This window comes from Macrosteles quadrilineatus, unplaced genomic scaffold (assembly GCF_028750875.1).
Source record: "Macrosteles quadrilineatus isolate MER2022 unplaced genomic scaffold, UCM_ALF_1.0 Scaffold_7__1_contigs__length_78375512, whole genome shotgun sequence".
Classification (NCBI taxonomy): Eukaryota; Metazoa; Arthropoda; class Insecta; order Hemiptera; family Cicadellidae; genus Macrosteles; species Macrosteles quadrilineatus.
The window spans coordinates 76,416,561-76,704,918 of NW_026542600.1; the positions used below are offsets into that span (position 1 = coordinate 76,416,561).

At 36.1% G+C, this 288,358-nt stretch overlaps 9 protein-coding genes across 12 annotated transcripts; 5 read left to right on the forward strand and 4 right to left on the reverse strand.

Moving 5' to 3' along the window:
• The first annotated feature begins 1,971 nt into the window (after positions 1-1,971).
• Positions 1,972-98,442, forward strand: LOC128997876 (glucose dehydrogenase [FAD, quinone]-like). Its single transcript, XM_054423653.1, has 4 exons — positions 1,972-2,041; positions 50,632-50,675; positions 82,710-83,120; positions 95,763-98,442. The coding sequence occupies exons 3-4, from the start codon at positions 82,710-82,712 to the stop codon at positions 97,203-97,205; spliced, it is 1,854 nt and encodes a 617-aa protein (XP_054279628.1). The 5' UTR covers positions 1,972-2,041; positions 50,632-50,675; the 3' UTR covers positions 97,206-98,442.
• A 6,655-nt stretch (positions 98,443-105,097) lies between these two features.
• Positions 105,098-126,646, forward strand: LOC128997877 (E3 ubiquitin-protein ligase RNF126-like). 2 transcript variants are annotated; one of them, XM_054423654.1, is made up of 5 exons: positions 105,098-105,181; positions 108,732-108,843; positions 109,696-110,056; positions 114,911-115,004; positions 125,807-126,646. In XM_054423654.1, the coding sequence occupies exons 3-5, from the start codon at positions 109,702-109,704 to the stop codon at positions 125,994-125,996; spliced, it is 639 nt and encodes a 212-aa protein (XP_054279629.1). In that variant the 5' UTR covers positions 105,098-105,181; positions 108,732-108,843; positions 109,696-109,701; the 3' UTR covers positions 125,997-126,646. The 2 variants fall into 2 exon arrangements, with proteins under 2 accessions (XP_054279629.1, XP_054279630.1); XM_054423655.1 differs by lacking the exon at positions 105,098-105,181 and adding an exon at positions 106,106-106,214.
• Positions 126,647-141,722: 15,076 nt separating this feature from the next.
• LOC128998528 (glucose dehydrogenase [FAD, quinone]-like) lies at positions 141,723-154,349 on the forward strand. 2 transcript variants are annotated; one of them, XM_054424700.1, is made up of 5 exons: positions 141,723-141,797; positions 147,215-147,258; positions 148,508-148,750; positions 149,850-150,014; positions 152,870-154,349. In XM_054424700.1, the coding sequence occupies exons 2-5, from the start codon at positions 147,253-147,255 to the stop codon at positions 154,286-154,288; spliced, it is 1,833 nt and encodes a 610-aa protein (XP_054280675.1). In that variant the 5' UTR covers positions 141,723-141,797; positions 147,215-147,252; the 3' UTR covers positions 154,289-154,349. The 2 variants fall into 2 exon arrangements, with proteins under 2 accessions (XP_054280675.1, XP_054280676.1); XM_054424701.1 differs by lacking the exon at positions 141,723-141,797 and adding an exon at positions 146,886-147,027.
• Positions 154,350-159,062: 4,713 nt separating this feature from the next.
• LOC128998150 (endoglucanase E-4-like) lies at positions 159,063-195,498 on the reverse strand. The gene is made up of 9 exons (XM_054424156.1): positions 195,207-195,498; positions 174,757-174,994; positions 170,616-170,711; positions 169,663-169,845; positions 168,987-169,164; positions 163,454-163,616; positions 162,219-162,383; positions 161,711-161,850; positions 159,063-160,794 (listed from the first exon to the last, which is right to left on the reverse strand). The coding sequence occupies exons 2-9, from the start codon at positions 174,992-174,994 to the stop codon at positions 160,536-160,538; spliced, it is 1,422 nt and encodes a 473-aa protein (XP_054280131.1). The 5' UTR covers positions 195,207-195,498; the 3' UTR covers positions 159,063-160,535.
• Positions 195,499-202,159: 6,661 nt separating this feature from the next.
• Positions 202,160-213,772, reverse strand: LOC128998521 (microprocessor complex subunit DGCR8-like). The gene is made up of 3 exons (XM_054424694.1): positions 213,634-213,772; positions 207,289-207,353; positions 202,160-205,984 (listed from the first exon to the last, which is right to left on the reverse strand). Exon 3 carries the CDS (start codon positions 205,832-205,834, stop codon positions 203,624-203,626), a length of 2,211 nt encoding a protein of 736 aa, XP_054280669.1. The 5' UTR covers positions 205,835-205,984; positions 207,289-207,353; positions 213,634-213,772; the 3' UTR covers positions 202,160-203,623.
• A 648-nt stretch (positions 213,773-214,420) lies between these two features.
• Positions 214,421-216,721, forward strand: LOC128999089 (uncharacterized). Its single transcript, XM_054425445.1, has 2 exons — positions 214,421-215,712; positions 216,463-216,721. The coding sequence occupies exon 1, from the start codon at positions 214,421-214,423 to the stop codon at positions 215,288-215,290; it is 870 nt and encodes a 289-aa protein (XP_054281420.1). The 3' UTR covers positions 215,291-215,712; positions 216,463-216,721.
• A 2,517-nt stretch (positions 216,722-219,238) lies between these two features.
• LOC128998071 (protein ST7 homolog) lies at positions 219,239-253,391 on the forward strand. 2 transcript variants are annotated; one of them, XM_054424048.1, is made up of 12 exons: positions 219,239-219,553; positions 223,676-223,758; positions 225,307-225,472; positions 227,087-227,257; positions 228,597-228,751; positions 230,563-230,739; positions 236,237-236,427; positions 238,986-239,088; positions 245,235-245,478; positions 247,038-247,177; positions 251,923-252,025; positions 253,104-253,391. In XM_054424048.1, the coding sequence occupies exons 1-11, from the start codon at positions 219,415-219,417 to the stop codon at positions 252,016-252,018; spliced, it is 1,665 nt and encodes a 554-aa protein (XP_054280023.1). In that variant the 5' UTR covers positions 219,239-219,414; the 3' UTR covers positions 252,019-252,025; positions 253,104-253,391. The 2 variants fall into 2 exon arrangements, with proteins under 2 accessions (XP_054280023.1, XP_054280024.1); XM_054424049.1 differs by lacking the exon at positions 219,239-219,553 and adding an exon at positions 223,426-223,476.
• Positions 253,392-264,026: 10,635 nt separating this feature from the next.
• LOC128997799 (G2/M phase-specific E3 ubiquitin-protein ligase-like) lies at positions 264,027-277,255 on the reverse strand. Its single transcript, XM_054423512.1, has 4 exons — positions 277,153-277,255; positions 272,875-272,991; positions 265,172-265,284; positions 264,027-264,098 (listed from the first exon to the last, which is right to left on the reverse strand). The coding sequence occupies exons 1-4, from the start codon at positions 277,182-277,184 to the stop codon at positions 264,094-264,096; spliced, it is 267 nt and encodes an 88-aa protein (XP_054279487.1). The 5' UTR covers positions 277,185-277,255; the 3' UTR covers positions 264,027-264,093.
• A 2,756-nt stretch (positions 277,256-280,011) lies between these two features.
• Positions 280,012-286,318, reverse strand: LOC128999090 (PHD finger protein 7-like). The gene is made up of 5 exons (XM_054425446.1): positions 286,220-286,318; positions 284,056-284,157; positions 282,915-283,039; positions 281,590-281,761; positions 280,012-280,131 (listed from the first exon to the last, which is right to left on the reverse strand). Exons 1-5 carry the CDS (start codon positions 286,316-286,318, stop codon positions 280,012-280,014), a joined length of 618 nt encoding a protein of 205 aa, XP_054281421.1.
• Positions 286,319-288,358: the final 2,040 nt, after the last annotated feature.

A 288,358-nucleotide genomic window follows, 5' to 3' on the forward strand; every position in this document is an offset into this window, starting at 1 on the left:
CGCTATATACATATGTCCAGAGAGTTACGGGACACCCTGTATATGCATTATAAAAATGAGGCGTCTGACTCTCTTTCCACTTCGCAAAGAACTGATGAACCAAATCAACTGACAATTGCACAAAGATAATCTACGTTCCTAAGACTATTGTAGACCTATTCCCGATTGAGTATCGTACTTGAACTTTAAAAGCTGAATTTGAGATGAAGATGGAGAGGTAAATATTGTTTGGCTTGACAACAAGAAGAACGAAACTACAATGTTTACAAACTTGTTTACATTTTCCAAATGCTACCCATTTATACTTGTATGGATGGAACAGCTGATTCAGATTAGAATGATACTTGAGATATGATATTTTGTACGTTTACTTATTCACTAGAGATACTATCGTCACAGAAACTACGTCATGTTTTACAACCACAGGTAATTAATTAACGACTTTTCCCCGAAGTATTTTTAAGACCAACTTTTTCTAGTTGTGGTTTGATCATGTTGTAAAGCACGAATGAAGCTAAAAGTTTGGTTATTCAAATTGTCTTGTTATATGACGTATGTTTACCAATAGCATCAACCCTCTCTGGCAGTTATTAAGTCGTTGACTCCATATAACTAAGAGATTTCCAAAACACATTGTTGAGGATTGAGCTAAGTTGTCATTAGCCGGCGAAGGAAGGAACTACGGTGACAGTAGCCATGACACGTACTTTCAACATTGAACACTTCGCCTTTGTTGTAGAAAACGTCTACTTATGATAATATACTTATAATAAACAAATTTTACTTAGTATAATATCTGTCGCTCGAATATGATCAAGTGTATTCGAATTCAGATCTAGATTGACAATTCGGCCCAGGGGGGGTTTTCAGATCGAACAAATTAATTTGAATTGTAAGAGTTGTAAAAGTAGTTTACTTCTAAAGGTTATTTTTTGCTATAAAGTAGATACATATTTTATTAGTGCTCATTGACAATTGGTGGCTACCGGAAAAACGTTTGTAATTTTAAGTTTTGTGGTTTATGATGTAAACATGGTGTGTAGATATTCCGGCACTCCCTTTAATGTTAATTGTAAATGCAAATGACAAACTGATTAGTGTTTTTTTTTTTTTTATAGCTTAAAGTATTTGGCGTTCAGGGAAGATTGGTCAACCAACTGTTGATAGGAGATAAGAAGCCCGGAGGACAACAAAGAACGCTCCAAATTCAACTTATATTATGTCGGAAACTACACTGTTTTATTAAATTATAAGGAAAATGGGTAGGTGCCTTGCTTAGACATGAGTTGCTGGTATATTTATTTCAATGGGAAACTTATGATTAGAAATAATTATTATACACACCTGGATATAACAGCATTTTACTACAGTACTACTAATTTAGAGGATTACATTTTTCCAGGTTCGAGTTTTTTTCCTTGCGATTTATATCATCCATCTAAACCTAAATAGTAGGTTAAACAGTTGGTTTAACATGAGCGAAACAATTCTTGTACAAATGATATGTACTATATATTCTACACGTTAGAATTAACGCACTTTGATTTAAAGTAACTTTCAGAAATGAGCCAGTTAATGGGGTCTTGACAGGGTTAATTCGTTTAAGTACTTTTAACAACTTTTAATTAACGTTTAACTACTTTAAAGGGTCACTGTCCGACCTTTCTTATGATTGAATTTGTATAGGAAAGCAAATAAAATTTCACAAGTTAAAGTATTTGGTTATGGAATATCTAAAACTCGAATTGCACTTGAAAGAAAATTTTGAGTTTTTTGGGACAATCTTTTTTGTGGTTTTGCTAACTACGAAATAACCTGTATCATCTATACTCGATCTGTTGAATGAAATTAGGGTCATTTGATGGACTAATTTTGAAAAGTCAAAAGCCGTGTTGAGGTCTACAGCTTGTTTGGGGGAGGGGAGGGCAGCGTCTAGTGCAGACCACTATCAGACCAACAGTCAGTGTGCGGCGCTTGTAGTGATAGTGTCCTGCTCTACCTTCAACTCCCAACACTAGACCGCGTGTGTGTCCTGCAGACGGTGAGTTACACCAATACTTTGTTATTGCATTATAATAAACTAAAAATCCGGCTCGAAGGACCAAAATTTTATTATTTGATAAATAGCTTTTATAATCGTGTATTGATACAAATAAATATTCACAACTATATTTAATTAACCAAATATTTGCCAAAGTTAAAAAAAAAACTGTCACACGAGAATGCATTACAATAACACACAACATATTACCAAGTCATTTTAATAGACACATACTCAAACGGGTAATAAGCTAGTAGTAAATGATAGGGCACTAGTCTTATGCTCGTTTGATACAAGTTAATGTAATGATAGTCAATTATTTTCGAAATTGTATACCTACACGTAACGAATACATAAAAACCTGAGAATTAATTCTGATAACATGCAGTACCTTACAATATTATCATAGTAGGTTTATAGTGTTTCAATTTAAAATTATGAATTTCAATTGTTATAAATGAACAATGCACCATAGTATATAAAAGAATAGATGTATTAGGTAGTCGATTATAGAATTATTTTACAAATTACGTTAGATTTGGCGTGAAAACTAATGTATTATTTCGACATTATGTATTATTCTACTCATATTTCGACATAAGATTAACCTTTTATCGTCATCACGGTCGCTTGAACTGATTGGCTTCTTAACAAGTGCAAAACACAACACGACGCTCGTTTTTTACATTCGGAAAGACAAAAAAATCTGTATTCACATAAAAAGTGAAAATATTCTGAATAAAAATAGGCCTATATTGATAACACAAGACAGTCCATCCTCACGTTAAAGTTGTCGCCAGTTTTAAAATAAAAATTTACGCAGTTGAAGTTAGCCACCAACTTACTTACTTACTACTTACTGCTTACTGCTGTTCTTCTCCTCCGCAGTCATCAAGATTGGGGGAGGCGTCATCTTTTTCTTTATCTTCTTGGTTATTGCTTGGTTTTTATTGTCTTCTGTTAAAAGTATGGTCATCCAGGAATTCATTCAAACTGTAGTAGGGTCGTTCGAGGAGATAGTTTTTCAGTTGGTTGGCAAATTTTTTCGGATCTGTAATAGCTTTTAGCCGATGTGGTAGTAAGTTGTAAAGTTTCATCCCAACTGATAATGTAAATCGCAGATTTTTGTCGAGCATGCGGACTTTAAGCTCATATGTAGACTTATTGTAAGTTATAGAATCTTTTATGCCATGTCAACTATCTCAGTAACAAAAATAAGTTGGAAAACATAATTTTAGTCATTTGCACAATCTGTGCCAACCACACAAATCCACAATCCACAATCTGTGTTCGTTGGCTTACAGAACTAGGTTGTTTTTAAATAAAATATTGGTGATAGCTGGTCCATAGAGTCTGTTTCGGTATCCAAAAGTCTCAATGCCTAACTCTTTTACCTGCAATTAAAAATGTATGAAACGTAATGAATTAGTTAAAATACTATGTGTCAAATACTAACTGACAGACTATATTTATTTCAACTACTTGCAACTACATTTCGTAGGTGTCTAATTTCATTAGAGACTATTCGTTCCTATTTTTCTCCTAGAATAATAGGAGAAAAACTTTAGGATTATAGGAGAAAATCGTTCCTATTTTTCTCCTATTTTCTGTTGTTAACGCTGCGCCGGGTCCCTCATTAAAGGACACATGGCATAGTTCAAGGGAGTACCTCATTCCTCAAAAGCATTTCTATATTTGAAATGTGCTCTCTATTAAACGTAAATAGTCGTAGATTTAGAAACATTATATTAGCTCTACTAATCCATTAAATGTACTCAAAGTTTAAAATAGGCAAATTATTTGACCAGGAAATTTCCTAAACGAGCACCATTTTTGTTTACTTATTTTGTTACAATCTTTTTTACAATTTTTTTAATGTTCATTTATGAGTGTATAATCTGGGTCCTAAAAGTAGGAGACGGACAATATGTCCGGTTGACCCTAATTATTGACATCTAGAGTTCCTTACTTGATCCACTTGTAGTTGTAATGGTATGTTAGTGACGGAGAAAATATGATTTGAGTGGGGTAGTGAGATTAGGTTGAATTCCCTAAACAGCTTCCTCTTGGAAACACCCTCACCACCAGGCTACGATCCTCAACAGAAAATCTGTCACTCGACAGTAACTTTTAATCGAATACTGTAGTTTTTATTTTCCAAATAGTATGTTTTATCCTCAACACGATCGTCCTACACTTTACTATAGTGTAAACTTTCCTTGTCATCAAAAATACTTTTCTTCATAACTCTAAGCTAAATAAAAAATAACTTCCTAACCAGCTTAGTACGTTATTAGTTGTAAACTCTCACATACAAGTGTTATTAGAAGTATTTTTGTATGTTTTCCATAAATAAAAATAAACAATACTACGTGGCCCACGTTCTAAAATTGTCAAGAAACTACCACAAGTGGAGCCAGGAGCCATCGACGTACGAAGGAAGGGACCTTGTTCGTCTAAGCGGGTAAGGAAGGATGTAATAGAGAGGCACGGAGTTCCAAAGGCAGCATGCGGTAACTTTAAAAGATCGGTCAATCGTTACCTTGCAAAGGAAGAATGCGTTGAGTTGACAATCCTAAATGATTAAGTCAGTCTTGCATACAACCCGATAAGTTTATAGCTCAGTAAAATTAACAGCAGTTTGAACTCTGCAGCTGACGACAATCCTTTCATCAACAACTATGCATTGTCAGATTTACTGTTTCTTGTTTAAACGTTGAAATTTTCAGTTTTTGTACATTTTTTTCTCTTTACTCTTCCTGGTCAATTAATTATCAATTATTATGTTCCTATATTTGGTTTTTGATTGGTAGCTTCGTTAATGTGTTAGTTATAGCTGAAGGATCGGATTAAAACAATAAAAAGTGTGTTTCCTTTATATCTTGGCATAGTAGTTAAAGCATTATAAATAATATACAAATAGTGTATTATTATAATTATTATTCCGAGCAAACTATATGTTTATATTTGTTGGACAACTAAATCACTGCACTTTTATTATCACTGACATTATGATATTACATTTAGTTTGAATGATTCAGATTTTACCAGATCGATTCAGAGTTTGGAAACAAAGATTATTTTACAAATTGAATAGGTTATGATAAAAAAATCCCATTTCTCTTCCCAAAAAGACAAATGTTAGTACTTGAGTCAATTACTTATTTAACGACGCTCAACCAAAGACTTTAACGATACTTAAGACAGAAGGCGTCCTTACTAGACCATATAGGGCCAATTATTTTGTGACTTTATGAGCTGTGAAAATTGTCATGAACCAGTTTTACGATTTATATCTTAGTTCCACTCATATGTAGTTAGTGCAACAATTTAAATTCACCATAAAACAGTATTGCACATATAAACCTTGTATGCAAATTCTTTCAGTAAGGTAACTTTGTTTGTCAAATCAGAATTTAACATTACCTTTTGGAAATTTACGAAATTTATTCGTAACTACGTTGTTTTAATATGTTAGTGACAATTTAATAGGGTCGAGTACGGTACAACGAAAACTAAAAGTAAAATTCTGGGATGGTTTGTTTTGCTCAAAAATATTTTCAAGGCTAGTGCTTGATGCATATTCTCTCATGTTTGGTGTAAAACATTACTTCAAAAACTGTATTTGCATCATTGTATTTACAACAAGACATTATTATTTATTTGAATATTTAATCCCATTTTAGCGTACTATGATAACTAACAGTCTCTATATTTAAAAAGTGCTATTTAACCTTAATTTACGTTTCTCCCCAAAATAGCTCGGAAGTTTAAACAGAACCCTAGTCCCCAAAAAACAAATACACCCCCGCCTCTTTTAGTTACATAGAATATTTATTTATTGTACCACTGCGAAAGAGTCGGTCTAGTGGTAAAGCGCGGGACTTCGTTCTCAAATCACGCGGTTCAAATCATGCCAAACTACCAATAACTTTTAGCTATGTAATAATGCTGTGACGTAGTCTTAAGTACCGAGGTCCCGGGTTCAATCCCCGACAAGTCACCAATGGATTTTATCTAAGTGATAATGCCGCAACCCCTAGGTCTAGCCTGAAGTAATGTGAAAAACAATTCCAGGCTCGTGCCTAGCGTCCTAGGACAAAAAAATGTTAAAACGAGCCTGGAAACCTAGTGTCCTAGGACGTGAAGGTCGGACACGAAAAAATTTATTACTTCTTCACACACGAGTTTTAATAATTAACTGAATAGGAATTTGTTAAATCGTTAAACTAGATAGAACTACTTTATCTATCTAAAATAACATTTACCAAGTGAAGTGTTAGTGTAGTTTCTCTCATCACCTCCCCCCTCTCACATGCCCCGTGCCGTTTGGGCGAGCAAGGGCCCGGAAGCCACTCTCGCATGCTAATCCTTTGCTTCTGCCCGAAGTGTACCTGAAAGTCGCTAGATGCAATCGTTGTCTCGATGGATGTATGATTTCTTGTTGGTTAGTTGCTCACAAACCATACTTGCAATTATGCTTACGTCTCGAATTATATACTACAAGTATTATCTGCATGCTTGCGTTCTGAATACAATAAATTGTCCACAAAGTTTTCTTTTAAATGTACTACTATTTTTTTTAAGAATAATCTTAAGGAGTAATAAAAAGCAAGGGAAGATTGTGGGAGAGGTTTAATCCTTCTTCACGATTAGAGGAATATGATTTATTTCTACGACATGCGCACACAAGAAATAATTATGTCTAACGAATTTAAACTTATTGTAGAAATATGCTATTTTTGACTGCTCAAATTTCAAAAACAAATACAACAACAATATAATACAATATCAGCATAACAAATACAAGAAAACTATTTTTTTGCGTCCCCAGGCAAAAACTATACGTTACTAATACCCCCAGAAATGTGTTTGCCTATTTTACTTCTAAAAATTTAACATCTTACCTCCTATTATATTAAAATCAATCCACAATGCGACATAGATGTTGACATTGGTTCCGATTCATAATTATTTATTCAATAAACATCTCTTAAAACATGTTGCATTGTGACTCTTCTAGTTTTCTTCTCTTTGCTCGATTTAGGCCAGCGAATGCTAAACTTGTACTCGTGCATGCAGTCCACACTGACATAACGTCCAGGACATAGGACGTTGACTCGGCCGTGTTTACATAAACGGAGGTTTCAATCACACCTCCGTACAAACAACCTTCTAGAATACATTACTTACAACAACTTAGAACAATCTTCTATAAGACACCTTTGGTACACACAATCTTACAGAAACACCTCTGGTACAAACAACCTTCTAGAATACATTACTTACAACAACTTAGAACAATCTTCTATAAGACACCTTTGGTACACACAATCTTACAGAAACACCTCTGGTACAAACAACCTTCTAGAATACATTACTTACAACAACTTAGAACAATCTTCTATAAGACACCTTTGGTACACACAATCTTACAGAAACACCTCTGGTACAAACAACCTTCTAGAATACATTACTTACAACAACTTAGAACAATCCTCTATAAGACATCTTTGGTACATACAATCTTACAGAAACACCTCTGGTACAAACAATATTCTAGAATACATTACTTACAACAACTTATAGCAAACTTCTATAACACATCTTTGATACACACAATCCTACAGAAACACCTCTGGTACAAACAATATTCTAGAATACATTACTTAAAAAAACTTAGAACAATCTTCTATAAGACACCTTTGATACAAACAATCTTACAGAAACACCTTTGGTACAAACAACCTTCTAGAATCCATTACTTACAACAACTTAGAACAATCTTCTATAAGACATCTTTGGTACATACAATCTTACTGAAACACCTCTGGTACAAACAACCTTCTAGAATCCATTACTTACAACAACTTAGAACAATTTTCACTAAGACACCTTTGGTACACACAATCTTACAGAAACACCTCTGGTGCAAACAACCTTCTAGAATCCATTACTTACAACAACTTAGAACAATCTTCTATAAGACATCTTTGGTACATACAATCTTACTGAAACACCTTTGGTACAAACAACCTTCTAGAATACATTACTTACAAGAACTTAGAACAATCTTCTATAAGACATCTTTGGTACACACAATCTTACAGAAACACCTCTGGTACAAACAACCTTCTAGAATACATTACTTACAACAACTTAGAACAATCTTCTATAAGACATCTTTGGTACATACAATCTTACAGAAACACCTCTGGTACGAACAATATTCTAGAATACGTCATTGGTAAAAACAAACTTCCATAAGACACACGCGGTACAAACAACCTTCTAGAAGCAATCAGGCAACAACAATATTCTATAATCCACCTCGGGTACAAGACAAATTTTGTAAAAGAAATCATTTTATATAGGAAATTCGCTAACAAACAATAGGTTAGTGACAGCTACCTATAAAAATCGCACTAAAATTTGACCTCGGCCTCATGTTTTTTTGCAAATATATATATATATATTTGTATACATAGAACGGAGTCAGGAAATGCCGATTGAATGTTATATGCTGGGTGCTAGCTAGTAATGGAAGAGCGCAGGTATTCGGTGACCGAGGTCCTGGGATCGATTTCTGCCAATCACCAATGAATATTACCCCCTAGGCATGGTCTGGAGTAATGTTTAAAATACTTCCAGGTTAGAGTCTATGATCTTAGAATGTGAAGGTGGGAAATAAAAATGTTTGATGTAAATTCTGTTTGTGGACGAACTATGGTGATGCAACGCGTTCAATCCGGTCCATTGGATAGGAACCACCACTTGTGATTCGAAGGATTTACTCGCTAGTAACAGCAAATCATTATGCATACTATGTGAAGGAAGCGTTTACTTCCACCCTTTCCTTTTGAGCAAATACTCTTTTTTACGTATACGGCCCATTATGTAACAATAGCGAGCTTATAATAGCTGTTACTACTTCATAATTTATATTCATCGACGTTTAAAGTAAACATTTATGAATTGAACAGAAATTTGGCAGGGATCAGTACAAACCAAATTAAGGGGAATTTTGCGTACTTTCTGCGGTACTATATAAGTTTGGGCTCTTTGCCTTTTCGTCTTGAGACTAAGGATAAACTAACCATTCCCTCAACCTTGCGTTTGAACGTACATTGAGTCAGAATATTTTTCATTTTATATAATTTTACTCTGTTTAGGGTTCTAGGGTGTAAAAGGAAACAGATTTAAGATTTTCCGCTGGGATTATTACAAGTTTAAGGTAGGGGTTGAAAAGTGCCGCTTTCTGCTTTTCATGGAGAATTTGATTATGTAGGTATGTAAAACACATGAAATACCGTACTTCAGTGGTTTACTGACTTGGATTTAGCTTTGTGACCTAAACTGTTTTATAATACAAAATACATACAGGTTCTTTATGATTATATCTGTTTTCAAATAGGTTTTTGCAATCAACACTTAACCTTCAATGTCCATTTTTTATATTAACTAAGACCGTTGACTATGACGCCACCTGATGTAATTCAGTAATATAATTTGAACGAAATCTTTTTTCGCGACGTATCCTAGCATTATTTGGGAAAAAGTAAATCCCGATTATCAAAACTCATCCGTATGTGTTGAAAGCATAATGATCGCGGCATTTCATAGTTAGAAATGATAAGTGGACCTAGGCCTGTGTAGCAATGCCCACTGTAATGGCCAATGCCCCAAGTCCCAACTGACCTTTCGCATAATTTCGCTGTGTTTTTAGCAACAGCATTGTTTTTGTCCGTTTCCTGACCCGGTGACCGTTGGATTGAGGGCTATTGTAATCATTAAACATGTAATGACTAGTCTGTCATAATCGTGGCTGTCAACGTTGCAGCGTTTGTTTTCTGGTAGTTTCAGCTGTGTTGTTATTTTGAGCTGCGTAGTACGATTAGTGATTTCTGGTAGGGAACCGTGGGTGGATCGAATGAAGCGCGTTAAAGTCCGACTTTATATTCCTGTATCCATCCCTAGGCTCACGCATCAACAATGATATGATGAATCTTAACTAAGGTAATCTTCTGTGGACGGAAGGTTTTTTTTGTACGGTGCTGACACTCCAGGGCTCATGGGAGGGGGCGTATTGTAAGGGGGAGAAGAGTTAAGGAGTAATAATTTATGTAACAGATTTGCTACCGGTATCGATTAAGCCCAGTTCTTGATTTACCCTGAATAATTGATCGACAGCTGAGTCCAGTCTCAAAGATTCTAGCTTTTCTCAGGATTGAACCTGCAACCTGATCCTCAGAGGGGAGCACTATATCCACTTAGCTACCCAGTCATTGTAATGAAGTTGACGTGGAAGACGTGGTCCAGGAATTAGGAAACCTTTCCACACAGAGTGGGATGCAACTAATGCATTCTCTTTTACTATTAGATGGGCGAATAATCGTGTGGAGAGAACCTACGAGTCCTTGATGGACATGCATCTTACATCAATAGCTTGTTTTAGGTGAGGACTTGTCTAGTCACTCGTCGCAGATAAACTACAGTTGTTGGATGACTTGGAAGATACTTAGAAGATGATATTTATCGAGTTAATTTCAACATGGCCTCAGAAGGTGGTTGTTTTATCTGAGCAAAGTTTTAGATTGTGCATCGTACGAGCAATTCAAGACAAATTCCATGAATTATCCTTATACTTGGCATTCCAATGAGGTTAATGTAATGGATTTTGAAACAAATTTACTTGTTTTTTTAACGATATAGTATAATAAAAACTACTATGTTTAGAAACATTTGACATCCATTGTGTTGTTAAAAAACATTCAAAGAAACGTCTTCTAATTTACCTTCATGGCGACATTTATTTTAACCTAACCTTATTCTATATTGCTTCTGTCTGAAAAAAATTGTTTGTATAATTTGGTTTTTCTTTGATGAACTAATAACAAATATTTCATGGTACTGTACAATTGGGCAAAAATAAGGAATCATTATTCATGCAGTACCTTCTAAATTACATCTTTCAATTAACGCTTACACATTTTGCATAAACAAGCATATTAAAATTTATCCCTTGATCTCAGAACTAACGGAATAAATGCTTTGTAGTCGGCGAGTTCAATCAGTTAGTGTTTTGGGATTATATTTTTGTTGACATTTTCCATCACGATAAGTAGCTAAACATAACAAAGTTAAATTTTTTAAAGGACAATTTTAATTTTCCTCTCTGGATAGGGTTGTGACGTGGAATCTTGAGACGTTACTTTCTTACTTGAGAACCCAAAACGTCAACAAATCATTACAAACTGAGATGAGAAATGGCCACAAAAATCCCTTAAATAGCTTAAATAAGGTGCCAATTATTATTGTTAACTAGTTATAGATTATTTATCGCCAAGCATGTTATATATTTTATTTGTTATTGTTACCTATATTTTTAGTCTGTTATTCACTGAGCATGTTACTTAATTATTATGAATACCTAGATAATTCAACTTTCACTCTTCAATTGTTATCACAACTGCATGTCATTTTCATTGAACATGTTTTTCATCTTTTCATTTTAATCTTTGCATGTATCACTGATGTATCTGTACAACATGTATCAGCATGTAATAAGCATCTTGTCGCATGTATCACAATGTAAAACAATTGTAAAAAATGGTGTTTGCCGTAAATAAATAAATACGTCGCCACAAAAATAGATTAAAAAAATACTTGGTTTTATTTATATTCGGGGAGTATATTTCAACAAGCATATTTAGAGGAGAGCGGCTACATCGCAACAAGGTATCGCAACTTATTGGAACGTCCACCGTTATTAATACTAACCTTTCGCGTAACGACAGTGACCTTGGTGTTCCAATCCAGTGTTCCATTGTGCTGGGAACACCGTGTCAACGTGCATGTTCCACTCTTGTAGATACCACACAGATAGATTGTAAATAAAAGAAGTACCACTGCTTGACGAATCGCGCTGCAAATACGTTAAAATGTATCGTTTTGTACACGAAAACCGGTGCGACCGTGACACAAAGTAGGTAGTTGGACTTATCGAATTCGTGATTTTCCAAACCATCAACGCAGGAGTAAAGTAGTCGATTGATTTCGGTATACGCACTACCGAACTAGTACTAGATGAATGTTAAGTGTGGGTAAAATGGATTGTTAGTAGGTTTGAAAACATACCTACACTTAATAATTTTTCCCTCCATCACAATTGTTTTCGAGTAACCTAAATATTTCCTATAACAATAACCATTCTCTGTGATGCTCTATACCAATTATAGTATTAATCGGTAACGGATTTCCATGTAGCCTATACTTGATGACTGACATCGCCACCATCTTTGTATGTAGCTTATAGTAAACACGACCCATCTCAACCGAACTACAATATAAAAACTTTTAAGGTTTAGGAAGCAAGAAAGATAAAGAATTATCAACCAAATTTGTCTGTTCGTCAAGTCGAAAGTATCACATGACTTTAACACGCCGAGAATGTCGTCAGATATCAAAGGACACAGTCAGGCTTTTTATCGGTTGCGTCCAATATTTCGTCCATATCGAGGGACGAAGGACGGAGTTAAGGATGAGGAAACTCTGAAGACGAGGACGGCACTGGTTAAACAAATCACGATTGGTCACGTGAGTGACGAAACAGCGATTTGGACACGTTTTTGCCGCGTGGCGTGCAAATCACGCATTTCTGGACTCAACACGCCAGTTCGGTCAAGTCAGTACAGTATAGGCACAGACAATATAATACTTTAATGTTTAATGTTGTTTTAATGTTTAACGTTTATTCCATTGTCTGTGGTATATGCCTATTGCGTTAGTAGATGAAGTAAATATGTAATTTGTAAATATGTATGTATGTTCGATGGTGTTTTTGGCCTCTGGGCACCTCAAAACCAAAAAGGAAATCGGTCCCGGGTCTAAGTCTTACCATGAGACCGATGGTAATAGCTTATTCCCTATATGGGAAATTCGCTAAAAATAAATGAAAATGTTTAAACAAGAGAAAATGGTACGAATATAAAACTGAACATTACCACGATGTTGTTACTGACAAGAAAATTAAATGGTTAGTACTAATATGCGTACTACGAGGAGCTTGATATTAACATGTTAATAAATAATTGGATAGGCTAATTGGTTTAATTTTATAATTATGTTAACGAATTGATAATTAGTTCAAGATCACAATCTGAACTGGTAAATTGCACTATACTAAGCATACCAGTAACCAACAACAGTAAGTTGCAACAGTAAGTGCAACAGCACGCTGCATACAGTAGAAAATGGAACAATAGATAACATATTTTGTGTTCTTATGCACAAACTACTTCCAATTAACACCTTGTCGTAAAGTCGTAAGCACAAATCCTATGGTATCGTAAGCTTATCCGATGCCATTTAACTTTTAGGGAATACATAAACGATTGACAAAACTCTGAGTTTAAGTGTGCAAATCAATTCTAAATTTAGAGTGCTTTGCTAGACTAGTGGTTTCAGACTTCGGTGGGGGTGACGGGTTCAATTTCCCACATATCCACTACAGTTTTAGGGATTTATACCGTTTTACCATAAAAGCGATTAAGTTTGTTTTCATACATTGTTACTCTTAGATTTACAACTGGTGTAGACAATAAAAAAATCTTGGTATTTGTTTATGAAATACCTACTCATTAATGCGACATGTGTTCATGATTTATACAATATTTGTTCATGTCATAATACCGTCGGTAAAGAATTAACTTGGCTACTTACCTTTTCTCAATTAGTTCCTTGGCGTGATCGTTCACACGCTCTGCTGCTACTTTAGCATTATCAAGTGACACAATAAAAATATAAAAAAATAAAATTTTTCGACAAAACAGTTCCACGTAACTTGAAACCCAACCGAACCGTAAGCTCAGATGCCTGTACCAAGGAGGGTTCGTGCCGGGTTAAGATGGGTGTTGCAATCTTTACTATCTTTATCACTCTTTGAACCACTAGACCATAGAGTCCGTAACTACGGCATTGTTTCAGATGTCTCAATATTTACGTGAACATCTCCAGTTACCTAACCACTTCAGCGGCTTCGATTGTTCGGCTATACAATTCTATTCAACACTCTTGGCAACAATCTAACAAAAAACTAATTCACTCTTACTACCACGGAAACTGTTTCATTGGAGCAAAAACATAATGCGTTATGGTACTGTAAAACGCTGAAAGAATATAATGTTTAAAGTTTTTATAATTTTTTAAAAATATTTAATTTTTATCGTAAAAATAATTTTGAATATTTTTAGATATGGTATTTAGGGACAAGCATGTGAAATACATTTATTGATATTGGAGGGGGCAAACTTAGTGGAGGCTTTTGGAAAATATGTAAGATTGCAAGAATATAAATCAAAACACCTTCAAATCAATGAAAAACTATAAATTTGGTCTGTAACGAAATATGTTAACCACTAAACCACTGAATGACAGTGGTAGGTTAAACCTAATTTTATTTAGCGAAAAAAGTCTGTTACTCGATGAATTTTTGTTTTCTCATTTACTAGGGTGCTATCTCATTTGTTTCAAAATACGATTGTCAACTTGATCTTGAAGCACCTACAATATTATTGTACCTTATGGTTTTCAGGAATCCATAATGCCACAGCCAAGGTGATAAGTAGTTGTAGTATTAGAACTCATTCCAAGAACTCGACCTCTGTGACTATTATTACTGTAAAACAATGGTCATTTTACCGGCTCGTCATTCCCACCTAATAATAGAAGCAAATTGAAAATAAACATCGACAAAGTGAAATTGAAAGTAACTTACGGAAAATTGAAGTAACCACTAAAGTCCTTTACAGAGTAATAGAATATAACCTCCAGACCGAGGTGGTGACATTCTTGGAAGTGTTGTTTGGCGTTCATTGTAAGTTTATCTGTTTAGTTGTTATACGGCTCCAAGTAAAGTACTACGGTTATTCACTTAATACCCCTGCATTGCCTTATGTGGTCAAGTCTATGAGTATATAATATAATGGAAGGTAGTCAACTGTAAATAATAAATACCCCCACCACAGCAAACCTAAGATAATTTCAATTTAACTAATTGTACTTTTACAAAAATATTCCCTTAAAACATGTCAGATGTATTCCCTATTTAAATAGCATTATGTTTCATGAGTACTTAGGGTTGCTGCTACGCGGAACTCGGGAAAGGTAAAATGTGATTTTTGTAGGTTAAAAGTGTGGGATGAAATAAAAAATTCCAAGTTTGATCAAACCTTACTGCTTCTATGTATGTGGACTTTCCATAAAGGTTATAACATTATTCTTGCAAATTTTAACTTGCGAGTTGTGAATGTTGGACGAGCGTAGTAAAGTGAGAATATGCGGGTTATGAATGTCACCCGAGTGTAAGAAAGTGAGAATATGTGGGTTGTAAACGAGTGTAGGGAAGTGAGAATAAGCGGGCTGTGAATGTCACACAAGTGTAGGAAAGTGAGAATATGCGGGTTGTAAATGTCACACGAGTGCAAGAAAGTGAGAATATGCGGGATGTAAATGTCGGACGAATGTAGGAAAGTAAGGATATGCGGGTTGTGACTGTCGCACGAGTGTAAGAAAGTAAGGATATGTGGGTTGTAAAAGTCGGACGAGTGTAGGAAAGTGAGGCTATGCGAGTTGTAAATGTCTGACGAGTGTAGATAAGTAATAATATGCGGGTTGTGAATCTCACACAAGTGTAGGAAAGTGAGAATGTGCGGGATGTAAATGTCGGACGAATGTAGGAAAGTAAGGATATGCGGGTTGTGACTGTCGCACGAGTGTAAGAAAGTGAGAATATGTGGGTTGTAAAAGTCGCACGAGTGTAAGAAAGTGAAGATATGCGGGTTTTGAATGTCGCACGAGTGTAAGAAAGTGAAGATATGCGGGTTTTGAATGTCGGACGAGTGTAGGAAAGTGAGGATATGCGGGTTGTGAATGTCGGACGAGTGTAGGAAAGTGAGAATATGCGGGTTGTGAATGTCGGACGAGTGTAGGAAGGTGAGGATATGCGGGTTGTAAAAGTCGGACGAGTGTAGGAAAGTGAGGATATGCGGGTTGTGAATGTCGGACGAGTGTAGGAAAGTGAGGATATGCGGGTTGTGAATGTCGGACGAGTGTAGGAAAGTGAGAATATGCGGGTTGTGAATGTCGGACGAGTGTAGGAAAGTGAGGATATGCGGGTTGTGAATGTCGGACGAGTGTAGGAAAGTGAGAATATGCGAGTTGTAAAAGTCGGACGAGTGTAGGAAAGTGAGGATATGCGGGTTGTGAATGTCGGACGAGTGTAGGAAAGTGAGGATATGCGGGTTGTGAATGTCGGACGAGTGTAGGAAAGTGAGGATATGCGGGTTGTGAATGTCGGACGAGTGTAGGAAGGTGAGGCTATGCGAGTTGTAAAAGTCGGACGAGTGTAGGAAAGTGAGGATATGCGGGTTGTGAATGTCGGACGAGTGTAGGAAAGTGAGGATATGCGGGTTGTGAATGTCGGACGAGTGTAGGAAAGTGAGAATATGCGGGTTGTGAATGTCGGACGAGTGTAGGAAGGTGAGGCTATGCGAGTTGTAAATGTCACACGAGTGCAAGAAAGTGAGAATATGTGGGATGTAAATGTCGGACGAATGTAGGAAAGTAAGGATATGCGGGTTGTGAATGTCACACGAGTGTAAGAAAGTGAGAATATGCGGGTTGTAAAAGTCGGACAAGTGTAGGAAAGTGAGAATATGCGGGTTGTAAAAGTCGGACGAGTGTAGGAAAGTGAGAATATGCGGGTTGTGAATGTCGCACGAGTGTAAGAAAGTGAAGATATGCGGGTTGTAAAAGTCGGACGAATGTAGGAAAGTAAGGATATGCGGGTTGTGAATGTCACACGAGTGTAGGAAAGTGAGGATATGCGGGTTGTAAATGTCACACGAGTGTAGGAAAGTAAGGATTTGCGGGTTGTGAATGTCACACGAGTGTAAGAAAGTGAGAATATGCGGGTTGTAAAAGTCGGACAAGTGTAGGAAAGTGAGAATATGCGGGTTGTAAAAGTCGGACGAGTGTAGGAAAGTGAGAATATGCGGGTTGTGAATGTCGCACGAGTGTAAGAAAGTGAAGATATGCGGGTTGTAAAAGTCGGACAAGTGTAGGAAAGTGAGAATATGCGGGTTGTAAAAGTCGGACGAGTGTAGGAAAGTGAGAATATGCGGGTTGTGAATGTCGCACGAGTGTAAGAAAGTGAAGATATGCGGGTTGTAAAAGTCGGACGAATGTAGGAAAGTAAGGATATGCGGGTTGTGAATGTCACACGAGTGTAGGAAAGTGAGGATATGCGGGTTGTAAATGTCACACGAATGTAGGAAAGTAAGGATATGCGGGTTGTGAATGTCACACGAGTGTAGGAAAGTGAGGATATGCGGGTTGTGAATGTCACACGAATGTAGGAAAGTAAGGATATGCGGGTTGTGAATGTCACACGAGTGTAGGAAAGTAAGGATATGCGGGTTGTGAATGTCGGACGAGTGTAGGAAAGTGAGAATATGCGGGTTGTGAATGTCGGACGAGTGTAAGAAAGTGAAGATATGCGAGTTGTGAAGGTTGCACGAGTGTAAGAAAGTGAAGATATGCGGGTTGTGAATGTCGGACGAGTGTAGGAAAGTGAGAATATGCGGGTTGTGAATGTCGCACGAGTGTAAGAAAGTGAAGATATGCGGGTTGTGAATGTCGCACGAGTGTAAGAAAGTGAAGATATGCGGGTTGTGAATGTCGGACGAGTGTAGGAAAGTGAGAATAAGCGGGTTGTGAATGTCGCACGAGTGTAAGAAAGTGAAGATATGCGGGTTGTGAATGTCGGACGAGTGTAGGAAAGTGAGGATATGCGGGTTGTAAAAGTCGGACGAGTGTAGGAAAGTGAGGATATGCGGGTTGTAAATGTCGGACGAGTGTAGGAAAGTAAGGATATGCGGGTTTTGAATGTCGCACGAGTGTAAGAAAGTGAAGATATGCGGGTTGTAAATGTCGGACGAGTGTAGGAAAGTGAGAATATGCGGGTTGTAAAAGTCGGACGAGTGTAGGAAAGTGAGAATATGCGGGTTGTGAATGTCACACGAGTGTAGGAAAGTGAGAATATGCGGGTTGTAAAAGTCGGACGAGTGTAGGAAAGTGAGAATATGCGGGTTGTGAATGTCGGACGAGTGTAGGAAAGTGAGAATATGCGGGTTGTAAATGTTGGACGAGTGTAGGAAAGTGAGGATATGCGAGTTGTGAAGGTTGCACGAGTGTAGGAAAGTGAGGATATGCGGGTTGTGAATGTCGGACGAGTGTAGGAAAGTGAGAATATGCGGGTTGTGAATGTCGCACGAGTGTAAGAAAGTGAAGATATGCGGGTTGTGAATGTCGGACGAGTGTAGGAAAGTAAGGATATGCGGGTTGTAAAAGTCGGACGAGTGTAGGAAAGTGAGGATATGTGGGTTGTAAACGAGTGTAGGGAAGTGAGAATAAGCGGGTTGTGAATGTCGCACGAGTGTAAGAAAGTGAAGATATGCGGGTTGTGAATGTCGGACGAGTGTAGGAAAGTGAGGATATGCGGGTTGTAAAAGTCGGACGAGTGTAGGAAAGTGAGGATATGCGGGTTGTAAATGTCGGACGAGTGTAGGAAAGTAAGGATATGCGGGTTTTGAATGTCGCACGAGTGTAAGAAAGTGAAGATATGCGGGTTGTAAATGTCGGACGAGTGTAGGAAAGTGAGAATATGCGGGTTGTAAAAGTCGGACGAGTGTAGGAAAGTGAGAATATGCGGGTTGTGAATGTCACACGAGTGTAGGAAAGTGAGAATATGCGGGTTGTAAAAGTCGGACGAGTGTAGGAAAGTGAGAATATGCGGGTTGTGAATGTCGGACGAGTGTAGGAAAGTGAGAATATGCGGGTTGTAAATGTTGGACGAGTGTAGGAAAGTGAGGATATGCGAGTTGTGAAGGTTGCACGAGTGTAGGAAAGTGAGGATATGCGGGTTGTAAATGTCACACGAGTGTAGGAAAGTGATGATATGCGGGTTGTGAATGTTGCACACGAGTGTAAGAAAGTGAGGATATGCGCTTGTTGGAGGAAGTGATGGTAGTATCGGAGAGTTGCTCACTTCCGTGGTAAATGGTCGCAGGAATCATGGCCATTAACAATTATACTTGCCTGCAGTCGATGCCATTACTTCCATTTCTGCACCACAGTTAGACCAATGTTATTTTTATGTGCCTTATAAATTAGTTAAATGTCTAAGTTGGGTTTACTTTACAAGATAAGTTAAGAGACTATCCAAGATGAGATTAGCTAAGGTAAGATTATCAGTAAAACCATCACTTCACACTATACAATGAGACTATACCATACCCATTCCCAAGAATCATTAGTATAATAAAAACGATTTATTGAAGAATCTAGATTAGGCCAAACCCTAAACAATTTAGAAATGCTCTACTGTATTTAAAATGCGATTCCAAATTTACAAATTTTAACATAGGTTTTCTAATTCTTCTTTGGCATGATTATGCCATTTTCTGCCAATAATCTAGATTATAATAAACATAATAATTTGATTATTTGAATAAAATAAAGGTGTTTGTATTTGTTGATCCTAGTTCATGTTAAGGCACATACATGTTTAAAAGCACTATTTAATTACGACACTTGTTTCAACTGTGTGTATAGAGTTAGATGATTTATAAAACATTATTATGTGATACCATTGTTTATTAGGCACTCTCCAAATCATTATTAATATAAGATAGTAATAGTAAATATGTTTACCGTTTATTTCCCCTATCCTAAGAATGGGGTTTACTTAAGATAAATAATAAAGTTAGATTGATAAGTTAAATAAGTTAAATCTAAGGTAAGTTGTTTGCAGAAGGTTTTGTATTTTATTTTATTAGGCTTACCATGTAATTGAGTTTAAATTTTAATGACGCATTCAATGGCGTTTTAAGATAACGTTTTAAGATTGGCCAAATAACTGTACTGCCTGTTTAGGGAGCTCGAGTACTATTTATACTTAGTAAAATTATTCCTACCAATTACTTTTTATGAATCTAAAATAGAGTAAATCATATTTAATAGATGCATAATCATTACGAAAGCTATAACAAACATGCATCGTGTGAACGTATTTACCCAGAATAGGTTAGATAAGCATTGCATAAATCTCTTCGACCATAATGTATATTACGTTAGATATATAAATTGGTTACTTTCAGTTTACACATATTGAGCTTTTATTGTGAATTAGCTATTACCGTAATCTATAAATTTATATGGGGATGGTAAGTGTAAATGCCCTTATACTATTATACTGTGTGTATGTGCATTGAAACTGAAACAATTGCTACATACTCTTATCATATTAGTAGTTGTGCTGGGATACAACAGAAGGATGCGCATTGCTTAATCCACCACCAAATGTTGTATTTTTGTTTTGGAAATCGTTTGGAATCGCGCAACAGTTCCATGTCTTTTAAATAACAAAAACTTCACCGAATAAGTCACTTACGTACCTCAAATACTAAGAATATGAACCTATAATTACTGTTAATACGTCTTGGAAATAGTTTGTCTTCCAAAATGTCCCATGGTTGGAAATATCTATAGGTCTCTCTTTATTTTCTGAAAAGAAGTACAGTAAACTATTCCCAATAAACTAATTGGGTAAAGGTTGTTAATTGTATTTGATTAATGAAAGTCAACTTCAAATCAAATACAATTTATATGATGAAACAGAAAGGCAAAAGGAAATAGTATTTACAGGGAAAGGCTTAACTAGTGTATTCTGAATTTAAATCAATTACTTACTAAAGTACTAAAAACCGTGTAACAAAACTGCGTAATTAGTCTTAACAGGGCATTTCTAACCTAACTCTAGCCAACTTGTACAAACAGTTGTCTAATGGCTTTCCGGATTAAGCAAAGTCCGTATAAATGGGGTCTGGATTGGTGAGGGATTATTTTACCATATAATAAGCCACTTGGATGCATAAAATACTTTGCTTATTTTATGTTGAGTCCATATACGCAATTGACATTGTAAAACCCTGGTATTGTTGCCATCTAACGTTCACCGGGTTAGATAGAATCAGTAATTGATATTCCAGACAAATGGCATTTGGGATCATCATCGAACTAACTTCCTTCAAATTTGAAGAGGGTCAATATATCAACTTTTTTATTCAGTTACCCATACAAAATATTATATATACTAATATAATACATATTACGAATTTTGAAGAAGTGTGTAGTTACAGCTTGATCTATGCCATTTATGTGCTCTTCTTCTTGGACCATAGACACTTTCACAACACTGTAGGTTAGGAGAACAGTCTTAGGACTCTTAACGGTGTAGAATCTTTTGTCGTGGACCTTGAGGCATAATGGTCCATCTCCTAGAAGAGAAATTGCCTGTGATATGGAACATTCACGTGGTACAAACAAAGAATGGCACACTGAAAGGGAAGAAAGTGATACCTACATACTGCCTGGGAGTGCAGGGCGTGTAGCCTAATAGCGGAAAATAAAATGTGTGATAAACAGAATATACGGGTTTGAAATACAAAAACAATTTTCACAATTTATAACAAAATAACAGTATCGATACAATCTTAATCATTGGAGAAAATTAAGTAGAGAGTTGGAGCATTTGAACTAAGGAATGTACAAAAATGTGTGTAATCTAAACTCCACTTCCTGTAAAGCTTTAAAATCTTTTTAACTATTTTCAACAACCTTTCTGCTAAAAATAGCCTTTAGTTTAAACGTCATACTTTATAGTTTTATGGTATAATTAACATTAAAGAGTCATATGTTGTATTTTTTATTAAAATATGTTATCCTCAAAAGTATGGCTATAATCATAATCAGCTGAAAACCCTGAAAACAATTTTATTGTTAGTTCCGTCCCGTGCCGCTAGGTGCGTATTTTTTACAATATGTTTCTTGTTATTTCATTAATTTAAAACCTCGTTTAACCAAATAACATCATATCATCATGGTCGTCTCCTAGTTATACAACTAAAAAGCAAAGCTCTGATTATAAAATTAACCGTAAAATAAGTGTCGTCGACACTCGCAGTAAGTGTTACCAACATGAACTAGACATGAGAAGTCACCTTGAGCTGGTTGGTCTAAATAAAAGTTACACTTAAAATGAACAAACATTCAGGGTATAAAATTATCATATATATGTAAATTTGATTAGAGTTTTTTTTTCTTTTTTACAATTTGTATATTTTAATATAGTATAGTAATTTCTTGATAAGCTATATTTTGCTAATATTAATAGGAATGTAAAACATATTTTTTTATTTATTTAATTAGTTTATTAATGATTTAGTGATTTAATTATTTACTTAGATTTATGAGTATAAGACAGAAGTTTTAAAAAACTATCATACTCTAAGAAAAAATCGGTTATTTGTAAATAAGTTTTACACTAAAACATAAAAACATGACAGCATCATAGTATGTGTAGTACAGATTAAAAAATCATGAGCAAGGTTCAAAGTGATGAGTATTAACTAAAACATCAATAAAATGTATAAACAACTTAAATGTAGCTTTCACCAAGCTATGCAACGCTAATAGCTTAATTTTAATGAACCACTAGTCGTTACATTACATAAATAAACCTGATCTAGTTTTTCTTATATTTGCATTTCACCTTTCTATATATTGTTTATGTAAGTAACTGCAAATAGTAATTTTACAATAATGGGCCATCTTCCATGATCGTAATTTAACGGGCTGATATAATGTGACCGGAGATAGTATACGTGTAAGGTGCCAGGTGGCTGTTGATAAGACTACAGTTCTGGGTTAATTGTGCATGCAGTCAGGAGAGTAGGAAGAAAGTGGTAGGCCTCCGGCGTGCGACGGCAACGGGACAGGAAGAGTAACAAACTCTCCGAGACATTAGACTCTAGCCTTATATGTCACGGCGTTACTGTACAAGAGTAACAAACTCTCCGAGACATTAGACTATACTGATATGTCATGGCGTTACTGTACAAGAGTAACAAACTCTCCGAGACATTAGACTCTAGCCTTATATGTCACGGCGTTACTGTACAAGAGTAACAAACTCTCCGAGACATTAGACTCTAGCCTTATATGTCACGGCGTTACTGTACAAGAGTAACAAACTCTCCGAGACATTAGACTATACTGATATGTCATGGCGTTACTGTACAAGAGTAACAAACTCTCCGAGACATTAGACTCTAGCCTTATATGTCACGGCGTTACTGTACAAGAGTAACAAACTCTCCGAGACATTAGACTCTAGCCTTATATGTCATGGCGTTACTGTACAAGAGTAACAAACTCTCCGAGACATTAGACTCTAGCCTTATATGTCACGGCGTTACTGTACAAGAGTAACAAACTCTCTGAGACATTAGACTATACTGATATGTCATGGCGTTACTGTACAAGAGTAACATACTCTGCGAGACATTAGACTCTAGCCTTATATGTCACGGCGTTACTGTACAAGAGTAACAAACTCTCCGAGACATTAGACTATACTGATATGTCATGGCGTTACTGTACAAGAGTAACAAACTCTCCGAGGCATTAGACTCTAGCCTTATATGTCACGGCGTTACTGTACAAGAGTAACAAACTCTCCGAGACATTAGACTCTAGCCTTATATGTCACGGCGTTACTGTACAAGAGTAACAAACTCTCCGAGACATTAGACTATACTGATATGTCATGGCGTTACTGTACAAGAGTAACAAACTCTCCGAGACATTAGACTCTAGCCTTATATGTCACGGCGTTACTGTACAAGAGTAACAAACTCTCCGAGACATTAGACTCTAGCCTTATATGTCATGGCGTTACTGTACAAGAGGAACAAACTCTGCGAAACATTAGACTCTAGCCTTATATGTCATGGCGTTACTGTACAAGAGGAACAAACTCTCCGAGACATTAGACTCTAGCCTTATATGTCACGGCGTTACTGTACAAGAGGAACAAACTCTGCGAGACATTAGACTCTAGCCTTATATGTCATGGCGTTACTGTACAAGAGTAACAAACTCTCCGAGACATTAGACTCTAGCCTTATATGTCACGGCGTTACTGTACAAGAGTAACAAACTCTCCGAGACATTAGACTATACTGATATGTCATGGCGCTACTGTACAAGAGTAACAAACTCTCCGAGACATTAGACTCTAGCCTTATATGTCACGGCGTTACTGTACAAGAGTAACAAACTCTCCGAGACATTAGACTCTAGCCTTATATGTCATGGCGTTACTGTACAAGAGGAACAAACTCTGCGAGACATTAGACTCTAGCCTTATATGTCATGGCGTTACTGTACAAGAGGAACAAACTCTCCGAGACATTAGACTCTAGCCTTATATGTCACGGCGTTACTGTACAAGAGTAACAAACTCTCCGAGACATTAGACTATACTGATATGTCATGGCGTTACTGTACAAGAGTAACATACTCTGCGAGACATTAGACTCTATCCTGTTATGTCACGGCGTTACTGTACAAGAGTAACAAACTCTGCGAGACATTAGACTCTATCCTGATATGTCACGGTGTTACTTTACAAGAGTAACAAACTCAGCGAGACATTAGACTCTAGCCTTATATGTCATGGCGTAACTGTACAAGAGGAACAAACACTGCGAGACATTAGACTCTATCCTTATATGTCACGGCGTTACTGTACAAGAGTAACAAACTCTCCGAGACATTAGACTCTAGCCTTATATGTCACGGCGTTACTGTAAAGAGTAACAAACACTGCTAGACATTAGACACTATCCTGATATGTCACGGCGTTACTGTACAAGAGTAACAAACTCTCCGAGACATTAGACTCTAGCCTTATATGTCACGGCGTTACTGTAAAGAGTAACAAACACTGCTAGACATTAGACTATAGCCTGATATGTCACGGCGTTACTGTAAAGAGTAACAAACACTGGTAGACATTAGACTCTAGCCTGATATGTCACGGCGTTACTGTACAAGAGTAACAAACTCTGCGAGACATTAGACTCTATCCTGATATGTCACGGTGTTACTGTACAAGAGTAACATACTCTGCGAGACATTAGACTCTATCCTGATATGTCACGGTGTTACTGTACAAGAGTAACATACTCTGCGAGACATTAGACTCTATCCTGATATGTCACGGTGTTACTTTACAAGAGTAACAAACTCAGCGAGACATTAGACTCTAGCCTTATATGTCATGGCGTAACTGTACAAGAGGAACAAACTCTGCGAGACATTAGACTCTATCCTTATATGTCACGGCGTTACTGTACAAGAGGAACAAACTCTGCGAGACATTAGACTCTAGCCTTATATGTCACGGCGTTACTGTAAAGAGTAACAAACACTGCTAGACATTAGACTCTAGCCTAATATGTCACGGCGTTACTGTAAAGAGTAACAAACTCAGCGAGACATTAGACTCTAGCCTTATATGTCATGGCGTAACTGTACAAGAGGAACAAACTCTCCGAGACATTAGACTCTAGCCTTATATGTCACGGCGTTACTGTACAAGAGGAACAAACTCGGCCAGACTTTAGACTCTAGCCTTATATGTCACGGCGTTACTGTAAAGAGTAACAAACACTGCTAGACATTAGACTCTAGCCTTATATGTCACGGCGTTACTGTACAAGAGGAACAAACTCAGCGAGACATTAGACTCTAGCCTTATATGTCATGGCGTTACTGTACAAGAGGAACAAACTCTGCGAGACATTAGACTCTATCCTTATATGTCATGGCGTTACTGTACAAGAGGAACAAACTCTGCGAGACATTAGACTCTAGCCTTATATGTCATGGCGTTACTGTACAAGAGGAACAAACTCTGCGAGACATTAGACTCTATCCTTATATGTCATGGCGTTACTGTACAAGAGGAACAAACTCTGCGAGACATTAGACTATACTGATATGTCACGGCGTTACTGTACAAGAGTAACAAACTCTCCGAGACATTAGACTCTAGCCTTATATGTCATGGCGTTACTGTACAAGAGGAACAAACTCTGCGAGACATTAGACTCTAGCCTTATATGTCATGGCGTTACTGTTCAAGAGGAACAAACTCCGCGAGACATTAGACTCTAGCCTTATATGTCACGGCGTTACTGTAAAGAGGAACAAACTCTCCGAGGCATTAGACTCTAGCCTTATATGTCACGGCGTTACTGTAAAGAGTAACAAACTCTCCGAGACATTAGACTCTAGCCTTATATGTCACGGCGTTACTGTACAAGAGTAACAAACTCTGCGAGACATTAGACTCTATCCTGATATGTCACGGCGTTACTGTAAAGAGTAACAAACACTGCTAGACATTAGACTCTAGCCTTATATGTCACGGCGTTACTGTACAAGAGTAACAAACTCTGCGAGACATTAGACTCTTGCCTGATATTCCACGGCGTTACTGTGCAAGAGTAACAGACTATGCGAGACATTAGACTCTAGCCTGATATGTCATGGCGTTACTGTACAAGAGTAACAAACTATGCAAGACATTAGACTATACTGATATTCCACGGCGTTACTGTACAAGAGTAACAAACTATGCGAGACATTAGACTCTAACCTGATATGTCACTACTACATAGAGTAACAAACTATGAGAGGAATCAAGACTCTTAAAGTGTATCAAAGTTGATACTTATGCACTTTTCGGAGCAACAAACTCTGAGAAACATACTCTAGCTTATTGTCAAATTACTGTGCGAAACACTATAGAGATCAAAACGGGGTCGTTTTTACTTACATTTTTGAGACTCCGTCTTATTATTTTTACCACTCTAATTTTTTTTAGCCTCGGAGTAATTATTCGTTATTTATGTTCAATTCATTATTGTGAACTGTAGATTCTGAATAATAAAGTATAGATGAAATTAAACTATAGTATAGTTCTACTATAGTACTATAAGTAGAACTTATACAATGGTACCTAGTTATACTATAGTATAGTTCTCATCTATTTTAATATAATATTTCCATTACGCTTGATTAAACTTTGGCTATTCTAGAAGACGCTTTGGGATCTAACAACGTTCAACAAACGAAAAGGCGTAATCTAAAAACCAAGCTCCTTCAACACGTTATCCTTGAAGGTAAATAATTGCACGGCACGATGACATTGAGACTTGCAGTTTTTGGCCAAAGATACTTCTTGAGGGGTTTGCTATGTAAAGATCAGTCGGTCACAAAAAACAAGACCTTTAAGCGTCTCCATAAGCTCAAGGCTGTGAATCCTGAATCTTCCACACTTGAACAGGCAACGCCCTGTCGTAGTCGTCTTGACCTCGAAGACGTTTATTTGGACTATAAATAACGCCATACTTAATAAGTTAGGTGTATCTCAATGGGATAATGGGATAAAAAACATTAGTATACAATATAACTGTGAGACAAATGACATGTCTATTTACCTAGACCACTTGGTTGTATAGTATGGTAAGGAATTCAAAGGAGGAATTTTCCATGGTTCTCCTCGCTGAAGAATAGTATTTTTTCTATAGTTTGGTGTGGATTAACCAAAGAGTCACGAGATGATCTATATCTGCCACGACCCAGGCAATTTACAGTCAACTTGAGTTTTAGATTTACAAAATGCTCTATCCATACATATTCTACACAGTGTGCACTATGTGCACATGATAAATTTTCCCTCCTTAAAAATCACATCATATAAATTATTCATAAATATAGATGATGATGGTGTTGTGGTAAAATACTTGTAGAAGACAACTAAAATTTTTAAAGACGGGAGGAATTTGGTAAGACATTTTCTGTCATAATATCAGACAGTTACCAAGGCTTTTCTATTATCCACCAAAAGTCAATAATGTACATATTATAGTTCCCACAAAAGTACTAAACGGAGGATGATTTAAGTAGGCACTTGGGAATAGTGTGTATATATTTTAATGTTCACAATGCTGTAATAGTATATTACGTTCTCGGTAAGTGGTGTTTTACCGTGCGAGTACGTTAAAGCTTACTGGGCGAATACACAGATAATTAGTACATTTTAAACGCATAACACAATTTATTTAACACATGACATAAATTATAATATTTTTATATTACATAAAATAAAATAAGCCGTTGCAGTTAGCTGTTTATTATATCAGCTGACTAAGTGCACGGTAAAAGTACATAACGTTAATTTTCCGTGTTTAGGTCACGGTAAAGGGACACTTTCCAGCCTTATCAATACGGATGGAAAAGTACCTGTTTCTGTGTAGTATGATGTAAAATATATGTCTCTACATCTATTTGATGGATGGATTCGGAAAACAGTCTGGTGATAAGAGCTCGGGAGTTACATCTTGGAACCCCAGGTTCAAGTCGTGTCAATAACCAATGGGCTCGAAATTTTTGATAAAGCCGTGCCTCGATGGTTCGGAACCCATTTTGAACTGTAAGAACACAATATAGAAAACAAGATAGGTCTATAAAGAGACGACTTTTGCAGAACTACCAAGAGCCATGCGATGAAAATTGATCATCTGAGAAGTGTACATTCTTGGTTTAAGCCCATATAATTGTTCATGAAAATTATTTTTCGAATCCCCAAACATTGATTTTTGCAGATTGAGCACTGTTGAAGATATTCTCACTAGGTCCAATGTGTGATAAAACCTAAGGGATTCTGAAATCACCTTCAGAGAATCATTACTGCTTAAAGATTGCAACACAGTTGTCATACGAAGCAATTATAGTCGCATTACAGATAAGACTGTCGCTATGGTGACGACACATGGAGGAAATTGCTCTTCTTATATTTAGGGCCATCATTACATGCGTGAGAACACTTTTGATGGAGCTCTCGTAATGGTACAGTGAATCATGTATCTTGAAATATAAACAATTGATGGACACAATAAATCACACAGAACAAATTAAAGTTGGAGTGGATGAGTTTTACATCGATGTTTTTATATTGATAAGGACCATTTTTTATGGAATTTGATGCTGTGCATAAGTTTTTTACCATAATAGGCTATAGTGTACGTTTTCAGTTACAGTAGGAATATTAAATCAAAAGTATAAGGTACCGTTAAAAGTGATTGAAGTGGTGTGACTGAAGGAAGAATGTTTCATCTCAACCATAACCAAAACGTATCACATACAACTACAACACATATGTTATTGTAATATGTAAGTATTATTATTTTTGTATAACTTTCTTTATTATCTGACCAATGAGGATTTGCAATCTATGTTTATGTTAACACACATAAGTGATTCAGATAATCAGGTTTTCAGTCATAATTTAAATCTCATTGGGTTCTATATAGGTTTCACGTCTTGCAGTTAGAATTAATCTTACCTGCTTTCAAAAGAATTTAATGAGCACAAATATATACTATCGCCTATCGTGGGCACGAATAAATATCCTATTTCCCTATTTATTTACTCTTCGGCATATATGATGGTTATAACGCTCATCTAGCAATTAGGGGACTGTCAGTTTAACCCCGAGAAAATCCTTTGGTTCAAAACTGTTCCCAGGTGTATTTGATCATTTGGCTTTTCCATCAATGGTCCTAGCTTTAGAGGTCGCTGATCTCAGCCAACGACGAAGCTATAAAGGCATCTTACTTAATTTTACACCCATCCCTCGCTCATTCAAGCTAAAATACTCAGCCCTGTGTTCTTTACTCACTGTAATGCTAATGGTATCTTACTTTCATAAAACTAGGAACACATAATATTGCAATTTGATCATAATACTTACTGTTAAAGAATACACGAAAATGGACCAGTAAAAAAGTTGATGCAACTACATTCATTGCAAATATTTGCGAAATTCACTGCTTCATATTTGAATGAATTGGTAACCGAATTAAGACAGTTAGGCCGACTGGTCACTGGTTCAACAATCAGGCCGTCACGGTTATGGGCCGGTAAATGCTCTGATTATCTCAGAATTGTGGTGCAAGCTGCAAGCTGCAAGCCAGACACTATCTTCTACAGCAATATGCAATTTCCTAATGAGATCTGCGATTACGATACCACGTTGATGTCGGCGTGAGTGAAATATTCGCCTTCGTACTTCTTATAACTCATATGGAAGCAAGCTGGTTTATCTGTGGAGCACCGAGCTTCATTCCCAGAGGTAACGGGTTCAAATTCCACTAATCACCAAGAGCATAAAGGTCTTTGACAAATCGTTATCCTCGAGGCTTAGCATGAAGTATGTGTTGTGAGGGAATTTCCGTGTGTGTGTCGTTTTCGTTATCTTATCGCCAAAGATAGTTCAGCAGTGCTGGGTTTAAATTTCCAGGGGTCGATATGAATCAACAAAATATTGTTGATGTGGAATTCCACTCAATATTAAATTCGTTTCAAATAATCTAAATTATCAATCGTCTGTGTTTAATCAAATTCCTTTATTGAAATGATAGGGTAACTCAGTGAAATGTGCGAACCAGTTGTCGCTATTCACTCATCATCGTTACCCTACCAGACGCGAGAGAAAACGTTGTCGTGTATAATCTATGTGTCGTGTTGTCTGTTAATTCAATTCTCGCGTTAGAGTCTATTTCAAGAATTAGGTTCGATAGCTTGTACAGCTAGTTAGGATGCTGAATGTTCTTCGAGCAAACTAGGATCGGTATCAAAGGTTATAGGATCAAACTAAACCTTGCTACGCTCCGATCGTTACCCTAACCCCACGCAAATGCGCTCTATACAACCAAGAGGTTAAGGATAGATAGCCTGCACAGCTAACTAGGATGCTGAATATACTTCAGCAATCTAGGATAGGTTACGGTAGGTTAATCGTTACCTAAACGCCCGTATGAACCTCGGTCGCTACCCTAAACCCACGCAAATGCGCTCTAAACAACAAAAAGGTTAAGGATAGATAGCCTGTACAGCTAACTAGGATGCTGAATATTCTTCAAGCAATCTAGGATAGGTTACGGTAGGTTAATCGTTACCTAAACACCTGTATGAACCTCGTTCGCTACCCTAAACCCACGCAAATGCGCTCTAAACAACAAAAAGGTTAAGGGTGGATAGCCTGTACAGCTAACTAGGATGCTGAATATTCTTCAAGCAATCTAGGATAGGTTACGGTAGGTTAATCGTTACCTAAACACCCATATGAACCTCGTTCGCTACCCTAAACCCACGCAAATGCGCTCTAAACAACAACAAGGTTAAGGGTAGATAGCCTGTACAGCTAACTAGGATGCTGAATATTCTTCAAGCAATCTAGGATAGGTTACGGTAGGTTAATCGTTACCTAAACACCCGTATGAACCTCGTTCGCTACCCTAAACCCACGCAAATGCGCTCTAAACAACAAAAAGGTTAAGGGTAGATAGCCTGTACAGCTAACTAGGATGCTGAATATTCTTCAAGCAATCTAGGATAGGTTACGGTAGGTTAATCGTTACCTAAACACCCGTATGAACCTCGTTCACTACCCTAACCCCACGCAAATGCGCTCTAAACAACCAAAAAGGTTAAGGGCAGATAGCCTGTACAGCTAACTAGGACGCTGAATATGCTTCAGCAATCTAGGATAGGTTACGGTAGGTTAATCGTTACCTAAACGCCCGTATAAACCTCGGTCGCTACCCTAAACCCACGCAAATGCGCTCTAAACAACAATAAGGTCAAGGGTAGATAGCCTGTACAGCTAACTAGGATGCTGAATATGCTTCAGCAATCTAGGATAGGTTACGGTAGGTTAATTTGGATAACTAAGACCCCCACTATCCTTTAATGATCCCAAATAATCAACAGGCTAACGCTAGCTATGCGAGCACTAAAACAGCTATCCTAGGCTATTTATAAAACAGCTATCTATATTCACGCAATCGTTCAAGTCAATCAAGTTGGATAATAATAATAAGTATTATTATTATACGAAATAAAGATGTTATTAACCAATCAGTTGTTAGGCTATTATAGCTAGCGGCTATTCAGATCAAAATCAAATGCTATATCGCTAGTCAATGTCGAGGATCCAATCACTAACAACTTTAATCAACGGCTAAATATAAACTATTATTCCGGTAGTATATTCGGTGTTAACTTCGATAGCTATCGATTTCAATACGATCGATAGTTCGGACCAGACGCAAAATAATAACAAAACGTCGAGCAGAACACTGTTGTGTTGTGCGTGGCAAATAGGTTATGTCGTTATTAAATCGTAAACACCTTATAGCTAATTAATTGTGTCTCGTAACTCTCTCTACGTTGAATTAAGTACCAGAAATTCGTTAAGCATACAAGATAGGGTAGTTGGGTAGTAGGCTATAGAATGGCGTACACTGCCCAAAGGATGCTGCTTATACTTCAGCAAAAGGAGAGGTGTTTGGAAGGCAACATTGAGTTTATATGACGTTATATTACACAAGCTTAGGCTATTGTCACCCTCAAATTATATAGTTTTTCAATAACAACTAGGCTAAGGCTTAACCTATTAAATCACTCCTTAACTGCGATACAAGAGGGTTTAGGTAATTGAGTAGCGTGTTCTGCCCAAAGGATGCTGCTTATGCTTCAGCAAAAGGAGGGATATTGGAAGGTGACACAGAGGTTATGTAATATAAGATGTGTAGGTAAAAATCCTTCAGAATACTCAATTGGCCTTGCTCAACTTTTGCTTTCCTCAATAGCCTAGTGTATGCTAACTCATTTGGATTTGATATTGCTAGTCGGCAAAATTTCATTAACTTCAAACTAATTATTTCACAATTTAAAATCTAAATTAAATTGCAAAAAAACCAATTGATCACTGATCAAAATCGAAAACCTCGTTTATCGTGAACAAATTATCGCAAATCAATTAATCAATATCGTTCGTGAATATCAAAACGTAAAACCACTAATTTCCCTGAATCATAAAATGATATCAAGTAGGCACTATACCTTAGAGAGAGACGTGTTGATTGGGTCACAAAATGGCACAGACTGTGCGGCGGCGCCCGGTCCCAGTGGTTTTGTTGCACGTCTGGGCCGGTCATGCGCAGAAACCAGTTTTGGCAGTCTGACTCGGCTTCGGCGGCGGCTACATCGGTGCTCGCGCTAACTACTTGAGCCTCGCCTCACCATGCTTAACCTCAAAATCCTTAATCGTTCGTACTACTATGATGATCCTCAAGTAAAACCATTTTTGTCTTGCGATCTCAGCCATGATATGATAAAAAAAGGTGAGGTGTAAAAAATCAACCCTCACATCCTCCACTCACTTCGCGGAAACAAAAAAAAAGAAACAGAAAAGAAAAAAAAATATTCTCAACTTCTTCTAAACAAAAAAATTCAAATTCTTCCAAACTAAAACACAAATAACTTCAATGTCTTTCGATGAGATCCTACTCTCGAGATCTAAAAACATCTTCAATCTTCTAAGGAGTAAGGAAATGAAACTTCTTAACATCAAAACAAAACTGAGCCTTTTCAAATGGCTCACTTCCACGCTGGTGGGGGATTAGTCCCAACTTTCGAATATTGATCCTCTTGATCTCGTTCGTCCCGGGTATCTGGATCTTCATAGTTCGTCTTTTCCCTCGTCTTCTTGCTGGACGATTGTGTCGATTCTCATCGGACTCTGCTCTCGGAGTGTTCGTAGTGAGCACTTCAAATTTCGTTGGCAATTTCTTCTTCGGCGGGGATACAGATGTATTCGGGATGGCCAATTTCTTCACACCAAATCGAGTAGCACCAGTCTGGTTTGGTTGATCTTGACTAACCACTCGAACACTGTACGCACAAGAGGGTTCAGGCTCCAGCCCACAAACTGTAGTGTCTTTTATTTCGGCTCGTTTCCCTGACGGATGTGTAGAATCGTTGACACTTGGAACAGTCCGGCATGGGCCTAGGAAATCCTCTTCAATTTTCACGGCTAATATGTTCAATTTTCTGATCATGTCCATGCCCAAGATAATAGGTGGGCCTAACCCAGAAAGGTAGAATGCTTTTAGCTCGTGGTTCGCACCTCTTATTGTGGATGGCAGGGTAAAACACCGATTCAAAGTCATTTCCAAGTTGTTGGCCATGGCAACCCTGACCTCTTGATTTTCTGGTTGCACCATCCCTTCAATAAAATCAGCGACCTCATCACCTATCAGGTTTATCGTGGAACCAGTGTCAATCAGTGCCTTAAAATCTCTACCAAACATCGAAACCTTAATGTACGGCCTAAGGTCTTTCGTTACTTTCTCTGAGTCGTAGCAGTGAATGGTGCCTAACTGGAAGCTGGAGGTCGTTGTACTTGGTCGGATCTCGGACTCCGGCGACCTCCGTGGTCCATCGTCCGTCTGTCGTTTCCCGACCTCGAGCAGTCACAAGTTGTTGTTCTCACTCCTGGCTTCTTGCAATTAAAACATCTAAGTATTCTTGGTTCCTTGCAGAAACTGAAGGTATGTCCCGTCTTCTCGCAGTTCCAGCATGTCCTCGAATCGGCCGATCGCCTCTCACCATCGAAGTGTCGTCGATTCTGATACTCTCCTTCACCCATGGTCCTCGCTGTGTATCGATTTGCGTCTGCCGGTTCACCTCTAACTTGGTTGCTGGCTTTAGATTCAACTGTTGCCGTATGATGCGAGAATTTCGGTGCCAATCTACTACGTCCATGGTAGGCAGTTTCGGGTACCAACGCCTGGGCTGGGTTCGGTGGGGGCGTATATTCGGTTCGCTCTCGCAGGCAGGTCTCGTAATCTTCTGCGACTTTGATAAGACTTGGCAAATTTACAAAGTCTCGTCTACGAACATATTGTTACAAGTCAGGAGCCCCGCGCAACAATAGCCAGGCGCCGTCTCAAAAGGGTTGTTTGTTTACACGGGTTTTTCCTAGCGCACCACTGATAGACAATAGGCCCATGTCAACGGACTACCTCAATGGGGCCCTAGAACCTTCTACACTTCTACGGCGTAAACACCTTTGTCTAGGCTACCAGGGGTCTCCAGAATGTTCCACGGCAAACTTATATAAGGGACCGTCTTCCGGCACACGGCAGTTGAGTTGTGTTGAGCCTTCCGAGAATCGTCGCAGCAAGCGCGTGTCGGCGTGACCAGTGCTAGTGCTAGTGGCAGTGACAGTGTAGTGACGGTGTAGAGACAGTGTAGTGACACTAGTGACAGTGTAGTGACAGTGCTGTAACAGAAGTGGTGATAAATCCTGTAAAGGTTAGCTGTAAGTAGAATCATTGTAAATTAGAGTAGGCTTTAGCTAGGTTTAGATAGGTTTAGTTAGGTGTTAGGAAATTGTAATATCTGTAAATATAGAATAATTAGTGTAAATAAATAGTTATTATAAAATCGCCAAGTTTTATTTGTAAAGAACCTGCTAAGCCCGCAACAATTGGTGTCAGAAAGCGGCATTATTTTGGCGATTTTAATTGTAAAATTATTTTAATTGTTTTGCATAAAAATGGCTCTTAAAGGTGTCAAACTTGATGAGTTAAAAGTAGCTGATCTTAGGAGAGAATTAGAAGAACGAGATCTAGATACTAGTGGAACTAAATCAGCCCTTCAGGCACGCCTTAAGCAAGCTTTAATTGATGCAGGTGAAGACCCAGATAACGTTTTATTTGAAACATCTGATTTCAATAAAATGCTTAGAAACTTAGAGTCAAAAATGTCAGAAAATAGCAAAACATTAGAGTCAAAAATGTCAAACCTAGAAGCAAATATTGAGTCGAAAATGTTAGAAAACAGCAAATCATTAGAGTCAAAAATGTCAGAAAATAACAAAAACTTAGAAGCTAGCATTGAGTCAAAAATGTCAGAAACTAGTAAAGCGTTAGAAAACCTTGAAACTAATATTGAGACAAAAATGTCAAATGTAGAATCAAAAATGCTGAACAAGTTAGATGAGTATTCTAGCAAAGTTGATGATTTAGAAAGTAGGATGAATGAAATGGATGAGAAATTTAATTGTATAGAAAAAAATCTAGAAGATAAGTTAGTTAAGCTTAGGCAGGAATTGGCTGCATCGGGGAGTTTCACACCTGCGTCATCGGCTAGCACTGGCGAACTTCAGCAGGATAACGCCCTAGATACGATCTCCAAGCCAGCGCCCACCATTGCTGCCGTTGCCCCTCAGAACATCGTTCCTCACTTCGATGGCAAAACCCCCTGGGAGGACTACATGCTTCTCTTCGAGACAGCGGCTATGGTCCATGGGTGGACCGAGGAAACAAAGGCTTCGACGCTGTGTCTTGCACTGCGGGGCGATGCGTTAGCAGTTCTGCATGCTATGCCAATGGCGGAGCGGAAGAATTTCGCAGAATTAGTAAGAAAATTGGACATGCGCTTTGGACATCGACATATGGACCAGCTCTACCGATCACAGCTGCGGAACCGGATCCAGAAGCCCAGCGAGTCACTCCAGGAGTTCGAAGCCGACATTGCTCGCTTGGTGAGAAACGCCTATCCATCGGTCACGGATGATGTCTACGAGAGTTTGGCAGTGGATAAATTCCTAGACGGTCTACGTGAACCTGAGACTCAACAGGCAGTGAAACTCGCCAGACCAAAGACCCTGAGTGACGCACTGACACAGGCACTGGAGTTCGAGGCTGTGCGACAGTCGGTGAGGGGCCAGGCTCGAGTCCGCGTGGCAGACGCAGAACCTACAACTCCACTGGACATCGAGGAGCTAGTAAAAAGAGTGCTGGAGGCACTAAAAACTCGTCGCCGGCAGATACGCTGTTGGAGCTGTGGACAGATGGGACATCCCAGGAGTAAATGTCCTTCAACCACATCAGAACCGGAACAGGAAAACTAAGGAGGGTTGATGGAAAGGGGCAACCGTCAGCCCGCGATTTGAAAGCCCCGAGGAAAAGTGTTAAAGTTGCTTCACTTGGAAGTCAGTCAAGCAGTTTCTACATAGATGGAAAGGTGAACGGGCGTCTCCAAAGCTGTCTTCTGGACACCGGGGCGACTATGACCATCCTGAATCCCAACACTGTGTCGACTGAAGATATTTCACCAACATCATGGTCTCTACGTACAGCTACAGGTCAGCTGGCTCAGGTCTATGGGCAGACGGTTGCTACCTTCCACATCGGCGGCTGCGTATTTAAACATTGCGCACTAGTTGCCGACATAGACGAGGACGTGATTTTAGGAACTGACATAATGGTGAAGTACGGACTGAAGTTGGACATGTCCAGAGGACTAGTGACTCTCGGAGACGAAGATGTCATACTTCGGCGTGGGAAGGATATCGCTGCACGCGTACTTCTACTGGAAGACACAACACTACCAGCGCGCAGCCAGGTCATCGTTCATGCTGCTGTCGAAGGAGATTGGACTAGTGGGCAAAGCGTTCTGCTGGAGCCAGCAAGTGACAGTGAATCCCAGCTTGGTCGTGGTGTCTTTGTCGCCAGATCCTTATTTAACTTGGGACACGAAAATCCGGTGCGACTGATGAACTTGAATGGTTTCCCTGTGGCGATAAAAAGAGGAGTAAAGATCGGAACGTGCGTGGCTGTTAACTCAGTGGTACGTCAACTAAAATCATGTCCGCCATCCCCAAATGAATTGCCGAAGGAGCTGGAAAGTTTCGTGGAGAGCACCTGTCAGGATCTAACGCATCAACAAAGTGCGAAAATAAGGGACTTTATTACCAGATGGCAAGATGTCTTCGAGTACGGAAGCGGCCCTAGAGGAAGAACAAATATAGTACAGCACAAGATAGACACCGGAGATGCAAAACCTATACGTCAGGCCCCTAGACGACTCCCACTGGCAAAACGTGACGAAGCCGAGAGGATCATAAAGGAGATGGAAGCGGATGGTGTCATCGAGCCTTCTAGCAGCCCTTGGGTGTCACCTGTAGTACTGGTGAAAAAGAAGGATGGCTCAACGAGATTTTGCGTAGACTACCGCCTTCTCAACAATGTCACCAAGAAAGACAGCTACCCTCTCCCTAGGATTGATGACACACTCGACACTCTGGGAGGATGTAGAATATTCTCAACTTTAGACCTCAGAAGTGGCTACTGGCAGGTCGGGCTCGCTCCTGAGGATAAGGAGAAGACAGCGTTCTCTATTGGGACAGGACTTTGGCAATTCACTGTGCTGCCTTTTGGACTTTGTAATGCCCCTGCTACTTTTGAAAGGCTTATGGAGAACGTCCTCAGGGGATTGTCATGGGAGACATGCCTGGTTTACTTGGATGACATTATCGTCGTAGGCAAATCCTTCGAAGACCACCTGAAGAACCTAGAGAATGTCTTCATGCGACTGCGGATGGCTAATCTGAAGTTAAACCCAAAGAAGTGCAACTTGTTCCGCAAACAGGTCAATTACCTCGGCCATGTCGTATCAGACAAAGGAGTGTCTGTGGATCCGGAGAAGATCAGAGCTATCACCGAGTGGCCAATACCTCAGGATAAACACCAGGTTAGAAGCTTTCTTGGGCTGTGCGCTTACTACAGGAAATTTGTTAAGGGATTTGCTAATATTGCAAAACCACTAACCAAGTTGACCGAAGACAAGAGGACCTTTGTTTGGGATAACGACTGCGAGAAAGCTTTCGAAGAGCTGAAGACTAAACTATGCAGCGCACCCATTTTGAGCTACCCACGATCAGACGGAAAGTTCATACTAGACACGGACGCCAGCAATACAGCCATTGGAGGAGTCCTTTCTCAGCTTCAAGATGGAGAAGAACATGTGATCGGATACTTCAGTAAGGTCCTGTCAGCGCCTGAGCGTAATTACTGTGTCACCAGGAGGGAGCTTCTCGCAGTGGTTAAGTCTATAGAACACTTTCATAAGTACCTGTATGGAAGGAGGTTTCTCTTGAGAACGGACCATGCCGCACTCATGTGGTTGCTAAGATTTAAGTCTCCAGAAGGACAGGTTGCAAGATGGTTAGAAAGGTTACAAGAATATGACTTCGAATCAATCCATCGTGCGGGACCGAGCCACAGGAATGCAGATGCACTATCTAGAAGACCGTGCGGGGACAACTGCGTGCACTGCACACGCAAGGAAGACAAAAGTGCATCAGTTCATCGCGTGACCGCCGTTGACGACGAATGGGACAGTAAGAAACTGTCTGAGGACCAGAAGGAAGACCCAGACCTAAGACACGTCATGCAGTGGAAGATGGACAACAAAGGAAGACCGTCGTGGCAGGATATTGCTCCATTGTCTAAGAACGTCAAGACCTACTGGGCACAGTGGAACTCGATTTTAATGGAAGAAGGAGTTTTGAAGCGAGTCGTCGAATCGGAGGAAGGGGAGCACCGAAAACTCCAACTAATAATTCCAAGGAAGAGGGTTCCTGAAGTGCTAAGGGAAGTGCACGATGGAATTTCTGGAGGCCATCTAGGAGTACATCGTACACTGGTGAAAGTAAGGGAGCGCTTCTACTGGGCTAATCAGAAAGACGACGTCATAGACTGGTGCAGAAGGTGTGCGACCTGCGCAGCATCAAATGGCCCTGTCAACAAACGAAAAGCCCCAATGAGGAAATACAACGTAGGTGCCCCGTTTGAGCGCATCGCCATTGACGTAGCAGGACCGTTCCCCATGTCTGATTCTGGAAATAGATTTATTTTGGTTGCAATGGATTACTTCAGCAAATGGGTAGAGGCCTATGCATTGCCTAACCAGGAAGCGGTAACAGTTGCAGATATATTAATCAAGGAAATGGTGAGCAGATTTGGCGTCCCGCTCGAACTTCATTCTGACCAAGGAAGAAATTTTGAGTCAGCTGTATTCTCTAGAATGTGTGAAGTTCTTGGTATCCGGAAAACTCGAACAACACCTCTTCATCCACAGTCAGATGGCATGGTAGAACGCATGAACAGGACGATGGGAAGATACCTGTCAAAAGTAGTCTCCGATCATCAGCGGGACTGGGACCAATACCTGCACTTGTTCCTACTTGCGTATAGGAGTTCGGTCAACGAAACCACCGGCCAGACTCCAGCCAACGTAGTTTTCGGCCGAGAGCTCCGTCTTCCATGCGACCTGCAGTATGGTTTGAAGCCAGATGAATGTGTGGTTGGCGAGGACTACGTATCCAATCTGCGGAAGAGGATGGACGAGATACACGAGAAAGTCCGTCGCAACATATCTGGAGCAAGCGACAGGATGAAGGAGAGGTACGACGTGAAGGCCGAGAAAGGAGGGTTCACACCTGGAGACCTCGTGTGGCTACACAATCCCCAAAGGCGTCGTGGATATTCGCCAAAACTCCAGAACTCGTGGGAAGGACCTTATGAAGTTATTGCCCGTTTAAATGACGTCATCTACCGGATTAAGAGGCAACCAAACGGCAAACCAAAGATAGTCCATTTCAACAGGCTTGCACGCTACAAAGGAGATCATGGCCAAAGAGAGGAACAACAAGTTCGTAACCTGTCGACCGAGCCAAAAGACGCCGTGCCTGAGAAACGTGGAAATGAAGAACCGAGGTCGTTATACAAGGACCTCTTCACCTTGCCAGTGGAATATGCCTTGGCACACTGCGTAGCAGAAGACCTGAGAGCGTCACGAGGTATAGCCACAGTCTTCAGGAAAAAGTTTGGAGGGACCGAAGATCTTGAGCGGCAGAGCCCCACCATTGGCACGACTCTTCACCTGAAGCGCAACGGCCAGCATTTGTTCTACCTCGTTACGAAGGAAACGTCAAGTAAGAAGCCCTCCTACGAATCGTTGAAGAAAAGCCTACAAGACCTGCGAGACAAGCTTCTTCGGATTGGAATCAAAAAGCTTGCTATTCCCAGGCTGGGATGTGGTTATGACGGACTGGAATGGAGGATTGTGAGAAATATGGTGCAGGAACTTTTTAAGGACACTGGCATCGAAATTGTGGTCTGCGTATACAACCCATGGGGAACCTCCGGTGGACCAGAAGATCGCAAGCTTCAGGGGAAATCTGTTCTGGGACAGAACAGTCTTAAGGAGGGGGTAGTGTTACAAGTCAGGAGCCCCGCGCAACAATAGCCAGGCGCCGTCTCAAAAGGGTTGTTTGTTTACACGGGTTTTTCCTAGCGCACCACTGATAGACAATAGGCCCATGTCAACGGACTACCTCAATGGGGCCCTAGAACCTTCTACACTTCTACGGCGTAAACACCTTTGTCTAGGCTACCAGGGGTCTCCAGAATGTTCCACGGCAAACTTATATAAGGGACCGTCTTCCGGCACACGGCAGTTGAGTTGTGTTGAGCCTTCCGAGAATCGTCGCAGCAAGCGCGTGTCGGCGTGACCAGTGCTAGTGCTAGTGGCAGTGACAGTGTAGTGACGGTGTAGAGACAGTGTAGTGACACTAGTGACAGTGTAGTGACAGTGCTGTAACAGAAGTGGTGATAAATCCTGTAAAGGTTAGCTGTAAGTAGAATCATTGTAAATTAGAGTAGGCTTTAGCTAGGTTTAGATAGGTTTAGTTAGGTGTTAGGAAATTGTAATATCTGTAAATATAGAATAATTAGTGTAAATAAATAGTTATTATAAAATCGCCAAGTTTTATTTGTAAAGAACCTGCTAAGCCCGCAACAATATGTTTTGTAGCTCGGGTGCATGTTTCTATAAATTCGATCTAACTTTTCATGCTGCGAATATCCTCCTCTCCTTCGAATCAAGGTCGAGATGGCTACAACGTAGGGTTTGAACAACTCCCCTTCCCCTTGTGTTCTCTTTCTAATTTCGTCATCTAAGTGAAGTAAATAGCCGGGAGGTAAGTACTGAATTTGAAAATCCCTGACAAAGTCCATAAAGTCACCCCAAAATTCTCGATTATTCCTATACCATAGGATTGCACTGTCTTTCAATAGCTCGGGCACCGCTTTCAACATCAACTCAGGGGTCACACTATACGATTCCATCAATTCATTCAAGCGCTCTAAGAAGGAGATGGCATCCGATTCTTTCCTTCCATCGAATCTCAAATTCCATTTCCTAACGGTATTACAAAGGGAGGCAGTGTTCGACAGTCTTGGTGAATCTACGTCACCTGCCACCATTGGCTCTTCGCGTCCACTCGTGTGGTTAAAGCCAAAATCCAATTGTTCTGCCAAACCACCTTCATCATTTGATTGAGTGCGTGTGAAGACTGGGGCATAAGACTTCATCCTTATCGGAGTAAGCATCGAGGTTCGCCTGTCGGGAACCCCCACAATTGATCGAGCTGTCTGGTGTGTAGTTGACAAGGTCGCTTGGCGTGGCTTTGAAGCTTGTGTCATCAGCCGTCTGACCTCGTTAAAATCAGCATCAGGTGGAAGACCCAGAAGTTCTCGGATGCTCACGGCTTCTAACTCTAAGGATACACCCGCTGGTGCTTCTTGAGATGCGTGGTGGAACTCATCATCCTCTTCAATCGCCTCCTTTCCAGCCCGTTGTCGTAACCGTCGAACAAGTTCTGCTCTAAGCTGATTAGCGTTTCCTTCTGGTACAGTTCCCAGCTTGCCTAGCTCGTCTTCAAGCTGCGATCTTGATAACTTGTAGACCCAGCTGACCCTTACTTCTGTATCCGAGGGTGGTCGTTGAGCTGTTCCAGCTGCCGTAGAGCTAGTAGTCGTAGTAGTGGATGTCCGTAGGTCCGCTCCTCCAGACGAGGTTGTGACCGTAGCGATAGGTTGTTGCTCGCCTCCTTGTGACGAAGCGCTCCCGTTGTCGCCTTCTTCCATAATATTCAATGCCAGGAGAATCTTGAATGGTCTAAGGAATCTCTCTACGTGATAGAACATCGTTGTTCCTCAAATAAATCGTCTAAAATCCAAATTTCTACTTTTCTTTCAACAATTTCCAAATTTTCGACAATAACTACTTATTCAGTAGTCCCTGTTCGGGCGCCATAAATATGTGAGGGAATTTCCGTGTGTGTGTCGTTTTCGTTATCTTATCGCCAAAGATAGTTCAGCAGTGCTGGGTTTAAATTTCCAGGGGTCGATATGAATCAACAAAATATTGTTGATGTGAAATTCCACTCAATATTAAATTCGTTTCAAATAATCTAAATTATCAATCGTCTGTGTTTAATCAAATTCCTTTATTGAAATGATAGGGTAACTCAGTGAAATGTGCGAACCAGTTGTCGCTATTCACTCATCATCGTTACCCTACCAGACGCGAGAGAAAACGTTGTCGTGTATAATCTATGTGTCGTGTTGTCTGTTAATTCAATTCTCGCGTTAGAGTCTATTTCAAGAATTAGGTTCGATAGCTTGTACAGCTAGTTAGGATGCTGAATGTTCTTCGAGCAAACTAGGATCGGTATCAAAGGTTATAGGATCAAACTAAACCTTGCTACGCTCCGATCGTTACCCTAACCCCACGCAAATGCGCTCTATACAACCAAGAGGTTAAGGATAGATAGCCTGCACAGCTAACTAGGATGCTGAATATACTTCAGCAATCTAGGATAGGTTACGGTAGGTTAATCGTTACCTAAACGCCCGTATGAACCTCGGTCGCTACCCTAAACCCACGCAAATGCGCTCTAAACAACAAAAAGGTTAAGGATAGATAGCCTGTACAGCTAACTAGGATGCTGAATATTCTTCAAGCAATCTAGGATAGGTTACGGTAGGTTAATCGTTACCTAAACACCTGTATGAACCTCGTTCGCTACCCTAAACCCACGCAAATGCGCTCTAAACAACAAAAAGGTTAAGGGTGGATAGCCTGTACAGCTAACTAGGATGCTGAATATTCTTCAAGCAATCTAGGATAGGTTACGGTAGGTTAATCGTTACCTAAACACCCATATGAACCTCGTTCGCTACCCTAAACCCACGCAAATGCGCTCTAAACAACAACAAGGTTAAGGGTAGATAGCCTGTACAGCTAACTAGGATGCTGAATATTCTTCAAGCAATCTAGGATAGGTTACGGTAGGTTAATCGTTACCTAAACACCCGTATGAACCTCGTTCGCTACCCTAAACCCACGCAAATGCGCTCTAAACAACAAAAAGGTTAAGGGTAGATAGCCTGTACAGCTAACTAGGATGCTGAATATTCTTCAAGCAATCTAGGATAGGTTACGGTAGGTTAATCGTTACCTAAACACCCGTATGCACCTCGTTCACTACCCTAACCCCACGCAAATGCGCTCTAAACAACCAAAAAGGTTAAGGGCAGATAGCCTGTACAGCTAACTAGGACGCTGAATATGCTTCAGCAATCTAGGATAGGTTACGGTAGGTTAATCGTTACCTAAACGCCCGTATAAACCTCGGTCGCTACCCTAAACCCACGCAAATGCGCTCTAAACAACAATAAGGTCAAGGGTAGATAGCCTGTACAGCTAACTAGGATGCTGAATATGCTTCAGCAATCTAGGATAGGTTACGGTAGGTTAATTTGGATAACTAAGACCCCCCCCCACTATCCTTTAATGATCCCAAATAATCAACAGGCTAACGCTAGCTATGCGAGCACTAAAACAGCTATCCTAGGCTATTTATAAAACAGCTATCTATATTCACGCAATCGTTCAAGTCAATCAAGTTGGATAATAATAATAAGTATTATTATTATACGAAATAAAGATGTTATTAACCAATCAGTTGTTAGGCTATTATAGCTAGCGGCTATTCAGATCAAAATCAAATGCTATATCGCTAGTCAATGTCGAGGATCCAATCACTAACAACTTTAATCAACGGCTAAATATAAACTATTATTCCGGTAGTATATTCGGTGTTAACTTCGATAGCTATCGATTTCAATACGATCGATAGTTCGGACCAGACGCAAAATAATAACAAAACGTCGAGCAGAACACTGTTGTGTTGTGCGTGGCAAATAGGTTATGTCGTTATTAAATCGTAAACACCTTATAGCTAATTAATTGTGTCTCGTAACTCTCTCTACGTTGAATTAAGTACCAGAAATTCGTTAAGCATACAAGATAGGGTAGTTGGGTAGTAGGCTATAGAATGGCGTACACTGCCCAAAGGATGCTGCTTATACTTCAGCAAAAGGAGAGGTGTTTGGAAGGCAACATTGAGTTTATATGACGTTATATTACACAAGCTTAGGCTATTGTCACCCTCAAATTATATAGTTCTTCAATAACAACTAGGCTAAGGCTTAACCTATTAAATCACTCCTTAACTGCGATACAAGAGGGTTTAGGTAATTGAGTAGCGTGTTCTGCCCAAAGGATGCTGCTTATGCTTCAGCAAAAGGAGGGATATTGGAAGGTGACACAGAGGTTATGTAATATAAGATGTGTAGGTAAAAATCCTTCAGAATACTCAATTGGCCTTGCTCAACTTTTGCTTTCCTCAATAGCCTAGTGTATGCTAACTCATTTGGATTTGATATTGCTAGTCGGCAAAATTTCATTAACTTCAAACTAATTATTTCACAATTTAAAATCTAAATTAAATTGCAAAAAAACCAATTGATCACTGATCAAAATCGAAAACCTCGTTTATCGTGAACAAATTATCGCAAATCAATTAATCAATATCGTTCGTGAATATCAAAACGTAAAACCACTAATTTCCCTGAATCATAAAATGATATCAAGTAGGCACTATACCTTAGAGAGAGACGTGTTGATTGGGTCACAAAATGGCACAGACTGTGCGGCGGCGCCCGGTCCCAGTGGTTTTGTTGCACGTCTGGGCCGGTCATGCGCAGAAACCAGTTTTGGCAGTCTGACTCGGCTTCGGCGGCGGCTACATCGGTGCTCGCGCTAACTACTTGAGCCTCGCCTCACCATGCTTAACCTCAAAATCCTTAATCGTTCGTACTACTATGATGATCCTCAAGTAAAACCATTTTTGTCTTGCGATCTCAGCCATGATATGATAAAAAAAGGTGAGGTGTAAAAAATCAACCCTCACAGTGTAAATCTGTTTCTGGTCTTCAACGTACCGTCATAGAAAATGAAGATGAGTCGTAGACATGACCAATGTGTTAATGTTGAATGGATTATTCGTTTATCATCAAATTTTACGTTTTGTTATTATTTATGACATTATAACGAGTGTAATGAAAATGAGGTGAAGCATTAAAATTTATGATATTCTTTAACAAATTTTACGTTTTGTTATTATTTATGACATTATAACGAGTGTAATGAAAATGAGGTGAAGCATTAAAATTTATGATATTCTTTAAAGCTATTAGGCTAGGAAATGTAGGCGTTTAAGAACATCTCCATATCTTGTCATACCTATCAATTTAAGACATAGTCAATACAGAAACAGGGACAATAATCATGATACATTATGTGTAAAAATGTGGTCCATTGCTATTCAAGTAATGCATAACATTTTGATAATATTGTTAAAGTATTCATAATGCTGGATTAAATCAATGTATACTTTTAGTATAAAATATTATTTACAATAAGCTATGGTTGACATGCCTGGACTACAGTCCTTCCCTTCCCTTCAGTGTAATTTACGTCTTGAATGTCAAAAGAGCATTGTTTTATTTTACTTTTTGATGGAGGGTACTAATTGGACATATTAAACTATAATAACAGCGTTTTGATACACGAGGCCTGTCTTTGCCTCTGAATGAATCACATTTTTATCTTAAAGTGCGTCGATTCTAGATCAAGTCATGAGTGTTGCAACCCATACAGAACGCCATCTCCTTTCACACGAATCCTTACCTTCAGACCAGGCAGATCATGTCGTGCTGGATGGAAATTAACCCGGATTGGATCCCAAGTTGCTTTCATTTCAAGACACAATCACTTTGCTATCAAATGTGGCAGAATACATCATTCTACCATAACAATCAGTTCCATATTTAAGTGTGACTTTGTCATCCTGAAAAGCAAAAACTCTTTGTACCTTCTGAGTCTGGACTTTTATTTGATCCTCTTTCATTTAATGTCTTGAAATCCCACTCCTGATTTTTGACACGGATTGGAGGAAGAAACGAATATTCCTATTCATCGTGCTTGGAGAAATGTCCTTTGTTGTGGATCAAACTACTGGTTTGTCTAGAAACATTCTAACTAGGTGTACAATGCAGTTTTCTGCTTGCAATATTGAGCGGAGCTAGCATTTTAATCCAATACTTACCTAGAGTCGATGTTAAATCTGTTTCTCGTAAATGAGATATATACAGGGTGGCCGAAAAGTCCCTTTACACCAAAGGTAAATTCAATTAGTAGATCACATAGATATCTTTATGTGATTAACACCATAGAAATCTATTTTTATCAGAAATTTACTGTGGCCTTCACCAAGTGAACATCATTTTTACTCCAAAACATCGGCATGCATACCTCAATTTTCTTGGCAAAGCAAGCATTTTCTTTGACTCGACTCCAAGTTCGCTAGCTCATTCGTTTCAGCATGCAACGGTACAATGAGTTTTTATAACCACTATGGAATGGAAGTAAGTTACAAGTACTCAAAGTCAATGATACGTCGGGTTCACGTAAACAAATTGTTTACTTGCAGTATCCAAACTCATTGGTACATTTGGCTCACGTAAATTAATTATCTACTTGCAGTATCCTAAGTCGATGGTTCAATTTGATTCAACTAAATGGAGTGCCTATTTGGAGTATTTAAAGTCAATGGTGCATCAGCCTAATCCCGGCGACCCTAATTATTGGTTATACATTTTCGTTGTAAATTATGCTCAATGACATTAATACGATTGTTCTTCCCTTTTTCTCTGTACGGTATTTGTAATGTGCTACTTTAGATGATTCGTTGCCTGTTTACCTTTTTATTGTTATCTCGCAAATAATTTCATGGCGACCAATTAACCCATAAGGCCCATGTTAAATTTCTAAAAGTTTTAATTCTCGTAGGGAAAAGCCCTGAGGTCCGATTTGTACCATTTTAGATTTATACCTTCCCCTGGTTGGTTACTATGACTGTGCTAAATTTCGGGCACATCGCTTTAGCCGTTCAGGAGGAGTATTTGTAAAACAAAAGCAGGAGTGTAGCTTCGCTTTGCTCCGCTCGATGAAGTCTGGGGAACCCAAAGTAAGTCCTCCTTGTAAGAGAGGTCTGTCTTTTTGAAGAGATTCTAGCAAAGTGAGATTTAATCATGAGGCAAGTCAAACTCCCGAATACTTACTACTATAGGTTTTACCTAATCTAACCTACCTTAACTGTTTTAAATGGTTCTAAACTGAACCTAGCTGTCCCTGATCATTGGGTTTTTAATAAATCGTTGATAAAGAAACGATTGTTTGGTCTTATTCAGTAACAAAACTGCATATGCTTTTTACTGAATTCTACACTCATCCCTCACTCATTTCAGGTTAAAATACTCAGAACTGCTTCCCTGTCTTTATGTGACAGTGAACATGGCAATCATGATCTTCGAAATCCCCTCAAACCCTGTCATTCCCATAGGTTGTGCGATATGCTAAAGACCGTTTTAGTTCATGTGGCTCTGATAAGCCCTTATGTAAAGCAGGTCAATACACTTACGAAGAGTGGACTGCGAAGAATGGTTACCATCGCATCTCGACTATAGTTCTTCTAAATGACTCGATAACCTTGAACTGGTTATGACTAAAACTGCCGGCTAGGCTCATCAGTTGCAGCATCGGTGAACGTGAAAGGCCAAGGTTCTAACGGTCCGAACCTTCTCACAGTAAATAAACTGTTTACCAAGGGCCCTGCTTCGGCATGATTTCGCTCGATCAGGACCCACCAAACATTGATATCATGTGTCTGTCAACACAGAAACCCCCCATTGGTACGAACTGATATTGGGATCCAACCCGGCGGATTAATGAAAGCATGGTTGGTTTTTAAACTTAAAGTGCAGAGTACAGTGAGGGTTATTCCGGGGGCTGTGTTGGTATCCTTTGTATGTAATAAAGCACCTTCTACAGAAAAACTTGGGTTTGAAAGCTCGTGCATTTCTGACTCATGTAAAAATATTAACATTTTGTCAAATAGCTGTACGGAATGGGTGATTCCACAATAATGGATTCCGGATTAGGAAGAGGTAGCTTATTGATATAATAAGGGATAGGTCAGTACTGTAGGATTCACAAAAAGCCAGACACAGTATATGGCTTTAAAAAAAGACACAACCAACCAAACAGCATTCACACAAATTAGAATGAAAGAAAGGTTATCCTGACAACCTTCTATAAGCAATTTAAATTTTACATTAAATAAGTGTTGCGTTAGCTATATCTTGACGTCGTATGGAAGCACCTACGATATGATTTCCAAACGTAAAATCAAAGCCAACAATAATCTAATTCCAACGAATACAAAATAACAATTTAGTTAGTCGGCACATTCTGTAGGCATACGACGTAGGCCTACAGTGAAATTGAGGCTGGGGGTTCACGGTTCCCATCCCAGTACTACCACCTCAACAGTTAAATATCTGTGTTGCCCATTATGTTACTGAATCGGCTCAACAAGCCAAAGAAGGAAAAGGGAATTCAAGAGTTATCGCCCTTGTAAAAGACTTGTCTGTAGGTCTCACGGAATGTTTCCATACGTCCTAAGATTTTATTTTGAGTACATATCGACTGTAATAATGCCACAGCTTCACTGTTCAACCACAAGACTTTGCTATGTCAATAACCACTATGAGTAGTGTTTATAATTTGAGAACTATACGCCTGACTAGAAAATGACCTACTATCCTTGAAAAGTAAAGATACAAGATGTATTATGTAAGAACTCGTCCTCCAAAACATAATAACTGCTATCCAGTAACTCTTGTAATCAACTATCTCCTACATTAGAAACAATTGTACAAAGCCTGGTAATGATTGTACGGATATCCTCTTGGTAGCCAAGCTCATATTAAAGACAGAGGAAGCAAGGAGCGTGCAGCGACCTCCGAACTCTCATTACAATTTGTATGGTCCTAGAATACACCCTTGCGGTACGCCGCCGTCGCCAATCGTAAGGTCGACGCTACGCAACAACAGTCGCGTTTTGCGGTCAGATGTCAACCAAATGTGACAGTCTCACTATAGTTCCTTTCTTTTATTATTGATTTGGTAAGTGATAAGTTTACAAAGTCCTAATTAGTTGTGTAATATGCTAATGGAAATAGACCTTACTAATATAATGCAACAAAAATATAAGTGTTCTTATCATAAAGAATTATTTATTTAATTAACGGTATATTATTGGGTACATAATAAATAGTGAATATTACTATTGATTTATTAAATTAAGGTGATAACGATGGATTTTAACTTCACTGTAAATTAACCTACTAAATAATAATATAGTTTAAAATTAAATTAACAAATTTCAAAACCCTCGAAGTTAGCAACGTTTTATAAGATTTGTTCAACGCACCAGTTTTTGTAATGATACAATATGTCACGTTTTTTTTACTTTATGATGAACATTGTGTTAATTATAGTAATCTCTCTGTGAAGGAAACAATATAAAACATTGTTATAATAACAAATAATAAACCCTCATGTTGAATCTTCTACAACATATTTGCTGTAAAAAAATATTCGCACAACATTAATTTAATAGTCATACTGGAATGTTTTATTCTTAAGTAAGACATAATCATGAACATAAAATTTTTTACTCGTACAGTATAATCACATTTAATATGTAATCTTCCACCGAATTAAGTCTTTGTTAATGTTATAGTTGAATTCTGTTTCAGGGCGTACAACATATTTTACCACTGGCAGCATCTACGTTTGTAAGGTAAGAAACACATAATTATTATAAAATGTGTAGAATTTTATTTTATTTTATTTTATTTTAAACGTACTTGTAGACTAATTTAGGATAGAAATAGAAAACCGGTTTGGTTGATAAAGTTTTTAATCCATTGTACACTTTTAAATATTTTTCATAGTTAATTTATAGTTATTGATATTTAAATTTATTTATGTCAACTTAACCTTAGTCGGATATCAGTTAGGGCAATATTTGTTATTTTTGGGAATATTACGTTTGAAAGTAGATACTGTATGTATGAGGAACTAAATACAAGTTCACGTTGTTTTGTCTGTGTAGAAAGAAAAAATGTTTTCATGCAAGATTAATTTTGACCCTTTAAACTGCGTATTTGTAGATAAGCCGTCCAGATCTAGAATCTGGAAGTCCATCGAAGAGGTTCAGCAGAACCAGAAGTACAGTGCAGTGTTAAAAACTACCATGTTTAACTACCTATATTCCTCTTGTTTGTAGATTATAAATACATTACCATCCACATGCAACTGGCTCAAAAGTTATATTCTCGTACATTAGCCTATTATATATATAATAGACATACCCTGGTGATGGCTAGAAGATTGCATTGTCAAATGAAAACACGAATTTATTATTATTTTCTCGTTATTACTGAAACTAATTGTTATAATTTATTATGATAATCTACCTAAGCTATCCATGTCTCTACCTCGATAATAATTCTCTTCATTCGTAAACCGGTGATGCTTCTAGGGCCGTGTCAAGGAGGGGGAGGGGCTAACGGGGGTGTTTATTTGTTTCTCTCAACGATTACACTATTTAAAAAAAATACACATGGATATATAAGACATGTGTAAATATCTAATACATCACAGAAAGTGTTAATAAACAATAACGTAATATAACCATAACAAGAGTATTAAGAGATTTAAACGTAATAATAGTATAAATGCAACAATTTTCACTAAATACAAAAAATATAAGTCTTATCAATAATAACGATAACAAAATAACAGCAACAAAAACAAAAGGGTAAATATTTAAATGTAACTAATGACAGTGGCTCATGGCTAGACGGACATAAGAATATTTTTTTCAAACAAGAATCTGGCTGATCTTTAACCTGAAGACGTGAGTTGAAACGCCAAAAAAGTCGACATTACAGTAACTGTAACTTAGTTCCCTAGCCGGTGTAGACGAGGTATACCACTGTTGTATACATACTATGTTGGGAAGAACTGCCGTTTGAATAAGTTCTGGACAGTCTAGGAGGTCATTAACATCTTTGTAAAAGAAAGAGAAGATCCAGGAACTTGTGTGTAATCTGAAGAGGTTGAAGGTCAAATGTTATCTCCAGGTCACAAACTGGGGTTTGAGAGTATTGAAAGCCAAGTTTCAATCCCTGAACTGGTGCGTTCTTCACCAGGAGGAGTCCTGCGGAGGTGAATGTTGTATTTAAAACCGTTTGGTGACCTTTAATGCCATCTGTTACGTTTTGTGACGAAATTTATGTATAAACTTATATTTTCGGGGTCCAATGAGGTGGCTATAGCCCCTCCCCTTCTCTGATTAAAACCAAACAAGTACGTTAGTTAGTTTAGGAATTATTGCGAACACATTACGATTAGTTAAAAACAAGGTTTTACGACGTTTAGGGATCTGGAAGCTACTTCGGTCTCCTAGAGAGAAATTTTATTGAATTTAGTCTCATGCTTGCACTACGAGACAGTTCTTAGTGTGGTAATTATTTTGTCAGTAACTAGCTTTGGCTGTGTGTGTACTAACCTTTTTTAACTATTCCACGTGTGGAGGGGGGGTCAGATTTTTGATTCCGAAACGCCGTAAAACTTATTGTTACTAAGCGTGATATATAATTCAGGAAACAATACCTCGGATAACTTACCACCACAACAACTGGACATGAAACATATTAAAACAAACTTTTATAATTTTTTCTCATTTTATTATGATAAACATACTGTTATAACTTTCAAGTATTTATTGGTCAAGTTTTTTACCGATTACAATGACAGTTCTGAAAACGTGAGGGGTTTTTCGCCCAGATTGTGCTCTCTCTAGAGCAAAGCGCTTTTCTTCAACTTCGTTACTGACGAGATATGTGAGTCAGATGTAAATCAGATGTGTAGATAGACATAAGACCAAAAGAGCGCGTGAGAAGGTAAAAGTGTGAGAACAGAAGATTGCAAGCTCGCTAGGTGGGGGAGGGGAAGCCCTGACCCCCTGATACCCTGGCTAGTGATAACCATCACATCGGAGACTCAAGCCTAGTGGTTCAGCAATTAAAACTGAAACTGTTTCAAAACTACCGGGATGGGATTCCCCTATCAAAGTCCTAACAACCGTTCTTCGACGAATACAGTACCCTAAAGACGGATGATTCTTACATGTAGACAGATATTCTTACATGTAAGTGTTTCTGAACGCAGCTGCTGCAAGGTCCTGGTGGAATAGTAAATGGCAATATCCGTTTGGTAACCAGATCGCGTAGAAGTCGGCGTAAGAGAAACGTGGCAAACCCCTAAACCTTCCGCAAACGATTGTTTGTTAATTCCTAGATCCAGATAAGACCAAGACTACTTAATGGGGGGCTCCACCAACTAGGAAACAAGATCGGCTATGTTATCTGCACAAGTAATGAATGTCGAGGGCATTTACACATCCACATGGGCCATGTGATACCACTTTCTCCGAGTTTAGATTTGTCTCAATGAATTGTCGGAAACTGGATGCAAGCGAAGCGAGCCTGGGGCTACACCAACAACACCGACTCGCTTTCTCTGAACAAGGGTGAACGCCGTTGGACATTAGTTTAGGGCATCGTCCGTTACGATCTATCGCCGTCAGACGTTTGCAATCACTACAATCCCTATTTTCTAGATGATCTTTGAACCGCTGAGGGCTCCCGGCTTACTAACTAGTTCGACGGTTCGAGTGACTTATTTCAGTCGTTATGTGAACAATAGAATACACGTAACAAAAGCGCCGTCTAAAAAATTACGATCAGTTTGGAAATCGGAAGTCGGCCTGATTGGTTATTAGCTCTTGGTTTGCGCCCAGGGGCAAGGAACTCCAGAGCGGAAAATATGTAATATGTGATTTGAAACCTCTGTCACATTTCTCTAACATTTATTGATTCTCACCCCATTTCACAATACGCCTAATCTCCAGATATTTTATTAACATACAAATTGGTTTTCTCCCAATTCTCAAATTGGCTTATAGTTCACATGCATTAGGGTTACTTATCATGACAACATAAACTACGTGAATATACGATCCTCTATTATCTTACTGAGTATATAGATCTATGTTATTGACATGTACGCTCAATGTAATCTCAATGACACCCTTGCGACAATAATTATACAGTAGATACACATTCTGTATAAATCGTAGAACGGAAGTAGGTTCAGACCAACAAAATATTGATGCATTTATTCCTTACTTTTCAATCCAACGTATTAGAATCATTTGACAATTACATCAATATTGATTACTAGCTCAAAACAACCTCTTGATTGATTGATTCTGTAGGGGCGGACCTTGTCCTATTGCACGTCAGCCACTGATGGGCTTTTTGCGCTCCCCACATGGTACTTCAGAGTCCGTCAAACCTGAGTTGCTTAATGAACTCAAGCATCCTGTCAATGAGCTCCTCCTGAGGAAGGTGTCTGCCCCTTGTCATTACACCAAGAGTACTGTCCCTTACCTCATTCAGAGCTGTGCAGTCGTAGAGTAGGTGATCAGCAGTCTCCTCTGATTGCCCACATTTCCTACACGCAGTGTCACCATTGTGGATCCTCAAGCGATGCAGGTGTAATTTCAGAAAGCCATGTCCAGTGACCATTCCTGTGATCTGTCTGAGTCGCCTCCTGTCCAAGCGTAGGGCATTGGAGGCGACCGTCTGGGAAGGAGAGAAGAGGGTGAGCTTACTTACCCTATGGTGCTGAAGCCTAACCCATCTTTTCCTGTGTTCCTCCTGAGCCCATGCCATGACTGAGTGACATGCATGCCCACGAGAGATTCCACAGAAAGGCTGTGGTCCCACGAAGTCTGAGGCTGACGCGACATTTGCTAGCCTGTCAGCCACCTCATTCCCTTCTATCCCTGAGTGCCCAGGAACCCAACAGAGCGTTACCTTGTTGCGCCTGCCCAGGTCACATACCGCAGAAAGGCAGTCCCAGACCACCTTAGAATTAAATTCATAGGAATCAAGCGCTTTGAGCGCAGCCTGGCTGTCTGTGAAAATGGAAATGTTAATGTCCCTGAAGCCTAGCCTCAGGTTTTCCCTAGCACATACCATAATCGCAGTCATTTCGGCCTGGAACACAGTTGGGTGAGTGCCCATAGGAAGACAAATGTCCACCCCGTTCTGCACTCCATGAATTCCAGCCCCAGTCCCACTTCTTACCTTAGAACCATCAGTATACCATTCAAGGTCGCCTTGTGGAAGAGGATTCCCACCGGACATCCACTCATCCCGGGACGGAATGAGGACAGTGAATGGTCTGGCGAAGAAGAATCGAGTCGGCATGTGATCCGAGGGCATGTCCATTACCTCCCCTCTTACCTGCTGAGTGATCCGAGAGTGACCTCGGGATCCTCCAACATCCAACCAAAGGTTTTCACACTGGAGTCTGTAGGCAGTCCTCCTCGCAGTGACCTTGACATGCAGGTCAATCGGAGTGAGGTTGAGAAGGCAGTCCAGTGAGGCTCCCGGACAGCTGCTCATTGCGCCCGTGATGATGAGACAGGCGAGTCTTTGGACGGCAGCCAGATCTCTCACCGCCGACACTGAGTCCATCTTGGGCCACCACACGAGTGAGCCGTATGTCATGGCGGGCCTTACCACGGAGACAAATAGCCAGTGCATGAGCGCCGGCTTGAGCCCCCAGGTTCCTCCCACCATGCGTCTGCAGGCCATGAGTGACCACTTACCTCGATCAATGACCTTTTGGAGTTGTGGCCCCCATTGCAGCTTTCGGTCCAATACCACCCCCAGGTACTTTACCTGATTCTGCATTTCAAGCACTGTGTCTTGTAGTCTCAGAGGTCCAATGCCATTTAGATCGCGCCTCCTCGTGAAGGGGATAACCGCCACTTTGGAGGGGTTGATAGAAAGGCCTACCTCAGTGCACCATTGTCCAACTGACCTCAAGGCTGTGTTCATGAGGTCGGAGACCGTGTTGTTGAATTTACCCATAACTAGTATCACAATGTCGTCCGCGTATCCTTGAACGAATACACCACTATCACTGAGAGATCTAATTAAGTCGTCCACAACAAGGTTCCAGAGAAGAGGAGAGAGTACACCCCCCTGTGGACACCCTCGTGTGGTCCTGGCCTCCAGAACCTCATTGTGAAGAGAGAGTCTTACCTTCCTCCTCTTAAGTAGAGACTCTACCCACCTGCACACCACCTCATGGAATCCACGAGCTCTGGCAGCATTGATTACAGCCTGGGTTTCAGTGTTGTCAAAGGCGCCCTGGATGTCAAGGAACGCCCCAAGGGCAATCTCCTTGAACTCAAACGCCTTGTCGATTCTGCTTACCAGGTGATGTAGGGCAGAGTCACAGGATCTTCCTGGGGTATAGGCGTGCTGGTTTCTATGTAGGGGATTGACTCTGAGGACTGTGTCCCCCACATACCTCAGCACCAGTTTCTCTAAGGTCTTCAACAGGAATGAGGACAGAGAGATGGGACGGAAGGACTTGGGATCCGTGTAACTTGCCTTACCAGGTTTTGGGATGAAAACCACCCTTGAGATGCTCCAGGCCGGGGGAATGTGTCCCAGGGCCAAGCTGGCCCTGAACAACTTACTCATTGCCGGAAGTAATATATCGATACCTTGCTGGAGACAGACAGGTCTTACCTCGTCAGGTCCAGGTGATTTGTATGGGATGAGTGACCCTATGGCCCATCTCACACGACTGTGTGTCACAATGTGGCACGCAACCCTCCACCGAGTGTTGTTTGCCCTTGCGACAGCTTGTTCCTCATCCTCCGGCACCAATGGCTCGCTTGGGATGATGCAGCCAGGGAAGTGGGTGGCCGCCATGAGCTTTAGCACTTCCTTAGGTTCATACAGCATATCTCCCCCAGGCTCCTTGAGGGGGCCTAGCTTGGAGGAGCTGTCCTTTGTTAGGACAGTGTATATCCTAGATGTATCTCTAACACTTTCTAGCTTGCTACAGAAATGTTTCCAGGAGAGCCTTTTGGCCCTCCTTACAGCCATGTTATATTGGGTTAGCAATCTATGATAGCCATCCCAATTATTTGTCCTCTTCGCCCACCTGAACTGAGACCTGACTCTCTTTTTCAGGCTGGTAAGCTCTGTGGTCCACCAACTCACTTTACCCTGCTTCCTCACCGTTAGCGGGCAGCTCTCGTCAAAGGACGTGACAATGGCCTCGCCTAAGCTCCCAGAGGCAAGGTCTAGCGTGTTGGTGTCTCTGACCCAAGGGAACTGTGTGTCAAAGCATTCAATGCGCTCTTTAAGAGTTGATCTGTACATATCCCAATCTGCCTTTCTGGGATTCCTGAACTCAATCTTTTCCAAGGAAAAGTTACCAATGTTGAACATGATATGTCTGTGATCAGAGAGGGAAGGTTCCTGGGATACCCTCCAATCCAGAATTCTGTTACTGATCCCCACGTTGGTTATAGTAAGATCTATTACAGATTCCCCAACCCTGCTATGAAAAGTTGGTTCTGAACCGACATTAGCAATCATTAGACCATTAGAGGCTAAGTATTCAAGAAGTGCCTTACCTCTTGCGTTATTGTCCCTACAACCCCAAGCAGTGTTGTGGGAGTTGGAGTCGCAGCCCAGCACGAGGTCGACGCCGGTCCTGGCCGAGTGCTCGACCAGCTTCCTAACTTCCTCTTGCGGAGGCTGCGTGGGCTCATCTTGCGGCATGTATGCTGAAGCAAGTAGTAGACGCCGTCCGGACTCCCTGCATTTGGTCTCTACCGTTGTGATGTCTCTGGAACAAAATTCCAGAACCGGCACACAAATGGTGTCATTGCTAGTCCAAATGCAGGTTCTAGGATTCCGGACCTGAGCCGAGAATACCTGGCCCCTAGAGACCCCCATTCCCGTTATATTGCCGTCTCTAACCCAGGGTTCCTGGATAAGGGCAAAGTCAAAAGCCCCACCCGCAGTACTCGCACAGAGTACCGCAGTGGCAGCTTTACTGTGCTGTAGGTTCGCCTGCAGTATTCGGATCGTCATCAGGAGCACCTGAAAGAACCTTGAGTTGAACCCTTGTTATACCCAAGAAAATCCTCCAGCCCCTGTCCCTCAGGAACTTGGCACTCCCGCAGTCAATTGCCAGAACCAGAGTTTGGTGTTCCGCCTCTCGCTTGCAACTGACCACTCTCCAGTCTCTGGTTGACAGTCCAGGATTCAGCTTCTGGACAAACTCAAAGATTTCTTTAGGATCTTTCCTGGCCAGGATCCAGTCGGTATGGAGAAGGACCTTGGTTGTACGCAGGAGATCTTTATGATCCCCCACAATCACACTCGGCCCCCCCACGCCCACCGGACCCAGACCAACAGCCACCTCCTTGAGCCAATCTCTGGTCTCCTCGTTTCCGCACAAGACTGCGAGGGCACCTTTGTCCTTGTAGGTTTTCAGGATCTGCTGAGGAGTGGCGGCCATAATAACCATCTCAAACAGTTTCTCCTGTAACAGGCAAAATTGTTCATCAGTGAACCTATCGTCAGGATAATTCTCCGGAACAATCGCCATCTTCCAGCCCGAGAGTTGGTCCTTGAAGGTCAAGTCCTTGCTGGCATCGCCCTCTGCAGCGCTCCTTGGCGGCGGGGGTGGGACATCCCACCTTCTCGGCCGCTTTGGAGTCTGCTGAGTCTGATGCTGCTGCGGTGGACCTGAAACTCTGCGCATAGGAGAAATACCAGAGCCCTCTCCTCCAGCAGGACTGGGAGTTTCAGCCTGCCTTTTCCTCTTGGGCTTGTTGACAAACCCTTTGGATTTTTTGTACTCAGCTTTTGAAAGCCAAGTACCCTCAGCCTCCTTCCTTGCCCTGACCTGTGTCCTCCACACACTAGGGGGTAAAGATGGCCGTTGTCTTCTCTCCTGTTCTGGAACAGTTGCACATGCCTGGGTCTCTACGCACAGGTCCGGTGTTGCCACCTCAGAGGTAGAGCCCAGGGTTAGATTTGAATGGGCGCTTGAGTCAGCCACACTACCCGCCAAAGCCCTGTGTGCTTCCTCAAGCATTTGAACGTCGTCGATACTTTGGTTTTGTGGAGATCTAGCAGTGAGGGAGCTCCTGGCAAAAGCCTCTTTGCCCCCCTCCACCTTCGTCTCTGAAACAGTGCCTGATAATTTGCCCTCCCCAGAATCCATGGGCAAGCCCTCCAAGATGGAGGGGTGGGATTCACGCCTAGGCGCTGACCCACCTGGGGTATTTTCCGTAGTTTGATTAGCAGACATCTTAGCTTCTGAAACAATACCAGGTTAGCAGTTTGAAGACCGTACCGTGTTCCATACACTCCGCTCATCAATACTTACTCCAGCACCGCTGCACACATACCAGAACTGGAGGGCAGTGCAGCAGCCTTACCGTGATCCATTCACTCCGCCTGCTGCTCAATTGACACTGAGCCCGGACCGGTGTCCATCACCTCGGCCTCAGGTCATACTAGTGTCGCTGCTCCCCGACCCTAGGGCAGACATTCACTCTGCCACCATAGATCCGCTGCCTTTAGTGATAACAGTGGCACCCCATGTAGGCTGTGACTAAAGGACACAGTACAGATTAACTGACTCACAGCGGTCTTGAGGGAAGGGTGCCACAAGGGCCCACATCCCCCCTGAGGGGCTTACGCTTACCTCTCGCCACCTCTTATGGAAAACAACCTCTTATGGAATCAATCCTAATTCAGAGCTGTTAACTGGACTAGTTTACAAGCCCCCTCATATTTTTTAATTAATGTTTGATATGATATACTTATTTACGATAGAATAATCACGAATTTACGTAGAAACAAAAATCAGAACGAATATATTTGTCTACCTAATTTTGTTTCTGTTAAGATAATATATTAGATCTGTTAACATATGATTCATTGAATATGATTTCCTTTGTTGTCCAATTTATGTTTCTGTTTACAAGTGAGTTCTGTCAGTTTAATTTTCTGTAACACAAAAGTTTATGTCCTGTCAATAAAATAATTGTTCTTCCACGTGCTGACTTATTTTATTTAAGAATAAAATAATATAAAAGGTTATGGGCCCAGGCAGCCAAGAAGAGTCATGTTTTTTGGAGCTTACAGTCTTGGTAAAGTAGGCCTAGAAAGAGTAAGTTATTGAACATTGAAATGGCAAACGTCAATATAAACTTGCTATTATTCTCAGGTCAAAATTTTAATAATTGGAAATTTATGTTAAATTCTTTTTTAAAGAAAGAACAGTAACCACAGAAGAACCATCAACAGATGAAAATAAAACAAAAAAGTATTTTGTAAATGATGATAAAGCCAAGGCTATTATGATTCACACTTGATTAGTTTTCACTCTTTTATATTGTTTCCATTTCACTGCCGTTTATGGTAAAAACTATTCATATAATTATTATTAATATGCAGCTCCTGCTTGTTTCAGTAACGTGGGCGTAAGAACGGAAGTAAGCCTAATATTGAGAAATCTTTGTCAATGTTAAATGATGAAGGTCTGCATTGCATAACCCAACGCATTGCCACGGTTTGCTTGCTGTCCTGACAGGAGCAAAGCGTGACGTCATAGTTCAAAATCGTCACGACTCCTTCTGTCTTTACGTAACAATTGGTGATACAGAGCCTGGCGATACTGCCCCCTCTCTCTCAGTCAACAGAGAAACAGTTATCACACTAATGTAGTATGAGGTTCCAAAATAAATTTGTATTCGATCAAGGGATCTTTTCCAATATAAATTTGTATTCGATCAAGGGATCATTTCCAATTTAAGTGAACTTTTGTAGGACCAGGGGGGTCTTTCGCAGGTCCCTGAACCCTTTATAGGATCAGGGTGTATTTTACAGGTCAAGGAACTTTTTGTAGGATCAGGAGGTCTTTCGAAGGTCAAGGGACCTTTTGTAGTATCACGGGGTCTTTCGCAGGTCAAGGGATCTTTAGTAGGATAACGGGGTTTTTCGCAGCTCAAGGGATCTTTTGTAGGTTCAGGGGGGTCTTTCACAGGTCAAGGGATCTTTTGTAGGTTCAGGGGGGTCTTTCGCAGGACAAGGGATTTTTTGTAGGTTCAGGGGGTCTTTCACAGGTCAAGGGATCTTTTGTAGGTTCAGGGGGGTCTTTCGCAGGTCAAGGGATCTTTTGTAGGTTCAGGGGGGTCTTTCGCAGCTCAAGGGACCTTTTGTAGGTTCAAGTGGTCTTTCGCAGGTCAAGGGACCTTTTGTAGGATCAGGGGGTCATTCGAAGGTCAAGGGACCTTTTGTAGTATCAGGGGGTCTTTCGCAGGTCAAGGGACCTTTTGTAGTATCAGGGGGTCTTTCGCAGGTCAAGGGACCTTTTGTAGTATCAGGGGGTCTTTCGCAGGTCAAGGGACCTTTTGTAGTATCAGGGGGTCTTTCGCAGGTCAAGGGACCTTTTGTAGTATCAGGGGGTCTTTCGCAGGTCAAGGGACCTTTTGTAGTATCAGGGGGTCTTTCGAAGGTCAAGGGGTCTTTTGTAGGATCAGGAGGTCTTTCGCAGCTCAAGGGACCTTTTGTAGGTTCAAGTGGTCTTTCGCAGGTCAAGGGACCTTTTGTAGGATCAGGGGGTCATTCGAAGGTCAAGGGACCTTTTGTAGTATCAGGGGGTCTTTCGCAGGTCAAGGGACCTTTTGTAGTATCAGGGGGTCTTTTGAAGGTCAAGGGGTCTTTTGTAGGATCAGGAGGTCTTTCGCAGGTCAAGGGACCTTTTGTAGTATCAGGGGGTCTTTTGAAGGTCAAGGGATCTTTTGTAGGTTCAGGGGGGTCTTTCGCAGCTCAAGGGACCTTTTGTAGTATCAGGGGGTCTTTCGCAGGTCAAGGGACCTTTTGTAGTATCAGGGGGTCTTTTGAAGGTCAAGGGGTCTTTTGTAGGATCAGGAGGTCTTTCGCAGGTCAAGGGACCTTTTGTAGGATCAGGAGGTCTTTCGCAGGTCAAGGGACCTTTTGTAGGATCAGGAGGTCTTTCGCAGGTCAAGGGACCTTTTGTAGGATCAGGAGGTCTTTTGAAGATGAATGTATATTATGCAGAGGAAACTCTCCCCGCACTTCCTTGAAAGTAAAGTGAAAGTGAATATAATTTTGATGACTATTTATATCAAGATAAAGACGCAAGTTGATATATTAAAAACAAGCATAAGCGTAGAATGAGTTCAGAATGAAGTGAGCAGTAACTGACTAAATAAGACTACATCAGTTTATTTCACCAGGATCGTTTTCATAGCCCAATGTCCTAGGAGACCTGAGTCCAGTTTCGAACCATCTCTCTCAGGATAAAACCACTGACATTTTGATTACTACTCGAGCACAATAACTTCTCAGCTACCCTGCTTTGTGCTGTAAAATTTAACACATAGTGATTTTATATTTAAAATAGCAGTAAGCTCGTAAGAATATGAAATAAAGTTATTATACAAATCAAATATTCCACTTGTAATTATTTTGTATCCAGGGGAAGAACAATTGTAGTGAGTCGGAATTGTTGGGAAGTAAGTCGGTGGCTCAGTCGGTAACATCGCGGGACTTCGGGCCCAAGACAGCAGTGTCGTGGGTTCGGATCCTGGTCACTGCCACTAAAATTTATCAGTACAGTTCACCTTTGTACTGTACCGGCTCACTTCTTGCTTTGCTGTAAACGTTCCACGTACGGGCGGTTAGTCTATGTGGACGGGCAAATGCAAGGTTAAAAGAGGCCGCCAACCTCTTTAAAAAAAATAATTTAAAAAATTGTAATCATTCAATTAATTTTTTCTCTTCCTTTCTCGGTTTATTTGGAATTTCCGTAGTGTAAGGTTAGGGTATATTATAATAGGCTACGCATTGTTTAGTATAACTAAATCATCAATTAATTACATTGCTCAATGTTTATAATGTAGAATATTCCAAAGAATCTTCTGAAAAAGACCCTGAGGACCCTGAAAATCCACACAAATCTGTGGAACTCAAAGAATCGAATTTGTATTGGCTGATTTATATTATCGTAATCTTACCGTAACGGTTCCCTATCAAAATTTCCTTGGCCAAATTTCTATTCGAAACGGTTTGAGTATAAATTTAATTTAGTTTATAATAACAAACGGTTGATTTTATCAACTTCTCTTTAAATGAATTACTTATAGCGTTATATTAAATTAGAGCATATTCAGAAAATTTTCATTTCTGACATAGTGTAATCTGCAAAGTATCAAATGAAGAAAGATTGAGTCGTTTGAAGCATAAAAGTAATTGGTGTCTGCATAGGGAACTCAAGGCACAGTTTAAATACAAAACACGTGGCATTAGGCTAAGAACAGTTGTTAATTGCACTACATTCCCGTGTGCATCCACCGGGAACTGCAGAAAGCTTTCCTTCTTTGTGTCGACAATAATGACAGTGCTCTATTGAAACGGTACCCTGTAATAAGCCTGACTTTATTATATGTAAATGTGACCACTCGTATCTCTTTAGCATCGGCGTTAGAGAATAAGTGTCATGTTGTATGTAAATAATTTTAAGTATGATTATGATTAAATGATGAGTAAATGATGATGATTGTAAGTAAATGACAAATCATAAATCATTGAACTTTTTGCAAAAACTTCCTAGATCAAAACATAAGCATTTAGACATTGTAATATACGGTGGTTAGTTTTATGAATACCATGAAGCTTAAGACATTACTCAGTATATTGTTTCGTAGCTAAAATTTAAAAAATGAATAAAAACCAAAAGTTAAAAATATAATCAATAGTTATCTTATGCATTTTAGTGAAGGACGTTTTCCATTTGGTGTTAATGTAAGAAATTGAGTTTAGGTCAATAGTTATTTTTAGCCAAAGCTTAGGGTGAAAATCAACACCGGACTTTTTACATAGAGATATTCACGTTATTTCGTAATATGAACATATTTAAAATGGCAGTATTGGTTAAGCTTCCTCACTAGCGTGAACCTACTTTAATTACGTAATTACGTTTTACTCCCATTTGACTAAGAAAAAATCTACCAAAGCTAATAATTGTTTGCACGAGTTATTACTTGTACACCACTTTTTTGTTTAACAAACAAGTACCGTACTGAATTCGTCAAAGATACCCACAACGAAACAAAAGCTACAAATACTCGCATTTTGTAACAATGAAGACACCACATGGCATCACTTTAAGTATGATATTGTTCTGTACAAATGTCAGATGTGTTATTAGTAGTAATCTAAAGCGATTCATGACACAAAGTCTACATCTGTAATCATAATCATAAAACCTCGCAAGAAATCATTGAGTCATTCAGCAAAGGTCTTCTTGTAGGTCATCATAAAATTATTGAGCCTCAGTCTACAACAGTACAGTTTAAGTAATACCCCTGCTGCAACAAACCTGCAGACTAAGCACATTTCCATTGGTCTGATTTCATTTTCACTTTAATCTGTTTAAATTACATTTTTTTACGAGTGTTAAAAAGGTTTGCTGCTACAGGGAAGGTAATTAAATATTAATACAGAAGTTTAGTATAAAATATTTAAATTTGCCAAGTTTGATCAAAAATTCACAAAAACACTAAGAATAACATGGGGAATAACTAAGAATAACATTCTCTGTAACCAATAATTGTACAAAACAAATCAATGTACAAAATTACTTTTTTAAGCTCTTCAAAGTGGTTTAGGGAGAGATTCTAAATTTTGAGGGTTAAAAAACAGATACCCAATTTTTACCCCATAAAACCCCGTGTTCATGGTCCAATCATGCTGGTTCGCGAATACGTTCGAACACTGTATACGAATTTGAACGGATTGTGTTTTTGGCTTCTAGGGACATCAAAACAAAAAAGTAAATCGGTCCCGGGTCCAGGTTTTAACATGCTTCGGTAATAGCTTATTCCCTATATGGTAATTTCTCTAATAGGGCACTAAATGCACTGATACTGAAAATTCCAGCATTACAATATTAACATCAAATATCCTCTTTTTTCGAATTCGTAAAAACTGGATCAAGAGCACTTTTAGTTGGTTTACTTTTATATTCGGCGATTTTTATAGCAGTACTATAGTTAAGATTACATTGAAAAATAAATTTATACGTACAAATTGACTACATGTTGAAGTCTTCCGATGAAATTTCTGATATGGCACAATATCTTCAGCAGCTCTTCTACACAAGTTACTACTTAAGACTTTCCAATTTACTTTAAAGAGTTATCAACCGTATATCCTTTTCCGCTGCGGAAGAATTCTAGTTCCGGATTGATTGCAGAACTATCTTTTTGCAGAAATGATTCTCAAATGATCGCAGATGCCTAAGTCTAGACAATCGCCACAATTATCATGCTATCGTCGCAGCCTAGATGGCCAAGGCGGGTTTCATTAGTCTTAACTGTTATTTCTTCTTAGAGAGCTGATTAGAGCTACTTTCTCAAGAAAGTTGGTTTCAGGATTCTTGATTTAAGTTTAAAACAGCAATCCTAATTGTCAGATCCTTATTAAGATAGATTTCTGATTCGAAACCTCTCAACTGACAGGGTTTGTTGGTAATTGTATATTGTAAAGATTCTGTGATTGGCTGCGACTTGAATTATCATCTTAGATTGCTCTGTATCAATATGGAATTTTGAAAAGTGTTAAGAATATTTCCATTTAATGATACATGATCAGAACATGTAATCATTTTGACTTTTTGTATTTTGATGTCTTCGAAAAAGGAAAAGGCTAATTTTAAAGAATAAGCTTATTTTAGAGGCGTGTATATTTGTGTGTGTTCACGTCCTTTAACACGATAACCCGAGCAAAAATCATCCGATTTTGATTAAATTTGGTACAAACGTGTAAACCTACATTTATTTGAAGTTTGAAAGAGTTCACGAACCATCATGAACGGACTGTGGAAACGGCGTTATATTGGGGAATTTATGTGGTAAAAATGGGTTTTATCCATTTTGAGCCTCAAAACAAAAGACAAGCGATTTCTTTCATTTTGTAGAGCTTATAAATCCAAATCATTTAGTATATTGGCGCTTTTTTGTACGCTTAGCGACTATGGGTTAAGTGCCAAAAACCTGTACGTAAATTTTAAATCCCCGTCATTCTTGGATGGAGAATAAGTAAACAGTTGAAATTTGCTTTTTATGGATGTATTTTGATCAATGACAAATTTATTTATTTCATACTTAGCTATTAACATTACACTACAAAACACATCTTGTAAGCTTCGCTTGAGCAGAAAACCTAAGTACTCATTGAACCTAATATTATTTAAAAAATGAATAAATTAGACAAAATCTGTAAATAAAATAATTAGGCAAATGGATACTTATTGGGTCTGCAGGTTTGCTGCTGATGGGGGGGGGGTTATTTTAGTAGAAGCACGTTGATTCTTGTCAGTACTGATCCATCCATTGCTTGTTTTATTCATTTAACATGTTTGAAATCTATACGGTTGAATAGCTGATATGACAAATGCCTTCCAATCTACATATTCAATAGTAGAATAACTTAAATTATAAATTTAACAGTGAACTTGAATTAGAGACTTCTAGTTATGGCAGAGCGTGTGAGAAACCCCCTTAAAATGCATTTCCTTTACTGTACGAAATTAACAGTATTATTACTGCGGAAAAACGTACCGAATACAAAAATAGGTGTATGTTTTGTGTCTAACACATGTTGTTAAGGTTTGGGAAAATATTAAATTGATTTATTTGAAATATTTCTTTTTAAGAGCACCACCTCTTTACCTCCTTCCTTAAAACACATATTTTGTAAATTACCGGATCATCATTCAATACCTTCTCGGCACCGCATTGACGACATTCAGACGACTTGTTTTCTTCTCCAGTTTGGGCAAATCCCAGCTGCCAACACGTTAGATCCTCCAGAAAAAGGCAGAAGAATAAATAATCCTTTGTTAACCGTTTTAGGAATGTTATTTAGCCTGCACTTGCCGCACACTATTTATTCATGAATGCGACCCTAGCTTCTTTGACATCCTACGGACAGGATGCCGGCCGCCATATCCGTGGTGGAAACCGTGGCCATGTAACATTTACAGGATGAGTCGCGAATGAAAGGGAAAGTGAGTGGAGTGTGGAGGAGCCCTGATTAATCACGGGCTTGAGCCCCGAGTACAGCAGACCTGTGGCCTAGGGCAAGGCTCACTGTATTACGACTCCAACCAGTAATTTTTAGTCAAACCTTATTTTCGTAGTAGCCTTCATTCTTGAAGACTATCTTAAATCTAATCTCTGATATATGTTCTTTTAAAACTCAATGTACTATGTATGTTACCGGCAAAGTATAATCCAGGCATTCTATACATTGCCTAAAGCTTTTAGGAAAAGTATGAAATGGAGTGATAATAATTGGTGAATTAATAATTGTGAATTGAATGTATACCCTTTGACTTGTATATTGAATGGCCACAGTTGTGTCGGGGAAGGCTTTAAATCATAATATTTACTCACAAAACATTATTTACTTCACTGTATTGAAATATTTTGTGTATGGTTAAGTTAGTTTAGTTTATATTAGATTAATTAATGCCAAAAAGTTAACCAAAAGTCTTTAAAGGTCGTACAACTGCGTATTTTGTACTTTAGCTGGAGTATTCCACAGAATGATGTAAATGCAAAGTATACAGTATTTCATGCTTTGTCTTTGTGAAGAGGCTACAAAACCTGACTGTACTCTCTCTTCTGCCTGACTTGTCTACAATGAGTCAGGCAATATAGATTACCTAGGCATTCTATAGGAGAATGCCTGATTATATACGTTTCCGGTGACCACACTGAATGTAGCATTACGCACACTGAATTTGTGATACGACATTAAGTGTATAGTGTACAATGTACATATAGTTTAAAAAGGACATACCCACTCCGGGGCTACATATCGGTTACTATATTAAGATCTTCTGCAGACACTACAAAAATAAGGTAACTTAAAAATAAATATTTCAAGTACTTGCCATTGGGAAAAAATAAACACAAAGATCCCATGATTGACTCATGTTGGAGGAAAATCCCGTATCCTCTGTTATCTATTGGTTGGATATGACCATGACCTTTGGTATGACTTGATAACCTGTTTGGCCAATCGAAAAGAAAACTTATGATCATTAAGGGACTTCAAATAATGGAATAATATTGGTTCATATTGGTAATTCTTCAGGTTACAACTCCAAGGTTCATGAGAATTTAAGTAACCTAAAGCTGTAGTAAGCTAAAGTTGCTCAAGCTATAGGTGTTTGTGTTGTAACGTACTATAAAGAGCTTGGATAGTTTGCTTACAAAGACATGCAGTCTTGCTATCCATAAAATAAATTTGACTTAAGCTCAAACTTGAGTTTTACTTTTTATAAAATCATTGCCATGCATATCCCTCAAATAAGACCTGAATCATGTTTCAAAAAACTTATTATATAGTGACGATAATGTGTGTATTGGTATTGGTTTATGTTTACTACAGTGTCTGTTAAGTTAGGACACGTTAGATACCTTATCCGTAACTGATAATTATTTAAGATTTTATTTTAGATATTAGGACTACTCCGAGATTAGCCAACCACTTTATTATCCTACAGTCCTTCCCTGATATGCAGCTCCTGTTTGAATTTTGGATTATAATATTCGTAATGTGTTGAAATAAAATGAAACTTTTACTTCTCAAGTCTCCTAACGTGTTATTTCACCGCTATTATCTCCGATACAATAATGGCAGCAAATCGATTCGGACCTGAGAAGAATTAGACGGTTCGTTGACAAATAAGCAAGTCAGAGACCGGAAATCGACCCGCTGGTCACTCTCGATTTCGGCTTGACCAGAGTGTAACGGAATTGTCTAGACACAAGGCACTGGCTAATAGTTGGCAATTAAAACTACAGATGACTTCTTAGGAGACTCCCTAAAAGCAGCAGAGTAAAAAGTATAAGTATTTATTTTTGTAATTTTGTGTTTTGAGTAGTTTAATTTACAACTAAACTGTTATCAACTATATAATTACGTATTCTTGGGTAAACACTGTTATAAATACATACATAACGGACTAAAGTTGCTCTTTTTCTACCTAGGGGGAAAAAGAATCAGCTGGAATCGAGGACCTCACTTGTAAATTTTCATGGGTGTAAAATTGGTCAGCTGATTTTGCAGCAGAAAATAGTCCGGATTAACAAGTATACTATCGTGTCATTAAAAATACTTGTTCGTGTTATAATGTTCTATCCAACATTAGTTTGTTTCACCACAAACATGCCCATTTATCGACATTTAGTCTTCAAATCTAAATTAAAGGATTTAAGAAATGAAATACATAATATTGTATTGTGTTATACGAGTAATTATTATTTATAAGTAATATTACAGTTATTGTTTTGGTGCTAATTTAGAAAGGTAATGAGTTAAAAGAATATAGATTTTAAAACTATTTAGAATGGTGCAGCATGACAAAAAATATAGTTCATTACACAGGCAAATAAAATTATTTTAGACTCTTTTAGGTCTTTTATTTTAGTGAGGAAATACAGTATGATTTCAATGTGGAGTTTCTAGTTCACCCTTATAAATTTATTAATTTAGTTTAGCCTCTTATACGTGTAAAAATAAAACATGGTGATGAGGTAAAAAGATAGAGGTAAATTTAAAATAATTCCTAGAACACCATATCTATTGTTACGTTATAGTTAACCATTTCCAAGTTTTCAATAGTTTAAACTACGCAATAAAATAGTGTGTAAAATAGTGTGTGTTAGTTAGGTACGCAATAAAATTTAAAAAACTGTAACCATGCACAAGCCTGCTTGACTTTCGAGGAACTACAACTACAGTTCGTCGTTGTTGTACGTATAAAATATAGCTGATACTAGCCATATAAGACAATGGGTACAGATCATAACTTACAGGTGAACAATCGTCGTGTACACACTAGTGATGTAGCCTCATTTATTTAAATATTTTTTTTCTATGGTACATACTAAAATGCGTCCATATCTAAGCTTATACAGTGGTTGGGGGAGTACTTACAGATCGTAACTATGCAAAATGTTTCAGGAATACGATGTTTTTAAGTCAAATCGATGATAAAACAATCCCTAAATACTCGTATAGAAAAACAAATAATCAGGTAAATTTAAACACGTCGTTCACATTCATATGTCTGCATATGTGTTTTAGAACGACTAACTTGAGTAAAAAATAATAATTTCTAAAAATTCTTATTATTTTTACAATTTACATGTTTTTCTGTTAACAAGTTTCAAATGGATACCATTTTAAGCTTTGTAATTGGAAAACGTGAAGGACATTATCATGCTATTTGAAATTGTAAAATGATATGTCAATTATCTTTTCAATGTTTTTAATTCGATCAATTAAAGATTAATCTTTCATTAATTTAAGTTTCAATATCGGAACTCGTTGAATACTAAAAAAGAATTCCCCAATTAGAAAGATACATATGCTAAATATTTAAAATAAGTCTGGAGATTGCAACAAAAAGTTAGATGTAGAAGATAGTAAAAATATATCTACACACTTACAATAAGTGTTTTCCCTGTTACACTCCTTTTCCAGCCATCCTACTTGCCCAATTATTACGATTGAGGTTGTCACTTCAATGCGATCCAGTGCACCTGCGAATGGTAATTAAAAGCACAATTCACTTGAGGGCTTTGCCTCCCTCACGTTTAATTCATTTATAGAGTCCGGTCTTCAAAGATTCAGTTATGACTTTTCATTATAACTGTTCAAATGTGAATTGTAATTAACATATGTTCTTTCAGTTGAATATCTGATCACAGTCAGATTGTAAACAAGAGCTAAATAGTTTATTACAATCTATTTTAAATAGGCTACTTTTAGACAACTGCCTGATTGTGGTAGGTAAATCACTCGTTAAGGTGTAGAACTAAAATCAACAAATGTATTGTAAATTAGTAGTTATATTCACCTAATAACTGTTCTAAACCTTATCTTGGAAAGGCAAATGAGTATTGCTCTGGGTTCATTTTGCCTCGGAAACTAGTTTTTGGTCCTCATCTTTGAATTTGTATCAGGTTTTGACACTGTAGTTACGTGTGAGGAAGGCTTGGAGCAATGAGTTGCGTGAGTCGTGTAAGTAGGGTTGGTGTAAGCGTGTAGCGGTAAGCGACGAGGACGAAAGGATCTAGTGAAAGGACCGGAGTCGACATCTACAATCTACACTCTCCTCCGCTCAAACCCAAGGGTAACGGGTCGTCCTCAGTCATCATTGCCAACCAGACGTGTTCTACATATGGTAGCGACTGTGCGACATAATGTTACTGTGGAAATTGATCCCTACATTCATGTGAAATCGTCGATCCGGCGTTTCTAATTTCTTGTTGGATATAAACTGTTTTTTTTATTTTATTTTTTTTATATCTACGTCTGTGGTTTAATGTTTTGTTTGTGAGGGAACGGTGTAATAAATCCAAGCTCTAGTAATTTTTACTATTTATCTTCGACCTTTTGTTAGATAGCATCATTAATTGATAGCCCAATGGCATCTGGGTTCAGCTAAGATCTTCCTTGACTCGAACCAGCGCCCTTCAGATTTGAAGGAGAGAACTGTAATCACTCGACCACCTAGACAATTAACCCAGATCTTTTATTGTCGTCGGTAAACAAATAGAATGCAATAAGATCAAACATGAGGGGTCTCCAACATTACATCAAACTTGGGTTCGCTTCTGACTCATTATAGATTTAAAATAATACTTGATTCATTAAAAATTTACTGTTACCTACTGCTGTGTGGCTCCGGCATTAGAATAGACTGCAGTATGCCCTGCTCGTCGTATGAGTCAACTAAAAGGGGGCAACGCACCCATTCTTTTAGCGTCTCATATACATACCAACATTTGGCCATCTGACCACAATTATTCTAAATAATATACACTTAGTAATATGATATAATGAAATAATTTAAAATGTTAGGGACAGGTTAAGTAATTTAGCTCTCTATTATCAGTCATGATACCCTAGAATTCGTATTCCATAAAAACCTGGTAGTTTGTTTAGAATAATTTATTAAAAATAACATTTTTGATCTCACAAACCTGTTAAGACAGTTTCTCAAGAGACTCATATACAATGGAATAAAAACTTTCTCGTTAAACCAATTTAAAACGACAACTCTAGTGAAACGTTTGTTGATCCTGTCGACAAATAGAAATCTTAACAGAAACTTTTGTGGATGAAAACGTTAGATGATAAAAAAATGCAACTCTACCACTTCTAAACTTAACTACTTAGCCCTGCCAAAGCCTGCTTCAATCGCGTTGAAGTGGTTTTCTCTCTATCATGATAACCATGTTCCCTTGTGTGTTATTCAGTTATCGACAAGGGTGTGAAGATGAGAGGACGATTAAACTTGCCACCCTTGAACCACCGTAGGTACCTACTTTCACTAGCACCATTTCATGTAACAGCGAAAATTATTTTTCCGTTCACTTTCTTCCGGGTTCGATTGCCATATTTTTTTGCTTCGTCGCTGTAACGCCTTTCAATTCCATTCACCTCGTTTAAAGCACTATATTGAAAACTTTGATATCAGTTATGTTTTTTGAGTATAATCCAGCTATGTTATTAAAGATGTTATTAAATTGATTTAAAAAACATATAGTCAAAAGAATATTTTAAATTGCTTATGGTACGGCGGTAAAAAGAATGAAATGCTTTAAAAATCAATTATAGGTACATTGATTATTCTACAATATGTTAGGCCAATGACTGTTCAAAGTCTTGGAGTGGATAACAATCAATGGTTAGTTTGAGTGATCACACGAACCCATAGATGAATAAAGTGATAATTTCAGCTGATTCCTATACTTCAAATTGATCATGCCAATTAATAGTTGATCAATTTCCTAATACCAATAAACGGTTGTATAAAGTGAACAAATCCACAAATAGTTTCTCAAAGTGATGATGTCAATCAATAGTTCACTCAATAGTTGATTGGAGAATTCAAGTGAATTTACAGTTGGTCGAATCAATCGCGCCCACTCAATGGTTGATTAGAATCATCATGTTGAATAGTTGGTTTGGATGACCATAACAGTCGATAGTTCATCAAAGTGACCATTTGTCCAATGATGTATTGATCATTTAGCCCGATGGATATTTGGTTGGCTAAAGACAATCTAATGTTCTTAGATTGTTGAGCATTAGATCCACCAGATCTGGGCCGGAATCACGCTGATCCACACAATTATTCGCATTGTTTAAAGTGAACTGTGCGTGAGAAAGCATCAGTTCCCAACCGGAGATTTTCTCACAATACAATTATGACACCTCTTCCCCACGTTGTTGTGTCACTTCATCCGGGCGACGACTAGGGAGCCCCTATAAGATCATGGGCTTGGGTTCTGCCTGGAGCCCCTATAAGATCATGGGCTTGGGTTCTGCCTGGAGCCCCTATAAGATCATGGGCTTGGGTTCTGCCTGGAGCCCCTATAAGATCATGGGCTTGGGTTCTGCCTGGAGCCCCTATAAGATCATGGGGCTTGGGTTCTGCCTGGAGCAGCTTTTTTTCAGACACACTCTCTCTCGTAAATTCAATGGCAAGAAGGTTTCAGGATGATATACGTTTATAGTTCGGCCTCAAAAAACTATTGCATGACCTTTATTCGTATATAATCTCAAATAAAATTGTTAATAATCGCACCGAAAAATTGAAATTTTATTAGTTGTTTGAAAAATTAGCAAAATTATGAAGGTATACTTAAGGAAATCAAAATACGATCCAAGCACTGAAGATTTTGTAAAAGCTCCGATTAATTGTGAAAAATATGTGAAATTGTCTGCATAAATTATCTGTGCATCTTATCAACGGCAATGTTGTAACAAGTTCATTACGTTAACTCGCATCAGTGTATTTAATATTTTGCCTTAACCCCTAGTCCGGTCAACTAAAAATGTCTAACTATCAATAACAAATTAATCAAATTCTTATTTCGATATTATTCGAGAACAAACAGAACCTTTTGCCAATCAGTAAAAATCATGCAGTCTGCAATAAATTTGCTAAACACACGTTCCCGGCCACTAATCAAGTGTTGATAGCAGATTAAGTAAGCAGTCGATGTATCATTACACTGCGATTTCGTCAGTTGGATCATACTTCACCACGGCAAGAGCGATTCTGGGACAGCGCTCGCCGCCCCTTAGAAAGGTCGCCTCGGCACATGTGGTAAAAGGTGCTTACTGTCGGTTTACAAGTTAATGGTTATTTCCTGTCTCCGCCTCATGCTGTCGCTGATCAAGACGGTTCCGCTTATCCCACTGAGCGTTCAGGATTCTATTAAAACAAGACTCTATTAGACCGGATGCTCGTATAAGCAGGTTTACTAGATTCCGCAGAAAAAAGCAGTTAACGTAACTGGAGTGCAGTTATGGTTATGTAACCATGAGTTACACTTATTTAACGTTCTTACACGTGGATAATTTGAATTTTAAACGTTAATGTAAAATATTTTCTCCTTGATATTGAGTTATATGGAAAGGCACTAAGTAAATCCTACATATATCATATTCATCATAATATTCTTTGTTTGAAGTTCATTGTTGGTGGTGGTGAGTTAATGTTGTTCAAAGGTTTATTGCGGACATTTTCCATCACGATGGTAAAAAAACAATACACAACGTTTCGCGGAAAATGTCCGCAATAAACCATTGAACAACATCATAATATGTTCTCAAATTTACCTGGAACTGCTTCTGGAGTTATTTAAACAAGAGAAACTTCCGCCGAAGTTAACGAGTTTTGTCAATTCTCTCTCATAACAGATTTGAACGGCGACATTGGACTCCAAACCCTGAAAAGAGAAATTGTCAGTGAAATGTGACATTAGCTTTAAATTCATCGAGACATACATCACGTTTTCATTGAGAACCAAATAATGATGAACTGTCTAATTTTCCAACGACAGAACGAACCTGGCATAGAAAGCATAGAATAAGTCTTTGATCAGAGATCAACGTCACGACAAGACGACCAAAGAAGACTGACCAGAGTCGTGGCAAAGGAAAGTCCCGGACTTGCAAGTAATTGTCATCAAGATATTTAATAATTTGATAATTCAATCGTTGTTTGTTGCAGGTCATTCATTGGTCGTTTGATTTAACAATATTTGTGGAAATGTAATCACTTCAACTTTTGTGTGAATCAACAGTGCTTGGAGGTACTACTGTATGTACCTATGACTGTTAAAAGACCTATTTTAACACATTTCAAATCTTGCATTTCCAACAAATTTATCTACCTTAAATTATATCAATACAAGGATCTAATATTTTCTATTAGTTTACGATAAATAACTGCAAGTATTGTGTTTTACACAGATAATTAATACTAGGCTCACCAATTTCCCCCTCTAATTATTTTGTTATTCCACATTACAATACTATATATTCAGAATGCTCTCCTTTAAAGAATATCCTAACTTGTGTATTGGATCTCAGCAATATATTTCAGTAGCCAAACTATTAGAGTAGGGCAAATATTTCGACAGTTTCGTGGTGTACATAACCTACAATCACTGCAATTATTTGCCCGTTCTATGGCCTTGCCACCGGAAAATGAGAAATTGTCTTGAACTATATGCTGGAACTGTAACTATACCAAGTCTAACGAGATTGTTTTGGCTTTCTCTGAACGTAAAATGATCCCTTACTAGAACGAGAATACGAACTCCTTAATATCAGTGTTAACTCCTGTCTTTACTTGTCTATACTGGTATACAACCCCAAAAACTCCAGTACTGCAACATTCCCTCAAAATTCATATATTATACTTACAACCCTCGAGACTAAACCCCGTTATTTCCCCCCTCGATATTAGTTTAAAAGATTAAGTAACACTTTGTAATCGATCGGTTTATTAGTCAAGAGAGTTTGAATAGTGATTGTTTTTTTTTTTACTTAGGGTCAAAAGTATTCGAGGTAGAATTTTATAAAGTTGTGATAAAAATATTTTAAATGGCAGTTAAAACATTTTATCAACAGTAGAGGAACTACCAGCAAAAATAAACACAAACTAACTCTGCTACATTACGTATAGCTGTTTTATGCACAGCCCAAATTGTGAATCATTACAGTTAAACACCGACCTCCTTTGTTTAATAAAGTGTTACATAGGAGTTATAATTGGAGAACAAGCTGGTAGAGCGCTGAGCCTCGGTACCTGAGGTCTCCTTGAATGATGAAGCCGTGACCCACTACACCTAGCCTGAAGTAATATGAAAAACGGTTCCGGGCTAAACCCTAGTGTCCTAAGAACAAAGTTGGGACATAAAAACACCACCATGATAAAAAGCAAAACTCAAAACCCTTTCAAGATTGCAATTAAAATCACAAGTGATGCAGTAAGAAGAGTCAGTAATAACATTGACTATACACCTCTACCTAGAGGTGTATAGTCAATGGTAATAACCAAAACACGAAATTATTATGGTGACGGAAACGGAACTCGTAAAAATAAGAGTGAAGTGATGGAAACAGAAGAAGAAGATGGAGACGATCAAGAGAAGATTACCAAGAACAGGCGGTGGAGTGAGATGGACACGGTCCGTGGGCTTATATGGAGATGGGAAAAGCTCGTTAGTGTCAAGAAAGGGGCCACGGTTCGCAGATGCCGAAAACAACGATACAGAATATGAAAGTACTGAGTATGCTTCAGGTTCTACCGTGGTGTAGGTTTCCGTTCTGACTAAATACATCACTAGTAGTGGTCCCAACTAGTAAGACAATGTGGCTTACACGAAAAGCATTTTGAACTCTTGGAGCTGTTGCTTGGGTACACCAAGGAATGGCCTGTATCAAAGTCTGTATCTTGACTTCTGCTTAAGAAACGGCTCTGAAGATAAGTGTCTTGAACCCTAGGGACGTTTTCCTATTGCTTATATAGAAAGGTATTTTCCCCTCAAAACACAGTAGTGTTATATAATGAGTGTTTTGAACGCTTGGGGTTGTAATTCATTTAACATAAGTGGTGCGAACTCGAGATAAGAGATAGTTTTTAAATCAAGTGTATTACGTTCTTGGGAACATTCCTCAACTGTGCAAATAAAATGTTTGCCCGAAGTGTAGCAATGAATTAATGGTAGGGAAACACCGGGAAAAACGTTGGCACTTGGATGCATTTGAGTTTTCCAAGATTTTATAAGGTTCACTTGAGTTATCGTTTGCTGTATAAATATTATGTTTTGTATGTATAGATACAATGATTATGATGGGTAGGTCATGGCTTTGTAAAATATCTGACATCTTAATTTTATCCCCTTATTGGAGATCTTTTTACAAAATGCTTTCTTGTACAAATTACACGAAACCATAATTTCGTCTTTATAAAAACTACAATTTAAAAATAAGACTCATGTCCATTTAAATTCTCAACAAGTTACAGAGTTAAAATGCTTGTAAAATAGGTTATAACATTTGTAGATCTGAAAGCTGTGGAAGCTTGCAATGAGAGGGTAATGAAACGAAGAGGGGAGGAACTGTAGCAGGAAAAGAAACATTTAGACTGGTGAATGGGAAGAAGAATCGGCATGTAAACCAGGACCATTAATGATGCAAACCGGTTATGCAACACAGCACGAGGCGATGCGGAACTTTGCGGCGTACGGTATCGATGCCGCAACCGCTGCAGTGCTCTACGGTTAAGGTCGGAATCTACGGGAATCATGAATGAATACATGTTTGAGTAGGGTTAATGTTCTACGGTTAGGGTAGGAATCTACGGGAACTATGAATGAATGTTAACGTTAGGGTGGTCCTATATTAATCTCTGCAGATAGCCCTGTACAAATCAGGACTAACATCATTCGCGTTATCAACTGGACTGATCACGCGGGTATTACAGCATTTCCAAGGTTCACGGTTGGGGCCGCTTCAATAGGTACTAGGTATCTGTGTAAGTGGGTATTTTTCAGAAGAAAGCCGCCACTATTTCAACTGGGGAAAACCTCCAGTTTAGGTTAGGTGATTTTCAGTTTATGAGATTATTCCGTTCAGTAAATAAAAAACGCGGGAGTAGGTTATTCCACAGTTAAAGTGGCGGACAAATCCAAAATCCATAAACGGTTATGGTATTACTCCTATGATGTTATCAGGTAATATTAATCAGTTCCAGATAATCTGATTTTATTGATTACTAAGGATCAGTTGTGGCTGATACATATGCAATCCCAATATGAGTGGGCTGACTGATCATAATTTACCAAACATTATGTCCAGCTTTACAAAACATACTCGTTTATTAAAACTAGGAGAACATTACATACGGGTTGGGCCATGATGACAGTATCATGAAATAGCATTCAGATGCCCTATAGCGTTTTATGGCACCAGCTCTCGCAAACATAAGTTTCATAAATCTTATTGGAAATTTTGCCATGTGAAAGCAAGTAGAACCACATGATGATCAAACTCTTCATCAACGGTTTACTGTCGGTTTCCATTAAAATGGAAATATGTCCCTCTGCTACAGATGTAGATTGTAGAAGCCAAACAGGTCAGACCGGTGTTAGGTGTTATTCACATCACCCTGAACTTGGCAATGAAACTCTCGGAGTCATTGCCAATCGGCTTTCATTTCACTGGACGTTTTTCACGACTTTTAGCCTGGAAAGAAACCCATGCATAAGTAATGAGATATCACTTTGTGATGGTTGAAATAAGTAAAGATCTGTTTGAAATCATTGAAATGAATAGTATCTAATACGTTTTCGCTTTGGGTAGTTTTTACGGTGCATGTGAATTAGATAATTGTTAGTTTATGGACCTACAGTAGATTCCCTCTCGTTAGGACCCTTGTCCAAATTTAAAATGTCCGGACTATCATAATGCAGAAATGAATGGATGAGTTTTAAAACCACATATCATGTGTTTACAGACCCAAAACAATAAAATATAACAATACAATTTGTAGTATACCAGGACGATCGGTTTAGTCTGTGTGTTTAGTCCTAAATTAGTAAGTTCATAGTCATACTTTCACTTTACTCTTAACTTTATAGTCAATGGTCAATGGCTGCCCATTATGGCCAATTGGAAGTCTGAACCACATGGATCTGAAAAATAGGTCGATGCCAAATATTTGTGTAAAAAATGTTGTTTTCAACAGAATGTTGTAATTGTTTTAAAAGGGTTTCTTGGAAATAATAGATGAAAATGGCTGAAATCATCATAAACAAAACATTCATCATCGAAAACATTTATAAATGAAACGGGCTGGTGTAGTAGGGCTTGATCCCTGAGGTCTCAGATTCAAATCTTACTTGATACTTAAAAGTAAGTCCGTTGGAAGTGCATTCGCACCACGGTTGTCATAGTTGTGTTTACATCTCCTTATTCTTCCAGATGCTCTTTCATGCTGTAATACTGTTTTCCCATCAGATGCTTCTTTAATATTGTTGCTTGAATCTGTTTAAGTCTTGAATACCTTTTATGTCTTCTGGTACTTTATTATAAATTTTTGTTGTATTATAGTAGGCACTATTTTTCATTAATGTTGAGTTTACTTGTGGAATATGACTATATTTTTTCTGTCTGGTGTTGTATCCATGCATTTGTTGGTTACTTATAAAATAATCTGGTTTTCTTCTTAGTAGGACTGCTGATTCCAGAACCAAGGCTGAAGCAAATGTTAGCATGTTCAGTTGCTGAAAGATAGGCCTGCAGTGGGCTATGGGATAATCTACCCCAATCACTACAGTAATGTGTTTTAGCTGTAAGATTATGTGATTCTAGGTTTGAAGTAGTGTTTAAAACAGTTTTGGGCCACGCCCGAGCGTGTTATAATTTGGAAGGAAATACAGTACAGATTGATATCGTGATATTTCATTCCCGGGAGCCGAGCCCCCACCTGGGCTGTTATAGGACCAGGTCGTATTCAGTCGTTGGAAATACATATATAGAAATGTCAGTCTACAGAACACATAGGAAATTTAAAATATCCGTACTCCCAGTACCGGTATCTATTCAGGTTATAGAATTCATATTACATGGAATGGAACTTCTGTGCCCGAGGTCCCGGGTTCAATTCCCACCAATCCCCAATGGATTGTATCTAACTGATAATGCTTTAAACCCTGGGACTAGCCTAAATTAATTTGAAAAACAGTACGGAACTTTGTAAAATAGCAAACAAATCGAACCCGACAACAATGGATGATCATGAAGCTGCGCTGTACTTCAAATAACCCGGTTCCAATCAGAATCATTCAGTAGTGGTATTGACAACAGTGGTTAAGAGAAACTGCGGATATGGAATTTCTTATTGGTATTTTAGTCTTCTAATTACTAAGTTGAAACCAACATGGCAGTAAATCAGTATGGTCGAGTTTCTCCACTAGCTTGCCGCTTGCTGCTTGCTGCTTGCTGCTTGCTGCTTGCTGCTTGCTGCTTGCTGCTTGCTGCTTGCTATCCTTCAGAGAAAGTTCACCCGCGACGAGCATCTAGCGAATGTCCGGACATTATTGTATGAAATGCAGATTAGTGGCGAAAAGTAAGTTATTGCTAGCAAACCAAAGATACATTATTAGTGTATTCATATTTTTTCATTTTAATTTATATACTATTTATATTTATTCTTCCAACGGATACGCCATTTACAATAATTTATAAATTTTACTACAAGGCTCGAAAATATAAGATTGAACAAGTCCATACAATAATAATCAACAAATTCTAAGATAAATTTAACAGAATTTCTCACCTAAGCACGGGATCAGATTCCAGATCTCTAACTGTCATGAAAACTTTGTTTTATTGATCCAAAGAAAAATTCCCGAAATAATTCTTTAAATAAAAAAAATCATCACCAACAAAATTTTACTAATAAATAGGATTGAGGAAGTTCTTTTAGTGATTGGGGAGTATTTTTCTGCTAAATTTGATAGATGTGTTTAAAGCTTGAAAATAACTTCAAACTGATTGTTTCACAGGACAATAGTATCTTAAAATAAAGGTGTATTGCAAAATTCGAACCTTCAGGAGAATGTAGAGGTATCCCATTTTAGCACCATCAGAGATTGATATTACAATGAAGGCCATGGTGGCGATTAAGGTCAAGAAGGTCAAGATTTTGCTTTCTCATGTAGCAAACTATACGACATCACCATTTCGAGACTTAATTGCCAAAATGAACGAAACAGTTTGTCATCTTTGACAAACCAGGAGCTTGGTAAGTGTTACAGATCAGGGCAGGAACTTATTACAACACTTGTAATTTTGTACAGATAAAATTGTTCTTCCTAATACAACACACAGAATAGTATTGGAAACTTATGTTTACTCGGTTTAAACAAATGTGTCGGGCAAATAGCGTTCATTATTTTGAATGCACTGACTCACTCGATTTCATAAGTTTTGGCAGACAGCATCATTCGTGGCTGGAACGACACTTTTCCCTCATTAAGAAATGGTCTGAATTTGAGTCTGAGTTTGAATTTGTGAATTTGAACATGTACTGCTTACTGACTCATCTCAAAAGATGTCATACACATAAACAAGCAAACAAAAACAATTTACAATATTCTCCATGAGAATAACATGGGAATCATAATTTACAGGCCTAAATTTACAGGGCTTAAAAAACAATTAATTTAGTATATCAAAGTATTTTTGTACGGTTATTGGTAACGGAGAGCCGTTAGGTGTTTTTTAAGCTTTTTAAACAGGTTTTGAGAAAAATTGGGAAATGTTTTGTTTTGAGGGTCAAAAATGAGAAAAACCATTCGAAACCATGTCGGATAAATTTTATTACGTAAGAAGAAATTAGTGTTTTATTTCATTACCGAATACATTTCTACCTTACTGCAATATGACTGCGCATTAAAACGTGGAAGGAGGTAGTTATCCTAGCCAATGGAGCGTAAAGGAATCAAGGTCTATTACTTTATAATTTGAAGTCGGAGACAACTTGGTGAAGTGCTCATTGTATGCGTTAATGTGAGCTCAGCAAGGCCTTGTCAAAGTCCGAGCTTAACACTAAAACTGAAGTCCTTCTAGTGCTTCTGGTCATGGTTAATTTCCGATGGTATGGGCGAAGATTATAATTGTAGCATCATTAGTACAGGGTTCATATGACAATGACTGAACAAAACTATCAGAAAAAGGTGTTATGAGAACATCAAACCTTCCAAATCGATATCCCTGTATTCCGTAGATCAAAAAGTTTAAACATTCTTGGAAATAGTTTTGATTGTTATAGCTAATTGGCAATTATTTAATAGTTATTTGTGTAACTAGTGGGCGAAGAGAGAAATGTTTACGCACGAGCCGGGGAGTGTGAAAGTTTCTCGAGTGCACTCGCGCTACACATTATATTTTCCTACAGTTACTATAAAACGTATTAATAATTACTGTTTCAAACACTATACAACACTTAGGTTAAATCCAAACATTGAACGAAATGGGAAACGCTGCACCACCTGATCGTAGTCGTAGCATCTTTAAGTGTTGCCAACGTATTTCAAAGCGTACACGGATTACGTGCATAATAAAAGCACAATGGTTTGTGTTGTTTGGTTGGAATACTGGTGTACGACAAAGTGAAAAGTGTGCACCAAAGTAAGTAAATGCAGCAATTAGCAGCTTTCTGTACTATAATCAGTGCAAGAAAGCCCACTTTGTCATGTTTCAAAATGAACACACAAAACAAAATTAATACACAAATCCAGCTAAAGCTAAAGAACACAAAACTACACAAAAATCTCACGGACCACTACTCTCCGCTGAGGTTTCATATTAATTTTAGAGTTATTACATTCCGATTTTGTTAACATATTTCTGGAGATCTTCTAAGAATCTGTTCTTTCCAGATGAACTGCAACTGCCCGGTGACGCAGCCGGGGCCGACCCTGGCCAGCACGTGTGGGGGTTCTACCTTCATGCTGTTCATGGGGCTACTGGAGGTGTTCATCCGCTCCCAGTGTGACCTGGAGGACCCGTGCGGCCGTCCCGTGTCCCGCGACTTGCCCGACAGAGAGTACGACTTCATCGTCGTCGGTGCCGGTTCCGCGGGGGCCGTGGTCGCTAGTAGACTGTCGGAGGTGCCCCACTGGCGAGTACTTCTGGTGGAGGCCGGGGAGAATGAGCCCACAGGCACCCAGGTACCCTCTATGTTCCTCAACTTCCTTGGCACCTCCATCGACTGGGCGTACAGAACTGAACCGGAGGACATGGCGTGTTTGTCAGAGAACGAACGGAGGTGCTACTGGCCCAGAGGAAAGGTTTGTTGAAACTTTTATTTGTTAAGCAATACTATATTTTACCACACATCACAGGAAACAGTTGGTTTCTGTACTATTGTTGAAAAGAAAATCGTTGTTTCGAAACAGACCAGTAAAGTTTGCTGAAGCACGTAAACTGAATGGTTACAGTGCTCACCTAGCAATCCAAAAGTTGCCGGTTCAATCCTGAGTAAAGTAAAAAGCTTTCTAATGGTTAAAAACCAGGTATTCTTAATTATTTATGTTTAAATATATTGTTCCTGGTTATAGAAACAGCTTGTTTAGCCAATAATAAAGTTACAAAACGTGAAATTCATTCTATCCTCATCCTTCACTCGCATTTGGGTTAAAATACGCCTAGTTGGGTTCCCATCTAAGTACGGTAGGTGGTAAAATAATAATCTAATGGTTGTATACATTTTTATTGACAAATAAACGTAGTTTAGTTTAGTTGAGGATGTAACAGAAGCAGATATCAAATACTCATTTCTGTTGTATATAACATTTTTTTAACCAAACCCTACTAAAATTCCGAACTAAAATTGTCTCATATTGTAGGTAAACTATAGCGTGAAAGAAAATGGTCACCTCCAACACTCGAGGTGTTAGTGTTGATTTAGTGCAACCAATATTTTGAACAATAATTAACAATCCATTCTCACCACTATAATTGTTAAGTAATGCTAGGCCTACATATAAAGGCTATAAAATGCTATGAAGGCTAAACTAGCTGGATTGTCTACACTGTTATTTAAAATTAAATTATGAAACCACAAATTAAATTCTCGTCTACATTCGAGGTGGTTTTATTCACTCTAGATCAATCAATGATTGCTCAATTTACAGTCTGATCACAGCAATTTACCTTTCAAGCCAACAACCCTTGGTTTGGTGTTATAGGCTACGCACCTCAAGCAATATTGAATCCTTTGTGTATAATTAATTACCTAAGTAGTTCAAAACTCAAGTTGTTTCATCAACATATGTTTGTGACTGTCAGTAATCCCAGCACGAATCTTGCAAAATTAAAATCAGACCATTCAGTACCATCAAAATATATTTACTATATTTTCAATCGGTAATAAAGAATCTACACTTGTAGTCCCAAGTAATGGTACTGTAGTACCAATTCGCCAAGGAGCAAAGTAGTTTGCGGTTTTCCGCGAGCCAGCCAGCAATCGACCAGCGGAAATCAGTTTACGGTTTTCCAATTTGAATCACCTTAGCTTCATTATTGAAAGTACCGGTAAAGGGGTTGTGTAAGCCCCATATTTGACATTTGATGAAGCCCAGAAATAGAAATGTGGGCAGTCATTGCTGGCAAATCGAATAAGTGCAAAATGTCAGATGTGTTTTAACCGAAGTAAATTCAACCACATACGGACGTGATCATTTGCCTGATAGCTCCAATCTGTTGACTAATACTTCTTTTCTAGGATACCAAACAGCGCCTTGGAAGTCAATTTAAAACCTAAGCATTGATTCACGATATATAAAAATTTCTAGTGATACATAAAAAACACGGATGATATTGTAAAAGATTATTCTGTAGGTATTACCGAACAAAATGAAAAGGTAAATCGGTCCCGGGTCTCGGACTTACCATGCGAGTCACATATACGTTGTATTGAGCTACGGCAATAGCTTATTCTCTATATGGAAAATTCGCTAAAAACTGTCGTAGGTAAAAAATATTACATAAAAACGGTGTCGCTAAGTTTGCGTACAGTTTGAATTTAGCGAAGACTGCGTACAGCCCGCCAGGATGATGTTGACGAGGGTGAGACAAGGCCTGACCTTTAAGATAGTGGAATTTGATAGACGAAGTTTGCGTACACCACCAAGAACCTCGAATTATTACAAAAAACTCCATTTACAAGGTTGTTGTTTTTATTTTAACATTAGGAAATTGAGGGAGGTTAAAACAAAAGGTAGACGCAAAATGACCCATGATTCACCGAAACGACTATTTTCCAACACTTTATAAGTAATTTATTCAGTACTTGATGTTGATACCAACCTTGAAAGAGCCGATGTAGGGCAGCAGAAGAAGCCGCACCCACTGGGAAGATCTAAATCTGGTAATGTCGACCCGGGTGCGGTTCTTCGGAAAGAGCATCTGTTGCATAATGATAACGGAATCTGTGGAAACGAAACCAAAATGTCATCTGCGGGGCGGATCCAAAAATCGACCTTGGAGCAGTTACTGGATCAGCATCCCATCCTCCCAGTCCCAGGTTGACCACCCAGACCCAGACCAGAATATACGTGCAAACTTAAAGCCAACTCGTTTTTCGGGAAAACAGCTAAATTTATCTCGAATGTTTTATAAAAGCTTTTTGATGTTTCATTTTCATTCGTTTTTTTAACTGAATTTGTACAAACAATTAAATGCGTGGCAATATGTAGATGCAATGTACAAATACAAATGTAAAAAAAAAATAGAAATGCGTTACGAGCGAAAGCATTATAGTTACGTACTAACGCTAAATAAAATTAACAATTGAACAACAAAATGAAATAATTTACAATAATTTTTCATAATAATTAACACTGAAAAGTTTAATAGATTAATTCACAGTATCATTCTGATTTTCATAACAATGGTATAATAAACGTGAAATATAAATTAACGTAAGAACAAGCTACCCGCTCGGTGTCACAGCAGAAACATCCCATAAAACAAGTAATTTTAATTTTAATGAAAATGTAGTACAAGTCCCAGACTACATACCGCGAATAATTCGGTGGTAACTACATACCTGTAAGGGATTTTCACTGAAACTGAAGTTTACTGCATCAACATTTATAAAATCAAAGGGTGTGGAAATGTAGGACAGTTTAAAATTTATTTTCATTCTGTAGGACTCTGCACTTTGTAAAGCTGATTAACAGTTTAACCTTCAAAATTCATGATTTATGAATGAGCCTTTTTTACTTAACATCAATAGAGTCCTCAGTGTTACTAGAGCTATACATGCACGCCACCTTTATATAGTATTTACGTTATGGATCAGATAATATTAATTTTACAAAATTAAAAATTATAGCAATGTTGTGGCCTTAAAATGGCTAAGGTGAAACGATGATTTTAAAAATGTAAACATTGAAAACCTTCTAACAGATTGTAAACATTAGCTTATATCCTTTTACGGTAATGTAGTTGAGAATTATTCTACCATGTTAATGGTGTGCAGCATACAATTATAAATAAACTAATCTATTTTAATGCGTTTGTTATTTTTTATAGGAACACAATGACGAAATAATTCCAAAATGTAAAAATGCCAAAGATAGTAAATTACTTAAAATATAAATTATTTGTTAAATTATCAAGTTATTTTAACGAACAATGTATCCATCATTATGATTTTAACACTAGTGTATATTGTTTCTGAGATGTGTACAGTACTCAAATCGGCAATGCGCCTTTCGTTCTAGCAGTGCATGAATGTGCCGCGTTTTGCGTTTTGATATTTGAAGCTCCACCATCACGGCACAAAATAGTATACTACGTTACTAGTTCTGAAAATAAGTGTTTACCGGACGAGAGTGGTCTCGGATTACCATACGAGTCCGGTACACACATTTTGGACGAGTTGCGTACAATAGTTTACGCCATACTACTAAATCCGTACAAATCCTTATATATTTCCACCAACTAAAGGACTAAAAATCACTAGTCATAACCTTATGTTTTTGTTTATAACCACTCACTGACACCTAAATACAGTATAATCAGCTGATTGGTGTCCGGTAAAACTCATTGCAGTACAGTAGTACGCAATGAAACCCCATTTGAATAAGCTGGCGGCAAACAGCTGTTTTCTGGACTAAATCCTTGCGTGGGAAGTTCGTCAAAATAATGTAGTGTGGTGTTAAGTATGTAACTCTACATATTTATTTATTCTATGACAACAGATCAATATTCCTAGCATAGAATCCCTTAGTAACATCGTTGCTTTTTGGCATCTTTTTGCATGTCATTTTTAAAAATTTAATCGCCATTTGTTTGTTAGCCACTGAATAAAAGTCGTGTGGAGTAAACAACATATATTTGGATTGTAAACTATCTTAAAAATTAAATACAAATCACAATTACAAAAATAATACTGTGATAGTTTATTTCTGACTATTTATTTGAAATTAGCGTTATAAAGTATTACAGTAGTAACGCTGCGTTTCAATCAAATAAACCATTGGCACCTCAACCACCATTGAGTACCATTGGTTATTTCTGTGAGTATACAGAAGCATTTTCATAACATATACTACAGGCAGGTACAGGATTTAGTATTACTATAAATACATTGTTTTTTATGTTTATTTGGAAATTTTTACGCAGATACCTATTTCACAACCACAGGGTTCGTGTTGTAATAGCTTTAAATCGAATTAACAAAAAGTTATATTCACATTTTATAATCAGTTGGTGCATGGTCTACATCTTTTAAATGTTGACTATTAATTATTTAGGTAACACACATTTTAGGTAACACAAATTATATGAGAACCCTAATCTTGCTCTGTATTTTTATTAATTAATAAAGGTACCAACTTTTAAATGAGACTACTTTCCTTATAGAACAAAGAATCGTTTTCAAAAAGCTACTTTGGATCACCAAATTTGTTAAAGTAAGTACAATGTAGACGATTAGGTTTTTGGATCGGCTTTGCCTCCGTCGAGGCCCAATAGCCAAGAATAAAAACCGACGGCAGAGTCTGTTAAAGTATGTAATATGTGTCATTATTTACTAAACTATATTTAGTTTAGAATTATAAAAATAATACATTGTGAACCTCAACACAAATAATTTTAAAACGCAAATTCTAATTCAGGTTAAAATTTAAGCCTAATCGTATTATAATAATAAAGCGCGACAAAACAATTGGTTTATTGATATATATATATATATCTCTAATAATTATATATATATATATATATATATATATACTAGCTGACCCGGCGAACTTCGTATCGACTAAGTTATAGGTTTCCCCTAAGACAGACCGATGGAAAGAAAGTACCGTTACGTTTAATTTTCAAGATGATCTCGTTCGCATCGCGTTGTCATAAATGTAAAAGAAATAATAGTGCTGCACCCTGTTGGTAATCCTTGTAACTTTAATGCTATTGAACATCATAGAACAGAACCAACTTGTTTAATTGAAACAGCTGTTAAGATTCATTAATTCCATTTCTCATAAGGTTAACATGGGAAACTCCAGAGCCACTGGGGCGGAGCCCTTTTAAGAATTTCGAAACGGGCAATAGTTTACGTCCGATTCGCATACCTACAGAATTTACACACCAAATTTCATAACGATCGGTGAAGTCGTTCCGGAGGAGTTTGCAGACAAACACTGTGACACGAGAATTTTATATATTAGAAGATATATCTCAAATATTTTAGAATTGTACATGTGTTTTTCATTATTGTATTGACGACAGTACTTATCATGTACCGGTGCAATCTGAAGTTAGGTTTGGGGGGAATTTATTTTTTTAACATTTGTTCCCTAACCAACATGTGACTAAATGTTTTGGGCATAATTAAACGAAACGTGAATGTTTACATCCGATGATAAAACATACCATTTGGTAACACCCTGTATTAAGCTCAGTTTATAATTTAAAAATCAAAAACGATACTGTAAGTGGTTGGTTGGATAAATACAGCATAAAGACAAGAAACTCTGATAATTCGAAGCGCCTTGCACTTCAGCAATACAGGTCTGTGATATGGCTTGCGTATCGTCTTTTGAAGGCTTCGCCACCACAGAATAGTCCAAGGCTGTAGCATATTATGCTTATTATCTAAAATATATATCTATAATACCTTTTGCTTTTTAGGCCATAAATATTACTACTTTTTTACAAAATGATTAATATTCAATGCTATATTCCGTATTATTTCACGGCTGTATTTAAAAAACGAACAGTAACCATTGGATTATAAAGGGTAAGTTAATGTAGGATTTATTAAAATCAACGTTTTAAAAACAGTGTTTAGAAGAAAGTTTTTTTTCAGTCTCTGTTACTCCTGGGTTGGTTTACATCTGTTCAATATAAATATGATTTTAACCATTGGCAAAAAAAATAAACACTATACTTGAATTAATTATAAATAAATTAAAGAATTAAAATAATTTTTCCTACGCTTATCCGTGATTTAACTTTCCATCTTTGCTGCAACATTTTGCTGAGTGGTTATTTAACTTTCTAAGTATGTACATAAAAATAAAAACTTAGTATGAAATAAATAAAATTGCCAAATTTGATTAAAATAATACCCATACACAAGCAAACAACAGTTTACTTATTCATCATAAAATAACAAGAAAATTGATTTTGAAAATAAGGAATTTTATTTTAGGGTTGTTCAAATTTATCTCCTTAACCATCATAGAACAGCGCTTCAGTAATAACAATTATTTAGTTTTTAAACTCTATTAAATGGTTTGGAGATAAATTGTTAAATTTTATGATTTGAGCTCAAAAATGGGAAAACCCCCCACTTCCCCCATCAAACCCCGTTTTCCAAAGACCGACCATGCTGATCCGCGAACTCGTTCGAATAAACGTAACGTTTTTACAAGTTTGCATCAAATTTCAACTCGGATGATTTTTACTCGCTAACGGAATATATAAATTTGAACGGATTGTGTTTTGGCCTCCGGGGGCATCAAGGCAGGCATCGTCCCACGAGACCTACGATAATAGTTATTCCCTATTATGGGAGATTCGCTAAGATGTATCTGAATGGGTCTGATGATGATCTGTGTATCTTGGGTAATTCCCGTTGTAAGATTTACATCAGTTTACCGTCTTGTAATTGTTGCCAGTGAGTGCAAATGTATCGAATGTGTTAGAGGGCGTAATTTTTATACTCCTGCAATAGTAATCAATACGTAAAATAATAATCAAGAAGTAATTTAACACAACGTCAATTTCTCATAACTAAGATTCAAACCATAATGTCCAAAGTAGTGGGAACGGTATGTGAAGGAACCAGCACTATGTTGTTCAAAGGTTTATTGCGGACATTTTCCATCACAATGGTAAAAAAAATGTCCTCAATAATCTTTGAACAACCACCATCACCAACTGAACTTCAAACAAAGACTAGTTGTATCATGTCAAAATGAACCTTATCGCACCGGATGTAGGATTAATGTTTTTGTTATAATCGAAGTTTCCCAGAAATGACTTCCGCCACAAGCCTGCCAGGCGCCGTCGCCAAGGATTACGGTATTTAGTACTGAGAGTACAATAAAACTAAAGATATTGTGCGTAGTTTATAATTTTAAATAATGTAGGCCTAATTAATAAACTAACTCGTTAATAACTTTATTTATGTGTTGTCGTATACATGTGGATATGATTGCTTCAATTTGTCGTTTAAGTATCAGAACTTAATGCCTTAAGTAATAAATGTACCAAATAAGTTTAATTTAATTGGTTATGTACTTTTTATCGTTCTGCCAGTTAGTTGAAGTGATAAAATTTTTATTGCAACATTAAAGGTAATGAGTAGGTTAGTAACAAAGGTAATAATGGACTATTATTGAAGATAACAATAAAAATGTTTATATTAGGATTCTTGTTTATAGCCCCTTATAAATATATTAATATGATAATGTCCCTAGTGGGTTTGTTTTAGCTATATGATCATAGCGCGATCCTCTATCAAGACCTAGAAACTGTGAAATGTGAGGCAAGAACATTGAACCAGCAACAGGGGGTGACACACTATCGATCTTTTCCCCGATCAAGACCCCGAACCAAGCAGGGAGAAGGGAGATAAATAACAGCAAAATTTCACTCCGAACATTTCCCCGAACAAGACCAAGACCAGACGAATTCTACCGAGCGCGGCAAAAGGGAGTTTAGAGAGAGATGGAGAGTGTGTGCGAGTGAGAGCGCGTTAAAGGTCACTTTTTGAAAACTTGTCGCAAAAATAAAATATTCTAGTAAGGATGCTTAGTTATATGTATTGATTTTTATTGGTTTTATTCATTGAAATAACGTTACAGAATGATCATTTTTTAATAATATTAATGTTTATATTAATTTTGAAAAAATGTAAAACAACATCAATTACTTAATTCACTTTAATATTATTGATATAATTTATTTAACGGTTTCTACATTTTCAACCTTGACCAAACAAACCACAACATTACATCTTAAATGATCATAATATATAACGGGAACATATTACCCAACATTTATTTATTTTACCAATTAAAGGGTCTAATTGCCATATTAAATTATAACTCAACGTTAGGCAGCCGCTCGGTGCGGCGCTCGCGACGGCGTACGGGGCAATAATATACCGTGACACACTATCGTACATCACTCCGTACATCGGACCGATCTTTTCTTTGATCTTTCGCCAAAAAACCGCCTCCAGAGCGCTCGTCTCCCTGCTCGGCCTGATATCTGGTTCGCCGTCTGGATCGGTGTACGGACCCGTGACACACTATCGAACATCCTCCCTTCGACCTCCCTTCTCCCTGCTCGGTTCGGGGAAAAGATCGATAGTGTGTCACCGTCTTTAGAATAAAAACAAGGCAACCGATATTATAAGCACGCTTGGTCATAATTAATTGTATTGTAAGACAGCTGAGTCCCACCCTTTCTAGCTATAAGAATGGAAATAAAATAACGTTCCTATGTTCATATCTCCTGCTACTATTATCGGATTTTGTTGCGTACTATTTGAGTTGCTTGTTTAATATCTCCATTTGCCCGCCATTATCACAATTAGATCACTGTAAATGGCCAAGTCGTTGAAATGACGAGATGAAGGAAATATATAGGCTTAAGACGGTGAGAACTCTGTCACTACAACCTGTGAGTGATCCATAAATCTATCAGTACCTACTGTAGAGGAGTAGCAGGGCAATGCATTGCGACAGTAGACCAACGCTGTGGACTTACATGGTAAATACATAACATTTAGGTTGATAACCATACAAAATTTTGAAATCACTTAAAAAAATTATCTTATTGAGTTAAAGAACCCTCACTTAAAAGATTTTTTCTGATTACCTAAGTTTGATTATAGTAATATTTTAGATTTAGAGAAGGCCTATACATTATTACCAGATAGCTCACAACCACCCTATGTAGTATACAAGTCTTTCTAAATTTTCAGGGAATATACATAGTTATTATCCATGCACTGATATTTAGAATACAACGGTCCCAGATCTTTTAGACGGCGCCGCCCTGACCGGAAGTTGCTGCTAGCTCCCGCAAACTCCCGATAAGACTGTTGTGCATGTATTTGAAATACACTCTAAAAGACAACTTACATAATGACAACTCTTAAATAATGTATTAGTATGGTATCACGTCTTGTATATTGTACATTTTTGCATTGTAAAACCACGTTTAAACCCAAGTTGACAACAAAACGTTTACAACCTAAACGACTGTTGCTCTGCACAAATTTTAAAAACTAGTGGAAGATTTTTTGTTGAAAACCAAAAGATGCTCCTCACTAATTTAGAGCAACTAGAGAAAACTTGTTTTTGTTGTAAACTTTGTTTGCTCGACTCTCCACGTGAATCCAAAATTTAGTGGACGACTTGTCCCTCCACTAGTGGACGACAGATAAATTTGCTGTATTTTTTTGAAAAAGCAACTAGTTTCCGCAGCTAGTGGAAGACTTTGGTGTAAACGCGGCTTTAAATGCCAGAATTTGGGATTGGTTGTATCCATTGGACTTATACCATAACAAGTCATTTATTTATAAATATTGCAATACACATGTAGGCCTAAACATGCATTGCAGACTACAGAGTTGCACTGAACATGCAGCATTTCCGGCAAGATACTGTATGTTGAACAATTTTGTGTAGGTGTTTCTACACCAGAGTCATTTTTTACAGTTCGTGTGTTTTTTTAACTGCCCCCCCCCCCCCCTTAAACCCCTGATCTTGTTAACCTTAAACGTCGACATTTTGTTATTATTGGGGACAACAAATGAATGGCCGTGTTTAATGAGATCTATCATAAACGTTATGAATCACACTAACGGTTATTTATCTTATAAACGAAGCATAGCAGGGTTTGGTGGGAATTAATTCGATGCAACAACCGATAGTAATCCAATAGTTGAATTAAGTGCACAGTTTTGGAGAGAACCTTTGGAAAATTAAAACGTAAAAAGACGATGTTTCGTCAGGAACTTACTCGAACACCTATCGATAAACGATAAACTCATCTAAAATTCGAATGCAGTGTAGTGATGGTGGGGACGTACGGTAGAATCGAACGTAGAACAATCGATTGTACTCATCCGATAGTTGAACGCAGTGCGGGGGTTGATGGAAACGTCGGGCCTCATGTCTGTCCTATGAAGGCGCCACCGGTGCCTGGACAAAATATGCCGCCCGCAACTCTGCTCTCTCATTGGTCGAAACCATCACCGTTGCCCTCCACTGCTGGCGTTCCTATAGTTAATACGAAATTAAGATTTAAGAAAAATCTAAGATTTAAGAAAAACGAGAGACAGGCGAGACTTGAAGACGCGGGCCCGTCTGTCCGCCGCCGCGCCATCTGCAGACTCGGCCAAGTTTTGGAGATGGGTAGTAGTGAAATGGGCTCCGTCAGCCGATGGGCAAAAGATCAGGCAAAAGATGCTTTTGTATGTCCCTGTTTGTGTCGCTATTTTTCAACCGATTGTCTTGGAACGTGGAAATCTTTTAGTTGGATAGGTAGGTACATCAGGGCCAACATACCTCAAAATGTTAAAATCGTTCGCAGAAAATTCTCACCGACGTTGCAAAGTAGTTGAATTTCCCGTACTTTTAAGATTTTTTTTTATAATACTAAAATTGCGTTTAACCAATATATAAGGTACCAGAGCTGTAGAACTAGCCTTTAACCACAGAAAACATATACTACTATAACCGCTTTAACTGATACAAAATGATTTTAGTTTTGATATTTGAAAATAGCTTCCGAAACAGGGGAATACCAAGACATGTTTTTAGCGTTTTTTATGGGGTGATGAAGACTCTTAGCATTGACTATTGGATACTGAGGTAGTAATCCCATCTATATGGACCAGCTGTTGCGATCTTTTTATAAAAAAATAACATAGTTGTGTGAGCCAGTCACATAGTCCGCTAGTATCTTAAATTTCTGCCTTATTTTTGTCACTAGCCAAGTTGATGGGTCGTAATAGTTGCAGTTTTATATTGTGTTTAGCTCTCAATAAGTCATTCAATTAGTTTTATTTGGTAAATAAGTTCGTGTATTCAACAGAAATGGGTAATTTATACCAGCATAATCCGTCGATGGTTCGCATCAACTACGACGATTTGAATCAAATAAACTGGTGACAACTTAACCAAAGTTATTAATACCCACTTAATATAAATGGAAAGATACTGAAACCAACGAAGTAGCAAGATCTAAAGCATTGAACTAAGTAATGAGCAATGACGTGCCTCAAAATCACTGTTGCGGTTGGTAAGAAGAATAGGGATTTTCTCATTCCCGATTTCCCTGAATGTTACCAAACTGACCTCCCCTAACTGGGGAATCCGCTGTGACCATATCACGTCATGCATTTTCAGTACGCCTAATCGATGATAACCGAGATATTTCAAAAATAATTATCACACTCAGCAGAATGAACTTTAGGAGGGAACGCTAAAGGAAAGTTGACGATAATGTAATCTACTTAAGTGCCGGCAAATAAAATGGTTATATTACCAAGATTAGATGTAACCGATAGTTTTGCAATTGGAATCATATGCCGATCATCAAGAATGTGGTAGAGTACAATGATCATCGATGTATAATACTCTTGATTGTTTAAAATCACCAAACACCAATAAAGGAATCCCACCAAACATTGATCTCCCAAACTCTTCGGTTTTATATTTGAACCGCCTGTAAATATTCGACATAGGCCTATTAATGAGTAATTTTGAAAAGTATGCCTCATCACTATTATACCAGATGCTGAAAACTCGTCCACTAATTTAATACACTCTGACACACTTCAAAATAAAATAACACGAATGTCAGTAAATCCCTTAAACCCCCCTTTCTGAAGCTTGTAAGCTTGATTTAATCATATTATTGAATACCCTAATGCCAGTGTGCTAAGACATTAATAAAAAAAATACCTAATTTAAAAGCACATGTGAAAGTAAAAATACTTTAAATTAAAACAAACAAATTAACTCAGCCAATTCCAATGTAATTATTCTACAAGATTAACATGGCAGCTTTGAAGGCTATTATGCTCATTTTGGAACTTGCACAGCTTCAGAGTGTGCTCTTTATTGACACAACAAACTTCAAAGCTGCTAAAAACTCTAAGAGGAGTCCTGTTCACGAAATAAACCCTCAAAACTAATTATTTAGGAATCTCTACAAAACACATAATTCGATATTTTTAACTCTAAAACAAACAATTTTCTAGAATCGAGACCTGAGTCCCTAAACATGAAGGGCTAATCGGCTAATACGAAGAACGATTAATCTTTTATACAGTATATAGTCTATTATGGCAAAGCCTGACCGGTGCAGAAGATACTTTGGAATCGAACACAAAAATCTAATATCGACACGAAGATTTTAAGGTGTGTGATCTGACTGTTTGGTTGCAGGTGATAGGCGGGACGAGTGTCCTGAACGGCATGATGTACATGAGGGGGTCCAGGAAGGACTACGACGACTGGGCTAAGCTCGGCAATTCTGGCTGGAGCTACCAAGACGTTCTGCCGTACTTCCTGAAATCTGAAGACAACCTGCAGGCTGATATCATGGACCCTGGCTTCCACGGTGTCGGAGGATATCTCCCCGTCACTCAGTTCCCCTACCATCCGCCACTGTCGCACGCTATCCTCCAGGCGGCCATCGAGGTGGGATACCCCGTCCGCGATGTGAATGGTGCCCAACACACGGGGTTCGCAATTGCACAGACTACTAGCAAGAACGGGTCCAGATACAGCACGTCACGAGCGTTCTTGAGACCAGTCAAGGACAGACCTAACCTGCACATCCTCTTGAACACCACTGTCGCCAAGGTCTTGGTTGATCCCATCAAGAAGATGGCGTACGGAGTGGAGGTCGTTAGAGGCGATGGAAGGAGAGAGAAGATTCTCGCTAAGAATGAAGTCGTGGTGAGTGGAGGTGCTGTCAATTCACCACAGATTCTTCTCTTGTCAGGTATCGGACCACAGGACGACCTTACCCAGGTGGGTGTCCCAGTGATCCACCATCTCCCCGGAGTGGGTAGAAACCTGCACAACCACGTCGCTTTCTTCCTCAGATTCTTTATCAACGACACCTCGACGACTCCCCTCAACTGGGCCACTGCCATGGAGTACCTTCTCTTCAGGGACGGGCTGATGTCCGGCACGGGGCTGTCTGAGGTGACCGGTTTCGTCAACTCCAAGTATGCGGATCCATCCGAAGATCACCCAGATCTACAGTTCTTCTTTGGCGGTTTTCTCGCCAACTGCGCTCGCACTGGTCAGGTCGGCGAGAGGACGGGAGACGCCAACGCCACGGGACCCCCTCCACAACGAGAGGTCAACATCATCCCCGCTGTCCTCCATCCCAAGAGCCGCGGATATCTCCGCCTCAGAGACAACAACCCGCTGTCGCCTCCGATGATCTTCGGCAAATATCTCACAAACCCCGCTGACGTCGCTACTCTCATCGAAGGAATCAAGTTCGGTATACGGCTGTCCGAGACCAGGGCCCTGCAGAAGTACGGGTTCCGGCTAGATAGAACTCCGGCAATGGGGTGTGAAAACATCTCGTTCGGCTGTGACGCCTACTGGGAATGCGCCATCAGAAGAAACACGGGCCCGGAGAACCATCAGGCTGGAAGCTGTCGCATGGGTCCTCCGGGAGACCCCGGGGCTGTGGTCGACCCGGAGCTCAGGGTGCACGGCGTGGATCGCCTGAGGGTGATAGACGCTTCCGTGATGCCTTCGGTCACCTCAGGGAACACCAACGCCCCGACCATCATGATCGCGGAGAAGGGGTCGGACCTCATCAAGAGCAGGTGGATCGGCAAACAGCTGTGGACCAAGTGGTGACGGTGCTTAATACATTGTAACATACCGTGTATCAAATGTACATATATTTGGAACAAAGCCTAAGTGAACAAACTGATTCACTATTCAGTTAAGAATTGTGGTGTGTCATTTAAAACGTTGTTTTATATAAATGTCGTATGGGTATGTGCTAAGAGCTTTAAAACATTTTGGGTGTTTTGGTTTTTGTATATATTATTTTTTCAATCTAAAATATTGAAACTATAACTGAAGGTTTTTAAACAGTTTGTAAAATCTGGTTACAGTGATTAAACCAGAGAACTCAACAATACGTTATTAGACCTCTGGTCAGATGGCTTTAATATATTTAAGTTTATTTATTTATTATTAATATCAAATATAATTTGTTATTCTGACTTTTCAGTCTTTTTGTTTAACTTTATGTAATTAATATTTCAGCAATTTATTCAGGATTATATCAGATACCAATCCTCCCCGTTAGATTTAAATAATTGTATAACAATATTCTATTTGAATCGACAACAGTTTTCATAATATAGTGTTGTAGTCCTTTTATTGTATATATATACAATAAAAGTGTGTTGTATATATATATTTACTTGAGTGTTTTGTATTGCTGATCATATGAAATCATAAACTAATTGGTAAATATAAAAGTAATTGAGTATTTTGATTGAGCTTTTTGTTTAAGTTATTTAATATTTTTGGTATTTATTAATACCAAAAAATCTTCAAACGGATACAAACTAATTGTAAATACTTGTAGCTATACATCTTTTGCTTTACAAAAAATCAACCACCAACATTGCCAATTGATGACAGTTTATTTTTTGAAATCGCATAGAATGCCTTTAAAACACTTCTTTGTTAGTGCAAAAATTAAACACGCATCGCTAGATGTATGTATATTACAGTTGTGTTATTATGACGAGTGTATAACCGATTTGTTGTGTTTTGAATTTTAAACCTATGTGTCATGAACACAGATACAAATATTTTTAGTATTCTAGTATTTAGTTCAAGTTAATGCATTGTCAGTTTCCTGATAAATTAGAGATTAGTTCGTTTAGTATGTTTTACTTTAATAATGTTCTTAGTTTGTTCTTTACTATTATCATGTTTATATTTTGTTCATTACTATTATGCTTGTAACTTTTTATTCATGTAAAGATGTTGTTAGATCTACAGAAACTAGTTTTAGATAAACGTCATAACATCTAACGAACAATTTATGTCAAACGATTCGTGTTCCAATCAAAACCTGTAAATATATACTGAAGTATAAAAATCATGATTCTGTTCAATTCTATCTCCTATGCTCATGTTTTCTTACTAGCTCATAGCAGTTACAAGTATTGTTGAAAACATAGCTAATAGTCACATACAAACTCCGACAAAATCGAATATTGGGCAGTTGGCCGGGGGAGGAGGAGAAAAAGACTCTTCAATCTGTACATTCTATGATTGGTGTCGAACTCTGCCCTTAGGTTTGTGTACGTTTTTGTTTGCAAACTCTGAACTGTAATGATAATTTATATATTATGTAATGAGTCATAAAATCGTCACTAAATTCCCCCCAATGACCAGTCCACCGCAAAAGTGTTAATATTTTTGAATCACTTTGATTTGCAAACAACGTTGGTTAGTGTTGAGTGTTGAAATCAATTACGAATAAATGTATAACAAAATATGCATTAGGATAGAGAATATGCTACATTATAGAATAGTAAGTAGAATGAAATCAGCCAATATCTGCTGTCTGACAGGGTGATACTATGGGAAAACCCCAATTGGTAAATACAGTGTTATAAATTTAATACTTTTGGCCTTGTGGATATAAATAGCACGTCAAAACGAAGCTTATATAGCACATCAAAGCTGTTTCAGCTAGAGCCATTTTTCTATTTCTTGAAAACAATATCCTTCAATTGACGTCCTAGAAATACTCAACATTCACTTGAACTCGCTTGACAATTCGCGGATCCTTGTGTACTAGCCGTCCTGAGAATTACGGCTCACTCACCCCCACAGCCCACAACCCTCAGCCGCTGCACTGACGGCTTGCCGTGTGGGCCAGATGTTTTTGGAAATGCGCAATAAACACTCCCCTCTACACCACCCTACCTAGCGCTAGCGCGGCCGCCCAGCCCAGACCTGGCCCAGTGGCCTAGACCAGCCCAGACTAGCTGCGGCTACTGTACTACGGTTCTACGGTATTACCACAGACAATGGAGTAAACCAACATTGTAGGAAATTTTATTCTCTTTCGGAATATTACCTTCCACTTTGGTCGATTTCCTCACCATTTAAAAGTTATTTGCAAAGCGTCAAGCAACCTCCAAATTTCTAGTGCTAAAAAACGTTGTAGATTACTTTTTAACTTGGTACAATTAAATCTACAGTTCTGCTGGATCGATTTTGTTAAATAATGTGTCTTTGGAAGGCATAAAATCTTTGAGTTGCTTTTTCGTTTGATGTGTATTTTATAGCGGTAAGTTTAATACTGTAGTATAAAAGTTATAAAGCGTTAAAGCCGGGTCATTCATTTTGAAACACGCGGTAGATATCGATTGCTTTGTCAATTTCAGTTACATTTTGCATTGTTATCGACTGAGTTGTAGCATGTTTACCTGAAATGTTATCAATTGATAACATAAAACCAAAACCAAACTCCTTGCAAGAATGATATACAAGATAAGCCAAGAGATAACGATATTAACGGTGGGGAGACCAGGTGCATTTCATTTCTGCCAGTGCTAATGAGTTGACCGGTTGTTTATTATTTTATACGAATAATTAGTTGTAGTGTTATTGTAATCAAATCGAATCCAGAAGATTTGAAGACGATTATTCTGTAAGTACTGTATTGAAAATAATATATCCACCATTTAGTTGTAATCAAGTAACTACTGCAACTAAATAGTATGCTCTAATAGCACAATTTAATTGTAACCCACAGTTTAACTCTGGAAATACTCAGAATGCGGAAAAGATTCTGTTAGGCGTTTTATACTGTATCCGTATACAGTATAACCTATTACCATACAAGTATTTGAAACTCATCACAACAAACAATTCTAAACATATTTACAATTTATCAAGCATATAATATTGCTTTCAAATAATAAATAGCTACACATTATATTTTTTCCTACAGTTACTGTAAAACATATAAATAATTAGTCTTTCAAACACTATACAACACGTTTTTAGGTTATTCCAACTTATTTTCAAGCGTTCACGTTTACACACACTGTTTTGTGTTGTTTGGTTGGAATACTGGAGTGCGGCAAAAGTAAGTAAATGCAGCAATTAGCTACTTTGCGTGCCATAATCAGTGCAAGGCATCGATGGTGCAAGGAAGTCCACTTTGTCAGGTAACCGTAGGAAAAAACATATTCTTTATTACAATCAATAGTTCAAAGTGTTTCAAATATTATGGTTTTTGTCAATACATAATTACAGTTGTTTGATCATGGAACGTTTGGGCGTTTATGGTCATCAGGTCATCATATACAGATTGCCTCGGAATACCAGTCCGGCATCTGGTCGTCATAAGTGTTTTTCATTGGTTTACATTATTCCATTATTCCGCGCTCAAGGCGTAAACATATTTTCAACTTTTTCCCGACAATTTTGTTGTAATTGGCAACTTTATAGTTTGCTATTACTGTAAGAGTGTAAAGTAACAGAGAAAGTTTGTAAAGAGATTTTAAAACTTTGATAAGTTGATGAGATTAACCATTTAATCACAGGCATGTTGGGTATTAAGATATATTGAATATCATTTGTTTATATTGTCGTGATTATATCATTACATTCTGGATTCAACATAATTCAATTTTAATCTTTCATCTAATCAGGGCTAAAATAGCTTGGTCAGATGTGTTGGGAGGGGGGGGGGATGGTGATACTGGGTAGGATGGTTGTTGCTGACAACCCATAAAATAATAAAACACCTAGAGTCCTTTAATTTGAGGATTGCTGACCATGATAACTACATACAAACTATAAAGAAATGTTATTCATTGTTACCCTTGGTTGGAATATATAATTGATAAAATAGAAGAATTACCTCATCCAACACTGTCAGAATCACAATAGTAAATCTAGTCATGTTGATCAAATTATTAAAATTTGATAAAAAGTGATAAAACTGGTTAAAACTATAAAAGCACTGTCTTATCACTGTCACTGACTAAATAAAACTCTAGTGTTTTAAAGAATCTTTTGACATACCACAATATTTTAATACATTGATGATGTGGTTGCATACAATGACCTGACGATGTTCTAAGGAACGAAACTAGCTGCCATAACAGCAACTGTAACTGTGGTTGGAAGGTAATTCTTCTATTTTATCAACTATAAAGAAACCCAGCAGCTTACAGACAGACCCATCATGGAGTACTGAATGATCAACGATCTATTGAGCCTATTTAGATGAAAGAGGACAACGGGTAGTTTGGCAGGTATAAGTCCCTTCCCCCCTATATTTTTCTACACTTTTACAATTATGTTTAACTATATGATTCATTTTATGTGTATATACTTAAATTTTTGTAGTTAGTTTAAAATTTGGGAGTTACCTAAGGTTCAAGACGTAGGAGTCATACTCAGAATTATTTATGCGAAGATATAGTAAGATAGGACGACACGTCGTCGTCTATTTACGCTGCATTTTCCCATAAAACATTGCGAGATACAATCAACATTTAAGAAATGTACTTAATTAACATATCTGTAGGTATAAGACATCGCAGTTGACTTGATTGTTTTCATGTGAAGCTAGTCACATTACATTGTAAGATAAAACTATATTTTACCAATGAAAACAATGGGAAATTAAAAGGTTTACAGTTATCAAGATATCTCAGCAATATGTAGGAGTAAACTTGAACGTTTTAATGAAGTCATGCGATTGACATGTCACGGTATAACGTGTCATTCGAATTGAAAGTTGTAATGGGGAACTTTATTGTCCTAGGACGCTAGGCACGAGCTCAGAATTGCTTGCCGTCTTTCTTCAGGCCATAGACTGTTCCCAAGTCTATGTTTAGGCTGGACCTAGGGGTTGCGGCATTATCACTTAGATGAAATCAATTGGTTATTTGGCGGGAACCCGGAACTTGAGGCACCGTTTCTACGATAAGCTAGTCATGCGACATGTTAAATAACACTATCTTCTCTCAATGAAAACATTTGTGCAATCGAAATTCAAAATGGTTGTACCGTTTCCGAGATATTTGTAGGTCTGAGATGTAGAAGTTGACTTTTCGTTTCTACGATAAGCTATTCATGCGACGTGTTAAATAACGCTATCTTCCCTCAATAAAAACAGTGTTACGATTTAAATTCAAAAGCGTAAAACCCTTTTCAAGTTTTTTGTTGGCGTAAGGTGTAGGAATCAAATCCCACGTGTTATGATACGTTAGTGATGTGACTAGTCAAATAACACTGCTTCCCCTGCCTAAAAAGGGTAGTGATATCTAAATGCAAAAGGGTTGTACCGTTTCCAAGATATCTGTAGGCGTAAGATATCTGTAAGAGTCGATTTAAGTATATTTAATTTACGAGAAGCTGGCCATGAAACCCCTCGCTCCCTTTACCTCCGTTTACCTCCTGCAAACGCTGAAATTAAATTCAAAATTAAAGCACCGTTTTCAAGATATCTTAGGTCTAAAATGAATGAATAGACCTATATGTTCTAACAAAAAGGCAGTGTATGACATGTTGCATTACTAGCTTATCATAGAAACGTAAAGCCCACTTCTACATCTCAGACCTACAAATATCTCGGAAACGGTACATCCATTTTAAATTTCGATTGCACAAATGATTTCATTGAGAGAAGAAAGTGTTATTTGACATTTCGCATGGTTGGCTTATCATAGAAACGTAAAGCCCACTTCTACATCTCAGACCTACAAATATCTCGGAAACGGTACAACCATTTTAAATTTCGATTGCACAAATGTTATCATTAAGGGAAGAAAGTGTTATTTGACACGTCGCATGGTTAGCTTATCATAGAAACGTAAAGTCAACTTTTACATCTCAGACCTACAAATATCTCGGAAACGGTACATCCATTTTAAATTTCGATTGCACAAATGTTTTCATTGAGAGAAGAAAGTGTTATTTGACATGTTGCATTACTAGCTTATCATAGAAACGTAAAGTCAACTTCTACATCTCAGACCTACAAATATCTCGGAAACGGTACAACCATTTTGAATTTCGATTGCACAAATGTTTTCATTGAGAGAAGAAAGTGTTATTTGACATGTTGCATTACTAGCTTATCATAGAAACGTAAAGTCAACTTCTACATCTCAGACCTACAAATATCTCGGAAACGGTACAACCATTTTGAATTTCGATACAAATGTTTTCATTGAGAGAAGAAAGTGTTATTTGACATGTTGCATTACTAGCTTATCATAGAAACGTAAAGTCAACTTCTACATCTCAGACCTACAAATATCTCGGAAACGGTACAACCATTTTGAATTTCGATTGCACAAATGTTTTCATTGAGAGAAGAAAGTGTTATTTGACATGTTGCATTACTAGCTTATCATAGAAACGTAAAGTCAACTTTTACATCTCAGACCTACAAATATCTTGGAAACGGTACAACCATTTTGAATTTCGATTGCACAAATGTTTTCATTGAGAGAAGAAAGTGTTATTTGACATGTCGCATGACTAGCTTATCATAGAAACGTAAAATCAACTTTTACATTCATTAAAACTGTTGAAGACGACTCCTAAAACTTAGACGTAGGCTACAGCTACTGTGTTTTGAAAACGGTACAATTGTTTTTGATTTTGAGTTCTTAGCAGTTCATACAGATCAAGCAATTTTGAAACTGGCCAAACTAGTTCGTGTGAATGTTATCATTTATATGTGTGGACTTAAATATTAGCAAATTAACACTTTGGGAATATTGCATATTATATCGTATACAGATACGATCAGCTGGTTTTATCTACAAATATCTTGAAAACTATGAAATCCTTTTCATAGTTTGCAGGACTTGTTTTTGAGGAGAAAAAGAAAAGGTGGTGTTATTAACACATAGTAGTCTATATATCTTCTCATAATAACGACTCGACTGGTACACCATAGACATCTTGAAAATGGTACAACCCTTTTGAATTTCGATCGCACCACTGTTTTTTGAAGGAAAGACAGTGACATGTCACATGACTGATTATACAGAGAGGTAACCTAAATTTTACACATCTTTTGACCCCTCATATTTTAAATTAATAAAAGCTTTAGCATATGCACCTATTGTTTAAATACATACAGAGAAAACTACTTATAATCACTTAATAATTGTTACATAAATATGTTTATGTATAACGAGGGTATGTTAAGTTGGACTTCTATGAGTCGTCAAAGATATCAATATTTTATTCATCCTGTATACCGTTTTTTTCTAACGGTCTTTATTGGCGCCAGACAGTCGCGCCAGTTTTCGGTGTTTCTTTGCATCTATGTCGCGACAGTCAAGAACTAATCAACGCACAACGCACTCGCAGTGTTTCCATAGCGGGAGAATTCCCGAAAACGGGATACTGTACTTATTCAATGCACAGGATTGATGCCTTATTTTATTTTTATTTTTTTAACGGTTCCACCTTCCACCATTTTAAATTTTCACACGATTTCAAAATCTTGGTTAGTAAAATTATTTTAGCATAGTATATCAAGTGAAACTGTTATTTGATACGTAAACGAAGATCACTTGGAATAAAAAAGAGATAACGATATTCAAACATGATGAAAAGGGATTTTTTGACTCGGCGATCGGGATTTTTTATTTTAGTAGGGTGGAAACACTGCTTGAGTGCTTGAGCTAGGATCTACTGACTACTGTGACTGTGTAGTCGTAGTGTGTGTGTAGTACAGTTGGATAGGAGTGGTGCGCGGGGTAGGTCGGTTGTACTAGACGGCAACGACAGGACTCGTGGTCGCTTTTAAGGTATGTAATTTAATACACTGTAATATTCTTATTGATTTGTGTGATTATAGTACCTAATATACTATCACATGTCTTCATTCACATTTTATGAACCATTATTGCGTCCATAACTAGTTGAAGTATAAAACATAGGTTATTTATAATTATTAGGAATCAGTTGATAAATTAATCACATCTATAAAACAAAGTAGTAAAAGATAAATAGGTGTGTTAAATTGTTAACTGCTCTCCTTTAGTCTAGATTTTCTACATTTTTAAATTGGACTTATTTTTACAATGAACACGTTGTACAGTAACTTTGATTTTGGATACGTAGGCTAGTGCAAACACACTTCTCGTCATACTGTAAAATCTTAAGCTTGTATTGGTGTGTTAATTATGTCTAGTAATGAGGGATGTATGATCTCTTAGTGTATTTAAACGTCAAAAGTTTATTTTTAGTGACTACAATAAATTACAAGACCTATATATTATTTTTGCATGAGTTGTGAATGAGAGGTTCTTGTAACGTTCCTTGACTAATCAGTAGGGCTAGAATATATCTCATTTTGCCAGTTTAATTAGTATATTAGTCGTATTGGCCTAGTGTCTTAAAATTGCACACTGTACAATTTACCTAAAAAGATTGAGACGTATCCATGTGCACATGGAATGAAACAAACACACCAGTTTATTAAACGTTCCAGTTGAAGGTAACAAGTATGTTTTAGTATTAAAAGCAATTAGTTTCATTAAACAAATCATCTCTGTAACAAAGACAAAAGCTTTGGGTAGCGATTGCGTGGTGTTTTATTGGTTCGTTCAATGCGTTGTGAGGTTAGGACGTGTTCAACGTCGCCAGAGCCTGCACACAAGGTAGGAGAGAAGAACACTGACATTGCCAACCCCGAACCCTCTTATCACTGAGTCCACGGGTTTGTTTCTATCAACCTCTGTAGCTCAGCTCTGTCATTTAGTTAGGTTAGATCGTCGTCAAACGTCGAACTCAAACCAACATCGTGTTAGCCGGTGGTCTGTTCCATTGCCCCAACTCGTGAGTATTCCTGTATCTATTTCTAGGTTAATATTCTGGAATGTTACACTTATCTATTCAATAATTCAATAATTACACCTTCCCTTGTAGCTTATCTATAAAATGAGGTTTGTATTTTTAGTGTTGATACAAAATGTGCTTTTTGAGGGCACGTGTGAACTTGGTGTTCAACAATTGACTCTTGTTCAACATAATTGATATCCGAATTAGTACTGATTATATGCTTTTTTACTATCACAATATGACGTATTACGTTAAATAGCTTATCATTATCATACGTGAGAAATTTTGTTTTAGCTAAGCCTAAGTAGAATGTCTTGTGCCTCAAGTTTTATTTCCCAAGGATTTATGTTTTGTCCAGACTTGGACTGGTCAAACTAAGTTTCACATTTTTGCTCACAATACAGTTTCGTGAAACTTTTTTGTCTTTGGTTGAAACTAGGTAAATGCAAACCCTCCTAGGTGGTTAGAGTAGTTTGGTAGGGTTTTCTAGGTTGTAAAACAAGGCTTTCAAGATCTTTCAAGATTAATAGAAAGTTTTTGGATTTTAGATTCCTGATATCAAATTTTTATAAAATCATTAAGGATATCTTTTAGGTACTGTAATCTTTTTTATCTTACCAGGCATACTTCTCTAAACTGTGTTGGATATAATACACTACTTAATAACATTCACTTTGTAGTTTTACTGTGTTGATAGTACTGCCCAAAATAAGAGGATTTATTATCCTATAATAAAGTACCTATGCCTGAAAACCTTATCAATATGACACTAATTTCAAGATGATGACATTAAACAACAGTGTCACTCAATGGTTGTTAATTTACTTCTGACACATTATTTACATTCAAAGAGTAAATTTACTTACAAAAAGAATTTTATTAGAATTATTATTTTAATCTTTTTAAACCATAATTGCCCTGGAATTTCTCATTTCCTTTGATATTTGTTGCTTTTTGCTCTATTTTTTTAAATTCCAAATTGTTGTACTGGATTTAATTTATTCATAATTCGTGTAACTTACAAGAAATGAAAGTTATTCCTACCTGTGAGATGTGTAGCCAATTTATCTTAGTTAATGTTGGTTCGGTAATACGATCTTTCATTTGACCTGTGAGGTCTTTGTCTAAAATTGTAAGTAGTGGTTTATAATTTGCAAAAGTTATGTTGGATTTTCACATTAATGTTTAATATACAAGCTATTTAACTTCATGAGTAACATAGCTTATATCTATTCATTTATTTGCTCAACGGTTACACCAACAAGACATACAACAAGTACATATAATTTCTCCCACTCAAGCAAGACGGATTATAATAATCATAGAGTAATAAGGAGTAGTATTAATTTAATTTAACATATCACATCCTTCACTTACTTTAAGGCCAATGATTCTATACGAGCAAGCTGAAAACCTTACCTAAAATACCTTGTGCTGCGACCAATTATAAGAGAAAAGTCTAGAATATTATGAGTGTTTGGTGTGGTAGCGGGTAGCAGAATTTTACCCCCTTTAATATTAACCCTTCGTCAGTGACACCTCGGAGTTTTCCTCCGTGCGCGTTTGTTTTTATAGAAAAATATTTGTTATCGCAAGCCGGTAACTTAAGTAACAGTACCTTAAGTGCATCTTTCTAGGAACCGATTTGAACATAATTTTGATCTCACACCTCCCGCGCAAAATCCCTATTAATCAGTTGAAACCCGAAGAGTCACGCAGCATGGAGCCCGGCTCTGTGAGTCACCAATGGTGTTGTTGATTTTGTTTGCTATACATTTTTATAAATATTTAAAGTAAGTATTTGAGTTATGTACATGGATTTAGACATTTTTTTAATTATTAGGTAGGTATATGAATAAAAAAACAGGTTTGCCGGAATTGTACCTTCTCGAAGTGTACCCCCCACTGATCGCCGGCATCATTTTGAGGTCACTCCTAGAGAGGTTACAATTCCACCCCATACACTCTTTGATTTTAACAAAATCTAATCTATTTAATGTGGACAAGTGATCAACCCCCCTGTTACCTCTCCATGTTAATTAACCTAACGGGAAGAATGCACGGAACTGCCACTGAGTTGCTGAATTAGCACTTAAAAAAAATGACTTGATGACAAACGCACAGTGCTCAGACAACCACTCTTCTGTGACTACAGATAGTGGCATTGTGTAGGATTTCCAACCAAGCCAACCCCTAATACCCTCAAACGACCTGTCGCTGAATAGTGCTGGAAATAGATCGGTTTTTTGCAGCACTCTGTACATACACTCAGTCCTCGATTTGTAAAAAATTAGGTGCCGGAACTGTAACCTATTTAATTTGATTTAACATATTTATGCCAATATTTTTATCTTTTTGAAAGAGAGGTACCAGAACTCAGTTCCGCGTGTTCCTCCCAAATTGAGCACTCCATATACTACTTAAGTTAAAGGCATTTTTACTGAGAAGAGTAATTTAAATGATTTGCTCAATTTTTAAATCCCTTTATAACTGTGTCAACTTATTTATTTACAGTGCATCAAGGACCAGTCATTTGGAGCCAAGCTCTAGTTTAAATTAATGAAAACTGGCTGGGACCTTGAAAACAAAAGTTCATTTGTCCGAAAATAATCGCTCACTACACAAGGTAAGAGTACAATCAAGTAAATACAATAATTACTCTTAGTAAATTTCAACTTAAATTAACTTCTTAGCTTGGTTCCTCACAAAAATCATATTAGTTTTGTACATTTTTTGGTGTGATTGAATACCAATTTTTTGCAATCCTTGTAGCTTAACAATCAAAGTAATGCTATAAGAAAAATAATTTTTTTTCTACAGTCAACCGATAAAGTGGGCTTCCTTGCACTGATTTATAGTAGGTACAGAAAGACTTACTTTGCCGCACAGTTTTTACTTTGTCACACAGTTTTTACTTTGTTTTACTTTACATGCCAGTATTCCAACCAAAACAGCTTGCTTTTATTATGCACATAAACCTTGTACGCTTGGAAATAGGTTGGCATCACTTAAAGATACCACAACTACGATCATAGCTGTTGCAGTGTTTCCCATTTCGTTCAACTCTTGGACTTAACCTAACCTAAAATGTGTTGTTTAGTGTTTGAAAGACTAATTATTTCTATGCTTTATAATAACTGTAGGAAAAATATAATGTGTAACATGTGTGCAAATTGCCTTTGCTGCACTCGACAAACTTTCCACACTCGCATACGGCTTGTGGGTAAACTTTATCTCGTGTGCAGCAAAGGGCTACTTTGCCCACTAGTTACACAAATAACCATTCTTAGTTGCTATTCTAAAAAAGAACCTTTTTGTTCCTATATAAGATTACAAATAAATAATTGACTATAAGTAAAATTCCTTAAAACATTTTGGTCTTACTACAAACAATTATAATGGAAACTTAACCAACTTTAAAATATTGATTGAACTTCATTCATCCTCGTAACCTCAAATCCAAACACTTTGTCTATAGGTTACAATGTCAGGAAGCACTCAAAATAGGAGTTCTCTGCGTACCGTTGCAAGCAGACAAGTTGTGGTGTCTGTCTCCAGAGGAGCGGGGGCCAGACGTGTCACGCAAGGTCCAGTTCTGCGTCCAGCTCTTCGAATGAACGCTGCTATCAGGCCGCTAACACCTGCGCAGTTTGCCGAGGCGCAGGCGCAAAATCAGCCAAGTGCAGCTGCCAGTGCTGCAAACAGAACTGGGCGCATTGGCCGTCCTAGTCTTAGAGCCACTGTTGGCAGAGTTTTACAGAGAAATTCTGTGGCTACTCGGCTAGCCACCAACGCTGCTAGAGCCCCTGTAGCTCCTGTGCACGGAATTCCTCAACGAGGTATGTTGCAATTTTCAATTTCCTAGTTCATTAGAGGTGGGCGTTATTTAACATACTAGTATGGATAATGCTATTGCTATTACTGAAGCTGCACCTATTTACCATGGTAATAGATTACTGAGAACACAGTATTATTTTTATATCTGTCTAAACTCTTTGAATGAGGAGGGAAATAACGCAGATCTTATTAACAGCGATCATACAAAAAAAAAAAAAAAAAAACCACATTGGGTATTTTGGTTCCAGAATCAACAAGTACGAGGTAGTATCGTTTCACATATTACAGTACTATATCTAAAGCTAAGGAACATTCTTGACTGTTATTGTAAATTACAGTAACAGCATTTCCCATTTATTTGAGTTCAGTGGTAGCTTTTGGTGGCAATTTAAAGCAGTAAACATTTTTGAACGTAAACATTTAACAAGTGGTAAGCCAGAATGGAAATGAGTTTATTTTTATAATGTGCAGCCATTGCAAAATTTTTATCCCCACTACAAAAATCAATAGATTTAAGGAAAGATGAATAGTTGCCTAGTTAAATTGTACAATTTTTAATAATGGAATTATGCAATTTTAAAAGGGTATAAAACTATACCGAGAAGGAAGCATTATTTCTGACAGTTTAGTAAACAACCTGTCCGTCAAGAATCCTGGATGAGTAGGGATGAGCATCGATAGGTCAACCATCAATGTTCAGCATCGATGCGATGGTAACATCGACGTCAACCATCAGTGTATCGATAACATCGTTGCAAAAACTTCTTATGTTTTTTGGGGCTAAAACATCAATGTTTTTTTCAATGTATTTTCAGTTTTTGGTCTGCTTTTCGTTCTCTCCAGTAGGGGACATTGATAACCTACCATCGATGTAAAAAACATCGAACATCTATAGAAAAACATTGATGTTGCGAAAACATCGACTATCAATGCTCATCCCTAAGGTGGAGTTCCTATTTGTTTGACAGGTATAATATGGCTTTGGATTTTTTTTCAAGATTTCTAAATAAGAGTTTTACGAAGAATCTGGTGAACCCTTATACAGCGCAACGCGGCGGTTAAGTAAGGATGGGTTATCATAAATATGTTTGTAGGACTTTCCTAGTTTTGTTATGAATTGAACGATACCAGATGAGTCATACTTTCGCCTGCCAAATCCTCTCCAAGTAGACCAAAATAAGTTCGTTGACCGGAGCGCGCGCATCCCCTGTCACCGCCTGTATCTGAATTCTGGGTCTGTGCCCAGAGTGATTTATTGCTGTGCACTAGGTTAGTTTTGTATCCATAATGAGTGACTTCTTTTAAACGAAATGAAAGTCCTACAAACACATTTATGATAATCCAACTTAACATAGCCGCTGCAGCGCGCTGTATATAAGTGGCCCGGTGGCCTCCGTTTCGACTCAACCCACAAACTCAACATTGCTCCCTTCTGGGAGGCAGAATTTAAAGGCTGCTAATCGTAATCATGTCAAATTTGGACAGTAAGTCAATTAAAGTATGTTCTTTCCAATTATGTAGTTATTTGTGATATCCGGTACAAATCCCATTAAAATAAGCGGCCTCAATCCCGGGATTATAGTGTTTTAATCTGGGAATAAAACAAAACCTAATAGGGTTAATAGGGTTACAAAACCTATTTATTTTTGTGTGAATATGAGGAGTTTGACTTACGGAAAGTAAATAAAAATATGTCTAATAACACTCGAAATATAAATTTACGCTTATAATGTTTACTTACAGGAAATAAATACATAATAATACATTATATTAAATACATATAAAAGATGGTAAGTTGTGATCTATTTTGATTGGATACTTCAATCATCATTAAACTCAATAGGGACGGATGGTGAATGTATGCCTATATTATCAATAATATATACTGTAAATATGAAAGACGGTTGATAAAAGTTCCTTCTAGTGATGGTCAAAACCAGAAATTTCGAATCTCAAAACCAAAACCGAAACTATACAAAATCGAATCCCGAATCTCGAATCTCAAAACCTAAACGCGAAACTTTTTTACTTAGCTGGTTACAAAGGTCAAGGTTACAAAAAAATACACATAATCATAAAATGTTAAGTATGCAATCAAAACTGAAAGAGACTCCTGACCGTGACATATAAATATGTGAATGTGACTGATAATCTTAAAACTAGGGATGGTCAAGTCTCGAAATTTCGGGAAATTTTCAATCTCGTTACACGAGACGAGATTACTTTTTGGCCGAGATTTTTATCGAGACGAGAATAAATAAAAAAAAAAAAAAAAATAATAAAAAAAATTAAAAACGCCTGCAGAAAGTCAATGCAATACAGGAGCGTGTTGTAGTTGCGTTTCCTTTTCGAAGGCGTTCTTATTTAATTAATTCTTTTAATGTAAATATTACTTTAATTCTTTTAATGTAAATATTACTTTCATTATTTTAATAATATTACTTTAGTAACATTTGAGAAGTTTTGTTAAGTGTAAGCAGTGTGAGGAATGTTTTATTACTATAAAAAAGTCAAAACAAGTAACTATTTTATAAAAATTAATATTGCTTTTATTTTATGATTTATTTTATTTTAGGATAAGTTGAACTCTATCCTAACTGATATCACCATGTTTCCTAATCGTAGGCATTTTTAATAAGTTAGGCGTGATTAATAAAAAAATGTTATGCTGATGTTATTTAATGAAAGATTGTAAATATTCTTGCCTATTATCATTATTTTAGTATTTAAACAGTCATCTAACAATGTTACAAAATCAGGTAAAAATTTCGAACGTGCATTTCCCGTTGTGTATGAGAAGAGAAATCTTGTCTCGATCTCGTCTCGAAATTTTATGAGAAATAAAAAATCTCGTCTCGTCTCGTCTCGAACTAAAAATCCAATCTCGTCCATCCCTACTTAAAACCCAATTCAACATAATTATTCATAAACAAAAACAACAACAAAATTAAACTTCTAACACCAACATAAACATGATTATTAGATTAATTAGAACAGTGGTCAATATTTCTTTTTTTTTTTTTTTGTAAATATTGATGTGAAACTGAAACTAAATTGTACCAGTTATAGTATTTAAAATACCTTTTGAAGTTCAGAATAAAATTTACTTGTTTCATTACTGTTAATGGTGATGTTTGCTCTGTTTCTACCAGCTTGTTTGGAAACAGCATTGAAAACAATAACAATAGCACAAAAAAATATCAGCAGTTTAAAAAATAAAACTGCCATCTCGAAACTTGGTGATCGAATCTCGAAACCGAAACTTTTCCTAAGTTTTGATGGTTTTGAGATTTGAGATTCGGTTTTGACACATCACGAGTTCCTTCCGTGTGGTAATATATAATTTTTTTTAATTTAGAAAGATAGCAACATTTTCTAGGTAACATTGGTAAGGTCAGTTTAGATCTTTAGAGGATTCAACTAGGGGACTCCACGTTCATTTAACATGGCTAAAAAATTAAAATAATATAATAGGCTATAAAAATCCTGGGATTGATTCTGAGATATGTTTAGACAAATCCCAAAATCCTGGTATTGAATTCAAGCCCCGGGATTGAGGCCCCTATGTGGTAGCTTTGACTATCAATACACAACTAGACTGTCCATCTCCATGTTAAATTTGTAGCCAGCTTTTCTATCAAGACCGTCGTAGTTGATGTGAGCCACCTACAGATTGTGCTGATCTAAATTACTGAATTCTGCCGAATACACAATCTTTTTAACCAAGTCAAACATAGGGAATGACTTATGATGACTTATAGCAACTCCCATCAACTTGGTCAAAAAAAAAGGTATAAAATAGAATTTTAGACACTAGCGCATTCTGTGACTGGCACACACAACTACATTCTTTTTTAATAAAAAATTGGGTAGGTACAACTGGTCCATATAGATGGAAAGTCTACTTCAGTATCCAATAGTCAATGGTAGCTGGTACTAAAATCTGCTCTGAACCCTTTTGACATTGTTGTCATGGTTTCAGAATCAGTCACAGACTCACAAAAAAAATGGAATTAAATGAATCTTTATAAAAGATTGAATCTTACTAATATGATAAATGTGAAAGTTTGTGTGTTTGTTTGTTTCAAGTTCAATCACGCATTAACTACTAGACGGATTCGGCTGAAATTTAGCATGATGATAGCTCACATTCTAGATTAACATATATTCTTATCTCAAAAATCCTTTCGGGCTCCGCCCCAGTGGCTCTGTAATTCCCCATGTTAACCTTATGAGTATTAATATTTAATGGGAATTAAAGAATTTAGTTAGCTTTTTCAACTAAAAAAGTTGGTTCTATGATATGCAAAAGCATTAAAAGTTATAAAGATTGATCAACAGGGTGCAGCACTATTATTTTTTTATTTATGTAAACAGCTAATTTGAACCAAGCATCAACAAAAAACCGTGATATGCAATGAGAACTGTCAAAGTTGGATTGTTTACACTTATGTTTATGTTTTTAATTTCATGAATAATTTGTGATATTTTGTGAATCTTTAATAATTTATTTTTCTCTAATTGTTTAGCTGAAGTGGTAGAACATTATGGCTATGTTAGATGTGTAATACCATTGACTAATAGTTAAAGGTGATACTATATAATACCGTAAATTTAGAGAAGGAAATTTTATCAAACTGTGTACTCCACCATTGTAAACGCAAACCTTGAGTATAAATGCAATAAGCATTTTATACTTATATGCCAATCCCTTACGAAGGACGAGTACTCTGCTTGTAAAGAATATGTTAAAGTCAACTTAACCCTGTAATATTAATCCATGTCCACTTTAAAAAATCCATGTTAGTAAAGTTTCAATAAATATTTGTTTTCCTGATAATGTTTGTATTTTGTAGTGAGGACTCGCCGGTCTGCTGCTAATGAAATCCCACCAGCCGCAAGTATTCCATTCGTAAACTCTACAAATGTGTCTGAGTCACGAATCTCTCTGTAAGTAATCTTTTCCAATTTTGATGATAGGATAATACAAGGGTTGAGATAGAGATATCTAGTTTTGGCCGATATTGTTTTTAACTGATGGCCTTCAAAATGAGGTGTAACTTGATAGGACTTTGTATTTAAAAACTTAGAGCTGACCCCAAAATACCCTATTTTGGGCTCCTGGGAAAAACTGTCATACCGACCAAATAGAAGTTTTTGTTTTTTTGTTACAGTAAAAGGGGTTACAACCCATGAAAATGTTAATAGGGGATATTGATGTATATTTATACATAGGGTCTCTCAGGATGAATGAAAAAGGATTGAGATAGAAACCTCTAGTTTTCACCGATATTCTTTTAAACTAGTGTGTTATATTTAGTGATGGGTCGGTACCTCACGTCAAATCTCGGTTCTGCCGGTTCTTGGCAAAAGAACTGGAACCGAGAGCCGATGGTGAAATGTCGGTACTGGTACCTTCGGTACCAATAATGCCGAACAGTCACCGATATTGCCGCGATCGCGCAATTCAATTCAAAGATACTTTATTCACAGATATACAAAAGTATACATGAATGGCGTTGTTACGTATTAGTGTATTATTTATCTTAAATTGAATATTAAAAGTGATTGTTCATAGGTAAATTACGAAGGACCACCGCAAATTACATTGCGGAAATAATAAGAAACTTGAAAACATGTACCTTTACAAACTCCAGTGCAGACGTAGGGGGAAGTAGGAAAGATGGCGTATTTGAACTTCAGATACGTGTCGGCGCTGTGACGAACCCTTGGTAGTTGGATGTTGGATGAGACGATTTTCGCTCTTCTTTCTGCTTGAAGGCTTGATGTTCGCACGTAACGCTAAGTCTTTTATTGTTCCACTTTAATTACGCAGAAGTCGCGACACCGCATTGGACACTGATTACTTGATGGTGCATGATTCGTGAGTTAATAAAACGCAAATAAAAATACTACTTGTCACTAAAACAACAAAATAACTTCAGAATAAGAGTGGGCAATATCAATTGCAATTAAAATGACAACTAAAAAACAACTTGATTAAATAATGTTAATGGCAATGAGGTTAAAAGAGGTGGCCAGTACTAGACCATATTCATAGGGCCGTGGACAGAGAGAGAATGACCAGGTTACCTGTCTGAGGCGAACGACAAGCGATAAGGACAATGACATGAATAGAGCGATAAGATTGTTGTCTGAAGATAAAACGGACTTGGGTTCTGTGGCTTTGGCGTTTGGCATTACCATTTGTTTTTAAAATAAAATAAATATTCTTCTTTAGAATTAATATAAAGTTAATAGTTCCTTTTTCCTTCTAAATATTAAACAGGCGTTCAGAACAATACATCATACATTTTATCACCTAATAACTAGATAGAAAAGTGATACACTATACATACTTATAAAATAAATATTTATTTAAATGACCTTAAACAATAAAAAATTCCTCAAAACTGTATAGCGCTTTGGCCGCAAGAAATCTTTTTAATTTCCTTTCAAAGCATTTCAAACTCTTTTAAGATTTTATGATTTCAGGAAGGTAGTTATAGTATTTTATCCCAGAAACAGTTGGATTTTTGTTTGAAATTGCTTTTTTGAAATATTGATTTGAAAATTTTCTGATTTCTTGTATTATATGTGTGAACATTTCGTTGTCTTGGCAAAGTCTCTTAATTATTTTTACATGTAATACTGTTCTATAAATATACCAGACCAAAGACAGTCATAATTTTCGGATTACAAAAATGATCTCTACAATGATCCTCATCAGGAAGCTAAAGCATAGTCCTTATTGCAACTTTTTGAAAATGTAGGATTCTTTGTAGATTAATAATTGATGTTTCACCATAAAGCTCTATACCTTAAAGAATGTGTGAGTGAATTAACGAATAATAAACTGATTTCAATGAGTCCAAATTACAAAAAAGGGCCAGTCTTCTCAATGCAAAATTTCCTGAATTAATTTTAAAACATATTTTCCCAAAATGTGTTATCCAGTTAAGAGTGTGATCTAATTGTAGGCCCAAAAAAGTAGTATTTTCAGAAAGTTTTGCTGCGATCGTGGGAGACGACGATGACGTCTACACGGCTTCAAGAGATGCTTATGATTTTTCCGCGATCGTGGACGAAGACGAAGACGTTTCCGCGACAGCGGGATTTCATGATGTTGTCTACACGGCCACGGGAGATGTTCATGATTTTGCCGCGATCGCGGGAGATGATGATGACGTTTCCCTGACTGCGGGAGTCAATGATCTGTTATTTTTTTGTACAATTAAGTTTTATTTTCTTAATCCCTTAAGTTTTGTACCAACCTATTACTAATACAAAATACTGTAAAATTGAAATACTAAATGATTTTTTTGTTAAAAAAAATTAAGTAGCCTGTCTTAAAAAATTAAAATAAGGTAAAAAAAGGTACCAATGGTACTGGAACCGAGAATTGTAAATCGATTTCGGCTAGGTGCCGGTACTGACTTTCACAAAGTGGTACCGACCCATCACTAGTGATAATGCACTTATTGATTATGGAGACAATTTTAAGAAATTGTAAATTGAAAATGCCCATGATATTCTTATGGAGGATAAGTAAACAGTTTATGTTTGCTTGATTATGAACATATTTGATCAAAATTTAATAATGCATTTATTTCTTTCCATACTATTAACATTTTACACAAAAAACACACTTTTTTACCATTCCTGTTGCAGAAAACCTAAGTACTTGTACTTACACACACACTACAGTAGTCTTCCTCTTATCCGGACTCCTTCTGGATCAAGGATGACAGAATTTCCGGTTGAACCGACGTCCCCAAAAATTCCTTAAAACTGACCGTTTAAATGCATACTGCATACAGTATCTGAGTTAAATTTAGGAGAGCATTGTATTTACAAACGTGATCACTGGTCTCAAATCTTTACCACGAGAACAGTCGTTTTAGTACCGCCCACTACCTGCCGATCTGGTCCAAATAAACCGATGTGCTGAATTGCCCGGTTAAAGAGATGTCATTTTCACCGAGTGTAGTCCGGTTAATCCGATGTCTGGTTAAAAGGGTTGTGATAAGAGGGAGTCTTCTGTAATGCTATTTAAATGCCATATTTTTGAGGATACATTTTAGTGTAAATCCAATCAGGCAAATGTAAATTTACTTAGTCTGCAGGTTTGCTGCGGTGAGGGTATTTATTATCTCAATTGATAATTTTTATTTTTTTTATAAGAGAAGGTTCTTTACTTTATTTGTTGTTACAGCAGGAAAGAATCTGGGCTGTGCTACATTTCCTTCCAGTGTCCTCAATCCTTTTGGGTCCCAGTAAACTCCTCCTTTCATGCAAGAAATGGAGTCGTTTACTTTAGGCAACATACCTACTTGATCCAGCCCCCTGCCTAAGTTGATTCCTGTCTTCTATCTTGTGCGAGACTGATTCTCTAATTCCGTTATTCTTTCTTCCTCATTCCCTTTTATTTTTGGCATCAAAGTCCAGGGGAAATTCTATAGCTCTGTGTCACGCCTCTGTTGGGTTACTATGCGCAGGGTTGCAAAAGCTGAAATGACAAAAATGGTCAGACGGTGGTGCTCTTCTCATATTTTTGGAACCTCTCGTGTGTTTTCGTTTTCAGATCCTCTCTTCAGAATTCTGAAAGAATGAATCTTCTGCAAGATTTGCCAAATGAGCTACAGTCGCTCTGGCGAAGTGGGAGGAAAAGCGAGAGAGTTGCCGAGTCAACCTTCCCTACCCAGACTGGCAAACTGCAGCCTTTTAAACAAGTATATAGTAATTCTATCTACACTGCTTTAGCCTCACAGCTTTCATCACATCTATATTGATATTCATTTATTTCTTCAGCTTTGTTTGTTTGTCATTTTCTTTTCTTAACTGTAGCTTGCTTGATTCATCTTGTTTGTCAAAGAGTCTCTTCTTTCTTCAACCACATCATTTCCAGCAAATTTTTTATTCATTAATTCAATTACTTTAAAATCATCCATGTTCCATAGTTTTCTACTTTTCTTGAATTCTTTACTGTTATTTGATTCAGGCAAATTACTTGTAAAGAAACATATCGATTAATTGTCACCCCACTAAATTTAATCAGTGTCTTACTCCTTGTATTTTTCCAAACAGTCTCTTTTTATTTCTAGTATATACTTTAAGTTTAATTTCCCCCTTCAGCAATCGCTTCATTACAAAACTTTTGGAAGAAGCTATATTCTTCGATCATTTTCACTCTATGTATGGGCACAACTGTTATGAACTCTTCTTTTGCAAGTGGACCGAGATTGTGTCTTCCCAATATTGTTTTCCTATTATACCCCTTTCATCTAGCAGTTAATACTAGACAGTTCATTAAGTACTTGCCCAATGTTAAATTTTGTAAAACCAAATATCTTTTGAGTTTGTAAACATTTTGTTTTCTTTTTCAACATTAAAAATAACTCACAGTAAAATAATTTGTGATCTGAGATTGAGTTCCCTCTGTGACCTAGTATTGTTTGTAGGTATCCAACATTGTTTTTATTGGGTCTAGCTGCCCTCTTCACTCTTGTTAAATGCTCTAAAAAGGTTCAGGCCCGTTTTTGACTATGTCAGCGCCCTAGGCACAACTAATAGTAGTGCCCCTTTGCAATATATATAACAGGGTGAGCACCGACCGGGAATTAAGTTTGCATTTTTTTGAACCGGGAATTATGCGTGAATTTTGTATTTTTACGTGGAATTATCAATTTACCGCGATGGTGCATGTCAACAGTGACGATTCCGTGACCACAGGAGACGATAATATGTCTCCACAAGGCCGCTAGGGATGATCAGAACATGCTGTGATCGCATGAGACGATGATAATGTCCAAACGACCGCGGGATATGATTATGACTTTTACCGCGATCGCGCAATACGATAATGAGATCTACAGAAAAGCGAAGGATGATCAAAATATTGCCACGATCGCATCAGAGGATGATATAGTCCAAACGACCGCGGGATATGATCAGGATTTTACCGTGATCGGGCAATACGATAATGAGATCTACACAGAGCCTTGAAGGATGATCAAAATATGTCCACACAGAGGTGCCCATCCCCCCAAACCCAGAGGCGCAATCCCCCCCCCAAGCCAAAGGAGTAGTCCTCCCCCCCAATTTATGCCGCCGTCTATTTAAACCTACCCTCCCCTCACCAATTTATCTGACAATTTTCTCTTTACCTCATAAAACAAGCATTAAAGTATTTAGTAAACTTGAGGTACGAAAAACAAACTTGCTGATAATCAAAATTAAATGTTTGATATGAAACGTCATTTAACAATACATCAATATAAATCTAACTAATGGACGAATTAGAAGTTTTTCAATTTACAATTCAGAATCTGTATTGTCAACCAATATGTGTGCTCAGTATTGCAATATACAACGTCTTCAAAACGTACAACAATATAGATAGGCCTACTCAGTGAATTACTCTACTCCAACACAGTACTGTAACTGTACAATATATTAGGTGGCGTTAATTTTTACAGGGCTTAAGAATTCAAACAGCTTTAAGTGCATTAATAATACTTTGGCAAAAAGTATATTGTTTCACAATTATAGGCAGAGTCACGAAATAAGACAGACTTGTTGCTCGCCACTCCCAGGCTGCCTTCTACAAAAACTGCCGGGCAAAATACCCACAATATCTCTTAATTGCCACCAGTACAAAAGGTTTTTGTGACGAAGTAATCATATAATTCATTTTGCTAGCCCCAGGATTGCCTTTTATGACTAATAATGGTAGAAACGCATCTTGTCAGACAATCCGTTTGTACACAAAACACGAAACGATAACAGATAGGCCTATAAATTCACGCGTGTATATTGCCGCGGGCAGGACTGGAAGTAAACTGAATCAGGTAATGACGGAAAGACGTGGTCTCTGGATTGTCGTTTGTGTTATCAAAAGCTGATATTGGACTAATTCTAGTTACGGAGGAGAGTGTTGAAAATATAATGGGATTCGTAATAGATTTTTCCATTAAAAATTATTGACAATAATAACCAATTTATATGCTGGATATAAATGATGGTCTCGACATTCTACCATTTAAGGTAATTTATTAAATACTTTGAGGAGTTTGAAATATACATAAAACTATTGACAGCACAACATTTTTTAGTGAAAACACTCAATTAATTATGAATCCCATTATATTTTCAATACTCTTCTCAGTCACTACAATAGTCCAATATCAGCTGTTGAAAACGCAGACGACAATCCAGAGACCACGTCGGTCTGTCATAACCCACAATTACTAGAAAAATACCGGTATGGATCATAAACATAAACAAATGACGTTTTTGGCCCGAAAATAAACATTAATTAACATTGTTTAAATGAAACTGCCAAAACATATGTTTAATGCTATTAGTATAGGATTTGTGCCAACAACATCATTTGTTTATGTTTATGATCCATACCGGTATTTTTCTAGTAATCGTGGTCATAACCTGAACCTGATTCACTTTACTTTACCTACCTCCAGTCCTGCCGACGGCAATGTACGAATTGACAGGCCTATCTGTAATCGTTTCGTGTTTTGTATTAAATGTTTGTCGTATTCTGACGACACCTCTAGAAGTGAATCTTTTTTTAAATCCTGACGATGGTGGAGTTAAAGAACCACCAAAACATATGTAGCAAGTAATATTCGACACTGGTATATTAAGGATTGTCTGGCAAGGTCCGTTTTTACCATTCTTAGAAGCTATCTTAATTATGAACGGCAAAATGTTGTTGGTGGTGATAGTGACCTACTTAGAAACACTTTTTCGGGCTGCTTATACAAAATTATACATTCATCATGACAGCTAGCAAAAAAATATCCCCCCCAAAAATCTCAAAATAAGTGCCCCCCAAAAATTTCCCCCCCCCCTCTGGGCACCCCTGTGTCCACACAATCGCAGGAATTTTGCCGCGATCTCGGAAGACAATAATGATTTCCACATGACTGCCGGATATTAACATTTTGCTGTAATTGTGGGAGACAATTACGGTGTCTTCACGACAGTGGGAGACAATTACGGTGTCTCCCGACAGCAGGACCCCCCCCCCCTGAATGTCCCAAATGTCTTCACGACCGAGGAAGAAGATTATGATGTCTACACGACAGCGGGAGACGATTACGATGTGTTCACGACCTCGGGAGATAATTACGATGTCTTCATGACCATGGGAGACAATTAAGATGTCTACATGATCGCGGGAGTTACAATAATGATGTCTACACGGCTGCGAGGGATTATCAGAATTTTACCATGATCACGCAAGACGATGATAATGTCCACATAGCCCCGGGAAAAGATTATAATTTTGCCTCATTCACGGTAGATGGTGATAATCTCCTCACAACTGCGGGATGTTTTCATATATTGCCACGATCAAGGAAGGTAATAATTAAGTTCACACGTCCGCTGGAAATATTCAGCATTTTGCCGCGATCGGGGGAGACGGACGATGATGATGTATACACAACCGCAGGAAATAATTAACATCTTGCCGCAATTGCAGGAGATGGTTACGATGTCTACACGGCCGTGAGGGATACACAATTGAGCATTTACAGCCGTGAGGGTTTACAGCAATTGCATGCAAATACAGCCAACATTTATTTTTAATTTTACAATTTTTTAATTGAAATTTTTGCAAAAATTGTTTTATTTTAAGAGATTTATTTTAAAGAATTATTTTAAGTTTTAAAATAATAACCATGTTTGTAAACTTAATACAGCGATTAAGGAATCACTTGGGAATCACTCAAAAACTAACTCAAATATTTCATCATAGGAAGTAAGGCTTCCACGGTCACAATTACTAACACAAAGTCCTTGGTCTTCTGGGTACGACCGCGTCGGAAAACTAGGAGAAACACTAGTTGCTGACGTTTCGGCTTCGTTGCAGATAGCCATCTTCAGAGCTGGTGACAGGCACTAACTTGTGCAAGCTTGCGAAGACGAAGGTTATAGGCGAGACGACTGTGTAGCATTCCTTAGGAGGGGTGGAAGGGTTGATAACGTCACGCTGGGCGTAGAGGCAAGCGTTTCCTGTGTTCTAGAATGTACTAGATGTTGGTGTCCTGATTCCTTAGCGTGTGTAGGATTCCTTTCAGTACAACGGCATTTCAAATCTCTTAGGACTAGTATCCAAGTGTTGCTAATTTTGAAGCCAGAGTCTTTATTAAAATTGTCTACATGTTTCCTAATTTCTAGAGCTTCCAGAAGTTTCCTTTCGTAGTAGTTTGTAGATTGAGCCAAAACTTTGACTTTATCAAATTGAATCATGTGGCGTTCTTTGTTAGAGTGAGCTGCTATGGCGGATATGTCGTTATCTTGATTTTTTGTTGATCTTATATGCTCCTTGATACGTGTGCATATCTTACGTCCCGTTTCTCCTACAATATGGCCGCATGGACCAGATTCATTAGACACCTTCGTACAGCACCTCAATTCTATCAACCCCAAAATACAATTCACTATGGAAACTGAAGAAAATGGATGTCTACCCTTCTTGGATGTACTGGTTATTAAGAAAGCTGATGGAAGCTTAGGCCATACGGTGTACAGGAAAAAGACTCACACAGACCGCTACCTACACTCAGAATCCCATCACCATCCTATGCAGAAATCAGCAGTTCTGAACACCTTAGCTAACCTCTGAAGATATGTGATAGTGACAACATTGAAGACGAGAAACTTCATTTGATTAAAACCCTGCAACAGAATGGCTACAAAAAATCAGCCATACTTAAAGCTATAGAGCATCAATCCCGACCGAGGGCAACAAAAACTCCTTCTACTGAAAAAGTTAGGTACGCAGTATTGCCGTATGCCAAAGGAACAACGGAAAAGATACAGTTTTCAAACCACCAGCCAAAATTCGACAACTCATCCGTCCAGTGAAGGATCGCCTACCATTGCACGTTTCAGGAGTGTATCACGTAGTATGCAGTTGCGGTAAATGCTATGTAGGAGAAACGGGACGTAAGATATGCACACGTATCAAGGAGCATATAAGATCAACAAAAAATCAAGATAGCGACATATCCGCCATAGCAGCTCACTCTAACAAAGAACGCCACATGATTCAATTTGATAAAGTCAAAGTTTTGGCTCAATCTACAAACTACTACGAAAGGAAACTTCTGGAAGCTCTAGAAATTAGGAAACATGTAGACAATTGTAATAAAGACTCTGGCTTCGAAATTAGCAACACTTGGATACCAGTCCTAAGAGATTTGAAATGCCGTTGTACTGAAAGGAATCCTACACACGCTAAGGAATCAGGACACCAACATCTAGTACATTCTAGAACACAGGAAACGCTTGCCTCTACGCCCAGCGTGACGTTATCAACCCTTCCACCCCTCCTAAGGAATGCAACACAGTCGTCTCGCCTATAACCTTCGTCCTTGCAAGCTTGCACCAGTTAGTGCCTGTCACCAGCTCTGAAGATGGCTATCTGCAACGAAGCCGAAACGTCAGCAACTAGTGTTTCTCCTAGTTTTCCGACGCGGTCGTACTCAAATATTTTACTTAAATTTTGGAGAGCATTGTATGTATAGATATTATCACTGGTCTCAAGTCTTTCCCATTAGAAATATTATATCAGTACCTCCCACTTCCTCTCGATCCAGTCACGTTATACCTGATGTACTGATAGAAATTGTCCGTTTAAAGAGATGTCACTTCTGCCAGTGGCAGCTCTAGGACCTTGTCAAGGGGGGGGGTCTGAAAATTTTACAATTTTAAAGCCGTTTGGTGACTTTCTAAAGCAATTTTACAACCCACAGCAAATTTATCTGTAATATTAAGACTATAAGAATAAGTACTTATAACTAAAATTGTCCGAGTCACTTTACCTATGGTGAGTTTACTTAGTTTTCGGGTTAATTAGGTTAGCCTATACTAAAACTACAGACATAACTTATTGACTCAAAAATGCCAACTAACTAACTCAATCAATTAAGTATAACTATTAATAATTTCTACTTAGCTCTTTCAATCTTCAACAAACTACCGCTGCCTTCCTTAGGCCTCCATCACTATCACTATCACAAAACAACAGGTCGTTTGGTACTAAACTATAACTGAACTGTGGTCATGGACATGGAAAGAAGTGAGGTTAGTTTTTGTTTATGGTAGTGACAGTGTGGATGAAGGCTCCAGCGCTGCCAACATGGTTCTTCCTATCATAATCGTGTGTGATGCAGAATTAACCAGTTTAGGGTGGCTGCCCTGATTTATGAATGCGCGCGCAGCTTTGGACTCTGCCCCAGAGTCCCTATTGTAAAGCATTGGAATGACATCATGGCACCCTCAGCGCTGTTAGGTGTTTCTACCATAAGACTACATGCATTGAGTTTGGGACGGAGGTGGCCGCCGTCCGCAATGCACATTATGAAAGCGACTATCGCAAAACAGCCATTACTGGATTCAAAATTTAAAACTATTTCATTTCATATTATTATCATATTGATTAAGTACTCGTAAGTAATTGTAATTTAATTTAACTTACGATAGATTATTTTTTATTACATAAATACAAAAGAGATTGATTTCTGTATTGTTGGGAGGGCGGCATCCGAGAGTCCTTATGGGCTAGCCGCTACTGACTTCTGCCAAGTGTAGCCTGGTTTAAACCGATGCCCGAATAGGAAGGAGTCTTCTATATTGGAGTTCAAAATCACCTTCAACTATGCAGGAGTAACAAAAATGAATACTGATTTGTTTTTTCAATTAAAATGTTTATGGTGTTTCAGATCTCAGCAAAACTATCAATGCCCGATCTGTCTGTTGGACACTAAGAATGAAAATCTGCGAATCCTCGCCACTCTGTGTGGTCATGTCTTCTGCAAAGAGTGTATCTTTGAGGCTTACAAAAAGAAAAATAATTGCCCCATGTGCCAGAAGCCACTGGACCCAAGTCTCTTCCGTGAAATTTTCATCTAAAGACTTTAAACACTACAACAATTAACGTCCTATCTTACCATCGATTGTTATTAATTTACATATAACCTAAACAGTGTTACTATATAGATACGATTATACTGTTTTTTGTTGTTCTTGATCATATTGTGTAATTATCATATTGCGATATTAGTAAAGACTATATTGAGGTCTTTTGGCTGTTGAAAATGTGCCACGTTAAACTGTATAGTACAATATTTTGTGCAGTCAAATTCTAGATTAAGATTTACTGTTGATTATTATTTAGGTTAATATACTCCACAACATGGCTCAAGTTAAAACTGTGTTCTGTGGATATTTATTATATGATTGAAACAAAAAAACCGAAAAGCCAAACAGCTAGAGTAATATTACCAAAGTTTAATGGTTTTTTACTACTGGTAGTTATTTTGAATAAAAAAACTAAAAGGAAAAGCTATACAGCTAGAATAATATAACCAAAGCATAATAGTTTTTTTACTAGACTTAATTATTTTGAGAAAAAATAATGAAAATCCAAACAGCTAAAATAATAATACCAAAGTTTAATGGTTTTTTACTATTTGTAATTACTTTTCATCTATTTTTATATTATTTTAGTTCAAATTGAAACTGTGTTTCGTGAATATTATAATATGATTGAAAGAAATAAAAAGCTATAAGAGCTAGAATAATAACCAAGGTTTAATGTTTTTTTTTACTATTGGTAATTTATTTTCATATACCCTACTATTATACTGAGTTGGTTCGAATTGAAACTGTGTTTCATGAATATTATATTATATGATAAAAAAATGAAAAGCTATAACAGCTAAAATAATTACAAAAGTTTAATGGATTTGTCTACCAGTAAGTTAATCATATACTTATTTATCAAGCTTTATCGGTTATCTATTTTTAGTATTAAGCTTTATTTAGTACTCAGCTTTATCGGCCATTGCAAATGGCAAATTATCATGGATTTCCTAAGCATTATATTACAAGGTTTATTTGAATAGGGTAAACAACAAAGATAATCTCAATAAATTGCTAAACATAGGTTATTTACATTTCCAATACTTTTCTATATTATTTAACAACTCTTAGTTTTGAATTTGTAAGCAAAATACCTAATTCACCCAAGAGGAATATTGGTACTTACTTTATCATCTTAACCAATAACTTTTTTATTTAATGAGCCAAAACCTCTTATTAAAGCAGAAAAAATCAACCAAAACTAAGTGGATTAAAAGTGGAATTGTAAATCAGCACTTTTTATAAATCTGATCTTATTCAAATGACCTTTGTAAGAATTATATTTAAAATGTTGTATTAAAAATCGTTTTTTGTTATGTATGACCTAGTTGATATTATGTAATCTTAAGTATTATATTTGATCTGATTAATATAAGGATGTGATATTATGGTTAGAGGTATATATCACTAAGGAAAATCATATTTGACATATCACATTATAAAAGATCGATATTGTTTTCACGTATTGTATAAAAAAATAGCTTTATGAAAAAAATCTTTGATATTTTATATATTGTCGTGAAATTATAGAAATAGACCTACAAACTAGTTAAAAATATTAAGTGAAACCTAGGTCAGTATTTTTCGACATTTTTATTCATAACTAATATTTTCTACTTAATTATACCTCTATAATTTCAATACGAATATTTCACCATATATCAGTTGTATTATTTGTTTTGCATCAAAGATTTTGACCGATAAAGCTGTTTCACTAACTTTAAATTACCACTAGTTATTGTTGTTTGAAGTTTAATACTTGTAATCCTTGTTTGTTTGTTGCTCGTTAAAACAGAGCCAATAAAGCACAGTAAAATGAATAAATCACTCTCATTATTTCTGATTAAACTTAGTTATCGATTTCATATCATGATTAATAATTATTATTTACAGGTATATAGCTGTAAGTAGGAACCATAATCATCTAGCATATTTTCAACATTGGTATATTAATCAATTAACAAAACTGTTAAGTCAAACATTAATTTTTATAACAAATGTATTTAAAGTTCAGAGCGTTGCTAGTCTCCACCTTCGTATAAACAATTAGTACTTAAAATTTAAGTTAGTTGTTCAGTTCTAAAATTTAAAATTGGCTTTGCTTAAAAAAAAAGAGGTTTTGAGGGTACAAAGTTAAAAATTCACAGCTCTGTAGAAACATGTTATGAAATATGTAAGTATTTCAATGAAAGTGATATAATCATTTTGTATGAGTGATTTTTCTACTAAAAGTGCAATAAATTTGTTCCTGCAATTTTCCATTATTTTGTTTAACACTCCTCCCAACTTTATATTCATATAAGAAGAACCTCAAATATTCAGTGTACAGTATTGTGTGTCTGCTGACATAGCTTTTATTTAACAGGTGTATAAGGTGTATGTTGCAGGAATACTTCATACCATTTCTAGTAAATTAATATTTGCCGATGATATTGTCCTTCCAAATAGACACCAGAAGTATAATAAGTTTGGGGGGAGGGGGCACTGAACAATGATAATTCAACTTTCAAAGGATATTTAAGAACACGTTAGCCAACAAGACCAAACCCAATGAAAAATTAGCTTTATTATGTCCAAGTAAAGACGGGCTTGAGTAACTCTAATTTCAAGAAGGTTTTAAATTATGTAGAGCTTAATCGAATCACAGCCAAGGTATTTGGGAGTCACTTTGGGTCAATCTCTCATAATGTCAATAAGGACAAATGACAGATTTAGGTCTTGGAAACTGCCACACAGTTGCAAGCTGACTTTTCCTCTAGTGTTGTAGTTAGCTCCATCAAGGATCATTTTCAAACATCTTGATATCCAATGCAACCAACAAATTTAAGTGGAATACACTTTTCTTTTGGACTTAACTCAACTTTTTCAAACCAGTATAGATAGGTATAACTATTAGAAACTCAAATGGGGATGGATGAATGATCAGTTTTGTTGTTTAGAAAGGAATCACAAACTTGAGTGCTGTCTTAGTGTTTTTTATAAGCGGCTGGGGTTGATTTTGTAACTTGATGCTGGTCCTGTGTATCTTTAGTACTTAGGTTTTAAACTTTTTTAGTGGCTGACTATCTGCCAACATTTGCTGACTCTCCAGTCAATGTACTAATCATACTGGTTTATTTTATTTTTTATTCACAGGTCCCAAAACTTAAGAAAATTTCAGGATCATGTATTCCTGATCATAGTAATGAATTAGTTTAAGATCAAAAACTATTATTAACAAATTAATCGTAATTAATTTAAAATTTATTAATTTTAATTTTAATTATTACAAATTTAATTATAAGCTGATGACTAGCGTTCACTAGTGGGTAGGCCTATGTTGCTTTATAAACATAGTTTGTTTTTGAATGTACTGTATGTTGATTCTCATCCAACCTTTACTACATAGGCCTACATATGTGAAATAATCTTTGGAAATGTGAAAACTGGGAAGTGTAGTTCATCTCTTAAATTGTAACGGAAGCTGTTACGTTGTCACGACAGGTAGTAAAAACGTTAGCCATAGTCATGATTTGAGATATGACTTTTCTATTTATTTGTCATTTGAATGGCAAACAGACATTATCTTTTGTACATATATTGCCTTTTATAGTTAGGAGTTACAAGCTAAAGATAGAATGTATATTTTTAAATAGTAAATTAAACTATGAATAAAAAAGATCCACTACCTATAAATAATGTACCGGTGAGTCACTGGCTCAGTCGGTAACGCCACAGATTTTGGGCCAATGGCAGAGATGTCGTGGGTTCGGATCGTGGTATCTGCCACCACTTTTAATCAGTATAGTTTACCCTTGTGCTGTACCGGCTCACCCCTTGCTTGCTGGAAGTGTTTTACGCACAGGGTACAGGCCTGTAGAGGACTATGTGGTCGGACAGATACAACTAAGGTTAAATAGAGTGCAACCTCTTAAATAATAAAAGAAAATAAATGCAATTAATCCCTACTGGACTTATTCTGAAACCACTAAAAATGTACTCATTAGAAAACTGGTGACTAACAAAAACCTGGATGAATTCCGTTTGTTCAAATTACATTTTAACACTAGAACATTATTAATAATACCCCCGTCGCAGTAAACCTGCAGACTAAGTGAATTTCCATTTGCCAGATTTACACTAAAGGTGTGTCCACACTTGACGAACGTTCAAATGTTCGTATAGGTTTTCACGTTTATACTAAATTTCTGTAAAATCATATTATTTTTGCTCAAGTTATCGTGCTAACAGACACGTATATAAATATTTACTGTATATAAAATATATATGAATTTAAATGGATGGTGTTTTTAGCCTCTCCTCAAAACAAAAAAGTAAATCATTTCTGGGTCCAGGTCTACAATGAGACCTAGGTAATAGCTTCCCCTATATTCCCTATATGGAAAATTCCCTAAAACTTTGTTTTACAAATCATCTATTAACGTTGAAAATTATATGCATATGTTTCTGACTAATTTATTTGACAAAATTTGTGTCTTGATTAACAATAATACTGATAGGGTTTTGTTTTACTAATGAAAATCTTATATAACCTTCTTTATTTGCGTACTTAGCATTATCGAATTTCCCGTATAGGGAATAAGCTATTACCGTAGTACTCATGGTAAGACCTGGACCCGGGACTTGGTCAATTTCCTCACCATTTAAAAGTTATTTCCAAAAACGTCAAGCAACCTCAAATTTTTAGAGGTGAAAAAAAATAGGAGATTACTTTTTAACTTTGAACAATTAAATCTACAGTTCTACTGGATCGATTTTGTTAAATAATGTGTCTTTACATATATATGTGCACGCATACATAAACTCTTTGAGTTGCTTTTTCATTTGATGTGTGTTTTATAGCGGTAAGTTTAATAGTATAAAAGTTATAAAGCGTTAAAACCAGGCTTTTGAATCACCCGGTATATAAGTTGGTAGAGCTGACAACTCTACAAACTTGAAGCGTTTGCCGTTGGACGCAGTAGCATGTGGCAAACATGATTTGATGTGATGTGATTTACAAACATAACCAAAAGATACTATTCACTTTCTCTCATGCTTAAATCAAGTTATTTCTTCCCAGTGCCCCGCACCTTGGGAGGCCCTGTGCTTAGTGCAAAATACCAAAATTGTTAAAAAAACCATGCATTTTTTGTCAATTATGAAAAGAGAAAAGTGGGAGTATAAATACTAATATACATTGAAACTTTTATTAGTTAGTATTATTGGGATACAACTTTTTTTGTAGTAAGGGACCCCCCTCTGAATCATCGCACTGGGCCCGCACCCCCCATGGCCGGCTCTCAAGCTCTCAACTCATACAAATTTAATTCAAAGCTCGTGTGGTCCTGCTTTGCCTCTGTGTCAGAATTGGGTACAAGGCATGTTCTTACGCTTTGCTGGGTGCCTGAGGACACTTAGGTATTAAAGGAAACAAAGCAGTGGATAGACTGGAAAATATTGCCTCAGCGGAAACTATGATTGGTCCACAACTTTTCTGTGGTATCTCATATAAGTATGCGTGCACTTCTATTGCGTCATGGACCAGTGAAATGCCCCGAGAACGATGGGTTGAAATGCTCTCCTAAGAATAAGCAATAAGCTCACTATTCACACGCTATTAGTTCACTATTAGTTCTGCTTTTACTTCAATTCTTCGCCTTTTTAGCCTCAAAATGTCTGAGGCAACCTGTTTTGAAGGCGTGTGAATAGTGAGCTTATTGCTTATTCTTAGGAGAGCATTTCAACCCATCGTTCTCGGGGCATTTCACTGGCCCATGACGCAATAGAAGTGCACGCATACTCATGGACATGGGCGGTTTAGGAAACATTTCCAACAAATGGGCTTGTATGATGACGAACCAGAGGCCATCAAACTTAAAGTGTTAATGACCTCTCTTAACTTAAATCCATTTTTCATAAGAAGGGTTCTCCAATGACTGTGGTGCTGTCCCGACAGCAAAAGCTCTCCTTTCCCTACTGATGTGTCCTTTACGATGCAAGTTGTTGCCGGTTTGCAGTCTTCCGTTCCTAAGTATTTGGGTATTATTTTTGTATATCCCTCCTGCTCTTCTTATTAAATCATCTTCATCTTGCTTTATTTCCAATCAGAGGAAGTAAAATGTAGATTTTCCACCATTTTAACTCTTGTTTCATAATGTGGCATTCAGAAGACAAAGCTGAAGAGAGTAGAAATAATACAACAACTTAGCATGGAGTAGTGTTACATAATATAGTAATATAACTTATATGTATATATATATATATAGCATTATGTATTTTCAATAAAATCTGGGACAGAATTAAAACTAATAACTTTATCCCAATGTAGGTAATCATAGAAAATCTATAGTAAGAATAAAAAGTTTAACTCAAGAAAAAATTATACGAGTCATTATAAATCAAAACAACACTAACAGCTAACGTATATTCAATATTTGTTATGTGATTAAATCCGAACCTTATAAGGTTCTAACCCTTAGAAGAGGTGTTCCAGAAAACTAATAGTTTCCTTGAAATTTATCATCAAGACATTAAATTCAAATGTGTCTGATAGGAGTGAGGCTCACGATTTTCTCAAAAGTTCTTGTTGCTAATTAACTTTAGACTTAGATTTTTGTTTTAGCAAACTTTTAACAACCGTTTAGTCTCTTCACTTTATAGATACAGCAACACACTTATTTTAAACTATATATGAATATAGATGGTGTGTTCAAATTGATTAACAAATTGTGACCTGTTTAGCTTTGTTACTAAGGCCTGGTATTGATTCTACACCATAAAATAGAGTATTTACAAATACATTTGTAGGAATGTTCCTTAATTAACTAAGTCGACGTTGTTACGTAATGGCATCAACGTCCGTAATCGTGGAAACATGTGATCACTACATATTGTGACATTTTCTCTTTAACTCACACTTCGCTAATAATTGTCGTCTGAGAATTTCATTGGAAATCTCAACGCCGACAACACCAAGCCGTTGACCTTGATCGACCTTTGTCCTTGAAGATTCAACGTTGCAGGAAGAACACCTTATCGTGAAAACGTTTACAGTCTTAGGTTTTTTGTACAAATTAAGCTAAACGAGCTAAATAGGACCGTTTGTAATTCACTACCACTATACATTTTGTATTACAAATACGCAATTTAAGTTTTAAGTGACGTATTGGTAGTTGGTTCTAACCTAACCCAACATAAAATAAACTAATCCTAAACAGGATTTGAAGATAATTTATAACGGTGGTAATAACGGAAAAGGCCCATCTTATCTTTTAATCAGGTCTATACCATAGGGTGTTAATGATAATAATAGTTGTGTGGTTTAAAATTAAATAGAACACTCAAAGACTCAGATAATAAGACCAAAGAAAGGATGATGTCTACAATGGCTGATAGCACCGAAGTTCTTAGAAAAAATCAACGACTAATAATATTATCGCATGAAAGTTTGCTTCTAACGTAAAAATAAAGAAACATTTTTGCTCTCTGACTTTTCCATATTCTAAGAAAGTAACTCTTTCGCCTCTCTTTTCACGATTATAAACAGAAACCTTATCAAATGTCAAATGAATGTACACTGCAATAGTCCTAATTTAGGTACACTGCAAGACTTCACAGGGGTCTGCAATATGGTGATTTTTACATCAAATCGTAAATATTCGCCACACTATACGGTCAATAGCTTTATTCTTTGTGGACTACAATTTTTGTTGTTGTCAGAAAAGGATTGTAATAAAATTAACTGCAGTCCGATAAGTTTACCGATCACTTAACAGAAAATTTTTCCATATTGATGAAGTGTTCCATCTGACTAAAAGTGTTCAATGAAAAGCGTGATAAGAACCTTTTTTGTATACGGACGTTTTTGTGTGCTGTTCTGCTGTTCTCGCCCCGCAAAATGCGATTATGACTCTTCTGATTGGATACAACAACGTTGCATTCATGTATCCAAAACAGAATCGCGTTTTGTACGAAAACGGAAAAACAAACCAGTCTGTAAAAAGGCTCAAAATGTTATTAGATTTCTTGATGCAACATGCAATTGCCAATTACTTTTCTACAAAATCAGCTGACAGGGCATGTATTGGGGGTGAGGGTAACTTCAGACTCCCTCTTAACAGATACGTGTCTGATTCTGTATACATTTTGTTTCTGGTAGTGAGACGAAAGATATCATTCGCGACCTACTAGAACATGCTATATTAAATTATTTCCATGTACCAATATCGTTTACATTCATAATTTATTACCCAGCAGTATTTATCCGAACTAATCTCAAAGATTTAATTACAGCTTATCAACTTCATTGCCAATTGGAAGATAATAAAGTGTTCGATCGGTAATATTAAGGTAGCAGCAATGGTTATTATGCATTATTTACTTTCAGTGCCATTTTGTGATGTTTAAACCCTTATAAGTACTATCCATTGTGGGGTCTGAGAAACCACATTTAAAAATAATATTTTTGCAAAAAAATTTTGTATTACATTTTTATACATTGTGGGTTTTGTTGTACACATATTTTATTGTATTAAGACACTAATATTAATAAATATCATATGAACAATTTACGTTAATTGAATAAATGGCAAAACACGGCAATATGTGTAAGGTTTTGCAAAAAGAAATGTTGTGGCTTACCGAGTTACACAAAATGTTCAGTGCCATGAAGTAAAATGAAGGTTATCAAATGTGGATCAGAAAGATGCCTGGTTTTGTAGCAATAAACAAACTCATTATTACCTTTATTATTTGGAACTTTGAAATGATGTATTTATTTATCTATTGGACTTTTGACGTTGGCTGCATTTGTTATTATTGAAAATGAAAAAATAAAATGAAAAATCCTTTATTTTTTCAGGCAAAGTCAGGGCCACATGGCCCTTTCTTACACTTAACCTGACATTAAAAATATAACATAAATAATGTGACATAGGGATAACTTAATCTAATTAAACATAAAATATTTAACAATTCAAGTACCTACATATCTAAAAAAAAAAACATAAAAATTTAACAAATAGAAAAACACATTCACACACTCTCGCATACACGCATCAGCAAACGCGCAAGGTAACAGTAGCCCTAGGACACGCCAGCCGAGACCATCTTCTCAAAATAGAGCTTTTTCAGTGCCGCCACAAACTGGGAACGTTTTTCAAGGGTCTTAATGTGTAGGGGTAGGCCGTTCCACAGACGACAAGCGGTAAAACAAAAGCCCTGCCATAAGCTGTGGTCACATGATGAGGTATACGCAATGTAATTATTCTGCTTAGTTGAACGAGTAACTTTTCACACTGCATAATATGAAAATATAAAGTAAATTTATGATTCGTATATAAATGTAGTACTAAGTATTAAGATTACTATAATTATATAAAAAAATGTGTTGCAATGCGTTGGATAATATAACGCAAATACTATAGTACGGTCTGAGAGACCACATTCATAATCCTCACAAAATAGTAAACTTCTACAAGTACAATTAACATTATAAAAAAGTCTGTGATTAAATACTGCTTATAAATGGTAATTAAAGTAAATAAAGGTTTGGAGCTATACAACAATTAGTATAGAATGCAGGGCCGATTTACCGAATAGGCACGGTAGGCACGTGCCTAGGGTGTGAGGCAATTGGCTTTTTTAAGGGGCACCAAAAATTGGAAAATAATATAAAAATGGTGGTTGTATTTGCATGCGATTGCGGTAAACTTATCCCTCGCGGCCGTGTAGACATCACTATCGTATCCCGCCATCGCGGCAAAATCCTGACTGTTTCCCCTGGTCGTGTGGACATTATCATCGTCTTCCGTGATTGCGGCAATATTCTGATCATCCCTTGTGGCTCTGTAGATACCCTTATCGTCTTGGGCGATCGCGGCAAAATCATGATAATATCCCACGATAGTGTAGATCATCCACCGCGGTCGTGAAGACGTCAATATATCGTCCCCCGCGATCGTCTGGACCTAGTAATCGTCTCCCGCCATTGCGGAAAATAGTAATCATCTCCTGCGGCCGTGTGAACATTATCATCGTCTTGCGCAATCACATAATTCTAGTATCTGCCGCGGTCCTGTAGACATCGCAATCGTCTCCCGCGATTGCGGCAAAATGTAAATGTAAATCTTATGCCGCAGTCATGCGGAGATCATCATTGTCTTCTGCGATCGCGGAAAAGATCTTGACTGTTTCCCGCGGTTGTTTGGACATTATCATCGTCTTCCGTGATCGCGGTAAAATTCTGATCATCCCTCGCAGCCATAGTGTGTAGACATTATTGTCTCTCGTGGTCACGGAAACGTCATTGTTGTCATACGCGATCGCGGTAAATTGAAAATTCCTGGTAAAAATACAAATATCACGCAAATCCAGGTTTTCATGGTCGGTGGACACCCTGTTTTATGTATACTAGAGGACAGAGGTCGTTAACTGGTCAAAAACTCGACCAAAAATATGTAATGTACAGACTTTTCTATTTTCAACCCACACTGTAAATGAAACATCTGATTGGAATTTCTTCCATTTGTTTTGATTTTCTGCTAATATTTCATTGATATTTCGTCAACATCTTGGCAACCCATAAGACCCATGTTAATTGCTTTTAACATTATAAATTTAAATTTATTTTTGAGCCTATTTTAATTTATAAAGGGATTCTGCACATCTGGAAAATATGTTTCTAACAATATGCGTAGATTTTTCCCTGCAATGTACGCAATCTGAGAAAAAGGTTTTAAAGAAACATGTTGCCGTGTTCGAAATCAGTACACTATTTAGAGGAACGTGGACCACCATAATAAAAACATTAGTCATTGGTATAACTTAGCCATTGTTATTTTTGAACGACTGGTTATATAACCATGGATAACCAACTATGTCGTGATTGTGTCTATAATTATATTATTATAGAGTTATTATATGTTATTATAAAGACATTATAAACCGTTTAGCATGAATCGTTTGTACAGCGATTCTTGTAGGTAGTCATGGTTGGGATCCCACCTAGAGTCACAAAAAAACTGATCTATGAAAATAGTTTTGATCTGGTCTATCCTACATCTAAAATCTAAGTTTGAACAAAATTCAGTTTTCATCATAACATAATCTAATTTCATCTGGGCGTAACAATTAAGTTAAATGTCGCAAATAGGTATGGTCTATAATTGTCTACATAATATCATAAAAAGTATGGTAAAAGTAGAGTCCAGACTACAAGAGTAGATTAATTACACTTGTGACCAAAAGATCAAAAAACTGAAAAACTTGTGCATCAGGTGTCCTGTAAATCACGCCCAGTGTAAATTACGCCCAATGCAGACTCTACCTGGAGTTAAAACAGTTTCACCACCCCTAAAATATGTGAAAAATATAAACCCTAAGTATATGGATGGATTTTATTTTCATGGATTTTAATTTTTGAGTACGCAAGTTTTCCGTACCGGGATATTTATGTAGAGGTTAAACAAACAAATTGATTCCCATCACACTTTATTCAGGCTTTGGTCTAAATGACAAAAGTAATCTTTCAACCTTTATGCGTGTTTAAAATCACCTTAAAAGCATCGCCGATATTTTTGTTTTAGTTTTTTACATTTTTAAAAAATTTTGTTACGTTTTTTACCTTAAGATAAAGACTAATCTGGGAGATCGTTTTCAAACAAGCCCTGATGTCACCATCTTCCTTGAACTTGTTTACTGTTTTTCCAGTCTTTCGTCAAGTTTCATGTACTTCTTTTGCCTTCCATATTCAATTCTGACGTCATATACACACTAGGGGAATTTTCTGATTCTTTCTTCATACAGTCGATCACATTTGATTTCAGGATTTGGTTTCCTCACAAGGAGGTTGATCATCTTGGCGTGCCGGGAGGATGAAACCGGGCATGATTTGCACACATTCCTCACTCGATTTCCACTAGTCACTATTTTCACTGGGCGCAATTTACAGGACACCTGATGCACAAGCTTTTCAGTTTATTGAACTTTTATTGGTCACACTTTGCCATACGTTTTATGGTATTACGTAGACCATACCTTTTTGCGACTTTTAACTTAATTTTTACACCCATATGAAATTAGATTATATGATAAAAACCTATGTTCAAACTTATATTTTGGATATAGGATAAAGCAAATCAATACTATTTTCATTGAGCAGTTCTTTTGTTGTGACTCTAGGTGGCTAGAGAACCCAACCATGTATAGGCCTACCTACAAGAATGGCTGTACACACTATTCAAGCTAGGTTAATTTATTACCTAACCTATTTTGTATGTCTAGAAATTATTATACAATCGCTCTTCAAGAACTTAGTATTCCAATTTTCCAATAAGCCCGGACCCCTTGTTTCACTGGGTCGTATGTATTCCCTCCAGATCCCCCTAAAATCTAGAATAACACTTGTGATCAGCAATGTTTTACACGTTTCTATTTGGATTTCTCAAATAATTGTTGTGTTCATTTGACCTCTAAGTTACTTCAAGATGGCCCAGTAGCAGCTACAGCTGACCGGAGAGGACTTTAAACAATAATAGGGGTTTAGAATAGTAATAAGCGACAGTCATGTAAGGATTTAATAAGTGCAAAGCCTTCATCTTCCAATGATAGTTAGATTTCTGCATGCAGCTACTTTCAAGGTCGGAATTGCTTCTTAAGGGAAAAAAATACTGAACGAACCTTAAACGAAAACAATGAACTTTCCTCGGTTTTTGAACTGGAATGGGTAGGTGAAGTTATTGAAACTTTAAATGGTAACCGATAATCATTCTTTTATTTGAGCTTATAGTTTCATTTAATGCTACGTGTTATGGTGTTACCGTTTTCCAGGATAATTGGTTGGTATGCACAATAAATGTACTAATGTACAGTATGTACATTTGGAAAGTTCATAAATACTTATAGTTTTCTCACTTATTTACTGTATTTATCATATATTTATATTATTTTTGTTATATTTTTATTTTTATATTCTATGTTTGCAAGTTGTGTATATTCAAATTATTTATTCTTTGTTTTTTAGTCTACATTTAATGTTGCACTTTTTATACAGGGTGTCCTGTAATTAAACAGCCAAACTCATATCAGTAAAAATCAAACGAAAACCAATAACATTTTGTAATGTAAAAAAAAATGAAAACAATATTTTCGCCATCTTGTCACAAGGATATATTAGTAAAATTTGAATCATAATCTTTAAATGGGGAAAATAAGGCTAAGCTAATCTGGTTACCATCATTGAGCCTTATTTTAGAAATAAAAATCGTAATACATCAGCTATTTGTTATTCGATCTTTTTTAATAATAAAATTAGCCATTTTATTAATAACATTTTTAACGACTGTCAATTTGAAACAAAACAATATTTATTTTTTGACAATAGCTTATTGCCATATTACATTGTATTTCAAATTTTTATACACATATAAATAATTAATATTCGTAGAGGTATACATTTCAATATTAAAAACAAAATAATGGGTATTTTGCTAAAAGTCATCAAACAATTTCATTCTTGACTTTCGTTCTATTTCCCCCCATAACATCATTTCCAGGAGTTTGTTTACTTACGGGACACACTGTATATATCCCTCTCGTTGTATACCACACAAAACGACCCTAGATTGCACTTTGCGTACACTAGCGTGCAGGTTACTGTTAACCCTGACTAGAAGGTTGTATACGTAGTCTAACTAGGTATTAGACCAGTAGAATGTTTCGCGAATTAGCGAGTCATCAAAACAGTATATTTATGAGTACTGTTGAATACGGTTTCAGATGAATTGTCAGGGCTGAAGTGATTATATTGCGTTAAGTCATTAGGAAAATAACATAAATGGCACTTTCAAAGTAAATTGGAACGTTTCTTGTAGCTACAATGAGAATATTTCTGCCTCGAAATAGAATGTAACCATTTTAGTTAAAAGGCAGTTCATGCGTCAAAAATGTATTAATACAAAACTTTCACTTATGGTCTGGTGTTCAACTCAAAAATGTTCACCTGTATTTTGTCTGTAACATAATTTAGTAGCTAGTTCGAATGATTTAAAAATAATAATGATTATTAAAATGATAGTTGAAATAGACGGTAACGGTTCGGTCGGAAGTTGATAAGGTGGATGGATGTATTTGTGTATGTCTAATTGGTCATTTTGCCACTTTTTACTTAGTCGGTTCGGAATAAAATTGAGAGGGGTGAACAAAAGTCCAATCTTTGATGAAGCACCTGAAAATTTTAGGTTTTCCACTTGAAGATTAAATTAGATCAAATTAAAACTGTACATCCTTGTGAAATACTTTAAGACCAAGATAACAATTAGAATCTTGAATAATAACAGCACATGCTTTTCTGTAAGCCTTCTGCATTTTACACCCCATATAGATTAAGAGGTCTCCGGATTCTTACTTCGAACTCATCAATTGTGGGAACTGGTATTCGGACTCCTACTCCGAACTGAGAGTTTCGTGGCGTCCCCAGCGCCGAGTCTCCCGAGCGCCGAGGGCAAATGAGTCTCCCCAGCGCCGAGGCCATAAACTACCAAAGGGTCTGCTCAGTGATGCAGAAGTGACGAGGGTTATTGCATTCTATTTTAAAATGGTATTAATGGGTTTAATCTGTGAAGCAGTAAATGTTAGGTTGGGTTAGGTTAAGTTAGGTTAGGTTTAAGTTAGGTTAGGTCAGTAATTCAAGATTAAGTGCTAGCATCTTAAAAGTACGAGAGTCGGTAAGCTGAATTAAAAAATTGATTAAATGATAATTTAGAACTCGAGACGTATCATGTCTACAATGAAATGTATGTAAAAATCGTCTACAATGCTCATTTGAGCACACGGCTTTACCACAGTTCGTTGCTTTTGTGAATTCCAATTCGGCTGTCAAAACTGTCAGATTATGCCAGATAGCCCGCTCGGCGCTTGGCTGACTCGGGACTCGGGATACGAAATCCTACTCCGAACACTCCGAACTGAGAGTTTGAGGTGATTGCCACCCCCCTTGTCGTATCTGTACTCCGAACTCCTACTCCAAACCGGTTACGTGGGGCGAGCGCCGGGTGGGATGAGCGCCGAGTGGACTACCTGACGATGTTGTGACATTTTTTTACAGCGCTCAACGAACCGGATAAATCAGTGTACACTTACTCTTGAAATTATCCATGTCGTGGCGCATCTGCGTCCATATATGCAAGCTTTTGCAACCTGTTTATAAACTTAGTGTTTTAAGAGTGTTCTCATTCCTAATAATAATAGCATATAAGTGTACTATTAACCTAACCGAACTTGGATATGTGCCACGAGGGACCCGAAGTGACCATCGCGAGGAACCACAGAGGCTCGTGTTAACCTCGTCACTTCTGCTTCATTGAGCAGATCCTACAAGATTCATGGCCTCGGCGCTCGCTATACGACACCCTCCGGACTGATAGATCAGAGGTGACTAGCCTTCTGCTCCGGACCTATCGCTTTAGATAACATCTTTAGCCCGACTCTTAATGTTATTTAAATGAGCCGTCAATTCAATCTGAAGTCGAGAGAAGAACGAGCGTTCCAAGATGTGTAATTATGATTAGCAAGGTATAATCTGCGGCAACTTGTAGTCGTTAGCGAGGATGGCGTGCGACTTGACCACGACCACGACCGACGCGAGGCCGCAAAACCTGTCGGGAAATCCTCCGCAGCATTTTTTTACTCTTTACAACGTCATTCTTATAACTTGGAAGGAAGTTGGATGAAATATTCCCCTCCCACTCTACACAAGTAGACGAAGTCTATGCCAGTTTTGACGTTGTTGCCGGCAACTTCAGACCTCAGGCAAGTAAATTTCGTTCAAGTTGACATTATTTTATTGTGTTTGTGTTCCCTAAAAATAATCTTGTTGTTTTGAAAATGTATATTTAGGTTTATGAAGTCACTGTAAAAATGTTAAAAATACTATGCATGTTGTTTGCGAAGAGAATTTTTAATAATTTTTTGTTTTAATTGTGTCCTATCTTTAAAAATATCAAGAGTCAAGAGTCAAGAGTCAAGAGATTTATTGGTCTAAGAACACAAAATATTACAGTGCATACGACCTTGTCAAGTACAATTATTAAAATAATAAAATTAAATATCACAGATTTAGCCTATATGAATAACAATAACACAGCTACCTACAAAAACAATTAACAGTATCACAGATTCAAACTCAAACATCTTTCATAATACTCCTTAATACAGTAGGAAGGATTGTTGACTAGCAAAAGGTGAATGGCTTTTTTAAAACTAGGAAAAGGCAAACATCTTATATCTAAAGGCAAATGGTTAAAAAGTCTAACACCTACACATGAATGGCTTCTTAAAGTTTTAGCTAACCTAGCTTGATCAATATGAACATTTCTACTACTTCTAGTGTTATAGGAATGGATGTCATTATTAAAAACAAGACTTGATTCATTTGATTTTATAAATAACAATAATCTAAAAATGTACAAACAGATAACAGTCATAACACCAGTTTCAGTAAAAAGAGGTTTACAGTGAGCTTTTTTCTTTGAGTTTGTTACTATCCTAATAGCTTTCTTTTGCAACAACAAAACATCAGTTATCCTGCCAGAGTTTCCCCATAAAATAATACCATAGTCTAACAAAGAATGAAACAAAGCATAATAAACAGACAATAAATAAGTAACAGGAACGTAAAATTTTAAAGCTTTTAACAAATATACAACTTTTGACAATTTACTGCAAACTAAATCTATTTGGCTATTCCAAGTTAAGTTACAATCTATTTGCACCCCTAGTAACTTAATGCACTTAACAAATTCATCTGAATAAGCAAGTCTACTATTTAAGGAGTATATTGCTTTTTGTGTTTTTGATTCATTAAGTTTAAAACCATTAGCTCTGAACCATGTAACAGCCTGATTAAGAGTTTCATCAGCAATACCATTCACAGTTGGCAAATCTTTACTTACTGTAAGGAAAGATGTGTCGTCAGCAAACATGATGGTTTTCGATGACTTAATAGTAGACGGCAGATCATTTACCATGACAAGGAATAAAATAGGCCCTAACACAGAACCTTGTGGTACACCAAATTTGACATGAGAAGCAGATGACTTTTTACCAGCAACATCTATAATTTGGAATCTCCCTTCCAGGTACGACTTAAAGAAATCAAGCTGAACGCCATGAAAACCCAGACACTGTAGCTTTTGACAAAGAATTAAATGGTCGACACAATCAAATGCCTTGCTATATATGCATTGCCAAATGATTATGAATTAACTATTTATTGGTACACTTTGTTAAGAATTAATTTTTAAGTTTTAAAAAGTTTCTGGTTTCTATACCTATAAAACACCACTGTTTGAAGACAAAGTATTTATGTTTTCTTACTGTACCTATAACAAAAGATAGTACGTATTAATACAAATAATACTTTCGTCATTAACCCAAACGCTCTTCTCTGCAATACAAACTATGATAACACATAAAATCTTTCGTCTATGATAGTAGTATCATAACATGAGATGGCAATTCGTATAACAATAAATAACGCTACAAAAATAGAGTTAGCTGCAATCATTACATAAACATTATGCTATGTTACAAACAATTTGTAGATGTTTTTATGCATATGTAAAAATGAATCCAGCAATATAGAATTTACGAACTAAAACATTGTTATACTGTATAAACAAACTTGGGAATCCTTGTATATAAATTTATTTTTTATTTTACTTTTCACAATATGTTTTGATGCCTAAAACACTTAAGAGTATTACCCTAATACCAGACATAAATTATTAAAAAAATACATGTCTATGTGAGTCTTTCTTATCGTATAACACATTTCTTTGATGGTTAAGTTGATTTAGGGGTGCATGGAAATCAAGTATAATTGTTCAAAAGAAGTTAATAAATATTTTTGTACAATCTTAACATTTTTACAATGAATACTAAAAAAATGAAACATACGGTGAAATGAATACAAAATAAAAATGAACACGTAACTCAGAAATTTATGGATACTTTGAAAAGAACCATCCTGACGACATTGACATTGCCAAGAAATTGTGATTAGCATTTTACTTTTTGTCACCGAAATATAGACTTTTTAAATATGAAAACTGTTCTACCTCAAAGATAATCTTAAACTGTTTCTCATATCACGTAGACTAATGTGTTATAATCCATACAATGTTGAAATTCTGCTTCGCACAATGGCCTATTAAATATAAATGACGGGTGACGGATATGTTTTGTACTGGCAACATATAGTATCAGTAATAATATATTATCAGTGAAGATATATTATATTTATGGCACAAATCAATACTAATAAAGTCCCATTCCATCTAATACATGCCAATGATTATAAATAGACTAAGCTAAAATAACCTTACATCTCGTATATTGTATTAATGCAGTTGTGACGAGTGTAGTAACAATAAGCTTTTTAATTTCCTTTGATCTATAATAACTGGATTTAAGGTTATTTTGAGTGATAGGCTTCATGACAAAGACAGAATGAATCACAAGGCAGAAAGTTTACGAGACTTCCTGACGAAGAATGGATTCCTTATGAGATTTTACTTTCCTTATCATACCAAACTTGCTTAAATGTATAATAAGAAACTAGCCTACAAGAAATAAGCTTAACTTGAAAGATAACCCATCATTTTTTAAGTCAATCACGTTTGTACTTCACTTGGCCTTATTTTGTTAATCATTAAGATAAACTGTCAAAAACCATTCAATAGCAAGTAACAAGTAATACACTACCAATACAAAATCCAAGCAATGCTCTTATTCTATAACCAAACCCTTTCTTTGCTAGAACTTCCTTTACGGCCTTCTAAAATAAAACTCACACGACCTTTTAAGATTAAAAATCATGCAATACAGTAGATAAATTCCTAAATGGTTGCATATCATGCTTAGATATTAACTAAGACGTACCGGTAATTATTACAACTGATTTTCTTGTGATAATATTTCAAAGAAGCTCTGATCTAGTCTTGTGTAACCAATGCCTGTTAGAAAGTGTTTTCTCTAGTTGCAATAGATCTTATTGAGTTCTACCGATGACTTCAACATTACATGTTTTGTTATAATACATCTTGTGTAAATACAAGTAGGAAAATCTATATTTTTAATTGAAAGAACTTGAGTACTCCAGTTGAGGGTGAACGAAGTTAAATATTTTACTGACACATCATTCCTCGCTGAACTGACCCAAAGAGTCCGCAATCTCGTTATTTTCCTGTATAACTTGTTTTCTCAGATTTTAAATTGACGGTAACTGCTGTATGCTAGAGTTGTTTAAAAGTTGTTTTATTCATGAGTAATTATCTCGGCGCTTCCATCTAGAGGAAGATAGAGTTCAAAAGAAGGTTCAATTTCCTTAGCATACAATATACAGGGTGTCTCTAAGGTGTCTCAAATTGATTACGGAAAAACTGCTTAACAAACAAGGATTAAATAAAATTACTTCCCAATGAATAACGTAAAAATATTATTAACTTTTTCCGATTCAGGGTGTGGCAAAGAACTGAGGGCCACTAGTTCGAATCTCGGAATGTTCTAAGTAAACATATGATGTCATGTTATACATAGTTTAAAAATTATTTATTAGACATAAATTTTGGCGAAAACACAAATTAGTAATTCTTTTCCGTTTCAAAATGGTGGCAGTTTTTTTGGGTAAACTCAATATGTATTTAATACTCTGTGTTTACTATACCAATACACTTAGCCCTTCTCCGATTGAATGTTCTAACTTGTTATGAAATTAGCTTACTGTGATGTGCTACAAGTAACGGTTTTAAAATAAAAAAAATAAAAAAATGATTTTAGAAAATTTGCAAATTAACTTTGTAATTTACACTTACTTTGTATCTCTTTTAGTTTTTTGTTATTTACACACAAACTAAAAGAGGTACGAAGTGTAAATTACAAAGCTGTTAAGAATTTAAAAGCCAAAAAAATGATGTGCCACTTGACATATTACGAGTATGTTACTACTGTACTTGAAAATTTTGAACAATGGACATTTGCAAATTTTCAAAAATTATTTTTATTTTTATCGTTTAAAAAACCGTTACTTGTAGTATACCACAATAAAGCTAATTTCATAACGAGTAAGGAAATTCAACCGGAAAAGGGCTAAGTGCATTGGTATAGGAGACACAGAGTTTTAAAAACATAATGGTTGTTACCCAAAAACTGCCGCCATTTTGAAACGGAAAAAGATAATTAATTTCTGTTTTCACCAAAATGTTAGTCTATTAAATACCTTTAAAATTATGTATAACATGACATATGTTTACATTTGAAAATTCTGAGATTCGACTAGTGAGCCTCAGTTTTTGGCACACTCTGTATCGGAAAAAGGTAAACATATTTTTATGTTTTTCTTTGGGGTCGGCTTAGCGGGAAATAATTTTTTCCTCCAACTTCTAGCGGACCATCCCTCTGGAGGTACTGCATAACTGAATTATGTGTAATGCTACTCATTCAATGTTACTCTAATTTTTCGCGTGTTTTCATGCTGCGTTTGTGCATGAAAAACGCCCGTGTTGCGCAGCCTCTACTAAGCCAGAACATTGGGTTCAAGCATCATGAATTAGATAAGCTTGTTTTTTTATTATTCTACAAACATATTACATAATACATTTTTTCAGGGTAGACTATATAATTCGGTACATTAAGAACTAACTTAATGGTCTGTAAAAGAATCTATTTGCATATTGATTCAGAATATAAATCAGCTATAAGTATAAATGATGATAACCCATACAATCTCAGTTTTTATATAGTAATCATAAGGAAGTAATTTAATCACAGTGTGGTTCTAAGGGTCAATTGCACAATGAAAATCAAAACAAATCACATTGAAATGCACTATTTTGCTAGCAACTTCACTCTATCTTTGCCACTCCCACAAGGATAGGACATTTTCCATTAGAATTAGTTGGTCAAAATTAAATAAAGATTTTGTGTTTTTCACCAGCATAAATCTTTGCTGATAAGTTATTTAGGAAATAAAATTTATTAGGTGAGATATTTTTTTATGCTTTCATGTGCAGTTTAATTGTGTAAATTGTGACCTCCTGTAATTTCTAGTTGATCAATTTAATATTTAAGGTAAAGCACTCCATACAGTTCTAATTTAAAATTGGCATAGTTCCCGAAAATTGATAACTTCATTATATATTGTCCGCTGAAATACAATTTCTTTATAGGTTGACCGATAAATCCTGGGTACAGAAGGGCTAAGATAATGTCTGTAAGTATATACAATAATATAAGTGTATTATTCTAACATATTTACATTAAAGTGTTGGTAGTGGAACACTAACAGGAGGGTCACAGTTGTTTTTAAACAAGGGACTGTGTTTAGATAGCAGAAGCAGAGGTGTCATAGTTTTGCATCCAAACTGGATGCAAGATCCAAAGACAATTTGTTTGATACATCCAGCACAGAATCAAGGCTTAGTGAGGCTAATTAATGTAATGCCATACTTATCATGATTACTTATTTGTTACAACTATTCTAATAGGTAATTAGTTTTATAAAAAAAATTAAATTATGTTTTTAGTAGCACCAGGAAAATGAATACTGAATGATACCTTATGTCATAGTGAAGGCAATTTCTTTTAAAGGGAGCTTAGGCGCAAAAATTTTGTACATTAAAATAACTAAACTAAAATTCATTAAAAGTTAAGGATGTTCAACAGAGTGCATAACATAACAAATTAATTTTTAAGGGGGTAATGCATAATACACTAATTATGACAGGAATGGTGAAAGAGTAACACACACTAAACCCCTATTGGCTGCAGCAAGGAGAAATTTAACTATTTGTCAATAAGTAGTCCCCTACTTGACATAAGTAGCCTAATAATAATAATACTTGGACATAAGTCCAGGAGGGCTATGTGCAAAAACATAGTTTTCCTATTTCAAATTAAAAATAAAAATGTTTAGTAACTATTAAAAATAGATTTTACAACTGCTATACTCATACAGGGTGATAAATATTCAAACAATATGGTACAATAAATCAATTCTGAGTGAATCCAGCCCAATCTAATTTGTCCAGTGGACCAATTGGGGACAAAAATTTACCGTATGACTTAATTATAACACAGCTCTGTTCTGAAATATCAACCAAGGTGTTTGACTGATCAGGAAAAAGACTACAAATTGGACGTGAATTTTGCATGATTCAAGGAATTTTTGAATAATTGCCAACTGTCTATTCATGAACAGTATTTCTTATTTGTTAAGTAAGAAGCACACAATCGCAGTAAATGACCACGAGATGTTGCTGCAATCACAATAGATATTTACAGGAATGTTTGCGACCACTGGAGGAGATCACAGTGTTGTTGTGGTCACATCTTTACATTTTTTGATGAATTCATACTGCATTTCTTGATAGGGTCCGGCCCCAATTATATCGGATCAGTGTTACTCTCGTGTTATCCCTCTTCTTTACTAGCTGAAATAGTTGAACATGTTTTGTGTCTAGGGAGCTTGCAACTGCTCCGTGTTCCTGCCTGGGCCATCCATCGCACCTCCCTGTGGCTCTGCCTCCCTCACCTTCATGAGCCTCCTTCAGGTGTTCCTAAGGTCACAGTGCGACATAGAGGATCCGTGTAGGCGTGTGGAGTCTATCGACAGCCCATTTTCCGATTACGACTTCATCGTTGTTGGAGGAGGCTCAGCAGGGTCAGTTGTGGCGAGTAGACTGTCCGAAGTGCCCCAATGGAAGGTAAGTAGAGATGGAGCCTAGTAAGGTAGTTGGAGTGTCCTGAACTACACACACCATTACAGGGGTTTGTAAAAGACGTCCCTGAACTGATCACAATGGCTCACATATATATTTTCACTCCCTCTCTGATAACTGTGGGAGAAAACAATTTTTGTATTAGTCTTATAGATGTCTTAGACCAATGTTTTGTATCTGTCCATCATACAAAATATCAAATATATCAATCAGCAACTAATGACTACAAAATGACTGCATAAGAATTTTGTCTCTGATGCAGTGGTGTGGTGACAAGTATATTAAACACAAATTTCTTGATTTAGGATATACCTAATGAAAAAAAAAATAGATCCTAAACAAAAAGACACCAGTATTTTCGTTTAGGATCTATCTTTTATTAAACCCTAAGTTTGAATCAACATTGTTTATTGAGTCAAAATTGGAATTTGAAGCTTGAATCATATTAAAGGTATGTAAAGAGTATACTGTGCGTCCAAGCCAGAGATATTGTGAAGACTTTGATATGGGGGTGAGTGGGTATGCTGTGCTATGAACATTTTTGTGTTCCCTTCAAGGGCTTTGCACAATTAAGGAACTCTAGCATCCTTCTTTTCTTCAGGCGGGACCTAGTAGGAATTTGATTATGGTTAATAAATCTTATATGTTTGCCGTCCATACATAATTTTAATACTCCGTAACCACATGATATGAAAATATTCTTTGTTGGAGCAAACTTTATCAATACTTAGTCTATATTTTAAATAAACATTAATTTTTAAAACAGTTTTTAAACATCAGAGTCAGTTTAAAAATAAACATTGGTTGCTCTTGCAAGTTATAAATTCAACAATGCTTTTGATCGAGCCTAAGAAAATGTTACCTTACTGGATCACCATAACAAGTTCTATACCTGCACAAAACCACAATGAAATCATTTACAAAATCAACCATTATTTTTAAACTTTCTAAGTCTTGCTTTCATCATGGTAAAAATATGTTGTACTACCATGGACAAAATCTATCTTATGTGGTAATTTTTGGGTAGACAGTTTACAAAATTGTAAACATTTGAAAACATTTAGTTTATATTTAAATTTTTTAGGTTTTGCTCATAGAAGCTGGGGTGAATGAACCGACTGGCAGTCAAGTGCCTGGATTGTGGGTGAACTTCTTTGGATCGTCAATTGACTGGAAGTATAAAACTGAACCAGAAAAAATGGCGTGTCTTGGAAGTGTTGAGCAAAGATGTTCTTGGCCTCGAGGAAAGGTAGGTTAGAAATTAGACAAACTTAGGCTTCTTGATCTTCTTGCAATTTAAGGTCTAGTTATTGACAAAATTTGTTTGGTAAAATGACTGTACGTTTGCATTTGTGAATTGATTATAAAGTGAAAATTTTGAATTTTAAAGAAAATTTCTAATTGATCAGGAAAATTATGTAAATCAAGTGCTATAAAAGGGGGAAAAATACCCCTGCTGCAACAAACCTGCAGACTAAGGGAATTTAAATTTTTCTGATTGGAATTCTACTAAAATATTTCCATAAACAAGACTATAGGTTTGCTGCTATGGGGAAGGTAAAAAGTTGTTTTTTCATCAAATGTTAATAGTTTAGTTGATTAAATAAATAAATTTTCGAAATTTAATAAAAACCCATAATCCATAAGCAACCAAACTAGAACAACTGTTGTGACCGTACTATTGAAATACACGCACATTGTAAATTATATCTATTTATTTTAACACCATAGAAGTTTGTAATGTAATGTTTACAAAAGTGTCAACTAATTAATATTTAGTGTCAACTTACAACTGACTATTTAGAATAGAGTAATATAACAAGATTATGACATCAACTTTCTTTTTCTCTGTAAGAATTACATGGGATTTTAAATCCCATCCTTAAATGTACCTACAGTTTTATGGGATTTTCTTTGTAACGTTTAATTTTACAAAAACACTTCAAAATTTTATGTTTTCATGTTTTAAGGGTAAAAACTTGAAATGCCCAATTTTTGAATATTTCAAAACCCCATAATATTCCATTCCCATGACCCGATCTTGCTGGTTCGCGAACTCATTCAAGTTTATTTAGACCTCAAGTTTAGACGATAGATACCTTTAAGCAAAATTTCATCAAATCTGACCAAAACTAGTTGAGTTATCAGGTTCACGGTATATACACATAAATAAAAAAATTTGAGCAAATTGGGGGGGGGGGGATTTGATGTGCCTCTGGAGACATCAAAATGAAAAAGTAAATCGGTCTAAAAACAGGAAATGGTGCGGATAATATTCCATCAAATTATTTTTACAGATCGTAATGCTGATCAAAACCTACTAAATATTGAATCATGCCTAAGATTGAATTGATTTTGTAATGTATGATTTGCAATGAGTGGCCTGTATGCCAGTCTAATTGACTTTGGAAGGTATTAGTATGCAAAAAAAACTGGGAAATATATACTATATAAAAATGAGATGGTGTGTGTGTGTGTGTCTGTCTGCTACGCATAACACCAGAACCACTGAACCGATTTAAATAATATTTCATAAGGAGGTATTTTATATACCTGGTAAACTTTTAGGCCTATTCCTTTTTTCATATATCCCTTGGTCTACGCCCCATGGGCTTCCAAAGTTTCAATGTTTACATTTAGGAAGAATGTAAATAATCAAATATATAAATTGAAGTCATCAGCTGTATATACTTTAATTTACCAGTTCAAAGAGCATATGTTAAAAGGGACAGGTTCTGCTCCCGAGATTCTAAAGTTTTATGGTTAGGAGAATAGTTTTATCGATACAATTTAATAGAAACAAAAGGATCATTACAATGTAAATGTTTTGTAATTATTTTGAAATAGTAGCCTTTAGTTAACAAATTTGAACTGATTAACATATGTTTGAATTAGAATTTAAAATAGATTAATGTTTTTAAAACTAAAAGATAAATGCATATTATTTTGATGACTTCATGTTTACACTGTTAATTGTGTTTTAATTCAATTTACAAACTAAATTCAATCATACCACAATTTTTTGTCCAGGTAGCTACTACTTATGTTCTTCTTTTATTTACTTAGGATACTAAAACTACTTGAAGTCTACTACACTTTGCTTGCTATTGTAAAATCTAAAGCCTTTTTTAACTGCGTATTTCATTTGTGGTTACGATTGGGTGCCCTGATGGTAAAATACTTTTATTTCACTTAAGTTGCACTTCACATCACCATAGCTTTTATCACATTTAGAGAAAAGGAGTTGTCATATTTTTCTACAACAATGCTTTAATTGAACTAATATGGAGAATATCACAAAACTAAGCTGTACACAATTCATTATTGCTTCTAAAATTAATTAAATATCTGTAACTATGTTTCTTTACTCAATGGTTGGCGTGTAAATTAATGTAAATACAATGAACTATGGAACGAGGAAAAATAAGAACTTATGTATTAAATTTTGTTGATTTTTTATTTACGTTGGTGAAATTTGTCCCCTGATTGACAATGATAAGGGTTCACTTTGTAACAAAATGTAATATAATACAAGTTTTCCTTTACCGTGATATTTACATAATGAGTTGCAGGTGAAGATTCCTGACAAAAGTTAAGTAGTTAGAATAAAAATATCCATTTTATGTGAAATCAATATAAATTGTCTTTTGATTTACTACAGCACTCTATCCTATGTTGTGTGATTCTTTTTTACCTAACTTAATATTTAAGTTTTTCAATTAAGTACGGTAAACGTATCATTTGAAAAGTAAATCGTATATTACAGTATTTCCATGCATGCATCAGAGCCTCATATTTTTCTTACTAGGTGGCCTTATAAGTTATCCTAGCTTTAAGGAAAGATATTTTTTTCAAACTAAGAGGTTCAAATAAATTATGTTCCTGAAACCAAAGGCGGATGTGAAACTATTTTATACAACAGATTTAAACATCAAATGTTTTTCTTCAGTGTCCTCTCCGTTGCGAAGCACGGGTACAGCAGCTAGTATATAATGAATTATGGTCAATCAAAGTGATTCTGTTACTAATTACCTGTTCTAGTTGTGTCTCATCAAAAGTATTTTCAGGATAAAAAATGTGCATATAATTTGTTTACTGTTTTAGGTGATTGGAGGCACTAGTGTGATTAACGGTATGATGTATATGAGGGGAAGCAGAAAAGATTACAACGACTGGGAGCAGGCAGGAAACCCAGGGTGGGGGTACAAAGATGTTCTTTCATATTTTATGAAATCAGAAAACAATCTACAAATGGGTTCAGTGGACGAGGGATATCACGGAACAGGAGGGCTTCTTCCTGTGTCTCAGTTCCCATACCATCCTCCCATTGCTGAGGCATTCCTTGAAGGGGCTAAAGAACTAGGTCAGAGGGTAGGAGACCTCAACGGCAAAACTCATGAAGGTTTCGCTATCGCCCAAGCGACTAACAAAAATGGAATTAGATTCAGTAGCGCTCACGCTTTTCTACGACCAGCTAAAACTCGAACAAACCTTCATATACTTCTCAATACGACTGTCACACGTGTTCTGGTAGACCCAAAGACCAAAAAAGCATTAGGAGTAGAAATAATGAAACCTTGTGGCAAAACAGAACAAGTATTAGCAAAAAAAGAAGTTATTGTGAGTGGTGGAGCTGTGAATTCCCCTCAGATTCTCCTTTTGTCAGGCATCGGTCCAAAAGAAGACCTGGAAAAAGTCGGAATTCCAGTAGTACACGACCTGCCAGGAGTGGGTAAAAACCTACACAATCATGTAGGACATACAATTAAATTCTACATTGACAATAATCAAGTGGTGGACTTAGATTGGGCGACAGCTATGCAATATATGTTACATCGGGATGGATTATTGTCATCAACTGGTCTTTCATCACTTACAGGTATGGTTAAGTCCAAGTTTGCTAACTCAAGCGAAGATCATCCTGATATCCAGATATTTTTTGGAGGTTATAAAGCTAACTGCGCCAAAACTGGAGAAGTGGGACAAGTTTTGGAGAATGAAGATGGATCACCAAAGAAAAGAATGATAACCATGACTCCGACCAATCTGCATCCAAAGAGCAGAGGCTATCTTACATTGAAGGATAAAAATCCACTTTCACATCCGAAAATCGTTCCTAAATACCTTACAGAAATTGAAGACGTTCATAGATTGATTGAAGGAATCCGATTTGGGATAAAACTTGCTGAAACCAAAGCACTTGAGGAATACGGTATCAAACTGGACACAATACCAATTACTGCTTGCAAACACTTGACATTTGGTTCTGATGAATATTGGGAGTGTGCGGTTCGTCATAACACGGCTCCTGAGAATCACCAAGCGGGTTCTTGCAAGATGGGACCTTCCTCCGACCCGCTGGCTGTAGTGGACCATCAACTGAAGGTTAGAGGCATTGATAATTTGAGAGTGATGGATGCCTCCATCATGCCTAAGCTGACCTCAGGCAACACAAATGCTGTTTGTATCATGATTGGAGAAAAGGGCGCAGACATGATCAGGAAGAGCTGGTCCAGGCAGTAGATTCATAGGTTCAAACATTTGTGTCAATCAGTTTTAGAAAATAAAGCAATAACATACTGTCTTTAACTAATATCATAATACCCATGTTCAGACATTTGAGAAAAATATAACCCCTATGGTAGAGGGGGACTACAAATCAACCAGGGGAGGGCTGTGTTCTTAAAGTGCTTTCTAAGAAAATTTATACTTGATATGATATATAAGACATTGTAGGGGCCTATATATAATTCTCAACATTTCATAATTGTTTATCAACATTTCATAATTACCTTGAGACTTGACATAGGTCCTTTGATTAAAGGGATCTAGGTCAAATCTCAAGGTACTTTGTGATTCCAGCTCAATTATTGTTTCTCTTTCCTCAGTCGGAAAATTGCTTGGTCCGTTTGAGGTATATTATTGATTTCTCCATGAGTTATTCATTTACCCAGCAGGATTTATATGAAATTGATAGCAGAGTTCCACGCCGGTCTTTAAAACCGTCATAATCAAACAGTTAAACATTCTTGCCGTTGCCACCAAGACTGATTGTGCGAATATATGATAGGTTACATACCTTTGTCTGTCTTCAGTCTTAAATATAGTAGGTAGTCTGGGGATTACTAGTTTAGGGTCATAAGACCCATTCGCAATTCAAATTTCAAATTTGAATTATTAATTAAAACCATACAAATTATAAAATTATGTGGTGATTATAATTTTATGTAATATTTTAGAATGGGTTTTATGACTTGAAACTAGTAATCCTCAGACTACTATACTTAAGCCTGAAAACAGACAAAGGTACGCAACCTATCATATATATAATCAACTTTTTAATAAGACTTTTTCCTACATAGGTACTGTAATAAATGTTGGTTTTAATGAATTGAGTTGTGAAGATACTGTAACTGATTATGGTTAAAAAGTTCATATATCAGTAAATATTAGTGAGCTGAACAAATTGATTTTTGTAAGATGGGATTTAAGAAAGAAAAATTGAGAACTCATCTAAGGCACTCTCAAATAATATTAAAAAAATCAATATTGTGTTCGGTGGATAGTATGCGGATTAAAAATTCAGCTGTTATAGAAAGTTTAAAAGCTAAATACTAATGGTGCAGTGCACAAGTTCCAAGTAGAAAAATTGTAAATTATCATAAATAAATAAAATAAATATATTTACAGAGGTTAAAAAATCTCATTTCACATAGCTAAGTCCAAAACTATAAGCCATTGTAGCCATCCCTCACGCTTGTGAAGTGGTGGTTTACATAATGGTGTTGTTATCACATATGCATAGTGGAGTCAGTATTCTAGTCTTCCACTACATTGAAACACTTTACTTTGATTGCTGTTGTGTTCAGAATGTTAAGAGGCAGAACTGATGTAAGTGGTGATGGTGATGACATTCCCATGTCGTCAACATGCAAGTGGTTGTACACAAGTACATCAAGTAATCGTGAGTTCATCCATTGACTATACATAGAATAGACTTGCCATGTAATGTAAAGATTTGAAGCAAAAAAACCTGGTGCAATCTGTTGAGATGGTCTACTGACTGTTGATGAGTCTAATGACAATATTCTGTGTTAAGTGATAAATCAATCAGCTGTTTGCAATACTGATATTTGTTATTAATATTTAACCCATTACACTAGTCTGGTGAGATGGTCCTGAAATTCATCTACTTACTTGGCTTCAATTTTTTTATATCACATGGGAAGTCTATTCTGTGTATAGTCAATGGTTTATCCCATCAATAAAAAAGAACAAGATCCAGACGAATATCAAATCCTTTTTTTAACTTAAAGATCTCCATGAATTATTTCAAAAGTACCTTAGAATGCAACTCCTGATATACAGTTATTTATTTTAGCATAACTTTGTAGTAAGCCCATAGTAATTTCGATGCACGCACAGTTTAAGAAATCTAAATCAAAAGGTTTGCCATACATTTAGAAAAATGTGTAAAATATTTAAAATGATTAAGTAATACAGTAATATCCTTTACTAATGGACCAATGGACCGAACATTTAGCTTAAGTTTTGGTCTCCTATGCTTTCCTCTCACACTCTGTATGTAAATTCCAGCTATATTACATATTGTAACTCCAAGGACATATGTGATAACTAGGCTAAGTCTTACGCAAAACTATACTTAAGCCTTACCGAGCATTGGACATACATATAAGCAACTCAATCTGAAGGTCACAAGTGTACGACGCATACGTCAAAACATATGTATTTTAAATATGTTTCTTGGCCGTCTTTAGTGAAGTAAATCTAGTAAGATAAGTAAATATTCAGTGCTTCCCAAAGTGTTGTGTTGTGTTATGTTGTTATGTTGTGTTGTGTTGTTTATTGAAAATGATGTTTAGATTGAATGATCTGAATCAATATTTTTATTGTATTATGATTAGATAAGTCTGTTTGTTGTCTTTTGGTAATAATAATAAAGACGTCATATTTTTCTTATCATAATTTTGTTAATTCATTAATCTTTTTAAAAGTTTAGCTGCTTATTAAAAATAAACGTTTTCCCTAATAAAAATTTACAAGCCTTAGACGTATATATATATAGAGTGAGTTTTAAATGAGTTCCCCCCCTAATTTTTTCTACATTTCTTAAGATATCAACTCCGGACCACGTCAGATCATTGTAGAGTAGTAAGTACTTCATTTTGACTAGGTATAAATTTTTAGCCGCCATCTTGGATACAAAGTTTTTTTTTTCAAATGTAAAGGTAGAGTTTTGACCAATCGTTTCAAACTAGATTTTGACGCTAAATACAATGCTGCAATTCTTTTTAAAAAATCTCGATCCATTAGTTATGAGGACTTGTTATAACTTTATTTTAGCCCATTTTAACATTGTGCAATTTACAAACTAAGACCATAATCTCAAAATAGTGCTAGATAAAGATAAGTATACACCACCTATTTTCACTTGGTTATGAGGGATGTATTTTTTTCGGCCGCCATCTTGGATCCATTAGTTGAGGACCGCGAAGGCTGTCAACAAAATATGGCTACTACAAGCTTTGATTCTCTCCACAGTGTCTGGAGGAGTCTGAGGACGACCAGAGCTCTCCCCTACACACAAACATCCTGTTGTCTTGAATTTCCTCACCCAATAAGCTCTGCAGTTCTGACGAGGCGCCTCCTTTCTAAATCTAGTCAGAAAATTCCGCTGAACACTAACTATAGCATTAGCAAACTCTAAAATGCAAAATGCTCTTTCTTGTTTTGTAGTAGCCATTTGTTTACAGGCTTTGTGGTACTCAATTAAGCAACCGAGATAAAAGAAAACCTTGTCAAAACAAACTTATAAACTCGCCCTTTCCATTTTTGTGACAATCGACTGTTCAAAATCATGGAAACAGACCTACCAACGGTTTAGTTTAGCAAAATTATTTTTTTATAGTTTCAGATGGGTTAGCTTCTGGATTAACCCTAGAGCTGGCAATAGTGTAAGGCTGTACTGGCATAGGGATATTATTGATTATGTAATATCATTTTTAAACCATCGTAAAAATTAGAAATAGCAACAAAACTATGGATTGTTATATATCATTTTGTTCAGAATAAGACAAAGAACAATAATATAGGTGATTTACATGGTTACCACAAAAAAAAAATTTTTTTTTTGTAGTTTTTCCAAATTGTGGGTATTATTAATTTTTTTATAAAATGTTTTTATATTCCGTCGTATAGCTAAGTGCATGTAAGACTTAGCATCATAAGGTAAATTGTAAAGTTGTGGTAAATTTTGTGCTGATTCCAAAAATACATAGTTTATATAGCTTATTTTGTTTGATAGCCCTATTACTATGTCGATCGTACCCCCGCGCTAGTACCAAATAATCACCCAACCCAGGTCATATACAAAACCGTACACCTTATATAATATATAATTCCAGGGTACTCTGGTTTGTATTATTTGACTTATTTATTACAACAGTAGCCCAAAAAAGTTAACAAAACTAAAAAAAAAAAAAAAAAAAATTACTTATAGGCCTACCGTAACACCGGCATTGGCGCCGTATATCCGGCGTCGCCATTTCGGCCGCGGCCGTTCGCGCCGTATATCCGGCGTTTGCCAGCGCTAGGGTTAAGATAATGCAAATATAAAAGGTTTAATTTACCTGTTGCGTCAAGTATTTTATTGTACATATTTTAATGTTTCGTATGTGTTTCGTGTTATGAGTCCTAAATGTGCTGACAACTCCATCCACGGATGAGAAGGCCGTATTTTAACGTTCATAGACAACCTGAAGATGTATTCGCTTAGCAGTACAAAACTATGTGAGTCGGTGGCTCAGTTGATAGCATCACGGACTTCGGGCCCAAGGCAGTGATGTAGTGGGTTCGGATCCTGGTCACTGCCACTAAAATTTATCAGTACAGTTCACCTTTGTACTGTACCAGTTCACTCCTTGCTTTGCTGTAAACGATCCACGCATGGGCGCTTAGTCTATGTGGACGGGCAAATGCAAGGTTAAAAGAGGCCGCCAACCTCTTTTTTGAAAAAAAAGTCAACAAATGGCTACTACAAGTTTTGATTCTCTCCACAGTGTCTGGTAGAGTCTGAGGACGACCGCTCTCCCCTACAAAAAAAAGAAAAAACTGGCCGTAGTTATTTCATAACTTAAGGATTAATTGACGCAAAAGGTAAATTAAACCTTTTATATTTACTTTTTTAATAATCCTATAAGTTTCCTTATTATTTTACAAAACTTGTTGTTGAGCATTAAAAAATAGGTGTTGTCTTGAGGAACGAGACAGAACTATGTTCTTTTATAATATTTATTTACAAAAATGGCATAACTTACATAAGATCATAAATAAAAACAATATTCTTGTAGATTTCAAGAGTGTTTGAAGGTATAAAAATAATTGCAAAGCTACTATAGTAATATACAAGACGTATAAAACTGTTTTAACAGATATCTTTTTGAATAATTTACTCAAACTAAAAATCCTCCACTTACTTGGTACTTATTGGTACTTTAAATTTGAAAAAAGTTCACATTTTAGTAAAACAAAGTTTGTAAATAATATATAAATTAAAACAAATAATAACAAAGAAATAAAGATACCACTTGTCATTTTATATATATATAATGTTTAAATTAATGTACCAATAAAATTACACACTTCATGAGTGACACATTAAACAACAAAATGCATTTATAAAATAATACAAAGTCAACTGATTGAGTATAAAAATACAACCAAAAAGAAAACACAAGGAAATGTTTGTTTTCAACCAAACTGTATCAATTTAGTATGGGTATGGTAAAGAAAAAAGAAAATATATTTTTAATTCCTTACTAATAACACAAGTATAGTTTTCAAAACAATAATTATCTGTAGAACATGTTCCATTACAAATCAAATAACACTTTAAACTGACATTATGTTAATATTTGATGCTAAACCTAACATATACACAAATATATTGTGGTTACTTTTCACTTCATGATCCAACATGAAAATGTACTCAGGCCCGCTTTTAGAAACGGGCAGACTGGTGGTCGAGGGGTGCCTGGCGGGCGCCGTCCAACTACCGCCCGCCCCAGCTAGGAAAAAGGCTGCTTTTGAGTTCGCCCAGGCTCCACTGACCCTTAACGCGGCCCTGAATTTACTCATACAAAATTTATAAATAAACTTTGAGAAAATACAAACAGCAAAAGCATTGACAAAGATCAATTGTCTAGAATTCAATAACTTAATCAAACGGTTGAGCATTGTTTCTCAAATATCATAGAACACTGAATGAAAATCCAAGTTACCAAACCACTTCAAATTTAAAAACATAATTAAATGATGATATAAGTAGTTAATAACAATTTGTATCAAGGGTTAAAATGTGTCAGCTCAAGTACTCTGTTATATATTTTATCAGTCCACATTTATTACAGTTTTCAGTATCTCAATAGAAAATAAGAAATTGTCAAAATCCCATGAAGATTATTATAAAGTTCAGCAAAGATAAGTGGAAATGTCTCAAACTGATGAAACAGAAACTAACTTAGAAAACGGTAACTTTATGGGTAAAAAGAAGAATAATTATTCTGTTTAAACAGGACAGGACATTAGGAACATGACAGCTCTACACAGGTGTTTTTAAAACACAAAAAACAAAGCTTATGTTTAAAACATAGACAAGTGGGGAAGCTGAGGAACATGTTGTTTGTTTGTTAAGCTCCATAGCACCTTCAAAGCCCCCACACCTCTCAGGCATAAGGGCCAACAGCATTTCTCATCTGACGCTTTCAGTCTTTACAAGATCAGGAATACCGATGTTGTGGATTTTCAGTTGGTGCAGACCTGCAATAGCTGATTGGAAGCCACCGTTATAATCTAGAGTAACCTCATTATAGATGTAGTCTTCTCTACGATCTTTGTAAAAGTCGTTCTCATCAGGTCCACTAACCAAAGCTCCGTACAAAATCTGGGGGTTTGGCTTGGAGCTGCTGAAATCTGCCCATCCACACGGTTCAGGATAGTCAGGACATGAACTGGAAAACACAAATGGGATCTGAGATCATACAGTGTATTATCTAACAGATTATTGTAGACATTATCCTATGTTTTCACGATATTTCGGGATCTGGAATTTGACCTTGTCCTCTGGTGGGATTCTGATAGATGATGCAAACCCACCATCACAAAAAATAAACTTCAAACAAAGAATAGCCTACAGTATATGAAACCATTGAATTTTGGATAATGAAGAAGACTCCCATGTACATAGACCAGCTGTGGTCTATTAAATATTCAAATAGAGCGAATGAGCCACAAATAGAACTTATAAACTTACTTATTTACTTATGTTGTGGTCAAAACTACGGGTCGTTTGTTGAAGAGTGAATTTAAAAAAAGGTCATGCGGTAGTTACAAAATAGTAGATGTTCAACTGAATGTACAACCAGTCAAAAAAGGTTTCTCTTATGGTATCGGAACATTGCACACAATTTCTTAGAACCCACATTAACATACCTGTTAACAATATTTCTGGACACTTTTTTAACGATCAAAATAATCACGGTTTAAGAATCAAAATAATCATATTTACAGATAGGCTAGTAGAACTTATTTCCTAATTGGTTGTTAGTGTCGATGTGTAAGCTTTTAGCAAGTCATCTTGACTCGATTTAAGTCAGTGGTACATTTTCAACTTAAAATAAGGCACTGGTTCTGGTTTATATTTCCAAATTAACTTGCTTGCTTCAGGTAGAGAACCGAGTTGACTAAACAAATCCCCAATAAACCACCAAATCAACTCTTGCTGGATGGTTTGCCAACTTATATTTGTAACCAACTGTAGCAAGACTGAGTTCAATGAGCGACTCAAACCCAACTCTTCAAACCCATCATGGCTCAGGTAACTAGAGCTGAAAAAGTAGATGAGTGATGCATTACTAACTGCATTACCTTGCGGCATGGTGTGGAAACTTGGGGTAATTGTGTCCATATCCAACGACAAAACTGCGTCCGAAGCTCCCTAACATGTAGTCAATCTGTTGTTTCGCAAACTGTCGATATGTGTCGGAGTTAATACCTTGATCTGCCAGCTAGAGATCAGAGTATTTATTTTAAAATAGCAAACATAATTATTATCTTAAATTTATAGTTAGTATTTTTTTTACCCTTTTATTTCAGTGAGTACATCACAATAATTTTGTAAAAAGATTTATCTGTGACCGTAAATGATCTTTATTTCCCCATGACCGTATGTTCGTGACTTTGCCAATTGTAGTATTTAAACTAATATTTTCAAAATTTAATACTTTTCAAATCAACCATAAATTTGGCCTGAGACCTGTGGGCCAAGAGACCCGAGTCTGGTTTGGATATGAGAGTTAGCCATGGGTAGTATCCAAAACTGGTGCTAGACATTTGATTACAAAGTAAATAATGTTACTTTCTAAACAGACATTACCTGAAGGCAAAGGAATGCGACATTTGCTGCATGGCACAGCGTTCCTGTCTTCTCAATATAAACAAGACCCTTTGGTGTTCGCTTTTGGTTGAATACAGTAAAGTTGCAGAAGGTTTTGGCTGCCTCTACATATTCAGGCATCTTAGTAAGCTGGGCCAACAGTACCTACAAAAATAAAAGTTGACAATTTTACTAAAGGGGACTGTATTTCAATTGCATGTAAAATTACATAAAACATTTCTAAATATATGACATTATTTGGGAGTAAAAGTCATATTTTTTCCAAAAGGTTTTTAAAAGGACAGGGTAGAGCGTAGTTAATTGCTTCTATCAAATTCACACTCTAGTTTGAAGAGATGAAGGAAGAGTGGCCATGGTTTATACTCATCCAATGTCCCAGGACATAAAAGAACATATGATTTTCAAGAATCGCCATTCCCAGATGCTAAACTAGCTGCACAGCTATATTTGAGCACAAAGATAAAAAATACATCAGAAAATGCTTACTACTACAGTATGTCAACTGAACATCTGATGAATATTAAACTCCTGTGTTGTTACCTAAAACCAAGACCACTCTTTCTTCTCTGTGACCTACAGTGTGGATTAAAAATGTACAGTATACAACATTCCACACACTCCATATAGACTATGGTGTAATGACTAGGATGGATTGACTTTGAGGTTTTATTCAAGTGAAACATGTAGTTTATTAGTAGTCTCACTTTCCTTTTATCCATTGGCTCTTTGCTCTTGTGATGTTTTCGTAATGCTAAACCCTACTCTGATCCATTGGAGTGATTTGCGTGGGCGCAGAAGGAGGTTCAAAGGAACTTTTTGTGAAATCATATGCCCGGCTCGGTAATCAATGAAGAATTACATTGATGGTGTTTTGCGTTGTGTGCCATGTTGCCACAATTCTGTAACTAAAGCTCTTATTCAAGCCTACTTAACCATAGAATTAAGATTACCTAAAAGATGTGTTGACTTTTTAATGATGTGCAGTCCTAGATCTGTGTAAAAAGGTAAAAAATTTAACATGGAAATTGTGCTCCATTTGAGCCAATATTTCTAAATTCTGAATTAATAATGATTTAATTTTGCATTCCAAAAAATCCACTGCCTTTAATTTTCCTATAATCCTCAACATATTATTGTATTTTTATTTTTATTCGAAAAACAAACAAAAAATCTTATATTATGTAAACACATTTTTAAATATAAGTACCTATTACCTGAACTCCAGCAACTTTTTTGTTGTAGTAAAATTCATTAGGGCGCTCTTTCAGCCTGTATTGCATATAATGGTGCTCTGCTTCGTCCACATAAAATGAGTTGTTGGTTGCTTTGTATAACCAAAGAGAAGCCCATGTCAGTTCATCTCCGTAATCGGTAGATCTGCAAATATAACCCCTTTTAAATTCTGTGATACTGTACATTTAATATTTACATTATCATAAACCTGCCTGAGAGCAAACCTCACTGTCACACTCCTCCGAGAAATAATCATGAATTAATAACAATTTTTTAAACAAATTTTCAAAAGGTGATTTTTTATGATGTAGGTTTAAAAGTACGTGATTTATCCACTTTGAATTTGAAATAATTCACTAAACATTGCTATAAACAGTTTATTTATTAAACTTGAAATATTATAATTGTGATAGCAAAAAATATTATTGCAGTAGGCCTATTATGTGGGGATTCACTTGGGAATAACGAATAGAAATTCTAACGATTAGCGATATTCGTTATTTAGCTCACTTCTACCATATTCGTTAGTTTTTAAAAAGTACTGAAAATAACTTCTACTCAGTTAGATTCTTGCTAACGAATAGATATTATACTCGTTAGTAATTATTACTATATATAGATATATTATATATTATTAGATATATATAGATATATTCCTCGTTAGTTATATATATTACTTCATTATGGTGTGGGTAGCCTCCGGATTGCGAATAATAACTATGATAGTGGTTTAAATACCTTATTCATGCAATCCAGTTGTTGTCTCCACAACTAGTTTCAACCTGCTAGGAGGTCATCATCAGGTGAGTACAAGGATGAATTACTTCATATGAAGGTCGTCAGTAACAGTTTTTTTACATTTACACAAACACACGACGAATAATAAACACATAGTGCGCACACATATACGGCCGATAAAAAGTAGTCCGGGGCTAATATTAAGTTTACACTAGAAGAGGAGAAAAATAATTCCATTAATTTTCTGGACCTTACCATATCAAAACATAGTGACAGCTTAAAGTTTAAAATCTACCGAAAACCCACCTGCTCCGATCAAACAATACATTCAGATTCACACCATCCATTTTCACAGAAATTAGTCGCATACCATTGTTTTGTAAATAGATTGTTATCAATTCCAATGAGCACGGACGATTACAACGAAGAGATAAACATCATAAAACACATCGCCGTCTCCAATGGATACACGACCACGTTAATAGATAAATTAATTTTGAAACACCAAAACAAAACAGAAAGAGTGAACCAAAATAAAAAGTTCTTATCAGCTGACTATAATTCATGTCTTAGTAATAAATTCAAAACATTAATGGGGAAAAATAACATAACAGTATCCTTTAGAACAAAAAACAATCTGGGACCACTTCTGAAAGAAAGACCAAGTACAGATAGTGTCACGGTGCGTGGCGCCTCGATGGAGCATGCGCACTGAGAGCTTTCCCCAACTACGCCTCCATATACGGTACAGTCACGTTCAAATACTAAAGTTGTGAACTAGCATCAGCTGTCAAATTAGTTTGCTTTATGTTTACGTTTTTTGTATTTTTCTGTCTCTCTCGCACTGCCTCCCCTACACGCCAAGCACGGTGAAACGGTCTGTACAACTAAACTTAAATATGAAAAAAGTGGTGTTTACAAAATCAACTGTTCAGATTGTAATAAATATTACATAGGCCAAACTTCCCGCTCTTTCTCCAAACGCTTTAAGGAGCACATACCTCAAAACAAACTTCAACCTTTGCCGAACATTTAGTTTCTCATCAGCATAATTACAGCAGCATTAATGAAAACATGGAAATTTTACATACGTCACAGGACAAGTTTAAAATTAACACCCTGGAAGAATTCGAGATTTATAGAGCCGTCAAATCCAACGTTTTAACGTTGGATAACGTTGGATAACGTTTTAAACGACCAACTTTATTTTAATTCAAACATCATATACAACACTGCAATAGAAATACTGGAGAGGGAAGGGGAGGGCAGAGACAATGGGAATGGAACCGACGAGCGATAAGAAAATGCGCGTGATGCTTGACCAGCTGTTTACCCTACAGTCTAGACGCAACTTCCGCATTCTCAACACGGGTCCGCTTGTCAAGTTCAATGTTTTTATCGGCCGTATATGTGTGCGCACTATGTGTTTATTATTCGTCGTGTGTTTGTGTAAATGTAAAAAAACTGTTACTGACGACCTTCATATGAAGTAATTCATCCTTGTACTCACCTGATGATGACCTCCTAGCAGGTTGAAACTAGTTGTGGAGACAACAACTGGATTGCATGAATAAGGTATTTAAACCACTATCATAGTTATATATATTAGTTAGTTAGATATATTCCTAACCAACAACAAATGAAAATGGAATGAGGCTTATCAGCTTTGCAAGCTCGAAAAACCTTGAAATCATGTCAACTACTTTCCCTAGGAAAAACATTCACAAGGTCACATGGGTTTCCCCAAACGGACAAGTGAAAAACCAAATTGACCATGTGTTGACCAAGGACAGACATAAAAGCTGCATTATGGATATCAAAAGTAAGCCTTCTTTCACACCAGCGTGGTGCGGGACCGTCCCGCACCGGACGAAGCTGTTTAGACTATTGAATCATATGGGAGCTTTCACACCAGTGCGGGTTGACCCGGACGGTCCTAAACCTCTGTCCGGGTTGAAAAATCACCCGCACGAACCTAAACTTCCAATGCGGGTCGAAACCGTATGAATACTTTTTAGATCATGGGCTCTTATGTACGCTTTTACACTTGCGCGGGACGGGCTGGTTTCGCCCGCACGTAAATCACTAGTTTTGACAGTCTATGCCTATCAGTGGTTGAGTGTGGTTGATTTTGTAATACTCTTGTTAACTTAATAGGGAAGTTTGTTGTTTTTGGTATGGAGGTTGAAATTTATATACAGCTGATTATTTTGGTCAAGCTTTATATTTTGGTTTAGTTTGAAGGCCAGTGTGTAGGACGAGACCCCCATTGCAGCAAACCATATTTCATTTGCATATTTAAATTTTTACAAACGATTTTATTAAACATGCCTGATTTATTAAATATAAAAACATTTGGTTTAACGAGCACTTACATGTTCTTCTAAATATATGGAAGGAAATTAAGTGTTGTTTAAGCTAAAACTGCCAACAAATATGTGCATAAAATCCATATATATATATCAAAATTTGAACTACAGAATTACTTTATCTCCTACAGTGGACTGGAATTTAAAAAATGGTCCCAGATGTTATAGTAGTAGAAAGTGAATCATTACATATTTGAGACCACGTTTGAAGTGCGAGATTTATGCACTTTAAATGGTCGCGAACAAGTATAGACCCACTTTCACTCGTGTTTTGAACGTTACTTTTTGGCACACTACAAAGAATAATTATTTTCTTCATTTGAAAACTAATAGAATTTTATTGGTTATGCCTTCGAGTTAATGTTTACTTTAGTTGTTGAAAATTGCAACAGTCGATAAACCAATGACAAATATTCGTTTGTTTACGTCAGCTAAATCCAAAACAGATAGGAAACATTACTTTCGCATAGTAAACATTCTTTAGCCGTAATAACCAATGCAATGACAGATTTTCGCAGATGAACATACAACAAAAAAATGTCATTTCACAGTAGTGTAGCGACCTATGAAATATGCTTCTTCTCTATAGGGAATAATTTGGGTGAGAGGTGTATAATTAGATTTGAAATCAGTTATGCTGTTGACATTCTATAGAAGTTTAAGATCCGTTACCCCACAGCTGTCACCATAACTTTTAAAAATACAATGAATTGACATTTTTACACACACGGCATCGATCCAATTAGGTTATTTAGCAAGGGGGTACTGTATTTTATTTTCGGATACAACAAGTAGCATAAACACCTTACTTTTATTTATTTAAATGAAATACATAAAAAAATCACAAAGTTTCAGCCTGGAAACGCCCGGATCCGGGCAGCTAGTGTGAAAGGGCCTTGCGGGTCGTCCCGCATCGACGGTGCGGGACGGTGCCAAACCGCGCTGGTGTGAAAGAAGCCTAAGAGGGGAGCTGAATGTGGGACAACCATTACTTGGTGATAATAAAAGTACAACAAAGACTATGCCGAGAGAGAAGAGAAAAACATGATTTAAAGCCTAGATCAAAACAAAATTAAAGTTCGATTTAAGAAAACTTGAAAACTCGAATGTCAGAAAGGAGTTTACTCTCAAACTCACAAACCGGTTTCAAGTATTAGATCAAGGAAAAAAGAAAATAGACCACTCTATAGAGGATAAATGAAAAATAATTCAAGAATCAGTTCAGGAAGTAGCTGAAGAAGTAGTTGGCTTCCAAAAGAATAGAAAAAGCAAAAAAAACTTGGTTCAATGAAGAATTTAGACAGATGATCGAGGAGAGAGAGAAAGCTAAATAAGAACTACTCATACAGGATACTCAAGAAAAAAAGGGAATATACTTAAGAATAAAGAAGACCACAAACAAAACATTGAAGTCGGCTAGAAGAAACTATGTAAAAGATCAGTTAAAAAAGGCCGAAGAGGATTGCAATATTAACAATTCCAGGGAATTCTTCCGATCCATAAGATATTTTATCAAGGCTTTAAAGCAAAATCCTATGGAGTTAAGACAAATGGCAGAATAATCTGTAACCAAGAAGAGGTCCTTAATATATGGAAGGAATATTCAGTTCGTGAAACTCAGCGAAAATTCAGCGAACTCATTAGAAGAAGAAGAAGAATATATGTATATTCGCATCCTCAAGTAAGGATTCAAGACCCAAATGAGGAAGAAGTTCTAAATGCATTAAATGCTCTAAAAAAAAGCCCCAGGAGCAGATGGCATACCAGCTGAATATCTTAAAGCAGGAGGAAAAGCTCTATTATGTTATTTTCCAATAAAAAACCATAAAATTACAAAAAAATCAGATTTAAAAAACCGGTTTTGATGAAAATTAATATGTTATGGTCCTTATAATAAAAAAAAGTACAACACCGCATTGCTGTAACAATTAGGGTTCAAAAGTTATTGCAACTTTTGTGATTTTTGACTATAAAATATCATATTTACTCTTATCGCCTACCCATGATGACGAGCTTATGGGAGAAAGTACTGTATGTGTCAGAATGCTGATACCGTTTATTTGACTAACTAACTAATAACTTCTATCAGTTACTTTTTCCAGTACTAACTAATAACTTCTAACTACAGTTAGAATTTTTGACTAACTTTCCCAACTATGGGGAAGCGCTACTATGAACTATGAAGGAGTATTACCATATGAAATGTGAAAAACAATCCTGGGATCGTGCTTAGCGTTCTAGGTAAAAAATTATTATGTCGAGTAATGATTACTTCCTTATCTTGTCCACTTCCACTCCTTAAGGTTGCAAACCTGTTTCCTGATTCACCTCAAATTCATTTAAAATGTATAGCAGTGAAGTTGAGAGTTGCATCACAATTTATCTAATATTTTTAGGATTTACTTACTCATAAAACTCTGTCGCCCCCTTGATGGCATCATTGTAAAGGCCACGGTAGGTTGTAGCAAAGTCGTAAAGTTGCTTAGAATGGTTCAAAAGCAGCTCTGCGTACTTGGGATCCTCCTTTTGAAATACTATCGCAGTTGCTGTCAGGGCTGCGGAAGTTTCTCCAGCCAGATCACTGCCTAAAACACAAGACTTGTAAAAGTACCCACGAGTTATGAATATTTTTATAATAAATAATCCTCAAATAATCTTTGAAAATATATAGTCTCCAGTTCTATGATTTTCTAAGTTCGAACAAGTAGGATACATTCTAACCTACAAAACTGATTAACTAAAAAAATTAATATTATTCTTTCAAAAAAAGTTTTGCTTAAAGCTACACTTTCTTTTAAAACAAGTCCCAGGTTTGGCATGTTATGTGGCTAGAACTAATTCCATATCCTTCAGGGGTTTAAGTACATGGAGTACTGAATGTAGTAAACCTCTGTCTACCCGCAGGAGTATCCAATGTTGCTATGGAGCACATGAGGCAGAGCTTTATGGATATGAACATCTTCATATACACAAACTGCCTGGCTGCATTGAAGGCACCACTTTTAAAAACTTGGGCTTTTAACTTTATTAATTTTAAAACATCCATAAAGAGAAGGTTTAAAATAAGTTATAAGATGACTAACCAGGTTTGTCTTTAGTGATCTTGAAGGCGGGGCGAGAAGTATTCAGTTGTTCTGGTCGTCCCCAGTACTGATGGTCCAGAGCAAAGTCACCCACCTGACCATACAACTCATACGGACTGACGTGGCACTTGATGAAGTAGTCGGCAGCCCAGCGTAAAGCCTCTAGGGCATGCTCCCATTCACCTGCAATGTTACATAAAGTAATAGTGCCAATACAAGCTAAACAAAATCTTTCATACGAATGTTGATGATTACTTTAAATTGGTTCAACTAGAGCAGTATTCCTCGGATTGCAGGTCCCGGTACTACTGAGTTGCAGGAAAATATTGGAATATTTGGGATTGGCCCCAACTTTGACCTGAAACAGGTAGTTTTTCACAAGTCAGCGGCCAGGCCGGTACCAGAACACCTCTCAGTGAATAGAGCACTATATTTTGTACAATTTAATAATTTGTAGCATGTTTCCAAAGGGTGTTATTGTTTTTGCTATTATTCAAACTTTCCGCTTATCTGACTTTGCCAAGCTGGTTAAGGTTGAACAATTGACACTTGGAACTCTCAGCTACACAGCAATTTAGCATACCTAAATACAGTATTTGTATAGTTATTTACACTGCAAAACAAGGTTTTATTCATAAAGTTCATTCTATGACTTTTTAGAAAAGTTTTTAATTTTTTTAATATTTTATTTTGTCTATTCAAACTTTTTCCTAGCTTTATTGGTTCTATGTACTGTAATGCAGTATGATAATAAATGTGGAACCATTGACTATTTTTTGTGTTTTTCATCTTAATCTTATATAGCCCATGAGCATTGGATGTAAATTCTAAAACTTTCACTTTTTGGGCGATATATTTCAAAAACACTTAAGATTTGGTGAAAACTTAAAAAAACAATTCAAGAGTTAGAGATCTTACTGTTAACTGTTTACTGCTTACAACCATAACTATACCTGCTTCCACGTAGGCATCTTTGTATGATAGACAGCCCCAGGCTAGCAAAGTGGTTGTGCTGGCCATTGTGAACCCGAACTTGACAAAGTCCCCGGCTAAAACAAACACAAACATCGTTGTAATGCTAACTTCTATATGTGGATGTCAATGGCCAGAATTTACATGCAAGCTGTTATACTGTATTCACAATAAAAATAATAGCCCGGCAGCCAAATGAGGATTTTGTCCCTAACCGGTATTTATTTGTTATATTAAGTCATTTTTATTGTTGATTTGAGGTATTTAGGGTATGAAGACCATAAAACCACTGGGTACTTTTTTGGTACCCTTGGGCAACAGACGCCATCTTAAAAAATGGCGGAAAACGTAATTTACAGTGTAAGCTTTTACTTAAAACTATCTTATCTGAAAATACTATGCTATCTACATCAGTGCAAACGCTTCTAAAATACTCACAGTGAAATTCCATGCAGGAAAATATCATATTTTAAATATATATTGTGTGTTTTAAGGCCAGTATTTCTTTTTAAAGTTAATAATTTAGAAAAAAAGTATGTTCTACCCCCATTTTTTCCAACTTAGTGCTAAAATCTCTGAAAAAAGGACATAATACATGTTACAAAAGCTGTATATATTGAAATTTTGCATCCAATGCACCTATAGGGATATTTGTTGGATCAAGGATAACGTCACAACAAAGCGTACAAAAATTACTTTTATTATTTTTTCTATAATAAAGAGGGATATCTAATAAATGAAAATACTTTATATAATTCTTCCTGAGAATATTCTGTAGTTCCTTTCTACTGTTTTTGGTATCAAAATGCTCGATAAGCCCACGGCTTTCATTTACGCCAATTATAATTCAAATCTTAGGATGTTTAAGCTAGTTATGGACCCCCCAAAAATAGTAATTTTAATTATTTAAAAAAATAAGTCCCATCAAAGCCCTATATCTTTTAGTGATTATTATGTTATGTTTTATGTATTGATATGAAAACAGTCGGTAACGTACTGGCTTTCATGGAACATATTGATTATTGGATTTCAAAGAGTTTGAGGTATAGATCATCAATCGATAAAAAAACATTTTTTTGTAATTTGATAATTTTTAAATTTGGAATTTTGAATTTATTTGGATATTACGAAATTATGTTTGCTATGAAAAAGGAGGAAATCTTATTTATATACCTGGTATCTCATCTCAGGTGATCTAATAGCTTACTTTATCGCTATAAATCTGACAACAAACTTGTAATGGGGGACTCTAAAGGGGGTATTGAATCAAAATAATATTGAAACCACGATTTAGTATGAGACACAACTTTAATGTTTCTTGTAGAACACCCTGTTTTTATTATGTTTTTGATTCTACTGGTTATTAAAAATAAATTATATATTTAATATTTTTTAAACTGATAAGGAGACATGAACGTCTTAAACATGAATTTTCCTAAATAACTTTAAGAATAAATGGGAAGAATAATTACAGTTGTTCATTTTTGTCCAAACAAAGGAAATACATTTTGTATGATTTGAATTTGGCATTCAATAATTTTTACCGCCTAAATTAGTCCGGCAGCCAAATTTGTTTGTTCTATTCGGTTTTTTTATGGTTAATATTTAATTTTGGTAGCTAGTATTCGGATGAATAAAATAGCGGGTACTTACAAATTACCTTTTGCCAACTCTTAGAATTTAAGATAATAATATTGTCCATATAATATAATAATTTGATTAATTTTAACATGGTAATTAAGCTATAAACTATGCGTTTTTTGTCTGAATATCATGAAATTTGGTATGAAACCTCATTATAATATTACTTATAAATTTACCAGTTATTAGCCATATCCGTCAAGCCGTTTCAAAATGGCGGCAGAAAACATGGTTATATCTCTAAAAAATAATTTTTTACCCAATTTAAAAAACAACTTGGTATGCGACCTTGTTCTAGTGTTACCTCTAAGTAAACTAAAAACAAGTTTGGCCAATTTCTGAGCTTCTTTTACAGGTTCAGTCCCAGCTGTAAAATGCAAGATTCATGATATACAGACACAGTTAATTTCAGACATAAATAGCCATAATAGGATTGTGAAATGTGTTTATATAAATTTTATTCATAAAACTATCAGACAGTATTTGAATACATTACATGTCTGTGAATCGCGAAACAAAATTATTTAAAGCAAGAAATTACCAATATATTAAAAACCGATTTATAAGGATTTTCTCTGGATACTGTATTTATGTAGGTACTCGTCTTATACGTTTATGTAACCCTACATTGATGAAATCAGACCCGAAACCCCGAAACGTTGGTTAATCACCTAACCTTTAAAATGAAATCAAAGGTTAATTGAGCAGTTACTGTAAACACCAATAACACCATGACTCTTGGACGAAATTAAGTGAGTTCTTATCATTCTATCCTCTTAGTCCATCTGATCGATGAAATATGATAAGGACTTTCCCCGATTACCTTTGCGAATAATCACCAGGTTTATCTTTGTCCAACTCATTACCGACTTTAAACAATCATTTTGTTTGTTAAGTATAACAAGTGTTTATGATTGTTTGTTTACAATTTATTTATCAACTTGTACAAAAAGCGACTTTTTGTATTTCGTAACAGAATGATTCGCGTACTAATTGTTGCAGAATCGATCGTGTAAAGTTTTAATAGGCCTACTATAGTTGTCCATCACCAAACTGGTTCTTATGCGGTTCCAAGTTAGGAAAAAACAACAGCTGACCGCATTCCATTTCAACTTAATCTCAAGTACAAGACAGCGCTCAATAATGCACAGACAGGTTTACCAACTTCTCTTTCGTTATGATGTAGAATCAACGAACTGTTATCGACAATTGATTAAACGTTTTTTTAATACTTGACAGCATTTAATAGTTTGGGAGTACAGATTTGTTATATTACATGCTTAAACACAAAAACTTCCCATACTGTATTGGCTTTTTAAGAGTCTATATGCGACTCTGATACAATAATTATTTCTCTGGTATACATCTGTTTCCTCCTTTTTACAATGTAGTTTCTTACAATCACAAAAATGATGGTGAGAGAACACTTAAAAAATATATACTATCATTTTCCTTGCAAGATTTTTTCTTACTTTCTCCCCCATACCGTATATGGAGAAAGTATGTTAGCATAGTGCAACCCCCATTGCTGTAAAAATTACGGTTCTAAAGTTAATGTAACTTATGTTATTCCCCCCCCCCCCCAAAAAAAAAAAACCGGAACATTTTATTTTTCGAAAAAAACCTGTTTTGATTGAATTTTGATTTTTTTGTCCTTATAATTCTAAACTAAATATTGCATTCCTGTAAAAGTTACTGTTCCAAAGTTAATGCAAGTTTTGTGATTCTTACCTTCTTCTTATTCTTATAAAGGTTGTTGACAAGCTAATGGGAGAAATTATGTGTCAGATTGCTGATACCGTTTATTAATGTTTGGGATTGGAAAATTTATTGAACATAATATACATTATTGTTCATTCAAACCTGTACCTTTGGATGTAGAAATAATAAGATGTACTTTGACATTTTGTAACTCTCAACTGTTTAAAAACTAATATAACTGAAATTTAGCCCCTTGCCTATAAAAAAAAAACATTCTTATGCTGTTGATTTCCTTAAAATTGTTCAATTAAAATAAAAGAATAGACAACAAACAATTTCATAAAGTCTTAGTCTTTGTAAAAAACGTATATGTAGTCTGTCACCTGGTTAAAATTTGTGTGTTTCAATATGTCTATACAGTCTAAAATTAAATAGTTTACAAATGTTAAGCTATTGATTAGTTATTGGCCCTGACTAAAATCATCCTACTTACGAACAAAACCATGAAAAACCCCATATCAACTAGACAGATATCCTCCAACCACCCAACCCAATATTTTTATGTTGTTAGATTGATCTGTGTAGCTTTGTTACTGACCATGACAAACGGTTTCTTATCCAGGAACATTTACGCCCAATGATCAAAAGAGCTGGGTCTACCACGCTCAGCTCAGAAAATTTGTGGTGGATTATCGGTGTGGTAAATTGACAAAATTCCTTTCAACGATGGTAGGCCTACATTTTAAGGCTCATCAACTCAAACGCTATTAACTAACTTACCATCGTAGTAGCCCCCGGTCAAGTCTTCGCCATCTTGGCCCATGTCGTTGACGGCGGAGTCGGATCGCCAGGGGATTCGGTTGGACGGCGGAAGACGCCCTGACCGCTGGGCCTCGTAGAACATCAAGGACATCCTCAGAACCTGGCTGTAGTCGTGGTCCTTGGTTTCCTTGGGGGCAGTCGTCACCAGGACAGTGCAGAACGCTGCGAACGTCAGCGCACTGCATAGCGCATTCATCTGGAAACACCACCCAGAACTTAACAGCAAACTTCCACAGTACAATGAGTTATATTATACGTTCTGGAAGAACACCCTACTCGAGTACTGTGTATACAACATGTGATATGATATTAAGTAGCAAACAAGTAAAATCAACGAGCAAATGCCACATATAACTGGAAACCCCCCACTGAAGATAAAATATGGCCATATGATTTATCTATGATATGGCTCGTTGAGATTAGAACCCGCTTAAAACCTCCACTTCACACAATATATGTTAATGTGTCCTGGAATATCAGCCCATTCCAGTACTAACATTAAAAATTCAATCGGATACTACCCATGTAGCCTACGGAGAGTCAATTATTTGTGGGTGCGTTTATCTAAAACCTCCTTTTAAATATTGAAAAGGAGGTCGATTTGAGATTATAAATGCAGCCTACACCTACAGTGATATTAAAGTAAATTAATTATGGATTTTACCAAGAGCTATTAATTAAGGTTATCAAGTTCTGAATCCAAAGGTGTTGTAGGGCCTACACACGAAGTATGCATCTTTTAATCAATTAAACGACAAAAAAAAGAATTGGCTACAAGCACTATTAGTTAATCTCGAAAACGCCCGACTCATTGGATTTGCAGTATTAGTTTGTAAGGTAAATGCTTACACGAATCAGCACTCAGCAGTTTTAAGTGGAATTATAGAACAACAAATTAGTGTCTCTGTCATTTAACCATTAAACTGTGGTTAAATGATGAAAAAATAATCTTGTACTTCCAAAAGTTTTTAATCACTGATATCATTCTCAAGATTAAGCTTCAATACCAGGAAATAATTTTTATAACTGATCATAGGCAACTGCAATTTAAAAAAATTAATGATCAGTGCATAATTCATCAATTTATAGAGTGGAGTAAAATTTTCAGGTTATACTATATTGTAGTAAGTTTTTCTTAAGGTTAGTAATATTACATATAACGGCCATGCTACCGTTACAGGGACCCATCAAGATACTGGTAAGGATTATGATTAAAAAATACGTAAATTAATTTGAATAACAAATGCATGAATATAACCACAATTGGTTGTCTTTCTTGTGGAGAAGTTTTTCTTCGTACGTAAGAAAATGAGTGACTTATAAAATTAAACTATAAAATTGAATGACATTTTCCCTGGATCTGTTCGAAGCACCGATGTGTGTGTATACGTATACATCGATGGTTCGAAGTTAGTACACTGGCTATGCGTTTCATATGAAAATTACTGCGTCAAAAATTTTGAAAAATCACATTTCATTGCTACGTTTTCCGAAAAATAGCTTATTCCCAGGACCGAACAAAGAATTCTTCAAGAGTGAAAGTGTCACCTTCATAATGTCGATTCATTATTTTGGTATCTTGACCTTATGAGATTTTAGTTAAAATATTTAGTCCGTAATTTTTATTGTGTCCCATACCTTAGGCAATGTCCGAGTTGCTAACCACTACACTAGACTAACAGAGCCCTTAAATTATATTATATGACAGCATATTTTTGCCAACGAACTTTCATGCAAGGCCGATTCTCTAATAATTAGTAATGCACTTGAGATAATAGTGGAAAATACAAAGCAAAATGGCTAGACAAGATTTTTAAGTAGTGTTTTTTACTCTTTTGTCGTGTCTATACACGAATAGCATTTTGAAAGAAGTTAAAAATATACTTTATGGTTAAGTGGCCCAGATCCATTAAATGTTTAAGAATACGCCGGGAATCGAACCTGAACCTTTCGCACTAAAGCCCGAGACAATAACGGAGAATATATATATATATACTGTATATATACTGTATATATACTGTATATATCTCAAAATGATTGGCAATTTTCTCTGTGTCCCTATGACGCACAGCCTAGGAGTAAAAAAATAAAAATAGCAATGCAAGCGCTCGTAAAACAAATCATACCGAACAGTAGCGCCGTCAAAGATTTTATGGTTGTTCGAACTGGGATTGGGCCTTACACACACTCTCACACTTGACAAAAGAGTCCTTGATCGTGCTTACACACACACACACACACGCTAGGCTGTTGATGAGTCATAGTTGGCTTAGGCCGTGTTCCGCTAGTAGTTGCCACTTTCAAAATGATCGACTTAATTATCTAAATATGATTTTAACATTCAGCACGTTTTCTTAACATCTATGTCGAATCTTTGTGGTATTAGACCAAAGCAGCAAGGTTATTATTTAGGACAATCTGACAAGATTTTATGATCTATTGGAACTCCTCTAAATCATTGCTAGCCTGGTTAAGTTAAAGTGCACGTAGTGGATTGAGTCAGAAGTTGACAGCTGGCTTTCTGCGTATAGGTTTCTATAAACTTTTGTTGGTTCCTGCAACACAATCTAGGGCATTTAACGTTCAAGTCTTTGGTTTTAAAGATAACCGCTAGTATATCTATCTAGTTGGTTGTAAATCTCTGTAGCTTTTAAAAGTGGCACTAATTAGGTTTAACAAAGCTCAAATTACGCATTTCACCACTTGACGACTCAAAGTGTAGCCAGATAGTAGTTTACGTGTACGTAGGCCTACAGTACAGTTCCTCTCATATAATGACATTACCGACGGATTTTTACGCGAGTGAGTTCCCCAGGACGTAACGGTATCCTTGCCTACAGTCGTCATATAGCAAGAGCAAATTGGTGGTTGATTTGACTTGAACTCGGGACACCAAGGCAGAAGTTCTACGCTCCTATATTTGACCACTACTAGGGACGTACTCTATTGTCTTCTATTTGACATAAAGTATACGCGTATAAGTAGCCTGTATTATGTATATCAAGAGTGACGTGTCGTTTAAACACGAAATTTAATGAAAATCATGGAGAATTTGTCAACATCTGTTGCACATACATAGCAGTACATAGCAGTACATAGCACATAGCGCATACATAGCTTACTTTCCAACTCTAAAATAGTATTTAGAGATGGAAATGTAAGTCATAAATACTTCATTACCCTCGCGTACAATGATACGCCATTTTCCATAACCACCATTTACCATTTAAAATAAGCAGTATTGACTGGTTATTTTAAATGGTAGTTCTACTTGGTTGAGTAATATAAACAGAGCTTCGAATTACGTTGTGAAAACCTGGATCTTGAAATACAATTATTTGATTTGGGATTGAAAAATAGTAATTTTTCAGGATCATGTTGAATAGTAAAATGACGTTTAAGTTACTGACGTATTTTAATATTTGAGTCGGAATTTAAATAGCAAGAAGAAAGATATCAAAAAGAAATCACAATGGCTATTGTAATAGTGACATGTGATAAAAATTTATTTTACATCGCCTTATATTATACATGTCCTCGTAAAGTCCCAATCTTACCGGGGGGTCAGATTGGGACTTTGGCTAGGATATTTAATATTTAATAGGTACTTTGGCTAGGGAAACACACATGGGGATGTGTGTTTCCCTAGCCAAAGTACCTATACAAAAACCAGGCACACGAAAAGCAAAAAAAAAGGTTAAAAGGAAAGATAGGTAGAAAGAGGTCCACGAAGCTGAGAAAATAAACTATGACGAAACATTTCTTGGAAGGAAGAGAAAAGAGGTGAACTCATCCGCTCGACGAACGATGAAATATGCGCCAATATAATGCAAATAGAACACCAACACTTTGCACGTGCACTGAATGTCAACAGTAGGCCTATATGGTTGCTGTGGTGTAGTCAAGGTAGGAAGTGTAGACTCCAGAAACACTTTCCACGATAGATATGCTGCTAACGGAATACACAATACACTTTCATTTGCCCAGAGGCTAAGGCGGCGACGAATACCAAGGGCACTACGCCACTCCCAAGCGGAGAGCCAAAACTCGCTTTCTGTTTATGAAAGCGAGATTGGCGTTTGACATTTCAAACATCAACCCCAAACGACGTAAATAAAAGTTAATATAAAACATCAACGGCGTATCAGCATGGCAATCAAAATATTGCTGTTTTGATCCTGAGAAAATCAGTAGCTGATTGATGATTCTAAACTGGACCCAGCTGTGCTTTATCTTTGGGCTTTAAATAATTGGTCATTGCTGAGAAATAACTACTTGGTTGGTAAAAAACTACACATTATGCTTTCTCTATTCTACGCTCACCCTTCACTCATTTCCTAAAGTGTGGGTCAATGTCTTCAGGAGTTTAATTAAATATCAAAAGTATGAAGAAATAAAAGGAGAGAATACCACCTGAATCGCTTGCAACGTGAATATTACTTGACCTGGAACAGTTAATTTCAACGCAACCTAACCTAACAACTATTTAGTAATTAACTGGTCAGTAAGACGGATGAGACTAGTCCTAGTAATGGAAGTTATTAATGTTCAAAATCTTTAAATATATTTGTATTGTTATACACTTGATTATGTAGCTTTATGAATAAGAAAATATATAATATTTTTTACTAGTACTGAAGTAGGTTATGAAAAGTAAAACAACAGTTAAAACTTAGTCAACGTTTACGATTTCACACAGGGCTACGTGGCGTTTATGTATTTTTAATCATAATTGGTTATGAGTAAATGCACATTTCTTAGAGCGATGGACCATCGTGGAAGTACGAGTTCAAATCCAATCAATTACAAATGTGTTAGTTGTGTTTAAGGACCTCCCACCACTAAAATAATACGATCATTTTTTGCATGTATTATTTTGTGGAAAAGAAAATCTTTAGTGGATTCAACGATCAATCTTTTCGGGTTCGCCTCTTTTACTTTTGAGATAACTAGGTGCGTATTATAATCTGAATATAAATTATGAGTTTAGAATGGGGTGAGATGATGATAAGAAAATATATAATATTTTTTACTAGTACTGAAGTAGGTTATGAAAAGTAAAACAACAGTTAAAACTTAGTCAACGTTTACGATTTCACACAGGGCTACGTGGCGTTTATGTATTTTTAATCATAATTGGTTATGAGTAAATGCACATTTCTTAGAGCGATGGACCATCGTGGAAGTACGAGTTCAAATCCAATCAATTACAAATGTGTTAGTTGTGTTTAAGAACCTCCCACCACTAAAATAATACGATCATTTTTTGCATGTATTATTTTGTGGAAAAGAAAATCTTTAGTGGATTCAACGATCAATCTTTTCGGGTTCGCCTCTTTTACTTTTGAGATAACTAGGTGCGTATTATAATCTGAATATAAATTATGAGTTTAGAATGGGGTGACTTTACTTTTCAACCAGCTGTTTATCAGCTGTTTATTAGAAGCCCAATGATCAAGGTCAGCTGAGTCCAGTTTTGAACTATCAACTAACTAGTCAGGATCGTACATGCGACATTTTGATTGCCATTGTCTATAACCACCCAGCTAACTTCTAGTGTCCATCATATATATTTGATATATTCATCTACCATAACGGTCTTACCATACGACAGAATTTCTTATTCCGAAAATCTATTCTGTAGCGATCTTAAAAAAATCTGTTCCGTGTGCAAGTGTTACTGGGAATATCACTTTCACAGCTTGCGCAACTTCTAGATCGGCAGCCTCAACCTGGCCTGCAACCGGTATGTTGTATCTCGCAGATAACGTTGCGACATTGCAACATAGTTACTCTCTGTGACGATCATACTGACCCTCAATACCACAACCAGGATCCACTTACATACATCCACTTCCTTTGTTTGCACATATGAAAATATACGGTGGAAAACACTATCTATGTATTTTGGACGCTAATAATAATCAGATCCAATCCAGTTTGATGAGTTATGTTATTTAGGGAAATATTTCGAACATTTTTCCACCGCAATTAGTGGTCTGATGCTTCCGGGTGTCAAGACTGCTTGGACAAAAACTTCAACAAACTACAATTGTTTGTCCCATCGTCAGGTCAAAAAGTACCTAAACACTAGGGTAAACCGGGATTGCGCCAGTTATGTGAGGGTTAAAACGGGTCAGCCTGGTTCGCACCGGGATTGCGCCAATGCTACCCCAATCCGGGTAATCAGGCGGATGATGGTAAGTAACGTAACCTAACCTAACCTAACATAACATAGCATAACCTAACCTAACCCGATAATGAAGGGACGAACTAAAGTTGAACCTGTTGAACTTGAATTATTTTCTGAACTTCAAGAAATGCCGCATTGGCGCATTGACAGTGCGTTTTGGGGGGTAGATTTGGCAGTGGTACATTCTTGGCGAACCGAAACACTAATATTAATAGATACTGTAGTTGCACATAGTCAGGCAAAGCTGGAAAACCGCAAAGATAAACACTTCAAACAACTCACACTTTCTTGCCATAAATTTACCATAAAAAACAATAAAGTTCAAATAAAGAATGAACTAATTATCTAAGTGCTACCATAGATTTTAAGTATGATGTATGTGTAAAAACTAAAAACGCAAAAATGTATTTTGTCACAATAAAACGCATTGGTATAATACTCTAAACCTATGTGATTCTACATTATGTTTAAGTTCATATTGACCATAGTACTGAAGTTTTGAAAAAGAATGCTATATCAGCTAATAAGAGCTGCTGCATTCACTTAAATACAATTAAATTATTTTAAACATTAAATGAGCAAGTTAAAAATAAGTAGTATTAAAAATAAATACTAAATATACTGCTAACTGTAGCAATATACCTTTTTTGTCACTGGAGACGAAATCACAATGGCTGTTGTAATTATAATGCTGTAAAAATGACACTCCTCTGCCAGTTATCACCAAATTGACACCTGGTTGAGGGAGAAAGGAGAATGAAACGCGTAGATGATGAAATTAAATTAAAAAGAACAAAATAACCCATCAGTAAATAAACCAAGCTACGCATGTTTACAGCAGGACTGTTCCTCATATTAGTGTTGATCCATCAGCTCGATCTCTACATTTAATCTGTGATAAATAACCACATTACTGGCTCAGAGATAAAATTTTCATGTTTAGAGCTTTAAACTGTTAAATGTAGTTTGTTTGTTACATGTTTTCAAAACCATATATTGGTACGATTTCTGACACACCCTTTTACAAAATAGTGCTACAGTATCAGCATTCGAAGGATATAAACCATAGTGGATAGTGATACGAATCAAGTTCTATACAAAACCAGATAAGCTTACTATTATGATTACTCAGAGTTTACTGGGTAACTTTTTAAATTTAATTTTTTTACATGGCTTTTATAAATTTTTTTATTGTAGCACGAAAATGATGAAATAATACAAACCTGTTAAATCATTAAATTAAGATGATTAAAAACAATTTTTAAGTCATTTCGGGGTGTAATTCCTCCATCAGATGGATTAGATCAGATCCTTGAACTTATTGAAGAATATTTTAACTTACACATATTTGCCTCCAGAATTGATTAATTGACATAAAATGAGGTTATTAAACTGTCACCAATCAATCTTATATTTTGTCGTGATGACTATAGTTTCGGGGTTAAAAACCCTATTTTCAATGTACAAATGACCCCAGAAGATTACAACATTGAGTACACAATTTTAACATATATAGCAGTAAATCATGGTTATTCAAGCAGCATAATTAATAGATAAGATAGTTAATAAACAGAAAAATAAAACATCTCCAGATGAACCTACTGTAATTCTCAATTTGTATCTGAATTTGGTAATAAATTACATTACACCTTGAAAAGTGAATTGAAAAAAAAAATATCATTCTGGCATGTAAGACTGTTAAGACTACCAGTAAGCTAGAAAAACAATTTAACCCATCTCCGACTCATAATAGCAACAGCCTTGAAACATCTAGGGCGTGTATAGACTATCCTGCAACCATTGCCCCAAAGTATATATAGGTCAATCAGGTCGTTCATTTTGGAAAAGGTATGTTGAACACCTTCCCAAGCCTTAATTGCTAACACAAAAATCGAAGTTTGCAGAACACCACGAACGATAATCACAATGTAAAAAGTTGCATAGATAATCTATAGATATTACACAATTATAATAAAGGTAACAAGATGAACGTTCTCGAAAGTTTGAAGTATACAAAGAAATAAAAAAATTACCAAATGATGTTTTGAATGAGAAATTGAATTTGAGATCAAACATTTTATTCGATAAAGTGGTAAAACTACAGAACAATAGAGATAAACAACTCTTACCCCTCCCCCAAGGTAAACATCATCAAGTAGGCATCGGCTAACCTACGCTATTATCATCATCAATATATGTTTGACGATTTGACTACTGAAAATTTGAAAATGGGGTTTTAACCCCGAAACTATTGTCATCACGACAAAATATAGTAATGATTGACGACTAATAGAGAATCTCGTGGTAGAGAACAGCTATACGATCCCAGAGGTACTGGGTTCAAATCCCGCCAATTACAAATTGTTTTAGCGATGTGATAATGCGACCTTTTAGTCCTAGCTTGAAGTAAGGATGGATGATGAGGTGCTAATTTTGCCTCGATAAAGGATTTCCATTTCATTTCAAGAGCCTATGTTAGGCTGAAGAGGACATAGTCCTAAAATAGGTTTCTAGCCCACTTCACAACAATAAGTAGTGAGTATAAAACGTTATCGGGCTTGAGCCCAGCGTCCTGGGACGTGAAGGAAGAAGAACATATCACAGCCACAGTTACAAATATTTGCGTCAGTCTGAAAGATGAACCGAAATTCGATTCAATCAGAAAATAAATTTCTTTCACAGGATTATAACTAGAATTATTGTAACTAGACCAATTACCTCCTGATCGATAAAAGATAATGGTATCGTCAAAACCAGGCCGCTTGAGTTAATCTGATGCAAAGACCCCCAGGCTCCGCTAAGCAGGGGCAGCGATGTAATCGCACACTCTACTTAATTACATTTGATGCGGTTAGCATGCGCAATCGTGACGGCAAAATTGGCGCGGCGGGGCGTGATGAGAGACTACGGGCAGCGGCAACCGAGGAGCGAGAAGGGAGGAATGCGGACCATGAGTGAAGACCTAGATCAGCAGCCATGGGTCGCAAATGTGCTGGTCATATCATATAGGACCACTAATTGCTGGGATATTCAAGGAGGTGTGTTGAGAGTCACAAGGGGGCGCGATGAATAACTAAAAGATAACAGAAAGTCTCAGGCAGGGGTGCCCATCCCCCCAATTCCTTGGCAATGAGATCATTTGAGAATGATTTCATAATGAACGGCAAAACCATCGATGTATATAACGGGTGAAACAAACTCAAACTGCAGATAAAATTTTATAAGCAAACCATAATCCTTTGGCAGCAGTTGGCAGGGAGTTGTTCTCATTGTCAAACATGATGAGTCAGAAAGTGTAAATCCAAATAAACGTATTTATATATTTTATAACCATTATAAATGGGATTTTGATTGCATAATTACCCCAGTAATAAATTAAGGAAGTCGTAAAAATTATCTGATAAATCTTTTATGCAGCAATTATGTTTTTTAAGCAATTATGTTTGAGCAATACGCAAACTAACAAAAAACTGTTTCATCATAAAGATGCGTCAATGTTTAATTGTTTCATTATAGATGCCAATGTTTTATAACTACATCCCTTCATTGATGTAACTTTTGTGCGTTAACAAACTTGTTACTTGGGTACATCAAAGGTCCCCGATTCATCCTGAGGGACTTCGTGAGTTGACAGAGCGTCTAATTTCGTCTCTGATTGGACTTGGTATCAACCTTGACATTCTGTTTGATATAGTCATGCTACGCAGAATCATCTATTGTGTATGCTTGAGTTATACCTCGTATGCGATGTCGAAATTAATTACCTTCGCAAAGCGGAAACAATTCACGTGCGAGTAATTGTAATGTACGTCTTAAGTCTTGGAAGTCCTTTTCGTGGGTAAACGTCGATTTCCATTCACTGGCAATTCAATTCAATGCAATGCAAACTATACTATGTCGAATAATAATAGTTATTTGTGTAACAAATGAGCAAATTGGCACTTTTTACGATAGAAAAATGTTATCACGTTTTAAAAAGACTGTGCATGAATAGCACTTATATTTTATCTACAATTATTTATGTGGCAGCTAAAACTCTTACTTCAGTAGTAACAACAATCAATAAACTCCTCAAACAATCGAAATCCGTTGGAACTTTAAACCACATTGTTTCAAATATCACGTCTACTTGTTCACAAAATAACAATTGGGCAAATGAACATCGCTATATACATGGTGTACCTGAACTCTCTACTGACCTATTAAGGCATCATTCCTAACTAAGTATCCTGTTGAAAAGTTCCAAAAACTCAATAGTTTCATGTACGTATTTTGTTATTATCAAAATTTATTTTTTATTTGATAATAGTTTTTGTATTGATAGTACATAGATTGATAACGCAAGACCTGTTTTCAGACAAATACTAACTTAAATAACACAAAAATTACAAAGGTAAACTAAATTACTACAGTATTGGCATTCTTCATTTAGTCTATTGTATTAAAATTGTAACGATAAATTAAAAAACAAACAATCATTTTGTACATTGAAGCGTTGCTGCACAATTAAATGTTACGGAGAAAAACTACCGGTACATTTAAAATTACCATGTCATTCTTATGTAAAAAGTTTTATGTTGTCGTTTCCGGACATATTTTGATAAAGTTGGTTTTTTATACCTACTTTAATATTAACATTTGACAAAAAAAATCTTTTCCGTCCTTAGCAGCAAGCCCCTGTACTCGTTCAACTTAATGTTAATTAAATAGGGAATAAATCTGACATTATTAAGGAAAAAATTGAGTAAAAGTCCAATCAGACAAATGGAAATTCGTTTGCAGGTTTGCTGCGGCGAGAGTATTTTGTAGCTTGTTGTCCTGAAAATAATGCGGAGTGGACAAAAATGAAACACAACGATATGATCATTCGTGAAGTCATATTGGTTTATGCATGTGTTAATTTGACGAACAAACAATAGATTTTACTTGAGGTTTAAACCAGAGGCTAACTAAACTGAATTAGGTTTATACAGGACGTTTTTAGCCAACCAAAATACAGTACCAAGTACAGAACATCGCTGCACAGACAATGGAATAAACATTAAAGTATTATATTGTCTGTGATCGCTGATTACAAGCAAAAGAAACTCTTGGGTTGGCAGCCCTGATTCCTCTACTTTATTACTGGTATTGCACTTGTATGTAAAAAAAAGTATAGTATCATTGATATGTACATTTTAATACAACCTGTAGCTGATCTTATTAGGGACTGGAATCTCACCTAAAAACTGAATTACAAACATTTCTTGGCATAAAGGGGATAAAATCACTGAATGTATTCTTCTACAAAACCTACTCTTTGAAATTGTGGAAACTGAAAACACCATGTCGAGTCTTATGACAGTACCAATAACACTAAACCGTGTAGATAACAATGCTATTCGTAAAATGCATTTCAGTCGGCAATGAAGTAAAGGAAGCAGAGCTGCCAACATGAGCTAGTTTTGTCCCTAAACAGTCAATATATGTACTTTAAACTAGGGTTGTGTTAAAAAAACACCATATTCTACACTGTTTGAAATAGTGCACTGTCCACCTTAGTTTCGTGATGTTCCAGTCCAGGGAGCCGAAACCCCGCCAGACAGGCTGTTCTAGGACCATGTCCTCTTCAGCCTGCAAAAACATGGCAACCACCTACCAACCTATCATACCAACAGCACGTCTGAGGTAGTCTAGCTCCATATAAAAAATTTAGTTCGTTGGGTTACAGTGGTGGTTCCAAGAGAGGGAGAGGCTAAATTCCCTATTGGACGCTGGAAAATAAATTTAAACACATATTTCGACCTAAAACGTAACGGAGGTTTTTGGAGAGTTCTAGGCGTTAAAAATAGCTTTAGAAATTTACCAAAAGGCTTAAAATATACCACATTTTCTGCCGGAAGACCCGGACCCCCTCTTTTTGTTACGCACCCCCCAAATCCCCGGTAGCCCCCCTAGCACCGCCACTTGTGAGACATATGCCACACATATAATGGTACAATCATTTGGAATATCCCGCATTCCCACATACAGTGTCCTGCGACTTGCGGTATAGTGCCAGAGGGGAGAGCTCTGCATTCCCTGTGTCTGTGGGAGGGGTGGAACTGCACTCACGGTCACTTTGAGCCTTTCTGGGGGTACCGGAACTGCACTCACGGTCAGTTTTTAATTAGCCTATATCACATTGTGCAACACCATGATTGAGTTGATTAAAACTTATTAAATTAGTTGAAATATATTGAAGAGTTTTGATTAAATTAATCTAAACTTCAAAAAATAAACTTACTACTGATATTGTAAAAAATACACATATATATGTGCACAGAAAATTCTAGCATAGTATTTACGATAACATGATAGGCTATATTCTTACTATAACAAAGCTTCTTTTGTAAAGGTTTCTTGTTGGGTTAGGTTAGGTTAGGTTAGGCTAGGTTAGGTTAGGTTAGGTTAGGTTAAAAACGTGTATTAAATAAAGTATTGGATAAAGTAAGACAGAGGACGGAATAAACAGATGACTAAGGGGCTAGCGAAGCGTTCAGCCGTGAAAGACCGATTTTTGACCGTGAGTGCAGTTCCATGTGGCTTAGGCGGGCGACCCTTCCAACCCTTGTAAATTCCTTTGACCGTGAGTGCAGTTCTTCGTTGTCAGCCGTGTCCGTTTGTCCTCAGTCCCTATGCACCGCCTTACATCCGTACTGATGACCTTGATCAGTTCTCAGAACCACATGTAAGTCGGAAAATCCCACGACATCCTCTACTTAATTTGGTAATTTACTTGAGAAAATCCTGTGAAAATTTACTTATTAACTGTGACCTCCACAGGAGATTTCACCTGACGCAAGACTAGAGTGATGGATAGCATCTGTTCACATAACTGTGCGGATTTCTTACTCGTCGTTTAAGTTTAAGCTTGAGTGTTTACGAGTCTCGTAGAACAATAATTTTAAAGCTTGGTAGTTTAGTGGTTATGGCAACCTCATAGTAGGCCTAATAATTAGAGGATCTGCGGTTCGATTCTGAAAAAGTCAGTAGCTATGATTGGAAACTTTGGGTTATTCCAATCTAGTCCCAAGGGCAACGATAGTTGTATGCGTGTACCTAGTTAAATCAGCTAATCTTAGTAACAAAGCTACACAGGCCATCATTTCATTTTACACCCACCCTGCATTTATATTGACCTCGAAATATGCACCAGCTTCGTCGCTCTTAAGAATTGATCGTTACAATCGTTAACAGCCAACGAAACACCGCAACTCCAACAAATCGGCAGTTAAATTGCAACTTGTGTTCAACTAATTCACCGTGATATAAACCACCGCTATTTTGTCTAAAAATAGTGTTTTGGGGTCGGGTTTGCAGCACTGTGTTCTTATACTAGAAACTATTCGATCTATGTTCTCGTTAAAGATTGTCCTTAACTATCATTTAGGATCGATTCTTGAACATTAATTTGTCATTTATTGTTGACTTGAGACTTAACTAATGAACAGTGAAATTGTTAAGTTTTTCAGTATTTAATAAATTTGGGTGATTTCTATAAAAGACTTGTGTTTTTACTTTTCTTTGTGTTAAACTCCATTTACTCCCTATGGTTAAACATGTCAATAGTTCGACATCCTTTAAGTCCACAAAGTGTCGAACTATCGCAAAAGAGCTCACCTGAGGCAGATGGCACGAGCTGCCTCGCACTACGGATACCGGCCTTTAGATATGGCAGACTCACACACACGCACACACATACACAGGATGAAAAAGCTAGCGACAGCTACATATTGATTTGAAATACAGGGTGAATAAAAAGTCAAGACCCCCCCCCTCTAATATTTTTCCAAGTAAATATACAGAGATATCCTTTTGGTGGTCGAGCAATCTTAGCAGGAAGTTTCAGTTTATCATTTTGAAATGTTTGAGTGTTCCCTAAAAGGGGGGATTTGGGGGGAAACTCAAATATTTTAAATGTAAACCCCCTTCAAGTGACACCTCATTTTGAAGTGTTTACAAACACTTAAAGAATGGTGAAAACTAGAGATCGCTATCTCTTCTCTTTTCAAAATGGTAGCCCGTCAAATGTTTTGGAAAATCAATGGTAAAATTGTTAATATTGGCTGCCATTTTGGATAGAGAAGAGATAGCGAGCTCTGGTTTTCACCATTCTTTAAGTTTTTGTAAACACTTCAAAATGAGGTGTCACTTGAAGGGGGTTTACATTTAAAATATTTTAATTGCCCCCCAAATCCCCCCTTTTGGGGGGGACACTCAAAATTTCAAAATGATCAAATAAAACTTCCTGCTAAGGTTGCTCGACCACCAAAAGGATATCTCTGTATATTTACTTGGAAAAATATTAGAGGGGGGGGGGGTCTTGACTTTTTATTTACCCTGTACTTATTCTAACTAGTTTGTAATAAGCAAATAGGCCTACAATAATAATAAAGGATTCATAACACTGACAATAATAACATATTATAAATCAATTAATTGTGCTTTTTGTATATAAATGAGAAATAAACATTTTAACTTTATGTCTAGGCTATTAACCCATTTAAGATGTATAATTATCACTCAATTATCAAAGTTAATTGTTGCATACCCAATGTTTAGCTAACGTTGTAAGAGTAATTATAATACAGCCGTAGAAAAATTAAATAATTGTGATTCACGTAAATACAATAAATAAAATATAACTTCGTGAATTAATTTTCGAATCTTTATAAGGAAATATTACTTAGATCATATATATTTAAAACAAATAAATATATATACACATATCCATACATTCATACATATTATATTGATTGAACTTAAGTAACATTTTACAATATTAATCATGCATGTTTAAAATAAATACATTTATTTATTTATTAAATTTTATTTAAAGAAACATTTTCTTATTCCTAGCATTGAAAATGACGATTCAAAATGAACGTGAGTGAATGTAAACATACATGTATAATTTTGTATAGTATTGATGAAGATAAATTAAAGTAAACTAAGATATCTCTCTAAATAGCTCAAAATTAACTGTATATACATGTATTAACTTTAACTGGTAAATAATGCAAAATTACTCGTAGCTTTACGTTAAGTAATGTATGGTAGTTGATTGACTAATACAAATTATAGTAAAATATAATAATGGAAAGAAAATAAATAAATATATTATAGGTACCTATATAAACAAAAGAGATATGAAAGTTTGAAAATAGTTAAACTTAAGTTAAATAAAAAATTAATGAGTAAAACTACTTGCATCACACCGTTTCCGTGACAGGTTTTGCAGGCGTCAATAATACCATTTTAAGTTATTTTCCATCCCCTAAGAGGGCGGCCCACAAGGAGTCAGACAAAATTCTTAAATAACAGCATATGTCAAATTTGTATGAGGTTAAACGTCTTAACACACTGTCATTCTAGTAATAACATTGTGATTAATCCCTTGGTTATTTGTGATATACCAAGTCTCATTACTTTATCAACAAGCAGAAGTTGACAAATCTTTATCAATCCCCGTAAATGAACATTTAAATTTAATTGATGAATGTAATCGTACACTATGACAACCTCCCGAGTCCCGAAATATGTATATACGTACGGGTGTAAAATAATAATGATATACTTGATCTATTGAACTCTTATATTTGATAAGTGCATATAAAAAATGAGCGTTGGAAACCACCTTAGCAAATCAAAATCTACTCTACCCAATCTAATAAAAATCTGCAAACGCGTACGTTTTAGACGTCCAGGGCGGGCTATTTACTTTGAGAATCCGCCACTGAACCTCAAAAAGTATAAGAAAATAGCATTTTTAGGAAACAGTATTGTACTGTATTGTTGAAAACAATAAAAATTACGGTATAGGAAAGGCATAAGCTAACCCCCACATTATTGTATAATAATTAGGATCGCGTTTTCTATGCCTTATCTCATTGGATTTAGTCGCATGTTCCTACTGTATGCAATAGATTTAACCAACCTATGTATTTACAGATACAGTTCAGTGAAATAGTTTAAACTGTAAAAAGGCTTGGATGGAGAAAACACAAATGTAATTCCAAGTTTACTAAGTATTACAGTATAATAAATCGGAGCCATTATTTTAGGTTTCAAAACATTGTATTTTAAAAAAACTTCAACAACTAATTAATTATGGAACCAACTGTGGGAACTGTATTATATATTAACACACATTTAGTGATTGGCCAATGTAAATTTAAATTGTTATTCTTTATTTTTAACAGTAGGCCTATTTTAGATTTGAAAGCTACCTTACTGACTTAATGAAATGTACAACTAAATACAGTATACAGGATTAACAGCTACCACCATTACCTCAGATAACTATTAGATTTAGAGAGAACTTTAAATGTAGAACTTCAACTACTTATTATTTCATGACATAAAAAAACATTAATTCCACTTTTTTATGGCCACATCATGATCATGAAATACCTTGTATTTTATAATTGTTTTACAATGTAAATACAATTTAAACACGCTTTTATTCTTGACTTTATTTGCTCTAAGTTAGCGGGTCCCAAACTACAGGTCGGGACCCACTGGTGGGTCGCAGGAGCATTATTGGTGGGTCAGGAGAAAAGACCGAACATAAAATAGAATTTTATCGGGACTCGTAATTTTTCAATACCAAAACTGTCTACTGACTACCAGATTAGTACAAAACGGGTAACGAGGGGCAGGGCTGTACAGTAAAATATTTTCAGAATATTCACTGTTTATGGTGATTGACTTGTTTAAACTAGGAAATACTAATTTTTTAGAATTTTTTCCAATCTTTATGTGTGGATTTGCTACATGACTGTGGCAATTCTTTTACTTATAGGTTGGTAGAGAATTTATATCAATCGGTCTAGTAGTGTCAGTTTAGCTGTTGTAAACTACTTGTCCTAGTGCTCTTACTGGGTTTTGCAAATTTTTGTCATAAGAAATTTATGGTAGTTCTCATACAGGGAGAACAAAAAGTCAAGACCCCCCCTCTAATATTTTTCTAAGTAAATATACAGAGATATTCTTTTGGTGGTCGTGCAATCTTAGCAGGAAGTTTCATTTTGTGATTTTGAAATTTTTGAGTGTCCCCCCAAAAGGGAGGATTTGGGGGGCAACTCAAATATTTTGAATGTAAACCCCCTTCAAGTGACACTTCATTTTGAAGTGTTTACAAAAACTTAAACAATGGTGAAAACTAGAGGTTGCTATCTCTTCTCTATCCAAAATGGTAGCCTGTCAAATGTTGTGGAAAATTGATGGTAAAATTGGTTTGTAATGATAATATAGGCTACCATCTTGGATAGAGAAGAGATAGCAACCTCTAGTTTTCACCATTCTTTATGTTTTTGTACACACTTCAAAATGAGGTGTCACTTGAAGGGGGTTTACATTTAAAATATTTTAATTGCCCCCCAAATCCCCCCTTTTGGGGGGGACACTCAAAATTTCAAAATGATCAAATAAAACTTCCTGCTAAGGTTGCTCGACCACCAAAAGGATATCTCTGTATATTTACTTGGAAAAATATTAGAGGGGGGGGGGGTCTTGACTTTTTATTTACCCTGTACTTATTCTAACTAGTTTGTAATAAGCAAATAGGCCTACAATAATAATAAAGGATTCATAACACTGACAATAATAACATATTATAAATCAATTAATTGTGCTTTTTGTATATAAATGAGAAATAAACATTTTAACTTTATGTCTAGGCTATTAACCCATTTAAGATGTATAATTATCACTCAATTATCAAAGTTAATTGTTGCATACCCAATGTTTAGCTAACGTTGTAAGAGTAATTATAATACAGCCGTAGAAAAATTAAATAATTGTGATTCACGTAAATACAATAAATAAAATATAACTTCGTGAATTAATTTTCGAATCTTTATAAGGAAATATTACTTAGATCATATATATTTAAAACAAATAAATATATATACACATATCCATACATTCATACATATTATATTGATTGAACTTAAGTAACATTTTACAATATTAATCATGCATGTTTAAAATAAATACATTTATTTATTTATTAAATTTTATTTAAAGAAACATTTTCTTATTCCTAGCATTGAAAATGACGATTCAAAATGAACGTGAGTGAATGTAAACATACATGTATAATTTTGTATAGTATTGATGAAGATAAATTAAAGTAAACTAAGATATCTCTCTAAATAGCTCAAAATTAACTGTATATACATGTATTAACTTTAACTGGTAAATAATGCAAAATTACTCGTAGCTTTACGTTAAGTAATGTATGGTAGTTGATTGACTAATACAAATTATAGTAAAATATAATAATGGAAAGAAAATAAATAAATATATTATAGGTACCTATATAAACAAAAGAGATATGAAAGTTTGAAAATAGTTAAACTTAAGTTAAATAAAAAATTAATGAGTAAAACTACTTGCATCACACCGTTTCCGTGACAGGTTTTGCAGGCGTCAATAATACCATTTTAAGTTATTTTCCATCCCCTAAGAGGGCGGCCCACAAGGAGTCAGACAAAATTCTTAAATAACAGCATATGTCAAATTTGTATGAGGTTAAACGTCTTAACACACTGTCATTCTAGTAATAACATTGTGATTAATCCCTTGGTTATTTGTGATATACCAAGTCTCATTACTTTATCAACAAGCAGAAGTTGACAAATCTTTATCAATCCCCGTAAATGAACATTTAAATTTAATTGATGAATGTAATCGTACACTATGACAACCTCCCGAGTCCCGAAATATGTATATACGTACGGGTGTAAAATAATAATGATATACTTGATCTATTGAACTCTTATATTTGATAAGTGCATATAAAAAATGAGCGTTGGAAACCACCTTAGCAAATCAAAATCTACTCTACCCAATCTAATAAAAATCTGCAAACGCGTACGTTTTAGACGTCCAGGGCGGGCTATTTACTTTGAGAATCCGCCACTGAACCTCAAAAAGTATAAGAAAATAGCATTTTTAGGAAACAGTATTGTACTGTATTGTTGAAAACAATAAAAATTACGGTATAGGAAAGGCATAAGCTAACCCCCACATTATTGTATAATAATTAGGATCGCGTTTTCTATGCCTTATCTCATTGGATTTAGTCGCATGTTCCTACTGTATGCAATAGATTTAACCAACCTATGTATTTACAGATACAGTTCAGTGAAATAGTTTCGAATATATATCACATGGTGCGAACTAACTCCAATCCCACTTATTGCAAAAATTATATTACCAAAAAAATGTGGCAGCTACAGTGAGTATAAAATGTAAAAACCAACCATAAAAATTAGATTAGAATGAGTACATTTTGTGAGATGAATTTTATACTTAATTAAGTATACTAACGAAATTCAGGGCCAGTGAATAGAATGTGGTAGTAGGCCTAAGCTATGGATAAATGCAAATCAATCTAGGCAAAAATATCTTATATCTACACAAAAACCTTATCCAAAACAATATAATACGCACACTCCACTATTTGCTCACTATAGAAAAAGTGAGTTAAATTCTATCTGGTGACAAATGGGACGGATTGAAAACAATATTTTATGGACAACTATATTGTCAAGAAAATCTCTCCAAGTTTGTTGTACTTTATAATATTATATTTAATAGGATAAGCTAATATGACTAATTTTAGAGGGACTGTCTTTGTTGAACGAATTAGCGCGTTGAATTTAAAATGTCAACGATCATGTTTTCTGAAATCAGACCTTGGTAAATATAAATAAGTTAAACTAAGGTGACAATATGAAGAAAATATTGAGTAATTTTAATTTATATCCGAATCACACACTACACAATAACATTCTTGCCATTATGAATTCTACATTTTCTATAAGTCAGAGTGCAGTATATTATTTTTTTTAACGTAGTGTGTTGTAGAAACTGATAGGCACTTTAAATAAAATACTGTAATTTCCAAACTAACAAGTAACTGACGTTCAATAATGAAGATACAGTAATCTACAATCCGTTCAGAAACTATAAATCGTGAAGCTTAGAACCATTTACAAAATCATATTAACATTGGTATGATTGGTAAACATTTTATCAATCATCACTTTAAAATTATAATTTACTATGTAATTATTTTAATTTACTCTACACTCATTTTTATAGACTAAATCTACTCTACTTAATCTTGTTTAATCCGTTACTGCATCTGTCAAACCAGGTAAGATAAGAGAATCTATATTACCTTGATAATTTCGAAGAAAATCCGGATACTGTCACTTTAATTTGGTGGAGTTAATAAACGCATTTCACTTTAAAAGCGCACTGACACTTGACAATAAAATACTTTTGAGGTTATATTTTTATGATTCACTCATATTTCATTTAGGTTATCTTATAAATACGCGTGTGGATATTATAATTAATTATACGTTAAACCGGTTGGAATAAGCTGGAGAACACTTTCGTTTACGACCGAAATAGGTTAGCGGTTTGGAGTATCATTTCGTAGGTGTTAGTGCGGCGGTGGACGGCTATGAACTAAACTGAAATGAAAGTTTTGTTTTTGTTTGAGATTGAAACTGAAACAGAAGCTGCGAGCGAGAATCACAGACAACCGGACTGGACTGAAGCAAGAAAAATACACTCCAGTCCAGTCCTGAATCAGGTGACATTAGCAGCAGATACCTCTAGCGGCGAATTTTGCAATCTTCAACAGTTGAGGCCGAAAAATTGTTTATTTTTATTGTTATTTAAATGTTTTACATTGTTATCCATTCTTTAAAATATCCCTCATTTCAGTCATTTATATCATATTTTGTCTTATAAGTTATTGTGTACTTAGATGGATATTGTGAATATATTATTGTTAGTATTTATTACAGATTACGATTTTTTTTAAATATTTCTATATGTAAATGGCTCTGATGGTTGATGAAACATGTAAATAAATTAGTTGTTTTATTTTATTTACTTGTAAAAAAAAGGATATAAATGACTGAAATGAGGGATATTTTAAAGAATGGCTAACAATGTAAACCATTTAAATAACAATAACAAAAAACTGTAAAAAGGCTTGGATGGAGAAAACACAAATGTAATTCCAAGTTTACTAAGTATTACAGTATAATAAATCGGAGCCATTATTTTAGGTTTCAAAACATTGTATTTTAAAAAAACTTCAACAACTAATTAATTATGGAACCAACTGTGGGAACTGTATTATATATTAACACACATTTAGTGATTGGCCAATGTAAATTTAAATTGTTATTCTTTATTTTTAACAGTAGGCCTATTTTAGATTTGAAAGCTACCTTACTGACTTAATGAAATGTACAACTAAATACAGTATACAGGATTAACAGCTACCACCATTACCTCAGATAACTATTAGATTTAGAGAGAACTTTAAATGTAGAACTTCAACTACTTATTATTTCATGACATAAAAAAACATTAATTCCACTTTTTTATGGCCACATCATGATCATGAAATACCTTGTATTTTATAATTGTTTTACAATGTAAATACAATTTAAACACGCTTTTATTCTTGACTTTATTTGCTCTAAGTTAGCGGGTCCCAAACTACAGGTCGGGACCCACTGGTGGGTCGCAGGAGCATTATTGGTGGGTCAGGAGAAAAGACCGAACATAAAATAGAATTTTATCGGGACTCGTAATTTTTCAATACCAAAACTGTCTACTGACTACCAGATTAGTACAAAACGGGTAACGAGGGGCAGGGCTGTACAGTAAAATATTTTCAGAATATTCACTGTTTATGGTGATTGACTTGTTTAAACTAGGAAATACTAATTTTTTAGAATTTTTTCCAATCTTTATGTGTGGATTTGCTACATGACTGTGGCAATTCTTTTACTTATAGGTTGGTAGAGAATTTATATCAATCGGTCTAGTAGTGTCAGTTTAGCTGTTGTAAACTACTTGTCCTAGTGCTCTTACTGGGTTTTGCAAATTTTTGTCATAAGAAATTTATGGTAGTTCTCATACAGGGAGAACAAAAAGTCAAGACCCCCCCTCTAATATTTTTCTAAGTAAATATACAGAGATATTCTTTTGGTGGTCGTGCAATCTTAGCAGGAAGTTTCATTTTGTGATTTTGAAATTTTTGAGTGTCCCCCCAAAAGGGAGGATTTGGGGGGCAACTCAAATATTTTGAATGTAAACCCCCTTCAAGTGACACTTCATTTTGAAGTGTTTACAAAAACTTAAACAATGGTGAAAACTAGAGGTTGCTATCTCTTCTCTATCCAAAATGGTAGCCTGTCAAATGTTGTGGAAAATTGATGGTAAAATTGGTTTGTAATGATAATATAGGCTACCATCTTGGATAGAGAAGAGATAGCAACCTCTAGTTTTCACCATTCTTTATGTTTTTGTACACACTTCAAAATGAGGTGTCACTTGAAGGGGGTTTACATTTAAAATATTTGAGTTCCCCCCCAAAAACTCCCTTTTGGGGGGACACTCAAAAATTTCAAAATCATAAAATGAAACTTCCTGCCAAGATTGCACGACCACCAAAAAGATATCTCTGTATATTTACTTGGAAAAATATTAGAGAGGGGGGGGTCTTGACTTTTTATTCACCCTGTATAAATATTGTTAGGAATAAAAACCCAAAATCGGTGCAATTGTGAAGCTATGAATATTTGGAACCAATTTTGCTTACAAAAAAGAACAAAATTAATTTAGCTACCATTAAACAATTAACGACGAAATAGAATTCCAGATTTTATGCATTGCTGTCAGCTTGAAGCGGAATTTAAAAGACCAAGCTGTAATTTAATTCAAGCGAAGCCACGGGTGAATGATAATAATATAATATACTTTATAAACAAAATATCTATAATATTATTGTTTATATATTGTTTTATTGTTCAAATATATATGTCCCATGTCCTATCACCAACGACATAAAAGAGGGTGACGCTCGAATATTATGAGGGGTGTTGACCTGTAAAGTCCTAAGAAACGTTCAGTGATAATGGTTTTTAGGAATACATTAAGACCTACACGAAATTGCGGGGAATAAATGCAAGAGTCTTCATTTCACTTCAACGTCAACAGTTCTCCATTAATTTCTGCTATCACGAGGACAATCAATAAGGCGCTGGGACAGTCATTAAATATAACTAAAATTCTTTCAAAATCACTGACATGGGTACCTTTAACATGGTTCCAGGGCTAAGCCCTGAAAGTTATCACGAAAATGATGGTATATATAAGCCTACTCGATGAAAGTCTTCATGTATATGTATCAAGTTACGGTGCCATCGGTATAGCAGTGTCTGAGTTTATCACTGCTAATCAAATATACAAAAAAACCAACATCCTCTTTTATACTATAGATACCAATATTTTGTTCTTCTTTGTGATGTTTCAGTGCAGTGGGCTGAAACCCTACTGGCCTGAGGCTGTTTCAGGACTTTGTCCTCTTCAGTCAGTATATTGGGATAAGGAATTGACTATACACTTCTAAAATGCTTAACTTATGAATGAAGGGGTGTATGACAATGGTATCAGGCAGTGGTTAAGAAGTGGTGGTGGTGGGGTGTGGTGTAAGGGAGGCGGGGCTTCGCCCTCGCGGAAAGTCTTATCGCAGGTATAGGAACCAAGGATTATAAGGGTCACTCTGAAATTCGGAGGTCGCGGGATGTAACACAGTTTCGAACCATCAAAAAGCTATTGGCTTTTCTCAGGATAGAAACGGCGACCTTTTGATTGTTGGGCGAGGCAAGCACTATAACCACTCGGCTACCCAGCCACATATTATTCCTGTGCTACAGTCATTAATAGGATTTCGTGGTAAAGCCTTTTATCAAATTTCTAAATAAATAATAATGAGTCAATAGTTTTCTCACAATATTTTAAGCATATGCATTTATTTTGCCTACATTTAATTTTACAGCTATTTAAAACATTCATTATATTTGTCCTTAGTCCAGTGAAAACTTGATTGTAAGTCAATACAGTTGAACCTCTTTTGTACGAACCTCGATAAAACGAATTCCTCGATAAGACAAATTTTTTTTAATCCCCTTGACACTTTCATATAGGTCAATGCTAAAAACACCTCTATACAACGTAGTAATTAAGTTAAAAACCTCCATAAGACGAATTTGTTTGTGACATGGGCTAGGACTGATTAACCTATATACAACGAATATTCTTAGCACAAAACCTCTACAAGACGAACGTGACCTCTATAAGACGAATTTATCATAATCTTAACCTCCATAGTACGTAGTTTTCAAAACAAACAGAAGCTTGTCTCAACATGAAACCCCCACCCATCCCTCTTCCATCCTCAGTCATTGTTTGGAGAAACCTTGGAGCGAGGAGAAACCTCTATAAGAAGAATAACAGCAGCATTAAACCTCGATAAAACGACCCTCTTTATTAAGAATACCTCTATAGTACGAATTTTTCCTGTACCCCTTGAAATTCGTCTTATAGAGGTTCAACTGTACAAGCAGCAAGTGCAATACCTACTAATTACAATAAGTATGCTGTTTCATAAAAACTGTAATAAATTCAGAATATAGATCTTTTATTAAATTGCATCATCCCTTTTAACCTTTTAATAGAAGTCCACTAACCACAAGTATGCCAAAAACAATCAACTCAAACAATTTTCTCCCAAAAGCAAATATCTGCTTGAAGGTTGAAATGAGCTTAATTGATCAGCTAACTAACATACCAACTCCTGATGTTTCAGAGGAATAATTTTTGTCGTACATCATTAGCAATGTTTGTATAAGTGTCATTTGCCAAGTTTTAAATTGCACTTTGTGAAATTCTGAGGATACACCTTTTAGTGGCTTGCATAAATCATTGAATCTAGTCTAATTATTATGAGTGTGATTTTGTCAAATTAATATGGTTACAGTATTCTACTCCTTGGAACATAACATTTGGGCTTGAAAATCATGTATAAACTGTTTTGTTTTTTTTCTGTGTCCTTAGTAACTACTTTTTGTTTATTTGTTATGTAAATTGGAGTACAATTTGAGAAAAACTTAATTTTCTATTGATAACTCACCCCTTAAATTGTATGTACTCAGTTTGTCTATCTATTGCATGCATAAAATGGTAGGCCTTCATTCTTGGAATTAGGATACAGGTTAAATTTGAGCTGCTAATTTTGTTTCGTTAAATTAATGAAATAATTTATAATTTAAACACATTCGTAAAGTCCAAAAATTAGGGGTAAAATTGTGTAACTAGAATGCCCAGTAAAGTAATTAATATTTTAATTGGACATTTATAAAAGAACATCACATAATGGTCATAGCTTCAATCAGTTACAAAAAAATGTAATTATTTGTAATAAAACACCATATTTTCAAAAATTTTCTAGGGGAGGGCACCTGGATCCCCCTGATGTTTGTTATCCATTGCACCCCCCTATTCTAAATACTGCGGGCGCCCATGGTCAAATCTAGATTTCCAAACTCCAACATCAGAGACAATGTCACAAAGATAAGAATTCTCTTTTACAACTTTTGCCCAATAACTATTGAAAGAACTGGGAAACACATTTTATAGATAAACTGATCACTCAATGATGAATATTATAGGTCAGCGATGTACATTCTCGTACACAAATTATCTATATGACGAAACCCCGAGGTTTGAAAATGAGGAGACTAAGTACACCCTCCCCAAGGAGCCTTGACGGCTAAAGGTGAGTTGCGGCTGGGACACTAATCCATCCAAGAGAGACAGGTGAGTTGCGGCCCAAGTATAAACAGGTATACAAAATACAGGAATGTATATGTCTATCAGTTCCTCCACTGCTGTGCTTGGTCAATGTTCTAAATCTATTCTTATGGAGTTTATTATTAGTGAGAAATCAAAACTGCTTGTTGTTTATGAGGGATTTAAGTTTCAAGGTAAATGAAACGTTTGTACAATTTTTTTCTTGCTGCCTGACAAAACGTAGAAAACATACTCTTTGGCACTGAAATGTGTAGCTAGTGAATGTGCTTCTCTTAATTTTCTGAAAACAGTTTTAAATTTTTGCCAGCACTATAAACTTATGGACAATGACAAACCTATAACAACGTGGAGTGCAAACCGAACTAACACAATTAGATCATGTACGATTATTTGATGTACCATTAAACCAACCATATCCTTGGCCGCAATCAACCTGTTTATACTTGGGCCGCAACACGTACAAAACTTTTTTCAGTCTGGGCCACAACTAACCAACAGCGGCCTTGACTCAAGGGCTTTGCTGTGCCTACTTCACTCAAGGTGGATCGGTGCTGTTGATGATATCCAGTGATCGATATGGGGTGGAACAGAGTGGAACCGGTTAAAAAAAATGTAATTTTATTTTCATATCCAATATTGTAATAATAGAAAAGTTCTCCAATAAGTTAACCCTCCAGACCCTTCCGCTCGCTCCATGATCGCTAAGCTATTGGTAAATTTATACTATATATATTAAATAATCTAAATATATACTTAAGTTTCCATTTTAAAAAACCAGAACCCTGTCATTGGTCAAAAATCAGTTTATTGGCATTGTTTTATTGTAAAATAGATGTCTTGCAAATATTTTAGTAAATAAAACACTCTGCAATGTATTTCAATTTGTTACTCAGACTATTACTGTGAAATCAGACTTTACGTTATGTTAATTTAGGTTAAATTAAAAAATAGCTCATTTGAGAAAAGTCATTCTGATTCCATCAGTTCATTATTTTAAAAAGCCACATTGAGAAACATGTCTTTCATTTTAACACAATATTTAAATTGAAACCAATAATATAACAGACATTGAGGCACGAAATTATGAAGAAATTTTTAAATGTGGGTTAAATTAACCACAAGTATGATATAAGCTACCGTACCACTACCCAAGTTGACATCAATAACTGTATTGCAAACACCCATAAGCATAAAAAACAAGGCATTGTTATTTTGTATAAACTTGTACAATATTATTAGTCAAACAAATTAGAATTATATGTGCTTTCACAAGCATTGGACAAATTTAATGTTTTATGGTCATCAAAATACAATTATACAAAACTTTATTTTCATTATATGTATTTACAAAGTTATTTTATAAGATTTCATATATGTTAGTTTTTAAATAAGTTGGCAAGTTTTAAAGAATAGCCCCTGTGTTGTTGGGTAAAATAAGAACCATACTTTCTTGAAAACACTTGAATTTTATTACTTATACTAGCAAAATGTATAATACTTTCATAATTTCATTACAAATCAAATAAAAAGGTCACAGATAAAATTCCTATAAAAAATTAAATGGAATTATTTATTAGTCTCTTGGGTCCATCTGCTGCAGACCACTATTAAGAAAACTAGGATTATGGATAATAAGATTAACTTTAACAATTAAATTTACTTAAACTAACTATAACAATTAATTATAAATAGAACTATATTATAAGATCATTAAATCTAATATAACTACTATTTAAAACTAGATTTAGAATTGAATTTTGGGGGTTTGTCTCTAAAACTGCAAGAGTTTTAAAATTAAAAAAAAATTTTTCTAATTCTAAATATAGAATAACTCCCCCCCTGGTAAACTTAAAGCAAACCAATTTTTAGACGCTCGAAAATTGTTAATGGTGCAGTCAAATTGTTATGAATATTGAGCAAAAACTTTGACCACATCTGTAACACCGGATATAAATATTACTTTTAAATCCCAAGACACCATTTAAAACTACCAGATAAACACCTACTTATACAGGGTGGCTGAAAAGTAACTTACACCCCCCCCCCCTTAACTTTTCAACCATTTGAACAATTTTAAATCTGTTTTCGGCAACCTTCTTAGATATGAGAGGCTACAATAATTCTGGTCAGTTTTGAAAATTTTGCCTAGCCGTGGTAGGGGGTAGCTCGAAATTTTCTAATAGCAAGTATAGTCGAGTTTGGTATCATTTTACAGGTCTTGACGAAACATAACAATTAATTAACATAAAGAAAATAGAAATCGGACCATTAGTAACAAAATGGCAGCTAAAAATGATCAAGACAGTGGTTATTAAAAGTAGTTTTGAACTGCCATTTTGTTATTAATGGTCCGATTTCTATTTTATTTATGATAATTTTTATATTTTGTCAAGACCTGTAAAATGATACCAAACTCGACTATACTTGTTATTTGAAAATTTTGAGCTACCCCCCTACCCCCACGGGCAAAATTTTCAAAATCTAATATAATTTTTGTAATCCCTCATACCTAATAAGTTTGCCGCAAACAGATTTTAAATATATCAAATGGTTGAAAAGATAAGGGGGGGGGGGGGTGTAAGTTATTTTTCAGCCACCCTGTGTATGTGTAATGTGGATAAACATTGTAATAAATTACTTTCTGATTTTCTGATTAACAAATAACGTAATTAACAATGTAATTAAAGCGATTAACAAAATAACGTAATAAAATGTCAATGAATACCTAAATGAAAATGTCACATATCATATTTTGTTTAACAAAATCTGTCAACTTTAAGAACATGGCCATAATTTTATCTGAGGAGTCAAGTCATAGATAAATAAACCTAAAGCACTACATGTTGGTATTGGTAATGGAGTTCTGTAATGGTGACAAGTCCTTGATAACACATTGTTCCTCACTACTTTTTAACGATCAGTAGATGTTGATGATGAGATGTTGATTTTATTCAGATCTGCCGATGAAAGTGATGGGAGTACGACATTTTCAGGCGGGGTAAATTTTCCTTTTGCTTTCATAGCATCTTTCTTTTCTTTTAGTTTCAACATTTCTGAACGAAGTTTTTCAAGAATAGCAAAGTTTGGTTGATTAAGTGAAGCTTTGCTTTGAAGTCTTGTGATCTCTTGCTCCTCTTGTTTCTTTTCTTTTACACTTTTGATGGACTTGTTCCCATACATTCTGAGAAGAGAGCCCCAGTGCTTGATGTTTGGATGCAAAAGTTGCAAGATAGCTTGTGCTGCACGTTGTTTACCATCTCGTTTATTTTTGCACACAACTGTTGCTTTATGTTCCCCCACTGTCATTGTGTATTCATCTTCTTTATGTTTCTTCGAGTTCATTTCATAGTGACTTTTGACCTCACCCAAACCCAAGTTTCGTGACAGACATGTGAGAAGAATAGCATAGGGAGGAGGTTCTGTAGTCTTGGCACAAAACTCAGCCACTCTCGGATCCTCAACTCTTATTTCATCGAATATAGATACGTCGTTGCTCTGGGATCTCTGAGCAATTCCTGACCGCATTCCAAACTGTCCATCGCGTTCTATCTTATCCTTCATTTCAGGAATGAGGACTTCCAATGCTGCTTTGGCTGCTTCCACTTTAGCTTGTTTCTTACTCGCACCCACTCCAACGCTGTACTGCATGTCGTCAATGAAAACTGTAGCAGAATAGGGTGTGGCAGGATTTTGCAGTTCTTTGAATTGGTATTTAGGATGTTTCTTCAATGCGTGCTGAACGTATTCGTGTAGAATGCAAACATAACTCTTCCCATTAGGATTTATAATCCATTCCCCTTTAGACCTAGAATTGGTACCATCCATATTTTGTGTTGGAAACTTTAATAATTTAGTACCACCTGGTAGGGTAGGCCTTTGTCTTTTCTTTAAATCTTTTGTCATCCTTGCATACTTTCTTCTGTCAGCCCATGATTTAAAAGGCATCGTAGTAGTAGTTTTGAAAATAAAAAGATTTTTGCAATATTCACGGAGATCCAAAGCCTCGAGGGACTGCTTGGCTTCGTTTTCTTCAGAGGTTTCTATTTTAGCCGTGAATAATTGAATTTCTTGAGGCTTATTTTGAGTTTGCTCTATGTTGTTTTCTTTGTCTCCTTTCTCCTCTTTCTGTTTGTTCTCTTCCTCTACTTTGAGTTGTGCTTCTTTCTCTTCTTTTATTTTCTTTTCTTCTTCCAATGCTCTTCTGTACTGCAGGCAGGGAATGGCACTGAGAGGTATTTTATGATTACGTGTACTTCCAGGTCCTAAATAATATGGTCGAGTCATGGTGCACACTCTTGTCTTTTGTTCCAAGTACACTGGCATGCCACTGCTGTGCACTATTTTGATCCAGCCTTCAGGAAGTAAATCAAAATGGTTGTGAGCAATTTCCTCTAATTGAACTTTGCGTTTCAATCTGACTTTGGGTTCTTTCCTTCCAGTATCTTTGAACTTTTCGGGTAATCCTTCTTCAAGCATGGCATCCACATCGTCTATTGTTGGTCCTTCATCTTCTTCTACTGTTTCATAATCACTCGATTCAGAGTGTGATTGAGGGCATGCCTCATCTTCCTGCTCACTTTCTTCAAGATCATCAAGGATATCAAACTCTTGAAGATTTGGGAACATTTCAATTACATTTTCATCAGACAAATCAAGTTCCCGATTTTCATTCAAGTTTCCATCGGTATTTTTATAATCACAACCTGTAGTACCATCTGAAGAATTCGAACAATGTTTTTCAAAACTTTTGTGACTTTCTGAGTCGTTGTTTTCGTCTGAGGTGTAGGAATAACCTTCTTCACTACTAGGCTTGGATAATTCTTTTGATTTTTCTTTATCACAAATTTCTTCAATTTTGTCTCTTATTGCACTCTTGGGAACAGAAGCAGATCTCCGAGACGAGGAAGATGGACGAGGTGAGGGAGATGAACCAGACCGCTGAAAGGTCTTTTCAGAGCTACGTCTTGAATGTGGATGTAGGTCTGGAAAGCTACCGTCCGACAAATTATTACTTTTTCGATACTCAGAGTTCCCTTCTCCATTAGAGCTATCAAGTTTTCTTTCAGGGCACGGTGAATAATGTAGCTTTTTTCTAGGAGGAGAACTTCTGTGGTCTGACATTTTTGTAAAATCAAAGGATTAATCACTTGATTACAAAATAAGTAAAAACTATACTATTCATACAGACTAAATGGTGCACCGTTATCTTCTCGAAAGTGTAGAAATGTTATCTTTTGATGAACACACGCGCCACCAAGTCACAAGAAGCACCTAGAAGAAAAAACAGAGTTTTAGAAAAGGGGTAAATGCAGTAAAGGAAATTCAGTGAAACCTCAATAATTCAACTTAAACAGCCGGCCAGGAGGCCGGTTTTAGGAAAAGCCTGGAATGTCGAGAGAACATTAAATTAGTAAATTAGAGTTACCATTAAAGAAGTTTTGTATATGCAAGTAGCGAGTACTTGTATATTATGTGTTTCATCCCCAATTTGTTGCCACTAGCCAGTAATGTAGGGCCTAATAGTGCAGTTCAGCGTTAAAGCATGATTGGTTACTATTTCACTGCCCATGTAAAGTTTTTTTAATTTTTGAGTAACCTATTGCGGTTGTCCTGTTTCTTATAAAACTGTATTTATTGTCCAAATTTAAGAATTGATCCGCTCTTCTCCTTATTTATTACTGTTTGCTTCAGGGTTGTCAGCAGACTCATAAACAAAGTTCACACATTTCCCCCGGTTTTCCCGGCTAAAAAGTACAAAATTCCCGGCGACTAATATAGGCTACTTATAAGAAAAGCCCAATAAAAGTTGTAAAAACAAATTAAAATAACAGATATTGATAAATAATTAAAAACCCACTTACGTTTATTAGCCCTTAAGGCAAATTAACTCTTAATATTCACTTGACAAACACTGTAACTAAGGTTAAAAATTAACATTAATGAGTTAAAGATTTTGCAGAATCTTGTGCTACTGAGCTAGGCCTTCTGAAGTAGTTTTTAAATGCCGAAAGTTAAGATTTTCGCGTTATATATGCCGATAGTTACTTATGATTAACTGTAAACCGGTAAATACCAATAATTAATACTGTACAATTAAAACTTATGTATTTTCCAAAATTAACATAAATGTAATACTTTGAAACAAAATTTGTGATAGAAAATGGTTTTCTTAGGCCTACTGAAGCAGTTTTTCAAGGCTTATACTTGTCTGCGCCATAAATTTATGTACAACTAGAGGTGTGTCTTCCTGAAATTTTGGGTCTAGCCAAAATCGAGGTAATATTGTTACCATCTAAGACTGTCGTAGACCATAATCCTCTTCCGAGATCACTGCAAAATCCTGAATATTTTCCTCAGTAACAGAAAAAAATTATACTTTTTTATAACTAGAAATGTGCCTTCCTGAAATTTTCGGTCAAGCCAAAATACCAAAATTCACACACAACCCCCGGTTTTTCCCTGGTTCAAAAAATCACGCATAATTCCTGGGTTTTTTTTCAGGTTAGTGGACACCCTGTGAAAGTAAGCACACTAAATACTCTAATGATAGATGTATAAATGCATAGGCTACTTACTGTGCATCCAGTATGATCCAGTATATATCATCAAATGACCTGTCCTGCAGGAAGAACAGAGATTCCTGAAATGAAACAAAGGTTTATGGGTCATTTTCACAAACAGATAAAATTTAAGTCCCAAAGGTATGATAAAAATTTAAAAGTAGGCCTATTGTTGTACCACCAATGTTTTTTATCTACCCTTACTACCCTTGATTTAATACTTAACATAAGTTGTTGTACCCAAAACATCAATTCGGTCACTGTCTTAGACCTTAGGCCTGTAGCAATGTGTCTTAAAAACAATGTATTTTTCCTTTCTAAAAGATTTTAATTGTTAAACATGTTTAGATTTAAGCATAATAACGCCATTAAACAAATGAATTTAGTCGTTAAAAGATATTAACAACTTTTATCTTGCAAAGTTTCGCTGTTTCTCACATTTACTGCCGTACAAGAGTGAGAAGTCAAGACTCCCAAAAAATGTCCTGCCAATTACTGTTGGAGATACGTATGGTGGCAGTCTGGTTCAGTAGAAGTTCATGTTGCTTACGTTGCTTGTTTGACGACATTTAATCATTCAACTGTGGGAAAAAAAGGAAAATAGTGGCAAGGTTCTTACAGTACCTTAATTGCTCGTCATTTCGGATGGGTACCGTATTTAATTAGTACTATTCCAAAAACTATTAGGCCCTATAACAGTTTTTATCTCATCAAAATAAAAGTTGAAGTAAAAACATAACCTCAGGGCCGGATTTCCCAATAGGCCTGGTAGGCCCGGGCCTATGGGCGCAAGGTCCCAGAGGGCGCACGGCCGAGAGTATTTTTTTTATACCTAGGCTATCTAAAAATAAAAAAAATAAATAGTCACAGTTGATAAAAAAAACTCCAAAGCATTGTGATTCTGAAGTTCATAAGAAGAAATAATTGTTACGAAATCTAAACTATTTTGCAGAATTACGCATCAATTTCGTTTCAAAATTGGTAACGAACATTGGTTATGTTATACGGGAGTAGGCTGTAGGGATGTTGACGTTTACGAGCGCCCAAGGAGTACGCATCGTATTGCCACTGCACTGCCACTATGCTGGTTTGGGCTCGGCACTACTGATCAGAGTGATTAGGGGCGCATCTGGCTAGACATTGTTACTACCCTCACCTCACAAAACAAAAGTTATTAACTAATCTTTTGATTAGTTTACAACAATCTGCAGGATCGAGTTAATAAGTTGTGTTGAATATTAATACAACGATGAATTTACCATTAAAATTAACCAAAAAATATTATTCCCAGTTTGCATTAGAAAAATTCAATACCCTCCAAAGCACCAATAATGCTGTCATTTTCTCCTCAGACCTAAGGATCGACGGTTGGCCGGAATATTTCTCTGTTTTGCTTTGGAAATATATAACCTAGATGCAGTACGACCATAGATTAAATTTAACTCAAGTCGACTTCTTATGACATTGTTAATTCAAATTTTTTTCATGTCTAGTTCATGTTGGTGACACTGGACGTTAGTTTTGACGTAATTTGGTTCCATTATTTTAGGGTTAGTTCTATGATGTGTGTTTCAATTTCTTGTAATATAACCAGGAGACGACCTATTGTTGATGATTAGATCGTTTTATTTTGGATAAACTAGGTTTAAACATAAATCAAACATACTAGGTACTATTAAATAACAAGAATTGTTTTCAGCTAATCCAAAATGATGACAAATCTACTAAAGGAGTATGTTTAATCTATGGTATCACGTACTGTTTGGAGATCATGTTTTTTTGGCCTGGAATTGGAATCAATGGCCATGTTTTTTTTTTTTTTCAGGAATGCTCGGTGGGTTGAGTTGTTTTGTTTCAGTCCCACGGCCACAAACGTGAGCATTTATTAAAAGCATAAAATTGCTAAAAGTGTTTAAGACGGCATTTTGTTAAGGCTATAAACAAGTCAATTCTTAAAAAAAACTTGCAATGATTCCAACGAGGAGTGGTATTTAAGCAATAAACTTAGGTCAATGGGCATGATATAGTTTTTAATAAAGGTTTGAAGGAAAGTAACTGTGACCAGACTAGGGGGCGGAAAATTATTTGGGCCTAGGGGCGCAAAAATGCTAAATCCGGCCCTGCATAACCTACAAATTTGGTTGCAATTAGGTAGACCCTGATCACGTAGCGGAACTCGGAAGCTGAAATCGTCAATTCGGATGCACGACCGAATGATTTAATTGAATCCGAATTGAGGATTTATCAAACTTTGAATAGTCGGGAAAATTGATAAACTGATACAGTGATTGTTTTGTTAATTCTAATAATATCTCTTGAATGGAATTTTGCACAACTTTGATTGACATTTTATTGAATTTGTTCAACAAATTAAGCCATCATCTGTCTTTGTACTACCATTAGTTTCAGTTTTAGCCATTTATAGAGTAGGACACCTCTTATCTCTTGAATAAATTATCGGAACCCTTGGGATGCTGAACAATAGATAAACCATTAAGAATGAGACAAAAAATAATAGGGTCGCTCAACTGACTTTTGAGGTAAACAAACGCAGTTACAGTTGTCAATGTAACCATGAGATTACAACAATTAGTTGGATATTTAACATTGGGTAATACGTTGTAGTCTATTATTACGTAGAACTTCAGTCAAAGAACATTTCAAAACTGAAAATATAATGACTGTTTATGGAATGTATGTCTATGAAACAGTATTATCAGTAAAAGACAGATTTGATGAATTACAACTTATTGGAGACTACCACAATTACTTTACTAGAAATCGAGAAAATCTGGCCACTAGCTCATACTCTGCAACTTTTCACGAAAACACCTAAGTATGCCGGTTCAAAATTTTATAATAAACTTCCTAAAGAAATCAAATTGGAAACCTCAAAAAATAAATTTAAATCAAAATTGAAAAAGTTTCTTATCAACAAGGCTATGTACTCCTTTAAAGAGTTTTAGTTCCATAAGTTATATTGCTTTATTTCATAAGTTGAAACTTTTGGTTTTAAAATAATTTTATCTATTATTTTAATTTTGATATTTTCATGTTTAAACTTTTATATTGCACTGCTTGTTTTACTTTATTTGAGCTGAAAGAATGTTCATATGGATGGTATGTTGTTACGCCATGCTTGATAGTTATGAGTATTTTAGTTAAGTTAGATTTGTTAAATTACTCTTGACGCCATTCCTGTATCTATGTATTGTACTTTAATGAATAAAGTTATATGAAATGAAATGAAATTATAGGTTATCGTCTCCCACGATCGCGGCAAAAATTCTGACTACCTTTCTCCAGTGGCCGTGAAGACATCATCATCGTGTATTGGGTATAGGCCCTATACTGGAATTGAGTTTTACTGCTTGCCAATGCCAAGCCTTTTTGCATTGCGCCAAAGGGGTGATGATGATAAAGTTTTTATCAGAAAAAAGCTACTAATGTAGCAAAGTTTGGCATTACGAAGTAGCTGTTTGACTTGGCTAGAGTTTTAGAGTCGCGATAAGCAACTAATCCAAGGATCTCATTAGAAACCAAAAGGACTGGATATTTTTGCTTACTCTACGGGTCACAATCAGGGCATATATTCATTGAGGTTCAAAATTGTGCAATTTTAAGAATTTTCCGTGGATCACTGACCGACTCCAGAGCGTGTCTCGAATCCCATGGTGCTGAATGAACATTGGTTAACAATTTGGTTACCATTCACTTTCCCCAACAAACTTAATACGTCCTATAAGAAGTTTTTAAACTGTTCCTAGGGACCAACACTAAGTTACAACTTTCGCAAATGACTTTTTTGTCGCCGAGGCTTCCTGTAGATTACTACACATTATTACACCCCCAGATTACTAGACACCATACATAGATTACTAGACACCAAGCCCAATTTACTAGACACTATACCTACCTAGATTACTAGACACCAATCCCAATTTACTAGTCACTATACCTAGATTACTAGACATCACACCCAGATTACTAGACACCTCGCCCAGATTACGGTTAGGTTAGGTTAATCTAGGTAATGGTGTCTAGTAATCTGGGTGTGGTGTCTTGTAATCTTGGTGAGGTGTCTAGTGTAGGAAACTGTCCTGTCACGATGATCAAGCGAGTTTTTCAGGGGTGGTGTCTAGTAATCTAGGTGTGGTGTCTACAGGAAGTTTCGGCGACAAAAAAGTCATTTAAGAAAGTTGTAGTCTTGGTGTCTAAGAACAGTTTAAACACGTCTTATAGAACATTTTAGGACAGTTGGGGACACGTCTTATAGAACATTTTAGGACAGTTGGGGAAAGTGAATACTTACCTTTTGTTTGATTTCTGACAAGGGTGCCTATAGTACCTAGGCTAATTAAGGTCATGATGTGAAATAGAAGGGACTGGAAGTTGCCTATTGAGAATTATTTAAATTTCAGAGCCACTAACAATAATGAGGTCTAATAAGGTTTTGGCCTCGGCGGTGTTATGTGTTGAGTCCAGTGGGAGTAGGGCTATGTAGGCCTAAAGTCATGGGAGTAACTTAGAGGGAGTAAGCCTACTGTCATATTGCAAGATACAACATGTTTCTCAACTGCCATCAATCTTAACGATCCAGTTTAAGTTACAGTTGAAGTCACCCATAATCAAGACATAACTGGTAATTATTTGATATATCTACAATGCGATATCGTGTAATTTTTAGATGTCTACTTACAGTATTCTTCACGCTGAATCCAAAAATGCAATAAGTTTTTGTCAGAGAGATTCCTAAGTGGCCGTACAGTTAAATAACTAATATTAAGCTTCAGTTTTGTTGGGTTATTCACCTATTTGTGGTTTGGACGAGTCCAAGTTCTGGTGGCGACTAACACTAAAAGGGGTGGAAGGTTTATGGAGTGGAAACATTTGTCAGTTGTTTACATTCGATACTAAACAGACAAAACCACACACGACGCCATGAGAGTAAAATCAGAGTTACAATATGCAATAACAACTCAATTTTTAAAAGAAAATGGACTTTGGTGCCGTTTATCACGTAAAATATCAGTAAAAGAAGCTAGGCCACTGCCGACATGATCGTCCTCATTCCAATCCTCAACGTCTGTTTATGAATGTGCCATATAGTGCATAATCCCATAGTACATAATCCCATTGTGCCTAAAAGTGAAAACGTGCCACAGTGCATAATTTCATGTATCAACAACTAATAAATTATGTTATAATCTAATCTAACCCAACCCAACCTTAATATTAATTTTTAAATCGCATGTTATGTCAGAAAAGGCATGTGAGACAGATAGGTCGGACTTTATGCGGATTCGTGACAGTATTAAGTGTTTTGAAGTGAGGTTAGATTAGGAAGGCAAAGGTTAGGTTATAATGAACCGACTCATTAATTTATGCTACTTCCAGACTGTTTTTGCACAATTGAAATAGTGGGTGAAACACAATGAAATAACGATATAAAAAATGAGCAAAACCCGACCTACCTTCCTCACATGCCTAAATAAGAGCTGATTATTTGGTTTCAAAACGAACTTATTTCATTCCGCATTAAGTCGAGTATAAAAAGCTGTTTGCTCTCCTCCTCACTCAGTCCACAGTCGGACCCGTCCAGACCACGCCATATTACCATCAGTATAGCTCAATGAACCTTAGATTCGTAATTTTAACCTTCGTTTTACGGCCACTTATGAATCTCTCCGACAAAAAAACTGATTTTTGGATTCAGCGTGAAAAATACTGTAAGTAGACATCTAAAAATTACACGATATCACATTGTAGATATAGGCTAACTTATCAAATATTTGACACAAAACTAAGTTATAGCCTTAAAGCATGAGGCACAACAGGTTTTCAAAGTCTGACAGATGCCAGATGCCCAAAGCCATGAGGGCGATAACAGATAGGCTAGGCCTACCCAAGATAATGACATCTAACTTAGGTCACACAAACCAGTTTCTAAAAAAATTAATTCAGGTTTTGCCGTGTAAGCTTATTCACACGGAGATAATTGCAACTGTCTGGTCTCTAGTCCTTCCCTTAACTTCCGGTCTTGCCCAAAGGAACATTTCAGAAAAAAAGATGCAGTCCAACAAATCCGGATGAAATACTCTCCCCACCTAGGTGGCGTCCCTATCTCAACGATTGATAATCCCATGTTTCAGAATGCGTGGATTTCGAAATTTTACACCCTAAGAATCGCTCTGAGCTCGTCAACGTGCTAAGTGGGGGTAGCCTACAGTTTCTTAACTGGGCTACGCTAATATTGATTGAAACTATCGATTCGATTAGTAGTGGATGCTTAACAGCCTAGGCCTAGTGTGACTGCAGGCTTAGGATAGGATAACCTAGTTTTTATTTCAAGTTACATACCTATGACTCCTAGTCGTGGTCTTTTCTTAAAATTATTGAATGGTTGAATTAGTTCTCGTACTTCCAATTCCAACCTTAAATCCTTCCTAGTAGAACGATTAACGAATCATCCAGCAGATTCTCAAAATCACAATACCGGTAAAGTAAGTAGAAGAAGAAGAAGAAAGGGATGAGCATCGATACTCGATAGTTAATGCTCTCGAAACATCGATGTTTTTAAATCGATGGTAGGTTACCGTTGTTTTCGACAAACAAAAAGTATTTTTTGGCCGAGTATTAAAATATCGATGTTGATGTTATCAATAACTGAATTTGTAAATTAAGTAAAAAATGTAAAATGTGATGTGGAAAGCGAAAAGGGACCTCTTGTCGGCGATGCAAAATTTTCAGTACGGCCTATATAGGTAATTAAGGTCAAAAATATCGAAATTTGGGGTTTTATCGACTGTTATACCTCATTTAACTTAGAACAGGACAGCAACGGTTAAAATATCGAACTGAAGATGTAAAAGGTCGAAATACATCATTTTGTTTTGTTAGCCTCTGCACGGTGTAAGAAATGGGACCTCTTGTCGCTCCATGTTATTTTCATCATAACGTCAAGAGGTCCCATTTCCAATATTTACTTTATACACAGACTTTAGTCCAAAAAATGAATTGTCCTGCATTCTAGTGAAAATTTAGATAACTACAACGAATTCAGTTTACTGAGAACAAAATATCTCACAAATTTTGCGGTCCCGACAAGAGGTACCATTTCTTATTCTATTTGTAAAAAAAGCAAATCATGTGTCAAACTTCACCAGAAACAGTTATGACCAAAACTGAGTACAATATGTCTGTTAGAGAAAGGAAAAAGGCTGAGGGCACGTGGATCCCTAACAGACAGTGGAGAAAGAGGAAGCGAGAGTCCTTGAGTTCTCCTGGGGAAGGTTCAGGCGTATCACCGATGCGTAGAACCGGATCCGACAGTAACCCTGGGTCGTCTCAAAATCCTCCTCCTAAGAGAAATAAAAACTCTAATCAATCAGCAGATGGACTCGTTGCAGGAAAGGCCAGCTACAGAGATCAGCTTGTGGGTCACAAGTTGGCAGTAGCTCCAGCGGCCTATCCCGATGCGAGATTCTCTGTTGAGGAATGTGATTTGTTGCAGGACAAACTGATGGAGTTGGTGTTTGGTGATGACGGCGCCAACATTCCTCATCAGTTTGAAAAAATTTACCATGAGAAGGGTGCTCTTGTCGTAACTTGTGGTAATTCTGAAACAACTGACTGGCTAAAGAGGGTGGCACCGAAGCTGGCGCTGGGAAGTGAGGGGAGTATGGAGGTCATTGTAGCAGACTATAAGGATCTGTTGCGCACGACCAAAGTGCTCCTACGCACTGACAGGCGCTTGGCCAAGGTCGAAGCCTCTAAAGTGTTTGTTCAGATTGAGCGGCAAAATCCTGGTGTCACGACAAAGGACTGGCGCGTCATTGGTGGGAAGAGGAAGGATGATCATCAGATTCTTGTTCTTGCTATTGATGAAATGAATGCGCAGGTTCTGAAAGATCGTGGCTGGATTATCTATCTGGGTCTGGGGAAAATACAGCTCAGAGTTATCTCTGGTGCTCCCTCTGATGACTCAGGTCCTTCAAGCGAACCTACAACACAGTAAGGCTGCCACGGCTGTGTTCTGTCTGAGCACGGTTAAGCAGTCCTTAGATTATGCCTTGATTCAGGAACCCTGGATCAATAATTTTAGAATTGCGGGGATGGGAACTATAAAGGGTAGTATCTTCTCTGCATCTGTACCACACCCTAGAACTTGCATTTGGGTTAAAGAGGGGCTAAAATGTAATCCAGTTCTAGAGCTTTGTTCGAGGGACGTAACAGTAATTAAGACTGTATGTACTAAATCCAACATAAAACTGCTGCTGGCCTCTGTTTACATGCCACAGGGCGACGATGGACTGTTCCCATCGGCCGAGGTCAGAAGATTGGTCGACCTCGCACACGAGTCTGGATCCGAACTCGTGATAGGCTGCGACTCCAATGCCCATAATACGGCCTGGGGATGCAGGGACACTAACAACCGAGGTAGGTCACTTCTAGAATACATAGCTTCCTGCGGCCTACTTGTTGCAAATGTAGGCTCAGAACCAACTTTTTTAAGCAGGATAGGCCAATCAGTAATTGATCTTACCCTGTGTTCGGCGGGTATGGCTGACAGGATTATTGACTGGTCAGTGTCCCTTGAGCCATCCCTGTCTGATCATAGGCACATTGTCTTCGGGTTGGGGAATTTCTGCGGCGAGGTTCGCTTATTCAGGAGCCCAGTTAAAACCGACTGGGCATCCTTCAGAGCGGATCTTCGGGGCAGAATTGCCTCGAACCTTAACACATCTCCTATAAACACAGTTGATGCGCTTGACGAGGCGGCAGATCGTCTAACTAGATGCATAGTTACATCCTTTGAGGATAATTGTCCTTTGAGCAAGGGAAAGAGCAACAGGGCTAGTTGGTGGGGTCCTGAACTTGCCTCTCTTAGGAAGAGAGTAAGGGCCCAATTTAGGCGAGCAAAGATAACCAATAATTGGGATATATACCATACAACTCTCACAGAATATAACCATGCAGTACGTAAGGCCAAAAGGCTTTCATGGAAAAATTTTTGTGGAAATTTAGAGAGTATCAAGGATACTTCTAGAATACATAAGGTACTTGTTAGAGACAGGCATGTTACTTTGGGTGCCGTTGAGGGACCGGATGGTGTAATGGCTTTTGAACCTACCGAAATACTAAAGGTTATGGTAAAAACTCATTTCCCTGGTTGTATTGTTTCTGAAGTGCAGCAGGAGGAGGTGAGTCCAGAGCGGCCTAACCTGGGCCGTCGTGCCACTCATTCTATGTGGAGCACTGCTTGCCGCATAGTCACCTTCAGCAAGGTAAGATGGGCTGTTGGCTTATTACGACCCTTCAAATCGCCGGGTCCTGATGAGGTAAGACCTGTTTGTTTGCAGGAGGGTCTTGATACAATTATACACCCACTCTGTAAACTTTTCAGAGCCAGCTTAGCCTTAGGACATATTCCCTTAGGGTGGTGTAATTCGCGTATCGCATTTATTCCTAAACCAGGAAGGGATAGTTACACTGACCCTAAGTCATTCAGACCCATTTCTCTATCTTCTTTCTTTCTTAAGATCCTAGAAAAGTTGGTCTCAAGATATATGATGGATACAGCTCTTAGGACACATCCTTTACATATTAATCAGCATGCGTATGTCTCAGGAAGATTATGCGAGACTGCGTTGCACCAACTTGTAAGCAAGATTGAGAAAGCTCTAGAGAGCAGTGAAGTGGCCCTGGGTGCCTTTCTCGATATTCAAGGTGCTTTTGACAATACTGGTACTCCAGCGATTCTTAATGCGGTGAGAGCAAGAGGTTTTCACGGTATAATATGTAGATGGATTGAATCCTTGCTTCTCAGTAGGAAGGTTAGGCTCTCACTCCACAATGATACGATCGAGGCAAGAACTACTCGAGGATGTCCTCAGGGGGGGTTCTTTCTCCTCTACTTTGGAATTTGGTAGCAGACGACCTTATAAGGACCCTCAACGAAAGTGGGGTTTTCGCCTTAGGTTATGCTGATGATGTTGCAATCCTTGTGGTTGGAAAGTTCCACGGAACCATAACTGACCTTATGAATAGAGCTTTAAGGGTAGTGGACCGTTGGTGCCAGGAAGTTGGGCTCTCTATAAATCCCAGGAAAGTTGTAATGGTACCCTTCACAAGAAGGAGGAAACTGGATGGGATCGGCCCACTAAGACTGCAGGGTACTGTAATAGAGCTGCAGAATCAGGTGAAGTATCTTGGTGTAATTTTGGATAGATCACTTCACTGGGGACCACACCTTCAAAAAGTCACTGAGCGTGGCAAATGGTCCCTTATGGCATGCAGGCGGATGGTAAGTGGCACATGGGGGTTACAGCCCAAACTTATGCACTGGCTGTATGTATCTGTTGTTCGACCCGCCCTTACATATGGTTCGCTTGTGTGGTGGCCAAAGATGGAATCAACTATAGCTGTTAAAGCTTTAGCAGGAGTTCAGAGGCTTGCTCTTATTATGATAACTGGGGCAGTAAGTAGCTGTCCTGGAGCGGCACTTGACTGTCTGCTTGACATGCTACCTATTGACATTTACATTAAGGTGGTAGCAAGTAAAACAGCCCAACGCCTTAGATGCGAAAACTTATGGATAGCCTCAGGGAACAATAAAGGGCACTCTAAAATTGTTCAGGTGGTACATAATGATGAATTGGACTTACCTTCAGATCACATGTCCAAAAAATACTACTTTGGAAAGCCTTTCAAAGTACTAATACCAGATAGGAAGGATTGGTCCGGCGGAAAAGGACCCATACCCACAGGTGACTTAGAATGCTATACTGATGGTTCTAAGATCAAAAATGGGGGCACTGGAGCAGGTGTGCATTGGATGAATGGAGGCACTGGTATTTGTCTTCCAATGGGGGTGTACCCAACTGTCTTTCAAGCGGAGGTCACTGCCATTCTAGTTTGTGCTCAAGAACATCTTAACAAAGATATCAGAGACAAAACAATTAATATCTTTACTGATAGTCAAGCGACCTTAAAAGCATTAAACTCTTACGAATTCAACTCCAGGCTCGTGTGGGATTGTCTTGCTTCTGTGTCTGAGTTGGGTAGGAGAAATGACCTTACGCTTTGCTGGGTACCAGGACACTCAGGCATTAAGGGAAATGAAGCTGCAGACAGATTGGCAAACACTGCCTCTGCGACAACATTGTTAGGCCCGCAACCCTTCTGTGGCATCTCACGAAACAGTGTATGTTCTGCGATTGCGTCATGGGCCAAGGAAAAGCATCGCAAACGCTGGATCGATGTTCCCCTCCTTAGGGTCAGCAAGCTTACTCTGTTTAGGCCTTCCAAAAAGGTTGCCTGTGACCTCTTGAGACTAGACAGACGTAGAATTAAATTAATTGTTGAACTGATAACTGGTCATGGAAGATTCAGGAAACATCTACAACGGATGGGCTTATATGATGGTGAACCGATCTGTAGGTACTGTGATAGGTCAGAAGAGACAGCTGATCACTTACTCTTTGATTGTAATGAGCTCTCTGACGCTAGATCGATAACTCTTGGAAATATGGCTAGAGGTAGATTTCTTCCTGAGGATGAACTAATTGGGAAGCTACAGGCATTCATTGGGCGCCTCAACTTGTAGGTCAACAAGAAAGCAATTAAGTATCTGGGGTGCGCAATAATTCGATTTCGGATGAAGTGCTTTAAGGTCTCGACCTGCCCCTGTTAGATAAGATAAGATAAGATGAGGTGAAGTCACCTGTCTGCCATGTTATCTTATAGGTCGTCTTTCACTAAACAACACCACTTGTGACGTTGCCAATTCTACCAGGCCGCGGCCTGTAGTAGCTAAGGGCGGCCGTGACTAAACCCTACAGAATGAATTCGCTCTCGCTCTCACTTGAGTCTGAGCCCCAAACACTATCAGTCAGTCTACCACACTCACTTTTACGGTGGTGTGGTAAGTGGTGGTTAAAAAAAATGTTGTCAATTTCAATTTGGATCGGCATTGTCAATTTTTCCAGCTCGAATTTTAATAATTAATTTCAGTATTTCACAGTTATTTACTATGGAAGGTTATTTCTAATTCACAAATAATATAACTATGTTTAATTCCATTTTGTTACCATCGTCAACTCGTACCTACCTACCTATGAACGTCTTGGCGTTTGTGAAATGCTTGAATTTTTAAGGGAGGTTAGGTCGTGGTTTATTTGGTCATGGACATATTTATGGGCTCTTTGGGGTCTTCCTGTGGTGTTCTCGTTGTATATATTAAGAGTTCCTCTTAAACTAGGAGAACACGTTGCTATGGGTAAGTAACGTAGCCTACCTAAGTTAAATAGTGTGAAACACTTATGGTAGTTTAGTTAAGCAAGATGTAGGCCTAGGCCTTTTGAAATGAAATTGTAATGTTAATGATACTGTAGGCCCTAATCATGACATATTTCACAAGATTTGCTATTGAGAAGTTGTGTTCTCATTTCATTTAGCCTGGTTCTCAATCTTAAAATCAATTTTCCAATATTTAATGAAGTTGGTTAAGATGCACTGGATATTTAAAGTATAAGTTAAAACTCAGTAGATTTGTTTGGTGTGAACCTGGCAATAACTCAGCAATAAGTAGTGTGCGCGCCTGATTAAATCTATTGCTGGGCGTTTTGTGGAAAAATACGGCCGAGTACAGTATCACCTCAAGGATATATAACTTACTTGGCAAAAAGTTAGTGAAAAAAGGGGGGTTAAAGTCAGCTATAAGTAGTGTGCGTGCTCATAAAATCTATTGCTGGGCGTTTTGCAGAATATTATGGCCGAGTAGTGAGTAGCCTACCTATATAGGCCTACCAATAATGTCAACAGATAGAGGACACTTTTACAGACACGACAGTATCAAGGTTATACCTGGCAAAAAAGTTAGTGAAAAAAGGGGGTTTATAGTCAGCATTAACTATTGTGCACGCTGATAAAATCTATTGCTAAGGGTTTTTTTTGGAAAAATACGGCCGAGTACTTATATACCAATAATGTCAACTTCGTTAGTTCCGCGATTACGGAAAATAGCAAGGATGGATTTGTATTATCCAATACACAATAGGTATTTACTAAACAACTTGAAAACATATGAAACTTTTATACCCCTAGCTTTTTTAAACTTGAGTTTTCCTAGATAAATCAACAGGAGTGCTTAGTGAAATTGTTAACAATTAACCTCCTGTTTAACACTTCTGTCAGTGTTTGATTCATAAAGGTTTTAACATTTTTGTAAAGAGTTCATGAGAAAGTGTTAGCTATTATGATAAATTCTTCAATTAGCATTATCTTTTCTGAATACTTGATATCATATTTCTCATTTTCAGCTTGACCCAAAGTAAGCTATATTTATATAGGACTGGACCAAAAACATCGGTAGACTCCTACTTTACAGGAATCAAAAAAATTTAACATAGACCTATTTGATGACACGTTGTTTCATATTTCAACTTTGAGCTGCAGAGCTATAAACAAATTTTCTATGAATAATTACACCTGATAAAACAAATGGAGAGGGCACCAATAAAATAAATTGTATCAATTCAGTTGTATCTTAAAGAGCTAAATGAGTAGGAAAAAAGATATTTCTGTGAGAAGTCTTCCCCATTAAAAACTAAATAGCCTACAGAAAGAGGCTATGTGTGGAAAATGCTCCTGTAGCTGTCAATATTCAATCCAGATAAAGTCTCTTGTAAATAGTATGCCTAAACTTAAGTTCTAATAGCTTAAGTTTCTCAAACAACATCATCCTAACAATTTCCATTTAGTAGTGTGTCTCAGTATACATTATGATATTTATAAATTTATAAATAATTATAATGTAGCTTTTTAATATTATTGTATAAGTGGGTCGTGGGATCAAATTTCAAGGTGGTGGTGGGTCGCCATACCAAAAAGCTTGGGAACCGCTGATATATGTATGGCCTACTCGATGCTAATGATTGTTTCTAATTGGGGTTTAAGTTGGTATTGCTCCTTCCAAGGCTACTGACTTGACAAATCCATTAGCCAAAATAAAATTAATATTTAAAAAACTGTTTAGAAACTATTTCAATGATTTTGATGCAGTATGTTAATAAGTAGGGAATGTAGGTAAAAATATATAGGCCTACGATGCTATAGGCCCATTCGATGCTTATGATGGTTTCAATATGGGGTTGAAGTTGGACTTGCTACTTCCTAGGCAACCAACCCCACAACTGGTGGTGTGTTAGATTTGACAAATCTATTTAAACAAATATATTTTTATAAACCCTTTGAATACGATTTCAATAATTTTGATGAAGTATCTGTGTTAATAAGTGCAAGGTACAGTACATGGAAAAATATATGGCATGCATGTTCAATTCTTATGATAGTATCTATTTTAGGGTTTGGGCCTAATAAGTGAAATAAGAAGTTTCATAGTGCCTATTATTATTATTTTTAAGGCAACTCATTCACAGTTAAATGGTAGGCCTATGTTAAGCAAACAGTTTAAACCGCTTAAAAGGTAAGTTTTTAACATTTTAAAGTGAGAAACACATTTTGAGGCTAGAAAGTTTTGGAGCGGCGGCCATCTTGATCTAATGATATGATGGTTTAATGTTGGTTTATTGGCAATTTTACATCCATTTTATACAGCCAAAAACAGGCTAGCACTAGGCGAGTCCAAACAAATTTATTAAGGGAGAGGGGGTAAAGGAGTGGTTCAAAATACCGTACTTGACCTAATTTACTGGACTGAATTTGTTTATATTAAAGGGTTATTGCCAAAAATCATATTTTCAAGTGTAGCCTACAATTTATGATTTTCTGCTTAACGTCCTAATTACATTTGACTGCCTGTTTTTAGGCACCCTTTTTTCATGTTCTTATTTGTAAGAGTTAGTACAATGTGTTTCTTAAAATATTTTGATAATAATTTTTCAGTAAGAATGTAGTTGAAATTAAATATAATTATTGTTATTTACATGGATTTGTGCTTAGGTGTACCCAGCATAGGCCTGAAGGCAGCAGTCCTTTAGATCATTATTTCCCAGCCTGTGCTCCACAGAGGGCACTGTGGTGGTTTTGTGTTGACGTTGTGAGTGCTCGATTATATGCTAGGATTGTTTAAGCTGGTTCGTCAGTATTAATTCAACAGCCATCCACAAAATTGCATATTCTAAAAGACATTAATATAGAACAATGTCAAGATTATTCATTCGTTGAAAAATAACACAAGTAATATGAGCAAATTGAAATCCTTGCACCTGGTGCTCAGTTCTGCACTCATATAATCATCAAGTGTGAAAATATAGCCTTCACAATAGCAAAGAGATTCATACATGGTTGAAAAATCGGCAAGTGAGGTTAGAAAAACAATAAATATTTTTGTCTTGTGAAATTGTAAGCGAGGAAAAAAGGTCCGGAAACACTGCTTTGAATCCCACACAAGTGTAATGGATGAAAAATTCTGTTTTACACAAAAACTATTGTCAAACAAATAATTTAAAATACTTCTATTTGATGTTTCCATACAATGTGTTAGGTAACTTAATAACTTAAGTTATTAAAAAAATAATTAACAATTGTATTTAAATGACATTTTAATGAAGGAAAATAAGTATATAATAATGCAAACAACTAACTGTTAAGTGTTTGGTTACAATATTTTTTTTAACCATGAATGAAGGTCATATTCTGTCCTAGAAATTTTCTTTATATTGTAGACATTTATTAAACATTTAAAAAGTTTTAATTTTTAATTTTTTCTTGCTTGGATTTACTTACCCATTCTAAATTGTTGATATTAAATTTGTAGATAGGTATTTGAAATATACATTTGCATAGACTATAAAATCTAATTTTGGCACTCAAACTTATTTGCCGAAATTTAAGGTTTAGTTTTCATGAGATGAAGTAAAATCAAAAACAATTTTAGAAATTAGTTTTTTATCAAACTTGTGATTTACTTAATGATTTTTAAGGGGTTTAAAAAATCCTAACAAATTAAAAACAATTGAAAATAGACTAATGTGAGCTATATTATTTAAAAAGATTGACAATTAGAGAAAATACAAGATGTAATAATGGAAGAGCCAGTAAATCAATATAGCGGACAGTGGGTGGATGGGATAGGGTGGGAGTTACAGTGGGGGGTTGTGTTCATGCTCTTGCACATGCTTATGCTCAGTTCTGGGCAGGTATAGAGTATAGGCCATATTGCTCTCACCATGTGGGATTGTGAGTATCCTATTTTGTGTGCCTATTATTTAAATTTAATGACAAAGAAAATACGGTATTCACAACGTAACAATCACAGGTTGTACAACCTTCATAACCTGCCATGAACAAATTGTACAGTTTTATTCCTCGATTGTAATTACTTATGCAGGTGAAGTTTACTTCTGGCATAGTTTCAAATATATTACTTATGTTTCAGCTACTATGTTTTTGAGCACTCTGACGCCAAAATTCTACGTAGCGCTCACAGGAACTTCGTCACTAATATCTGGTCTTATTTTGGTATGTAAAATAGATAGCCATAATTTACATATGTATGATAAAACCTGAGTATTGATAAATGGCTAGGCTATTAATTATCTTTTGGAAGGACAAAAGGGAAAAAAATAAAATTATTTTATTGCAGACTGGAGATTTAAAATACACTACTTAATACCTTAATATCATCGACCTTAATAATAAGAAGATCATCGTAGCCAACCTCAAAATGTCTATAAACACATACATTTATGTCAATAATTATAAGCTGTTTGATGTAGTGACGCACATTTGGGTGTGTAATTTATGCTGAATATGAGTGTAGAATGGAGTGAGATGATCTGTGCTGGTTCTTTAGTCAGGATCGCTTAACATGTTAGTTGGGATAATGAACAGCTCAAGTTTGGAACAATCAAAAAACTTATACCAAGCCTTAAGACAACAGTAATTTCTATAGGACATTTTGTCTGATTTTTGTTAATGGCTCTTTTCATCTGGTGTATGCAAATTTTCATAAATGTAGTAGGATGTATCCATAGAATATGATGTATAATTTTTAAGTATTATTAGGTACATATTGGCAATCAGGTGATTTTTGAAATCTCACCCTAAACAACCTCTAAATACTGCGCAAATCTGTATGTAATTATAGTAAATAACAAAGGATGCTGTTTGTGACATACACATTCCATTATGATATGATTTTATGGGTTTACTATTTTTGGAATATTGTCTTTAATAACCCTTTAGCCGCCGTCAGTTATATCGTCTGTTAAACGTTTGTTTACTGGCCACCTCTACGTCCAAAAGCCACAAATAACACACCAATCGAGTCAGCATCGTCTGGGCTTCATGTAGCAAGAACTCTGACTTCCTTTGTTTGTGTTTTTTCTCGTGGTAGACGAGATTTCCCTAGATGACGTCGTCTGTTGTTTGACACGCCGCGTGTTTGGCCAACATAGGTGCTAGACGATGTTAGACCATTTTAATTTTGTAGGTTAAGTGTATGTATATAGTTTTATGTTGTAAATAGTTTGTGTTAACTTTGTTCTTTGGCATAAAGAAAAACTGTAGGCTTCTTTCCTTTTCTTGTGTACGATATGGCATTAGACGTTATATAGTGAATTTGAGTGACGCGAAGACATCAAAACGCTCTGAAGACAATTTATTTCAAACCCTGAAAAGAAGCTTATTTTCCAATGTAGGATTTTCAAATTTTGGATGCTTGCTAACAAATGTGTGATAGTAATAACAAATAACACAAAAATTGATTGAATATTTTTTATTCATATTGATATTGATCTTGGTTGTACTCAAAGTTTTTATTTATTTATTTTTATTTTTACAACATTTGGTAACATAAAAAATCCATTAAAATCTTTATGAAAATTATAGTTTTATAAAGGTAATTTTATTATAGTTCTAGAGAAAAGGTTTTATCAAAATATTTGAAAAAAAAGTTATAGCCATTTTATATAAGCATTGTGTATACTACAAAATGGCTTTGGCGGTTCTTGATTATATCAATGAAAAAACGCTGGCGGCGAAAGGGTTAAAAGACCTTTTTTCCAGATTTTCGAATGGTGGTACTTCCGCAAGTATGGAGCATCCTTCATAGAGCAAGTTTCACTCAACCACATCAGCCCATGGATTGGGGGCGGCGATCAGAACGGAGATTCAAATTCTTCAAATTCAAATTGCAACTCTACTTCAATGTCCTCTCAACAGAGTGTTCCAGGTATAGTACTGTCACATTCTTTTGAAACTTAACTCTGGTAAACTGTATTAATTAATAGGATACTTTCCAAAAACAACATGATTTATTTCTTGGCTGTAAGTTTTGTTAAAGGAAAGGCTGTAGGCCAGGATTTTGAATTGTATAATAAAGAAGATAATAGCTAGCTTACCTTGGAAGAAAGGCCATAGAAGACACAGAAAACGCACAATATTTGGTCAAGTGTAGAGAGAGTTCACATAATCCTTACTAGCTTAGTTACAACTATTTTCAAAACATATATTTTTATACACATACCATATACAATTAACCTGTCATTTTTCAAAATACGATAATTAAAGATATCCATAGTAAAGAATGGTGTTATTGTGGCTAGCAATATTGACCATTCAGTGAATGACATAGGGTAGGAAACAAGTTAGAATAGTGGACAAAGTAAGGAACCACTCCAACAGGTTGGTGCTCGTTTGGTGTGACGGGAGCTTGATGGAGACTGTCTACAGACAACCATCTTACCTTGAGGCTCCCAACTTGTGGCTGTGTGTTTTTTCTAAGGCCAGGCGCACACAGGCGATTTTGAGTTGCGCAACAGTTGCCCGACTAATCGGGGGACTGTTGCGCAACTCACTCGGAGACTCTGAAGTCTAGCGACAGTTGAGCTGGAGTGCGCACACAGGCAACTTTTTAGTCGTGAATCTAGTCTTGAGACGTGTTGGACATACATTAGTTACAGCGTTCCGAATGGATTTCAATGATACAGCCGTAGTATGTGCTTTGTTTGCTGAATCTTTGGTAACTGCCAAGGACACTTCATTGCACAACTTCTTCTTTAAATTAATATCCGAATAGTCTTTCAATGACTTTAGGTGGCCTCTTCTCAACTTCATCAATTAATTGTTCGACATCCTCATCACACACACTCATACTTGTAATTTTCTAAAAACTTCACACGACAAGAGAGCAAACACTAGTGACAGTTCTAGGCCACGAGTAGTTGAACTCCTGGGGTGAGACTGGGCGACACAGCGACTATTTAGTCGCATGTGTGCGCATCTACACTAGTTTCAATGGATACCAAACCTGGAGCGATAGTCCCGCAACAATTCAGTCGTAGAGCAGTCGCTGGCAAATTGGGTCCGGGAACATCGGTTGCAACAGTTGCGCGACTGTCCCCAGACTGTTTCCTTTGTGTGCGCACTCCAATTTAAAACAATGTTGAACATTTTAGTCGGGCAACTGTTGCGCAACTCAAAATCACCTGTGTGCGCCTGGCCTAACAGATGTTTTGCAACATTAGATTTTTCTGTTTTTTTTTTTTAATTCTTCCCTACTGAGATGTGTTTCTTTTTAACGAAATTGGCAGTCTTTTCTTCAGAAAGTTGTACGATCTTTTTGTTTGATTTTGATGACATTGGTTCAGTCAAACTTGTCAGTATCATTAATTTTGAGCTACAGCATGGCGGTTCCGGTTCCACTCATGGTGTTAAAGACATATAAATATATAGGACATAAGAAGTAACATAATACAACTTTATCTATTACTGTGGGGGGAGGGGGTTTGTATTTCCCTCATTCAAAACATCAGTAACCCCAACCATATACCGTAATGTATTTCAGAGTGTAAGGTGTGGAGAAACCCTTTGAACCTGTTTAGAGGTTCAGAATACCAGAGATTCTTTTGGGCTACCAATAAAGAGCCTTTGACATATTACGATATGAATCTTTCGGCGCAAGATCATCAGACTTTCTTCACTTGTGAGTGTGACGCTGGAAAGGCTGAATACGAGAGTAAGTATGACTATTTACATCTCTTATATGAGAATCAAATAAAAAATTGATGCCGATTTATGTTTACATACAGATTTATTTCTTAACACAAACCCAGCAAAAACTTCAAGTGGAGAGCATATGTTCCGATGCTAAAGGTTTTGAGCCCCTACAATGTTGAAGAGAGGGGACTAAACAATCAAATCAAATCAAATCAAATCATTCTTTATTCATTATACATAAAATAAGATTGAATAGAGTCAAATAGACTATAATACATATAACTACATATTACAAAGTGCATAAAATATACTATTAAGATAAGTGAAGAATTTCTAATTGAATATATTAAAAATATAACACTATTGCAATCACAATAACATTAGCAATTATTAAAATAAAAAACATATATCCATTTTCCGGGCTTAAGTAAAAATATAGTATATAAAGAAAAAAAAGCATTACTAATCATGTGAAAATATAATTGTTCCCCTAATTTTGCAATGGAATTCAAATTACTATGTAAGCTACTAATTTTTATTAAAAAAAATTCTTCTATGGAATAAAATGGAAATTTAATTGAAAAGTCTTTTAGTGTTCTTTTAAATTTATTCAAATTGTCTCCCCTCTTTATATGAGCCGGCAGGTGTTGCAAAAAATTTAAACCTAAATAATAAGTTTTCTTTTTGAAAAATTCCAATTTCCAATCCAAGAAGTTTCATGTAATAAACAATGAAATAATAACCTTTCAAATATACCCTACTCTAGAACCTGCTTAAAAACAAATTCAAGCTAAAAATTGTATAGGTATGCCTGATTGATAAAGAATCTAAACACAGTTTTTTTTAGAAACTGATTATAACTGTTTGTTTTTTAAAAGTAGGCTACATGTATACAGTGGTGGCAGTTTTTAGTTTTCAGGCATTACATTTGAAAGATTTTCGTTCTGCCCCCAAAATACCCCATTTTGTTCTGAAATTTGTGAAATTTGTTCTGAATTTACCTCTGTGTTCTGAAATACCAAGCTGGGTGGACTTGAAAACTGAGAGAACTAGAACAATTTTAATTACTTCTGTTTCTAAAGCAATTTTACTAACTATACAACTACTTTACAACTTGAAGCGAACAGGGTTCTGTTAAATTAGCGACACTCTAGTTACTTTATCACAAGTCATTGGTTGGGGAATATGTAGTCCAGAGCTTTTTCACAATATAGCGTAGCATTTTGTTTAAACTCCTGGTTAAAAGGATTACTACATTTGTGTTCTGGCTAATTCCACTGTTTACAGTGTGACGTTATAGGTTTGATGTTTTTTTTTGATCTCACTCTTTTATTTAATGGTGAACTTTTCTGTTGTAGTAATGCAGTTAGCATGGCGTGAACGCAACCCCGTGGCCCGCGTGAAAGCTGCAAGGGAGGCCTTGGAGAAGAATCCTGATTGTGCTCCGGCTTACATTCTTCTGGCAGAAGAAGAAGCAACCACCATCATGGAGGCTGAGAAACTGCTTAAACAGGTAAAGTAGCGACCAGTCAAATATACGTATAAACATTTTTCGGTATTATTATATTATATACATAGATATATCTCAGAGGTAGCGAGCTTTGGGCTGTTGTGGTGAGTCACAGGACGGGGATGAGGGGGGGATTAGTGGTGGCAGGGACAGAGCTTGCGCGACGCCGACAACTACTGCCACCGATGTTTGAATTGAGGCTGAAGAACTATTTGTGTGATACGGTGTAGAGTGCCCACACGTAGTTCACCTGGACTCCACCAGAATCTGAGCATGAAAGTCAATGTGATGTTGCCATTTCAGTGATGATTCTTAAGAAAATAAACTAACCAATGAAATGTTTTACATCCTACCTTTACATCAAATCGTGTTAAACCTTCCGTCGGGTGCATTGATTTTCAAACACCAGAGGGAGCTCACGGATGTTACCTCCGGGAATGCAAAAACTATACAATGATGAGTAAAAAGCATTTTAATATCATTAAAACTGTAAGAAAAATATTTTTATGAGTTATTACACTATTACTTATGTTGTATATAAAATAGAAAATGTTATAATTTACAATAAAAATACGTAAATTCTGTGGATAAAAAAGACTTGCCGTACATTTTGTACAACAGCACTACAAATTTATAAAAATATTTGCAATAGTTTAAGACACAAAAACACCTATGGTCTTATGAAAAAAATCATTTGTTACTAGGACAACTCATTTAGTTAAAGCTCTTAGGCAAAAAGTGCATTATTGTATGACATAAAAACACCTATAAAAAAGAAAAAGAAATCATTTCATACAAGGACAACTTGTTTTGTCAAAGCTATTAGACAAATTGCAATAGTGTTTGAAATAAAACACCTATGAACACCTATGGTCTAATGAAAAATAAATCATTTGTTAGAAGCTAACAAATTACAACTGAGCAAACTCATTTTGTCAAATTTTCCTCGAAAAAAAAGTTCCCGAACAAATGTGCTGGTAGGTCTTTCCAATAAATGTTGTTCACTCCCCTCCCTTTCAACTACCCAACAATCGTGCAATTCGTTCTTATTCATCCATTTTATAATATTGCAAAAAAAAGGTCTAACACAAGGGTGCACACGGAATTAGGCTTCGGGAAACCCGTTACATCACAGGGCGCTCATGGAAGCTACTTCCAGTAGTGACGCGAACCACTTCCCAAGGTCAACTGACGACTGGGAAAAAGGGGTAAGAGTAGGCGAAACCGACTCCGCAAAAGAGGTGCGTGAGGTACATCAGGTGATTCCCTGCTGAACGCAAACTATGATTTTTATAACGAAAAATATAGTGACCCGGAGGTAACTTTAGTGATGCACGTGATGGAAGGTTAAAGGACCTAAACTAATTTGAATTCAAGAAGAAATAGGAAATAATCAATTATTGTGAGTTAGTTAGTCTGGTATTCTATCAGGTTTTTTTTCATTACGTGGTATAATTGTAATGTGCCACCCACTGTACTGGAAAGATACTCGCCAGACTCTCTTAATGTTCCAGGGTGCTTCATATTACACAGTTTGTCAATTCCTCATTTCTGCATACTTCTCTGCTACCCCTCAAATCCTTAGTCACAGTAAAAGCAGTTATAGCTTTAAATCTCTTATTTTTATTTTACTTTTATAAACAATTTTTAGGTTATTTTTGTTTGCTAATTTTGATCTTAGCTTTAAAACAGTGAGTGAAAAAAGTTAGCGATTTCTATAGAAGACGGATAACTAAGACTTTAACTTTTACTAAATTAAAGATGGCTCCTAATAATAAATATTTACTAATTGGCCAGTAATGTTATTTTTACAGGCTCTTAAGGCAGCAGAGCTCAACTACAGACATTCACAACAAAATCAGCACCAAGGGGCAAACTTGGAAGTGGTACATCGTCGCGATACCAACGTCCTAATATACATTAGAAGGCGTCTGGCCATGTGTGCTCGTAAGCTGGGGAAACTCAAAGAGGCTGTGAAAATGTTTAGAGATGTAAGTCCAATGCATTTATGTGAATCTGGTTATATAAATGACTTATTGACTTAACAGTAGAGAAAAATCTGTATCATGATGTATTTGTAGGAATGGTAAAGCCTACTTACACTCCTTACACACTTAACTTGAATGTTAAGATATTTAGCATATGTATATATTTTGTATGTAAGGTATTGTATATTTACAAGGGCTATCCAGAAAGTAGCGGACATTTTGAAATAAATCACATACAAAATTTAAAAATGCAATTTTTATTATATACATTTTGAAGCCAAATCTTTAGGATATTTCCTACATAATCACCATTTAAATTAAGGCATTTATCACAGTGTGGTACAAGCTTTGCAATGCCCTCTTTAAAGAGAGCTACCACCTGTGAGTTTAACCACCAGTTTACACCGGCATGGAGTTCAGCGTCAGTGTCAAAGCGTTGTGTAGCAAGCCACGTCTTCATTGCTGGGAACAGATGGTAGTCACTCGGCGCCAAATCCGGACTGTACGGCGGATGATTGAAAACTTCTTCTTTTTTTAAGAGGTTGGCGGCCTCTTTTAACCTTGCATTTGCCCGTCCACATAGACAACTGCCCGTGCGTGGAACGTATCCAGCAAAGCAAGGGGTGAGCCGGTACAGTACAAAGGTGAACTGTACTGATAAATTTTATCGACAGTGACCAGGATCCGAACCCACGATATCGCTGCCTTGGGCCCGAAGTCCGTGACGCTATCGACTGAGCCACTGACTCACCTTTAAACCATCTTCCCATCTTAAACCATCCATTTTTATAATCTTTGTTTCTTTCCTTACAAATATGTAGAAGCTCATTATCACCTGTACATCTTATTAAACTCTTGTTTTTTTTTGTTGAATTTGTGGCTTGTTTTTTTCAATTCCACTATTTCATTTTTTCATGTATAATATTTGAATCCATCCAGTCATTTTTGTTGTTTAAAAACCTTTTTACTCTCTTTTAAGGGAAAACTAAATAAATAAAAATTATTTAAATATGTTGTCAAACACTGTAAGCAAACATTGGCGATATACAAAGGTAACCAGTTTTCATTATGCAATAACGTTTTAAAAACATTCATATTCCTTTCTGAGAAATCTCTCCTCTCAATATACTTAAAATTAATTTATAGCTTATGGTCTACTGGCACATTTACTTCTAAAACCTGCCCATCATGATCGGAAAGAGCTGTTATTATTCCTGTTACATTTGTTTGAAATTTATCTAAGTTGGTAATAAATTATCTATTGCAGTTGCTGAATTAGGAGCTATTCTAGTAGGAAAATCAACCAAATAATGAAAGCCATTCGCATAAAGATTATTTTTTAAATCTTTAACCTCTGCTTTTGAACTCAAAACATCAATATTAAAATCTCCATCTAAAGTTGGTTTCATCCTTCAAATCAAGTAAAATTTCTAATAGCCTATCTAATCTAGATAGAATTCAACATTTTGCATTTGAGGTTTTCTATAAATTCCTACAAGTACAAATTGAAATTTGTTCACATTATATTTTGCTATACAACATTCAAAAAGTGTATTCTCTGTCAAATCATCTATTTTTTGTAAGTTCCATGATTTAGCTTTCAAACCCACCTCTGACAATATCACCGCTCCTCCCCCAGATGTGGTTTTTTGACTGTATTCTGAGGTTACTGAAAATTTGTTTAAATTAAATCTCTCCAGTTCACATTTTCTCATATTATGTTCAGTTAATACTATTATATTAAGTTTAATTTCTTCTAGAGCGATCTCTAAAGATTCCTTTCCAGAATCCAAATGTTGAATATGTTGGTTAAATTTTTTTTTAATTTGAAAATTTAGAATTTTTTCAGATGAATTTAAATTTTTAGACCTATAGTGAATTTTTTAGCTCAGGTCAGATTGATGACATTGGTCTGTAGTGAGTTTAAATTACATAAATTACATGGTTGGGTCTGGTGAGGTTGTTCCGGCTGGCTATTACTATTACTGTTGTTATCAAAAATACCCTTATCTATATACCCTTATTTAAAGTATTAATAAGGCTTTTTTCTAAGTTAGAGCTATTTACAGACATTTAATTCAAAGCTTCCCCCTCCTGCGCACATGACACTGGACTGACCATGATTTTATCACCACACACATTATTACACGGCAGGTTACTCTTGGCAGTGTTGGAGAAGTTTTGCAGGTGATGTATTAAGTATGGGTGGGACAGGCCTCCTCGCAGTTTTCTGTTGCAACGTTTATCGCAGGTGACTATTTGAATTACTGCTCCTGTGATCTGCTGAAATTCTTCCAGCTTAGCTGTGATGTGTTGTACTGGTACCTCATCACGTACACATCTCATTGGATAGCAAAATAGGTATTAGTCCTTTTGTCTTGAAATCTTCACCAAAGTCATTGAATGCTAAATCATAGTCTTTTAAGTTTGGTTTGCCTTTGTAAACAGACTTGGTTACCAACCCATATACTGTAGTCCCTCCACTGATTTTCTGGCATGTCAAATGGTTACTCAGGCGGTCGGAAGTTAAAGGTTTCCCAAATTGTTCTTTAAAGGCTTGCGCTACACCTGCACTCATTTGTTTGTTGCAATTTAGATCTGCTGAAATGCAATGACTAAATGCTACGAGAGAATTGTCTTTAAATTTAGAGAAAAAATCTCTCATATCAGCTTCAATAACATGAATGCCTGCAAATGGTAGGTTGGCAGTCAGGTGGTCTCTTTCAAAACAATTCTTTTTTTATTCTGCATATTCATCTTGCTGTTGTGTTGGCGTCTGTCTAGAGAAATGTGTAGGGTGCAAAATGGTACTATTTTGTTCTTTAGAGTTCTGGATATGATCATAGAGCAAATTTTCCACCTTATTTATAATTTTTGCTTCTTTGTTTTCTTCCATCTTTGCTCTTCTTCACCTCTGATTGGAATTATTTTAAATTGCTGCTGAGATTTCCTTACAGAGTTTAACTTTCCCAGATCTATTAGGGTGCAATCCATGCCTAGTGTGATCCTTAATATTCAATTTAAAATTGTTAACAGGTATTATGTTTAGTTTAGTTGTTGTGAGCTGTTGGATGTGTTTATTCACACTTTCATTGATTCCAATTATGGTCCCGTTCAGTGCTGGCCTGTCAAATCTTTTGGGTATGCCTGGAACTAAGATATTTATTTTCTTAGAGACCTCATTGATAAAGGTTAAGTCCAAATTCACTGATTGGTTGTTCTTAACTGTAATTTCGTTTGTATCACCGACAACCACCACATAATCTTAAGTATTGAAGTCTTTTGACAGTTTCTCAGCATCTGAGGTGATTTCTCTCAGAGGTGCGCTAGGCTTTACTACAGATGTAACACCATAAGCACTACCCAGCTGTTCTTGAAGTAACTCTCCACACTTGCGTCCATGACTATAAGTCAACAGCAGTAGGTACTCTATGTTTTTTCTTATGAGGAACAAATAATTTTTTTGAGAGAGACATGGACTATGCTTCTGATCTATATGGCAGTTCCGGTTTATTCTCACCCACATTGTTAAGAATGCTGAACCTTTTGGAACACTTAACAGTTTCATTTTGCATTAACTTAGTGGCTTTAGGACTTTATCTACAAATACCCAGTTATTTTTTAGGATTTGGCAGTTGCTTGCTTGAGTACTCGGTGAAATCTTATATTGTGTCAATAAAGATTTCACCAGCTGTTCAGAACACTAACACTATTTCTGTTTGCCAAAAGATAAGCAGTTAGAGATCTTTTTGTAACTAGTCCACTGCAGTAACATGTGTAGGTACTAGGTAGTTTGAGGTTCTTTAGATTGACTATTATATTGCCACCATAAAGTAGATGACCAACTACAAGGTCAGTAATCGCAAGAATGAATACACTACAGTCGTAGCTATTTTGTTGTTGGGGTGACTGCTTTACTACTAACATATCAGCTTTCTCTCCTGGAGTGTGATACAAAAAACTGTAGAACTTATTTGCAAGAGTCTGTACAGATTTAATATTATAATTCTTCATAGAGTCATAGTGGAAAAACTTGGCATTATTTTTATCAGAAACTAAGAGGCTCCAATCCACATTTCAATGGTTCTGTTGTTTCATTGTTTGCAATGTCCATTACATCTGTACTATCATTAACAGGAATACAAATTTATTTGGCTTGCTTGATATTCAGTGGTTTCAAAACAAAAGGATTATCTTCCAACATTTTTACGGCCTGGCAGATAACAGGGGCTTAAGGACATTATGTCGTTGCCTTTTATGCCTGTTACTTAACAGTCCATAATACTGTCTAATCACATCGTCAAATATCCAGTTAGGTCCCAATAAGCTTACATTCCCAGTGTCCTTAGTTCCTCGAGTCTCATTGAAGTCAATTTTGTGTTTATCTGTGGCCATATCAGCCACAATTATTGGGGACTGTAGATTTGAGCAAATTATCGGACTGCTAGTTGCTGACAGCATTGTTGAGGGTAAAAGTGATATGGTGTCAAATTCAATATTATTTTTTTTTTTTTACGGTGCCAGAATGATTTTGATTTTCAGATTTATTAAAACTGGTTTCAATTTCTGTGGGAGCTTGTATTTACTCTTTATTTCTTCTCTTACCGAAGCGTGATTTATTCTCTGTAAATAAACAAATGTCAATTTCTTAGGCTGTAGCTGTTACTTTGGTTCCATAAAAGTACACCTCATATTTAGGTAACTTATTGCTGGTATCTATGTTTTTAATCAGAGCAGGCCAGGGTGAATGTCCTCTGACCTTAGCAAATACTTTATCACCTTTATGGAATTTCTGTTGCATTATAATAATTATTGTCACTGCATTGTACAAAATATACCAGTACCACAAAATATAATATATATAGTTCAATTCAGTTTTACAATAGACAAAACAAAAATGCATATATTTTATCCAGTTCTCCAGAAAATCAAATAATATACCAAAAGAGACATAATTAATTTACAATATCGACGTGCACTTAAAAATTGTTGTAGAGTGATAGGGTTATATTTTTATTTTACCAATCGAAATGATTGTAAATTGTTCCTTTCCATAAAATTATATTAAATAAAAAATAGTTGTCAATAGATAGTTGTTTACTAAAACTCAGGAATATTGCCTGCTATAGTTCGGCCGCTTAGAAAACGACCTGCGCGCTAATGCTAAACCAATGCTGGAGGAAGTCGCTTTCTAAGCGGCCAAACTATAGTTAACAAATATGCCCACTGATAAGAGATACGACCTTTTAGTCCTGTATCATTGTTCGTCTAGGCTCAATGACCTTGCAGTTTATGTTGATTTCTCTGCCTATATTTTAGTAAGTTGATATTCTCAGTTACAATGGTTCAGTTAATATTCACTGGAGACGGTAAAGTGCACTTTTAGTTTATAGCTGATATTTCGTACATGTAGAAATAATATGTTTAGTAAAAAACTCTTAGAAAAAGAAACAATTGTCTTACTAGAATAGCAGTTTAAATATTTGACCATATGTTTCAGCTAACAAAAGAGGTGCCACCAATTATGAATGTGCTCAATATTCATGAGAATCTCATAGAAGCCCTTTTGGAGATGCAAGCGTATGCGGACGTCCAAGCAGTTCTGGCCAAATACGATGATATCAGTCTGCCTAAGTCTGCTACCATCTGCTACACAGCTGCGTTGCTCAAGGCACGAGCCGTGGCAGACAAGTAAGACTATAACTTATACAGAGTTTCCCACTAACTTACTGATTTTTACACAAAACCTTTTAAACTTACACAATATTAAGAATATGTTTTAAAAATGTTTTGGACAATTTCAGCTCCATAACATTATAGAAACAAAATTGTGATGTATTGAAAGTTTTACAGTACTAATTGTTTCTTATAAAAACTACTTTCTTGAGTAATTACCTGATTTATTTGGACAGTGTTGCAGTTTTGACGCTTATTGATGAATAGCTGTGAATATTGTTTAGGCTACAGATACATAAACTAAATTTTTCCTGTGCAGTTTTACTAAAACAAGGCCTGGTAGCTAGATAGTGGAATGTCTAAAATGCCTATCAGTCCTTGGCTAACTCTAGAGCTTAAGGGGAATCATCATGCAACATTTGTACATTCATGTTTTCTAATTTATTATATGAAATATTAGCCATGATAGTCTTTAAAATATTTATTGACAGACTCATTGTTTTTATAAAAGATTTTAACAAACCAATCTTTAAATTTTTGTGTATTTATTAATGGTTCAATTTTCTAATTGTCTAAACCATGTTCTATGGATAAGATTTGTTATGGATATTTACAAATATTGTACTTTCAACTGCCTGACATTTTATTGTCAAATAATTTATTTTATTGTTCTATTGTCGGAAAGTAAATAAAAGAAACGTCTTATAACACTTAAAACCACTTTACAACCACTTACCATCTTGTTTGTATATTTACCGTTTTGTGAGTAACAGTATAAGCGTAAATATTGTTTTAAATGTTATAAGACGTTTCTTTTATTTACTTTCCGTAAATTGAATAACATGTATAATGCTGATCAATTGTGGCTAACCTTTTGTATCAAATAGTGGCTAATGTTATTTATTTAATATAAACTACTTGTTTTTTTTTGTTTTTTTTTTTTTGTACTAGGATGCTAGGCACGAGCCTGGGATTGTTTTTCACATTACATCAGGCTAGACCTAGGGTTTGCGGCATTATCACTTAGATAAAATCTATTGGTGACTGGGCGGAGATCGAACCCGGGACCTCAGGGACTGAAGTCCCACGCTCTAACCACTACGCCAGCTCGCTCCCCATAAACTACTTGTAGGCAATACTCCAATTCCAATAAACATGTCGATTAACCCCTTTCAAAATTATGCTCAGGATTAAAAAACATATATTAATTGATGTTAATTGATTATATAAAAGATTTGCCAAGCTCAGCCTATTTAGTTTAAAATACCCCCAATTTTGCTGAAAATCCAAATATCCGAATATGGTTCGGATAGTTGGAGTTGTACTGTACTTGATTTCCTTCAAATTGCTAATGCTAATAATTGCCTTTTAGGTGAGGACAGTTTATTGAATTGAATGTTATTCTGCTTTTTGCTATAAACATATATTTACACTAGAATAGATATATAAAACCACGACACTATATTTAACTATGAAATATATCTACGGAAAGTAAACAATCATATGTCTAATATCACTTAACACATTCGCTGCTGACCGCTAGATACCGGGACGGCGCCAGGAGCTGAACTAACGCTCGTCGCTGCGTAAACATTGCTGCCGATACACTGAATTACAGTAAAAACAACAGCAGTTGTACTGGATGGCAATGTTCTGCAATAAAACTGGCTTTGGACATAGTACTAAGTGATTCTGATAAATAGCAGCACTACCCAGGTTGCAGTCGGTAAATTAGTGTCGCTATCTAGCAGGAAAGAGGTGGACAAAGCCCTGTTCTAAACGACCCTGATGGTGATTTTGGGAAACTACCTATATTTTTTATTGTCAGAAAAGTACGTCCCCACGAGCTGCAAAGAAATATAGAACGCTCGTGACGAGCTGGCTGATCCATGGTAACGTTAAACATCAATGAACGGCGACGTTCCGGAACGTTCCTAGCTCCTGGCACCGTGGCCCGTTTGACGTTCCGGAACGTCCGTAGCAGCGAACGTGTTAAAACATATTTAGTTTACTTACACTTGTAGTATTTTTAACAAGATGGTAAATACATATAAAAGTTGTAGTAAATACATTACATGTAGTAGTAGATGGTAATTGATGTTGATTGGACACTTCAATCATCATCAGAGTTTTTTGGTCATTCATTTTTACTTTCCGTTAATATAATAACACATCACATACTTAGCTGATCAATTAGAATGTATTTTATGATCAGAGCTGGTGCTTATCAAGCTAAATCACATACCAGACAGCGAATGTCATCTTGTCCTCAAAGTTTGTGGTGGGGCTTATCTCTAGTGTTTACGTTAGACTACTATTCCAAGCAATAGCCTATGCTTTCTCAACCTTGTCTAAAAAATTACTGACTTTTTGTCTCAATCAGAGTACTCTTGACTTTTACATAGGCCTATGATTAAAAAAAAAATGTGTTCCTTATAACACCTTTACATATTGTTACTCTCCCAAACCATAAAACTCAGTTAACAGTCCTCCCTTATACAAAAATGTACTTGTATCTACCTGTAATTTACAAGTTAACTGTAAAAAAAAAATAAAGAGAGTTTTTTTTCCAGATTTTCACCAGACATTGCTAGCAAAAGGGGGCTGACAACTGCTGAAATGACGGCAGTGGAAGCGATTCACCGAGCTGTCGAGTTCAATCCACACGTACCAAAGGTATAAACTTCAACTTCAACCATAAGTCTGGTACACAGCTGAGGTAATGACAGTTGCAGCATCTCAAAATAACCGTGAAACATCTTTTAACTTCAAGGTAGCTAAGCAGTTGAAGATCAAAGTCAAATAGTTTATTTCCAGCAATTGTACAATACAATAAAGAGATACATATTAATAGGAAATATATTTCCCCGCATGGGCTTAATAAGCCTGCTAATTACATTGCAGCGGCGGATCTAGAACAGTCACCAGGGGGGGGTGAACTGGGTGGGAGGGGGTGGTTCGGGGTACCCTTCCCCCCCAAAAAAAAATTGTGTAAACTAAGTCTCCAAAATGTCAGTTTTATATTTATACCATTTCGTTGTCTAAAGTTAATTATTATACACAATGTGTATGCACTGTATTACATGCAGTAAAAAAATATATATATGTATGCCCGAGGAGGGCGGTCGCCCTCTTCGCCACCCCTTTGGATCCGCCACTGTTACATTGTGGATAAACAACAATTTTATTTATCTAAGTAAAACATTTATTTAAATTTACTGTGTGACTATTCCTTAAAACTAAGAAAATATTAAATAAAAAAACGTTATTTAATCATTAATATGTACCAAATAAGGACAAAATAACACAAAAAGTTATTAAGAATATGATTTGCTAATGTAACCAAAGATTGAAATTATAGCAACAGAAAGATTTTGTAGCTACAATGCCAGGGTCTCAGCAATTTACTAACAGCTTTAAGTTTTTTTCTTTTTGTTCTGTTGGGCTTACGGGGATTTTATCAGCGAATCTGTAGCCGTCCGGCCAATGCTGGCAAGTCATGCACTCACCTTTCTTTTGTACACGGGAAACTGCTCTCCTCATACTGCAGGATTTGTGGTGGAAGATTCCGATATAAGATATGGGCGATAAAAAATGGATTACTTTTTAAGGAGGTTATATTTAAATCCAGGGAAATGGAAACCAAAGTTAATTCTATGTCTTGTAGAATAGTTATGCTACAAATTTGTAAATATTTTGTTTTTGTTTGACTTAATTAAGACTAAAAGATTTTTTACAAATAATTGTTGAATATTATGAACACAATTAAAGTTCCTCTGTTGGATATAAAAAATGAAATAATGAATTTATTTTCTCTTTTTGACAAAGAATTCACAATATATACAATACATATATCTACAATATATATATCTTGATGTTTTGCTTAGGACGGTTTTGATTATTGACTTCTTCGCAACAGCCAGAGACTCTAGCATAGAGGCCGAGACACTGCCCCACGCCAGTACTGTATACCATATTGAAGCAGTGACTGCACGTAGCAATGACCATCCCTTTTCACACTGAATACTTCCAATGGAAATGCAGACTGGCTAGCGATGCCCCACTACATCATTAACAACTTCCCAGAACTTTCGTGGATTTCCCTGAGACTTCTTTGATCTTATTTCATTTCTATTGTGAGGGTATAGCCTTCTAGGGCTGTAAGGTCACTGTAGTTCCTTAACCAAGCTTCTGTCAAGATTTTACAATGGAATTTTACCTTGAGACCCTGCCATAAAACTAAAAAAATCATCAAAGTTTTTATTATAGCTCCGAAATTTTAATAGTAACACTCTAAAACTGAATTTTTGGTTACAAAGTGGATCTGGAGTATTGAAACTATTTCTAAATTCATCTAATTCGGAAAATTCCTTACATTCAATAATAAGTTTGTCCTGATAATTATTCTTATCCATAGATAATGCTAGAAAATTGCTCGGCATGCCAGCTGCGAAGGGTTAAGAATTTCTCAGTTTTAACCTTTAAAACTCATTTTAATATTTGTTGTTACATTACACAGTAATAAGCTGGTTTCTGGTACCTTTGCATACAAGAAAGTCGTTGTTTTTTGAAAGGGCTGACTCAAATCTGCTGTGAGCACTCTCATTTTGCGCTTTTTCAAAAAAGGCACACGAGTTTCTTCAGTAGGCTCTCAACGAAAGTAAATCCATAATCATTAATGACAATTAAAAATTCTTTCACAAAAAATATTGGAAAGGTTTGAATATATTAACTATATAAAAGTTTATAAGTCTGTTAAAATAGTGTACTGTATTTTAAACAGTTTTGTGATTGTATGTATGGGCTGTGTTTGACCCATTTGAGTTATTTGTTGCTGGTAGTGTAACGAAGAGTATTGTATGCCATTTGCAATATCTGGAACCGTTTCAACATAACAATACTTGCACGAAACTATCATGGCAGTATAAACTTCTACTTGCTGGCCTTGTATATGTTAATGTATGCTAATTGCTTAACATTACAGTTTATTCTTTGTTCCTAGTTAATTGTTTTTTGGCGATGGGGAGTTTGTTTACCATTCTGGTTTGTAGTAAAAAACAAAGAACTCAGAAGTTTGAGGATCTGGAATCTGATCCTGTCGTCAGGTTACTTTCTAACTTGATGATAGATAACCATATTAGTACACAAATTCAATAAAAGCTGGAAAATAGTAAATAAACCCACACATATAACTGTATACAAGATGGTGGCTCTAGCGAGACGTAGGTTACGCGGTTGCCTTAAGGAAGTATGACCTCATTCTCACTAGATATGCCATCTTCTGCAGACATGTTCATTGTGTTCTCTAATCTCGTTTGTTACTACTGAATTATTTTTTATTTGAAGACTTGTGTTTTTTGTTTTTGTTTTACTTCTATACAGTTATTTGTATTTCGATTTTTGATTTTCCAGCCTTAGCTTTTTCTTGAATGAGAATGGGATTAGACTCTAGATCCCAAACTTTGTGAAAACTTTGTATTACCAATCAAGATTAAAGGTCCGCAGTAATAACAAAGTCAAAGTCAAAGTCAAAACATTCTTTATTCATTATAGTTTCACATTACATGAACTTGAATAGAGTCATGAGCTAAATTCAAAATTGCTTACTGCTAATTAAATACATAAAAAGAGTACTAAAATTACTTTACTTTAACTTTTAACAAAATCATGACTTTAAGGATTACAGTATTTGGAATTCAAATTAAGTTAGGCCTAACTGTTTTTTACTAATACTAAAGAATTCTGTTACTGAGTAGCAGGGAGTTCTTAAAAAATATTCCTTTAAGAGCTGCTTGAATTTATTAAATTTGGTTTCTTTTCGGATGTGAGCTGGTATAGACTGGAGAAATTTTAGCCCTATGTAAGATGTCTTTTTAGTGTAAAATTCAAGATTATGCCGAGGTAGGTTAATTTTTAATCTGGTGTTATATACTAATTGTTCTGTTGAGCTGGATGATAGTTGGATCTGTTTTGCATAAATTATTGTTTCATAAATATAAAGACTATAAACTGTTAATATTTGTAATTCACGAAAGATGCTCTTGACTGGCTCTTTCTTTTTAAGATTTTTCATCACCCTGATAGCTTTTTTCTGCTTAATTAGTACTTTATCTAAATTAGTTTTTGTTGTTGCCCCGTATAGAACAATTCCATATGAAATATGTGAATGTATTAATGAGAAATAAACAACTCTTAGAGTGTCTAAACTGCATACTCTGAACATCTGTCGCAGAGCATGGATACCGGAAGATACCTTTTTAACCACATAATTCACATGGCCCTCCCAAGATAGATGTTTATCGATAATTAGACCAAGAAATTTTGTTTGCTTTACTTGGTTTATTCTTTCTGATTTTATGCAAATGTTTGGTTCAAAATTTTGTCTACGTTGTTTAGTGGAAAATGATATAAAATTGGATTTTTCTGCGTTAATAAGCAGATTTTTTCGGTCAAGGAATTCTTTAGTGGATAAAAGACTCTCCTGAGAAAACGTTTCAATCTGTTCTTTTGATCTTCCCGGAACCAGCACATTACAATCATCAGCAAACAGACACATAGACCCGCCGTTTCCAGGAATCGCTCCTGGCATACCTCTAATATAGCAGAGAAAAAGTAGAGGCCCCAGGATCGATCCCTGCGGCACCCCATATTTCAGCGTCTGATGCTGAGATCTACATTTTTCAACGTACTTAGTGCTTGCATGCTCCACAACATAATCCAATTCAACAAATTGTTTTCTATTTTCTAGATATGATGTAAACCATGCAAGCTCTTTTCCATAGATTCCCATTTCTTTTAGTGAAGTCAACAATATACTATGTGACACGCTGTCAAATGCCCTACTAAGATCCAAAAAGATTCCTACAACATTTTCTCCTCTGTCAACAGCATTTATTGTAGATTCTATGAATTCAATACCAGCTGTTATTGTTGATTTGCCCTGCCGAAAGCCATGTTGTTCTTTATCAAATAGTTGATTATTTTCCAGATATTTATAGACCTGAATGTAAACAATGCGTTCAAAAATTTTTGAAAAAACAGGTAAGAGAGAGATAGGGCGGTAACAGGAGGGATCAGTTTTATTACCTTTTTTAAAAATGGGAATTACTTTAGCCAATTTTAATTTTGATGGAAAGATTCCTGAAATAAGAGAAGAGTTTATGATATGTGTTAGTGGTTTCTGGATAATGTGTATTGATTTTTTAACTATGGTGATTGGAATTTCATCAAAACCTGCAGAGTACTTGTTTTCAAAGGAAAGGACCACTTTAGTGAGGTGTTCTTCTGTTATTGTGTGAATTTTAAATGACTTATCTGTAGGTAAAATATTTTTCTGGATATCTGTTTTTTGTGTAAGTGAAGGAGAAATGTGTGGCAATATAAGCTTTTCCACAGCTGATACAAAGAAATTATTAAAGTTGTTACTGACAGCTACTGGATGCTTAAGGAGTTTACCATTTTGCTCTATACATATCGGAATGTTGCTGGTAAAATCACTTTTTGAGTTAAGCTTTATTTCACTTTTAATTATGTTCCACGTTGCTTTAGTTTTATTAGAAGAGTGTTTTATTTTCTCATTATAAAATGTTTGTTTGGCTTGGTGTATTGATTCTTTTAGTTCCTTTTTCTTAACCTTTATCTTTTGATATGTGTCAAAATTTTGTCTTATCCTACCTAGCTTTTCCAGTTCATTTAACTCACTCCTTTTTTTAAATAACTCCTTTGAATTCCATTTACATTTACTATATCCACCATCTGCACTTAAAACTTTGGGGAAATTAACATCAAAAATGTAACTAAAAATGGAAAAAAATGCATCATACTTTTTATCTACAGATGACTGGCAAACATCATACCAAGTCTCATTGCCTAAATCACTGAGAAAGGTTTTTAAGTTATTCTCTGTAAATTTTCTGTGCCTTTTCTTTGTTTTCTTTTTATTCTTACTTTTTAAATCCACAATTTCAAGAAGTTGTGCATCGTGATCAGACACATGAGTAATGATTCCGGTTACAATTAATTGCACATGATCTATATTAGTGATAATATTGTCTATTGCTGATCTAGTTTTAAGTGTAACCCTAGTAGGAAAATTTACTTTATATGACATATTATACATTCTCAAAATGCTCAAAAATCTATAATACAATGAGTTATGATTTAAAATATCTATGTTTACATCTCCAGCTATAATGATGTTTTCATATTTCTTAGTCAATATATCTAGTGTAGTTTCTAGTTTGGATAAAAAAGGATCGTTGTATTTATATTCTGGAGTCCTATATACACCCATCAGTACAAAAGACATGCTTTCAACTATTACTTCAACCAAACAACACTCAAACTCCTTCTCTGATATTATATTTTGTATTCCTTTTAGTGCAACCTCTTTAATATTAAGTGACGAATTTGTGAGGATTAATACCCCTCCTCCAGTGGTTGTAGTTCTAGTCCAGGAAGATGCTATTTTGTAGTTTTTAATATTGAAAAATGATAAATCTGTTTCACGCATATTTATTTCTGTCAATATAATAACATCTGGTTTAATTTCATCAAGGTTTACTTCTAATATTCCAATACGGGTTGATAAATTTTGGACATTTTGGTGAAGAATTAAAAAGTTTTGAGTGCTGCTTGAATTGTAACAATTTAAATTATTACCGGTACTACATTCTTGCAAGTTTCCTCCAAAAAAGGATGCATACTATTGTTTAATACACTAGGGTTATCTATGGGTTACATTATTTTAACACTACATTCAACTTAAGACAAGTGTGTTTGGAGATATGTATTATGAAGTCTTAATGATTGTTATGTTTCAGTACCTGCTAGAGATGAAGCCTCTCATACTGCCATCAGAACATGTTTTAAAGAGAGGCGACTCGGAAGCTATTGCATACGCGTTCTTCCATCTGCAGCACTGGAAGAATGTGGAGGGGGCGTTGAACCTGCTACACTGTACGTGGGAAGGGACGTTCCGCATGCTGCCATATCCTCTGGAGCGAGGACATCTTTTCTACCCATACCCCACCTGCACCGAGTGCGCGGATAGAGAACTGTTACCTGGTATAACTATTGGATTTCACCTCTAAATCTCGTCAAAATATTTAAAAACGTTTTGAAAGAAAATTGACACTCCTGCTATGTATATAAATCACTTAAAATGGTGTAAATACCTGCTTCGTGGTAATCCTAATGTTGCTAGTGTCGCAACTAGTTTCGACTTTTTACAAAGTCATCTTCAGGCGAAGGCGTCAAGGATGTCAAATGGTGGTCACTTCATATGAAGGTCGTCATTACACATAAAGTACATAAAAACACGAACACGAACACGGACATTAACACGTAAAAACGGTCAAACGAACAACGGTAACTGTAAAGGAATGATGTGACACGACCGGGATGGATGCAAGGTCTAGACTACCGGTCAACGTGGTCGGTCGGTGCGATGACGTCACTCCTTTTGTCTTGTTATCAGTCAGCTGTTGTAGGTCCCATCCCATTCATTCCTGACTCTTTCTCTAGTACATTGATAACCGTTTTTACGTGTTAATGTCCGTGTTCGTGTTCGTGTTTTTATGTACTTTATGTGTAATGACGACCTTCATATGAAGTGACCACCATTTGACATCCTTGACGCCTTCGCCTGAAGATGACTTTGTAAAAAGTCGAAACTAGTTGCGACACTAGCAACATTAGGATTACCACGAAGCAGGTATTTACACCATTTTAATATATTCAACGTAATCCGGAGGCTAAATTCTAAAATAATATATAAATCACGTTCTGCAAATTAATTTCTGTGGTCTCAGTTGTTGATTACTGTTGATATCGATCACCAATCAACAGACGTGAACTGAGTAAAGTGTTTGGATGTAGAAAATGTATGCAAACGGTTGAGGGAGTTTGGAATTTGACTTAGAATTCTATGTTGTAGACCAAATGCTGGCGTTCATCAGTCTCATTTATACAGTGTTCAACATTTAAAATACCCCCACCGCAGCAAACCTGGAAACTAAGCGAATTTCCATTTGTCTGATTTACACTAAAAAGCCTCCTTAAAAATATCACATTTATTCCCTTTTTAAATAGAATTAGTTTAACGAGTAATTAGGTTTGCTGCAACAGGGAGGGTAAATAAATGTTTTTTGTTCAAATTGTTATATATGTGTGTGTATGTACAGTGTAAATATATATATATATATATATACAGGGAGCGGCAAAATGATCTGATGGTTTTCTTTGCCGCCCTGTGTCAAATGAGTGAGTGGTGGAGGGTGGTGGGAATAGAGGCATTCCAGAGCGACCAATAGAGGACATTTTTAGCTGTGGAGCTGAGGACAGCATGGTGCTCAGCCGTCTACACAGCACCATGGTTACTAAAAATGTCCGCAAGTAGGCTCTGGAACGCCCCAATTCCCACCACCCTCCACCACTCACTCACTCGACAGGGCGGTAAAGAAAACCGTCAGATCATTTTGCCGCTCCCTGGACGTGTTTATAACCTTGTGTAATTTTGCCCGATTTTGATGAAATTGCAAATAAATAAATAATAGTCAATTTTTTTGGATTCACAGATTGCAAACTATCTTCTCTAGCTTCTGATTTTGTTGTTACTTTTGCAGCATTCCACGAAGTGAGTGTTTACCCCAAGAAAGAGCTACCGTTTTTCATACTGTTCACAGCTGGCCTGTGTTCGTTTACTGCTCTGCTCGCTCTTCTCACCCACCAATACCCGGAACCGATGGGCATCGTCGCTAAATCGGTATGTTTTTGATCTCTCATTATTTGAACATTGTAAATGATTTCTAGATCAGACTGTTTTTAGTCCCACCTTCACATCACCTGACGCTAGGCTCTAGCTCAGAATCATTTTACATTAGTGTACTTCAGGCTAGGCCTGGAGGGTTGTGGCATTATCACTTAGATAAATCCATTGGTGATTGGCAACATTTGACCATGGGTACCAAAGTCCTGCGCTCTACTTCTAGACATGGTGTTTAGAAACCTGGAATTGTTCTTGAATTTTGATGACAGGAAAATTCCGTAAATTTTGTAAGAAACCAGGAAATTTACATTTTTGATCAATCCAAAAATCATTGATTTTTCTTGTTTTGTGTCATTGAAAATCGCGATTGCAAGAAGTTATCACAAATCACAGATGTTGCTGCAATCGTAAGTCATGATCACAAACACTGCTGTGATCGTAAGAAATTATCTCGGTCGTTGCCTCGGTCCTAAGAAATAATCACGGCCATTGCTGCAATAGCAAGAAATCAACATCAATTTTGGCCTAGGTGTTTAAGATTTTTTTAGTGAGCATAGGAAGCTTAACTGAATGTGAAAGAGTTGAAACTGGCACAAGAAACAACACTTTACACTATATACATAAAACATTAGAATATTTTACCGTCACTGACAGCATTTTCAACTAAGGATGAGTCTATAGAAGAGTTGAAAATGCTGACAGTGACTGTGAAATATTCTAATCTTTTGGTGTATATAGTGTAAAGTGATGTGTTTCTTGTCCCAGTTTGGACCAACGATATAAACAACTGATTGATCGCTGGCTCAGTGTTGGCCGCGCGGTCCGGTGCTCCCCCACTCTCTACTGGGAGAAGCCTGTGCAGCCCATACACTCACAGTATAAAACACACATTTTTAGATGCTGCTCTGTTTTAATATGTGGAGATGAAAAATTGCTAATGCATGTCAAACTCTTTTTACAATTAAAACAGGGTGTCCACCGACCGGGAAAACCGGGAATTATGCGTGAATTTTGTATCTAACCGGGAATTTTTTGCCGCAAACGCGCATGAGGACGATGACGTATCTGTGACCGCAGGAGACGAGGATGACGATGACATTCCCATGATCGCGGGAGATGACGACAACGTTTTCGTAACCGCGGGAGACGATGACGACATTTCCGTGACCGCGGGAAACGACAATGACATTTCCGTGACCATGGGAGACAATGATGATATTTCCGTGGCCGCGGGAGACGACGATGACGCTTTCGTGACTGCGGGAGACGACGATGGTGTTTCCGTGACCACGGGAGACAACAATGATATTTCCGTGGTCGCGGGAGACTACGATGTCGTTTTCGTGACCGCGGGAGTCGACGATGACATTTCCGTAACCGCGGGAGACGATGACGACGTTTCCGTGACCGCGGGAGACGACGATGACATTGCCGTTACCGCGGGAGCCGACGATGGTGTTTCCGTGACCACGGGAGACAACGATGATATTTCCGTTGCCACAGGAGCCGACAATGATGTTTTTGTGACGACGATGACGTTTCCGTGACTTCGGGAGACAGTGGTGATGTTTCTGTTACTGAGTGAGATATTCAGGGTTTTTCAGTTATCGCAGAAAATAATGATGGTGTCTCTACAAATGTGTTAGATGATTACAATATAACCTCGAGTTTGGCTTGACCAACAATTTCAAAATGGCACACGTCTAGAAAGTTTGTAATATCTTCACCTTTAACGTGGTATTTATTTATTGTGTTTAGAAGGGTTTAACACATAAATTGGCTACGTGCAATTTTTGTAATTTTAATTTTTGTAATTTTGCCTTATTATTTCTGTAGGCCACTTGGAAAACAACCCATTACTCCAAAATTATACTATATGACCAGGGGTTGGTGTAGTAATCCTTCAGAAAATTTGGTAAAATTGAAATGATCAGTATTAAGAATCTATTTTTCATGTGTCTGTACAGAGATTCGATACATTTTGGTATCAACATATCACTATTTTTATGAAGTTATTAATAAATTGCAGGTTTAAGGATTAGTTTTTATTTGTTTGATTATTCAATTAGTAATATATAAAAATTGAATACTTGTGTCAGGCAATATTACAGCAATCATAATTTTTTTCCTTACCTGAGAATGCTCTTTACGATAACTAAAATAGCAAACTGTGTTAGAGCTAAAACAGCATTGGGGGAGTTGGCGCAAAACGCGTTGGAAATTTTTTTACTCATGAATTTTTTCTGGTTGGCCTGGTGGACACCCTGTTAAAACTTAATTCTTGCATAGAATAACCCATTTGAACTCTTTAAAACTACACATTTACTAAACTTGATTTTAGATGGTTTTTCACACAACTGACAACTGACTAGTTCAAAACTATACATGGTAAAATAATAAGTAATTGTAAAGAAAATATGGTAAGTACAAAATTTTTCATTTCACACTCGATTTATTAATGAAACCAACATGAAATATTTTTGAATAAATTATTTTGGTGAATTTCTGTCTATTACATATACATTTGCAGACCTATGTTATGCGTAAAAACGTGATACTTTTTCTGTTAGCTGAGTGGTGGCAATACATTTTAATAAAAAGGTCTCAAACAAATTTAATTAATTGCAATTCATGGGTGTCTTCCACAAAAGAAACATTCACGACGTGTTCCTCAAAAATAGTGCCCACAAAATGGGAACACGCGGCTACAAATAGTCTTTTTGTGTTAAAGTTTTCCTTTATGTTTGAAGCTGACAAGTTAATACATTGTAAACGTACTTAACTACCTTAAAAAACATGAGCTTACCTTAGTTGTCAAATTGTCTTTTTGTTCTTTTTTAGTAGGGATTTATTGCACAAGATGTGAATAGTACATAATACCTAATGAATATCAACCCGACCTACCATCATAACCCATGGTGTTGACTGACCTCTGAGAAAATAAGCCCGGACGCATTTATTTCACTGTGCATGTTTTACAATGTACAGTTTTAGTTTAACCCTATCAACAAAATAAAAACAAAACAAATTTCAGTTAAGTTGAACATGCTGTAACGGGTTAAGGAATCCCTTACTCAGACACCTAGTTTATAATCTATTAGAATAGGTACTTTACACGTGAAACGAAATGCAACTGCCTTTCTGTACTCTGTTGGTGCAGTTGTAAGCGGAACAAGACACAGCTATTTTAAACACATACTTAGCGTACAATTAAGGATAAAAGATATTGATAAATTTTAATTTAAATAACCGCACACTGTTGTTACATCAAACAAGTGTTCAAATGGGTGACAGTTAGCATGTACGTGAGGTACGCCGCCGCTATCTTGCCAGTAGAGGGTGGGGGAAGCGCGACCGAAAACAGGGCCCGCTACGCCACTGAGAGCGCAATCCAGTAGTTATTTACATCGTTGGTTTGGACTTGTCCCATTCAGTTAAGCCTATGTCCACTAATGAACGTTAAACAAAGAATTTAAAAAAAAAGTAGGGATGGACGGGTCCCGAAATTTTGGGAATTTTTCGGGAAAAAATATTCTCGATTATCGGGACGGGATTACATTTGAGTGGGGAATTTTTTGGGACGGGATTTGGTCCGATCGCCGGCGATTTTGCCGCTTCGCGAGTGCCGATGACGCCGCTATTACGAGCGATAGGTCCGCGAACACAGGAGACGAAGTCGTTTCGAGGATTGCGCCATGACCGCGGAGTCATAACGACGATCGCGCCGTGACCGTGATTATTGGACCGACGATCACGCCGTGACCGCGGAGCCATACCGACAATCACGCCGTGACCGCGGAGCCATTCCAACAATCACGCCGTGACCGCGGAGCCATACCGACAATCACGTCGTGACCGCGGTGTCATACCGATAATCACGCCGTGACTGCGAGTCATACCGACGATCACCCCGTGACCGCGGAGTCATACCGACGATCACGACGTGACCACGGAGTCATACAGACGATCGCGCCGTGACCGTGAGTCATACCGACGATCATGCCGTGACCGCAAGTCATACCAAAGATCACCCCGTGACCGCGGAGTCATACCGACAATCACGCCGTGATCGCGAGTCATACCGACGATCACCCCGTGACCGCGAGTCATACCGACGATCACGCCATGACCGCAAGTCATACCGACGATCTCCTCGTGACCGCGAGCCATACCGACAATCATGCCGTGACCGCGAGTCATACCGACAATCACGCCGTGACCGCGAGTTATATCGACGATCACGCCGTGATCGCGAGTCATACCGACGATCACGCCATGACCGCAAGTCATACCGACGATCACGCCGTGACCGCGAGTCATACCGACGATCACCCCGTGACCACCGTCATTTTGATGATCGCACCGTGACCGCGAGTCACAAGTTTCTATAGGTACCTGTAAATTGTTACCCATTTTTTGATTATTATAGATCAGTGCCACAAACGGTAAAGATTGATTTCGTATGCCTTTTTTGGTAACTGCAATAGACATTCTTTTTATGCACAGAAAAAAATCCCGTCCTGAAAATCGGGAAGGAAATAAAAATCCCGTCCTGTCCCGAACTAAAATCTCAATCCCGTCCATCCCTAAAAAAAAGGTTGCAGATAACTTATTGTAACTTAACTTAAATGCAGCATCCATTGTGTAACAACTCAACCTTTTCTCTAGAGTGTTTCCCTAGTTTAGGTCTAAATGCATATTACTGATTTTTTTATACTTTTCTGAGTTTAAGTATTTTACAGGTCCTTTCATGGCTGTCCTTGCCATTTCACTACCTGCTGGAGAAAATTGAAGCAATGCTTCCGTCAAATCTTCTACAGCAGCTGTCACGAATTTGATTTTTAGGTATATTCCTCAGAAGTTCTACCTAATTTACTTTTGGTGATTGAGTGTACCATACGTTTAAATGGTTTGATGATAGCCATTAATATTTGAAAGCACAAAAAATATGTCAAATAACACTTACAATCATTAAGAAGTTATTTAGTGAAGATAGTCAAGCAAAGTTAGCAGCAAAATATAGGGATACAAGAATCAAGATTTTCATGAAGATTGCAGATATTCACTTCAACAAACAATGTATCAAGAAGAGGATAACACCCCAATACGCTAACATCAAAGTCAACTGCAATTCCACCACATCAAATTGATGCATCGAATCAAATCAAAATTTCGATGCATCACACACCACCATACGCTTATCTACACAGGATGTAACTAAGAATAAGCTATTTTGTATTCATACAAAGTTTCTGAAAACAGCCAACATTTTTGTAATATAATCTAGAGTTATCTTATGGCTAGATTAAACAAACAACGCAACTTGTAGGGAGGGTAGGGCAGGGGGTTAACGACTCCAAGCTCAAGATAGTTTTTGTGACTCTAGCCTCCAGTGAGAGGCTATTAATAAACATCCTGTCTCATAACAAAATGGTTGCTAGTATCTTTAATTTCAACAAAAAGTTCTGTTCTCTTTTACAATACATTTGGAAAGCATCAATTGATATTACAGTACTTAAGTTTAAGAATTTTTATTGGCTCTTGCCTACAGCCATAATTTATTCCACTGAAAGTATTTGACTTAACCGTGTTTTGTGTTTATTTGTGACTTTTCTATCAATACCAAAAAAGGAGATAAGTCAAGTGTAGTTTATTTTATCAATAAAGCAAGTACGACTTCAAAATAATAAATATATAATTCTAAATGATATAGTACTTCATTTTGTTATGTTTTTAGGGATTGCTCGTTATAGCCAACCTTTTGAGTTATCCAACCTAGGTCCGGGGGCTCTTCTTTAAACTGCTTGGTGTTTAGATTATTTAGTTTTCTTTTAAGCTGCTACTTTCAATGACACAAATCACAACTAGACTTTCCTGTAAACCTTTTGACATTTGCTTTATTTATTTATTTTTTTGTTTTCAGGTACGAGCCTGCTGATGGACTAAGGCTACCGAGTTCACCGAAATTGTTTTATTTAATTAGTTCCTAATCGTTTGAATGTACGATTTGACAATGTTAAGTATTTATTAGCTAAGTTATTTCGGAAAAAGAAAAATGTTTTAATTTTTCAAGTGTGTCTCATTGATTATTTGTGGTAGTTATTATGTTTTAACGTTATGTTCATTTACTCTGTTACAATCTGTACAATAAGGTACTAAAAGTAAGATATTAGTTAATTATTAAGAGAACCAATAAAACTCTTGTTTATTATAGACTGAATTTTTTTAACCTTCATACATAATTAACCAATTACAAATTACATTTTTTTTCATACTGTAGAAAAAAAGGTGTTTCCAATGCATGCATTATGGGGCAAAAGTCATAAACTCATTGGTCGCAATTATTTATAGTAATGGTTTGTCTCCAGAGGAAAAAAATTTAGTTCAATTCGACATTGCCATATGACAAGGAAATGTTTTTAACTAAATTGCCGCAGTTCAAAGTTGAATTTACTGAATGTTATACTTCAGAAGTAAAAAGTAACATAACAAAAATGACAACCAATTAATGTTATTAACACAAAGCACTGTAATAATTTAAAATCGTCACACTTTCTGCACAAGAAACTGGAGGAGTGTGGGACTGAATGCTCTTGGAGCAGCCCACTGCAAGATACAGTCCCTGCTGAATTTAGTACCTAGGAAAACTCACCTTTTATAGTTTTTTTTTAACTGAAAATTATTTCAACATTTATCTTCCTACTTATGGATATTACTTTTGAAAAATTAATAACCTTGTCATTATAACAATTAGCGATATTCTTTAGTTTTTTTCCCTTTTTTTCGGCTAACTTTAAACAATACGCTAACATCAAAGTCAACTGTAATTCCACTACATCAAATTGATGCATCGAATCAAATCAAAATTTCGATGCATCGCACACCACTACCCTTAACCAACCTCGCATTAAGTGATAATCGGATACAGTAGACTCTTGATAATTCGAAATTGGTGGGCCAAGCATATAAATTTGAATTATCAAGAGTTCGATTTATCGGGAGAAAAATAAACCATTCGAATTACAGAGAGTTCATTTGTTTAATACATACAAAGGTACAGCACGTTACAATAAAACATCATACCGTATTTTAGTACACTTTTAAATACAAATTACTTTTAAAAACAATCAACGGCTTATTTTTCAGTTACTGTAGTTGCAAAGAAATCTGTTATTTAGCGCTATATATTTCGCCAATAGCTGAACTATCAGCTGTCGACAACTACGTTTGTGCTCAAGGAGATGTCGCGCAATCTAGAGATCGGATTGCCAACTTAGAAAAACAAGTCAGCGAACTAACTCAGACTACTGCTCTAACTAAACAAACATCAAAACGTCCAACACTAGCCTACCATGGGAACAGGATGTACTGTACTATATAGTTTCCTGTTATAACAGGAAGAGATCACTTCGAATTATAAGAGTGTTTTGCCGACTAAACTTTGAATTACTGCGTGACTTTGATTTATAGTGTTTTTTTTTACTAAACTTCGAATTATAGAGTGTTAACCGACGAAACTTCGAATTACTGAGTTACTTCGAATTATAGAGTGTTTTTCCGGCGAAACTTCGAATTACTGCGTGTTACAAATTGACCTGCCCTCTATTTGGACTTTGAAATACCGAGTGTATCAAAATGCATGTTAAAATTTGAAATATTGAGAGATTCTCTAGGGACTGAGCCTTCATTTTGAATTATCGAAAGTTTTGAATTATCAAGTGTTTGAATTACCAAGAGTGGACTGTATAGCATATTTGTTAGTTTTTCAAAAGTACTGGAAATAACTTCTACTCAGTTAGATTCTAGCTAACGAATAGAAAATATATTCGTTAGTTTTGGAAAATCGTTAAGATTATTTGTCAGACGGTAGTATCTCAAAAACAAGTTTTTTTGCACAATCGGTGAGGGTTGCATGCGGCCGTGAGGGTCAGTGGCCTTATTGACAAACAACGAGTTTTGGGGGGTGGGGAAATGGAAAGTCCAGTTGCTTTGGAATTTGGTATGCATTTTGACCAGGGGGGCAGTGGCAGCCACTAACAACACCTATGGATGGGAAGGGGGAATGTTTGGTGATTCTTAAGTTGATGTTAATTTCTCTGACAAGTGTGGGAAGTAATTTTTCAACCTTAAACCTGTGATACTCAACTCCCGATTAACCAGGATAAAGTAGGGTTGAGGCTTCCTGGATACGTAAAATCGCGGTTAATCAACAAAATACTATTGAGTGTATTGTAATACAATACAGTATTAAATTATGGTAATTAACATGTTTATATTGCATTTAAACATATAACTGAATGTTATACAGTATTTGACAGAAATCACAATGAATAACACACGTATTTGATCACAACGACACTCGTAAATACAAAGAAGATCTGGTCTATGATAAAATAAAATATTTACAAGACAAACTACCGTGAATTAATTTCTATGAAAATAATCAGTAACAGTTTTCTGTTTTTGAACAAAGAAATATTTTTTTACTCTACTTTCATGTTACACAATTTTGTCTGCAATAATTTGAGCATTGTATTGCAAACTGTGTAAGCATAGGGTCTAAGGCTGCGGCTCCACTTGCCGTAAATTGTCGCGCTGCAAATTTTAGCGCGCTACACGCTACAGATGGTGGCTCCACTAGCAGCAGAGTACGAACTACAATCTGCAGCGTCCTCAGATGCACCGTGGCTAAACTAGCAGTTAAGTGTAGCGCGGAGGTAAACGTGGCCCTGGATCATGCCGCAAATTAACATTCGTAGTGTTGTTATCGTTATCAGTGTACTTTATCAAGACGACGCCGATCACAGCAGGAAAATGGTGGACCCATCCAATATTAACCCTTTCAGTGCTATGAAACGATATATCGTTGTTTTAAAAAATCTCTAAGGGATATAGAGAGGAAGGTTATTTAAAAAAAAAAATAGCAAAACGGCCATTGGTGACCTGCATGTTCATAGGATACACTAACAACCACTTAGCTAAAAGATTCGCCCAATCCGATGATTTCGAGGTGTATGTCTAAACTAAGGATTATGAACACCTCACTATGCCCCAGTGGTTGTAGTATATCGCTACAAACACACAGGTCACCAATTATTTGCCACACAGGACGGGATTCGAACTCGAGCAGACGAATGCCACTGGCCAAGTGACACACGCCCTAGCCTTCTCGGCTATCTGTGCTTGAAGACTGAGGAGTCAAAAACCGGTATTTAAAGCTGTCACCACCGATTGCGAACAGATAGCGCTACAGATGGTTGTTCAATGCGTTACTAGGTAGCAGCACCAGTTAGTCACGGACTATTTAGATGAAATCTTTTAGTTTAAACACAACAGTGATCATAAATGTGTTCCTGAGACTTTGCTGCAAAACATTAGTTTCCTTAAAATGGCTATATTACGATAACCTCGTCCAACTAAATCAAGGTTAAATTCAATATTACATTGTAAACTATATGTCTTTTGATTTTATGAGATTTTGGTTTCAAATAATGCTATCAGAACATAAAAATTTATAGGAAAACCAGAAAAATTACAACAAAAACTAAGTTTTATTTTATGTTTACTACAAATACCGGGATTTATCTTTCTTATATATTTTCTTATTGTGTTATTATTCAAAATTAGCCTAATTAATAAAATAGTGACAACATGACAGTTAAAATTCAACAACAGGTAATGGAATTAAAAGACAAACAAAAAAGTCTTACAAAATATGAATTATTGGCCTAGCACTGAAAGGGTTAAGCAACGTAAAGTCCGAAGGGAAGGGATGTTCCATACATTGCATACTGAAAGTATTCAGACAAGTTTTTTTGAATATTATCGAATGTCCCAAAACTCGTTTGATTACTTAATAGAATCAGTATCAACACGTTTTCATAAGGATACCAAACTAAGAGAAGCAATTGGAGTATAGGAAAGGCTTTCAGTGACATTAAGTTAATTTTAGTGTACTGAATTTTAAGTAATTAATTTTATACAGTGAACCCTCGCTTCAACAATCCTGGGTGTGTCGAATTACTCTACTATTATGGTCATTTTATCTCTATTTCTATTTTATTTTAATTTTATTACACTCATTCACCCTCAGAAGTAATATTTCTAAGTAACCAATGTAAGGTGAATATCAATATGAGTTTCGTGAGTTTTTGTTGTACCTATTAAAAATAATCTAAAACAGCCATTAGGAGCTTTTAATTATAGGGCTAATTATAACAATTGTACGACTGCTGCACTTAAAAACAAATTGAATGTTTTCACGTATTTGTTTCTCCAATTACTACTGTTTTACTTTATAATATAAAGTAGGAAACCCCTACACAACCTCTATAAAACAAGATTCCCACACTCCCGATGTAATAATTTAATAATTTCTAAGATAATAATTTCACAGTCCAGTTCAGGCTCCATTGATTGCAAATCAATCCACAAAAAAAAAAAAAAAAAACTAAGGACACTAAAAAGTCTAAACTGATTGTAGCATATGTGTGTCTTGTCCATGTATGCCTGTCGGCTGTACGTACACTGACTTGGCGCGGCACTACAATCTACAGCTAGTGGAGCCACCTGTTGGCTGCAAAATGTAGCGCGAAAATGGTCCGAGTTCCATTCCCGCGCGACGCTACATTCTACGGCGTGCTGTAAAATGTAGCGCGCTGCAGACTGTCGCTAGTGGAGCCACCTTTGTTTGATCGCTGCAATCCCATTTCCTCAACTGACAAGCTACAATTTGCAGCGCGGCAATCTACGGCAAGTGGAGCCGCAGCCTAAGACCTTGAGTGGGCCTGGGCCTGGCTAGTGACAGTGATTTATTATTTTTTTGGTTTGTTTACATCCTAACTGCCCTTTTTACCCAGAAAGATACACTGTGGTTTCAAAAACATGGACTTGTGTTGGTAATTAAGACTGTCTGTCTGCATTTAACCCTCCGAGTGTTATGTGTCGTAAAAGCGACTCATAACACATCCGCTGTAGTGTTATGTGTCGCTTTTGCAACTCACAAACACTGTTTACGGCGACGGCTCTGGGACTGACTGAATTGGATTGAACTGTATCGAGTTAGGTATAGTTTTTTTAGCAGATTCAGAGCTTTCTCCTGATGTCTGTTTCTATACGCTTTTCATTTCAGTTCCGAAAATATTGTAGCAGACAGCTGACGTGCGTATTTGTAAACCGCTTGGTTAACCTCGCACCGATGACTGATGTGTTTTATTACGTTTGATCATTGTTTTAGCGTTAAAAATCATAAGTAGTGATATACGTGGTGCATTATAAGAAGATTTAAGTGATTTTGAAGGGCTGGTTGATGATCCTGAAGAGGTAGGTAGTGATATTGATGTAAATTATCAGCCAGATTCCTAGCTATGGTTAGGCTATGCATTCTTAGCTAAACGCTATGTACCGAAATCTGTTTTTTGCCCATAACTTATTTATTTGCAAACCTACTTCCTTATTTTTTTTTGAATCCTCATAAAATTCATAAAAATAAGTTGTTGAACATTTTTTTTGTAATGTGTTTGTGTTATATGTTACATTAAAGCCCATAATTTTCCAAACAAAATGATATATAAAACAGTATACTTTACATTGTTTTTAAGTTTCTAAGATACATTTTAATAAAACCCTGCGATTGCGCAATTAATGGGCGAACATTTAGACCAAAACTAGAGACACTTGGAGGGTTAATTTTATCTATTTTTCCTGCAAAGTGCCCTGGTTGAGTGTACATGCTTTAAGCTTTCTTAGTTGTTATATTTTAGTGATAGTTAAGTAATAGTTTTAATAAGTTATTAATTTAATGTGACAATGTTAGTTATTAATAACACAATTAGTTACCCAGATGTGTCATTATTTCATTTCATATTAAATCCTTGAAAACAACTGCCCAACAAACAGATAACTTCGAAAACTAACTTTATTTTCTATCAGTTGGTCTTTTTAACTAACTAATAAGTTCTATCAGTTACTTTATTGACTAACAAACTAATAACTTCCATCAGTTACTTTTTACAGGACTAACTAATAACTTCTAACAGATCTTTGTTGAATTAATTTTTAAACTAGAAACTATTACTACTCCCTTTTGTTTGTATCCTAAAACTGTTTACATGGTATAATTAACATCAAAGTCAAATTAAAGAAAAAAACTTATCAGATTGTTTTGCTTGGTCTACTGTAGCCTACTGTAGGGGTGCCCATCCCCCCCTAGACTCATGACGCCCCCCCCCCCCCCAATTGAGCAACAGCCCCCCCCCCCCAATAAGTGAGGTACACAACAAATGAGAAACATTATTCCCCCGCCCAGCACTATTTGTAAGACTAAAAGAGTTTTATACATTTTTTAGATATTAAAAATTCAAACCCAGCTAAGCTATATAAATAAAGTTAGTTTTGTCTATACATTGCTCAGAATTATACATATTTTGGGTTATTTTTACGTTTTATACATTGAAGAAGTTGAAACATGTCTTATCTCAATTTATGTCCGTCTGTCACGGCCCAGAATGCGTTTTACGTAGCCTTACTCTAAAGAAAACTGGAGTACCGATTATGATTCTAATAGTTTAATTGTATTCACAGGATTGGCGAGAGTGTCCTTAGCCATTAAAATATGGCCTCACTATTTTGGAAATAAAATAACGGATGATCAAAAACCCATTTTGTGTGATTTTTCTAGTTTTTTTTCTCCATGTTTACTACATACGTCATTTATGAGATATTAATAATCTGTTAAGAGAACACGCCATATATGAAATAACGAGCAGCTATTTTGATAAAGATTCCTTTTTCTAGCTGTCACTGATATGTTTACATAAATGTTATTTACGAATACTGTTTAGGCCCTAACCATTTCCAATCACATTTGTAACCATTTACGATCACGTTTGTAAGCAAATCCAAAACCAAGTGAGAATAATAACCGTGTGGCTTTAGCTTAAATAACGGGTTTGATTTATCACGGGTACTACTGGGTAGTAATATGTAAATGTAAATTAAATTAAATAACTAGCCATCATCCAGATCGGGAACCGGAGATTCTGTGTGTATCAAGTTGTACTTGAATTTTGATTACAGGGAAAAGACCGTACGTGAATCAGTGTTGTACAGGACTGGAAAACTTATCTTTCTATATAAATAGAATTAGAGTATTATAAGTCACCTCAATTTAAGGAATGTTTTATTGCCAGAATATCTATATAGCGTTCGTAACCTCTGCTTAACGAATTGTTGGCGTCTTTTTCTTGATATAACGACCCCCTATCCCTCCCTTTGGAAACATCACAGCTCCTTCGATGAAAATGAAATGGAAACAGCGCTTGCGCCAACAATCGTCTGCTCCGTTTTACACTTCTGTCTGCTGTGCGCTATGTTACAACAGATTTCAGATACAACAGCTGGGGAATGATGACGATATGATATAATGCTTAGCAAACTGTGATTAGTAACTTTAGTAAGGCTGTGATTGGGCAATGAGTACTGTAGGCCTAAATATGGCGACTTGTTGAATTTTTGTATGAATTGAAGAAAAAAAAACTTATAAAGAACAGAAGAACAAAGAAAACGAATAACAAGACTGTTCTCGTTACATTCTTTTTTAAGAGTGTTTTTATTATCTCTAAATATAATTTTACACCTTTTTATTACTTATCTATCAACTCCTATGCTGTGATATAGCACCTACCGGTAGGCTAACTGTCTATCATGAGCAGTAGCTTATAACACTTTCTAACGGTTCCTTTAATATTTACGTTATTTATAGCAATGCAGTGTTTAGCTGATTATTAGTTGTGTTTGAGTTAGCTATAATTTTAAACGATGCCGTTTGTACAACTGAACCAAGATAAATGATTTGAAATGTACAATAATAATGTTATTGCACATTAATGAATGTGCAATATTGAATTCGTTTATAAAAATGCAAATTGTGACGTTAATGGCTGTTTACAGCATTTTAATGGGTTTGTCATCTATTTTTATACTATATTGGATTAGCCGTATTTTTCATTACCCCCCCCCTCCCCATTAGGCTAACTCAGGTAATTGAGTATCTACACAATAGTGTTAAGTATTGTAGCCTATGCTACTTGATTGTATTTTAACAAGCTTTATGTCAACAAAGTGTTCTGAGCTGAGTCGCGGTGTAGCTGGACGTGTCTGTACCACGCGTTATCTTTTAGGGTTGCCGGAATTTTATCCCCCTGGAATTTTACCCCCTGGGCAAAGCTGACGTCACTATGACGTAGTAACCTGAGTGGCCAAAAGTTTGTTCGCGGCCGGAATTTTACCCCCGCGGATTTGGAAGTCTAATGAAAATAGACAGAGTGTGATTAATTAGATTAGCAATAAAAACCGGAATTTTACCCCCTGCCCATATAACTAGCGTTTGGACAACTGAAGATGTACGGGCCGGATTTTTACCCCCTGGCCCATTTTAGAAATTGAATGTTTGATTTTCTTATTTCTGTTTTTAATTAATTGTAAACATTTCATTATTTAGTAGCCTATCTTTATTTATTTATTTTGTAAAGAAATGTTCGAAACAATTATCATTGAGTTGATTGTTTATACGTCATATTAACCAACCGTTAGCTTCAAAGATCGAATCCTAATACTAGAATCTCAAAATTAAAATTAAAAACCTGTTCGGTTAGTTAATGTTACAAATAAATTAATATAGGCTACCGTACTTAATAATAAAATGTTTACTATTAAATTAAAACAGAAGGAAGATAATTAATCATTCTCACTAATTTATATATCTGGCCAGGGGGTAAAATTCCGGGGGTAAAAATCCGGGGGGTAAAATTCCGGGGGTAAAATTCCGGGGGTTAAAATCCAGGCCGTACACTCTAGGTTTTTATAATTTGATGTGTCCTGATTAAATTCACAACCATGAAAATATATGTTTAATTCTGCGTTTAATCCAATCGAGCTGATGTCGCGAAACTCAAAAGTTCGCGACCGGAATTTTACCCCCTGGTTTGTGACGTCATGTAAAATTCCACCCCAGGGGGTAAAATTCCAGGGGAATAAAAATCCGCTACCCCATCTTTTATCTATCACAGCAGTTGAGCCATTCCGTGTCCTCCCTCTTAGATCTCACGTCTTGCTAATCTTGAATAATAACTTCATACACGAATCCTAAACTACCAGTAAATCCTATTTTTACTAATTGAATGAAGTAATATAACTATTGTCATTAATTAATCGACTTTCTATCTGGCAACTTCGTAATATATTTTTTATTGTCGTCACGTTGAACACTGTTGCAATTAGCTTTAGCCACCCCCCCATTTTATTTTTTTGCAACCCCCCCCCCCCCCAAGAATTTCAATGACACAGTCTGCGTCACAGCCCCCCCTTGTGGGCACCCCTGCTGTAGCATATGAAGATGGTTTAACAAGTAGATAGCTCAACTTCTTAGAAAGTTTAGTTGCGATGATATGATGTAGCCATACTATCGAAGTAAACATATAAAGAATTAATAATACTTATAATAGGCTACATGATTTTCAAGTAAACTAAAAATTTAGAATGAGGCAGTAACAAAGGCAACACAGTCTTTGTAAAACAACTTTATTAAATTTCATGTATTTTTTAAATATTTTATTCAAGTTAGTTTGTAACAAAATATGTTTTATTTTACATTTTTTTTAAATACATATTTTTAGGTTTACAATTGACTTTAACAATAGCCTAAGGTATTATGGTAACAAACAAAGAATGAACAAAAAAGAACTAGCCTAAAAGACAAAATACCTATAAAAATACTGTTGTATCAAGATTACATATTATCATGTAATTTTTCCTGCGATCCATATTACACTCGGTTAGTTGGGAGTGTACAGTATACCGACAATCTGATAACAAACCACATTCTGCTTTCATGGAGGAACATCTATTCATAAAATCATAAATAATACTATTTTAGTTAAATTCAAGTCATTCTTTAATACCTACTTTATTACATCACTAAAAGGCATCAAGTGACTCAGAGGGTTGAAAGGGATGGGTCGGTTGTCGGTTTTACCGGTTAAAAAAAATGAACCGAGAAATGACAAAAAAACAGTTTCCGTCTATCGGTTATTGTGTTATCATTTTGCCTCCGTAGTTGGTTAGGAGGACATAAAAGGTTTTATTATTTTAATTTTTTTTATTTATTACTATGGTAATGATGCTATGAAAACCCCATTAGCAGGACTACTAATAAATTCTACAATTTTATTAGTAGAATAAACTGCTTGAATCAACAAGTAAAATTACTGACCAATAGTTAGAAAATCCATAAAATAAAGAAAAGTCTATAAAAACTTATATTAACACCTTAATGATATAAGATGTTGGTGTGCTGGCGTTTCCAAAACCTTACATATTACAGTTTTTAACAACATTATAATCTAATATTATTATAATTATTTGTGAGTATAGCCTTGAATAGTAACCTGAAATATAAAAAAAAACAATTGTGATTTGTACTGTTAGATACAACAACGTATTTGAAGTTAGGGTATGTTCTCTAATCTAATCTTGCTTCAAAATATAATAGCCCTCACATGAAGTAAGATACAGCACTAATTTTAAAAAATGTGTACTACCTTTGAATGAGTAGAGAGAAAATTTATATTTAAATAAGTAATTTAAGGGGGATAACTGACGAGCGAGTACCGATATTTAAAAAAACCTTACCGAAACCGAACCAATAAAATCAGCAACCGACCCATCACTAATTAAAATATTTTACTATTGGAGCTTTTGAGCCTCAGGAACCTCAAAGACCATTCATACACTAAATAATTAATTAACACTACAAACAAAAAAAAAACATAAAACAATTATTTGGTAAGTCCCACTTCACAGTCTCATATTTCCGTAATAGTCTTTTGTTTTTGAAAAATATGTGTTTTCCAGCCTCATTCTGAAAAAAAATTTTTCATTAAATTATTTATTATAAAATATTTATTACATATGTGTATTCTAATGTACAAAAGAAATGTATGTATGTATGCTAGGGTATTCTAAACTTAACGATACCGAGATTAAAAAGATCGAATAAGAAACAGCTTAAATATTACGGTTTTTTGTTGTAAAATAGCGCAAGCCTGACTTGACTAGCTTCTGCCTTATTCTACCCCATTTTACAACAAAAAATCACAAAATTTCAGCTATATCTTATTTTGATCTTTTTGATCTTGGTAACGTATTTGTTTGATAGGGAATTAAAAATGCTAAATAAAAGTGTTCCTGAAATTTTTTTCATAAAATCAGCCATTTTGAAATTTTAAGTTGAATCAAGATAAACCTTTTTTCTAACATGGGTATCTTTTACCTTAACATACATACAAAATTTTATAAGGATCGGTTGAAAAAATTTAAAGATAAGAAAGTTAATGTAAAAAATACAAAATGGCGGATATCTGCTTATAAAGTGATTTTGGAAAAAAATTATTCTTGATTTTCTCTTAATTTTGACCCAAGGAACCACTAGGTAAAATATGTCCCCACCTTTTTCCAACACCCTGTATATTGTAAACAATTTTTGAAATAAAATATATTTTTATCATTTTTTTTGTGTAGTATTTTTTATGGTGTATCCGGGTACTTCGAACCAGCTTATTTCCTCAATTTGGCAATACTGAGAGCCTGCTAGCAATTTTATTTTGTGCTGCTATCTGTTGGGTTCTTGCTAAACACAAACCAAGACGTCCACAATGACTGGAACCCAGTATATACTTCTCCTATTGGATGAAACCAAATCTGGATGCAACCACAGCGAATGTGTTAAAAAGTAAGATTGAATTACATTCTTAAATAAATTCAGAACCAAACAATTTTCTACCATTTGACATTTAGTATAATAAATGTTGAATCATGTTTTTAAGAGACTAAAACAATTAGTATTAGTCAAAAGTGAATAAAGACTATTTACCACCCCCTGAGGAGCTTAAAAGTGAAACCACAAATGATGTAGAGAACAATTAACAATTTTACCTCGTGGTAAACAAATTGAGCAGGAAAATGTGGGATTTTTACTTTCCAGTTTTCCACAGCTTACGTGGACTCCTTGGGAACCACAGAATTGACACAGGATGAGCTCCCACTTACTGAAAGAAGAGAAAATTAATCTTATTGTTTATTTTATTCTCTACACTTGTCATGGAACAGATTTGCAGGTTTAAAATCGTGTCCGTCTTGATCACAATATCAAGCATATGCTATCAATTGCTAACCATATATGTTAGTAAAAATATCTGTGGCCTGTGTCAACTCTTTTGAATCTAATAAATATAAAATATGAAATCAAAGCAATTTGCAGAAACCATGGTCTGTTGCTGTAAAGTAATAGCCCAAATGATATATTTAGCCACCAAATTTTATTTATTTTTAACCACCATAGAGGTTAAAATTATACTAGACTGTGGTACTCACTATGGAGTATTTTGCTAGGGGTCTCAATCCCGGGGTTTTAATCCAAATCCAGGACTTCTCTAAGCTGATCCCAGGATCAATCCCAGGATTATAAGATTTTATTATTTTAACTTTTTAGCCCTTTTAAATGAGCAGAGAGTACTGTTATTGAGTCCTCTAATGTTTTTAACTGGCCTTACCAATGTTACACTGCACAATTTTGCTGTCTTATGTCAATGTCAATCTAGAATTTATGAAATACACACAAAATAAAACACAAGCCACCACACTTCTATGCAAACATCGCACTTCACTCAATACTAAACTCGCTTAGTTGCACAGCTAAATACTGAGAAAACTAATATGATAATATGGAACCTAATGTGGAATGGAAACAAAATAAATTCTCAAATTTGATTTTGTTCAAAACTAAATCTCCGAAACCCATTTTCTGTAGAATATGTATGTTAAGTTCATTTTAGAACTAGGTATAAAACTAAAATACCCCAGCCGCAGCAAACCTGCTGACTAAGCGAATTTCCAGTTACCTGAATTGATTTCCAATTAAATGTATTTAAATAACATTAATTTTTATGATTACATAGGCTTGCTGCTACAGGGAGGGATAAACAAGTGTGTTTTCAGTATAAAATAAATACATTTACCAAGTTTGATCAAAATATATCCATAAATAAGCAGACTACAACATTTTACAATATTCCCCATAAGAATAACATGGGAATTTTAAAATAACAATTATTTGAATTTTCTCCGTAACCAATAATTGTACAAAAACACTTTGATATACTAATTTTTTTTTTTTAAGCCCTTTAAAAGGTCTGAAGAGAAATTGGGTAATTTTACGTTTAGAGGTTCAAAATTATAAAAACCAATTTTTACGCCATAAAACCGCCTGTAAAACCCCGTTCCCATGATTAGATCATGTTGGTTCGCAAACTCGTTCAAGTTTATCCCACCTTACACCTTCAAACCAAATTTCATCAAAATCGGATAAAAATTACTCAAGTTATCGTGTTCACGGAATTTTTATATATTTTTATAAATTTATAAATTTTTATATATTTATATATATATATATAAATATATAAAAATTTGAACGAATGGTGTTTTTGGCCGCTGGGGACATCAAAATGAAAAAGTAAATCAGTCCCGGGCCTAGACCACGCCACCTACGGTAATAGCTACTTCCCTATAGGGAAATTAAATTTAATTTCCCCCTTAAATTAACTAATTGAATGAGTAGTTTGTTTGTTTATGAACATATTTTGATCAAATTTGGAAAATACATTCATTTCTTACTTAACTACAGTATTTACATTTTAGAACAAAAAATATTTGTTTACCCTCCCTGTTGCAGCAAACTTAAGTACTCGTTAAACTAATTCTATTTAAATAGGGAATAATTTGATAGTTTTAGGGAGACATTTTAATGTAAATCCAATCAGACAACTGGAAATTTGCTAAGTCTGCAGGTTTGCTGCGGCAGGGTATTTAAAAACTGGAATAACTTTAGATATTTTATGTTTTTTAGAAATATTCCTGATACAAAGCTTGAATTAATAGCATGTACTGGGTTTAACCAGAGGTTGTATAGCTGATTTTATAACACTGACTGGAACCTTATCATACGCTGATGACTTTTTGATCTTGGTTCTATTAGGTGTTCTAAATTTCTGCCATGGCTATCAGCCAAAATAGTGAGTTTCTGTTTATTTGCATCCTTCCTTTTTTCATGTTTCTTTTGTGATTGGTACTTTCTTTTATTTTGCTCATTAAAAAGGCTAGGTTGACTCTGTGCATTATTTGCCTCACTGATTTCTTGTAAGACAGCAAAAGAATTTTTACTTTCAAAACCCATTTCATTGTTAACAGCTGTAAATAAATGTAGGTTGGCTGCTGTCTTCAGGTTGAAAGGGGGGGGAAGCAATGAGTGCAATTAGATTTATTGCACTGAGCTATATTCTAACTGGAGGTAGCACTGAATGTCAAAGATGCGTGTCGCCAGCCGCCATGTTTGCGTGAGGTGTGAGTTAAAAAGAAGCAATTTTATTGGATAAGAAAACTCACTGCTATACCAACCTAGTTATAGAAGCCATGTTATTGCTATGATAAGAAAACTCGCTGCTATACCAACCTAACAAAATCAGCGTGACACGCTTTTGACAGACTTCTGCCACCTATACCAGCTTTTGCTACCTCCAGTTATAATTTTAGCTCAGTGATTTATTGCTCTTTAACTGTTCATATTCTTTATCCAATGTGTTTTAGTCAGAATTTAAGATTTCTACAGTTTTTACTAAGTTTTGGTTTCCAATTTTTATTTTAGCCAGCTCCTGCTTCAATATTTTTCTATGAAAATCTTCATTTTTGTGGCAAGTGATTTTACGGCTGATTACGATTAATTTCTGTATTTTTGAAAATAGTCTAATTCAATACACTTGTTTTTTACAGCAATTATCTGAGACTTTAGGTCTTCAACAGTCGACAACTGTTTATTTCTTTTGGGTCTACTTTTTTAAAAACTGGAATAACTATAGATATCTTAAGTTTTTGTGAAAATATTCATGATACAAAGCTTGAATTTATAACCAGAGGTTGTACAGTAGACCCCCTCTTAACACGTAGAGTGCGGCCGTTCCCGATCGGGTACGGTGCTTGGCCCCCGTCCGGTGCGTCCGTACACCATCGGGAACGCTCGACAATGCCTTTTGTATATCTTCGTTTTTGCTCTAGCGTCGGCCGAAAGTGGACCTATACCACGTTAGCGTGTAGTATGTGACTTGTATTTTGTTGTGGTGTAGGTTGGTAGTAAATTTCCCCGTAAAATCCCCGTCTGGCAATGTCAAAAATCAACTTTTTGTCCCGTGTTTTTCCCTCCATTTGGCAATACAATTACAATGGGACCGGCTACGTTCCAAGCAGTGCTGCTATCTGTGGGTGTTTAGCGAACTACATCGACTCTCATTGTAAAGCAGGACATCCCCGCACATTATTTGCTATTCATCAGACCAAAATTGGAAAGCCAATCACACGCGGCAATTGGGGTTTGTTTGACTCTGAGGGCTGTGCCGCACTGGGGATACGCCCGCCATTTGACGTGCCGCAGGGAACGTGTTAACCGACCCTAATGGGACCTAGGTCGGATGATTCAAAAGGTCGGATAAAACGGGCAATCCCTAAAATCATAACATAATGAAGTGCTATTCATCTGGAATTATATAATCATTATTTTGAAGTCATACTTGCATTATTTATAAAATAAACTACTCTTATCTCCTTTTTCATATTGATAGAAATGTCAAAAATAAACACAAAACACGGTTGAGTCAAATAGGCCTACTTTCAGTGAATATATTATAATACTAGGCAAGAGTCAATAAAATTCCTATTTTAATAACTTTACTACTGTAATGTATTAATTAATGCTTTCCAAATACATAGTAATATAGTAAAGAACCTTTTGTCGTCATTAAAGATACAAGCGACCATTTTGTTACAAGACAGGACGTTTATTTATAGCCTCTCACTGGAGGCACAAAAACTATCTTGACCTTGGAGTTGTTAACACCCCTTCCCTGCCCTCCATACAAGTTGCGTTGTTTGTTTACTCAAGCGGTATAAATTTGCCGCACAGATAACAAATCAGATCAGATGTGCTCGAGCTACGAAAGATGATGACAAACTGACAATAGGCTATGCTATATTTTTTGTGATCATCACAAAATAACTTATTGTTAGTCATATCCTGTGGAGATAAGCGTATGGTTCAGTTCTCATCGCCCAGCGTGGGAGCGGAAATGCCGAGATTCCTAGAAAGCGGCGGTTAAAACGAGCTGCTCTCAAAGCAAGGTCGGTTAAAACAAACTGTATTATTTTACGATCAAAGGCGGATAATCCGATTATCGGTTAATACGAGGTCGGTTAAGAGGGGGTCTACTGTATAGCTGATTTTATAACACTGACTGGAACCTCGTCATACCCTGATGACTTTTTGTTTTTAAATTTTTTACCAATTTTAGTATTTCTTCCTCACTTACTTGATTACAGCAGAATTTAGTTAATGCAATAGTGCAAGTGTTAGTTGTATCTATCCCTTGGTTGTTAATTGGAGTGGAATCTACCATATTTATATAGTAATCATTGAACATATTAGCTACTATCTCAGAGTTTGACTCTACTACATTATTTTCATTTATAATTTTTATCTTTGTAATTTTTTTTGCTTTACTTTACCTAAATCTTTGTAAATGATATTCCAAGTAGGCCAGTAAAAATAGGTTTTTGCCTGGAAATAATTCTCGGAAAGCTGCAAATCATTTTAATCCTTTTAGCGAATTTCCCCTATAGGGAATAAGCTATTACCGTAGTACTCATAGTAAGACCTGGACCCGGGACCGATTTACTTTTTCGTTTTGAGGTCCCTAGAGACCAAAACACCATCCGTTTAAATTCATAAATATATATATTTATATATATATATATATATATGTGTCCGTTAGCGCGATAACTCAAGCAAAAATCATCTGATTTTGATGAAATTTGGTACAAACGTGTAAACCTATGTTTATTCGAACGAGTTCGCGAACCAGCATGATCGGACTATGGGAACAGGGGTTTATGGGGGTTTTATGGGGTAAAAATTGGTTTTTCCCATTTTTTACCCTAAAAACTTAAAATTTAGCAATTTCTTTCCAAACCATTTTGTAGAGCTTAAGAAAACAAATAATTTAGTATATTGAAGCGATAATATGCGCCAAATGGTTACGGAGAAAATTCCAAAAATCTGTAAATTTAAAATTACCATGTTATTTTTATGGAGAATAAGCTGTTCTGTTGTAGTTTGCTTGTTTATGAACATATTTTGATCAAATTTGGAAAATTCATTAATTTCATACTAAACTATTACATTAGAAAAAAAACCCTTTTTACCCTCCCTGTTGCAGTAAACCTAAGTACTCGTTAAATTAATGTTATTTAAATAAGGAATAAATGTGATATTTTTAAGGAGACATTTTAGTGTAATTCCAATCAGGCAAATGGAAATTCGCTTAGTCTGCAGGTTTGCTACGGCGGGGGCATTTTTTATATAGAAGTAAAAGGATTTGAAGTTTGTCCCATTTTTCCAGGCGAGCTTCTGACCTGGGACCACAAAAACCTTGAAATTAAGGGTTATTTTATAGTTTTTGCTAAAACGTCAAAAACTGTCTAGCCTACAGAAAAACATATCGTAATGGAGTTGTAGAACATAAAATTCTGCATCCATTGATTACCTGTTGATGAAAATCGAACCAATAATAAGTGATTTGTAGTAATTTAAATAAAGTTATTTTATTAAGAAATTATTGAACATAGCATATTTAACATTTATATTACTTCTAGGAAATGGATTCCAAGTACATTATTATTTACAAAGTAAATACTCCGTTCTTCCTTTAAGTGCAACCACTTTTACACACTTACATGAGATAGTGTTAAGAAGATCCGGTGGTGCAGCTTTAACATTTGTTGGAAGAACGGAGTCAAATGTACAACACTGTAAAGGTGTTTCTTGCACCAATCCACCAGAGAAAGAAAAACCACAAATAAGCTGTGATGTGCGTACACCCCACAAATACACAAATACCCCACAAATACAGACGAGGAGGAAGTTAGACCTGCAATTCCGGATTCACCACAACAGAGACAAAAAAATCTGATCAGTTTGTTGTAATTCATATTAATTACTTCTAAATAAAAATGTACTTGGAATCCATTTTGTAGAATTAATATAAATGTTAAATATGCGATGTTCAATAATTTCTTAATAAAATAACTTTATTTAAATTACTATAAATCACTTATTATTGGTTCAATTTTCGTCACCAGATACTCAATGGATGGGGGATTATAATGTGTTTTTCTGTAGGCTACATTTTTTTGACGTTTTAGCAAAAACTAAAAAATAACCATAAATTTCAAGGTTTTTGTGGTCCTAGGTTAGAAGCTCACCTGGAAAAATGGGACAAACTTCAAATCCTTTTAATCCTACATAACACATAAGGATTAAAACAATTTCCAGCTTTCCGGGAATTTTTCTAGGTACGGTCAATTTTTTAACTAATTTTACTGGCCTAAAGTTGTTTTGGCCTGTTTTGTGATTCAACTACGGTATTAAATTTGAAAAATACTAGTTTTTTCATCGTTAATAGTTATTTTTGTGTGTTAGTAGGAGCATTTTATAAATGGACTTGTATTGCTTCTCAGTTCTTGATTCAAACTAATTAGATTTTCTTTTTCTTTTTTTATATTATTATTCACCCATTCCATTTTTTATTACTGCCTTTTTGTTTCTTTCAATTTCTTTGCAAGTTAAGCCTTCTTTTGCAAAAATTGAAACACCCCCACCTGGTTCTTTATCCCTTGAATAATGCGTAACCAATTCATAACTATCTTAATTAAACATGCTTGAGAAATATAACTTTTTATACATTTGTGCTCTGTCAATACATCAATTTTGGGACTAATTTCTTCCAGAGTAATTAGTAGTAGATCAATTATGGATGCAAGGTGCTCAATATTCTGGTGAAATATACTAATTAATTCATTCATTATTATTTTTACCATTCAAATTAATAAATGTGCTACTACAGTTACAATCTAAAATATAATTTTTGACATTATTTAAACTACTATTACTAACATTGTTGTGTCAGCCACTGAGTTTGATGGTTTGCCAAAGTAATTCATTACCGGTTACGGAAACGTCATCTTAGTTATCCTCGATCGCGGAAAAATCATGAACATCTAGACGTCATTTCGTCTCCCGCGGGGTGGAAACTTCTGCGATCTGGGCAAATGCTCAGTTTTATGATTTCAATCTTCTACCGTGGCTAAAACAAATATATCTCGGAATCGGCCCAAAAATCCCGGCTTTTTCCAGCTCCCTTCAAATTCAAGGTGGTTCTCCCGGTAGGTATACACCCTGTTATTTATTTTATACTAAGCTATTAATATTTTACTAAAATACACAATTTATTAGCCTCCCTGTAGCAGCAAACCTAGGTACTTGTTGAACCTAATGTTATTTTAAAATAGATTTAATTAAAAATTTATTCAGGCAAATGGAAATTTGCTTAGTCTGCAGGTTTCGTGTGGCGGGGTATTTGTTCTGCAGTAGCCAAAGCCAACGCTTGTTTAAATTGTTTATTATATAATGTAATGCAACTATGTGTTAAACTTGGAATAAGTAAGAGCTTCAGCTTAGTTTCTAAAACACTGTAACTTACGTATTTCTGTTGTTAGTTTGTCTTCCAGTGGGGCACGCACAATTTCTGCTGTCACAGGTTCTGTGCCTCACCAGCAGTTCACCAAACGCGTTGGTTTCCTGCTCCCATGCAGCGTCCCTATAAATATTTATTTAGATTTAACAAAATAGTGTTGGCTTTATATTCCTGTCCTAAGGTTTTAATGTAATCCATCTACATTCTGCTCAGTTACAAAAAGTCTTATATTTTGAGATAGAAATATGCAATAACAAGCTCATTTGTTACACTATACAGTATACGGTACGTAGTTGGTTTCTGGTCTCTTTGTAGAAATAAAATCATTGTTTACAAGATTGATGAACAGTGTTTTAATTGTATGTGTATGACTGTTGATTTGCTCATGGAAACTGTCCTGTACTAATCTTTGTTTATGAAACAGCGCTGGGGTGGCCGGCATCCCTTTTCTCTTCCAAGAAATTCTATGTCGGTGCAACGCCCCAAAATATAACTTGGTAGCCTGTTGTGTTGACAACGGGACATCGTAGAACTGTGATTAAAATTTTGTCTTATTCGTCTACTATAGACAGAAAAAAAATAGCCATCATTTTTTGCTGTAGGCCAAGGGCTAATGGATACTTTATTAATCAAAATCGGACCACAGGTGGAGTCTGTAGCTCTGTACACATCCAAATGCAGACACACACACACTCAGACATTATTTCAAAAACCACTTTTTGGGTTCAGGGTGAACAGTACGTAGTTGAGACAAATCCACACACACACAATACTCAGAAATCACTTTTTTTTATCAGTGAGACCCAAAATAGATCAAAACTCAAACTCAAAAATGTTGAGAAAAACCTTACTTTTACCAGTGTCGGCTGGTGGGTTAAAGTAGTGGGAGGAGAGAGGACGCATAACATTTTTTTTGGGGAGGTTACCAGGGAAGGGTCTTAGTTAAAAGAAAAAATGAGTTATTCAAACTTTGGTTTAGGCAATTTTTTGCATATAAACTGTTTTATTCATTATTATCTTAATTGTCTCTTTATTCATTATTAATAATTGTCCTCACCACTCGTATACTTTGCAGAAATATTTTTAACAGAATTCACTAGCATCCCTGAACATTTCTAGAGAAACAATTTGGTATGTTAGTTAACACCGAATACTAGCAGCACGATGAACATAACCTCTACAAATCACTAGATAGGTACTGAATTCACTTTTCACTGATCATATTGGGACAGTCAACAAATCCCAGTGCTCAGCGCTCGTTGTGGCAATAGTTAGAACTACTGTTTGGACAGAGTCCCAAAAGCCCGATATCTATTGCATTAGAGCCTGACGCAGGGCTGTGATTGGTCAAATTTTTCCATGCAGTTCCCTGTGTACTACCTGTTGCAAAAATATATTGTGTCCATTATCACCCGTCCTAAAAACACTGATCCTGCAGGAATAAAAATCTTATTTAAGTTTATTTTCACTATTTTTACTTTTATCTTCAAAATGGGAGTACTCCCAGAGTCCTTATGGATCAGCCCCCACTGACTTTTTCCACATACTATATAGGGGATGAAAGTAAGAAGTTTGCTGTTTAAGTTAATGTGATCCCCAATGTATAGGTTCAATTACAATACACTCCCAATTAACCGAGGTTGATGGGACCGAGACTACCTCGGAAATGGAGAATCTCAGATAACACAGAGGTCGCTTAGATTTTGAGGTTAGGAGTCACGGTACCATATTAGGAAGTCAAATACTTATAATGTATGGCTTTTACATTGAATATAATTGATAAAATGTAATTTTAATGCAAATAATGTTCAGAATCAAGTGGCGTTATTAAAGAAAACAACAACATTCAATTAAAACCACCACCCTTTTACGTTTTTCACTCATTATACTGTTAAGATAAACACGATAACAAACGTCACTCAAACAACACCTTAACTATGACAGACTGACAATGAAGCACTGACTGATCGACAAACTGCAGACTGCACAAAAACTGTACAGACGCTAAATAGTACTGTAACAGTGACTTCATGGAATTTCCCGGTTTGAGCTGATAATGCCACTGCTATTGTCTACGTCGTGCACCTATCTCACAGCTCACCCAGCTTGCCAACGTTTGGAGGTACTGTACAGTACTTTGTGATTATCATTTTCTAGGTTATAACTAGAGATGGTCAAGTCTCAAAATTTCGGGAAATTTTAAATCTCATTACACAAGACGAGATTTCTTTTTGGCCGAGATTTTTATCGAGACGAGAAAAAAAAAATTAAAAATTAAAACGCCTGCAGAAAGTCAATGCAATAACCGCAATACAGGAGCGTGTTGTAGTTGCGTTTGCTTTGCGAAGGCGTTCTTTTTTAATTAATTCTTCAAATGTAAATTATTACTTTAATTATTTTAATAATATTTGAGAAGTTTTGTTAAGTGTTAGCAGTGTGAGGAATGTTTTATTACTATAAAAAAAGTCAAAACAAGTAACTATTTTATAAAAATTAATATTTTATTTTATTTTAGGATAAGTTGAACTCTATCCTAACTGATATCACTATGTTTCCTAATCGTAGGCATTTTTAATAAGTTAGGCGTGATTAATAAAAAAATGTTATGCTGATGTTTTTTGATAAAAGATTGTAAATATTCTTGCCTATTATCATTATTTTTGTATATAAACAGTCATCTAACAATGTTACAAAATCAGGTAAAAATTCTGAACGTGCATTTCCTGTTGTGTTCCCGTTGTGTATGAGAAGGGAAATCCCGTCTCGATCTCGACTCGAAATTTTATGAGAAATAAAAAATCTCGTCTCGTCTCGTCTCGAACTAAAAATCCAATCTCGTCCATCCCTAGTTATAACATTCGTACATTAAAATAATACTTGAACAAAACAGAAAAACTGTATGTAAGACAGTATAGTTTTAAAAATCACAAGTTACTTGCTACTTTTACTTTAGGTTATACAGAAACATCCGTTTTTAAGGTAATTTTTGTGTTCCAACCATAAATTTAAAAAATATATTTAACCTAAAAGCTACCTTGGATAACCTGAGGGTTCAGATAACCGGGGCTTGGATAATCAGGAGTGTACTGTATGTGATTATTATAATAAATTGTACTCCATTGACACTATATGTACATAGCTTGTATAAAGTGAATGTAATGCAATGTAATGTAATGAATTAAATGTAAGTTAAATGATTTTATTTTATCTTATATTATGACATTTCCTTCTTTAGTTACAGAAGTAAAGAATAGGTTAGAGTTTAATTAAAACTATATGAATCAAATAACTAATTCATAAGCCATATATGAAGTCAGTAATAGTGTTATGAAGGGTCTTAGAAGATTAAGCAATCACTGATATTGTAATTCCTCAGCAATTTAGGACATCTAAGTTAATCAGAGCACAATAACAGAAGGTTCAACTCAATGCCAAAGGCGAGAAGCTGATTGTGGATTGCATCTACCGTATCAAACTCAAAACGTCTTCATTTGTTCATGTACATAACATAAAATAAATAGTGACACTATATAATAAGCAATTCAGACTTAAAACTAACCTAATACATTTCAGATAATTTTAATTTTAGAATAGTTTAGCAGCATTCACATTACTTAATTTATATAGCTCTTTAAAAGAATAAAATCCATTTTAAAAACTTTTTAAGTGCATTTCTAAATGTTGTACAATTTTCTATTATCAGTATTTCTTTCGAGATATATTATAAAAATACAGCACCAGCATAGGATGATTTCTTTTTAACACTTTGGAGTTATAAGATGGTAATACTATACGACTTTTATTTCTAGTATTGTAACCATGTATGTCCTCATGAGTTACAATCTTTATTATTGTCTTCATTATTTTTAAACTGTGTTACACATTCTAGGATGCACAAACTGTAAACAATTCAAATGTTGTTCAATGTAATGTCCCTTTGCAGACTCATCAGACTAAAGATTTAACATGGCTCTTTCTGCTTTTTCTTGACCAACTAAAATTTTATCATGGTCTTGTTTGGTTTTTCTTCCGTACACACAAATTTCATAAGATATATGGGATTGCACATGGGCGTGAAAAACATTCATTAAAACAGATAAATTACAAAGATAATACAATCTTTCAAAGGTATAAATCCCCGAATTTATTTTTGCTAAAAGATGGTCGATGTGCAAATTCCTTACTAAGATGGTGTATCTACTCTATGTATGAGATACTGATCTAAATTCTTATCTAAACTATAAACTAGGTACACTAATGTATGCTGTAAAATATATCACTTACTGGGAAGGGACATAGATTCCAAATTTCTTCATTATTAGGACGAATTCCTCTTCATTATTGCAAAGAGGACAGCGGAACTGATATCCAGCATTAAGAGCTGTTTGCTGAAATGAAAATTACCAATTTGCAGTTTAAAGCTTAGTCACAATTGGGATAGCTACAAAAACTAATATAAAAATGGAAAATCTAAAATGGGAGTTTAGTAAAATTAATTTCAGATAATTTAAGATTCAAACGGCTATTTTCCTAGTGGGGAAAGTTTTTGTTGTTTGGCCGCGCACCTATTTATGAAGGAAGCAAGCGGCAGTGATTGGTCTAGAATTGGTCTAGGGAGACGTCGAGTTCGTTAGTGACATTGGTGTCATGGTGGATTCGTGCAATCGAGCAGTGAGTGGTGGAGTTAAGTTGGGTAGAGAGATGGGTAGAACTGGTGAGTGACGACTTTCCTTGTATTTTGGCTGTGATATCGTAAAATAAAATCTTGAGAATATTTATTCCCTGATTTTATTAAAAGGATTAGGGGCCATGGTTCACGAGCTCGGGACTTAAAAGTCCGCAACCATGCGTCTCCATCAAATCTTGTTGATTTATAAACACAAGCCTGTATGAAAAGTTTGCATGAAATCAGATAATTGAAATCTTAAGCAATGTAGATTTTTCTGTGTGCATAATTTTGATTCATGCAAACTTAAGATATACGGTACATGACATAAAATAACCGGGTATTTATAACCGGATGAAAGCCCATTTTTCATAAATGCGCTAATGTGGGGTGTTTTTTCTTTTGATAGGCTAATTTGATCTAAACTTACTTAAATAGTACAATTGGAAGAACTATTAAGTATTGAAACTAAAATGAATTTAGAAGTACTGACTATTTAGATATAAAACTCGTGTGTATGTGCTAAGCATCAGGGAAAATCAAGTTTGAAATCTAAGAACATTTTTTTCGTTATTCTTACACTCTTTAGTCTCAAATAATCTAGCTGTAAAATGTTGAAAATAATATTCTGTAGTACTGTAGTTCGCTCGTAATATTAGTTATGTAAACAGCTATGGTTTTGTTTTTATTTACATTTTGGTTGTTGCGATTTTTTAAATCAGTTTCGTTGGTGTTAAAACACGTCCATATTTAGGAAGATCATTGTTTCAGGGTGTCCAAAAAAATTTTTTCACTAATTTCCATGACTTTCCATGACTATCCATGACCATTTATTATTTATTTCCATGACTCACGAACTTTACTCAAAAATTATAATACAACATACACACACAAATAATACTGCCTAGACATGTTATTTTGCAGAAAATACTTAAATATGTTTTGACAGAAAACAATAGAGTACAATAGGTACAACAATGAACTAAAAGAAACTCAAAACTCATAAAATAATAATGTAATAAATTGTAATAAGCTGTAATAAATTGAATTGTCGAACATTTGTAAAAAATCCTGAAAAATGCTACAACAGTCAGGGTTACGGCTGACTAGAGCATTGAATAGTCCCCTCAAATCCATCCATCATTGCAAATTTCCATGACTTTCCATGACTACTTGCCTATTTCCATGACTTTCAATGACCAAAATTTTTTCCTATGACTGTCAATGACCATCCCTGACTTTCCAGAATGTTGAAACCCTGTTGTTTTTATACTTTTGGCATAGTTTTGAGCTGGAAATTTTATGTATTCTGCTTTCATTATCAAACAAATAGCAACCATCCAAGCTTTACTAACATCCAATAAATCACCAGTTTCGGGAAATCTGTGCCTTGGAGAGAACGCCTCAAATAACTCATTGACGGCATTTTTGAAAAAACTAAATCTACAGTAAAACCTCGCTAAATCAAATTTCAGAGGAAAGCCAATATATTTCGAATTATAAGAAGTTTGAAATATAGAGAGTTTGAATTATAGAGGCCAGAATAAATCAAATTCAAATTATGGAGGTCCCAGTTTTAAGTGTAGAGAGTTTGAAAGATCGGAGACTAATGAACACATCATGGGAACATCAATAAAAGCGCCAGTTCATGTTTGAACATGCATATTTTTTGTTCTAAATTCAAATTACAGAGGTTTGCGGCAATGCAGTTCGAATTGTAGAGGTTGGCTTCGTATTTTGGAGGTAACAATTCGAATTATGGCAACAAAATTTGAATTGTAGAGGCTGCATTAAGCGTACTAATCACTTCGAATCATCGGTACAGTATATTATTTTACGGATTTTAGAGGTTTTCTGAGAGGAACAGACAAACATTTCTAATTATAGAGGTTTTCAAATTGCCGAGGTTCGAATTAGCGAGGTTCTAATGTATTATTAAATTCATCAAGTCATAAAAGGTTGTATTCATGATAATGAGCTGGTCGTATGCGAGGTAGTGGTGGTATTTAGTTGTCAACATAATCAAATCATCACCGCTAACCGTGCTCAACCAGTCTCAACAACTTACAATTCGCTTGATGTTTCCCACAGCAGTTAACTATATCTGATAATTATGTTGGATAACAATGGCTTAAGTGTGTCTGATTAGTTATATTTATGTGTTACACATAATTTTATCGTTAAAATTGTAATAAAAAGGAAATTAGTAAATTAGTAAAAATGTCTTTGTAATGATAATACTTTGTTACGTGCATAATTTATTTGTCGTTTCAAGTTGTTTTTATGAATTCTTTTACGTTTTATAAGCCTTTTTTACCATTTTTACATATTTTTTTTAATATGACGTTTGACGTTGTGGGTAATGAAATCGTTCGGAATTTAATGAGGAACCATATATAAACATTAGTTTTTAAAAAAATATCAAAAATAAAGGAGCTAATTAGATAAAACCGGCATGATGTCACCTTTAACCTGTCTCATACCAGGTCTGAGAGTTGGAGACCAAACACCATTGTTGTTTTGGGCTCTGACCATCTCATTTGAGCTCGGACTTGACTCGTGAACCCACCGGGACTAATGATCAGAGCCGGGACTATCTGTAATTAATTGGACTCGTGAATCCAACTTTTAAAACCAGGTTTTATCCCTACACTAATTGTGTGGAGCCTATCAGTTTGGTCCGCGGCTTAAAAAGTCTCGAGCTCGTGAACCTGATTTTTAGGTCGCAGCGCGAATATCGGTTATTTCCGGATTTTGGGCTCGGACTACGACAAACCCGAGCTTGAAAACCGCCTCTTATAGTTGTACCTGTGCTGGTTTAAGCCTGACAGAAGCTAGGGTTTACAGGTGTCAGGAGTAATATAAAAGTATATTCCTAACAGATCTGGGCAAGCGCCAAAACACAAATAATATATATTTATGGTCTTTGGTAATTATTACATTGCTATGTGCCATAAGTTAATTTTTGTACTGGTAATAACTCTGAGGCCCGACAAACCTAGGCTACAGGATTTGGCGTGCTTTGTCTACTGAAAGTCACCAGTAGGTTAGTAGTTAAATTTGTTAGCCTACTAATTAGAAGCCCAACTAATTAATATCACCTTGATAGTAGTAGTGTTTTATTGGTTGGTCATTTCATGATTTTAATTTAAGCTGAACAGCTTGTTACTTAGTTAATCCAACACGTTATCTTGGTAGTTTGTATAGCGTCGTACCGGCTATCGGATATATTTAGTTAGTGTTTTTAAGATATTCTATTTATTACACTGCTACTAAGTATCTCAATAATTTAATAAAAGTGTGACTGGCATTCAATTTTGCCATTTGGCTTGGTATTTATTGAGACCAGCTACTAGGTGTTTAGTTGCTCTGCCGATACTTTGATTTTATTTGGTACCTATTATTGTAGATAGACTATTGAGTGAACTACTGTATGATTGTTAGCTTGGGCATATTAGGGTCGTGTATTGGATTTTAGTAGCCGAGTAGACCCTGACTGGTGATAACGTGCGTTGAGGTTATTATTGGCAAGTTAGCGCGTCACTCACATTGTTTTAGGCTCTCTGGGCTTAACTATTGGATAGTTAGGATGAAGCCCGAGTTGTGTAGTCAGCAACGACCCCCTAGGAGAGTGCAGAATCGTGAATCGGCATAGGCCTGGTGGTGACAATTGCACGTTTGCTTGATTACATGTTTCGACTTGTTCACAGTGTCCGTGTATGAGCCAGCCCCATTCCGGTCAGACCCAGCTTTTGGCCTAGTGGTTTCCCTCGTCGCAGACTCTGGAATTTCACCCGGCCAAATTGTAGACTGAGCTAACCCCGGCAAACGATTGCGACCAAGCACAAAATATTGTTCTCAGTACAGGAAAAGTGTGTCGCAAATACTATTGAATGTAATATATAAACACAGATGGTCTTTCTAAAAGTAATTTTTCTACTGTCTACTTGTGTAGAATATTGTGCATGTCAAGTCTGTATCCATCCGATTGAAAAACTGTACAAGAAAAAGTTAGTTTTGTGTCATTAGAGATTAATAAATAAATTGTCTAATACCTGGATACAGTTTCGGTGGAAACAAGCCTCCTTCCTACAACAAGGAGCATATAGCTTGTCGTCCGATGGCTTAACTTCCTCAAAGCATATAACACAGTTACTGCTTGGGTCACCAGGGTTCTGTGGGTTGTCTGGCTGATCCTGCTTCGGGCGATGTTTATGGCAAAAAGAACTGAAGCACAAGATTTTAAACGTTTTTTTCAACATAATATTAGTAAAACATTATATGGATATACTATTAACTAATATCTAGTTGAACACATTCAGCCCCATTAATTTTTGATTGATTTTATTCTGTCTATTTTAATCATGTTTTTCCTCCTCATGAACATAAAAAATTAGATAATTATGATAAATAAATAATAATAATAATAACAAATACAAAGTTTTTGATAGAAGTCCACACACAGTAAGGACAAGTAGGAGCTGATTGAAGTATGTTATTTTTAGATGGGGAAAAAATAAGCTAATATTTGCAAAACTTACAATAGGACTGAAATGTTATTTACAAGCATTTTTGTGATAAATCTATCACTGGACTATGAAAAATATATAAATTATAACTCACTATCTGATAATAACTCAATACTCCTTATTCTTTCATAAAAATTACTTTCTGTACAGTACCAAATCACTAAACCATACTAGCTCAATTCAAGTTAAGCTTAACACTGAAATCTGTCTAATATCTGAGTTATAGCAATGAGGTAGCGATTAGAAAATAAAAAAGCTGTAACTAAGTTTAAACTCTCAAAATAACAATAAACTAACTGTTCGCTTGTAAAATGTTTTTACTATTGTGATCATCTTATAAAATAGCTATATCCTAAAATTGTTATCGATAGGTTTTGAGATTTCATATGTAAGTCTGGAAAGGCAAAAATAATTTGATTCGGTGATTATTTTTGAGTGTAAGTAACATAACATTACTTTACAGTGGATCTTGCATCTATTTACAATCTAACAGTTAAGCAGTCTAAACACTAGACAACAAAATTTCAAATGTTGACCTTTGGAAAGTCATTTGTAAGGCTAAATTAAATCAAACGAGTCGAGATATCAAAGACTGTGCTCAAACCAACCTATATACAGTGCAATGATCTTAGATATGAATTTCATCATGGAATATGAAAACTGTTTCTAAGAAAAAAAAAAAACAATTGAGATATGCCATTTTTGGTGTGCACTCTGTGCAGTAAAACATGATGAACCTAAATGTATTTATTTATTTAAGAATCTAAAATTAGGTATCTTTGATGTTGAAAAACTTTTAGCACAAATATACATCAAATGACATTAGAAAAAGAAATAAAAGGAGAACTTACTGGTACTCCCCGAAGTGCTGGTGTAGTGTACCATTTTTTAGTCCGCACGGAAGATGAAATTTTTTTGAGCACTTCCGCTCTTCGCACCCTAGTGACGCTCCTTTCTTTTTACAGAAACTGCATGTCTGAAAAATAAAGCAACTCATCATAACAGCCTCACATCAGTGGTTGACAATAACATTTCCCCGATTCCCTCACTATTTTGAACAAAACCCACTCAAATAAGCAAAAGTACAAGAAAGCTACCAAACATACAAGCATGTAAATATTAATGGATTGAATGCTCTCCTAAATAAAAAAAAGACCATACATTAGCGCTACAGTTTTTAAACTGATCTACAACATTGAAACTGACAAAACTGGAAAACAGCAACTGTAACACTACAAAAATCAAAGCAGCCACCCGACCATAAACCCTGAAAAGCCTTACCCCGAGCTATCGAACACCCCAAATGCACACACTCTCAGTCTGTAAAATAAAACGGAAAAAGAAGGATCTCTTGCCAACATGACTCTGCTGTGTGTCCGTCACCGAGCATTGAGTATACACTAATAAGAGGGGACATATAATGCTAATATGTAATAATTGGGAGGACAATGGGCTACCCTGGCGTTTATAGTAGTTTACGCAACGATTGCTTAAAGATAGTGTTAACGACACTCGTAGAAGTTCTTAAGGCACTCGCCATGGCTCGTAGCTTAAACTTTCTACTCGCGTCGTTAACACTATTTACGCAAGTTGCCAGCTGTTTAGTGAAACTTTTCAATTCTAATAACTGAGCTGAAATGTCTACTTTAAAAAACTGTCGTTGGTAAACACTATTTACGCGAGTTGCATACACTTGTTTACCTACAACAGTGTTTTTAATTACTAAAAATCACTACTCATAACTTCTAAGAGAGGTTATATTTTCATTTAGCCTATAAACTCTCATTGCCACTCACAGTAATGCAACAAAACATTGTACCAAACACTAATTATTGTACCACTTTTCAATTCTAAGAACTGAACTGGAATGGCCACTTTAAAAACTGTGGTAGGTAAAATTATTTTTAACCTCAACCCGAGCAAAAAGCAATCATTATATAATTACTAACAGTTATGGACACAAATTTAAGATAAAATATAAAAAAATCTTACCAATTTTGCCGCCCTTCTTGTTTCTTTAAGAAGGTCTCGGGGTAAAAACCCCATTAGACCTTCATGCTCGGCTCCATTCTGAATTAGAGCTGGCGATAAAAACTGTAAAATGTTAAAAAAATCTAAAAACATATATTTAAAATATTTGAGTTGCCCCCCAAATCCTCCCTTTTGGGGGACACTCAACAATTTCAAAATCATAAAGAAGAAACTTCCTGTTTAGATTGCACGGCCACCAAAAAGATATCTCTGTATATTTACTTAGAAAATTATTAGAGGGAGGTTTTGACTTTTTATTCACCCTGTATGAGACAGTGCATTAACTATATTCAGTCAGAAGCTACAGATTTTTTAATTGATTAATTTTTACAAATCCATTAAAATATGGACAAAGTAAAAAAATTTACTATATAGTGTTTTAAAATACCTTGTTACTGTCAAAATGATCCTTTCTAGTATGTGAGACTACATCTGTTTCATGCTTCAAAGGAGCACATCTTCAGGTCGGAAGAACGTCAAGTAGTCTTCATTGGTATTAGATATTCCTCGTAGTGGAGGTTGTCAAAAGTTAAATAAATAGGTAACAAAACACACAGCACACGGAGTCGCTATTCCCTCAGTCAGTCGCGACTCACCCTCAGCCTGCGCCGTATGACGTGTACTGTATTGTTACCGTCGTCTGGTCGACCAATTCTAAATGTTTCGTGTTTTCGTGAACTATGTGTTTTGTTACCTATTTATTACACTTTTGACGAACTCCACTTTGAGGAATATCTAATCCCAATGAAGACTACTTGACGTTCTTCTGACCTGAAGATGTGCTCCTTTAAAGCATGAAACAGCTGTAGTCTCACATACTACGAAGGATCGTCTGATAGTAAAAAGGTATTTTTAAACCACTATATAGTTAATTCAGACGATCCAGAGGCCATTCCATCGTGGAAAAAATTGAGTTTTGTGGGCCAGGGTTTAGATTGAGGAGTGTAAATTATTCAATTACAGTACAGAGTTTTAGTAAATAGCTCCATAATCCTGCCATGCAATATTTATTGCTTGTTTATACTCATGCCATGATCGAGATGTCATTCAAGAAGGGTTTATTTAGATTAATTTGTTACTTTTTTCATAACTGCTCATGTGCTCAACATTATTCTTTATACAATGTTAAAATAGTCAAGTTTATGTATCTAGATGGTTGTCACTGATTGTTACAAATGTTTATAATGAAAACAGCAGGCACACTCAAACAGACCAAGAATGACAAATATTGTGACAAGGATGCCAGAATACAAACAGAACATTTTTATCTATTTGAAAGTTTCTCTGTCTACTGCAGACAACCCTGTTATTTCTGGCTTTGTCAGCAAGTTAGTAATGTTATGAATTACTGTTCTTAGTAATCAGCTGAAGTATTTATTTACTTGTTGTTTGTATTAGAGATTTGTTTACCTTTTCAGCTATGTAAGAATTTAAGTTTATTAAATTTGTTGTGAATAACCTAGCCTTAATTTCTAAAAAGGTTCAGTTATTAGTTGGTATTTTTATTATTATTGGTATTATTAGTTGGTACACATTTGTTAAATTTGGCAATCTAGTTCAATATGCATTATAGTTCAGCAAAGTCTGTTAAGGGTGGGCTTTACCTCAGCTCGGAAATCTCAGCTCAGGCTTCAGTTGCTATGTTGCACCATTGGACAGCGCCTGCAGAGGTTTCCAAGATTACTGTTTTCAAGTTAACCAATAATGATAGCTACGCACTCTAAATGGCTTATAGTAGTGCAAATACCAATCAACAGTCCTGCGTTTTTCAAATTTTCAAATAAAGTTTTTTCAATAAGTTAGGGCTAGTTAAAAAGACCTTTTTTCTTGTCCTACAAATCAGTTTATAAGGTGTGTATAAAAATAAATGAAATAATGAAACGCAGAACTATAGAAATTTTCATCCTCTTTAATAAGAGACCTTAACTTTGATTCTACCTTCAATGTAGCAGGTGAACATAGTAATCTTGCAAACCCTTGCATTCGGTTGCGCGTCAGGGGTAGAGCGCACCCTTAAGTATACTATTTGAATCAATGTGCAGACACAACTTTGTATTTGTGTTTATTGTAAAAACTGTATTTTAAATAAATTTACAAGTAGCAAATAAAAAACCATCATTCTTACCATACAATGTTGATGAACTGTAATCTTATCTAGTTTGAGAATTTTTCCAAATCGGATCTCGTCATCAGTTTGGTTTCGGCAGAAAATGCACACATCCATGTCCGACCTATAAAAGAAAATGTCTATTAGAGAGGGAAAATTTGGTAGTTTCTTGTGTGAATTTCATTTGTCAATTTTTAAGTTACATCAATGTCAATGCATATATATATGCGATGTCTTTCTACAGCATTGTAAATAACTTTAAAAAATAATAATTTTTAACTAAATGTATAAAGAAATACCCCTGTTTTTGCTTTGCTGTGTGGTTGGTCATGTTTGTTGTCTCTTTTTGAGGCCCATTTACTCTATTTTTGAATTGTTTATCCTATGCATTGTTTACCCGATCTTTCTAATTCTTTTTTTCAGTGGAAATCAACATTTAATAGAGAAATGTTATTTTCTTTTCTTATTTATTTAACATATTTACATTTGTTTATTTTAAAGGCAATTAAAGACGGTTATTTAACCATTGTTAATTAAGTGTAATTTTTGACCTGTGAATGTAAATAACGATTTGTAATTAAAGCACTTACCGTATTCATTTCATTTCAGAAAAATAATAATATTAATCTAGTACTCTTAAGCGTTGTACATTTAATGGTTACAGAAAAAATGTCAACCAAAAGTGATACTAGGCCTATTGTAGTTTGCTTGTTTATGTTTTGATCAAATTTGGTAAATCTAGTTATTCCATGCCAAGTTATCAACATTTTACTACAAAATACACTTTAATACCTCCCTTGTACAGTTCGGCCAATTTTTCTATGCTCGCGGACAGAACTGGTTGGGTCGGTACTTTCCTGTTAAAGGGAACATTCATTATTATCGATGATTTTTAATCGATATATCGATATTTTTGTTTCCCTTTACGATCCATTACAAATTGACAACTGATCTTGTTCAGGCTAAAATCTAGTCTATTCCATAATGGTTATATTGATATTTAATTGATTTTTATTTGATTAAATGTTACTAGGTGAAACCCGTCAAAATCGACGGTTTGCTTATCGCACTGTTCTAAGCTTAGAACAGTTTTAATCCATATTAAAACTGTTCTAAGCTGACCTAACATAACCAACCAATCTTGCTGTACCATTTTAAAAATTCCGTTTGATTACAGAAAAAGCATGTGGGGAATATTAAACGGAATTTTTAAATGTTATTTATCTTATTGGCAAGTTTGGTTAGTTTTGTTAGGTTGGTTTGGAACAGTTTCATTTCAATTGTTTTTTGATACTGAACAATAATTATTTACCGTAGTTGTCAGCTGATAAGTTTCAATTCGTTAATATCGATATATCGATTGAAAATCATCGATAATAATGAATGTTCCCTTTAACAGGAAAGTACCGTTGGGTCTGGGTGAGGGGGTTGGCCTGGCTACTTTTGTGAAAACATTTGTAGCTTGCTACTCAGCATTACCATAGATAAAAGGAGTATAGACATACTCTATATATACTCCTTTTACTGTCTTTACTTTACTTTTACTGTCCTTATACTGTCTATACTCCTTTTATCTATGGCGTTATTCACTCGCCCCTACCCCAAGCACTACCAACAAGTGTCACCCGTATGTTTTAGTTCGGCTAGTAGCGACCCGGCCGCCCGCACAGAAACTTTGGCCGAACTGTAGCAGCAAATCTAAGCGCTCGTTAAGACTAGGGTTAGTTAAATATAGGGAATAAATATCGCAGGTTTAAGAAAATATTTTAGTGAAAATCAAATCAGGCAAATGGAAATAGACTAGGCCTACCACAAATAAGTAAAATGTTTCAAATGTCCTGTAATAGATTTACTTGGGAAGGTCCTATGTATCTCCGATGCACATTCAATTGTAATAGCTCCGGATAATTTCAATTCCTGTAGGTCCAACAACTCAACAGAAATAAGTTACTTCCAAATGATGTTATTCACACAGACATTTTTTTTCAATATCACACAGCTCCGATGAAATTTCAACATATCCATACAGATCCAATAGATGCTCTAAGTTAAAACAAATGAATGGGAGGAACCGAACTGTGCATGTGGCCTACATACCTTGTTTTCTCTACGACAACTTTGACTGAAGTGATTTGTCTATAATTTATAGTTTAGTTT

Excerpts from the sequence above, each read along its gene's own strand:
- LOC128999090 (XM_054425446.1), bottom strand. The coding sequence starts at position 286,318 with ATGGATGTGTGCATTTTCTGCCGAAACCAAACTGATGACGAGATCCGA. Across the intron at positions 284,158-286,219 it reads CAGTTCATCAACATTGTATG|TTTTTATCGCCAGCTCTAAT; the intron begins GTAAGAATGATG and ends AACATTTTACAG. Across the intron at positions 281,762-282,914 it reads CAGCACTTCGGGGAGTACCA|TTCTTTTTGCCATAAACATC; the intron begins GTAAGTTCTCCT and ends CTTGTGCTTCAG.
- LOC128997876 (XM_054423653.1), top strand. The coding sequence starts at position 82,710 with ATGAACTGCAACTGCCCGGTGACGCAGCCGGGGCCGACCCTGGCCAGC. Across the intron at positions 83,121-95,762 it reads GCTACTGGCCCAGAGGAAAG|GTGATAGGCGGGACGAGTGT; the intron begins GTTTGTTGAAAC and ends GTTTGGTTGCAG.
- LOC128997877 (XM_054423654.1), top strand. The coding sequence starts at position 109,702 with ATGTCAGGAAGCACTCAAAATAGGAGTTCTCTGCGTACCGTTGCAAGC. Across the intron at positions 110,057-114,910 it reads GCACGGAATTCCTCAACGAG|TGAGGACTCGCCGGTCTGCT; the intron begins GTATGTTGCAAT and ends TGTATTTTGTAG. Across the intron at positions 115,005-125,806 it reads TCTGAGTCACGAATCTCTCT|ATCTCAGCAAAACTATCAAT; the intron begins GTAAGTAATCTT and ends ATGGTGTTTCAG.
- LOC128998150 (XM_054424156.1), bottom strand. The coding sequence starts at position 174,994 with ATGAATGCGCTATGCAGTGCGCTGACGTTCGCAGCGTTCTGCACTGTC. Across the intron at positions 169,846-170,615 it reads AGATGCCTACGTGGAAGCAG|GTGAATGGGAGCATGCCCTA; the intron begins GTATAGTTATGG and ends GTAACATTGCAG. Across the intron at positions 169,165-169,662 it reads GATCACTAAAGACAAACCTG|GCAGTGATCTGGCTGGAGAA; the intron begins GTTAGTCATCTT and ends CTTGTGTTTTAG.
- LOC128997799 (XM_054423512.1), bottom strand. The coding sequence starts at position 277,184 with ATGAAGAAATTTGGAATCTATGTCCCTTCCCA. Across the intron at positions 272,992-277,152 it reads GGAATCTATGTCCCTTCCCA|GGACGCTGCATGGGAGCAGG; the intron begins GTAAGTGATATA and ends AAATATTTATAG. Across the intron at positions 265,285-272,874 it reads CAAACTAACAACAGAAATAC|TAAGTGGGAGCTCATCCTGT; the intron begins GTAAGTTACAGT and ends CTCTTCTTTCAG.
- LOC128998528 (XM_054424700.1), top strand. Across the intron at positions 148,751-149,849 it reads CCGAAGTGCCCCAATGGAAG|GTTTTGCTCATAGAAGCTGG; the intron begins GTAAGTAGAGAT and ends TAAATTTTTTAG. Across the intron at positions 150,015-152,869 it reads GTTCTTGGCCTCGAGGAAAG|GTGATTGGAGGCACTAGTGT; the intron begins GTAGGTTAGAAA and ends TTACTGTTTTAG.
- LOC128999089 (XM_054425445.1), top strand. The coding sequence starts at position 214,421 with ATGTGTCAAACTTCACCAGAAACAGTTATGACCAAAACTGAGTACAAT.
- LOC128998521 (XM_054424694.1), bottom strand. The coding sequence starts at position 205,834 with ATGTCAGACCACAGAAGTTCTCCTCCTAGAAAAAAGCTACATTATTCA.
- LOC128998071 (XM_054424048.1), top strand. The coding sequence starts at position 219,415 with ATGCTTGAATTTTTAAGGGAGGTTAGGTCGTGGTTTATTTGGTCATGG. Across the intron at positions 219,554-223,675 it reads AGGAGAACACGTTGCTATGG|CTACTATGTTTTTGAGCACT; the intron begins GTAAGTAACGTA and ends CTTATGTTTCAG. Across the intron at positions 245,479-247,037 it reads GGATAGAGAACTGTTACCTG|CATTCCACGAAGTGAGTGTT; the intron begins GTATAACTATTG and ends TTACTTTTGCAG.